The sequence below is a fragment of the Chamaea fasciata genome, unplaced genomic scaffold, assembly GCF_029207755.1.
Source record: "Chamaea fasciata isolate MVZ Bird 193981 ecotype frontalis unplaced genomic scaffold, bChaFas1.0.hap1 SCAF_21, whole genome shotgun sequence".
Lineage (NCBI taxonomy): Eukaryota > Metazoa > Chordata > Aves > Passeriformes > Sylviidae > Chamaea > Chamaea fasciata.
In genome coordinates, this window is record NW_027094106.1 from 79,980 (window position 1) to 312,329 (window position 232,350).

The 232,350-nt window shown below is 51.2% G+C and overlaps 11 protein-coding genes and 1 pseudogene across 19 annotated transcripts; 5 read left to right on the forward strand and 7 right to left on the reverse strand.

Annotated features, from left to right (window-relative positions):
• Nucleotides 1-9,570: 9,570 nt before the first annotated feature.
• On the reverse strand, nt 9,571-12,303 carry LOC136300084 (fibrinogen-like protein 1-like protein; annotated as a pseudogene).
• A 7,832-nt stretch (nt 12,304-20,135) lies between these two features.
• Nucleotides 20,136-33,048, reverse strand: LOC136300085 (fibrinogen-like protein 1-like protein). The gene is made up of 5 exons (XM_066202218.1): nt 32,826-33,048; nt 22,551-22,914; nt 22,446-22,452; nt 21,810-22,113; nt 20,136-20,152 (listed from the first exon to the last, which is right to left on the reverse strand). Exons 1-5 carry the CDS (start codon nt 33,046-33,048, stop codon nt 20,136-20,138), a joined length of 915 nt encoding a protein of 304 aa, XP_066058315.1.
• An 8-nt stretch (nt 33,049-33,056) lies between these two features.
• BAZ1B (bromodomain adjacent to zinc finger domain 1B) lies at nt 33,057-77,552 on the forward strand. 2 transcript variants are annotated; one of them, XM_066202172.1, is made up of 19 exons: nt 33,057-33,198; nt 39,561-39,677; nt 41,806-41,950; nt 42,772-42,970; nt 46,435-46,556; nt 48,024-48,221; nt 49,378-51,073; nt 52,403-52,541; nt 53,013-53,140; nt 54,453-54,564; nt 61,376-61,474; nt 61,889-62,066; nt 62,505-62,690; nt 66,763-66,910; nt 68,430-68,577; nt 70,655-70,773; nt 73,027-73,175; nt 74,844-74,947; nt 75,455-77,552. In XM_066202172.1, exons 1-19 carry the CDS (start codon nt 33,086-33,088, stop codon nt 75,819-75,821), a joined length of 4,467 nt encoding a protein of 1,488 aa, XP_066058269.1. In that variant the 5' UTR covers nt 33,057-33,085; the 3' UTR covers nt 75,822-77,552. The 2 variants fall into 2 exon arrangements, with proteins under 2 accessions (XP_066058269.1, XP_066058271.1); XM_066202174.1 differs by having other exon boundaries at nt 33,058-33,198; nt 68,499-68,577.
• A 3,437-nt stretch (nt 77,553-80,989) lies between these two features.
• FZD9 (frizzled class receptor 9) lies at nt 80,990-83,089 on the reverse strand. Its single transcript, XM_066202076.1, has one exon. The coding sequence runs from the start codon at nt 83,087-83,089 to the stop codon at nt 81,335-81,337; it is 1,755 nt and encodes a 584-aa protein (XP_066058173.1). The 3' UTR covers nt 80,990-81,334.
• A 14,682-nt stretch (nt 83,090-97,771) lies between these two features.
• Nucleotides 97,772-118,074, reverse strand: FKBP6 (FKBP prolyl isomerase family member 6 (inactive)). Of its 3 annotated transcripts, none has more exons than XM_066202250.1 (8): nt 117,760-118,074; nt 116,337-116,426; nt 115,569-115,771; nt 114,354-114,473; nt 113,184-113,378; nt 112,786-112,895; nt 109,396-109,467; nt 97,774-98,332 (listed from the first exon to the last, which is right to left on the reverse strand). In XM_066202250.1, the coding sequence occupies exons 1-8, from the start codon at nt 118,007-118,009 to the stop codon at nt 98,233-98,235; spliced, it is 1,140 nt and encodes a 379-aa protein (XP_066058347.1). In that variant the 5' UTR covers nt 118,010-118,074; the 3' UTR covers nt 97,774-98,232. The 3 variants fall into 3 exon arrangements, with proteins under 3 accessions (XP_066058349.1, XP_066058347.1, XP_066058348.1); XM_066202251.1 differs by having other exon boundaries at nt 98,245-98,332; nt 109,380-109,467; XM_066202252.1 differs by lacking the exon at nt 114,354-114,473 and having other exon boundaries at nt 97,772-98,332.
• Nucleotides 118,075-123,863: 5,789 nt separating this feature from the next.
• Nucleotides 123,864-127,247, forward strand: NSUN5 (NOP2/Sun RNA methyltransferase 5). Its single transcript, XM_066202249.1, has 10 exons — nt 123,864-123,974; nt 124,094-124,216; nt 124,343-124,517; nt 124,596-124,704; nt 124,972-125,110; nt 125,477-125,592; nt 125,919-126,097; nt 126,178-126,382; nt 126,454-126,606; nt 126,763-127,247. The coding sequence occupies exons 1-10, from the start codon at nt 123,882-123,884 to the stop codon at nt 126,866-126,868; spliced, it is 1,398 nt and encodes a 465-aa protein (XP_066058346.1). The 5' UTR covers nt 123,864-123,881; the 3' UTR covers nt 126,869-127,247.
• Nucleotides 127,248-127,455: 208 nt separating this feature from the next.
• Nucleotides 127,456-186,107, reverse strand: POM121 (POM121 transmembrane nucleoporin). 5 transcript variants are annotated; one of them, XM_066202247.1, is made up of 31 exons: nt 185,953-186,107; nt 156,922-156,985; nt 156,213-156,355; nt 155,583-155,639; nt 155,060-155,140; nt 154,322-154,398; nt 154,103-154,164; nt 152,739-152,879; nt 152,294-152,351; nt 151,370-151,445; nt 150,787-150,918; nt 150,093-150,190; nt 149,865-149,937; nt 149,325-149,508; nt 149,142-149,230; nt 148,934-149,050; nt 148,747-148,848; nt 147,856-148,050; nt 147,591-147,738; nt 147,413-147,499; nt 147,199-147,306; nt 146,643-146,779; nt 146,426-146,536; nt 146,249-146,307; nt 146,046-146,139; nt 145,584-145,684; nt 145,371-145,476; nt 145,119-145,242; nt 144,579-144,640; nt 143,966-144,077; nt 141,822-143,499 (listed from the first exon to the last, which is right to left on the reverse strand). In XM_066202247.1, exons 1-31 carry the CDS (start codon nt 186,067-186,069, stop codon nt 143,417-143,419), a joined length of 3,198 nt encoding a protein of 1,065 aa, XP_066058344.1. In that variant the 5' UTR covers nt 186,070-186,107; the 3' UTR covers nt 141,822-143,416. The 5 variants fall into 5 exon arrangements, with proteins under 5 accessions (XP_066058341.1, XP_066058344.1, XP_066058342.1 ...); XM_066202245.1 differs by lacking the exon at nt 141,822-143,499 and adding an exon at nt 143,513-143,658; XM_066202246.1 differs by lacking the exons at nt 141,822-143,499; nt 185,953-186,107 and adding exons at nt 143,513-143,658; nt 164,302-164,517.
• A 10,339-nt stretch (nt 186,108-196,446) lies between these two features.
• LOC136300111 (C-C motif chemokine 5-like) lies at nt 196,447-197,509 on the forward strand. The gene is made up of 3 exons (XM_066202256.1): nt 196,447-196,519; nt 196,784-196,898; nt 197,353-197,509. Exons 1-3 carry the CDS (start codon nt 196,447-196,449, stop codon nt 197,450-197,452), a joined length of 288 nt encoding a protein of 95 aa, XP_066058353.1. The 3' UTR covers nt 197,453-197,509.
• A 720-nt stretch (nt 197,510-198,229) lies between these two features.
• On the forward strand, nt 198,230-203,895 carry TRIM50 (tripartite motif containing 50). Its single transcript, XM_066202248.1, has 6 exons — nt 198,230-198,837; nt 199,463-199,558; nt 201,385-201,615; nt 201,717-201,739; nt 202,313-202,425; nt 202,931-203,895. The coding sequence occupies exons 1-6, from the start codon at nt 198,400-198,402 to the stop codon at nt 203,500-203,502; spliced, it is 1,473 nt and encodes a 490-aa protein (XP_066058345.1). The 5' UTR covers nt 198,230-198,399; the 3' UTR covers nt 203,503-203,895.
• Nucleotides 203,896-209,708: 5,813 nt separating this feature from the next.
• LOC136300109 (C-C motif chemokine 4 homolog) lies at nt 209,709-211,471 on the reverse strand. Its single transcript, XM_066202253.1, has 3 exons — nt 211,197-211,471; nt 210,582-210,696; nt 209,709-210,125 (listed from the first exon to the last, which is right to left on the reverse strand). Exons 1-3 carry the CDS (start codon nt 211,264-211,266, stop codon nt 210,038-210,040), a joined length of 273 nt encoding a protein of 90 aa, XP_066058350.1. The 5' UTR covers nt 211,267-211,471; the 3' UTR covers nt 209,709-210,037.
• A 6,347-nt stretch (nt 211,472-217,818) lies between these two features.
• Nucleotides 217,819-222,404, forward strand: LOC136300110 (C-C motif chemokine 4 homolog). Of its 2 annotated transcripts, XM_066202254.1 has the most exons (5): nt 217,819-218,169; nt 219,587-219,918; nt 220,720-220,957; nt 221,449-221,560; nt 221,916-222,404. In XM_066202254.1, the coding sequence occupies exons 3-5, from the start codon at nt 220,885-220,887 to the stop codon at nt 222,001-222,003; spliced, it is 273 nt and encodes a 90-aa protein (XP_066058351.1). In that variant the 5' UTR covers nt 217,819-218,169; nt 219,587-219,918; nt 220,720-220,884; the 3' UTR covers nt 222,004-222,404. The 2 variants fall into 2 exon arrangements, with proteins under 2 accessions (XP_066058351.1, XP_066058352.1); XM_066202255.1 differs by lacking the exons at nt 217,819-218,169; nt 219,587-219,918 and adding an exon at nt 219,939-220,099.
• A 3,315-nt stretch (nt 222,405-225,719) lies between these two features.
• Nucleotides 225,720-227,584, reverse strand: LOC136299847 (C-C motif chemokine 5-like). The gene is made up of 3 exons (XM_066201826.1): nt 227,418-227,584; nt 226,833-226,944; nt 225,720-226,331 (listed from the first exon to the last, which is right to left on the reverse strand). Exons 1-3 carry the CDS (start codon nt 227,488-227,490, stop codon nt 226,244-226,246), a joined length of 273 nt encoding a protein of 90 aa, XP_066057923.1. The 5' UTR covers nt 227,491-227,584; the 3' UTR covers nt 225,720-226,243.
• Nucleotides 227,585-232,350: the final 4,766 nt, after the last annotated feature.

The following is a 232,350-nucleotide window of genomic DNA, read 5'->3' on the forward strand; positions in this document are numbered from 1 at the left end:
GTCTAATTGGACTTAATAAGGAATTGGATAAACTTATGGATGACTGGAACTATTCAAATTCTTCGTGTGTCCAAAGAAAAGCTGACTGATAGGAGCTCAGGACAGAGGTGCAAGTTCACCCTTGGCCTCCCGTTGCTCAGGTGGGTGTTTTTGGGCACAGAGTGAGATCTTCTAGACCCTCAGGGTGAGAGGCATGCCCAGCTTGTCAGAGCCACCTGGGCCTGTGTTCCTCAGGCCCATGCAAGAACAGGAAGGTCCTTGTACTTTCCATCTTTGGCTGCAGATGAATAAAAGATCTGAAAAAAGAAGCAAATTATACCTTCAGCAAGCTCACCATGTTCCCTAGGAATCAGTTATGAAGTCCATATTAAATCCTTTGGAAAAGTTGGAAAATTCTAATTCAGGGAAACATGTTGTATTCTCTCTGCCTGGAAATAAATTTTCTGCTATATATTTTCTGCTTGCCCAGAGAAGCTATGGCTGCCCCATCTCTGGAAGTGTTCAAGGCCAGGTTGGACAGGGCTTGGAGCAACCTGGTCTAGTGGAAAATTTCCATGGCAGAGGGATGGAACCAGATGAGATTTAAGATCCCTAACCATTCTGTGAGTCCATGACTCGATATCTGTGCCATGAGGTTCTAGGTGCTTTTTTCCTTGGATGACTTCACTCACATTCCCTGTGTGAACAGCTGGTGCTGACAGGATCTCAACACTCCATGCAGCAGCAGGACAGAGTAAGGAACATGGAAAAGAAAACTGTAGCCTGCAGCTAAACTCCTCACAGAATATTTCTGGGCTCTCCTTGTCTGCCAGGCTTCCTTCCCACAGGAAGCCGCCTGGCAAACCCTGGGCAAGAGCACCCTCTGGGGACCAGCAGAAATGTAATGGTGAGATTACACTTCTCAAATCCCTTCTTTTCACATTGACATTTCATTTTAAGTAGGTTTCATGATGATGATGTGTGCTAGGTTGTTTGCCTAGAAAGCAGAGCCTGCTGGGGAGGGCTGGCTCACTGTGCCCCATGTGTTACTGTGGCACAACCTGAGCCTCCCTGGAGAGAGCAAGAGAGGCCTGAGGACACACAGCAACCTTGGAGCTTGTAGGAAAAGTATCACTTCAAGGAGAGGTATCACTTTAAAAAATCATGGAATGGTTTGGGTTGGAAGGGACCTTAAACATATTTCATTCCAGCCCTATTGCCATGGCCAGGGACACCTTCCACTAGATCAGGTTGCTCCAAGACCTGTCCAACCTGACCTGGAACACTTCCAGAGATGGGGTAGCCACAGCTTGGGCACCCTGAGCACCCTGCGCCAGGGCACCACCACACTCACAGGAAAGAATTTCTTTTCCATATCCCATCAAACCCTGCCCTCTGGCAGTGTGAAGCCATTCCCCCTTGTCCTGTTACTTCAGAGTCTTGTCTGTAGTCCTTCTCCAGCTCTCTTGGAGCCCCTTTAGGCACTGAAAGGGGCTCTAAAGTCTCCCCAGAGCCTTCTCTTTCCCAGGCTGGACAACCCCAGCTCTCCCAATCTGTCTCCAGAGAAGAGGGGCTCCAGCCTTGGAGCATCTCAGTGGCCACCTCTGGACTAGCTTCAACAGCTTTACATCTTTCCTGTGCTAAGGACCCCAGAGCTGGAGGCAGCTCTGCAGGTGGGGTCTCACAAGGGCAGATGAGGTTAATCTCTTCCACTTGACAAATGGCACACTGCTTAAAGATAATGAGGGGACATGGGGCAAAAGAGACTTTTTTGCATCTTGCTAAGGAGACGCACCAGGAGGATGGAATATCCAATAGAATTGTCTTTCCTGTCATGGAAGGGAATATGTTGCTGGGAGCCCAACACAGGTGGGTGGCGCTGCCCCTGAGCTGCCTCTCACCCTATCTGGATGCATTAGTTGTTGCCCAACCTGGGGGGAGGCATTAGCAGAGGGTTCCTTTAATCATACATCTCCACGTGAATCTCAAGCCAAGAAAAAGAAAACGAAAAGATTTCTAAATGCAACAAGAAATTCCCAAGTTTGAGAGCCAAGAATATTTTATTTAGGTTATTGTCTCCTACACTGGGATTAGTCTCCATTCTGAGCTGGCAGATGCCTACTCCCACCTGTCACACACCTCATGACTCACTGCAGAGGAGCAGGAGGCAGTAGGAGGCAGGGAGAGAAATCCCTTGTTTCAAGGCAGATATGCAATAAAATGACAGCGCTAAAAATCACACACAAGCACAAAAAAGTAATAGAAGATTTGTTATTGATGATTTTTTATTTTCTAGCTCATGTCTCTATATTGATGAGGAAAGAGCTCTCATCTCCCTGAGCCAAAGGCACTCCAGGATTCACATGCCACTGGAGGCAATTTTAGTACATAAATACCATGGAGGCTGAAAGCTGGAATAAGTGGCATCTGCTGAAGGGTTCAGCCCTCAAAGATGAGGATGTATCATAGAATCCTGAGGGTTGGAAAAGCTCTCAAAGATCATCAAGTCAAACTGTTCTACCAGCACTGAATCTGGGAAGTCATCATGACCCTGGCTTAGGGAAAAGCTGAGCTGCAGTGGTAGAAACCCTCTAATGTATTAATCTCTTTGAGCACTTCAAAGGTCTGAAATAGACTTTCACAACTCAGACTGTTCTTTGAATACAAATTTGACTATTTAACATCTATTAAGCCTTACATGCAGAAGGGTCAGAGTAGGAAGTTGCCTATACACTTTAGTATCTTGAGCAAGATCTTCAGCAAAAATTAGGTTGTTTTCCTGAAACTAAGGATGTAAATGTTTTGGTTTAGATAGATAGGTATTTGCCAGGGAAGATTGGAGTCTCCCTTGGAATCTAAGCCCCTCCCTCCCCTTTTCAAATTATTATAAATTTGCAGTTAAAAGGCTGTCAGGCAAAGATTTTGGGAATAGGTAGAGCAGTTCTTTACTAGGGATATAAAAATACAAATGTTGTAGTACAGAACAATAAGCAAGCAAACAAACAAACAAGAAAGCCCAGAAAACTCTGACAGAGTCAAAAATACAACCTGACGCCCTGTTGGTCAGGGTGTTGGAAGCAGTCCAGAGTAAGTGTTCCTGGAGTGGCAGATGTGGTTCTGTTGGAGTAGAGATGGTCCCGTTGAAAAAAGGGTCTAGTAATGGTGAGATGGATCCGGTCTTCCTTCAGGGATCCAGTGGAAAACTGGATCACTGGTGGCACTTGTGGCTCCTTTTTATCTAGGTGATGGTTTGGCTCGTCCTCCCTGGGTGGAGTATTTCACAATAGGATTATGTAATGTGTCATGTCACTGGTGAGCTTTAATGGTCCATTAGCAGAAGATATCCCCATGGGGGTAGTGGAAAAACGAGCAGAGATAAGCGACACTGCACCATCTGATAAGCAACACTGCACCATTTGAGCAACACTGCTCCACCTGGTTTCAATAGATGGAATAGAATAACATTTTTCCGGTTACAAAACCCAAGACGTTATCCACCCCTTATTCTGTTACTATCTGCATCATACCTAACACAACGAACGTTTATACTCAATTCTCACTTAAGACTAGGTTTTCTTGTGGTACACAACTGCTTTCCTTATTTTTTTGCATTACTTATTAAGTGTAACTAGGTCTTTGAGCAAAAACAATCTTACGGATGGGTTTACCTTTGCCTAAGGTAGGGTTAATCTAAACACTCTTTCCTAAAATACCTTTCATGTGTACCACAGGGACTTTAACTCCATCCACTCTGTGCAAGGGTTTAGACTGGGCAGGACCAGCTCGATTGATGGATCTTCGAGTGTTGACCATTTATGTGGCTTTTGGTAAGTTCATTTCTCAATTTTTGAAGGTCCCCCCACCAAGTGCCTTCAGGGCAGTATTGTGTAATCTATTGCACCGCTCGACTTTCTTGGCAGTCAGTGCATGATAAGGAATGTGATATATCTATTCAATGCCACGTTCTCTAGCCCAGGTGTTTATAAGGCTGTTCTTGAAACGGGTCCTATTGTCCGACTCGATTCTCTCAGGGGTGCCATGTCTCCACAGGGCTTGTTTTTCCAGGCCCAGGATGGTGTTCCGGGCAGTAGCGTGAGGCACAGGGTAGGTCTCCAACCATCTAGTGGTGGCTTCCACTATGGCCAGCACATAGCGCTTTCCTTGGCGGGTTTGGGGAATGGTGATTTAGCCAATCTGCCAGGCTTTCCTATACTTATATTTGGACCACCACCCACCATACCATAAGGGCTTCACCCGCTTGGCTTGCTTGATTGCAGCACACATCTCACAGTCATGGATGACCAGAGAAATACTGTCCATGGTTAAATCCACTCCTCGGTTTTGTGCTCACTTATAGGTGGCATCTCTGCTCTGATGACTTGAGGCATCATGGGCCCATCGAGCTAGGAACAACTCTCCCTTGTGTTGCCAGTCTAAATCTATCTTTGACACTTCTATCTTTGCAGCCTGATCTACTTGCTCATTGTTTCGGTACTCCTCATTAGCCTGACTCTTGGGGACATGGGCATCTACATGGCAGACTTTCACAGGTAGCTTCTCTACTCGAGTCGCAATGTCCTTTTATTCATCAGCAGCCCAGACTGGTTTTCTCCTAAGCTGCCAGTTGGCCTTTTTTCGCTTTTCCAGCCAATCCCACAAAGCATTGGCTACCATCCGTGAATCAGTGTAGAGGCAGAGCTTTGGCCACTTTTCTCTTTCAGCATTGTCCAGGGCCAACTGAACAGCTTTGAGTTCTGCAAGATGGCTTGACCTACCTTCTTCTTCAGTGGCTTGTGCGACCTGTCGTGTGGGGCTCCATACGGCTGCTTTCCACTTGCGGTTCATCCTCATGATGCAACAGGAACCGTCAGTGAAAAGAGTGTAGTGTGTTTCTTCTGCTGGCAATTGGTTGCACGGAGGAGCTTCTTTAGCCCTTGTCACTTGTTCTTGCTCCTCTTCATCTGTGAGACCAAAGTTTTCACCTTCTGGCCAGTTGGTAATTACCTCCAAAATCCTAGGGTGATTCGGGTTTCCAATACGGGTGTGTTGTGTGATGAGGGCAATCCATTTACTCCATGTGGCGTCAGTGGCATGGTGGGTAGAGGGAACCTTTCTTTTAAGCATCCACCCCAGCACTGGTAGTCGGGGTGCTAGGAGGAGTTGTGCTTCTATACCAATTACCTCTGAGGCAGCTTGAACTCCTTCACAGGCGGCCAAGATTTCTTTCTCTGTGGGAGTGTAGTTGACTTCGGACCCTCTATAAGTTCTGCTCCAGAATCCCAGTGGTCGGCCTCAAGTCTCTCCAAGCACCTTCTGCCAAAGGCTCCAGGACAAACTGTTGTTCTCAGCTGTGGAGTAAAGCACATTCTTCACATCTGGTCCCGTCCTGACTGGGCCAAGGGCTACTGCGTGAGCAGTTTCTTGCTTGATCTGAACAAAGGCTTGTTGCTGTTTAGGATCCCAGTGGAAATTGGTCTTCTTGAGGGTAACCAGGTAGAGAGCGCTCACAATCTGACTCTGGAATGTGCATTCTCTAAAAACCTATGGCACCTAGGAAAGTTTGTGTTTCCTTTTTGCTGGTCAGTGGAGACATTGCTGTGATCTTGTTGATGACCTCAGTGGGAATCTGCTGCCGTCCATCTTGCCATTTTACTCCCAGGAACTGGATCTCTCAAGCAGGTCCCTTGACTTTGCTCTTCTTGATGGCGAAACCGGCTTCTAGGAGAATCTGGATGATCTTTTTTCCTTTCTCGAACACTTCAGTGGCAGTCTTCCCCCACACGATGATGTCATTGATGTACTGTAGATGTTCTGGAGCCTCACCTTTCTCCAGTGCAGCCTGGACCAGCCCATGGCAGATGGTGGGGCTGTGCTTCCACCCCTGGGGCAGCCGGTTCCAGGTGTACTGCACGCCCCTCCAGGTGAAAGCAAACTGAGGCCTGCATTCTGCAGCCAGAGGAATGGAGAAAAATGCATTGGCAATGTCAATAGTGGCATACCACCTCGCTACTTTGGACTCCAGCTTGTACTGGAGTTCCAGCATGTCTGGCACAGCAGCACTCAGCAGTGGAGTCACTTCATTCAATGCACGATAGTCCACAGTAAATCTTCATTCTTTGTCAGACTTGCGCACAGGCCAGATGGGGCTGTTGAAGGGTGAGTGGGTTTTGTTGACCACCCGTTGGCTCTCCAGCTCACGGATCATCTTGTGGATGGGGATCATGGCGTCTCGATTTGTCCAATACTGCCGGCGGTGCACCATCAAGGTGGCAACAGGTACTCGTTGTTCTTCTCCTTTCAGGAGTCTTACTGCAGATGGGTTCTCTGATAGTCCCGGCGAGGTGTTCAACTGCTTAATGCCCTCTGTCTCCACAGCAGCTATCTTAAAAGCTCGTCTAAGTCCTTTAGGGTCTTTATAATAGCCATTCCTGAGGAAGTCTATGCCCAGAATACACAGAGCCTCTGGGCCGGTCACAATCAGAAGTTTCTGCCACTCCTTCCTGGTCAGGCTCACCTTGGCTTCCAACAGAGTCAATTCCTGTGATCCCCCCGTTACCCTGGCCATGGAAATAGGTTCTGTCCCCACATGTCCCGATGTCATTAGAGTACACTGCGACCCAGTATCTACCAAAGCTTTATATTTCTGTGGCTCTGATGTGCCAGGCCATCAAATCCACACCGTCCAAAAAACCCCATTTTCCCGTGCCTCTTCCTGGTTAGAGGTAGGGCCCCTCTAGCACTGGTTATTATTTTCTTCCTGGACATACATGGTAGAGGTAATCTTCAAGGTAATCTGACACAACATTCCCACCTCCATAATACCTGGCAGCTTGCTTATGGGAGGCTGAGGCTACCTTCATTTTAGTGGAACTCCCTCTGTTAGCGTTTCTCTCCTGGAGCTCACGTACCCGTGCTGCCAGGAGAGAAGTGGGTTTCCCATGCCACATTCCCATGTCCTCTGCATGGTCACGCAGATAAAACTACAGGTCAGCTCGTGGGGTGTACCCTCTCTCTTTAGCTGGGGGATGTTGATCTCTGACTCTGGGGCTTGTGACTCACACCAGTGCTACATGGAAACTGTTCCTCCTCATCTCCTTCCTCATCTCTCTCATCTTTGAGTTCTTTCACCATGGCAGAGACCTGAGCTTGCATAGGGCCACTGATCATACTTTCATAATTTCTAAGCTTGTTGGTGACAGAACCCACTGTCTCTCGGTTATCTTTGGCATTAATTGTTGCAATGAATGTGGTGTATTGAGATGGCCCGTAAGTTGCCAGATTCTACTCCATGTGCCCTGTGCATCTAACCTTGTCGGGGTCATTATCATGCTGTCCGGTCCTCCCAAAAAGTACTTCCAATACTGCCACTTCTCTCAACTGTTGGATTCCTTCCTCAAGGGTCTTCCAGCGCATTCTATTGTTGTGCTCTTGCATTCTGTCTCTGTGGACAAATCTCTCTCTCACACTCATTAGAAGTCGTTCCCAAAGGGAAAGTGGCCCTTGCTCCCTTATAAATACCTGATTTATACCTGAGTCCTGGGTCAAGGGTCCCAAATTCCTTGCTTCAGCACTATCCAGTTGTACGCCTGTACCCATAAGGTCCCAGACTCGAAGTAGCCAGGCTGTATAAGCCTCACGTCCTCGTCGTACAATATCTTTTTGCAGATTACGTAGACTTTCATACGTCAGGGACTCAGTGATGACCTCAACCTTTGGCTCTTCCGTGTATTGTGAGGGCCCTCATTTCTCATCCTTACTACCAGGGTTCACTGATTTCACTTTAGACTTCCTTGTTTCCACAGGGGCGACTGCTGCTGGCTGTGGCTGCCCTGTGGTTCAGCTGGAACCTGGACAGTTGTAACATCTCTGGGTTCTGTGGCTGTACTATCAGACTCTGCCTTTTTGGGGCAGGGGGAGGGTTTTTCATGAGCTGGGGAAATGTACTCCCTCAGCATCTGGACCATCTCGTGCATCTTTTACCAGAACCTCAACCCAATCCAGGTGGGTCCTTTCTGAGGCAGGCTGTGGGGCAGAGTCAGGCTCTGGGGTATCATCCCTATTCTGTGGGGTAGGTATCAGGGTGGTTATCTAGGTCAATCTTCTCTTATCTCTGAATGCTAAATAGAATACGCATATTAGCAGCACCAGCCATTGTATGATATCATTAGCATTCAGAGAGGATCTAAACCCTTCAAAAACTGGTGGGGTAGACCCAAAGAGGTGAGTGAAGGGTTGGGAAAAAAATTCCCCCAGTGTCATTTCCTCACAGTAGGTACCATTGTTAAAGTAACCCCAAAACCACACAGTGTATGATAGCCCTATATCTGTGCGCCTGCCTTCCAGAGGAAATTAAAAATCCATGAGTTCTTCACCTTATTAAGCCATATTGCCACAGTAGCTTTAGTTATATGGCCCATGTTTAGATAAGAGCCTGCAAATGGCAGAAATACAGCCACAATCACGTGCCACCCGAACCAGGGAAAACTAGACCACATAATGCTGTTCAACGAGGCTTCTACACACAAGAACTTGGGTCACCAAAGAACTGCTATACCTTTTTTCTCTCAATGCCCTCATGCACCACACTGAGCACCAAAATTTGTCTTGGTTTAGACAGACAGGTATCTGCCAGGGAAGATTGGAGTCTCCCTTGGAATCTAAGCCACTCCCTCCCCTTTTCAAATTATTATAAATTTGCAGTTAAAAGGCTGTCAGGCAAAGATTTTGGGAATAGGTAGAGCAGTTCTTTACTAGGGATATAAAAATACAAATGTTGTAGTACAGAACAATAAGCAAGCAAACAAACAAACAAGAAATCCCAGAAAACTCTGACAGAGTCAAAAATACAACCTGACGCCCTGTTGGTCAGGGTGTTGGAAGCAGTCCAGAGTAAGTGTTCCTGGAGTGGCAGATGTGGTTCTGTTGGAGTAGAGATGGTCCCGTTGAAAAAAGGGTCTAGTAATGGTGAGATGGATCCGGTCTTCCTTCAGGGATCCAGTGGAAAACTGGATCACTGGTGGCACTTGTGGCTCCTTTTTATCTAGGTGATGGTTTGGCTCGTCCTCCCTGGGTGGAGTATTTCACAATAGGATTATGTAATGTGTCATGTCACTGGTGAGCTTTAATGGTCCATTAGCAGAAGATATCCCCATGGGGGTAGTGGAAAAACGAGCAGACATAAGTGACACTGCACCATCTGATAAGCAACACTGCACCATTTGAGCAACACTGCTCCACCTGGTTTCAATAGATGGAATAGAATAACATTTTTTCGGTTACAAAACCCAAGACAGTAAATTAACTGACAAAGCCACAGAAGTCTACTGGTTTGACCATTTCATATGTTGTATGAAGCACACTACCGACTTGGAAACTTCTGGGTTTCCAAGGGACTGTTTCTATTAATAATGTAATTTAAATGATCTGACTGTGAACACAGGCACAGCTGAGAAGTAGAGAAAATCTACAGGATGAAGAAAAAGTGGAAAATGGCTTATTTTATTCAGTAGCTACATATGACCAACCTCTGCAAAGACCCCGTGGCACACCCAGTTTGGTTTTGCTTCGATCCAATTCTTTGGAGAGCCAGAATTAACCCCAGGTTGGACAGAAAGGAAATGAAAATGCAACTAGCAGTAGGTGGTGGGCTTGATGAGGATGGCTGAGGCTCTGCAGTTCCACTTGCACAGGCTGCCCCATGTCATGCCCCCTTTGAAGTTCAGAAGCACAGAGTAACACGCTCAGTACCACCCCCTGCCCCCGGAGCTGACAGCACAGTTCCCACTAGAAATGTCCTGATCCCGATCTTTAGCAGAGAACTTAATGTTGTTGTGCATGGTGGTCATGCCCTTGGAGGCCATGGCATCCTCTGCTGACCCTGAGTGTGCTCCCAGCCTCAGCTGGTAGCCCTGGGACTCGTCATCCAGGCTGAACAGGTTGTAGTCTGCAAACTTCATGTTATTTGAAGCATCCCAGATGACAAACCTGACCTGGTAGACCTTTTGCCTGGTGATCTGGTGGATGCAGTCAGTGCCCAGCCAGAACTCGGTGTGTACATGTTCCCAAAGCTGTGCTTGTAGGTGCTCCAGGACTCATCCCAGCTGACTGGTGTATCTCTGTGGTTCCTCTGGATGACAGTCCAGCCTCCATCCTCCCTGTTCATCTCACAGTAGACCACAATGGTTTGCTGTCCTGTGGGCTGGATGATGTAGATGCCACTGGGGCTGCTAGCAGGAAGCTCACTGCAGTCCTTGGGCCAACCTGGGGCATGAGAGAACATTGGAGGACCAACACACAACATACAGTCTGCTGTCCCTGCAAACCTGGCATCCACTGCATCCATAGGGTCGGGAAGGAGGAACCCTCATTCCCTGGATGGCTGTAAAAGTCCAGCTTTGCTTGGAAGGGACATTCTCTGTGGACTTGTGGCAGCAGAATAATGGCAGCAGAGTAATGGCAGCAAAGTAATGGCAGCAGAGTTCTCTGAGATCACAGAATCCCAGAATGGGTGGGCTTGGAAGTGACCTTAAAGCCCATCTTGTTCCACCCCCCTGCCATGGCCAGGGACACCTTCCACTAAACCAGGTTGCTCCAAGCCCCATCCAGCCTGGATTAGGACACTTCCAGGGATGGAGCAGTCATGGCTTCTTTGGGCAACCTGTGCCAGGTCCTCACCACTCTCATTGTATGGCATTTCTTCCCCATTTCTAACCTGACCCCACCCTCATTCAGTGACCTTCAGGTTTGGAGGAGCACTTGGAGTTCTGCTGAGGTGCTGGGTTGGCTGCTCTCCAGGCTGATTGCCAACCCACCACCACTGTGCCTTCATTCCCTACACCCCTCCCTGTTCCCTGGGGGATGTGGGTGCTTACTGAGGCCCTGTGCCTGATGAGGGTCAGCTGCCCGGTTCCTCTGGATGATCCCTCCAGCTTCATCTGCATCAAGAAAACAAGGGGTGAGAAGAGCATCCGTGTGCCACAGCACAGAGGTTAAGTCCAGCCCCAACAGGATATTATTTCCAGCACAGAGTTTTTGTAGGGCATTTCAATGATGCCACTTGGCTCACTTTTCTTCCTGTGTGGTAGTTTTTGGTTGGAAAATCTTCAAAGGGATCAGAGACTAGGAATGGGAATGCTACAGCCATTAAGCAGCTGCCTATGTGCTCCTTCCAGCAAGGAGCAGATGGCATATCTGAGTAGAACCACAGAATCCTGAATGGTTTAGGTTGGAAGGGACCTTTAAAAGACCACCTAGCCCAACCGCCCTGCTATAAGCAGAGACACCTTCCACTTGAACAAGTTGCTCAGGGTAGTAGTGATGAGTGGAAGGATGCACGGAGAGAGAAGGATCGAGAGGGAAATAGACCATGCGTGCTCTCAGACCAAGATCACACAGCTGGGAGCTGTTGCTGTGAACCTGCTTTTCAGTGATGAAGGATTTGTATGTTCGTTCAATCCACAAAGAGCTCCAGAAACCTTCAGAGCCTGAGGGAGCTCACAGCTATGAGAGAACCATGCTCTGTTTAAGAGAAATACCAGCACCCATCTCAGTAAGACTGTTTCCCTGAAAGCCTCTGGAATTGTGACCTCCATCAGTGGTGTGATGAGGTTTTGGGACCGTTTAGCCACATGCAAGCTTCAGAAAGCATTTTGGTTAGTCACTTATACAAAGTCCCTCTGAAGTTTCAGGGCTGTGAATAAACTATAGAAATATGTATGGGAAGAGAGTACGTAAAGGAAGAGAAACAGTCTGTCTAGAAAAAGTTGTTACATACAATCTTATCAACAAAGAAGGTTGAATTAGCAAATCTGGTGAAGTTTGGTTAAGATATTAAATTAGAGGAAGATTTGATCAGGATCCTTTCATTTCCACAAGAGTATTTTCCACACCTCCCTTTCTGTGCAGAGGAGAGGGCTCCTGATATTTGGATGAACAGAGTACAGGGATGTAAGACAGAAAACACATACCAGGAAGAGGCCCATCGGAATGGCTATTAATGATTTAATCTAAATTTACTTTCAATCTCTCCAGGTTTTCAATGTGCAGAGCAAGAAGCAGGGACAGCAGGACCAGCAGAGATGTGAAGAACAGAGGACTGTTGTGATGACCAGCTGGAGAAAGAAGACACACAGTGAATCTGGGAATGTGAATCCTTTGGAGGAGAACTGACGTGTTGGGTTCTGGGCATTGCTGGTACCTAAAGATACTCAGGAACTACTATATGAGGGATAAAAAAAGCACAGGGACCTAAATACCTTGGAAAGAAAGACAGCTTTCTGAATGCCCAGCTGCACACAGAATTCATCCCATCCCACACTCACCCATGCTGTCTCTGTTGGGACCCTGTGGAGTAAGGAGCTGAGTAGGTCTGGTCTGATGGCAGCATGGTCAACCCTGACGTTATATAGGGCTCATCAATGAGGAGAAGCAGCTGATCAAATAGCAGTACTCATCCATTCCTGGAAATTTATGGTCTGTTTGTCCTCTGCAGGTACCTCTGCTCATGCACCATCTGATGTGTGTCTGCGGTAAGGGTTCCCAGATGCTGGGGTTCACACAGGGTTCCATGAAATCGAGAAAAGCTCCTGATAACACCTACCAGGACCATGGCAGGGGCCCCTGGGGTCAGCAAGCAGGTCAGGACGGAGGACCTGCTGGTGCCGCCCAAGCACTGTATGAAAATGGGAACTGAAAGCAGAGGGAAAGAGAGACTCCAGCCTGGTGCTGAGGATTTACCAAAATACCCTGCACAGATGTGACCCAACAGTTGCAGCTGCTGCCTGATGCACTGGCCACAAGAGAATGGAGATGTTCTCTCAGAAAGCACCTGGGCTGGGCTGGGGTGATGCCCACCCATATGCAGTGGGGGAGAGCAGGTCAGCAGAGCCCTCCTGAGCCTTTCTCCCCTTCAAAACATGTGGGATAAGGGTGGGGAGTGTGGGAACAGGGGCACTGTATGACCACCAGGTTTTTGCTCAGAGCTGCCACAAAGCATCCAGGGGTCAGGGATGACCCCTGGGAAAGATTGCTGACCTTGGCTCCAGCCTTTGCTGATGGAGGGCACAAGGCATCTGCCTGCAGTCCAGCTCTGTTTGTCAGTGAGGTGAGGTAGTCAGTCCAAACAGCAGAACTCAACCATTTCTGGAAATTTATAGTTTGTTTGCCTCCTTCCACAGACACCTTTTTGCACGTGCCAGCTGTTGTGCTTCAGTGATAAGAATTCTCAGCTACTGGTGTTCACATCAAATTCCACAAAACCAACAAAAGCTACTGATAAGGGTTTCTCTCCACGTTTTAATACTCATGGGGTTTGAAGCCAACCCCTGTATGGACAGTCTGTCACCTGGCCATGCCAGAAATCTCTGTTAGACACCCTCCAGGTCCGTCCACCCTCATCTGGTGCATCACTCGAGGGGATACTGTGCTCTGACATTTCACATGGGATTCCACACACACTGAGCAGCAGAAAGGCCTCATCTGCAGCCTTGATCCCTGCTTCCAGTGCCATTTATAACCAGGGACTATAGCATTTGTCTTAGACACATTTCTGGCAGGCCAATTTCAAAACAGACAAGAAGGTTCTCCCCAGCCCTTCTAGCAGCACTCCCCATGTCACACAGGAGCAGGGCTGGCTCTCTGCACCCACCTGGGCACCAGTGCAGGCCCAAAGCCAAGGTGCCAAGCTGTGCCTGACATCCCAACCTGTGGGGACTGGGCTGGCCCTGGCTGCTGTTACCCCTCAGTGACATTCTCATCCTACAGCTATAAGGGAGGTCCCTGCAGCTGGGACCCCATGGTGAGTCCCTCCAGCACTGCAAACCCTTGAAGTAGCAGTGTCAGGGCATGGATGGCCTTGAAAGTGTGAGTCCAGCCAGGGTATTGTGAGGTCACAAGGGAAGCTGAATTATGGAAGGAGGGAGAAGAAGGGACTGAGCTGCAGCTGTCCCCTGCTTCTCGCCTGCCCTCCCTGTGGGACCTGCTGCCCAGGAACCATCATGTCCCAGCATAGAGTGTACTGGAGCCAGATGGACACCCAGTGCTGGTGGCACTCAGGGGTACAAACTGTTCCACCAGGGCCACAGTGGGAGCTGGAGGTCAGACAGCAGGTTAGGGAGGAGGACCTGCTGATGCCACTTGAGCACTGGATGAAAATGGGGACTGAAAGCAGAAGGGAAGAAGGAGGAAACACTGGAGAAACTGCTGAGAGTTTACTGAAACAGCTGACACAGATGTGACCCAATAGCTGCTGCCTGATGCACTGCCCACAAGAGAATGGAGATGTTCTCTCATAGAGCACCTGGGCTGAGGTGATGCCCACCCACACATAGTGGGGGAGAGCAGGTCAGCAGAACCCTCCCAAGACTGTTTTTTCCCCTCAGGACATATGGGGTAAGGGAGGAGCGTTGTGGAAGAGGCACTGTATTACACATCCCATCAGAGAGCTCAGAGTTGCCACAAAGTATCTAGGGATCAGGGATAGCCCCTGGGAAAGATTGTTGACCTCAGCCCCAGCCTTTGCTGACAGACACCACAAGGCATCTGTGTCTGCAGCCCAGCTCTGGGGCTGATGTCTGGGCAGCTCTGCAGGGAGGGGGCTGAGACAGATCCAGCTGTCACAGAGGTGTGTCATGCTGGGAGCGGGGGACTTTTGACAAACCACTTCCCATAGGTATTATTCTCTTTGATCTCCAGATGACACTAATCTTCCTTCCAGTTCATGCTCCAGCCCTTCTGTTTGCCTTTCTCCTCTCCTTCAGCTACTTTATTGACCTGCAGCAGTTGGTACATCTCCAGGAAGATTTTAACTCCTGGGCAGGTCCAATGAATTGCCAGTGATAAATGCCCTGCAGCTGGGAGATTTGGATTACTTTATTTTTCCACAAGAATAAAATCATGCGACCTCTTTGTGGAATCTTGAGCAAAGACAAGCCACCAGATTGTTACATGTGGTCATAGGTTGGAGATGGAAATCATGACTCAAGTACTCTTGATCATAAGACAAACAGCCTGTTCTATTGTTTGGAACCTTCTTATATAGGGAGTTCAAAACTCCTGGATCAAGAAAACTGATTGGTCTGGGCCTTAACACTGCCCAGCTCCCTGACCAGTGATACATCTGCATTTAGGGTTGGAAGGGATTGGTTGAGATCTCTGAGTTTAAATCTATCCTATCATTGTTCAAATAGGGGCTTGTTTATCAAACTAGAAGAGCCAAATTGTGTTTCTTATTATAGCCAGATTTATCTGTCCAACTACAGAGTAGCCATACTGTGACACCAGATGGCCACGCAATGATTAATGCTGTGAGATAATGTGCTCACACAGAGGAGGTGTGTAGGGACAGACTTGGGAGTGAAGGGACAGGGCCCAGCATCCATGTGTGAGCCACAGGGCTGGCCAGCAGCATGGTGGTGATGGATAAGTCCTCCTCCTCTTTGTCATGGCTCCTTTCCTGCAGGACTTGCAGCTCCAGGGGATACAAGCGGAAATCCAAGCTCGGGGACACCAAGGGACCAAGGGAGTGGGAATGGGAGTGTGTCCAGCATCCATCCCACTCCTTTCCACCCTGCTGTTTCTTTCTGGTTTGCTGCTGCTGCTGGGCTGTTTCCTGCATCCCTGTGAGCTGCATCCTCTGCACCTGGAGCACCAGGTCTTACACAACAAACTCAGGTGCAGTGCTCTGAACTATTTGCTGTGGATGGCCTTACACAGATTTACTTCTTTACCATAGAAACATCCTTTTGCCCCTAGACCTATAGAAAAAAAACCCAAACCACTTTTAGGAGAAATATGAGAAAATGTAAGCACAGGCTACTTGTCCTGGGTTGAAGCATATTCTATCACCATATTCATGAACTGTTGAAACCAGGTGAGGCAGTGCTCCCTGCCTCCTCCACTCTGGCTTATCTTCTGTTAATGGACCCATCAGCACCTTTGCTGCACAGCTCACAGATGACCCCCTCCTGGACTACCTCCTGTTAATGGGCCCATCAGGCCTTATCACATGACTCACCATCCCATTGTGAGATGCTCCGCCCAGAGGGAGGAACCAAGCATTCCAGCCTGGATATAAGCTGAGATTCTGAACACCAGAGGGGGCTTACCCACTGGATTCCCAGAGGACCCGAGCTACCAGACCTTTCTACAGGATCACTGCTTCAGGAAGACCACCTCACCTGGACTGCTTCCATCACTCCGCTCAGGTTGTATTCTGACCCTGTCGGTGGTCTTTTGTATTATTGCATCTATTTTATTTTACTTTCTTTCCTTTTTTTTTTCCTATTAAATTGTATCTCTGACTTGGAGCCTCTCATTTGTTTTGCTTTCAAACCACTACACTACTGCATGGTGCAGGGAAAGGGCACCATTGTGCCCTCTTGTGATCCTGTGATCAGGAGGTCAGAGAGCCATTTCTTACCTTGCCTCAGTCCTGCAGGGGGTGTCCCAAAGCTGCAGCTTTCACTACCCTGGGAACCCCCAGCTCCTACTGTGCCCTGGCTTTCCTGCTCAAGCATCCTGAAGGCTACTCAGGGATCCTGGTGGTGATGTGCACTTTGTTCCCCAGGGCTCCAGGCTGTGGCACACCAGCTCCATCAGAACCTTGTCCTCCTGCCCACCGTGGTGGGTGCATGGACCCACTTTGTACAACCAGTTCCTAGGGCGGTGAACTGGGTACTGGGGCACAGCCATGTTAGGGTGCAGGTACAGGGAGTGGTGGTACAACAGCTGCAAGAACATCCTGCTCGATGCTGTATGGAAAACCACGACATGAAAAGCCAGTGTCCATAAAGGAGACAGAGGAGTCCTGCAACTTTATTCAAATAAAGGAAGAAAGTCCCATGGATCACATGCCTATGGGGTTTTTTCCCTCGAGGTTTTGGAGGATGCAGCCTCCTTTGATCCTGCCTGGAAAATTAATCCACAAACACCAGAGGTTTATGTCGAAAAAGGAGACAGAGGAGTCCCATTACTTTATTTGAATAAAGGGAAAAGCCCTATTTTACTTCATCCAACTATTCTCCTTCAACCAGGAGACAATGCACAAGCGCAGACTGACAAAATACTGATTAACATACAAAGCGAGAGTAGGCGGGGATAAGTTCTGAATATGTATAAGCGATGTTGAAACTTTCATAAAGATGTATAATGTAAGTGTATTTGAACATGAACGCCTGCTTGGTCCGGCATGAACATCTTCAGTGGAATTATCCCCCGTGTGTCCAGGCACCAAGTAAAGCATATGTAGTGGTTTGAAAGCAAAACAAATGAGATGCTCCAAGTCAGAGATACAATTTAATAGGAAGAAAGGGGGGAAAAAAAAGTAAAATAAAAATAGATGCAATAATACAAAAGACCACTGAAAGACCCAGAATACTACCTGAGCAGAGTGATGGAAGCAGTCCAGATGAGGTAGTCTTCCTGAAGCAGTGATCCCGTAGAAAGGTCTGGTAGCTCGGGTCCTCTGGGAATCCAGTGGGTGAGGGCCCCCCGTACTGTCCCAAACCCCAGATTATATCCAGGTGAGAATGCTTAGTTCATCCCCCTGGGCCGAGCACCTCACAATGGAATGATGAGTCATGCAGGGGGTCCTTGAAGGCCCATTAAACAGAGATAGCTCCCGGAGGGAGTTATCTATGAGTCATGGGCAATGCATTTGATGGGCCATTAACAGAAGATAATGGTCCAGAGGGAGGGGGTCTGGGAAAACACTGCCCCACCTGGATTCAACAGTTCATGGAGATGGTGATAGAATACTTTGTGCACATCCTATACTACAACCCAGGACAGCATACCTGCTTCATAACCTTTAGTTGTAAAGTCTTTGTTCCACTTCAATGGGGCATTTCCCCTGGGGTTTCTCCAATTTTTTGAGGATGCAGCCTCCTTTTTATCCTAATTTCATGGCCTCATGTCCCTCTCTCTTTCTCCATTGGCTGAGGTACTTGAGAGGTACAGACTCCCCAAAACACCTAATACTTAAGACTCCCTTCTAAGGTATAACTGCAAAGCCCCCCCCCACCCCAAATTTGTCTTTTCCTTTTGTCAATTAGTGGAATTCCTTATGGAATTTATGGTTCTTCCCATTGTTTCTTTCATCTCTCAGTATTCAATTTTATTTACCAGCAGAACCGCAGTTTGTAAAGCCAAGTCCCTCGTTCCTTTCAACCCTAAACTCCTGGGCACATGTTGCTGTTGCCAGAATGATTTTTGCTTTCATATATTCTCCATATTCCTTACACATATATTCTAGCTCTATTGCTGTATAGTTATATGACTCCTAGCTAGCCCCAGTATTTTTCCCCACCCTGATTGACAGAAAGACAAAACACATTCCAAGGCCCCAATCCTATCTTGGTTCTTCCTGGGAACCAAGGCCGAGACCAGCTCTTTGAGACATATGTTCATAAAGCTTAATTCCCATCTGAGGAGAGGGGGTTTAGAAAGGGGTTGAGCTGGGGAGGAATTGCCTCACCACATGTGCTCCTAATTGGTGATTTTTGTCAGTTATGCTAATTTGCTAAACTTATAAAACTGCATTCACCCTGTGAGGGGGAGGGCATTTGGGCATTTTCCATATCTGACCCTTGGAGACCTCCAAGAAAGACCTTTATATTAGCCCCCTCCAATAAAGGTCTTTATATTAGCTCCTACACTAACATTATCTTGAAGGTTTCTTGTTTCATTTCAAGGTTCTTTAAGGCATCATTGCCTTCTTCCTTTCCCCATTGGCTGAGGTACTAGGAAGATACAGCCTTCCTGAGCCGCTGAACATCTATTACCCCCTTGAACCTGTCATTTTCCCCCTAAGTTCAGAAACTCAGGCTTGTGCCGACCCATTTGTCTGTTTCAGGAGTCAAACGGTCTGGATTCTGTAACAAACCTGTGACTTGAAGTTGGTAGAAACATTAAGACGCATTTCAAAGAGGTTGACACCCATACTCTCACCCATGGAATTGTTTGTAAAGACATTAGCACACATCTTTCCTATCAATGCCAAAAACTACATAACGGTGACTGTTCATCCTCCTTCATCCTGGTCAAACCCACAGACTTGCGCTCACCGCGCCCAGCCTCCTGGAGTGGGGAAAGAGGAGTGGGGGTAAGGACAGGGGGAGGGGTATGCACCACCATCCCGAGTGTTAAGGAAACTTCCCACTCTGACCATTCACGACACTGTCTGTCAGTCACACTCCCGAGGCCAGAGACTTTCATTGCTGGGACAAAAGTCGCTCTGTAGTGAGCAGCTTCAGAAAGCCAACGTGTCCACTCTTTGACTCCCAACACATCCCACTCACATGCAGTCAGACCCGGTTTCATTACCAATTTAACTCCAGGTTTACCTTACCAGAGTCTCAGCTGTCTCAGTTCCAAAAAGCCATTTATTCATGGCACAGTAACACAGAAACAGCTTGAGGCACCGTTCCAAGGAGGACCCCAAACAAAGGAACCCCTGGGTTTTTCTACCCTCACAGTCTTCTCATGCACAAGTTTCGCTCTTCCTCCTGAGGCTTCCACTCCTGCTCTGTCTCCCAGTGTCCACAAAACTCATTAACGACACCAGTCTTATTCTCTTTTATCCAAAGGGTTGGCAGTTCCTGGCTCCTGCAGTTTCTCTCGGTGTCCATTCACTTGGCTGGTGCCTCCTGTCTTTGTGCCCCTTGTTAACCAAAAGGTTGGCAGTTCATGGTGTCTCCTCTCCGGCTCCCACCCACAGCTCAATCTGCATCTCAATCTGCAGATTGAAAACTGATCCACCTGCACCAGATCTGTTCCTCAACATCCAGCTTGGTGCCCCATTCCCTTGCCAGTCCCAGTGCACATTCTGCTCTGCTCACAGCTCCCGGTACATCACCAGCTGAAGCACAGCAATGCTGGTTATCAGGACCCATCATCTGAAGCACTGGGCACATGGGAAGCTTCACCCACTGCCACAGTGCTGGCCAGCATTGGGGCACAGGTACCAGTTAGAGGTGGGTGCACCCACTCCCATCCTAGGGAGGGGGACACAGTGCCAGTTCCCTTTCCCCGCAGTCAGTGGACCCTGCTTTGCTCAGGCCCCGCTCCTTTCCCAGGCCCTGCACAGCCCACAGCTCTGCTACCCACAGGGGGAGAATCAGCTCAAATAAAACCTGGATCCAGACTGTACTGCCTCATGTCTACTTGTGCAGCGATACTGCAAACACACACAGGAGCAGTCAGGGTTCTGGGGGGAAACAGTGGAAGATGCTCAGTGGTACCATGTTCAGGCAGGGTCCCATTTGCTGCAACCCTGTCTAAGTCTGTCTTTGCTCTGCTCCATGCCATGGCTGGGGAAGCTGGAATTCCAGCCCTATCCTGCTGCAAGAAGCCCCATCATGCTTCAAGAGCTGGGGTAAGAAGGTGCCCCTGAGGGGAGTCAGTTCACCAGGAGGGGGTCCATGCCGTGGGAATCCATCCCCATGGTGGTGCCTGGCATCTGTCAGCTGCCCAGGACTGGGTGCTGGGAGGTGATGCTCCAATGCCCCCCCAGAGGGTTGGGGAGACCCAGGGTGAGTGGGGGCCTTGGATCAGCCCTACTCAGCCTGGGCTTCTGGCAGGGGGGGAACAGGAACCATGGGGTATCTGGGGATGAGAGGACACTGCATCATGGCCAGGGCTGTCCAGCCACAGTGTGGGTGACATTTGGTGGCTAGGATGCACTAGGACCTGGCTGGCCACGCCTGGATTTTGGCCAGTGACCAGAGAGCCCAAGGGACTTGGGTACAGCACTTCCTCCTCAGTGAGCTGAACCTACATTTGCCCAACCTGCCTGGTGGCGATGCAACTGTGCCCTCTGCCAGGATGGACACATGGGAGTGGGCACAGCAGGAGCACTGGGTGACACCACTGTGGGTGCCCAACCTGCCCAGCCTGGGACTGGCGTGTTCCCCAGCAGGGACCAGACAGACCCTCATCCCTAGGACTTGTCAGTGCTGGGCAAAGCCCTCAGAGCTGCTCATCCTTCCCTAAAGCATCTCCAACATCAAAAACCTGCAGTTCCTTCATTTAAACATCACCCTGTTTTATTATAATTAATCCCCTACTTAGTATTTTTTCTTGGAATCCCACAAATCTTTTCAAAAGAAACTTGCCCCTGCCCTGTCCTTCTGCTTACCCCATATTGGTCTCAACAGCCTGCCAGAGATGTAGAGCTGGATTTGCCAGTGGTTGTTGTTGTTGTTTAGACACAGAATTTTACTGCAGGGTTTAAGAAGTACTGCCCTGAAAGCCCATGTGGATGGAAATACCTCTACAGGTGTAGGTGTCAAGGCCACATCTTCAGAAGTGGGGTAATTCAGATTTTCTAGGAAATAAGAAGTCTTTATGCTTCTCCCGACCCCATCTGATGAGGGGGTGATGGAAACCTTGAAGATCACCAGCCCTGGAAGTGTTCAAAAAACATGTAGGTATGGCACCAGGGGATGTGGGCTAATGATGGACTTGGTAGTGCTGGAGGAATGGTTGGAATCAAACATCTTAGAGGGCTTTTCCAACCTTAACTATGATTCCAAGAGAAAGGTATTATTTATACAGTTTGGAATAAGGACATTTCCCTGTGATGCACATCAAGACATTGTGTTTCCAAACCATGTTTTATTCACAGGAGCAGAAGTACAGGGTTTGTAAGGTGTCAGCCTTGTTATAATGCAATTAAGCCAAAAATAGCTCAAAGGGAAGGACCCTGCAAGGGAAACAGAGGAGCTCTGCAAGAGAGATGAAAGACAAACCCCTTGGCAGCCCAGGTTGTGCCCTACTGCCCCCTGCTCCTCTCTTCCAGCAAAGAGTGGCCCAGCAGGACTCTGCTCCAGCACCATGCCCAGCACAAGCGTTTGGTGAGGTAGCCCTAGCAGTAGGTTTGATGAGGATGGCAGAGGTTCTGCAGTTCCCCTGGCACAGGTCGCCCCATGCCATGCCCCCTTTGAAGTTCAAATGCACAGAGTAACACACTAAGTACCACCACCTGCCCCTAGAGCTGGCAGCACAGTTTTCGCTATGAGCATCAAGATCCCAGTCTTCAGCAGAGAACTTAATGTTGTTGTGCATGGTGGTCACACCCTTGGAGGCCATGGCATCCTCTGCTGACCCTGAGGGCGCTCCCAGCCTTAGCTGGTAGCCCTGGGATGTGACAGGTAAAAGAATTATAAAAGAAAGGCCTCATAAAATCAGGCCTGCTCCACTAAATTGCCAAAGTTACCCTGTCACTTCTTCTAAGTAATTTGCAAGTTCCCATGTGAAAACAATCTTGGTATGAAAACTCGTTAGCATAACAACCTATTCCTGGGTTGAAAAACAAAGGCATCTGCAATAACAAGGATTTGTCCCATGAGAATCAGTAAAGAAAATATGTAAACAATCCCAGAATAGAGACCTTTGATAGACAGGTGTAATACTTTTTACTAACCAATAGAGTATTTGGCAAGAAAGCTATTACCCAATTAAAATTGCACACGGGATCTGTAAAAACTGTATAAAATGAGTTGTGATAATGAAGAATCAGCTTTTCCCTGCATGAAAATAATGGAGTCTCAGCTAACTTATTACAATACTGGGACTCATCATCCAGGATGAACAGGCTGTAGTCTGCAAACTTCATGTTATTTGAAGCAACCCAGATGACAAACCTGACCTGGTAGACCTTCTGCCTGGTAATCTGGTGGATGTACTTGGTGCCCAGCCAGAACCCAGTGCACACGTTCCCAAAGCCGTGCTTGTAGGTTCTCCAAGACTCATCCCAGAAGATCGCTGAGTTCTGCTGATTCCCCTGGATGACGGTCCAGCCCCTGTCTGCCCCATTCATCTCGCAGTACACCATGATGGTTTGCTGTCCTGTGGGCTGGATGATATAGATGCCGTTGGGGCTGCCAGCAGGGACCTCGCTGCAGTCCCTGGGCCAGCCTGGGGCAGGACAGAGGAGGACTGAACAAGCCCAAGGTACAAACTTATGGCTGTTTCTGCAAGGCCAAGACATTACCAAGCCCTGCCTGCCCGAAGAGCACAGATGAGGCAAATCCCAACGCCCGCCTCCTTTTTGTGGCCACAGTTGTGCTCTCCCCATGCCTGCGATGAGCACTCACTGAGGAGCCTTTCCCTCCTGTTGCAGTTAACGTTGTCCAGCCAGATAGTCTGTCCCAGATCCTCTCCCAAAATAAACACTGCCCGGGGCTGATACTGCGTTCCCCCAGCCACGCTGCTTACACACCACAGAGGTATCTGTTGTGTCCCAGGAGTCTTCACACACCGTCCCCCACATGTTGCTGTACCAAACCTCTATCCATCCCAAGCACTATTTGGAACCATTCACCAATCCTGCAAATCCTTGGACAAAAAGGGCTCAAGGAGCTGTCAGTGTGTGAACACAGACACCATGAACAGGCTTGAGCAGAGGCAGGTCTGAGCATGGCTTTAGAAAGGCAGAGTCAACACCGGATTGAGTGTGATGAGCAGTTCAAGAAGGGATTTAATAGGAGTTAAATTTAAAATGTTAGCTGAGCTCTCTAACTCTATCCTTTTTTCTCCCTTATATCCATGTGTAAGCATTGTGATGAGCTTTGTTACTTATCTTCCTGGTGTCGTCAACATCTGCACATCATTGTTCTCTACCTCCACCTGGCCAGGTTTGTGATGTCACCCCTTGGCGCAGAAAGCACAAGGTCACTGCGGGGACACAGGGATGAAACACAAGGACATTTGAGTTTGCCACTATTAGTGGCAAAATTGGTAAAATTTACCATCATTAGTGGTAAAATTCATCCCCAGATGAATCCTTGTTATTCCAAACCCAAGGATGGAAAAAACGAGATGATACAGATGTCCTCCCATCATCCCAGAGACATCTTCCAAATAGGCACTTCTATCACCTTTTCACTTTCAGGCCAGTGAGTTTTTCATATGCACGCATGGCGAGTGCAACTCCATAGCAATGCAGATGCCAGGACTCATCAGCTAAACAGAACAGCATTTGCTTTGCAGCGCTGAAACACTTGACAACAGCATCCTCTTGCATCTGCTGATAGTTTGGAAATATTTTGAAGTCAAGGCTACTTGTCTCATGAATTATCTTCCCGGGTGTTAGGCAGCAAAGTGACTTTTCTTCCTACCCTGCCCTAATAATATGTCTATGGCTACAGGCTTGGCAGGTTTCAGCCAGCCTCAATAGCAGCAATTACTGCCCTTTCCAGTTTCCCACACCACAGGGAAGAGCCTGCAAGTCCTCTCTTAACTTTCTTCAGGAGGAATTCAAGTGTTGTGGTCTAGCCCCATGGTCCTGCAGTGGCAAGAAGTGATGGGTGGCCTAGGAGAGGCTCTAGTTCCTGGGGAACCTGAAGCAATTCTTCAGCAGCAACATGGACACCACACCAGTAGGAGGCACCAGGTCCCTCAGCTGGGGACACCAAGCTTCCCAAAAAGGGGAAACTGATGGAATAGCAGCTTGACATTGTCTCCCCTTGGCCAGCACTGTGTGCTGCAGAGAGAGCTGTGGGATTGGGCCCTTGGATGGGTGTCTCTGTCTTCTCTCAATTCCTCAGTCATGGAAACACAGTTCATGTGAAGAAGCTTCCCTGCTCATTCCCCAGGCTAAAAAATATGCAGGTTTTTGGCTAGAGCAATTTCTTACCACGTAGAGGATAGCAAAGAGAGCGGAGAAGACCCTTTCCCAAAGGGATCCTTGGGTACCAAAGGGAAGGTATTCTGGTGTTACATTAATGTTAAAGGTTTAAGGCAGATTTTGGGAGGAAACCTCCTAAGGGGCCCTCCCTCCCCTCCCCCAACAGGTTCGGGAAAAAAAAAAGAAAAAAAAAAAACTTCTCAGAGAGAAGTGGAAAGAACCCTGTTTATTAAACAGGCAAAGCACTCCCCAGCGCAATAAATTGGACAATACCCGATTACAAAAACTTTGTGCCACTCTGGAGAGATGACAGATTTGGAAAAGAAGTCCTTCCTGGAGGTGGTTGCTCTGTCTCAGTCCCTCTGGTGCTGGGAAACGTTGCTGCGCAGGATGGAATCTTGGTGGGTTCCAGGTGCGAGCCCCCACAGCGCTCCCTTGTATCCTCAGTCCAGAGAGATTCTAACAGTTCCAAGGGAAGGCAGAAAAAAGGAGGAAAAAAAAACAGGAAAGAAAAAAAGGAAAAAAAAAAAAAATAGGAGGAGAAGGAAAAAAACCTAAGCTTCTGCCCTCTGCTAGCTACTCACTAACTAACTAACTAACTAACTACTGAGAGAGAAAAAAAAAAACACGAAGGAAAAAAAAGAAGATCTCTCCGTCCCTCGCTGTGTGTTGCTGAATCCCAACTCTCAAGGCCAGCCGGCAGAGGAAAGTTTCTGAAAACAAACCATGCGCCTCTCCCTTCCCCCTGCTCCCAGACTCAACAGACGATCGGGGATACAAACCTCACGCCACCCCAGGACAGTTAGGTTGTTGTTTGGAGACAGAAACAACACGATTCACCAAGCGTCATCAACAAACAGCAAAGATTTATTATGGCTGCCCCCTTATATAGGGGATTCAAATTTCCTGGGCTTGGATAACTGATTGGCCAGGGTCCACCCAACTCTTTAGCCAGTGATATGTCTACATTCCAGGTTGGCTGGGGTCCCTGTTTGAGTTCAAATCTATCCTATCATTGCTCACCTAGAGACTTGTTCTAAAATGAACAAGGCTTAGTTGGATTTTCTGTTATGGCCAGATTTATTTGTCCAGCTACAGGCCAGCTGAGCTGTGACAGTCTGGTCAGACGCAAGGGCCACCTCTAGGCTCAGAAGCCTACAGTACCCTACTTTTTGCCCATATGGGTACAAAGGAGCTCCCAGCACACGCAGGATGCCCCATGGCTGTGACTGACCCAGGGCAGGATTTCCCCTTGAAGTCACACAACTGTGAGCAGGTGTTTCCTACCAGGAATTCTGGAGAATTGGAGTTGAACTGTTGGGGAGGGTTTGGCTGTTGCACACTCTTTGGTGCAGCTGCCTGTGCTGCAGTGTCAAGTCAGAACCCTTGACTCAGGAACTACCAAAATGTGCTAACAGGGATGGCATTACTGGCTTGTCCTAGGGTGACTTTTTTATTCTTGTATCCACAGTTTTCTGTTCTGTTTATGCTGGATATTAACTTCTGCACCTTTAAGACTGGTTTTGAGAGTGGAGGAGAGAAGCATGGAGTTCTTTTGCAGAAACTGCACTCGCTTCCCCTCATTCCTTCTCACGGACTGTGTTGTCTGCAGCACGAACAGTTGGAGAGAGCTCTCCTTTGCTCTTTAGTTAGTTTTTTTTAGCAAGCTAAGGCAGAGAAGTTCCCCAGACTGTGGCTTTTCTTTTTCTTGGAACTGATCAGCCCTGCTCTGGACTGAAAACCCAGAAAAACAGAGGGAGCTCACACCTGTGGCCCACCAGGGCCTGGGACATGGCATTTACCAGTACAGAGGGGACTGATAAGAGACTGAGTAAGCACAGCTATGCCCCACGAGGACTTTCTAAATTTGCCATCTCTTTAGAACAGCAAGAGGTTTTATTGTTTAATATTATTCATTTTTTAATGCTTGTGAATGCTGGTTAAATAAATAGGTTTTTTCCACTTTTTTTCAAGGAAATCTTTTCCTGAAACATTATGGGGAGGGGCTGCTTAAATCTGCATTCTATAGGAACCCCTTTGGAAGTTTCCTCCCAAATTTGCCCTAAACCAGGACAGGCTCTGAAAGTGAAACTGTGACCAAAAATAAATGAGGATGTATATTTGCATCTAGGATGGCCAGGTACTGCCTGAGCAAGCCCACCAGCCCAAAAACATGCTTCAGGCTCAGAGGTATGGAGTAAAGCCAGAGCCTTTTGGTCCAGTTCAAATGTTCACTGATGTTAGAAAGGAACAAGATTCCATCATCTGGATTAACTTCAGGCTGGAGCAGGAAAGCTGACTGAGACACACCAGGGGATGTCATCACCAGCAGCAAAGAGAAAGAGCATCTGCAGATGTCCCGTGGAATCTGCACCTGTGGTGTGTGCTATGAGCCAGGAGCTGGGCGGTGCTCACTGCCTCAATGGGAGAAGGTCAGTGATGCTGGGGATGTCTGGGGACATTCCCTGGGAGCCTGTTGTTTTCCCACCCCTGGGAGCTCCCCAGGTGCTGCTCTGCCCACCCCACCATGATCCTGCCTGCCTAGCATGGCACAATGTCACTTCAGCATTAGGCAGGCAGTCAGTTCCACTGGAAATGATTGACTGAAATCAGTCAAGGAAAATTGTGTCAGAAATTTTATCACAGTCTCCTGGGAATATATCAAAGGCTTCTAATCGAATATGTACCATAAGCTCTCCTGCACACAGAAGCAGTAATGGGGTATGGCTTTCTGCAGGAGATGGTTTGATGTATCTGAGCCATTCCTAACTAAATCCACCCTGAAGTCCCCTCTCCACAGCTCTTCCAGCTCCTCCAGGATTAATCGGCTCTCCCATTGTTGGGGGTTGGGTTTGTTCCTTCTTTCTCTGGGGAATTTTTTCCCCACAGGTTGCCAAGGGGACCGGGTGTTGGATACTTGAGAGTGCTTGGCTGAAACAAAGAGATGGACAAAAGGTGGAAGGGGGAGATAACGCAGGTAAAAGACACAGCTTGAGGCAGCTGCGTGCTTTTCGGCTTCCGGCGTTGGGGAGACGCGTGTCGGCCGCTCCTCGAGGATCTCAGCCGCCGCAAAGCCCGCCGAGCAGAAGCTGCGCCGCTTTTCTGCCTCGCCTTCGAGCTGCTTCGGCGCTGCTCCTCTTGCTGCAGCGTGACCCAGCACTCCCTGCGCTGCCGGGACATCCTGCCCCTGCCTGCCGGGACACCCTGCCATCCCAGCTACCAGCCCGGGACTTTTCCACTGTTCCAGCTTGGTGCTCTGAGGATCCTGCAGGGACACCGAAACCAAACTGCCCTGGGTTTTGTGAAACAAAGCCCTCAAGGTTCTTGGTACTGTTGTCGTTTGTCATTAATGCTGTAGTTGTTTGGTGGGGGGGGGAGGTTTTTTTTGTGTTTGTTTGCTTTGTATTACATACTAGTAAAGAACTGCTATTCCTATTTCCCAAATCTTTGCCAAAGAGCCTCTGATTGTAATTTTACCTAGCAGATACCTGTCTTCCTAAACCAAGACACCCATTTTTCTCTGAAAGACACAAGGCTGCTTGCAGCTCTAAATGCAAAGCCCTGTGGGAGCTCTCCTCTGGGGACCATCAGTGGGGACAGCAGAGTGGCAGCCTTGGCCACCCACCCACAGCTGTATCCTGCTCCCAAGTCCTGTGTTATTTCTGGAAGCTCTTCCCAGCACAATGTCCAGACAGCTGGCACCAGTCCAGCAGGCACTGGAGTGAGGGCAATCCTGATTTTGGATCCTGAGGTGAGAGGCATGTTATGATCCACATGGCCAAAGTCACGTTTATGATCAAACTGACCTTGGAGCACTTGGGGCAGAGTTGGCTTCTGCTGGTTCACCAGCTCAGAGGAGCTATATGGGGGTCACTGGGAAGTCTGGATTGCCATGGGAAAGATAGGGAAACAGAAATTGTTTGAAGGTGCAGGAACACAAGAGGAAACAGTTTTCAAGCACAGATCTCAAGAACAGCTGACAGATCAGCAGGATGCTGTGCCCAGAGATTAGGCACATTGACTCCCTCCTGTGTGAGTACAGAGAAAGTCCATGGCCCAAAGAAGGGCTTTGCAAACCACCAGGTCAAACACCTACAACTGTGTTTAGAAGCTGCTAGGAACAGCATCAATGCAGCACTTCCTCAGGTGCCCTCAGGTCAAGTAAGCTGGGGAAGAAGTCAGACCAGCAGCATGGCCAGCCTGGACAGACAGACCTATGTGTCACCTCTCCCACCACTCACCAGCAACTCAATCCTCTGGGTCACCAACTCAATCTCACTCTCAGAGAAAGTCTGCATGTACCAGACTTGCAAATCTGCTTTTGTTTCTGAAGAGGGAAAATGTGAGAACATCCCCACGGATGCAGCTTCATCTCCTACCTGTATTCAATGCATTTGCTTAGATAAATCCCCTTAGTTCCACCAACATTTAACAGGAGTGGAAGGTTATTTCAAGTGAGTCCAAATGCTTCTATTTCTTCTATGTACACTGCTGGTGAAGGTGAGGGAGGATGAGGACTGAGGCGAAGGGCAAGATCAGTTGAGGGCTGCAAGTCAGGAGCAGGGGGTCCAATGGCGATTTCCAACGTGTGCTCCCTGCTGGAATGCTAAAGGCACCAGCCATGGCTGCGAAGAGGCAGCCAGTGGTAAAGTTTCATGACAGTGGGCTCTATCCTCACAAGGATGCTTTCATCTGGCTGTGACTAAAGCCTTCATACCTGGAAGAGCTGCACCTGCATGGACCTCACATCTCCCGGTCCTCTATGGTTGTCCTGGGTTGTAGTATAGGATGTGCACAAAGTATTCTATCACCATCTCCATGAACTGTTGAATCCAGGTGGGGCAGTGTTTTCCCAGACCCCCTCCCTCTGGACCATTATCTTCTGTTAATGGCCCATCAAATGCATTGCCCATGACTCATAGATAACTCCCTCCGGGAGCTATCTCTGTTTAATGGGCCATCAAGGACCCCCTGCATGACTCATCATTCCATTGTGAGATGCTCCGCCCAGGGGGAGGAACTAATCATTCTCACCTGGATATAATCTGGGGTTTGGGACAGTACGGGGGGCCCTTACCCACTAGATTCCCAGAGGACCCGAGCTACCAGACCTTTCTACGGGATCACTGCTTCAGGAAGACCACCTCATCTGGACTGCTTCTATCACCCTGCTCAGGTTGTATTCTGGGTCTTTCAGTGGTCTTTTGTGTTATTGCATCTATTTTTATTTTACCTTTTTTCCTTTCTTCCTATTAAATTGTATCTCTGACTTGGAGCCTCTCATTTGTTTTGCTTTCAAACCACTAGAATGGTGATACTTGACAGTGACACCAACCCATTTCTGGAGTTTGCACCACCAATACACACCCAGGAACACCTGCCTGCTGAGCAGAGACTGTTCTCACAGCTCACCCCCCCAGCTTTGGTATGTCCCAGAACAGGGCAGATCACCAGACCCTGCAAATGTGGCCATTTCCCTCCCCAGCAGAGCCAAACAGGCAGCCCATGATGGGATTTTCCTCTTCAGGCAACCTCTAGTGCGTCTAGAGAACAGCTGCACATACTGTCCAAATGCAGGACTGCCATCTCCTGGGCACTGGGAGACAGTACACAACAGTCTGGGAAAACCATCCTGGAGTAACTCAGAGCTCTTGAGGCTGAGAAGCTGCTGCGATGGGCAGGTACTGCTCATGAAGAGAAACCCAACCTTTGGGTGGCTCAGCAAGCAGCTGCAGGGTCAACGAACAGCTCTCTGATGAGTGTGTGTTTAACCTGTGCCAGGAACTACACACAATTTTGCAGCTTGAGAAATGACTGGGGGACACCAGACCTTTACCAGTCCTGTATCAACACTGGAGGGTTGCCATGCCTCAGATCCCAATGGTGTTCTATGGAGGAACAGGCACACGGCTCCACAGTGGATGTGCAGGCACAGGCAGTTCACCCTCCCATCCCTCCCTGTGGTCCTGCCTCCCTCAGCTCCCTGCCCTGCCTCTGGCTCCCCTGAGCTTGCTCCATGCCGAAGGAGAGGCCCTGTGCCTGCTGCCCCTCCCTGCATGCTACTTTTCCCCAGGGTCAGACCCCTGATGTGCACCCATAGTGTCAGAGCTACAGAGTGGCCATATTCACTCAACACTGCCTTTCTACTAAGCATGTTCTTCCCAAATCATACTGCTCCACAGGTCTGTATCTGCTCCCCATTCTCCCTCAGTTTATTACACTCCTTCTCCTCCCCACTATGCCCTGCAGGCCAGAGAGGCAGACATACACCACATAGAATTTCAACTCGGGTACTGTAATTTCAGCATAGTTACTCTAATTTCTGTCAAAATAACATGGAAGGAAGCCAAGGTCAATGAGAAGTACCACAAGAACCTGTTTCACTGGCTGTGAGCTGACTGTACTTTCAAGCAACTTCTACAGCACCTTACAGGAGTAATGGGAATCCTCAACAACCATTCTTACACTCACTGATGGATTTATGGCATTACATAACTGTTCTGGTACTAAACAGAATCATGGGATGGGATACATTGGAAGGGACCTTAAAGATCATCTTGTTCTATCCACATCATGGACAGGAACACCTTTCACTAGACCAGGTTGCTCCAAGCCCTGTCCAGTCTAACATTAGACACTTCCAGGGATGGGGCATAACTTCACTGGGCACCTGTTCCATTGCAGAATACTACTACCAACAACAATGTAAGACTGAACACTTTTTACAGCATTGCCCTTCTTTCCTGCCTGTTTACAATGCTGTGGAAAATACAGTGGATTTCTGATACCAGCAGACACTGTGCTCTGTGCTCCATTATGCAACTGCTATGTTCCAGGGATACTCACAGCACAAACTTCTTCCCAGAATTACACAACACCTCAAATGAGTGTGCTCCCAGGAAAGTTAAATGCTTTTATTACCTCACCAGCAGAAATGATGGGATCCTCACTCCCATAAAGCAATCTAGTAAACACACAATAATAATCTGATTATTACATCTACAATCTGGAGAACACTGTGTGAGATCCAGTTACTCTCCTGTCTACTAGGGAAATGAATGTCACCATTAATTCTGTTGCTCCAGAGAACTGGTCCCAATTCATACATCCCCTTGAGCTGAATGACCCAGCATAAACAGCCCTCCAAATGCAGAGGGTAATCTTAGTGTCAATCTGCCTGACATGGGGCATGGTTAGACTAGGTATTGGGAAAAAATTCTTCCCTGTGAGAATGGTGAGGCCCTGGCATAAGTTGCCCAGAGAAGCTGTGGCTGCCCCAACCCTGATGTGTCCAAGGCAAGGCTGAACGGGACTTTGGGTAACTTGGTCCAGTGGAAGGGAACCCTGCTTAGGGCAGGGGTTAGAACAAGATGATCTTTAAGGTCCCTTCCAACCCAAACCATTCTGGGATTCTATGATTCTAAGCAATTTTCCAGGGCCAGTGCTTCCCATCCTGAAGCAGCCTCAACAGGGCTGTATAATGCAGACCTAGTCCTTAGTCTCACGAACAGCACAAACTCAGGATCCCTAGAATATATTCGCACATTACACACAAATCTGCTTTCCCAATCCCTGGGAAAGAGGTATATCACCACTTCTGCTTTGACTGCTTTAGGCAGCTGCTGCCCTTCCAATCTCCCGTAAACGTTCATGCCACAAAAACTCCCCACACAACGTTTCCTATGATGAAAAAATAAAACCATAAACCCACAAAACCCAACCCACAACTCTCGAATTTTTGTCTTTCCTCCATTCCCAGGAGCAGCACCCACCGGGTGGCCTGGCCTCCCTCCCCACTGCCCCTACAGCCCGCAGGCCGCGGCTCCCGTCTCCTCTTCCTCCTCACCCGCCCCGGAGGCTTGCCCGCCGGAGCCGTCGCTCCGTTTCCCCGCAGAGCGGAGGGACTCGGCACCGACAGGACGCTAAGAGGTGGCACCGGCGGGGTCGGCCCGGGGATTCCTAAGAAGGCGGCTGCGCCGCCACACAAACACCTACCACCCCACAATGCCCCGCGCCAGACACGGAGGACAAAGCCCGGCGCGCGGCCTCGCCGCGGTACCCGGATAGGCGCGAGGAGGGGCGGTGGCCGGATCGCGCTCTGATTGGTGACCACGGGACTGGAGGGGGCGGAGTGCATTGTGATTGGCCGTGGCGCAGCAGGGGGGGAGGGCAGATAACGGGGGGCCAACAAAATGGAGCCGCGCACTGCGCCGCCGCTTACATAACGCGGCCTCTCTCCTCGCCGCGCCGGCGGGGCGTGGCAAGGCGGCGCGATCGACCGGCCGTGCGGCCAATCCGCAGCTGGCGGAGCGGGCGTCCCGCCAATAGACTGTCAGCGCCGCGGCGCGGGGGGTGGGCGCTACGGGGCGCGACGGTGGGGCCGGGGCGCGCGCGCGGGGCCGGTCCTGCCGCCTGCCGTGAGGGGGAGCGGAATCTCCCGCCATTTTTCAATCGTCCCGCCCGGGCCCCGCCGGGTCCACCATGGCGCCGCTACTTGGCCGCAAGCCGTTCCCGCTGGCTAAGCCGTTGCCGCCTGGGGAGCCGGGCGAGCGGTTCGTCATCCCCCACACACAGGAGGCCTTCCGCACCCGCGAGTATCCGCCGCACGGGGGGCGCGGGGGGGATGGGGCGGGTCCCGGGGCGGTGGAGCCGAACAAAGCGGTGGTGGGGTCGGGCGGGGAGCGGGACCGTGAGGGGAGCGCGACCGTGAGGGGAGCGCGGCAGGCGCTGCCCCGGGCTCGGCGGGGTCGTTGTTCCCTGAAGAGTTCTGGAGCCTGTTCCAGGCGGGCGGGGGAAGTGGGATAGCTGCTCCGCGGGGCTGCAGCGGGCGATGAGCGGAGCTAACGGAGATCGTCAAAGCGGGCTGTGAGAGCAGTTCACGCACTTCTGGAGCGGGTGCGGACGTTGGGGTCCCGGGGCCAGCAGCACACTGGCACCGGAGGCTTCCGCAGTCCTCAATTTTTAGACCATTAAACAGCGGCAGGAGTTCTTCCTGTGTACATCCCAGGCTTTCGTTCTGAGCGTGTCCCTTCCTGGGCTGCTTTTACATAAAAACCAATTAATTTTATTTTTCTTTTTTTTTCCCTGCGTGTGACAGCCCTTGATTGCAGGAAGTGGCCGTGGGCCAGGCAGGTGACTGACAGAGCTGCGCGGCAGCAGAGCCACTGTCGGGGTCCGCAGCAGGGCTGAAGGGGCAGGATCTCAGCGCTCTAACGTGCAGACTTGCTGCTTCAGGAGGCTGGGTTGGTGTTTATGTTATAAACATTATGATCTGAGTTGAGAACTAAGCAAGGGCTGTAAGTGAGAGGGAATGCATGGATATGGGAAGGAGCTGTTGGCAGTGTGGAAGACAAAGGGGTTCCAGGACTTCCGGAGCCCCTGTGCTGAAGAGTGTCTTGTTTCTGCAGTGAGCAGAACAAATAGAGGGAGCCCCTAGGAAGGATTAGGTGGCTTTTGAAGAGGAAATGCATCTCTTCAGTGCAGGTAGGCATTGTTAATGCACTCAGCCCAGTATAACAAGATTAGGTGGAGTGTTGGAGACTTGCTTTTTCACTGTTTCAAATTAAAACATTCAGTCTGTAATGCCAGTCTGTTCGTTTGGTGTGTGCAAACTGAAAGTAGCTCAGTCATCCACCTGACCAAGCAGTTCTTTCTCTTTCCCTGTGAGGAGTGATCAAAAGACAAGAGTTTAAGCCTAAATACGACTTCTATAAAAGAAGATGTGGCTCTAAGGGTCATCTGCCTTGTCAGAATAGCACAGGGGAGTTCTGGGGCTCCTTCTGAGAGCACCATTTTGTTGGGTGGATCTTGTGAGTAGGTGGAGGACATGTTTCTGCAAACACTTGAGTGGTATTAAAATGAAGAGGGGAAAAAAGGTAGTTTCTCATCCTGAGAGGGGAGGGTGTTAGCTGTAGGATCACAACAAAAAAAGAAACCAAGGCAAACGCTGAGGTTCTGGAGAGATGGTCTTTTCTTGGAGGAAGTACTTCATGGGGTGCTGTGGGAGGCAGCCTAGCATGTTCTAGAAAGTTCATCTTGGCAGACAGACATCATGAGGCTAAAAAGAGAAACCAAGCATTGCTGGGTTTCTGCTTTGCTTTGTTGACTGTGTATAATATATGCTAGGCCAAAAGTGGAACAGAAAATTGCAAATGAGCCAGTGAGCTGGAGGGAGATGTTACCCAAGGAGGACTTGGAGGGTTTTTTGGTCACTTCTATTTATCCTAGATCGTGTGGAGGAGGAGTGGCTCTGGAAGATGGGAAGGGCCTACTGAGAGCATGCCAACAGGTATCTGGGTCTTCACCCAGTGTTACTTATGCCAAGACCTGACAGAATTGTTTCCTGTTTTGGAAAATTATTGATCAAGTTGTCCTCTAAAGACTATGTAAGTTTTTGTACTGCACAGCTACAGTGAGGCATTTGAAGGACATCAAAAGTTCTTAAAGCTTTTTTTTGTTGTTACACTTTGTAGCTGCTGCAGATTGGACCGCACAAAAAATGGGGACTCTGGTGGTGTGCATGAGGAGAGACATCTGCCCCTTGGGTGCATGTTATGGAAGTGTTTGGCAGCAGTGGGAGTGGAATAAGCTGGTCAGCAGAGTTCAGGTGTTTATTTGGGCCTCCTTTTCCTTTGTAGCTTTATATGGCTTCCTTTGACTGCCAAATCCTGCAAAAAGCTTCTAAAAGAAGTCCTGCTGTGTAGAGCCCTTTGCAACCTGGCAAAGCCTTGGGCCCTGCTAATCGTGTGGGTGTGGGGATGGCAGATCACGGGGCAGCCAGGGATAGACTCATCCCTGCAGGAGCTCAGTGGGGTCTGCTCTGAGCTACCTGAAGTGTCAGGAAAATGCCTTGCACGTGTAGAGTCCTGTCACCAGTGCAGTGGGTGCTGAGCATTTGCAGTCTCCCAAATACCCAGTGTGTACCGTGGTGAACAGTCAGCTCTGCTGCGGGCATGTGGGTCTGCTGCAGCATGGTTTGGAAAACTGCTGCTGGATCAAGAAAGATACTGGGTTCATATGCCAACCTGGGCTGTTCCAGCCAAAGCTTTCTCTCAACTTCAAGTGCATGGTTTTGGGAAGCTGTATTGTCTCCTCTCTGGATAAAAGCCTGCTGTCTTTCTCTAGTTAATACTTCTGTATGGTATCAGTGTAGGGAAGAAGAGGGGTTGGGCCACGTTTGGCAGGTTAAAGGCTGCTGCTCACATCCTCACATGTGATACTGGCCAGGCAAGCTCTGCCTGGAAAGTGGCAGCACCAAGGCACTGTTGTGTCACACTGTCCAATTACCTTATAAATGTACCCATCTTTCTGGGAAGTTTACCTTCCTGGCTAATAAAAGTGCGAGCAATTCAGATAGAGTAAAACTTTTTTGGAGCTGATATTAATGGTCTCCCAGAAATTACTAACTGAGGAAGAAGTAAACTTTTTATTCTCTCAGCAGTTGTTTTGTGCAGTGGTTAGCTTGGTTACTTTTAAACAATTTTCTTTAAACGGGTCCCTTTTTTTCTACTGTAATTTTGTTTGTACTTTAATTTTGCTGCCTTACAGGATTGGGTGATCTGCAGTGGGATGCAAACAGATGTGATGTATTAACAGCTACACAGTGGGTAGTCAGCTGTTTCATTTGATGTACATGTTATTCATAGCTTTCTGGGCAGTGTTCACAAGTAGCTTGCGTCCAGGATTTTTTTATTTATTCCTGTGTTGGTAATTTCTGGCAGTGGAGGCTCTAGCTGTGTAGAGAGATGGGTTGGTTATGGCATACCAGGGGCATGATGACTTGCAGTCCTGGATCAGACCTGCTGGACAATCTGAAATTTCTTGGGTTTGTTTTCAGTCCAAGAAGACAAACAGTGTCTATGTAGTGGAAAGTTTGAGCTATAGTCAACTTTGCAAAAGCATCCTCCTGCATTTTGGCTTTGTGCTGGCCCCAGGAATTCAAAGCAGGACCTGCCCTGGAGGTCTTGGCAGAGCACAAAGGCAGGGTCAGCACTGTGGGACAAGTCTGGAGCCCTGGGTAAGGAGTGTGTCCAGGGTCAGTGTTAGATGAGCTGACCAGCTGGAGGTGGAATTAAATTGCATGGAAAAAGCAGGTCTGAGCTGAGCAGGAAATGGCCATATCTGTCCCTTCTAAATTCAAGGCCAATCAGGGAAATGTGAGTCCTGATATGGTGAAGTTAAGCCTATTCTCATAGGTATGTACAAGGAGGGGAGCATTCATAACAAAAAGTTTCTTGGATCTCCCTACTGAATGGGAAATCATGTTAGGGGAAAAAAAATGTGTAATTGAGTTATTCCATAGATACACAGAAGGAGACCAAGGGGAGAATGCAGAGGGCTTGCTGGATGGAACTGAAGATGACTGGTGCTCCTGCATTTAAGCTCCTGTCTGCTGTGAGGATTGGATTTGGTTTTAATGCTGTTCTTTGTGGGAAAGGCACAGGAATAAATAGTATTATGGTTGCAACTTAGTCATTATTAAAGTGATTAATTGAATTATTGAATCACAGAATCTCAGAATGGTTTGGGTTGGAAGAGATCTTAAAGCTCATCTTGTTTCACTCCCTGCTGTGGGCAGTGACGCCTGTCAGTAGACCAGGTTGCTCCAAGACCTGTCCAACCTGGGCCCAGGGATGAGGCAGCCACAGCTTCTCTGGGCAACCTGTGCCAGTCCCAAGTTGCTGTAAATTCAAAGAGGATTCCTGGTTTCTTGTTTGATTTTATTTTTGGGGTTTTTTTGTTTTGTTTTGTTTTGTTTTCTCTTCTCTCCTAGCTCAGCATCACTACAACAGGCATCACAGTGACACTCGGTGGGGCTTTGCAGATTAGCTCCCTGTGAGTTGTGATTTTTCTTTGCTTCTGCTCCACCACAGTGATCACACTTCCTGCCCCTGAACCCTAATACAACCTCTTGTTTCTGTGTAAAATTAAGCATCTTTTAAATGCCAAGGAAGGTAAGAATAGGCCAGAGGGCTCGAATGAGGTCGGGTGATGACTTATCAGTCTGCTCTTCTGCTGAGGAGCAAGAGACTCCACAAGCAGGACAAGCTGGGAAACTCTGGGAATTCTGCTGGATTTTGCAGTGTGCTTCAGGAAAAGGGAGTAATGTGGCAGACTCTTCTGGAGTTGACTCTGTTTTGGGTTAATATCCTTGCATAGTGCTGCTTGCTGTGACTGCAAGTTACTTTACATTAATACCCATAATGCAGCTGCTGTACTTTGTTGTGCTTTACCTTGGAGCTGGGAGGAAATGTCTAAGGAAATTTGTTTTGTTGGAGTTGTAATTTCTAATTGAAATCTTAAAAAAGGGAAAAAAATAATTTGGTCACACTAAAATGTTCTTGAATGATAAAACGTGTGAGACTCACTGAGCGCTTTGCTGTGGCTGGTGGCTCTGCCTGTGCAAGAGTGTAGAGCAGTCTGCAGTTCCCAGAGGACTCTGCAAATCGGTGCTGGTGTGGCAGTGGGATGAACTGCAGCTGCACCTAGTGTGTCTTATGCTTCATGCTGGCTTTGCCATGGAGAGCATATGCAGGAGAAGCAAAAGGTGCTTTTCTTGCTTCTCTTTAAAATTTCACCTCTTAACTTCCCATTAGAAGGCATGTGGCAACTTGATTGCAGGACAATTGGTGGGGGTTTGCACCACACCGATAATTATGCCTGTGTATCTTCTGTCCATAGTGCGTGTGAAGTAGCTGCTCTCTGTTTACCCTGACCATTAATTACCGCTCAGGTGGAGCAGGGAGAGCAGCCAAAGATTATCACTGTAGAGTAGTTAATGCTCTCTGCACCCCAGTGACTTGCCCAGGCACCTTTTAATCATGTAATTCCTCCTGGAATAACATAACCTTGAGGCAAGTTGTGACACAGGAGTGTTGGCATCTGAAGGGAGCCAACAAGAAAGGCAGAAAGGGACTTTTTGCAAGAGCATAAAGTGACAGGACAAGTGGGAGTGGTTTCAAATTAGAGTACGTTTGGATTCGATATTAGGAAGAAGTTCTTTGCTGTGCAGATGGTGAGCCCCTGGCACAGATTTGCTAGAGATGCTCTGGAAGTGTTCAAGGCCAGGTTGGACAGGGCTTGGAGCAACCTAGTTTAGTTCCCTGCCCATGACAGGGGGCAGGGAACAAGATGGACTTTTATGTCCCTTCTGACCCAAACCATTCTGGGATTTTGTGATTCCATGAAGGAGGCGATGTCGTAGGTGAGAGATCCTCATGTTGGAATGCAAAAGGCTGCTCTTGTTGGAAACCAGAGGAGAAAATGACCTTTCTTGGGGTTTCAGTTTCAAGTGGTTTAGGTTTGGTTGGGTTGGGTTGGGGTTTTTTGTGGGTTTGTGGGATTTTTTTTGTTGGGTTTTTTTTTTTGGGGGGGGGGGGGGGGATGGGATTTTTGCTTTTTGGGTTTTTTTTGGGGGGGAGGTTGGTTTTGTTTGTTTGGTTTGGTTTGGTTTTGGTTTTTTTTCCCCCAAAAGATCGGGGGTGATGGGTAGCCTTGTAATTTGCATCTGGATTTTATAACACCACTATAAGGCATTGGTAGTAGCAGTGCCACAAACAGTTATTGTCAGTCTATGCTGTTCTTCCTGCATGTGTCTGTGACATTGTTTGTGCTGTTTTCCAAATGTATCAGACTTGAAAAGCTGAAAAGTAAGTAAGCAATGCTGTGAAACCTTCAGCCATCTGTGTTCCCCTTGTGCAGTACAGCTGAGCTATTGGTGGTGTGGAACCTTCTGTGCCAGGATGAGCAGGACAGGCGTTTTGGCCTCAGAAAGCACTAACGCATTAGATTTAGCGCAACTTCCTCATGGAAGTCACAGGGTCAGCCTGTACCGAGGCTCTCCTTAGCCTTTGTACACTCCAGTTATAAGAGTTTAATTAAATTTTACTGGTTTGTGCTATGATGATTGTGTTTTCCACTGCATAAATCCTGTTTTCCTGAGCTGCCACTTGTACAGAGAGTATGAAGCACGTTTAGAGCGATACAGCGAGCGGATCTGGACGTGCAAGAGCACAGGAAGCAGCCAGCTGACACACAAAGAGGCTTGGGAGGAGGAGCAGGAGGTTGCCGAGCTGTAAGTACCAGTGGAGATGTGGATTTGTGCCTATCCTTAGGTGTTGGGGCATAAGAGTGGGCTTGGGAAGGTGTGTGGCTAGTTTGTGAGGTGGGGTAAGAAGCTGTAAGGAGATTTGGGGATTCTGGAGCTGAAAGCAAATTAAGTCCAAATTTTACACCATCACTAATGCAGTTGGATAATTTACTTATTTAGTGCTTTGTCTTGGTATTGCTTGAACCAAAATAGTTCAGCATATAGCATTTGGCATATTTTAAACCCCCTGGAGTATTGGGAATATTTAAGAGGGAAAAATAACAAATCTTGAACAATGTAAAGTCAAAATAGAATAAAAAGAGTCTGTTGAAGTGTTTGAGATCAGCCAGGTCCACACCTGTTACTATTTTCTCCAGATCTGCATTAGAGTTGTTGCACTACATAAAAGAAAAGTTGTAGTGAGATTTTGGGGAATCTGCTCTACTTGAAACAATGAGAGTCCTTGCTCTTCGCAGATTGTGTTCATCTAGGCTGCTGTGGCCATGACCTTTAGCCCACAGGAATTCTTGGATGAGCTTCAGCATGGCCCTTGTCATAGAAGTGGATTTTCTGTAAAGATGCAAGTCCGTGTCTCAACCAGCACATGCAATTTACTGTGGGATTACCAAATCATAGGAATTATGCCATGCTAGTGACGTATTTGTCCATTCTGTCATCTGGTAACTTGGATTTCTGTGTCTTTTTTTGCCCTGGATATTAACTGTGGAGAGTGGCAGCGGTACCACCTAAGAGGTGGAATTTTCTGCTGCTTCTCCTCATGTTTCTGATCCACTGGCAAAGAGTTCACAGCCTTCTCCTGAGGAGAAATTTGCCATCATTTGTGGTTAATCACAACCTTAAAGTCAACGAATAAGAAACCCATTTGCTAATAGTCTTAATTTCTTTGAGGGGTGACACACTACTGCCTTCAGGCTTTGCTCCTTGGTGTTCTTGTTTGAGAGGGCAGGGGCAGTGCAGAGGCAGCTCCATGGACTTAAAATCCTGAGTCAAAACCCAGTGGTCTACTGCTACTTTCTTTTGATTATCCATGTTGGATTGATTGACCACTTCTGGAAACATTAAGAAATGTCAATGAAATAAAAATGGGAGATTTCTCAAATTCCTCAGTAACAAATTTAGCTATAGTCTTGCTAATATGGAATTGGGGATGGGGTGCGGGAAGGGTTCTGTGAAATGAGATTTTGGTCTTGTCTCTTTGAAATGGGATGAAAAGCTTCCCAAGCAGTTTGTCTGCTTTAATACCTGACACTATGCTGGATAAAAAGTTCATTTAGACAGACTGCTAAAGGGATAAATTTGCTTATGGAAGTTGTTAACACAGCACATATAGCTGAGGTTTCTCAGTCATGGATCCCGGAGTCTGGGAAGCTGAAAGTGCTTTGAAGAAATGGAGTGTTTTGTTCCTCCTTATGGTAGCTTGAAATGGACTTTGCTTTTTAGCCAGGAGGCTTTATGCAACGTATTCCTTAGTGCCCCTGTCAGCTACTTGGGGTCAGCTCTTAGAAGGGAAAGAAGGGAAGTAAATTTATCACAGTCTTTTCTTTGAATGGAAAAGTTTGAAGATCATGACATGGTGAAACACACAAGATTGTTTTTCTTTGGCAAGATGATTTGATTGTGTAGACCTCCCCCCTGTCTTTACTGCACTGGCAGCCTGTTGGGGGAGAAGGAAATGCTAAATCTTCATCAGAATTGTGGTGTTATTGGAAACAGACATTTTAAAATAACAAGCCCTAGGATAATTGCAACATCTTGATCTGTATTTAATATCTAGTAGAGAAGCAGTAATAACCATCATGAAAGGCTTCACACTCAGTGCTGCTCTTCCTGAGTGTTTACAGTATTCCTTCTGGGGAGGACCAGGACAATTGGGACTTTCAGACCAGCTAACACCTGGGGGAGTGCTGGGATAAGGGAGGGGAGCCAAAAGCCCTTGAGTGTTCGTATGCTAATGGAGCATCTGCCTCAAAAGTTGTCCTGGCTGTTAACAGGAATTCCTGGAACTGGGAAATGGGAGGGTACTTTGCATTTGGGCTTTTATTCCCTTTAATAATAATAATGAATAATGAAAACTTCATCTGTGCTTGCTAAGCTTAAAGGAGGAGTTCCCTATCTGGTATGAGAAATTGGTCCTGGAAATAGTCCACCACAACACCGTGTCTTTGGAAAAGTTGGTGGATGCAGCTTGGTTGGAGATCATGACCAAATTTGCAGTGGGAGAAGAATGTGACTTTGAGGTAAGGATATGTTTTCCAGTTTATCCTGTGCTTCTGCATAAGGCTAATTCCAGATAGCTAAAGGCAGGAGATGAGAAGAATATGTTACCCACTCAAGTTATTAGAAGGATGTGACAATTTATTCTCTATAGAATCCCAGCAACAGCACCTGCTTTTGGATGGAAAATGGTTCCCTAAGACATACTTCTGGTGGAAGGTGTCCCTGTCTGTGGCAGGGATTTGGAACTGGATGAAATGTAAGGGCCCTCCAACTCAAGCCGTTCCAGAATCCTGGAATAATAACAAGAGAAAAATGACTGATACATGTGTGTGCATGGGAAACCGATAATATTGTTGCACAGCTTAAATATGTGAGGATCTGTCATTTATATATAAATATATGATTTAAATAGAAGAAATTAAAAATTGTCATATGTGATAATCTTTTCACCTGACATGTTGCCAGAAGGAGCAGTAGTCTGAAACAAATGGAGCTTGAAGTCAAATCTTAAAAATCTAAAAAGGCTCTAAAGATTTGAAAATTTCCTCCAAAACTAGGAATGTTGATGAAAACTGAAACTTTTTGGAAATGTGGAGGAGTTAGTGTTGTGTGTGAGCAGTGTTTAGGACAGAGTCTCTAAACTGGGGTTGCTGAGAACACACTTGCACCTTGCACACATACTGTGTCTTTAGGCTGAGGAAGCAGTATTGGAAAATGCTGTGGCTTGGGAGTTTTGCTTTTAGGTCATCTTAGCTGGTATTTTTCCCCTTCCTCATAGTGTTAAGCCCCATTAGCTCACCTGTCTTCTTCACGTTCAGTCTTCACCAATATTTCTGTGCAGGTTGGTAAGGAGAAAATGTTGCCTGCAAAAGTTGTGAAAATACATCCCCTGGGGAAATTTGACGAAGAAGCCTCGGAAAAGAAATCTGATGGAGCCTGTGATTCTCCATCCAGTGACAAGGAGAACTCCAGCCAGGCAGTCCAGGACAACCAGAAGGAAGCTATGCTGAAGGAGGATGACAACAGGAGGGATAGTATGAGTAAGTAGAGAGACAGCATGGTAGTAGGTAGCACCTGGCAGTGAGTATTGGAGTTTAGGTACATCTCGGGGCTGGGCTGTGAATGTTTAAACAGTGTTATGGGGTGAAAATCCAGAAGTTGTCCTTGTTAGTGGTGAATTTTTGAGGCATCAGTGTTGGCTTTCAGCTGTTCTTGGCTGATTTAAAGCAGAAAATGTGCTGTCATGCCAAGGTGTAATATACCAAAAGCAGTGCATGAAATGTATAAACTTCTAAAGTATAACAAATATATTTTTTAAAAAATGAGGGGAACAGCAAAAGTTCGTTCAGAATGATAAAGTTCTGCTGTGATGTTCATCCTCAGAGGAGACCTCCCTAATTCTAAAGTGTGTTCTTCTGAAGTCAGAGACAAGCTCTAATTCTCTTTGTCCCCGGTTGTTATAAGAAATAAGTGGGTTTTTTTCATTTTTAGTTTATTCTCTTTCCAATTTTCATATGTTGAGACAAAATATTTTTTTTTCCTAAGAGTTCAAAATAAAGCATCCTTTGAAACCTTGTTCCTCTTTCATATGCTCTTCCTTGTTCCAGAGCTAGGTAGTGATGTCCAAGGCTTTTCTTGACTCTGAGTAAGAATTGTTGAAAGAAAACAAGAAAACAAACAAAACCCCCAAACACATTAAGTTTGTCTTGTGCAACTTCTTAAAATGGAATTTTAAGACTCTTTAAAACAGATTACAAAAACGGTTTTCAAACAAACCAACCCCAATCCCACAACATAGTTCTAATCTGGAGAGCTTTATTTTAAAGTCTGATAAATGAATAAACTGTTGGCATTTGTAACAAGTGACTCCAGCATACGGGAAAGTGTCTGTAATCTCTGATGTGAGGAAGAGGAAACTGAAAATAGCCCAGCCACCAGATGACCAAAGTCAAGAGTGGAAAATAAGTTATACCAAGGTCTAGTCCTGAGCTTAAAAATGATCAGTTCTTTCTGATGGGTACTGTTTTGAGCTTTTCTGATTTCATTGCAGTGCTCTATATAATCAGGCAGCAAAAAAAAAAAAAAAAACCAAACCATGTTTCAGAAACAATCTGGCCTTATATACATCATTTGAAACAGGGTTGTGCTTGGAGATGGGGGTAATGATGCTTTATTTATATGTGTATTTTTTATTAAGTGGTGCTTCTCTCAAGATGCCACATATGAGGCATGGGAAGTACCTTTTACTTCAAACATGCTCAGTTATTGAATTTACAGCAGCAGTTTTGGATCTGGGTGTTCAAAAAAGATTTACCATGATCCTTTGTGCATTGGTGTGTGATACTCGAGCAGCTGTGGGCACTGCCAGTGCAGCACTTCAGGATCAGATACTGCAGGAATGAGGGTTCAGTCCCTTGTTTCAGTCCCTGATTCAGTTCCTTCTGGCCTGTGTGTAGTCACCTCTGTAAGCTAGGACTATCCTGCCCTTTCTGGAAAAGATGATCTTCAACATTTTCCAGCTCAAGATGCAGCCTGAGTCAACCTAAGCAGTAAACACGCATTCTTTTAATTCTTCTCCTTGTACATATGCTGTTACTAAAAGGATACTTTATTGCTAATGCTTTTATATTCTGGGTTATAACAGAATATAGGCCTATAGTAACATTATTGAAACAAATTATTCTAGAGTGTTTTAATATAATTATGTAGCATTTTTTACAGTTACACAACAGACTACAGAAGTAGGAAATGCTGAGTTGCATCCACAGTGGCTGGGGGTTCCCAGCCACTCACCTGGACTTTTTCTCTCTAATAAGTGTTCACACGTGGCCACATGATGTGAGTTGAAGTCACTACAGTAGAGTGATTAATTGGAAGCAGTAACAAGCTCTGCATAACTGTGATGTAAGAGCTGTGTGTGCCTGTGTGCACACAAGGGGGCAGAGCAAACCTTGGCAGTTCTATTAATACTTGGGTCAGACTTGCTGGTTTTGATGGAGGAGAAATGGGGCAGAGAAAGATCGTTTCAGCCTCTCTGCTTAGGAGTCTACTCTCCTTCAGAAGCTAAAAATAAGGCTTTATATTGGCTTTGTTGCATCATTTGTGCAGTCTGAAATGACTTTATAGTTTTAGTTGCTTAAATAAACTCTGGAAAATCTGCAGGGGCAAAGAAAGGCTAGATTGTTCTGAAAATTGTTGGTGAACTGCTGAAGGCAGTTTCTGTAGCTTGAGCTGGACTTTGAACCTGTACTGCTCTGGAACATCTGAACCAAAGTGAATACAGGAGACAATACAATATAGATGCTTTAGAATCAGCTGTGTTGGAAGGGACTTTAAAGATCCTTTCATTCCAACCCCCCTGCAATGGACAGGGACACCTTCCAAGTAGACCATTTTCCTAAGAGCTCCATCCGCCTGGCTTTGAACTCTTCCAGGGGTAAATGTATATTTTATTACAAGAGAATGCAGCAACAAATGAAGGTGGCTTTTTAAAATTAACTTTAGTATGGAATGGATAGTAATTTCTTTTTCCTCACCCAGATATCCAGGTGCTGTTTGATGGAATTCCATATAGAATTATATATATTCCATATATAGAAGTATATGGAATTCTTATTTGGGAATCTAAAAAGTAAACCAGGAAAGAAGAGGTCACTTGGGTTTATACTGTGTTCGGTATAATGGTGCTGGAGCTTCAGTGCTCTGTTATGTGATTCTGAGATCTATATTTTTGGGGTTTATTTAGGTTTAACATCTACTTATATTCTCTATTTATTGAGTAGATAATTACTCTCATCCCTTACGCTTGCTTTATTGTTTTCTTTGAATCCTATGAAGAAGTTCTTCCCTGTAAGAGTGTTGAGGCCCTGGCATAGGTTGCCCATAGTAGCTGTGGCTGCCCCATCCCTGGAAGTGTCAAAGGCCAGGTTGGGCAGGGCTTGGAGCGTGCTGGTCTAGTGACGGGGATGGAATGAGATGAGCTTTAAGATCCCTTCCAACTTAGACTATTCCATGATTCTGTGGTAGCCACAAATATAAAAACATTTGGAGATTGCTTTCTTCTTAAGAGAAAACCAAGTCAGTGATTTCTGCCATGAAACTATTTCAGAGAAGTCATGGCAGAGGCAGCCAAGGCTGTTGGTAGGAGTTGCCTAAGCAGGTTTACTGGTTGGGTTATATCTCCCCTTCCTAAATCTTACAGGCATTTTCTACCTTTGCAAAGGTGGTTGCAGCTTACTGTCTGCAGTGATGGTTTTAAATGAAGATGGTCCTTTGTACTCCTTGAAGATAGGTGTAATCTCCTTAGTTCAGAGCTGGTCTGGGCCTCCGTTCCCAGCCTGTATCTTTAGGCTTTTTCTAAAACCCAGTTTGGGTTATTTTCCAAATGTTCTAGTTTAACCAAATACTGTACAGATAATGAAAAGTAGGGTGCCCCATCCAGTCGTGGTCTGGATTTTTTTCTTTTACTGTAATAATAAGACTGTGTCTCACCTTCTTTTATCAGATGATCGAGCACGTAGGTCTCCTCGAAAGCTTCCCACTTCATTGAAGAAGGAAGAAAGGAAGTGGGTTCCACCTAAATTCCTGCCACACAAATATGATGTCAAACTGAAAAATGAAGATAAGGTGAGTTGTCTGCTTGAGTCCTTTCTATTATAACATGAATATGCAAGTTTAATTAATCACTGCCAGTGATTATACAGCACAATTCAGTCCTTTCTGCCAGAGTCATGGCATTGGAAGCAGGATAGTTGTCTGTGAGGCTGACCAGCCTGGCTGTTTCTATCTGTAATTAGGTTTTGCATATGGAAATACTTAGTACCATACACACTGAGTCACAGACCTTTATCATGGTTGCTGTTAAGTGCCTCATCTCTGGTCGTGCAGTTAATGAGACCAGTGTAATCATGAGTGGCAGTTGTTGCTGTTGTCCTGACCAAGCTGCTTTGAGTTGGAGGTGGCAGTGCTTTGGGAAGCTCTGGGTAGCTGCAGCATTGCTCTGTGCTTTTTGTCTGGTTTTTGCTAATTTGACAAGCGAGGCAGTGCTAACCTCAAAGAGTACCATGTGCAGAGGTGCTGCTCTGGTCTCAGGAAAAAAAATCAAACATGAGTATGTAAAAGCTTTTAAGTCAATAGCAAGCTCTAGCTGGAGGGACGTCTCAGATAAAATGGTCAGCTTTTGCAAAAAATCTACATCGTAAACCCATGGTTTTTACTGTTTTGACTATCTCATTCTCCTACCAATCTCTGTGTCTCAGTTCTGCAAATTCTGTTTGGTTTGAGTCTTTCCAAGAGAGCTTTGAATGAGTGAAGAGTTTTTGGATGTGAAGCACTACAATGATCCTGGTTCCTTATAGCCGTATTGTTGGGAAAAGTGAGACAGGGAAAGCATATAAATATGATTGCCTGACAAGAAATACTGAAAATATAAAACCTGTGAGTGAAATAGAAATAAAAGCTAGCTTTGAGATGTAGGCATGGCAGGCAGGAGGACAGTGATTAGTTGGTGATGGGTTGGGTGATAACAAACAAAGAGGCTCTAGGGAGTGGCCCCGGCAAGGTGTCAGGGAAAAGGTAGATTAGAAAAAGTAGTCTTTAGAGTTTAGAATACAGAATGATAGGGTAGTATAGTAGTTCTCATAGGCTGTATGCAAAGTTTGTAAGTTTTGTATCTCGCACCGGTTGGTCACTGTACGGTAGAATATTCAGTACAAAAGGAGATATAATGTATTGTAACAGGATCCTTGGCCCTTCTCACTCTCTTGCTCCCTTTTGCTTTTTACCTCTTATCCTTCTCTCTTGCTCTTACCTCACCACGCTCACCTCTCTTACCCTGCTGTCACCCCTAGCTCTTACCTCTTATCTCTCTCTCTCACTCTCCTTGGGGCTTCCCTTCAGCCGAGGCTGGTGGCTGAAGGCAAGACCCTTTTTACCCCGTGACCCTTGCAATAAAACTACATGTTTCTATAAGTGTCTCAGGTTTGCAGAGTTTCCTCTCCCTGCTGTCCACGGAGGCTCCTACACCATATGATCTGTATCTATAGTGTGGTTAGAAGTTAATCATTAACAGTGTGTCTGTTTGTTATCTCCAAGATCATCAGCAATGTTCCAGCAGATAGCTTAGTCCGTACAGAGCGTCCTCCAAACAAGGAGATCCTGAGGTACTTCATCCGTCACAATGCGCTACGTGCTGGCACGTGTGAGAACGCCCCGTGGGTTGTGGAGGATGAGTTAGTGAAGAAATACTCTCTCCCCAGTAAATTCAGTGACTTCTTGCTTGACCCACATAAGGTAAGAATTCCTAAAGGTACCTGCTTTGCTTTCCCACGCATTCCTTGGGTCTTGGCAGAGGCCTCAGTGTGCTGGTTGGGTTTTAGAATCACAAAATCATTAGGGTTGGAAAAGTTCCCTAAGATTATCAAGCCTAACTGTTACCCAGTAACACCAAGGCCACCACTAAATGATGTCCCCAAGTGCCAATTACACATATCTGTTAAATCCAGAGAGAAGCAGAGCAGGAAAACCAACTCTTTTAAAGGTTGACTTTTTGAGAAGTGACATGGCTTGATCATCTGGAACAGTGGTCTGCTTTGAAAATTTGAGATGCAACTGCCTTTTAGTTTTTTTCAATAGTTTGCATTACTTGTCTACAAGTAAAGACATGATTTCCTAGTGTGAAAGAAATGGGAGAGCTACAGTCTTTATGTGGTAGTGTCAGGTATTGGGCCCAAGACATAGATGCATGTGACTTCATAAGGCTTGGTTCATGTATGGGGCTGCATTGAGTGGTGGCAGATACTACAAATTTAGTACTGAATACATACATAGCATGGATGGGTTCTTCCAGCCCTTTGTGCTAACCAGCCAAATATAATATCAACCAACTATATGCTATACCCTGAAATGTACTGTTATAAAATCCATCTTTTGATGTAGAAAGCATTATTTTGTTCATTCAGTAAGCTCACTTTTTCATAGACTCGGTCAAGTGTTGTTCTAAAACTAGAAGATTAATATTTGTTCAGGACAAGGGGAAATTGCTTCAAACTCACACAGAGTAGGTTTAAATTGAATATTGGGAAAAAATTCTTCCCTGTGGGGGTGGTGAGCCCCTGGCACAGGTTGCTGAGAGAGGCTGTGGCTGCTCTTCCCTGGAAGTGTCCAAATCCAGGCTGGACAGGGCTTGGAGCAACCTAGTCTAGTGGTAGGTGTCCGTGCCTGTGGCAGGGATTGGAGCAAGATGATCTTCATGGTCTCTTTGAAACCAGGCCATTCTCTGACTCTGATTATGATTATGATTGCAGAAGCCTGTTATCCGTAATGCAATGAGCAATTTCATTAGAAAAAGCATTAAAACATAGGCAAAAATATTTTGACAGAAAAAGATCTAGATAACCTTTATTTACCTTTCAATATTAATACAAAATCATTCTTTCTTGTATTTTAGTATATGGCTCTCAATCCCTCAATGAAGAGGAAGAGTTCTCGGTCACCTGACAGAAAGCTTCCTAAGAAATCCAAAGCAGATGGATCTTCACTGGGACAGCCACTGAGTCCAACCCTGTGGTGCCACGTGCATTTGGAAAAATCTATAATTGGCTCTCCGCTGAAGGTGAAAAACTCTAAGAACTCAAAATGCCCTAAAGAGGGGCTGGAAGAGGTGATGAAAATGGTGTCACCTGCTAAACTTGGTTCTAACTTTCACATTCCAAAGAGGAGCCGACTAGGAAAGGACAACAGCAAATCCTTGGACAAAAAGCAAAGAGGCAAAAGGGTTCTGAATGGGCAAAAGTCATCAGGGAAGGCAAAGTCTCCCAGGAAAGGTTTGAAGACCCCCAAGATGAAAATGAAACAAATGACACTGCTGGACATGGCTAAAGGTACCACTAAGGTGTCCAGGGCACCCAGGAATCCTGGAGGCACCCCTGGATCTTCCAGGAAACCCCAGAAACACCTGCCTCCTGCAGCGCTCCATCTCATTGCTTATTATAAAGAAAACAAAGACCGGGAAGACAAAAAGAGTGCTCTTTCCTGCATCATCTCCAAAACAGCTCGGTTGCTCTCCAATGAGGACCGTGCCCGTCTCCCTGAGGATTTGCGGGGGTTGGTACAGAAACGCTACGAGCTCCTGGAACACAGGAAGAGATGGGCCACCATGACTGAGGAACAGCGGAAGGAGTACATGAAGAAGAAAAGAGAAAAGCTGAAAGAGAAACTGAAGGAAAGAGCAAAGGAGCGGAAAGAGAAGGAGATGAAGGAAAAACTGGAAAAACAGAGGAGATTTGAGGACCAAGATCTGAAAGGGAAGACATTGCCTACTTTTAAACTGGTTGATACTCCAGAAGGACTTCCTAACACACTTTTTGGGGATGTGGCAATGGTGGTGGAGTTCCTGAGCTGTTACTCAGGGTTATTGATGCCAGATGCTCAGTATCCCATCACAGCAGTGTCCCTGATGGAAGCCCTTTGTGCAGAAAAGGGAGGCTTCCTATACTTGAACAGAGTACTGGTCATCCTCTTGCAGACCCTGCTGCAGGATGAAATTGCTGAGGATTATGCTGAGCTGGGAATGAAACTTTCTGAAATCCCACTTACTCTGCATTCCGCTTCTGAGTTGGTTCGCCTGTGCCTGCGCAAGTCAGATGTGCAAGAGGAAAGCGAGGTCTCAGATAATGTAGATGAAAGTAAGGATTCAGCAGCTTTTGAGGATAATGAGGTACAGGATGAGTTTTTGGAGAAACTGGAGACATCGGAGTTCTTTGAGCTGACTCCTGAAGAGAAATTGCAGATCCTTGGAGCGCTGTGTCACCGGATCCTAATGACGTACTCGGTGCAGGACCATGTGGAGGCCAAGCAGCAGGCCTCGGCTGAGCTGTGGAAAGAGCGCTTGGCTGTCCTGAAGGAGGAGAATGACAAGAAGAGGGCAGAGAAGCAGAAGCGAAAAGAAATGGTGGCCAAAACCAAGGAGAACGGGAAAGAAGAGCATATGATGGGACGAAATGAAAAGAAAAAGCATGAAATTATGAAAATAGAACACCGGGTGGAGGTAGAAGCAGATGATATGATCAGTGCTGTGAAGAGCAGACGCCTTCTTGCCATCCAAGCCAAGAAAGAGAGGGAGCAACAAGAAATACAAATGAGAGGTAAGAAAATACATGTAGCAAGTAGAGTGTTTTGTGTGTTGTGGAATAACTTCATAGCAAAAATGACGACCTGTTTTCAGAAGCATTGTCTGCTCAGTAGAGATTTATAATTCAGTTGCTGTGATTCCTATGGTGACTTAAACCTTGTAAATTTAAGAAAAAATTATACCCACTTCCAGTTTTTTATCTGTGATGTCTTTTGTTCAGTACCTTTCTAATTATGGCAGGCCCAGAGGCTGGACAACACATTATCTTTTTTAGGAACAGAAAACAATCAAAAATTTGTCTTATGTGTAAATGCCATCTGGTTCTTGGGTACAAAGGAGATATTTCCTGTCTAAAAGCAGTTTGTACTGCTGCTGGCCTTGCTGCTGTTCCTATGGTCTGGTTGTTGCCAGCATCCCTTCTCCCAGATCAGGATTTGGGCAATAAATCTCAGTTTACTGTTTCTCGCTTTAAAGAATTTAGTTCTGGAGCTGCAAATATAAACTGTCCACTTAAACCTCTAAATCATGAGTTGCAACACCAGACTTTGTGTAATTAGTGCTGTTGGAGGAGTATGGATGTAAAGAGAGAAACTTCGGAAGTACTGTTTTGGGGTTTTATTGGTTGTAAATGTGGATACTGGGCAGACGGAAGTGGACAATGTAGCTCACCTAGGTTATTTCCCTTCTGAAACAAGTGAGGGATAAGCATCCCTCCTGGACCCTGGCTTTTGCACCTTAGTGGGAATGTGGGAGTATCTGTTCTGGGAGACCAAGAACCACAGCATGGTTTGGGTTGGAATGGACCTTAAAGTTGACCATGTTCCACCCCCCACTTTGTGGGCAAGGACACCTTCCACTAGACCAGGTTGTTCCAAGTGCCATCAACCTGGCTTGGCACAGGTTGCCCAGAGAAGCTGTGTCTGCCCCATCCCTGGAATTGTCCAAGGCCAGGCTGGACAGGGCTTGGAGCAACATGGTCTAGTGGAAGGTGTCCCCGACCATGAGAGGTGTTGGAACAAGGTGATCTTTAAGGTTTCTTCTGACCCAAACCATTCCATGATGTTCTGTCATGTGATGGCTTTTATCCAGGGTTTCTTCAGCCCAGTCCATCCTTACACCTTGACTTGTTCTTATATATATGTATTTTTATTATTATTATTTATTTGTTTTTTAGAAGGGCAGGCAGAAAGTAAACTGAAGTGTGTAGGGTTGTAAAGAATTTTAACTAAAATCCCCAATAAAACTGCTTTTTTTACTTCTGTGTTGTAGTAAAATAAAAGACAATATTGATGTCTGGATACAATAAAGGAAAGCTAATGCTGCTCTTTGCTGATTCTAACAGTGAGGATGGAGAAAGAAGCAGAGGAGGAAAGAATCCGTAGGCATAAAGCTGCTGCTGAGAAAACTTTCCAGGATGGAATTGCCAAAGCCAAACTGGTGATGCGCAGGACCCCAATTGGCACTGACAGGAATCATAACAGGTGGGAAAGGAAATAACTGTGAGCTTCCATCTCTGCCCCAAGAGAGAGGCTGTGTCAGGTACCATCCCCCAGGAAGGGGTTGATAGGGAGGGTATGGAATTGTGGAGGAGAGAGAAGGGGAAAGTGTGCGTATATATGGAGTGTAGTGGCTGGTTATGTGCCCAGTTTTTTGAAGTCTTCCCATGGCGGTCAGGACTAGTGGAGGTTCAAGTGCTGGCATTGGGTGCTCAGGAACCATGTTACCATCTTTTCTGGGTTTTTTCATGTTTGTTGCCCAGGCATGCACTTGGAATGGATTCTAAGCAAATCTTTCCCTGTTTCTCAGCTGTGCTAACATAAAGATATGCATTGCATTCAGCTTTTACTGAGTCGAGCACACAGATGCTTCTCCCCTCAATCCCAATAAAAGTGTGTGTGTGTTTAACTAGCCAGAAAAGGAGACAGGTACCTATTAACACACATTTCTTACAGGTACTGGCTGTTTTCGGATGAGGTTCCTGGTTTGTTTATTGAGAAAGGCTGGGCACATGACAGTATAGACTACAGATTTACCCTTCCCCACCAGAAAAAGGAGGATTTGAAGGACTACAGCCCTGGAGGTATGGTCTCTTGAGGGTATTTCCTCTGCTCTGACTGTTCGTAAGGAGTCATGAGCATTAAAGAACTGTCTAGTCCAAGTATTTTCATGGGGATACTCTTGATTTAAGCTTTCTTTTAACTCTAGAAGCCTGCACACAGGAGGTGCTGGTGATATTTCTTTTCTGCTGCTGCAGGTCTGGAGACTTGCCTGCAGTGTCCGACCTAAGGATCATGGGATACAGTCTCCTTTCCTACAAATAGTGAGGTTGATGTCAGTTGTTATCATCCCTCTAACCCTAACCATGCTGAGTTGCAGCATGCCAGACCCTTGCACAATTAGCCAGTTGGGCTGTATGGTGAGCATGTCCATCACAGTGGTGATATTTTGGTGGTGCCAAGGGTCCCAGATCAGCCTTAGAATAGTAACAAGTAGGGCAGTCTGTTAGATATGAACAGCTTTGCTGATCGATGTTGTTTCCGCAAAACAAAGTGGTTGTTTCTGCAAACATTCCTCTTGCACTTCCTCTCAGCCTGCTCTTCATGTTTGTTGAACGTGCAGGTGAGGTGCAAAGGACTTGCTGAACTTCTAGTTCATGTCCCTGAGCCTTTCAAGCTTGAACAGGCACAAAATTCCATCAGTACAGAAGTAAGTTTAACAGTTCTATGTGGAAGTAGTTCTTGGAAGAGAAGACTCTGCAGTAATCTGACTCAGCTGAGTTTCATTCGTGGTCATTTCTTGCTTTTGGAACATCACATTCTATCACTGAGTCCATCTACAGCAGTCCTGCATGGGAGAGCTTACGGAGTTAGATCCAAGCCCTTGCCTGGTAGGATTGTCTTAGACAAGGGACAAACTAGACAACTGTAGAAGAATGGAACAGGGCAAACCTACAGTGAGACCCTTCATCCAGGTGTAACTTTACAGCCACCTGTGTCTTGGAGACTGACTGAGCTGGAGGTACATCATTCCAAGCTCCTCTGTAGGTATATTTTCTTACAAGAACTGTTTCAAATACTGACCAGCTGTCTTTCCTGATCACCTCCTTGCTTCCAGCTGTTTTCATCTCTCAGCTGCTGCTGCAGCCAGTGGGCAGGATTTCAGCATGTTTGTTTAGAGACTTAACAATCAAAGGCCTAAATGAGCTAAGATTTAAATTCACGTCAGAGTGTTGTCTGAGATGCTCAGAAATAAAAATTCATGCTGCTTATACCTCCTTTGGTTTTTAAAGTGCTTTGTCAGTATACAGCTAAAAAGTGAAACTAGTTTTATGTATTTGGAATAGTAGGAATGCTGCTCAGGAATCTACCTGAGCCTGTGCTTTTCTTTTGCAGAGAAGAGGAAGAGCACAGGCAGTGACAGCCGAGGGAACAAGCTGCACCGCTCCATACCCACCACAGACCTGCCTGCTGAGACTACCACTCCCAAGCAGGGCCAGAACTTATGGTAACACACACTTTCATGGCTGCAAAGTATTCAAAGTGTAGAGGTCAAGGACTCTAGACAGATTTCTTTTGCTAAATCCTGCAACAAACTTGTTCCTCTTTCAGTGCTGAGCAGTTGGGTTGGTTCAGCAGCTCCCCACGCCTCGGTTGCTGATATTATTACTGCCCTGCTAACAGGGCAGTCAGTACAAGAGTACAAGAGCCAGTGGAACCATGATTTAACCTAATCAATCATACAAAGCCAATATAAATTAAGCTATTAAAATGCTTCTTTGATGTATTGCTTTTTTTAAGTATTTTGTTCTTCCATGTTGACAGCCTGTTATAACTTTAATGCTTCCCAATGCCAAGCAGTGTCTTCTGAGTGAATGAAATCTACCTTTGAGCGTGTTTGATTGTAACCTGCTCCAGTAATTGGCCCTATCAGTGTCTCTAGAGAAATTCTCCTGTGTTGAATGTTGCTCTGTGTGGTAAGGAGTGCTCATCATTGTCCCCATGCCAGAAAACCCTGGCTAAGCTTTACCTGTTAACTGCTGTAGAGCATTGTGTATTTTTCAGATAACCCTGATGATAACTGTCACAAAGTATGTGGTCCTGCAGCTCCGCTCTTAGCAGTGTCTGTCAAGCAGAGTTCCAGTGCTGATACATTGAGTGGGGTTGCTTGGTCTTTGATAAACAGAGCTAAACTCATCTTCAAAGAATAATTGCCAGTCAGAACTACTTGACTAAACATGTACCTGCTCCCCCACCAGGAACTGTACAAGAGGCTGAAATTGTGGGTGTCTTGATTTAACTGAACCATCAGCACTGAGTGCTGACCCTTGGTATTGCTCTGTCAGCAGCAGGTCATAGGATATCACAGAATTCCTGTGCTTTCCTTCACTGCCCCATCCTCTCATGACAAATCCCCACCGTTACCAGTCTAGGCCTTTGCGCATCTTGCCAAAATTCAGGCAATTGGACTTTCCTAGGGAATGCGTCCTGCACAGGGAGGGCAATCCACAGGAAAGTCCTCTGATTTTCCTAACTGCCTCCTCTAACACTTGATATTTGTTGAGCAGAGATGGCAAAGTTTGTTCCAGGAGAAGGATCAATTCCGTAAGAAAACAGTAGCTTGAATTTAGAGAACATATTGCTAATACTGAGGGCAGCATAGAGTCAAACTGGATGAGTTAATTAACACAGAATTCCTAAAACTTGTGACTCCAGGCTGAACTTGAAAAAGCACAATATTTGATGTGCTCATTCAGGTTGGCAACTCCCAGCAACATTCGGAGGGAGGTCAGTGTGATGACAGAGGCAGGAGTGCTGTATGGACTAACCAGTCACAGCCTGGGAGGAGCAGCTCTTGGAGCCAGGTCCTGGTCACATTCAGTGCTGAATTATATTCTGTCACTAAGAGCTGCTTTGTATGGAGTGACCATAATGGACGGTATTCTTTTATAAAAGAAAGCAACAAAAAGAATTACAAAACTTCTTTAAAAAACAAGCTTAAAGTAGCACTCAGAAGCCCGAAACACTTTCAAAGAGATTTGCCTTAGAGTTTCCATACTAAGTGGTCAGAGCAAGTGCTGCCTCTTACCTTTGGGGAAAAAAAAAAGGGTTGAGGAACTTGGAAATTAAACTGTAGCAGTACCGACGATTGATGGAGAGATGGGATCCCTGATTTGGTGATCAGAATCCGATTTTACTCAGGTTTTCCAAGAGCTTATATACTATTTCAGTAAGGTTAATAATTTCTACTACAATAGTTAGGTTAAAAGACCATACAAGCAACATATGCATTTTACAACATCTTTATTGTAGGGGGTTGATTGAATCTCTCCTCTTTCCGTAAGCGGGTTTAATCCCATCTTCTCATAATCTCAAAGTTCTGTTTGTCCCTGTCATGGCATCCTGGTTATCAAACTAGCTATGCTAATTAAACCTGTCTTACTCTCTGTCTTGTGTATTCCTACATAGCAGCAATAACAAAACATTTTAAGTTCACATCAGGATAAGGAAGCTGTTAAAAGTAAAAAAGCCTACTTAAAACCTGTGCTGAATTTCAGTGAAAAATAAAAAGAATGATAGAGTGAAGCACAGACTAAAGGCAAAATAATTTTCTTTTCCCCTTGGGGAACCATCCTGCTTCACAAAATCTATTGTTTCAGGGTCTGCCTTCAGAGAAGAGGGGAAGCTCCTTGCATGAGAGAATAATTGGCTAAAAAATGCTAAATAAATCATGGAAATAAACTAAACTTGTATGTTCAGCAGGGAGATGGAGAGTAATGCTGGAGTAAACTGGGGAAGTCTCCTAAAGCAGTTCTCTTTGATACAGAAAAAAGGGATTAGGAAATAAAATTAGTCAATGGCTGTTTTGAAATAGAGAGGAAAGTGCTGCAGCTGAGGTACACAACTGGCTTCTACCAACTGCTGTGGATCTGTGAATTGCACCTGTTCAAAGCGCCAGTGGACAAATCACTGAGAGGGGAGTTCATTGAGGAGTAGGAAGCGCAAAGGTAATTGTCCTGAGGAGACAGAGGGGAGTCCTCAAACTAGCAAATGCTGCAGTCTGGAGGGGTAGGTTGAAGAACTGTGACTGCATACCTGCTCTGCCTTTTGGCCACTCAGACATCAGACATTGAGCTGCATGGGGATTTTTTTTTGTGGCTATTATGCCACAGTATCCTTAATTTCTGTCCTTTCTCGTCTCTGCTAGGAAGGACTTTAAGTGCTGACAGTCACAGTACTTGCTGTTTTTTTACAAGGGTCTTGTGGCTGTGTGTACTGTTCTGCCAGGCAGGGGCAGCAGTGCAGGTGGAAGATCTGAGCCAAGCGTGGGCCTTCAGCAGAGGCACAGAGGCAGCTTCTCAAAGGACACATAACCCCTTCTGATTGAGTGCTGTGCTGGCTGCCTCTCCCTGACTGATAGGGCACCCAAAGCCATGCCTGCAGCTAAGCAATAAAATAAGGTCTCTCAGCTGAAAGGCTTTTCCTTAAAGATCTGGAACTCCTTAGAGTCTGTTTGCTAAGTACCTGTCTGACACTTGCCACCACTTATATGTAAGCATCCAGAGAAAGCCAAGTGACAGGCTGGGAGCTGTTACTTCAGGGGATAGCTACGAACTAGAACTTCCCTCTGAGGAAATCCTATTCCTGTATTTTCCTTAGGGGCCATTGCCATTGATCTCAAGGACTGCTCTGAGCATAAATGGTTATGGAAGCATCTCCTCCTTGGCTGCTTTTTGCACATCATCTTTGGACACCATGAGGAGCCCTGAGCCCACACTGACGTCCTTGGATATCTCTATGTCCTGTTGTTTGGATACAAGGACTTGTCCAGCTATAATTCATGATTTTGGCATGTGCATAGAAAGTTTGATTTCTTTGTGTTCTGCTCCAAGTCCTGCTGCTTGAGTATTTTCCTTAGTGGTATGTGGGACATGGGGTTGAGTAGCCTCACAGTGCATAAAGAGCATCTTTAGCTTTACCCTTTTATATTTTAGAGTGATGAGACTTTGAAATTAAACACCATATTAACTCTGAATAGTTGTATATCACAGTCCTGCCCCTTTTCCCCTTGAGAATGGGAGCTGGTAGGGCACTGATGAAGGGAGAAATAGATTCATATTTCTTTGAAGAGTTACACAAACAGTATCTCATGAAGTGGTTCTGCTGTCAATACTTTGTCCCCAAAAAGAAGAGGGTCTAGTGTTCTGTCCTAAAAGTGCAGCATCATAAACACTTGGTTACTTCTGTCTTTTCCAGACAGATGGACCACTCCCTCTCTTCACCTTGTGCTTCACTTGCACAGATGTGGATCCTTATTTAAAAATCTCTTTGTTCTGGGCACATAGGCACTGAAGAAGTCTCTGTCCATACCATAGTGCTTGTGAGCTGGATACTTCCTGGTCTTTCCTGCAAGAACCATGGGGGAATCACAGCCTTGGTGCAGGATATTAGCATGCAGGAGACTCCTTGCTCATCATGGTCAGAAAGGAGTTAAATTTTGGAAACAGTGGCATCTCTGCAGAGTAAGTGCCATTGTTCTTCATCTATTAGGAATTCAGCATGGTATGGCGGGTCCCCTCAGCAGACAATTTGAGTTAACCATGAGTGGGTGCTGACAGACTCCATTCTCATGCCTGTTCTCTACAGATGGAGTTCCCCTGTTCCACCAACTTTTCAGAGCAGGTACTTCTCCTGGGCTCCTCTAGATGCTGTCCTCTCAACTTCATTTTTCCTTAGTCCAGGTTTTAGAGCTTTCTGTGTCCCTTGCAGCCTGTTGCTTGAGAACAGGTAGGAATATTCAGCCTGAGTGAATACTGGGAGCTCCTTTTGACTTGATGCTTGTGTCGTTTGTCCCATCTGTTCTGGTTGCTGACCAGTCTGTTGGCTTGTGCTGCTAGAAGTGTCAGGAGAGAATTTAGGCTGTTCTTTATGAATGCAGGAAGCCCTTACACCAGTCAGGATTTCCCCCTTGTAGATCAGTTTAAAGACCCCCACCTAGTCTTGACTTTCCCAAAGGGATCTTTCCCATCTGTCTGGAGTGTGTGATTAACCTGTGCCAGGCCACATGAAGGGCACCAACTGTGTTACCATCCCTCTCTGCAAAACTCACTTTTGCCTTCCCCATTTAAAATGCCAGCCCTGTCTTACCATGTCCATGCTCCCAGCCTGGAGGTGGTTGAGCTCCAGTTGGATGTGGAGGTAGTTCCTACAGGTAGGTAGTGCCTGGAGCTAGTTTGGGAAGCAGGAGCTGTGGCTGCACAGAGCAGACAGAGGACACTGATCAAATTAACATGATGTCTCCAATACGTTTGTATTTTGCAGATCAGACTTAGGTTCAGGCTTGAATTCAGGTTTAAGTGGATCAGTTCCCTGTCCCAGAAATCCCCGTTCTTAATCTCAGGGTGAATTGAGAAGATTTGAGTACCTGTTGCAGGTGTTCTTCCTTCCCTGTCCCATGTCCTTTTCAGCAGGAACAAAGTTGTACCAGGGCTTAACTCTGGCTTTCTTAAATGGGTGGGAGCTGCCTTCTGCAGCTGCCCAGCAGTCTGTGTGGTCTTCCCCCAAAATACTGGAGAATAGAAACCCTACATAGCGACTATTTCCAGTGCCCTTTCCTTTTTACAGTGTGACAAAACAGTGTAGTGAGTTCCCCCCTTTGATTTGTCTCCATGGGAGAAAGCAGGGAAAGCTCAGACATGGTCATCTTGGATATTTTTCTAGCTGGATTCCATGGCGTATCACCAGCAATGTCAGATGTGTTTTTTATCATGACCTGAGCCACCCATTTCAAGGTGTCTGGGAAATACTCCTGTGCTGGGTATCTGTAGGGCAGAGGGTTGGGAATGTGGTCTGCGCCATTTCCGGGTGGTGACAGATTCTAGCAGGTGAAAGATATGTGAAGTTGCTCTGTCCTGTTTCACAGGGAAAGATGCAGAGAGTAGTGGTGCCCAAAGGTTTTGATCTCAGTGTGCAGAGTGAGGATGCTTCACAGGGTCAGATGTACTGAAACAGATGGCTGGCTAAAAAACATCTTCCTTCCATTGTTGAACAATCAATCCTATGTTCTATTAGAGTAATGAATTTCCTACCTGACTGTAAATTGTGAGGCCATTGCCCTAGTAGGACCATACTAGAATTTTTAAGTATTTTCAGATATGGTATTTAGTAAGTATTTCTGCCCGAAAAATAAGCATTGTGGAGACTGGTATTCCAAGAGAAGCCACAACAATGTCTTTCTCCAATGTCTTTCTTTGTTGCTTGGCTCAACTGAGCTTGTGTCCAAGAGGATTAGATCTGGAATCTTCTGGTAAGGATCACAGAGTGGTCCTTTGCAGTTGTTTCCAAATAAGGTTGATTCTCCTATTTCCTGTCTTCCCTCTTCTAATGAGCAGTCCTCTTATAGAAGGTAGGGAATTAGTTATATTTTCTGTAAATGACCTCTGAAGCTCAAGTTGAATCTGCATCCCATCAGATGAAGAGGCCCCATGGTTTCCTGGAATAGAGTTGGAAAGAAAAGAAGGAAAGCGCAGAATTTCAGGCTGTCTTAAAACTCATTTAAATGTACAATCCAGCATGCAAACATGATTTAACTCTGGAATTGCAGAAAGAATATCTGATTTAGAGAACTCTGTAAAAGTATTCCCTTTTTAGATTGGACTAACTACTGATGGCCATTGCTGTCCTCAAGGATTCCTGAGCACAAAGATTTCAAGCTGATCAGTATGGTTTTCAGATACTGCACTTGAGCTTTCAAGTTTGGGCAAACTTAGAGAGGAGGACCTGTGCACTTGCAGAGGCAGAGCCTGGACAGGCATAGAGCTCCAGCAGCAGCAGCAGTTGTGGGATCACCCAGGGCATCCCCTTTTTAATCTGAGGACTTCTGGTTAATGAAAGAAAATATGATTAAATTGCCATGCTGTCAGTGCGTAGTGTGTTAGTCTTTTCTAGTACATCTAACATGACATTCAGATCACTTAAACAAACTGCAGAGTAGTGAATGGAATCCCTGGGGTAGACAACTAAATTCAAATGCCAACATTTTAATAAACTGAGTAGGGAAAATACATCTATAAACCAGTTTAGTGTTTGATTCTGTTTTGCTTACCCTGGAACTGGCTGCATTTGGGGACCTTGAAACGAAGCCATCCTGAGTCAGAATTCTTCTACCAGCATTCCTGGGAGTGTTTCACCTTGCTCCATGGAGTCAGGATATAGGTTACCTCTTATCCCTACCTACTGATCCTTGGGAACTATTTAGAAGAAATTGTATTGTCACAGAAATACCCTAGGTGATCTAGGTGCATTTTTCTATCTTTCAGGTTTCTCTGTGACAGTCAGAAGGATTTGGATGAACTGCTGGATTGCCTGCACCCCCAAGGAGTAAGGGAGAGCCAGCTCAAGGAGCGCTTGGAGAAAAAGTGAGCCTGCTCGTTGTTTTTCTGTGTGCCTTCTCCAAGTCAAAGCATGTCCTTGGCACAGCAAGCCTTGCCATTCCTGGGACAGCATCCCAGGCTGGGGTTTGATTGTTCCTGTGCTGAAGAGGGGAGAACATTCAGGTTGAGTAATTGCTGGTTTTCTTGGGCAGATTCTTGTTAAATAGCACTCTGAACAGTGAGGAAGTTCTGTCAGTCTTTAAATTGCTCCTTGAAACCAGGAACAAAGGCAGTGCTGGTTGATCTGAGCCAGAACTGCCATGTGCTTTCATGTGTCTTTCAAAGAACTTTCTGCACTGGTAGAGCTCATAGCTCTCAATGGAGACCATTGTCCCAGAGCCTGGCCACCTCCCAGGGCAGTGTTCTGCCTGCATTCAAAGGTTGGATTTGATTTTCCAGGTATCAGGACATCACACATTCCATCCATTTGGCTCGGAAACAGAACTTGGGCCTCAAATCTTGTGATGGCAACCAGGAACTGCTGAACTACCTCCGGAGTGATCTGATTGAGGTTGCAACGCGGCTGCAGAAGGGAGGCCTGGGATATGTTGATGTGACACCAGAATATGAAGCGAAAGTGAGTGAACAGGCAAAATACTGAACAAGACAAGTGTGAGATGATATTTTCTGGTCTTCAGTCTTTTTTCCTCAGACAAGAGGAGCAAGAAGTCAGTTTTCTTACTTATCCTTTAAACAATTATTTCAAGATGACACAACTGATGGTTTGCGGTGTAGGTGGGTCATAATGTTGGAGCTGAGTGTCCTGTTCAGTTCTCCTGTTTCCATATGCTCATGACAGACTTCTTTATGGAGCAGAACCCCATAGCTGATTTTTATCTTCTGTATCAAAGCCAGCATGTCTTGTTGAGACAGCAGCAATATGCTGATTCCGTAACCAGGTGTGACAGGTAACCACACTTCATTAGGTGCCACGGGTGTCCATTTGCAGACTAACTTTCAAGCAGCAGAGACAGTAATACTCAGTTGTTATGAGGTCATATGCTTTTCCCAACAGGTGTACTCACTGGAGAGCCTAAAGGATTTTGGAGAGTGTGTGATTGCACTCCAGGCTGGTGTTGTTAAGAAGTTTCTGCAAGGTTTCATGGCCCCTAAGCAGAAGAGAAGGAAACACCAAGGAGAGGATTACATTGCCAAGGCTGAGGAGATAGATGAAGACAAGAAAATGGCAGAAGAAGCCAAGGTATTGTTTACCTCAGGGCTCTGTTTTGGTCTTGCAGTAGAACTCTTTGAACAGTAGCAGGATATTTCATGGGGTACTAAATGTTGAGCAACTTCCTCCCATTTCAGATTTGTAGTTGAGTGTGTTTGGTGTTTATGGGGCCAGTTGTTCCCTGTTTATTTTGAGTAGTAAATGGATGGAGAAAATAAAAATACTAGTGAGGAGTTCCTTAATTTTCTCTCTGTGAACAGGAAATGAGTCAAGTTCCTTCCATACAGTTCTGCTTGAATAAAAGTACATTATGAAGCATTTTCACAGACCTTAATAGGAGTTGTATCTGTCAGAAAGGACTGATGGTGTTTTGGTCCACAAAGAGAAGGAGAGACATGCTGAGGTTCTGGTGACTGCAAGGGAGTGAGATTTAGGTAAATACCGCGTTAGGCAAAGGGAGATACAAGTTGTTGAATGTGTAGAGGCACTTGGAGAGATGTCTGGGCAAACAAGCTGCATGTGCCTGCAGGAGAAAAGTGGTATTGTGGGTCTAAATACGTATCCCTCCTATTAAAAGGGATGGAGATGAGGTGCAGAGGGTTGGGAAGGGTACTGCAGGCGCTTGTGCTGCACCAGTGTTTCACCTTAACAGGGGTACTTGTGTTCAGGGGTAGTTTCCATGCACTAGGTTGAACAGGATATTAATGTCCCATGATAGGACTTGCCCCACTGCCCTCAGCTCTGCCCTGACTGATCACTGACTTCAGCAGAGGCAACAATATCAGAATTGGATCAGCTGAAGTACTTGAAAGTCCCAAGATAAAAATGTAGTATTTCTTCACCTATGTTTACCTGAAGGGAGCAGGCAAGAAACGTGGAGAGAGACTAATTTACAAGAGCATGTAGTGACAGGGACAAGGGGGAATGACTTCACACTGATGGAGAGTGAGCTTAGAGTGGATATTGGGAAGAAATTCTTCCCTGTAAGAGTGGTGAGATCTTGGTACAGGTTTCCCAGAGTAGCTGTGGCTGCCCCATCCCTGGAAGTGTTCCAGGCCAGGTTGGATGGGGCTTGGAGCAACCTAATAGAGTGGTCGGTGTCCTTGGCTATGGCAGGGGGTTGGAACAAGATGATCTTTAAAGTCTCTTCCAACACAAACCCTTCTGGGCATCTAGGACTGATGCTGGGGGAAGTTTTTTTGGTGTGGATCTGTGGTGGTTTTTTTAAAGCTCCTGTCAGTATGTGCTGAACCTTTGTTTGAACATCAAGTCTTTGCTAAGCTGTACTGTTGCTGTGTTAGCAGGATAATTTGGATAGACACTAGAAATTTTCACATTCCTCAGTTGGCCTGAAGTATTTAAACTTTGCTAATTTTGAATCTTGCCTCCTAAGTGCAAGGGTAATGGGAGGATGCTGTATCCTGAAAGCTCTCCGCAGAATGGAGTGCTGTAAAAATTGGTGAGATCTGAGGCAGAAAGTGCTTGGATTAGCACATTTCCTGTTTCTACAGCAGCACATTATGCCTTACTTCTGTCTGCCTTAGGTCTAACCATGGGGGCTGTACACTCAGGGTAGCATCAGATTTACTACAACACAGTCCCGGTGTGTGCTTGTACAGATCTCCCTTCCCCAAGCACTGGCTTTAGTGTCATGCCAGTCTCTCTGGAATGTTTATTTATGCAGTGTGGTGCTTACTATCTCGTTCAGACTTTTCTAGACCTTTATGGTGGTACAAGCAATGTTCAACTTTTTTGGAGTTGTTCATTGGTTTGTTTGGTTTGGAAAATTTTTTTTAACCGCAGTTTATTTGGAATAAGCTTTCTTTTTGCCAAAGCAGAAAACCTTTACAGATGATCTTGAAAGAGCAGCCTAGTTCTTAGATACAGTTATCTGATGAAAATCCCTGACTGCCAGGCAGACTGTTCTGAAGAAAAATCTCCTGCATAGGCCAAGAATTATGAAGCCTTTTGAGCCAGAACTGCACTGGGAGCACATAGCAGGTAAAATACAGCATAGCCACACTGGAAAAACACACTCAGTGTACTTCCAGACAATAGAGGAAGAATTGCAGCCCTGTGGTATGGGTATGTCTCATTTTCCTTGTGAGAAACAAGTTATGGCTTAACAGACACCCATTTGCTGACCTAAGTGTCTGTACTAAGGGTTCCTGCTGCCTCAGCTGCATTGCTGGGGCTCACACTGTTGAATGGCAAGGGATTGCAGTGAGACCTGGCTTGTGGCTGCTCCTGAAAATCAGGCTGGTGCCTCTGTTGATGCAAACATTGCCATTTCCAGTGGCAGTAGCAAGCTGGACTGTCCCAGAACAGGACAGGGAATATGTGACCTATTTGCAACATGACATTGCATCACAACAGCATGAGCAGAGTGAAGAACATGGGTGGGTTACCACCCCTGTGAACCACGCCTGTGCAAGGGGAGAGTCAGTCTGCACCTGCACACAATCCCTCAAAGAGCGGTGTCACAACCAAGCGATTCCGGTTTTAGCTGTTCAAAGGGGTTTCAGCTCAGGGTGTCAGGTGAGAGCCTTTGTGTCTGGAGGCTTGTCTATTAAATAAGGTGTTTTCTGTCACTCTGAGGTTGACACATGACTGAGGACTTCCCCTTTAATTTTGGGGGTTGCTTTTTGTTTTGTTTTCCCTGCTAGGTTGCTCCTATCCATTCAGGAGGGGATTTAATAACTTCTTCCAGTTTCCCATTTCGCCTTGTTGGCAGATGGAACTCCCTTGGTACTGGTGCTGTTCAAATGCCAGTCTCCTGATGCTTGCGAAGCGAGGCTAGAAATCTGTTAAATTCCACAGACCTGGGAAGAAATATCTCAGCAAAACTTGCCAACAGCTTTTGCAGATTTATCTTGGCCCAGCAGTTACCTAGTATGTTAACAGCAAAACCCACGGAACAATTCAGTTCCTTGGAAAATCAATTACACAGCATGCAAAGCACCTCAACAGTGCTCTGCAGAGAAAGAGCGCAGAGCTGGGTAACCTCCACAGTGGGCTGGGCAGCTTTCCGTTTGTCTCTGGTGGTTCTCCAGGATCCACACCAGCAACGAGAGTAGGGATGTTGGCATTTCAGAATAGTTTGTGTCTTTTCCGAGCATCTAATATATGCTGTACTTCCTCAAATTCAGTCAGAGGAGAATGTGCAACTCTGCAAAACTCCCGGGTTTTGTTTGGCTCCCAAATTGCTGTTAGCTGCAGAGTTTAGATTTTCCCATCTGACACTTCACTGTTTGTTTTTTCATTCTCCTGGGGTAGAAGAAATTTAATTTGAGGCCTGTTATGTCCCTGTCGTGTCTGGGCCATCGCCTCATTGTAGAGCACAGGATTACTATTGGAGAGGGACATGGCTCTGCATAACTTCTGTCCTGTTGCATTTCTGATTTATCAAAATTATATTTTCAAACCTCCTGAGCTGGATGTATGGCCAGCTTTGGCCTTGCTCCATGCAGACCCTGGCAGCTGCCCTGGTGCAGAGTTCATCTTTGATGCTGTCATCCTCATTCCCAGTTTCTGGGATTTCATATAAAACTGAGGCCATCCCATCTCAGGGAAGCAGCTGCGTTCATATTTGGGGGTCCAAATGCCTGTGCAGTGTAATTGTAGCTGGTGGTTTAAGCTGCCACCTGAGCAGCTCAGGGACCACAGGGGTGTTGCTGAGGTCCAGGTGCCTATCTGGTACCCACTGGAGGGCAGCACAGGCCACTTCAGTCCTGCTTCCATTGTGGTTGCCAGCTGTTCTGCAGTTTTCATCCCACATTTTACAGTGCTGGATTTCTGCCGTTTATTTTCTTAGCCTGCTGATTATTTGGGTTAGACCTTCAGAGCAAGAATTTAGTGGAGTTCATGTAGGTTGATTCAGCCTTACCATGAAATGCAAAATGGTCGACTGTTCTGAACAAACTGTCTGATCCAGGGAGACTGGATATGGATAAACCACAACCAGGACTGCTGAGGTGACACAGAAGAAAAGAAATATCAGAATTGAGCTTTGGTTATGAAGGGTCCCAGCTAAGGGATATAAAAACATCTTTAGACTGAAAGGAGCTGGGTCTGTGCATCATTGTAAGCTGTCTGTCTGCAGGTTGCTTCAGCCATGGAGAAATGGAAGACAGCAATCCGTGAGGCCCAGACCTTCTCCCGTATGCATGTACTGCTGGGGATGCTGGATGCCTGTATCAAGTGGGATATGTCAGCAGAGAATGCCAGATGCAAAGTGTGTCGCAAGAAAGGTATGCGTTCCTGCCCCGTGGAATTCCTATTTGTGCAACAGTTGGATGCCGTCACCTCTCTGCTCTGCTTAGGCAACGTGTCCTTGTAGTCTGTCACTCTGACTGTGGCTGTAATTTAAGTTCTGAATGTCAGGATTTACAGTAAGCAGCATTGATCTCTCAGAAACATTTGACCCTGACTCCAGTAAACCATTCTTACGTAACCAGTACACAGTATTGCAGAGCTGCTATCCCTTGGATATTTAGGGTCCTTGGACAAAAGTCATCTACAAACTCTTCTGGGAACACATGTTCAACTGTCCATTCTCTAGTTTCATTTTTGGAATGGTCTTTGGGTCTCTGAGCCTTGTCAGATAATTCTGTCTTTTAGAAAAGAAGCAAGCAAGGAGAGGTTGGGAAGATGATTATGGGGAAAGAGAGGTCGGATGTTGCTGCTCTGAGGCCTAAGTGGGAGCAGAACTGCTCAATGAGCTGGGGAGGTCACCAAACAGGTGACAAGGGCATATTTTCTCTGTGTGCACTGTAGAATGAAGGGCTTTAGAGTCTTCCAGGTGGAGGGTGAAGTAGGAGGGGTGTCAGCGGAGATGGGGTGCCGGTATTTGTTCTGCCATAACCTCTCCTGTTGGATGGGTGCCTGGAGGAAAGAGCCTGGTGGTACATTCTGCTTTACCACTTTTATATTTGCTGAAACTCTAGTGGGAAATGAGGGCAGGCAGAGCTCGGGGGACTGCTGGGCAGCTTTTGTTTACCACAAGGCTTTGTCATCCATCCCTTCAGAGAAAAAAGGGCTGAACTGGTGCAAAATCTGCCTTTACTGCAGAACTTCGGGAGTATTCCAAACCTGTGCCAAAACTATCCTACCTGCTGTTGAGACGAGTTTCTAGGCAAAAGTTGGGGGGGGCTCACCTGAGACTAACACAGTAGTTTCACAGAAATTAAGAATTGAGATGTTTGAGAACGACAAGCTGGCAAGCCTTCTGCACTTTCTTTTTCCACTTCAGTAAAAGAAAGCTGGCTCAAGAAAGCAAGCTTTCCCTGTTTCCCTTCATCAGTGGGAAGGACAGAGAGAGACTAGTCCTGCTGCATACTGATTTTCAGTGTAGCCTTGTTATCCTGAGTAGAAAGAAGATACCATGTAGGTTAACCAGACTGAACATAGAACAAGAATAGCTCAATTTAGCTTACAGCTCTGCAGCCCTGTTTGCAGCAAACTTCTGTTTCCCCATGTTTGTCTGGATGGAACCTCTGTGGCAGGTCTCTGTCTTTGCTTCCAGTGAAATCTTTGCAGGGTGAAGGACTTTGCATTGGTTTTGTTTGTTTTTAAATGCTGTTGTTCATAAATATAGTGGTGGAACAGAAAGAAGGGTCCCCAGGGAAGGCCATCAGAGAAAGGGTCGCTGCCTTCAGAGGAGACTGCATCTTTCTCTTGCGTAGTCCTGCCCTCCAGCAGTGCAGCAGCTTCTGCCTCTCGGGTTTAGTGAGGCTATGGTCTTGTTACAAGTGAGCTGCACTTTCCTAGGTGAGGATGACAAGCTGATCCTGTGTGATGAGTGTAACAAGGCCTTCCATCTGTTCTGCCTGCGGCCAGCACTCTATGAGATCCCAGATGGGGAATGGCAGTGCCCAGCATGCCAGCCTTTGACAGCCCGGCGCAGCTCACGAGGCAGGTGAGTGACCTTACTGCCTGTGGCCTTGTCATATCACAGTCCTGGACCTCTTTTCACAAGACCTAAACGAGCCTGGAGCGAAGCCCCTTTATAAGGTTTGAAATCACCCACTTAAAGCAGCACTGGAACAGAAGAAAAGCAGTTTTTTCAGGATGTAAATTTTGCACACATGTGTTGTACTGATACATTACAAATTAATGGGTTTTAATAAATAACTTGGGTTTGGAAATGAAAACATGTGCAATAAACTCAGGATTATTGTTTCCTTTGAGCAGCTGGTTGGGTTGTTTCTTCATGTAGTTGGGGGCTGCAATTCTGTGGGTCCCTGGGCTGGGTTACTGGAGTGTTCCTGTAAGCTAGAGCAGACATTACTCCAGGCTGCAGCTCAATCCCTACTCTGCTATGACAAGTCAGGCTACAAAATGCCATCTAATGGTTTTCTGTACCTGATAATCTTAGCAAGACAGGAGCATCTTGCAGTGTGACAAAGGGAATGTGATTTGAGGAGGTGTCTCAGATAGGAGTAGTTGCCTCCAGACTGCAAGGAGTTGGATTGGTTTTTTGAGTTGCAAGCTGGAACCTTAAGCATTTTACAGTGAGTGTCCTTTGCTGGCGGTGACTGCTGCATCTCTTGGTGTGTCAGTGAGGTGAGGCTGTCAAGTGGCACTTGATGCAGAAGCAGCCAGCAGATCCTCCCTGACAGAGCAGAAGCACAGTAGAGGTGTGCCAGCCAGTGCCGTGCAGGTGGTGTATGGCCTTAAAAGTATTACTTACTCCCTGGACACCATTTAAGAGTTTCTAAGCTTGTACAGAAATGACAGGGCTTAAGGGCAGCTGTTGTGGCCTGAGTTCATAGTTACTTTGATGTGGCACAGTCACCTGCAAGCTGCTCAGCTCCTGGCCCAGAGCCATCTTGGAACACATGTCCTGTTATCTGCTTTCTGCTCTTGTCTTCCTGACTGAGATAGGAAAAGAATGTCAGCCTGGCAGGTCTTTTACCCTCTGTGCTTTGGAAGTTTTATTCCTTTTATTCCTCAAGATCATCTTTCTCCAGGGGATTTAGACTCCCACAGCAGCCTTGCCTGTGTCCTCTTTTGCCTGTGCATGCTGGTTTTTAATGGTCTGAATGAGACCCCACCTGCAGTGCTGCCTGTAGCTTAGGGATCCCCAGCATAGAAAGGATATTGACCAGTTGGAGCAAGTCCAGAGGAAGCCACCTAGTTCATATGAGGGATGGAGCACCTTTGCAGTGAAGGAAGGCTGAGAGAGTTGTGATTGTTCAGCCTGGAAAAGAGAAGGCTTTGGGGTGTCGTAATTGCAGCCTTCTAGTACCTGAAGGGAGCCTGCAAAAAAAGATGGAGAGAGACAATTTACAAGTGGGAATGACTTCCTTGACAGAAGGCAGGGTTAAACTGGATATTGATTGAGAAGAGATTTGTTTCCTGTGAGGGTGATGAAGCCCTGGCACGGATTGCCCAAAGAAGCTGCCCTGGAAGTGATGGAGCTTGGAGCAACTTGGTCTAGTGAGAGGTGCCCCTGCTGTGGTTCTATGAGTGATTGAACAGACACAGGTGAGAACCCAGAATATGCTGGGCAGGGAGTCTGCATGGCTTCTGACTTCAGCATGTGAGGAGCCTGACATTCTGTTCACCAATCCATTTCCCATGGTATAAAGAAACCAATCTATTTCCTTTAGTATAGGGAAAGTATTCCAGCAGGAAAAAGAGCCCCTGTTGAAAGTCTTTAGGCTGGGCCTGCAGACCTGGGAAAATAGTAAATCGTCCTCTCAGGGAGGAGTAATTACACAGCAATCACAGTCTTAAAATCCCCTGTCCAGTGGTCATGGTGCCTAGAACACCAAAAAATACCCAGATTCAGCTGTTGGGAATTTTCAGCCCAGATATTTAGCTGGGCAAGTGGCCTTTGAGCTGTAGCTATAACTTGATACTCTGGAATACAGCAAACTGCTTTGGGCTGAGCCTGGTGTTTATTGTACAGCCCAAATAATACCAGGGCCCCCGGGGCCACTGATGCCCAGGCTCTTGTACCACAAACACTTATACCTGCCTTCTTCTAGGAACTATACAGAGGATTCTGCTGAAGATGAAGGTGAAGTAGGTGAAGAAGCTTCTGATGAACCAGATGCTGAGGAGGAAGAGGAGGAGGAAGAAGACTATGAAGTTGCTGGACTGAAATGTAAGGCTCTGACCATGTGGGGAAATAACAGAAAATAGTAACCCTCCTGACCTCAGTGTCTGAAATACTGATCTTCTTTGGGACTTGTGCTTTTCCTCACGCAGAGCAGCTATAAGCCTGGGAGATATTACAGGGCAAGGCTTTGGCTGTGCTGTGGTTACTTGGGGAGCTAGAGTAAACCCTTGGCCGTTTGTGATGGGGTCAGCACTAGCAAAGATTGAAACTGCTCATTGTCCAGTAACTTCCTGGGGACACTGATGATACTTTCTGAAGGCTGAGAGGGGTCAGTAGAGACTGCAGTGGAGTGGGGGGGTCAGCAGAGCCTGCAGGGAGCCAGCTCCAGCAGTTCCTGGGATTGGCAGTCTCTGTGCCTACAGGATTTGTTGTACACTGACTGGAAGCCATTTAAATGAGCACTCACCACAGCACCCTCTCCTTTCTTTTTCCCCACCGGTTCATAACTGCTTGAGTGCAGGAGGTCTAGTGATTTGGCAAGAAGGCATTTTGAAATAGGACTAGCACTTCCTCTCTTTATTCCAGTGGAAAGGCACATTGCACCAGGTGTAGTGTGGCCTGGACCACCACCACTCTTTGATTGCCTACAGAGACCACTTGAGATGCATAACTGGAGCGTTCTTGGGCAGCTGGGAGGAATAAAACACTGTTTTCTAGACTCCTCAACATCTGCTTCTTCACCTAAACTTCTTCTTTGGTTTTAGTGGGGTTTGATTCAGTCTCAGTTGGGCAACTTGCTGCACTGAAAAACTCAGTCTGGGAATGGCACACTGCCAGCATTTGCTTTTTGTCAAACTGTCCTTGACTGACATAACATTAACTGCAGGTTGTCTTAAACAGAGCAAATAGAATCCAGAGACTGGGACTCAGAGGATTATCCCGTGTTTCCTGGGTTTCCCTCCAGGCTTGAGCTTTGATTCCCTTACTTTATTCTGGTTTCAGGGAGGCTCACTGATACCATAGCTGTGCACACTGCTTGTTGTCCTGCAGTGTATCCATGTCCACACTTGGAGTGTGTTCAGCCTGTGTTGCATGGCCAAGGCAGAAGATGAGCCAAGCCTTGCAAACAATAGCAAAAGAAGGTTACAGTCACTAAAAATAAAGTGCTAAATGCAGCCCCTGGCTTGAGAGAGCATTAACGTTGAAAGGTCACTGTGGAAAACTTTTGTTTTAATAGAGAAGTCACATTGATCCTCATGGCGTTTATCCTGAGGGATCTAACCTAGAATGTTGGATTCTCAGACATTTAGCACGTGCTGCACGCTTAACACACAAACAGAGTGACAGCAGGTGGACGTCCCCTGGCCCCACCGCACACCCAGCATGATTTATGGGATGGGGCTGGATCAGAGGCTGCAGCTGAGGTATCCAGTGTGCTGGATACAGCTTGCTCAAGGACTTGGGATCAGGTGTAAGGGGTTTGACATGGGAAGGCAAACATATTCTCCTTGTACAGAGGGTCATGGGAGAAACTTAAGACAAGAGAATGCGTCAGCATGCTTGCATTGCCACCAGTGTGGAGCTCTGAGAGGCAGACTCACACAGGCAAGTGCCTTTCTGTAGGATATAATGTGGTAGCCCCACATTACATCCTATGGAAAGGCGGATTTTATTCTCGGGGTAAAAAAATCCCATTGTTTCCCACTTGTAGCATGTGGAACAGCTCCCAGCTGCGGAAATTTGATACTCCCCCTGCACACAGTTCGCTTTTCAGGGGGGCCTACCAGCTGGCTTATCCCACTTGTGTGGGCCACTTGGAAAAGCACCCATTCCCAAAACTGTGAGGAGCAAAGGGGCAGGAGGAAACTCCAGGTTTCTCATCCCAGTGCTTTCAGAGGGTATGTTGTAGTGCTGTTTGAGACAACTGTCTCCTCCTTTCATTGCTTCCTTGTCTCTCCCTCAAGCCTTGATGTGTTGGGGTCTCTTGGTGCTGCAGGCAGAGGGGTTTGCTCTCTCCTGCAGTCAGTGATCCAGGAGCTCCCAGGTCTGCCTCGGAGCGTGAGGATCTGCTGTGTGTGAGTACCCTGTAGCAGCAAGTTGTTGCTAGCCATGGCCTCTTTGGGCAGGAGATGATGACCCACAGATCCTCTCTGGAGAAGGTGTGAGAGTGCAGCTGACATGAGGATGGGTGTTCCCTGGGCTCACCAGCTTGTGTGGAGCTCAGCCTGGTGTGCGAGGCAAAGGGCTGGTGGTGTCTGCTCCCAGATGCACTCTAAGCCCATGGCTTATCTGTTTCAGTGAGGCCCAGGAAGGCAGCCCGGGGCAAGCAGGGCTCCATGTACTCCTCGAAGCAGGGAAGGCACCAGAGGAAGAAGCAGACACTGCACCCTGCACGGGGATCCCGGCAGCGCACAGCACCTGTCAACGGTGCAGACATTGATGAGCTGGTAAGAGCCAAATTGCTCCCTGGAGACTGCTCACCTCGTGAGTTATAAACCAAACAGGTGGCACGCTTCCTCCCATCCCTTTGCAGAGAAATACCCTGAATCCTAGTGGAAGCCCAGACTGGGCTGAGTTAACAAAGGAGACATACCCTTAAGGGCCTGCTGCAGACTGAGCACAGATATGCCAGGCATCTCTCCCCAGCCACTTTCACACATTGTCCCCCTGAGCAGCAGGCAGCCTGCAGCTTGTTAAAGGGTTTAAAATAGTATCCGTATGTCTCTGCAAAGTGGTGGGGGAACTGAGGGGGTCCTGGATGGCATAGGAATGCCAGCAATGCTGGACCCTTACTTCCCAGCCTTGGCCATTTTCTGACAGTTGTTGTCCGTGTGGTCACTCCCCAACTTCCAGGACATAATTTGGCTGGTTTAGGTTTCACTTGATATTTAAAGAACAAAACCATAGGCTCTTGCACAGAGCAGTCTGTGCATGCTGGGTGGGGGGGAGCTGCAGCGACTGTCTCTGGGGAGCTACACGCCATAGGGGATACGTGAGGATACTCCAGCCCCGCAGCCACATCACAGTGCCCTGCAGCTCTGCCATCTGTCCCATGAACATCAAGCACTAGCAGTGCTGGGTGTGTCCTGTCACTCTCCTTGCTCATGGTCTGTGGGCTCACTGCTGCTCATGCTAGGTCTGAGGGACTGGCTTGTGTTCTGTGTTACACACTGGAGGGCGAGCAAGCCCAGCATAGGCAGCCCAGCCAGCACAGAGGGATATTCCAGTGGGGAAAATCTTATTGGAACAGCACACTGGCTCAGAGAAGAAGACTCTGCCAGGATTTATCATTTGTCTTGGGAAGAGACCAGAGCTGTGTCAGAATAGTGAGTGCCCTCTGCCATAGAGCCTTCTTGTCATTCAATGTTTCCTCAGCAGTGATGCCCCACGAGCTGAGCTCTGGGAGCTGAGGGGATGTCCCCATGCTGGGTGTGACCTCTGCTGCGTCCCTGAGCACATGACTGACTTTGTGTTGAGCCTGCGTGGGGACTGCAGCACTCGGGGAACCAGCTGCTCCCTGGCATTTGAAATGGCACAGTCAACTCTGCCAGGGCAGAATGGCAGCAAAAGTGCTTTTCCATCTGCCTCGGGTGCTGCTCGCCACAAGCTCAAGAGAAGGCAGGGAGAGGGAATTCACGTTCTCCATTTGCTGGTATTTATTTTTTGGCTGCTTGTTGTGATCATACTGTCTTTGAACTTATTTTGAAAAAGCCACCTGCCACCAGAGGAGAGCTGGGCAGTTTGTGGGCTGTTCCCACCAAGCTCCTGAATGGGGCTGCTGTCTGAACCCAAGTGGCTGCTGCATGTCATAATCACAGAATGGCCTGACTTCGAAGGGGCCCTAAATGCATCTCATTCCAACACCTCTGCCATGGGCAGGGACACTTTCCGCTAGACCAGGTTGCTTCAAGCCCTGTCCAGCCTGTGCTTGAACACTGCCAGGGATGGGGCAGCCACAGCTCCTCTGGGTAGCCAGTGCAAGCCCCTCACCATGTTCAGAAGGAAGAAATGTCCTGGCTGTGCTAAGAACTAGCTCCTTTGGCTTCAGGGCTGTTTGCTGAACCTCAAAGCCTATAGCAGTTCCCTCCTTTTAACAACACCCTTTGTGTGGGCAGGTCCTTCAGACAAAGAGGACAGCGCGTCGCCAGAACCTCGAGCTGCAGAAGTGTGAGGAAATCCTCAGCAAGCTGATCAAGTACCGCTTCAGCTGGCCCTTCAGGTGTGGGCAAGTGGTGTCCTCTTCTGTGGGTAGGACTGGCTGCAGACAGTGTCAGGGTGTGGGCTGGCTGTGGTGCAATCCTGCCAGATCCACCTGGGAGACTTAGAGCTCCAAAAGCAAGCATATCTGGGTAGAAGCTTCCCCAGAAGAAACCACCATGTTCTCAGACTTCTGCTGGACTGAAGACATGGTGCCCTTCTGAGGTAGCAGGCAAGGGGCTGATGCAGGATGTAGGTGTCCTCTGCTGCCTCCAGGATTTTTGGAGCACTGAGGGAAGGGATGGACCTTCCCCATGCCTGAACCAGCTGCCTGGGCTCCTGGCACATTGCCCTGCCATAGGGCTGATGTATCTGTAACACTGTCACAGTGTTGCTTGGGATTGTTGCACTACTGTGGGGCTGCAGGTCAGGGGTGCCACAGGGGTGAAGGGCTGGTGGGACCCCACTTCTCTGAAGTGGTACCAGGGTCGGCATTCCCTTCCTATCCCTGTGGCCCTTCCTTTTGCAGGGAGCCAGTGACCACGGAGGAAGCTGAAGACTACTTTGAGGTCATCAGCAACCCCATGGACTTCCAGACTATGCAGGGCAAGTGCTCTTGTGGCAATTACCGCTCCGTGCAGGAGTTCCTCTCCGACATGAAACAGGTGTTCTCCAATGCCGAGCGCTACAACCAGAATGGGAGTCACGTATTGTCCTGCCTGGAGAAGACAGAGCAGTGTTTGATTGACATGGTGCACAAACACCTGCCAGGCCACACATATGCACGCAGGAAACGCAAGAAGCTCTCTGCCAGGTGCCAGGGACTAGAGGAGCAGGAAGGGGACAGTGAGTCAGACCCCCTTGAACATTCCCGGGGGCGAAAAAGGAAGAAATGAGGGATGGGGAGACTAGGGGAGAGCCAGAACTGGAGCAGGCCTTCTGGTGCTGCCAGGCAGTCGGATGGGTTGTCTGGAGGGAGATGAGAAGCAGCGGGCACTTCTCTATTAATCCAGCCTTCCCTTGGGCCCATCCTAGTTTTAATTTTTCTGCAATTTCCTCAAGTATTTGGTCATCCATTGAGTGGCGATGACTTAAAGCTTCCTCTGAAATCCACAAAGTTCATCATGGTCTGTCCTGTCAGGAGGGGAAGGCGGGAGAGCAAGGGGAGGGCCTGACCAAGCTTGTCTGGGCTGAGGAGCACCAACCAGCTCCAGCTCAGGCACTGTCAGTTTCCTGGAATGAATCGCTTCCTTGCCTCTGCAAGCAGCCGGAGCGTGGTGGGACCATCTGCTGCCAGTCATGTCAGCACATCAGCCTCAAGCTGGTGCAGAGGGGAATCGTGTTGCTCCACAGAAGGACTGGGTGCCATCAGGCCAATGGGCTACTTGAGCTTCTTTGTATATATTTTTATGGTGTTAATTCTGAGCCCCAGTTTTGGGCTCTGTGGGGCAAGCAAGCACTTAGTTGTACCGTGGTCCGGCTTTCACCAGCATCCCAACACCACTTCTCCGAGGTGCTCCTGCTTTCCCCTCCTTGGGGAGCAATCCCTGGAGGTCTCAGTCCAAGGAGGGCTCTGAGCTCAGCTCCCCACCTGTACACGCCAAGAGGACGCTTCCTGCTCACCTGGACCTGCATGTGGTCGTGCAGCCCTTTGGATGCCCCACGTGCTAGCAGCAAACTGGCGAGTGTGGGTGTCTGCACAGCCCAAGGACAGCTCCAGGGCCAGGGGAGCAGCAGAAATGTGCTGTGTAACTTTTTAAATTAATTTTCTTAGTTGAGAGTGGCTTGTTTCTAGCTGTGATCTTGTACAAAGAACACCTGTAAGATACCCTTGTCTTGCTTTGGCACATGTACAGTTTATATAAAATCGTGTTTGCTTTATATTTTCTCCTCTTTAAAACTCATTTTCCTACCAGTAGCAGGAGTTGCATCAGGGGAGTTTGAAGGGGGAGAGGGGGATCCCAGTCCCTCTCCGCCACACTCTCACAACATTTTGTAGTAACGCTCTTGTTCCTGTGCCATGGCCCAGCACCAGCTCCTGCTGGCCCAGATGCTGACTTTTCCCTAAGAAAAGAATTTGTTTTCTCATTCTCTCTTCTTCTCCATCATGACAGGTTTGGATCATACAATCAGGGCTTGAACTTCTTATCCCAGAATTGTTTGATTTGGAATAATTGGCCAGGGGGCTGTTCAGTGCTGGTTTTGTAACAGAAAAGCAGAAGCAGCTGTTGTAGCTCCTGGGATTTGAGAAGAAAATAATCGTCAATTACAAATTGCAGCCTAGTTTTGTGAATGTTTTAGGTTTGGGGTTTTTTTAAACAGGTACTTGTTTTCAGTTCTGGACTGTCAATGACTGCAGATGAGGCAATTTTCCAGCCCCTTCCCTCTCCTCAGCCTCACTCCCTGCCCCACCAAATAGCACTGACATTTGTATCTCGCACGTCCCTTCAGAGGCTGTTTTGTCCTGTTTCCTAGAGAACATTTCCTGCAGGTCCTACACAGTGGAACCTTTGGAACTGCACGTTTTCTAAAAATCAGTGTCATTTGTGGGGAGGGGGTTTCTGCGAAGGGCTGTACTTGTAATAAATTGGAAACTTAAGAATAAACATTATGTACTTGTGTTTGTAGATGCAGCTTGTGCGAGTTCTTTGTAGGTCCCTGTGTTGGTGTGGGATCGTCTGAGATGGCTCTCTTCTGCCTTCCCAGAGCCACCACTGGACATTTATGGAGCACAAATGGAGCTGCAGAGTAAAGGAATGGCGAGTCAGGATCAGATCAGCGTCCAGGCCTGTGCTGGTGTGTTCTCACCCTTCCCAGGGACAAGGAACAGGGCTGTGCTCTGCCTGCTGCTGGAGTGGGCAGCAGGCCTTGTTCCTTGACCCCCTGCAGGGTGCTAGTGTGACATTTGTCCTCCTGTTTCATTCACGGTGCCACTGAGTACCCCTGGAGGGACTACAAAGGGAGTCCCCTTTGTGGAGCTGGGGATGGCGAGCTGGGCTGTCTCTGCTCTTTTGCCCCAGTGTGGCCTGGCTGCCCCCAAAGCCTCTTCCCTCATGTTGAAGTGTGTTCTGCAACCCAAGCCATGCTTACAGTAAGGATTATTGCTGCTGTGTCCCAAGCCCCCATCCTGATCAGCAGCCCAGTCAGGACACTTGGAGCTCCAAGGGCAGCATGGCTGCAGCGATGTGACGTGCCATTGCTCATGACAGTTGTGAGGGGGTTTGGCCAAAGCTTTGCTTGTTTCTGCTGGGAGGATGCGGGTTCCTGGGTGGCTTCATCCTGCTCCTCACTCCAGATCTGAGCTGGGAGTGTTTCAGCCAGGCCCCATACTGCTGGGCAGAGAAGTCCTGATAGGTGTGAGGACTTGGCCATGGGCAGATGCTGTTTTCCCTGGAGAAGCCTTATCCCCTTTTCACAGGAGGTGGTTTGGCTTGCTGGCCATGCAACAGGACCTGGGTGAATCTGAGTGACTCCAGCTGGGACGTTTCCAGGCCTCAGTGCAGAGAGCTCACAGCAGCATCTGCTCCAAGATCTTTTTGGAGACTTGCTTTTTATAGCAGCCCCTCCATGGCATCAGTGTCCTGTGCAGTGCTAGAAATAGCTGTCCTCACACCTGGCAGGGCAGTGTGGGGGCTTGGCGGGCAGCCGGGGCCCTGCTACCACCATCATCAACCCTGCTGTACTCACTGCCTGAACAAACCCCAAGGGCTCCTATGATTGCTTGAGTTCCAGCATGGCCTTGGGAAGACCAGACCTCACTTTGGCACCCTGGGTTTCCTCTTGGCTTAATTTTCAATCAAATAGATATTCTGGGTAATGGGGGTTTTGGCAAATTCTCAGCGCACAGTGGCTTTTCTACTGCTACTCAAACCTGAAGGGAGTGTCCATCCATGTGAGAGAATGCCACTTGTCTCTTGCTGGGGGTTTATTGGAGGCAGGTGTTCGGTGCCCTTAGGGCTGCTCTGAGGAGGATAGGAGATGGAATGCAGGGATGAGCTTGTGTGGGGGTATACAGAAGGAGGCTGAACCCCACAGCACGGGGTTGAAAGAAGCTGTGACTAGGAGCCACTGGTGTCCCTGGGCCAGTCCTTCCGTGTGACAGCCCCACTTTGCAACAGGCTCTGTGGAGCTGTCTCCTGGCCACGCTCAGCTCTCAGGACTGGGATCCTCCAGTGGAGCCAGCTGGGCTGCTGGGGCCGATAATGGGCAGTGGTGGGCGCCGGTGGCCCCTCTCAGGCCCGATAGCAGAGGCCCGTTGGGATGGGTTATCTGGGTGAGCACTCCAGAGGCAGCCGCTCCTTAGCAAGCTCTGGGTGCTCAAGGACAGCCTGTCCCCAGGGGTGCCGCCAGCCAGGCACCAGCACTGGGCCATGTGCCTGTCACACAAGGTGAACCAAGCTGGCTCTGGGCTTAGCACCCGTGGCAGAACACAGGGAGAGAGAACAGGCTGCCCTGTGCCCTCTTCCCAGGCAGCACCTGCCCAGAGCCATGCCCAGCTTCCCAGCTGGACTTTGGAGCCTGTCCCGCAGCCAATATTGACTCTCCTGCCCCAGGTCATGGCTCTTTTCTCTGCTCAAAACAAACTTTCCTGTGGCAGCCAAGGGAGCTACAGAAACTGTAGCCCACCAGTCCTGGGGCCAGGTAGGGTCCCTGTCCTAGCATCATCATCATCACCAGCCTGGGAAAGGGGCTGGATGCCCAACAGCACAACCAGGGGTACCCAAACCTGGTGAGAGATCCTCCGTGTCCCCCCAGTGACACTACATGGGTACTGGGGGGCTCCTTCACACCTCGTCCACCACACCAGTTCCTGGGGGAGGAAAAGGCTTTCCTCAGCTCAGTGACCTGACTTCTTCTGCCTTCCTGGCATCCCCGGCAGGGAGCAGATTAAAAGTGCTTCACCACATCAGTCCCAGCGTCCCAGCAGCACAAAGCCCTGTCACAGCTCGATGGTGAGTGAGGGACCCTGACCCCGGACCCTGCCCCCACTCCAGCCCTTGGGGGAGTCTTGCCCCTGTCCTCCAGCCACAGTTTGATAGTCTGAACCCTAAAAGCTTCATCAAATGGGGTCCGAGGGCTATTGGGGTGAGCAGTGGGTGCCAGGTTGAGTGCTGGAGAGAGGGTCTGTTGCTGGATTGTTGCTCCCTGGACAAGGGTTCACCCTCCCTGGAGCCCAGCACTGCCCAGCCTGCAGGCTGGCTGATTAGATGATGGACAAGTCTAAGCATCAGTAGAGCTGTGTTGCCCCTACAGGTCCTGACTGCCACAGGCACTGTGCTGCCTATGCCCCTGCCACAGACCCCTGCCCACTTCTCTTTCCTAGCACTGGGAACCCCTGGGACATGCCTCGGGACAGCCAGGGAAAAACAGCCCCACCAAACCCCTGCAGAGACGAGCTGACCCCTGCCAGCACCTCAGGATGTCTCGGGAAAGGGTGGGCAGTTTCCCCCGTCCAAGCCCCTGCAGAGCCACCCTCCTGCCTGCCCTGTGCCCACCAACCCTGGCTCCCCACCCCAGCCCCACCAGCACCAGCTGAGGCTTGAATTTCCCTCCGGACAATGGGGAAGGCGAGCTGGGATTGTAACCAGAGCAGGGGATAAATAAAGCTGCCCAGAAGTTTCCATTACCCGCACCTCAGGCTACTGCGGGGGACATCAAAGCTGAGCCCTCTCTGCCCCAAGGTCCTGTGCCCCCAGCCCATCTCCCTGGCCCCTGGCCTGCCCTCTCAAAGCCCCTCAGTCTGGCATAGAGGCTCTGGCAGCCGATGGCACCGACACAAATCACCTTCAGAGCATGGAGTGGAAAAGATGATTCGTGACAGCACAGGAAAACCCTCCTCCTCCTCTTCCTCCTCCTCCTTGCCGGGAGCCAGAACCGGCCCCAGAGAAGCCACGGAGGGGAAAAGGATGGTGGCACCCACTGGTACCACCTCCTGCCAGAGAAAGAGGCATCCCGGCATGGCCTGGCACGGCTTGGCCCGACATGAAAGCTCCCAAACTGCGGTGAGGTCCCACGGGGGAGCTCTTGACCTCCTGGAATCCCTGCAAACAGCACCAGGCTCGCATCAAATAACACATCCATTTATTGGTTTTTCCACTTCTCGCAGCTAATGATCAAAAAAAAATTTAAAATAAATTACAGAATTAAATAAACACGAATGGATTTTTCCTCTCCCTGGCCCATCCCCACCATCCCCCAAAGAAAGCGTTAGAAGAGTCACTGGATTTGGCAACAGCAACAACAAAACAACTTCTGGGAAAAAGCAGCTACTTGTCAGTGAGTGGTGCTGGGGGGTCCTGCAACCTGGCTTCCCTAAACCTGGGAGTGTCCGTCCTGCCACCACACAGCCCTTGCCCTTGTCCCTTACCCGTGAGGCCACTTCTCCAGGTGTGAGGGGCAGCCCCCCTCTCTAGACGTGAGTCGGATTATCCAGGTACGGGTCCGTCTTGGTCATGTGCAGCATGACTGTGGGGGCCTTGTAGTGGCAGTGTCCCCCGCCACAGCTGACTCCACTGCAGGGCTTACCCTGCGTCCTCATGCCCAGCCGCCTGTTGCACAGGCTCTGCCAGGTCTGCAGCGTTTTAGAGCTCCACACCCACACCCCGCTGGTGATGCCCACCACCAGTGACATGAAAATCTTTACCATGAAGACAGCCACAGTAGGCACCGAGGCCTCAAGGGAGCAGCTGGCAGCACGGCGTCCAGGCAGGCGCAGGCAGCCATGCTCCAGCGCCCGCAGCATCCAGTAATCCACGTTCAGCCGCTCATAGAAGTAGCAGACAATGACACAGGTGGCCGGGACCGTGTAGAGGATGGAGAAGACCCCAATCTTCACCATCAGCTTCTCCAGCTTCTCTGTGTTGGTGCCACCTGTCTTCATGATCTTCCGGATGTGGAAGAGGGCAACAAAGCCAGTGAGGATGAAGGAGGTGCCGATGACCAGGTAGCAGGAGAGGGGGATGAGGACAAAACCAGTCAGGGCACTGACGTCCATGCTCCCCACATAGCACAGCCCCGTGAGCTCATCCCCTGCCACCTTCCGCATGGTGAGGATGACAATGGTCTTCATGGCTGGGATGCCCCAGGCAGCCATGTGGAAATAACTGCTGTGGGCCTCAATGGCCTCGTGTCCCCACTTCTTCCCGGCAGCCAGGAACCAGGTGAGGGTGAGGACAACCCACCAGAGAGAGCTAGCCATGCCAAAATAGTAGAGGATGAGGAAGACAATGGTGCAGCCTGTGCTCTCCAGCCCCTCCTGTATGATGTAGAGCTCACCATTCTCCCGGTCGCAGGCAATGTTCTCAGCCCCAGCCACAGAGCGGATGATGAAGGCCACAGAGTAGACATTGTAGCACATAGAGAGGAAAATTATGGGCCTTTCAGGGTACTGGAAACGGTGGGGGTCGAGCAGAAAAGTGAGCACGGTGAAGGCAGTGGAGACGAAGCAGAGGGTGGACCAGACAGCCATCCAGATGAAGGCAAAGTCCTTGTCTTCCCGGGACCAGTACACATCCACTCCCGGGGAGCACCTGGGTGCGCACGAGAGGCTCTTCTCCACGTACTGGAACTTCTCAGGGTTGTTGCAGGCCCCCAGCCCATTGGGTCCCCGTCCCTCGGTAGCAGTGCCAGGTGGCCAGGGCCGGGGGGCCACAGGCAGCATCCCCTGTCCCTTGTGTGGCTCAGCAGCTGAGGCATTTTCAGGGGCCTCCATGCAGAGGGCATTGGGGTCGTTCTTAGTGGGCAACCTGCCACAGTCAAGTGACTCAGGCCAGCCGAAATTGAACTGTTCCATGATGGGGACGCACTTGTGGCGGGCCTGCTCACACATGGGGCGGCAGGCAGGGATGCTGGCGCTCACCTGATCGGTGCACATGGGTGCGTAGAGGGAGCAGAGGAAGAAGCGTAGGTGAACGTGGCAGCCGTACTCCACCAGTGGGGCGAACTCGTGCAGCTTCAGGGCGGCCTCACGCTGGCTCTCGTGCCCCAGCAGGTTGGGCATGCGGGTCAGGTTGTACCCGATCCCACGGCACATCGGGATGTCCACAGGCTGGCACCGCGCCGCGCGCCCCCGCGGGCCTTCCAGACCCGCCAGCTCCAACCCGCGACCGCCCACCCCAAAATGCCACAGCACCCACAGGGCCACCCGCAGCCGTGCAGCCGCCATCGCCCGCCGCCCGCACCGACCCCGCGGCTGCTACAGCTCCGCCATCGCCCGGCCACGCTGCCCCCGCCGCCACGGGGCCGATCGCTGCGCTGCTGGAGGCGCCCCGCCGGGGCAGTCCCCGGCCCGCGCCATGCGGCGGCGGCCCCGCCGACCGCCCCGCGCCGCCCCGCGCCCGCCGACACCGGCAGCGCCCGCCGAGCGCCCCCGCCCCGCCCCGCCCCGCCCCGCCGGGCGTGTCCGGGAGGGGGCCGGACGGGACGGGGAGGGGCGGGGGGCGGAACCCACGCGGGGAACCGGCGCCGGGACCCGCGCGCTGCCCTGGAGCTCCCCAGCACTGGGACATGCGGGCGGGAGAAACGCAGTCACACACATACACGCACGCACACACACACACGCGCGCACGTGCATAAACAGTACATTTACACACGTGCGCGCTCTCGCACACACGAATGAGTACGTGTTCATGTGCACTCACACACGTAACACACACTGACAGACATGCACACGCTGCTACACATTAATACACACACACACGTCTACATACACACATGTGCACATTCTAACGTGCAAATGCCCGCGCACACACACTCCCACACATTATCACATACTAAAACACACTAACACGCACTAACACTCAGAGACATATCTACGCACTAATGTGCACATGCACACACACATTAACACACATGCCGATACCGTATCCATGTCCATGTGTACACACACATACACTCACATGCACATGCCCACGCATGCGTAGACAAGCACAAACGTTAACACATGCACACACACGCTAACACATGTACACACATACACTAACATACACGTGCACATATACTTACAGACAGACACACGTGCACACCACCAGCCAAGCCCCGCACACCCACAGGGGCACGCACTAGCACATGTGTGCACACATACACCTGGGCACAGGATCACACCCGAGCTCACGGCTGCCAGGACCCGCCGGGTGCTGCCAGGTCCCCGTGTCCCCGCAGGGTGTGTGTGAGCGGCTGAGCACACCCGGGCACACCCAGGGCTTACTGTTCCTGGGGGAGGGACCCTCTCCCCGCAGGGTGACGTCCCTCAGTTTGGGAACACAAACTGCCGCTTTGGTGCCGCCGCTGAGAACTGAGGAACTCACAGTGCACGGCACACGGTGCCTGTGCCCCTGGGGTTGAGGACCTGGTAGGACAGTGGGGACTCCGGGAAATGGCTCAGCTGCAGTGCCCACAGCACAGGCCAGGAAAGCCGTGCCCCCGACTGAACGACAATTAAGGGCAGGCACGGGGCAGGGGACAGCAGTGTCACTGTAAGGCCAAGGCAGCTCCTGGGAGATAAGTCAGGGTGGTCAAGCTGGGGCTGCCAGACTCCAAAATCCAATGCCCCACTCACAGGGTGACAAATTACATCCAAGGCACAGGGAGGTGTTAAAAACACTCTGGGGGTGACAGCACCCCGGAGGACAGGCTGTGCTGCCCAGGCAAACCATCAAAAGGCGCCACCAGCAGCCACCCACTCCTAGGAGCTGCCGATCCCTGGTCAGCCCAGGTTGCCCTGTGCCATCTCCAGCACCCGTTTTGGAGCAGCTCGTCCACCTCGGGGTGATTCCAGCAGGGTACCGTGAGTGTGCTGCGGGACACTCAGCATCCAGTGCCTAGCTGTCGCCGGAGGGTCTGGGCATCCCGCCATTCCCAGGCATTCCCACAGCCCTGTGATTTCTTTACTAACAGCATAACAACCTGTCAGCGCGGCCCCTAATCGCTGACACCCACTATGCAGGATCCAAACATCCCGGTGCGGTGCTATAGGGAAATTCCATGGGAGTCGCTTATCGGCCATGTACTGGAGCAGGAGATAAGGCATCACCCTGCAATTTCCCTCTAACACGGGGTGTCTGCACAATGGGCTCCGGGGCCCTGAGAAAAGGGTTATTGGGGGATATTTGCGATTATTTGGGATGTTGGGAGGGCTTTGACCACCAGCTCTGGGGTTTTCCAGAAATCACTGCCCCATGTGCCCAGCAACGTGAAGCAGCTTCAGGGGGCTTCGTGCCATGGGTTAGGGCCACATGCTCTAAGAAATGCCTGTTTGGGGGTAGTCTGTGCTGTGGTGCAGTCCTGGGGGCAAATTGTCACACATGGCTGAGCAACAAAGTGATGAGGATGGAGGTGGCACCAGCAGTGTGCTGGGACCTTTCCCAGGGTCCTTCATCCCTCCACCCCCAGACGCAGGGCATGTGTCCTATATGAGATGAGGGACCCAAGGCTGTCACTGCCACAGCTCCAGGGCACCCCAAACACAGCTCTGGCCACTGAGGCTTCTCTTCAGGGAATTGTTTGCTAAGGAAAGCTGGGAAGCATCACTTGGAAAACCTGAAATGCCTCTGACCCAGCCCTGGCTGCCCAGTGAGGGCCCTGCATGGGTGGTGGGCACAGGGAGGGGCTGGATGAGACCCAGGACCCTAGCCCCACCTTCCTGATTGACCCCCATGACTGCCCTCCACCTGGACCATGAAATGTTAAAGGGGGGGGGGGCACAAATAAATATATTTAAATTTAATTTTGTTTTAATATGTAAAACTGTTGCTCTTGGCTTCTGTTACTGCATCCTGGCCAAGAGCAACACAAGGATTTTTGGAGTCAAGAGGCTCCTTGTGGTGGTGCGGCTGCCCCTCACCTCTGCCCTGCACCTTGAGGTGCTCCTTCCTCACCCCACACCCCTCAGGCACTCCACGGGGTGCCCAAGTCCTGACTGAGCCTCAGGGACGTTCCCGGAGCTTCATCCCACCCCAGAGGTGGGCAGGGGGTATCGGAAGGTATCACCAGCACCCCAAGCCTTGCCCTTGCATTGCTCCACTGCCTGTGCCTGATGGAGAAGTGACCTGTCCCTGCCCGCCCGCAGGCCTAGGGAACGCGGCGACGGCGGGGAGGGGGCAGTGCAGGAGTGGAGACATCCTGGCCACGCACAGAAGCCGAGATCTCCAGCAGGTCTGGGAGCTCCACAGTGAAAACAAGAACCCCAGGTAGAGCAACACAGAGATTTACAGTCTTGGAAGTGGCCCTGCGCTGTGGATCCAAGATCAATAGCAGAAAGAAAGGGCTCTTAGAACTGCAGAGGAATCCTGCCCAGGAAGCGGCCAGGCAGGCGAGCGGGACGGATCGCCGGAGCCCGGGAGCCTGTGGTTCCTGGCAGAGCTTTGCCCCATTTCCTTTCTTCCCGTCAACAGAGCCTGAAACCTGTGCGAGAGCCTCGGCAAGGGGAGGGGATGGAGGGAAAAAATCCACTGGCTGCCCCTCCGGGTACAGGGGGGGCTGCAGCAGTGCCCCTCTGGCCAGCCATGGGAGGGGGAAGGGTGTCTTTCTGGGGGGAAGGGCTTGGGGGTCCCCTTGGCACCAGAGATGGGGACAGCCCTGGTGGGAGTCAGGGAGGGGCAGTAGAGGCGGGGAGGAGGTGATGGAGCCGAGATGGGAGTGGAGGAGTCAGGGAGGGGATGGTGGAGGTGGGGAAAGGGTGATGGAGCAAGAGAGGAGGCAATGGATGTGGGGAGAGGGAGGGGAGAGAGCATGGGTAAATGGAACTGAGTGAGTGATGGAGTAGGGAAGAGAGTTATGGAGGTGGGGAGGGAGCAGTAGAGTAGAGGAGGGGGTGATGAAGCTGGAGAGGGGGGCAACAGAGCCTGGGAGAGGGTGACGGAGCAGGCAAGGGAGTGATAGAGCTGGGCAAGGGAGGAGGTGATTGATCCAGGGAGAAGGTAATCAAGCTGGGGAAGGGCAATGAAGGCGGGGAGGGGTCAGCGGGGCAGGGGAGGGGGCAATAGGGCAGGGGATCAGAAGATGGAGCTGGAGATTGGGCAATGGATTTGGAAGGGGGTGGTGGAACTGTGGCAGGACTGTGGGTACTGGTCTGCCCAGCCTTGGCCAGGACAGCAGGACTTGTTGCAGGGAGGTGAGGGGCTCCATGCCAGCAATGCCTCTGCCCTGCTGAGCCCCCTGATCCCCAGTGGTGCCAGTTCCCACTAGTGCCTGGCTCGTAGAGAGAGGCAGGGGCTGGGGCAGGGAGAGGAACCCACCTCACGAGGACAGGCTGTGTCCAGAGTGAGCCAGGGTTCCGGGCACCCCACGCCCTCCCTGCCAGCTTGAAGGCAAGAGATGGCACAGTCCTGCAGGGATCTGGGAGAGATAATTCTCCCTTCCTGAAGAACTTCACAGAAATAGCTGCACAAAATGCCAGTGGCTTCAGTTTCAAAAGGATGCCAGTACCAGGGCGGATGGGGTGGTGAGCAGGTGGAGGGATCCATCCTGGGAGCGATCCGTGGGGCTGTGGGCTGGCACCTACCCAGCCAGAGAGGCAGATTACTTCTGCCTCAGCCACCACCTCCTTGGGGACACCAGGAATATCACCAGGAGTGATCCTCAGGTCCAAGCTCCTCCTACCCCAGGCACAATCCTATGTGATGCCAATGCACTTGCATGTGCATCAGACTGTGCCCACCATAGGACAACTGATCTCTGTGCCCCTGGGCAGGTTCTGTGCCATGGGAAAGGGCAGTAGGGGGGGAAGATGGGGAATTTGGGGTCTGGTCCCTAAACAAGCGGGTGGAGCACAAACAGTGTCCCCAGGCTGTGTCTCCAGGCAGTGTCCCAATCACTGGCCTCTGGCTCTCTGCAGGTGTTTGTGGTTATAACCCAGCCCATGGTGCCAAGAACATTGTGGCCAGGAATCAGGGACAGAGGCTGACATGTGTGACAATACCAGGGATGCTCACTGCAGCCTTGTCACCCCATCACCCTGCAGCTGGAGGGAGACCTGTGTGTCCTGCTGCCAGCCAGCCTCCCCTCCCCAGCCCTGGCCACAGGATCTCTGGGCCCTGACATCCCCATTCACACAGCAGTGACCCAAAGCAGGGAGGAGACACACAGCTCAGAGCATGACCTTAACCCCAGGATCCCTGGGAGCCTGAGGGACCAGCTCAGCGATGGGGACCACATGCAGCTGTGGGACTCAGGGGAAAGGGCAGGAGGACAGTGGTGCATCCCAGGGGAGCTGTGGTTGGAAGAACGAGGGATGAGAAAGGACAATGTCCCCACCTCACCCACAGTATTTCATCTGATGAGTGTGGTGGCAGCACAAGGGGCTGCTTTCAGCTCTTGGCAGTACTGAGACACTTGTCCCCAGCAGTGGAGACCTCTCCCATCAACGGGGAACCTGGATTGAGCCATGTCTCACCCTCAGCCGTCTTGTTCACCCCTGCAGACACTTTCGAGGGGGTTAAGAGCCAGGTGAGCCCCGGCAGCAGCCTTTCACTCCGAACCCTACTAATGGCAGCAGCTGCAGATTGGAGCAGCTGCCTGAGAGAGAGGCAGGTGAAGGGTTGGAGCTCCCTCTCAGCTGCCTCAGCCCCGGGAAGAGCTGCTTGTACATCCCCAGGCTGGGCCATGGGGCCACTACATGCCCCCTCCCCCCCTCCCCCCCAGGTGATCTTTAGTGCCCACCTCTGTTTTCTGGCAGCCCAAGGATGGGCTGAGGAGGTTCTTTGTGCTGGGAGCAGGCTCTGAGGTGCTCCCAGACAACATCCCAAGTCAGCACAGGAGCCCTTTCGCCCCCAGCCCTTCTTGCCCCCTGAAGTAAAGTTTCTTCCTCAGGATCCCCCATGCTGGGGCGGGTGCCGGCACCAGGTCCCTGTGCTCACATACACACTCAGCCCTTTCTTCAGCCTCAGCCACAGGCTCGGTGCTGGCAGGAGGCTCCATGCTGCACAATGCGCCTCCTTGTTCGCCTGGCCCAGGGCTGGCTTGTGGGGAATGGCAGGGAATCGCCTCTGTTTCCTGCTGGGGTTTTATTACATTCACCGTATAAATAAATAAATATGATCCAGAGGAGAAGGGGAGAAGCACGGGGCAGGCTGGAGCCAGGCAGAACGTGGGCTGGGACTCAGCCCCACAGCACCAGGGCTGGGGGCACCCTGGGATGGGGCAGGAGATGCCCCATAGCCACTGTGTCCTGGGTTGTTCATGCTCCCTGGTCCCTCATGCCTTTCTAAAGAGCAACAAAATCCAGGAGGCAACTGCCAGGTCAGGGACTGTGGTCACCAGCCACAGTCGTCTTGCCTGGAGGAGAAACCTTCTCCCAAGAAATTTGGGAAGAGTGGGAATCCCCTCAAGCCCTGCCACCTTCTGATGAATTGCTGTGTCACACTGAATGATGCCATGGGTCAAGAAGCTCTGCACAGGTTCAGGCTTTTACAGAATCACAGTCTGGACACAGACAAAGCATCCCCTGGGAAGAAGGAACACCCTTACAGAGCTGAGCCCCAGCCCACTGTATGCCGCAGGAGCAGGGAGGGCTCTTGGAACCTGGTAGAAAAGGTTTTAACACACCACTGACTTGGCCAAGCTGCCCACTTGGTTGCCAAGACCAACCACATCTCCAGTACAACCTCAAGGCTCTGTCATGTGTCACTTCCTCTGGATGCCCCACAGCCATGGAGGGCTTTCTCCAGGTCCTCACCTGCTGGCAGTGCCATTGGTGCTGTGATTCTCCAGCTGCATAGACCAGGAGGAAGAATCCTGGCTTTTCCAGGGCCTTTGGGTTGGGATGATGTCAGCTCCCCCAGCACAGCCGGGCCCAAGTGCAGGGAGAAGGCAGGAGCAGCCCCAACTGATGTTCTCCTGTCTGATACCACTGGGCGGGCATTTCTCCTCCCAATTACTGGACAGAGTTATCAGTGCTGGGAAGGCCCATATTGCATTTTTCCCTTCCTTCCCAGGCCCCAAACACCTTCTAGTAGGTCCCAGTCTATGGCAGGAAGCTGGAACAAGAGGATCTTTAAGGTCCCTTCCAATCCAAACTACACTCTGATTCCATTGACGCAGCCCATGTTCAGGTATCATTCTGATGCTTCCTATCCAAGGCTGGGTCACCCCATGATCTGGACAAACCATCTGGAACCAGCATCCTCCTCCCTAAGCTGGTTCCTCCTTGAGTACTACCCCTTCTCCTTGTCTCCATGTGGAGAACACTAGGAGATCCTCATGCCTCGCCTCGCCAGAGGAGAAAGGAGAAAGTTCCTCAGATACGTATAGCCTGTTCACCAGAGAGCTGCTACAGTGCAACAATTCCATCCTCATCTTCCCAGGGCCCTCTCTGAAGAGGAGCTGCTGTGGATGAGCTGCAGCTCAAGGACCTGAGTTCCCCAGAGCCTTATTTCTCAAAGAGCCTGATGTCCTGGCAAGGCCAGCTCAAGGGACATGGAATTTTGACAAGTTTAGGGCAAAGAATTTTCTGCTCCGCTGGAGATTCTGCCTCCCATCATCCACAGGGTTTGGGTTCATGTCCAAACGGGAGGTTCCTGATAGGTCACTCTGCTCTTCATTGTCACCAACTGGTCAGATGGGCTCTGACACCCCTCAGGCATCAGAAAACCCCTCAACTGCCTGGCCCCCCCAAACACTCCACTGGGAAGTTCAGACCTGACCCCGGTCTCCCTCAGGGAGATGGGATTTAGGCACAGGGAATCCAAACTAGCAAAGAACTACACCCCAGATGATCCAAGTGTGTTCCAGAAAAGCAAGGTGACATCTTGCCATTACCTGCAGCCCCACTCAGACCAGTCAGGAGCATGTCAACCCTCCCAGCTCCCTGAGGCACCCATCCCTTGGGGCAGCACTGGTGCAGGCAGGGAGCTGGAGGGGTGCATTACAGGGAAGGACTTTGTACTGGAGCAGCACCAGTGTGACCTACTTTTATCTCAAAAACACCCTAATATGCCAATATCTCTGAAAATATTCAAAACCCCAAAGTTAACAAAGAAAGCAAGCAGCACCATGGTGGGTAAGCCAGCTGCTCCTTTTCCAAAAAATATCTTCACAAGATGGCGCAGTGCCTTGTCAGGTCTATCATCATCATCATCACAGCACCAGGAGCTCAAAACAGCAACTTGGAGTGGAAACCCTCAGGTATGTCAAACAAAAACATGCTTCCCTGTTTGCTGGATAATCCTGTTCTCCTTGAGGGGAAAAAAATACAAAGCACCCAGATTTATTCAGCCAAACTCAGCACTTTAGTGTTTTGCTGATGGTGTCTAAATATAGTTCGTGAGAAACAAATAATCTTTCAGGGATTTCTGCTACCTCCATCTCTCCAACCACCTTGTTTAAAGGTCAGTGGCTGTGGTGAAGGCTCACTGGCATCATGGGGCTGGAGCCTGGAGGTGAGGAAATCAGCTTTTAGGTGCATTGCCAAGGCTGTGAGCTGGGTCACTCATCCCTGGGCTCCTCCAGCAGTGCTGGGGTGGGCTCTGGGGTGGCTCAGCTCTGTCCCCATCCCCAACTCCAGCCTGTCCCTCTCCTGGTCCTCCTAATAGCACAAAATTCTCTGTCATGTGCTGGTAACTGGAGGAGATGGGGAGAGCAAAAGCTGTTATTGGGGAGGCCAACAGCTAGAGGTGATGTCCCTGGAAGTATTCAAGGTCAGGTTGGATGGGGCTTGGAGCATCTTTCTAGGGAAAGGTATCCCTGCCCATTGCAGGAAGTTGGAACTGGATCATCTTTAAAGTCCCATCCAATTCAAACCATTCTGTGATTCCATGATCTCATCCCAGGGAAGCACCAGATGACAGATCCCAGCTCTCTGAGTGCCCTGCTGAGCCTCTTCCCATGATGTTCAGCCTGCATGTTCCTGCTTTTGCCCTGACCCAGGGTACCCTGAGTTACCTTTCCCCTTCTCCATCCCTAATTCAGCCCTGTTCCATGCAAAAAGAGCCATGGGCAAGGGAGTTGGTGCTGGCTGGCAGAGCTGAAGGTCCCACCAGCCCTACATATACTCCCAAAATCAAGGGCTGGAATTTGCAGCAGAGCCTAGCCTGAGGGAACATCACATCCCATGGCCCAAGAAAATGTCACATTCTATCACCTTGCTGCGGCTGTCTGAGGGTTGTGTTGGCAGCACTGAGGGCAGAACCCAGCTGCCCTCTCAGGTGAGCCCAAGTGTCTCTGCAGCCAGGTCATGGCTCCCAGTAATACAGGTTTGCTGTACCAAGAGCAGCAGCGAGGTGTCTAAGCAGGATTTATGATATCTGCACATCACGTGGGGGTGGCCTTGGGTGGTGGAAGGGAGCTGCAGCACTGCAGCAAACCTGTGTCCAGCCCTGTGTTCCATGTTCTGGTGGGTCCCCTGGAACCTCTGTAGCGTTCCTATTTCATATCAGCCCCAGGGGAGCCAGACCATCCCATGGGAGCTGAAGGCCAGGCAGCCTGTGGAGCTGCCCTGCTTCCCACCAAACTCCTGTCCCCAACCACCCTGAGCGGGGACACTTCCCAGATCCACTGGGCTTTGGTGTGTGCCATGTCCATGTCCCTGCCATGGGCTCTGCTCTGGCAGGCAGGTCACATCCCAAAGCCCCCAGGGACCCCAAACCCCTCACATCCCACCACATTTTCCACCTTCACTGCAAACCTCCAGTGAAGGAAAATGTAAAGCCATGGAAAACCAAGCCCATCCCTGTCAGCCAGGCCACATTCCTTCTCCTCAGCCCCTTGACTCTCAGATCACAAGTTGTCCAGCTGCAGGATCTCCAGTGTCCCACCCCAGCTGGTTACCCACTCCCTCTTGTGCAGGACCTGGAGCACCTCGAGCTACAGGGAGTCTGTTTTGGAGCACACTGAGGGTTTTCTGGAGCAGCCAGAGCTTCAAGGGTGAGAGTGCTGCTGGTGAAGCCCCAGTGGTTCCCCCATTCACCTTTCCCTGTGTTGCTCCAAGCCCAGGTCCTGCAGCAGCTCCAGCCTTCCTAACCCCACAGCTGGGACTGGTCCCTCCAGCATCTGACATATGAGGCCAGGGAGACACCACTGTCATTCTCCTCTGGCCTCACCAAGCGGAGCAGAGCTGGGAATCACCACATTCCTGACTCTTCCACTGGAACGACCACAACCTTTCCCCCAGCACTTCTCATTGCTGACCCGGGTTAGTATTCCACCCTCAGCTTTCAGACCCATGTGCAAAATCTGAAGTCCTCCTATGCCTACGTAACTCCAGAACCTTCACTACTACCTTCTCCAGAACCAGCCCCCAGAGCCTGTCATGCATAGTTCCTGTCTGGCTTTACACAAGAGGATGCTCTGCACTGTGGGAGAGGCATGGGAGGCACCAGTATATACTGAACACAGAACGGATATGGGAAGGGGTGGACAAACTAGCAAAATCCTAGAGAAAACAGCTCAAATTTGATTTATTTTTTCCCAAAACCTGAAAAAGAAGTGCAGGATCATCAGGGAGCCCCCACTTTCCTGACAATGTCAGGACCAGGTGAGGGGTTGAGGATGCATAAGCTGGACCCCTCCCAAGAGCATCCTTATCTGGGAGCTGCATTATCCCTAGGGAGCTCTCTCGGGCCCTGCTCAGATGAGAATGTTCCTGTCAGCTCTGGAGCCACAGCTGTATCCTGAAACAAATGCTAATTGTTCCCAGTTAAGGACAGACCTTAGATACTTATCAGCACATGGTACCAGCCCTAATGATTTTCCCAGGATGGCTGGGAATATGGGCAGTGGAGCTGGGGAAGGCTCCTGCTGCTGGTGTCTGCCCCAAGAGGGGAGATTTGTGTCTCTGCTGCTTTCAGGGAAAGGCAAAACGTGCTATGGGCTCCCCTGGGCTTTCATAGTGGCTCCTTGAGGGATGCAGCAGAGGTGTGGGGGTCCCCAGGGATCCCAGTGCCCCATAGCAGTAGTGCAAGAGCCAGCCCAGGGGATCCTTTTGCCCTGCCCAGTGTCCCCCCTACCTCCCTGCGCTGTGATTGGCTGTCTTAGGGCATCCCAAAAGTAGCTGGGGCCAGGGCTGGGATGGCACAACCGCACAGGCAGCCCCAGCCTGGGATATTCCCAGCCGGGCTGGGCTGAGGACATCGAGTGAGGGCACCAGGGGCTGCATGGCCTTCCAAAACCACCCAAATATGGCAAACAACTGAACCCGGGATTTGGCTGGGTTGTGGGTGCCCTTCAAGGAACTCAGACAAGAGGGAAGCAGAGCTGTTTCCCCTGGATCGCAAAGGCTGAGCCAGGCTGGATGCTCTGCATATGATACCACCCTCACTGCATCTGCAGCTCACAGAGATTTTCTCAAAGCTGGAGGAAAAAACCTTCTGGAACCTGCAAAGTCATGAACAGCAACAACATAAGATGGCAATACTGCAATCCAGTTGCACTCAATGCCCTCAAACCCACCCAAGAGAGAACAAGCTTCCAAAACCTGGCAGATGCTGGAAACACTTTCAGCACTGAATGGGGACTCATGGGAATCCCTGTGGCTGGGTCCCAACTCTGCTAGAGGGGTTTGCACCTGGAAAAACCAGCCAAGGGTGCTGGGAGCCCCTGGAAGCATCTGCTCTTCTTGGGGGCGATCCCCTTGGTGACTACGCTGTAGGGGAGGTGATGTACCCCCAATCACCCCGTAAGACACAGACTCCTCCATTACCCAGCCAGCATTGCCAGCACACTGGGGAAGAAAGGAATTCCTGTGTAAATCCCATTTACTGCTGGGTTTCTCACTTCCCGCCCAGTAGACAATCCCAGCCCTCAGCGCAGTGCAGCATGAAGGGGCGGTTTAATGTATTTTTGGAAGGAGAGGAAAAAAAACCCTCTCTGAAAAGAACCTCTTTCAGCTAATAATGAAGTGAATATTATATTAAGAGTGAAAACATATTCAGGGGAACTTAGAGAGGGAGACAGAAAACCTTTTCATAACACCCTGGCCACAAACACAACTGCCAATTAAAGTGGCTTCGCTCTCCAGCTGATGCCAACACAAACGAGGGGCCAGGAGCGGAGCACGGAGTTGGTGCATTCCGTGCCCGGCTGGGCTTGGCTGCGGCTGGCAGCACAGAGGGGTTTCTGCTTCCATGACTTTCAGAGCTAGCCATTGGAATAAAAAGGTCTGAGTCCCTTGTCATGACCTGGGGGAATGGGTGCCCAGTGAGGTGAGGGACTCCAGTGCCATGGGGGTCCGTGGTCCCTGCCCCAGCCCAGAAGAACAGCGTGCCAAATGACTCTAGGGGCTCCAGAACCCCAGGGAGTCCTCTCCCCCTATACCAGCCCAGGGGACCCAGTGCCATGGGGGCTCTTGATCACAGCCCACAGCCTCCCCTCTGCCCTGTCAGCAGCAGAAGGATGGTGGCAGGAGCCTGAGCCCCCAAGTCCCTGGGATCAGCAGGATTGCTCCTAGCCCAGGGGAGGGTGCTGAGCACCCACCCAGGCTGAGCTGATAGCACCAGCATCCCCACACGTGCCAGGAAGTTTTGGAGAGGTGCTGCATCTCCCACTGCAGCACCTCGTGTCGTGGAGGAAACCTGTGACCAGCCTGCATCATAACAGGAGGTGCCACAACACGGAGCACCGTCCTGCATCCCTATTACACATGCCCTAGATGTCTCAGCGCGGGTTTAGCACAACCATCCCATATGTTTTGGTTGCTTTGCCAGTGGTCTCAGCTCACCCTTGTCCCTGGCAGAGTACAGCCCACACTGTGGGGTGCACAAGGACACCCACCCACACTCTCCAGGGTTTCTGCACCAACTGCCAGTGGAAGGAACAGGTATAGAGTGGGATCTCACTGCTCTTATGTGTTCTTGGGGGTCAGTGGTGTGCAGGGGAGGACAACATGATGGGAGATGCTCAGGTGACACACAGGGCTTGTGATTCATACTTCAAAGGGGCTTTACCTTTGCAGCCCAAGGAGCTGTTGTATTGATGGGTTGAGGGTGCATGACATTTCAGGTTTGCATAAACAGCCACGTCAGGAAAACTTCACTTGAGATCAGATAATCTTGGAATTCAGCAAACCCAGCACAGCTGCAGAGCTGCAGGTTCACATTTGATAAACCCAGACTGGAAATACAAGACCACTGCTGAGCTGGGACCAAGCTTTGGAAGAGCTTCTCCAGGGAACACACAGAAGATGTTCGTCAAAAATAATTTCATGCAGAGGGAAAAGGGAGGCATTTTGGCCAAAATTAGAAATTCCAGTAGGAAACTTTTCTCCGATTTGGTGTTTTTTGACTACCACCCCAAAAGCATGGCTCTCTACAGAGATTTTTCTTTTTTGCTCAAGGACTAATATTTCTGCTTTAATGCCAAGTCAGGATCCAAACACACCTCTGATTTTGCCCAGAGGCTATAAGATTGTATTATTTCCTTTAATAACAAAAAGAGGAGAGGAGAGGGGGGCAAATAGGGGTAAGGGAAAAAGAAAAAAACAAAAGTAATTTTTGGCCATAATTTGATAAAGAAAAATGCATTTCGGCAAGGTCTACCTCACCATGGGAAGTCTGTCAACCTGGCGTCAAGAGACTCTGGGTAAAGTACAATTAACTGGCGTGGCCTGGGTGACAGGGAAGGATAGCTGCTGTTCCTGCAGTGTGTGCCACTGGCAGCAGAACTAGAGTAGACCTTCCAGAGACTTGGAAAGCTCTTCACTGTGCCACAGCAGCTACACCACTCCCACACTTCAGATTTCGCAGACGAAATGCCTTCCTCAATGGGCTTTGTCCCCACAGTCTGGGGTCCAGAAGATCCTGCCTTTCCAAGGACATAGGTGGAAAGGGATGTGCCAACTTTCCACCCATGGATCCAGCTGCTCATGGTTGCTTGACCCAAGGGCTGGCAGGGAAGTGCCAACACGGCCCATATCAAGGACCTCCAGGGAGGCACAGCTATCATCCCCTTCTGGAAAACTTGCTTTGTTTAGGTCTTCAGAACGGTTTTATCCTAGGAAGTACAACGTTCTCTGCTTCTTGTAGGGAAGAGGCATCAACTCCCAACTGGTTTCCATGAAATTTATGCAGAGAAAGACAGATATCCAGATTTAAAGGCCATCAGAAAGGAGTCCTGAACACCGTTGGGAAGGAGGCATTGCCATCTAGTGTCGGGCTAGGAAAGGGCTCAGGAACACACTGGCCCTCCAGCAGGAGCTGAACCGGATCCCAGTGGGTCCCTTCAGCTCAGCATATTCCATGCTTCTACAATTCTCCTCTCAGTGCCAGCCCAACCACTACTGACTGGGGAGACAGTTTTAGACCCTTCTGTGAAAGAGCAAGGCCAAGGAGATGGACAGACAAGGCCACCTGTGATGCATGGATGGCTGTGAAGCCCTGGCTGGTATGGCTGCGGAAGCCAGAATCATGGAATGGTTTGGGTTGGAGGGGACCTTAAAGCTCACCTTGTTCCACATACTGCCATGGGCAGGGACACCTTCCACTAGACCAGGGTGCTCTTAGTTGCATCCAACCCAGCCTTGGACACTTCCAGGGATGGGGCAACCACAGTTTCTCTGGGCAACCTGTGCCAGGGCCTCACCACGCTCACAGAGAATTCTTTCCCAATATCCCATCTAACCCCGCCCTCTGGCAGTGGGAAGCCATTCCCCCAAGTCTTGTTACTCCAGTCCCTTGTCCAAAGTCCAGCTCCAGCTCTCCTGGAGTCTCTTTACACACAGGCATTCCTGGAGCCTCCTCCAGGTGAACACCCCCAGTTCTCCCAGCCTGGCTCCAAAGCAGAGGGGCTCCAGCTCTTAGAGCATCTTTGACTCTGCATTTATTCAATCCCAGGCACAGCCCCATGTTCTGAGCACACAGAGTTCTGGAGTTTGCTCTAAAGCTGGTATTATTCAGCAATTTTATATCTAGTATCAACATTCACAGGAACATTCAGCCAAAACAAAAGAGTACAACAACCTGTTGCCCACAAAAGGAGCCAGCTCTACAGACCCCATTCCTAATTCCAGCTCCTTTCAGGCATTAATCACTCTTGCACAATAAATTGGCACAAGTCCTGCAAGCCTTAGTGCTCAAGATGGTTTATTTCTTCAGAACAAAAATATCAAACATGACTTTTTAAGAACAACTTGTGTAAATTGAAAACTTCACGGCATTCTCCTCCCACTTACAAATTCCCTGAAAGCAGCCTGGAATCTATCTGCAAGAGGCAGGATGCCAGGAAAGAGTATTCTTCAAACTTTGTGCATGGGAGAAGGAATTTACACAGACCCCTACCTCTCTCCAACAGCAGGACTTATTTTTTCTGGAAACTGCCTCAAAACATGGCAAACATACACAACTTCAGGAAAATCAGGTTGTGTATAAACACAGAACCTTCACTTCAGTCTCTCAAAGTAAGACAGTGCTCCTGCCCCTTTTCCCAAAACTTGTATGTGATGCTGAGATCTCCATGTGCCCAGAGCTGGACAGCTGGAACAGTCCTAGAATGACAAGGTATGACAGTCAGTATTTCCCCAGCATCACCTGTACAGTTTATTTAATTTCAGCTCTCAATCATCAATGGTTACCAGCACACACCTCCAGCAGTCCTGTAAGAAACACCTAGAATTCTATGCATTAGCACAAGTGTAACAAACACAGTGAAATCCCCTTAAAATCCATTCAACTTCCTCATGAAAGACTTGGAGAAAACAGAGTATGAAGTGACAAGAGCTAAAAATGACCAGGCTCCCTCAGGGAAACCTCAGAGCACTCCTTGGGCCACTTCCCTTCCTTAACAGGGTTATCCATGCTTCCCATCACTTACACTTTTCCACCCTGGTTCTGGGAAACTGAAGCCTGGATATTTACTCTACCTTTGGAAGAAAGGTGAATCTTGTATGAGACACAGGAATTCCACCTCAACCCAGATTTCTATTGTTTCTCCCCATATTTCCCTGCTCCCAGCTCCTTCCTGTTGCAGGGCAGGAGCACTGGAAGGTCTGGCCATCTGGCTGCATCCCAGCAATGGATCACAGAGCACACCTAGGATTTTGGGCAGTTGTCACCTCACCCCATCACTCCCACTTGCAGTTGGGTCCTTGACAGTCTTGGAGGCCTGGCAAGGGGAACGACAATTCTTCAGGGTAACCAGAAGGAAATCAGTATCTTGGTGCAGCATCAGCTCAGTCTGGATAACAACCAGGACTGTTTTTAAGCGGTGATTCCTCCCTCCCCGGCTCTAAATTTCAAAGGGGAACCTCTCTGATCACAGATCAGGACTTGGCTCACCTACCTCACCTTCTAATGGCTTCACTGAACTTGTTACCAAAAGCTCACCTGCTCCTCCAGTGCCTCTCCCAGGTGAGCTTTCCCTCTGCTCCTAAAGAAGGGGCACCTTCCCCTCCCTGGTCCTCAAATAGATCCAGCACCCTCCCCTGTGTCTGGTGCCACAGGTCACATTCTGCTGTTCTTGATGAAGCTGCAAGTGGCTCCTCCCAAATCCCAACACAGAAAAACTCATACTGGAAGTATTTCCCCAATTTGTGAGCACAAAAGGCACCAAAATACTGTTGGAACATAAGCCTTGTCCCTCTCTCATCCACAGGATTACCAGCAGAAAGAAGAATAGAATAAATAAAAAACCAAGAAAATCCTTGGAAGCCTTTCCCCAAAACAATCCAGTATCTGTCTCCTACAGCTCTGAGGATTAAAGGATCCCATCCAAAAAGTGCATGACCTGCTCACAGCTCAGGAATAACAGGAGCCCAAATGCATTTTTATACTCTTCCAGCATCCACATGGCATCACAGCTGGCCCAGCCAGCTCAGCTGCAGTGGTCATTTCAGCACATGTAAGTCAAATCACTGGTAGCAAAATAGGGAAGCCTGTTCCTTAGAGGATATCGAGTTATAGCTTCTAACCAGGAGGCAAAAAACCCCCCAGGAGCTGTGAGAGAAACAGATTCTTTTACAGACTAAAAGAGAAGATGAAGCACCACATGATGCTCAAAATCCACACCTCATTCATTACACATCCTTGAAAGGCACCACAGGATCACGGGATAAGGAGGGGGGGGGGGGGGGGGTTTGAGGAACATCAGGACTCTCCAAGCCCACCCCCAACGACTCATCTCCTTCCTCTGCTGATCCTGGAACAGTGGGATTGTCAGCCCGTGGGCTCAGAGCCACATAGAACCTACGATCAAGGGCCACCCAGCCAGAAAACTGAGTCTGATTCAGCACAATATGCCTCTTACAAAGGCTGTCACCAATTTAAAGTTTAGGATAATAAAAACACAAAAGAGTTGAGGTACTTTCAAGACTGCCTGAAACACAGGAGTGAGACTTCCAGCCTACCACAACCCGGGATTTAGTGCAGTCACTGTCCTGGTTCATCCACACTCACCAAATCCATGTTACAATCCCATTTAATAGGCCCCCTTGTACTGCCAAACCTTCCAGTTTGAGGGCACGCGAGGTTCCTGACACACAAGATATCCATTGTCAGTCCAGGCTGGCAGCAGTTTCCAGGAGAAGGGGGAAAGGAAATCCATAAAGAAGGAAAATGACTGAGGAACATTTCAGCTGATCTCCTCTTTGAAAATGAATCAGAGACAGAAACGCTTAAGTCATTTCTCCAGTTCACAGCAGAAAGTTCTATCAACCAGGAGAAGGAAAGAATTCAAGTGGGAAAAAGAAATCCTTATCCTTGACATGCTACAGTGTTCTGTGCATTGTTAGACTAAAGAGTCTTTGCTCCTCCTAAAATACAACTGATTTCCACTCTGCTCCTTGTCAGTCTAATCCCATCCCCACACAGCAGTTCCTTGACATGTTCCCCACAGGAATGCTTCAAAGCTGATCACTAGGTGCTCCCACCAGCTGTCAGCTATGGTTTGGGGTGTCTAATTTGGAACAAGCCTACAGCTACTGAGGCTTCTTGTGCACCAGGAAAATAAAGGATCAGACCAAGAGGTTTCTGGTTTCATGGCTGCTATTTGAAGTCTTTAAGTGCCGCTAATTAAAAAAATATTCAAACTGAAATCCTAAAGCCATATCAGGGAGTGTTTGATCAGTTCATCTCTTTCGTTTACACCTAATGGTTCCACAATCAGAAGAGAAGTGGAGGGGAACCACATGGCCCTGCAGACACAGGAGCTGGATGGGGTTCAACACCAGTGCTGCTCCTGAATGGAGGAGAACGGCACACTCCAACCAAAACCCCTCTCCAAGATTTGTTTCCTTCACTACAGCAGGTTGGCAGCAACTCAGCCACGAAACCCCACAAGGCACATTCAGATTTCGAAGGTCACACCCAAGCTTGTTAGTCTCAGCTATTTTAACGCATCCTTTGGAACTACAAAGCTGATCGTCAGTTCACAGGGAGCTATACACCAGGTCATATATAATCACAGTCACCTTTACTCTGCATTAAAGTCACAATTAACAGTTAATGCTTAATTAAGGCTTTACAATTTGTTTAAGCTGCTTTTCTGCATATTAAACTGCAGGTGCATCTTCCCCAGCTCCATCTTTCCTGCCTCCATCTCTAGAAGGGCTGTAGGGAAGCACCAAACACAGCAGATAAAGTTCCTGTCAAAGCATGAGGAAACTGAAAAACTCAGAATTGTGCACTTAAACATTGCTCCTGCTAGTTCAGCCCTCACTGCCCCCATGTCTCGAGGCAGCAGCTCCCAGAGTGCTGCACTGGGATAACCCTCAGGGAGAAGAGCACTCCTCAAGGCAAGGACCAAGAAGTCAGGTTGGTGGCGGCAGTCTGGAAAGCTTTCACGTCTCAGAAAAGTGACCTCAAAGGATATTCAGAGAAGTGCAGCCTCCTCTCTCACGGGAAACAGAACACCTCTGCTTCTATGCTTCTGTTCAGATCTAAATGGGATTCGCAACTGAGCATGAAGAAGAAAGGAAGGGAAGTTGTGACTCAGTAGCCAGAAGGAAAAAGCACATCCTACACCATGGTTCCACATGAGCCTGGCTGGGAAAGCAGATGTTATGTGCACACATCAGCAAAGAGCCAAAACCGTGAAAAGCAACTGCCTGAGAAACGCTCTTCACTCAGAGCCTGACCAGCCCCACAGGCACTGCCACTCTGGAGAAAAAACACCACAACCAGGAGGAAACAATCTCGTGGACTCCACGAGAGGTTCCTCACATGCTGCAGGGCTCTAGATTGCTGAGATTCAATTCCAGCAGCATCAGGGTGCTCTCAGCAGTTGATAACATTATATTATGTGCTGGGCAATCCACCCTGACACCAGGAGAGGAAAAGCTATTTACAACACCAGCCTGTCCTGATTTATCTGGGCATGAGGCATTGCCATTCCAGGGAGCTTTCTCTGAGCATGCAATATGCCTTAGGGAAAAAATTCCCTAATTAGGGACCATTTATATGCTCTCTGTGGAAGTGGCTCTGCAGTCAGTCATGCCCTCCTCTTTTCTCTGTAAGTGCTCTTTAGGGATGTCCAGCCGTGAGGGCTTCAAGTGGCCACTCCAATGGTTGAGGTGGCTGTGGATATATTCTCAGAGCATGGCAGCACACAAGCACAGACACTCACCCTTCCCACATCCAAAGTCAGAGCCCCATCACAAATGCCCAAATCCACAGAGGAAAGTGGAAGGAACTTTCCACTATGCTGCTCCTAGTTTCTAGAGCCAAGCTACATGAACTTCAACTGCCATCTGAAGATTTGCACTTACACACATTTTTTCCTCAGGACTTTTTTTGTTGATCCAAGTCAACTTGCCAAGATCCTCAGCTCTGCAAAAGATCGACAGTGAGTTCCAAGAGCTGCCTGTATGCCAGACAGACAACTCTGTGGCAGGAGGAATTCTCCAGAGATCTGTAACAAGTCTTGACTCCAAAGGCCCTGAATGCTGATGACATGCACTACCCATCCCAAACCTAAGGTGATGGAAGTCAAATCTGCTTAGATCTGGGATAAGTCAAGGATACATAAAGCAAAAAGGAAGAACATAGCAGAGTGCTTTCCCAAGTACACCTTAAAAAAAAAAAAAAACCCAAACCAACGACATCCTTAAAACTGCACCCAGTCAAAGCAGTAAAACTTCTTGTTCAGAGAGCAAGAGGTCTCATAAGAGGAGTAAGAGGAACAATTACGGAAAGGTGAAAGAAGTGATGAATTCTTCAACACACACTTCTGACTCAGGAAGGACTTCACCCAGCAAGTTGGGGCTGAAACTGATCCTTGGAGCAGCTCCCAGTCTTTCAAGTGCTCAGATAGCCTCTATGACAATAATTATCAGCATTCTGTGGAATCAACAGACCCTGACAAAGCAGGGTGGGGTTGCTTAAGAGGCACATTAAGGTTATGTCTATCCTTACCGGAAATAACTCTTAAGCTCTGCAAACCAACCCTCAACAGTACCAAGACACACTCCCTGCATCTGAAGCAAAAAGCCTTTCCAAAAGCTCATTCTCTAAATATGGAGCAGTTGTGGGAACTTCCAGGTGCCAACAGCCAAAACCATAATCGCCTTGCAAAGTGGTGCTACCACTGTGTCAAACACAGCCACTAGTGCCCAGGTGCTGTTCTGGCAGGGATGCAGTCCCCTATTCCATCAGGAGCTCTGGGCTGCTGATGATGGAAAAGACACTCCAATATGGAGCAGCTGAGGGAGCTGGGAAAGGGGCTCAGCCTGGAGAAAAGGAGGCTCAGGGGAGACCTTGTGGCTCTGCACAACTCCCTGACAGGAGGGGGCAGCCAGGCGGAGGTCAGGCTCTGCCCCTAGGGAACAAAGGACAGGACAAGAGGGAAGAACCTCAAGCTGTGCCAGGGAAGGTTTAGTTCAGATATTCTGGAAATTTTTTTCACAGGATGGTTAGTCAGGCACTGACAGAGACTGCCCAGGGCAGTTGTAGAGTCTCCATATCTGGCGGGGTTTAAGAGATGCGTGGATCCGACACTTGGGGAAATGGGTTAGTGGTGGTCTTGGCAGTGCTGGGGGAACAGGAGGACTCTGTGATCTTAGAGGGCTTTTCCAACCCTAATGACTCTGTGATTCAGTGATTCCATGCACAAGTGAACAACGGTGAACAAGGCTTGGGAGCTCACAAGCTGATGAGTGTTTCTCAAAACCACAGTGAACACTTTTGAGAGCCCTCAGCACTTCCTTCATTAACCTCTGCTGTCCCTGTATAATCACAGCTACTGCAATGCCCGAGTAGAGCATTTAAAACTCTGCTCAAGTTTGTCAGTGTTTCACTGCTCACTAGAGCAGAGAGCTGGCAGGTCGCAGGACTTGGACTAGCACCCTCTTATAACCAGGAGAGCACTTCCCCTGAAGTGTATTAGCACAGTAATAAGCATCCATGACCATTTTAAATTCCTGGAATAAAGACTAAGAAAAACAGATAGGACAAAGATATCTCTTCTGCTAGTTCAAAGGGAAAGTCTGAAGCCTCCAAAGCAGCAGGACTGGTGCCCAGACACAGGGCACAACACAAGAGGGAGAGAAAGGAGGCCCTAAAAATTATAACTCAGAGAAAAAACTGAGGATAATCTTGTGCCTCCTTGCTGCTGGAAGTGAGGGATAGTGACCCTGAGTGCTCTGCAAAGCTAAAACTTCATTAAGAAATTCCCATCTTATACATACCAATTCCCTTTAAACTCCACCTGCATGATAAACCAGCTGTTATCATGGGACTGAAAAGAGCCCAGCATGTTCTTCATGTTCTACTGATTTATAACACCAGAATATTTTGTATTAGAGCTGCTGGCAAAGGCTCTGAGAAGTAATACCTCATACAGGGATATCCCTTGGGGTCTCAGCCTGGTCTTCCTAGGACCAGTGCCACATGACCTCTTCTCCAGCAGGAGATGGAGGAGAACAGAATCACAGAAGGTTAGAGAAACCCTCTAAGACCAAGTCCAACCATCAATCCAGCATCACCACATTCATCATTAAACCATATCCTGAAGTCCCACAGCCACACATTTTTTTGAACACTTGCAGGAAGGGTGACTCCACTACTGCTCTGGGCAGTCTATTCCAATGCTTTACAACCCCTTCCATGAAAACTTACCGAATATCCAATCTAAACCTGGTACAACTTGAGGCTGTTTCCCCCTGTCCTGTCGCTTGTCACCTGAGAGCAGAGCCCAACCCCACCTGGCTCCAACCTCCCGTGAGCAAAGTTTCCTTTCAGCACTGCAGCCAGGAAATCTCCTCCTACCTCACCTGGGAGCTTTGCGCTTGAGCAGAAGAGGAAATTACAGGCTTTAGGCACTTCCTAAATCAGAGAGAACAGTTGAGGGCCCGTTCTCGGATGAGGCTGGAGGACCAATACTTAACCAAAGCCTTGAAGGACAGGCACAGTGGGACACTGAGATATTGCACAGGTCTCTGTTCTTTCCATTTCACATAACCTTGTGGCTTCTAAGTCGTGGCTAGACCTCCCAGTCTGGGCAAAGCCAGCCCTACTGCATCCAGACCCATGTCCAGTACGTCCACTGGGAAAGCATATCAGGGGTTCCTAAACCATGTGCTGCAGTAATTTCTTCGGTTTCCAGAAGAGATCAGAGACCAGGATCCTTCCAGAGAGGTATTACAGGTACCACTGCAGGTAGGAATTGCAGAAATCCTCAGAAAAAAAAGTGCAACATGCTAGAAGAGGAGAGAGCTGGAGGGAAAACAAAACCCCCAACTCAACAACCTCATTAAGGCTTTTCTCCTTCCTCTCTTTAACAAGGAGAATGCTTAATTAAATCCTCCTTCAAGCCTTCCCCCTCACCCACTAAGGCTCAGCAGAAAGGAGAGCTTTAACAATTTCCTCTGCAGCACAGGACACCTCAGTCGGACAGGAATTTGCATATTCTAAAAGAGGAGTAAACTGCTGGTTCTCTGTTGTTGACTCGAAGTGGGGAGGGACAAAATCAGCAGGAGGTACATTTCAGATCTGCTCAGGAATAAGGGAGAGCAGGAAGGGAAGGAGCAAGTTGCTGTTTATTCGAAGTCTGGAGCTTTCCCAAGGCATGACTGTGTCATGCACAGACTTCTCAGTTTATTTGCAAGTCTCTTGCAGCCTACTAGGTCAGTTCACCCAGCAACTGCTGCTGATTTTAAGCCCAATTATAGTCACTTCTACCTGGTGACACAGCCTCAGTTCTGCCGCCATTAATGCCACCAGAATTGCCAGAACTTGCTATTCACGGCAATCACTGGTGATCTCAAAGATACTGTTTCCTGTCATAATTTCAGCCTTATCTGTTTTCACTGGAACACCTCCCTGCCTGTTCCCAACTCCAGGGACCACTTCCACATACTGGAGAAGTGGTATCTCCTGAGCTGAGATACATATTAGAGACAAGCTTTCAACTCTGGCACAGTTAAAATCAAAAACAAGACCTCAGAGACTCATCCTCCTGATACTATCACCAAGGGCCCTCTGCTAGAATCCAGACACTCCTAGGGAAGTTGTCCCCACTCCTCTTGATTTAGTTCTCTTATGAAGGACCACAGCAATAGGAATTTTTTTTTTTTTTTGATGGGTCTTTCAATCAAAACAGAACAAAAAGCTCCAAAAAGCCAGAGGCCTCAGTCCACCATTCTGCAGTTTAGGGGACACCAAGGAGGACTTCCAACTCTGCACATCCCAGGAAACTAGGCTCTACATACCTGCACCACACAAAGTAAACAGAGACAGGTAAATGAACCAAACCCTGAGAGGGGCCAGTTTGAGACCCAAGGGATTTACAAGGAACAGCAGCAGGATGGATTTAGAAAGGAGTTTGTGGTTCTATGTGTCCCTCTGAGTACTTCTGAACTCCTCCCAAGAACCACCACAAGCAGCCTTGCATTTCACCAAAGGGAAGACCTATTCTGACCCAAAATTCCATCGAAAAGGTGGGAAATGTGTTCTGAGCAAGATGTTTGTGACCATTAGAACTACTGGGCTCTACAGCTGGTAGGAGATACAGAAATCACAGAATGGTTTGGGTTGGAAAGGACCTTAAAACCCATCAGTTTCACTCCCTGCCACGGACAGGGGCACCTTCCACCAGACCAGGGTGCTCAGGGCCACATCCAGCCTGGCCTTGAACACTTCTAGAGATGAGGCAGTCCCAGCTTTTCTGGGCAACGTGTGCCAGGTCCTCACGATGCTCACTGGAAAGAACTTCTTCCCTATATGCAATCAGAATCTTTCCTCTTTCAGCTTAAAGCCATTCCCCCCTGTCCCATCACTGCAAAATCCCTTGCAAAAATACCAGGCAGAAGGAAGATGCCCAGGTCTACCCAGGTTTGAGTGTAATTATACAAAACAGCCCTGGATTATTCAGTGCAGAGAAATGAGCTGTGTTCTCGGAACACAGCAAGGTTCACCGAAGTCCCATCTGGGAAAGAGCTCTGAAGCAAGGGATGGATGCAGCAATGCTCAGGAGGGAAGAGATGCCACAACTACAACTCTGAGCTATTCAGGAGCTGGACCACAGGTCAGGTCAGTGCTCCACAAGCATCTGTCAGCTGGTGTACAGGGCGGTTTTCTGTAACTTCTATGATTCCACTGGTCCATTAACTGTGGACTGCAGACAGTATTCTTAGCCTATATCCTCACTCAGTGTCTAACAGAGAATGGATGAAACCGGCCTGCCAAACTGCCCCAGTACAGGCTGTGCCCTCAACTGAACTGATACAAAGCTGTCAGAAAACACTAAAGAATGTTCCACCTCAATTCTGACCAATTCCCAGAGTCTTTGACACAGAGCAGGAGTTCCTGCTGGAACTGCTTTGCTCCTATCTGAATGTATAATGAAGTTTTACAGCAGCAGCCCAACCTCCAGCTCGCACAAGGAACCTCCTCCAGCAAAAGACTTCTTTTGCCATGAATGAACAGTACATTTTTGTTTGGGTTTCAGTGATTTATGTTCATCTGGGAGACTTAGCTTCCTTTTATTACTGCAACAAAAATCAACTACAAGAAAGCTTGGAAATATTTTTGACTGACAGCTATCCATCATCTGTGTAAGGTGGAAGAACTCCACACACAGGAGTCAGTGGATAAATTGATAAGCAGTTCAGCCCAGCCCTTAAGTCTGCCTACAGGATAGATTTCTCCCTTTCCTTTCGTACTTCTCAGTCGCCTCTAACCAAAATCACTCGTTTACTTACATCAGATGTGTCGAAATCAGCATCTTCACAAGAGACGCTTTTTGGGAAACAAGAAGGCACACAACCTTCCCAGGGGAGGACCTGTCTGGTGCTCCAGCAGATCACCATAATCACTACCTCCCACCACAAACCAGGCCTAGCTGACCCCAGAGCCCCACAAGAGCTTCCCAGGTCAGACACCACCAGGGATCCGACCCGATGTCCTACAGGCATCCAAACTGCCAACTTCCTGAAACGCAGGAAGTGGAGAATCAGAGCCTCTTACCAAGCCTACAGCCACAGACTTTCTGCACAAGACCTCATCAGTCTTACATTCCCTTTCAAAGCTCCTTTCCTGAGGGCAGGCACCTGCTAACACACCTAATAACTCCCATCCCAAACCCAGGGCAGGATGACTTGTGCTCTGAGGCCACATTGTACCAGAGCACAGGGGCAGCAGGGAGGGTAAGGGCTCCACAAGGAGGCACGTCCAGCCAGGAGAAGGCTGTGTTGGTTTAGGAAGTAGCGTTCAATCCAATCTCTTCCTCAGACACTGCCTCAGTTTCCTCACAAGCACAAAGAGACAACTTCAAACACCAGAGCTGATGGAAAGGGTGTCAATATTCATTTTCTACTAGCAAAGAGGTACTGCCTGTATTGCAGGAGACAACAGCAGCAAACTGATGGCCCTTAGCTGCGGATGGTTCATGACAGAAGGATGTTGTCATTTGCCAGAACTCTTTCCCTGGGGTTTCCCCCAAAGCAAGAGACCAGCACAGATTTTCACTCCTGCTTGTACCCACTGAAGACTTTGAGAAAAAAAAGAATGATCAAAGAGCCTTTGTGCATTTATAAACCTGTCAATTTTGCTACAAGATTTAAAGCTTTAAAGAGTCCAAAACATCTACTTGATATTTTCTATCCAAACAGACTTCTTTTAATACTTAAAAAACCCCCAGAAATAAAATATTTAGATCTTTCTGAAGTGAGGCATTCCAACAGCTCCAGACAGAAGCACCGGAGGGGAGGAGAAAATCCAATTTTTAAGTTTGACAGGAACTTTTTTTATCCCCCCTTTCTTTTAATTGGCAGAGAAACAAGACTACAGAGCTATTTCAGCCCCTGACTCAGACCAGGAACAGCTAGGATGAGCAGCATAGGAAACAACAAACTAAACTTACTCAAATGCTGGCAGTTTCCGGTCCCTGTCCCACACATGCTTTGCCTCACAGGAAAGATTCTCCAAGGTGACAAGGTAGCAGTATTCCACCCCACCATCCTCCCTTCCTCTCCACACACTCCCAACACTTTGTATTTTGCCTCTAAAAGCCTCCCCCGCAGAAGAGAAGCAGGTTCCCCACCAGAGAACACTACAGGCATGACAGGTTTTGGGAGAATTCAGCATTTTTCAAAACCTGGTTACCTTGATTTCTTCTCACCCATAAGAATTGAGAGGGTCAAACATCTGGCAGCACATTTCTTTCTCCATTTCCAGGTACTCCTTGTAGTATCTGCAAAGTAGAGCAAAGGATGGCATCAGGGGCTGGAGACTGCCTGTGCCACCCTCAGTGTCACAACCTGAAAATAATGTTATTTTTTGGATATAAATAAATTAATATAATGGAAGAGTGTGCTGGCAGCAGAGACACAGCTCCTCCAAGCCCTTCTTTCTGCAATGTCAGGGAAAGAGAGCTGGAAATGTCATGCCTCATCCCCAGACCTGGAGTCTCTGCTCTGCTTGGGACTAATTGGGACTCATTTGCCTTCTATGAGACAGGTACTTTCTACACTAGTTTTGGAAGCATAGGGCAGTGCAGAGGAACCCCATCTGTGTGCTGTGGGATACTTTAGTGTGTCCTTATGCAAGTTCTTTCAGCACCCAGGAATATGGTCCGACTGCCAAATAGCAGGGTATTTACCATGGATATAGGATCTGGGCAGAGGATGGGCAGGAGACAGCAGGGATTTGTGTCTGGACTAAGTGGATGACAAAGCAGATGTTTTTTCCTCTGTTCTCTCTTCCTTGCCAGCATCACGGGATGGCAAAAGCTTTGCAGTCTGCTCCATTTGAACTTCCCCAAGCACAGTATCCTCTGCTCCCGGTGCTCTCACCTCACTGGTAAGGAATCCCTGAGCTGCAGAGTGACTCAGTTTGGGAACACTGTCCCAAGGATCAGTGGCTGCCCACGAGTTCGGCTTTCCTGCATCTGTTGCCGTATAAGGCCAAAAGCAAAGGGTTTTGTGCAACACGCTAGAACCAGCCCCAGTGAGAGGCTGGCTCAGGCTCTCTCAGCCGCAGCCCTCAGCACCCTTGGAGCCCAGAACCTCAGAGGGTGTGAAATCCCAGCACAGCAAATCTCTCCTGGTAAGCCTCAGATAGAAGTTGCTGATCAAGGATGCCCACCTCTAGGTGGCATATTCCCACACCTATGACAACAGGAAATCCAAGAGCCCCTTGTTTGGAGGAACAGATTAATGCCAGATATTGGAAGAACCCAAATTCATTCTGGTTTTGATGCAATGCAAGCCCAAGAATAAAATTCTTAGATCCAGCAGCAGAATTTGCACCAAATCCACCACAGCTGGTACCAGACACATTCTACATACCTCTCACCCTGGATTCTGCCTGTTGTTCTCCAGAGGATTACACCAAGAACTGTTTCAGCCAGTACACAGATGCATTCCCAAAGCTTTGTTTTAGACAGCAAAAAGGAGCTTGCTGATTACCACACAACATTGCTTTTAACAAAGTATAAATGCACTCAGTAAGGAAGTGAAAAGCCACTAAGAACAAGATTTCGATTCATATTCCATTTCTGAAGCATTTTTCAGATCACACTGTAAGTTCTCAGGCAAGGGCAGGCTGGCAACATTACATATCTAACCAGAGGTAAGGCCTCATTAACAACACCCAGTAACGCTTCTCCTGTTTCACACTAAAAAAAATCCACTCTTTGTCACAGGCAAAAGACCACTCCTGCAGCACTGCCTCCAGCTCTGCGATCCAACATCAGAAGGACATAGACCTGCCGGAGTGAGTCCAGAGGAGGCCCTGGAGATACTCCAAGGGCTGGAGCCCCTCTGCTCTGAAGACAGGCTGGGAGAGCAGCGGTGTTCACCTGAAGAGGACTCCAGGAAGACCTCAGAATCCCTTTCTCTGCCTAAAGGGGCTTCATGAGAGCTGGAGATGGACTCCGGACAAGGACAAGAGGAAATGGCTCCCCACTGCCAGGGGGCAGGGTTAGATGGGACATTGGGAAGAAATTATTCCCTGTGAGAGTGGTGAGGCCCTGGCACAGGTTGCCCAGAGAAGCTCTGGCTGCCGCATCTCTGAAGTGTTAAAGGCCAGGCTGGACAGGGCTTAGAGCACCCTGGTGTGGTGAAAAGAGTCTTTGCCCATGGCAGTGGAATACCTTTAAGGTCCCTTCCAACCCAAACCACTCCATGGTTAAAAGCAAAAAATACAGCAGTTTTAACAGGCAGCGAAGCAGGAACTCCAGGACAACAGTGGCACTCAATTCTGACACATGCACACTCACTGAACATGCTGCTCTCTACAGAGCGGAGCTGACAAAGGCAGAAATGCCTTGTTGCTTCCCAGCCACACCACCTCAACATCATTAGCACGATTTCTCTTTTATCTACCAACATACTTCAAACAAATCTAAGTGAATGCATGAGACTTCTAGAATCAGGCCTTCTAGCACTGTGTATGTACTAGCCCTCAAGAGCAGCCAGACAGATCTAGTTAAGAACTAGTTTAGAACTCCTCGCCATCAGTGGACAATTTGGTAGCTCCACAGTAGTGGGAGATCAGGATGAACACAAGAAATTCATTTAAAATTTCCAGACCAGCAGCTAATGCTGCCTTTAAGCTCTTTGTACTTCAGAAGTAACAGAACAAATTTGAAGACTTGGTGTTATGACAGACTATTAAAGACAACACAGATACACAGGACAGAACAGCTCCCCACCAACACATTCCCTAGTGGAAGGCACTCAGGCCACCAGACTGGCTTTTCCAGCAGCACCAACCACTCTTTTTAGATGTTACTGCTGCCTTTCTGCAAGTGCGTGGTAGTGACATACAGAAGAGGGTTTGTTTTCAAGGGCTGCTTTGTGAGCTCTGGAGCTGAGAACAGCGTTGCTCCTGCCTCAGTAAACAGTGCCAGGAGGACAGCACACACTTTTGGGAAAAAGCTAATACTTTTGGCAGTCTCAAAGGAAGTGCATCATGAGGGCACAGACAAGCATTAGTCATGTTTTGGTGGGGCTGGGACATGACTAAAGCTGGCAGGATACTCCTGTACTCAGCCTATGGGCAAAGGAAGAGTTCATCTTCAGGGTTGTTCATTTATTATCTCCAAGATGGCAGGAAATTCACTTTTAATAAATATTAGTATTGTGCATTGAAGCACTTGCAGTGCAGAAAAGCTGCTGAAATTAACCAACATGTTAAAAGGGAATGAAAACCATACTTATTGAGAACATTAACAGCTGGAACATCAGCCAACTGTATTTCACTGGATTTGAGGCATTTTAGTAGCCCCTACATCCCTGTCCTCACCCTGATCTGCTCACAAGTCCGGTAACACACATCCCACCAAAGAAATATATGGAAAAGGTTGGTGTTCCCAGCTCCTCACTTGCAGCTTCTGGGCCTGAAAAACGTTTCAAGCTGTTTTCTCCACTTGTGTTTTCCCAAGTCACTTATTAACCCAACAGTTAGGGGTTTGGGGGTTTTTTGAACATTTTAAGTATTTTGGAATAGGTATTACCACCTGTCCAAACACTCTCTCTTCCCCAGGTATGGAAAGGAGGGCTCTCACCTTGCCAACTTCTTCAGCTCATTGTTGATATCACAGTTGAAGGGTTGGATGCACTGAGCTCTGGCCAGGAAATCCCGGGATTTGCTGTACTCCCTCATGTAGAGACAAGCCTGTCATGGAAAGAACATAGATCCATCACAAGAAAAATACAGACCCACTGCCCTTCTTCAGTCCTCGTGCAAAAACAAACATTACTGAGACAGAGAAAAATAACTCAGGAACACCCCAGGAAAAGCTCCATGTGATACATTTCCAGAGAGGCAGACTTTCCAAAAGGGCAGATGCAGACAAACCACCTTGACTGCTACAGTAGCCCAGAATTCAGAGATTCTCCTCAGTTCATTATGGGCTCCCCCCACAGCCAGGCTGGGATGTTACATGGTGATTTATTTGCCCACCTGGCCACACCTGAACAGCGCTTTGGCATTTCCTTGGTCCATCTCCAAGGCTAACTCCCCGTATTTCAAAGCTCGGTCAGCACATTCCAGTTTCAGGTAAGTGAGTGAGAGATTCAGGAACAGCAGCAGTTTGGAAGCATTGATCTGGCTCTGTTCTGCCTTACTGGATGGCCTGTGACCCAGGACGGAGAGTGCCTGCACAGAGAGAGAAAATCAGCCAGTGCACAACAAGTCCATCATGGAAAGTGAGAAACCCATCTCATCCAACAGCTACACCCATGTTTCTGTTCACCTAGGAAACTTAAAAGTAGTAACAATCAAAAGTCTAAACACAAGGCATGGCATTCTCAGCATGACTAGTCATGCTGACCATATAACCACAGGTTTAGGAACTTGGCATGGAAAGCAGCAGAATAAAAAAAAAAAAAAAAAGGACCCAGGACTCAGATTTTAAGGATAAATAGGGAAATCTTACAGGGAAGAAGGCAAGTCGAATTACTTTTATTTCAAAAATACGAAGCACAAGCAACTTTGAATCATCTCTACCTCTGAAAAAGTACCAGATGCCTTTCAGTTTGAGAATAACTGAGCATTTACCCTGCCTGGAGATGGAACTGAAGAGGGTCAGCTTGGGAAAAAGGGTCACGGGGTACCTTCTCACTCTCTACAATTCCCAGGCAGGAAGGTGCAGTCAGATAGGGGTCAGGCTCTGCTCCCAGGAGGCTGGACAAGACAAAACAGCCTCAAGTAGCAGCACAGGAGGTCCAGGTTGGATACTAGGGAAAATATCTCACTGAAAGTGTTGTCCAGCCCTGTGACAGGCTGTTCAGGGCAGTGGTGGAGTTCCCATCCCTGGAGGGATTTAACAGCCCCATGGATGTGGCACTTGCGGACATGGGTCAGTGGTGGCCTTGGCAGTGCTGGGGAACAGTTGGACTTGGTGGCCTCAGAGGGCTTTTCCAACCAAAATGATTCTGCAACTATTCCTTTATTTACCACTGCTGCTCAGACAAAACCAGGTGTGCAAACTCTGTTCTGAAGTAACAAACTATGCTTGGAAAATATGACAAAGTTATTTGATCTCCAACCTGTACCTGTTGTGGTAATCTAAAATAATCCCTTCTTTCACAGCCTTCCAAAATCACAGCCCACATTTTCCTGGTGCCATACCCTCTTGTATCTGTCCTTGGCAATCTTGAAACACTGCTTATAGAAGAAGTAGTTGCCAAACTCTCTCTCTGTGGCTGCCACTTTCAATAGCTTTTCTAGAGGAAGTCTATCCCGCTGTTCCTGTGTGAAGAAATATCTGAATTTCAGCTCAAACTACAGAAAACAGGCAGAGAACTCAGACAGGACAGTTCTGTACAGCCCCCTCCTATGCACAGAGCAGAAGTTAGGTCCTTACCAGGGCCAGGCCACCACCAGGTGATCTCTCCCCAGCCAGGCTGAAATATGACAGTGTTCTTGTGCTGGTTATTCCAAGTGAAGAGGTCACAGCACACAGCTGAGTTAGGCCACAAATGCAGCCACTGGCACAAAGCTGCTTGAAAGGTTACACTGCTCTAATTGCTCTGAGGCCAGCTCTGGGACAGCCTGACACTTCTAAAGGCACCAACAAGCAAAACAAAAACCCCAACAATCATCAAAAAATATATAAAAATGGAGGGACAGGTTTTCTTCTGGGTCCACAAGTTGGAACCAGCTCATAGAGAGAGGTCAGTCAGCCAAAATTGGTGGGCAAGGGGCAAGCAGGGAGCGCAACAAGTGTGGTTTGCTCACAGGGCTCTGGGGGAAAATTTGCCTGTGCAGAGGCTGGAGGGCTTCCATCATTAGCTTCTGCCTCCACTCACTGATCCATAACCACAGCCCAAAGCCCTTGACGTGAAAAAGTGAATTAACATTAGCACCATAACTCACCAGGGAGAAAAAAACAGGGAAGGAACTCTTGGGAGAGGAACCAAGAGGTAGAGACAAAGGATGGGGGCTGACAGGGGACTGGGACACTGCAGACTGAAGAGGACTGATACGCACAGCTCCTTACTGTTCCTTAAAGAAATTCCAGGAATTTGGTGCCCTCTAGTGCAACCATGAGGTTTCTGGTAAAACTAAAAATAAACGGGAGCCATTCCACTGACTCCATCCAGCACAGAGGAACAAACAAAGGCAGATCCCACCTTCTCCCTCTGCACGGGAGGGCAAACAGTGAGATATGGAGGGACACAAAGGGCAGGCATGCGGATCACAGCCCAGCTGGAAGCCCAGGGACTGGATACTGGCACCAGCGTTCACCTAAACACATGTAACACAAGCCACAGCAACTGTGAGACAGGACAATGATGGTTCACTCTCCAGATTACAGTCGCAAGCCTTATTAAGAGAACTCACGTGAGTCAACTCAAAGAATGCGTCGCACTCCTCTGAGTCTATGAAGTCCAGCACCTCCACCTTGAAGATGACCGTGGTGTTTGGGGGGATGGAGGGAGGACAGCCCCGCTGGCCGTAGGCGTATTCCGGAGTGAGGACGAACAGCGCAGCCTCTCCTTTGGTCATAGACAGCAGTCCAATCTCCAGCCCCCACAGTGTGATGTCTGTCACGAGGGGTGGGACAGGTGAGGTTCACAAACACCAACACCCTCACACACCAAACAATGGCTCCTTAAGCCTGAAGGAAAAAATCCCTGGGAACTCCTGTCTCAGTAACTATAACAGCCAGTTGCTCCAGAAGGGATTATGACGGCAGCCTGCTATGGGACTGAACACGTGGTATTGCAAACCCAGAGTGGGATGAGTTGGAAGGGGCTTTAGAGATCATCCAGTCCAAGGCCTGCCATTGGCAGGGACACCTTCCACTAGACCAGCATGCTCTAAGACCTGTCTAGCCTGGAAAACATTATCTCCTCTCAAAAGATTTAAAACTACCCGAGGGCAGGCGGGAAATACCTCCCTACCGCTCCCAGCCAGAGAGTAAGTAGGTCCAGATTCCATCTCCCATGTGAACCAGGAGGATTTACGACTCCATGAACTGTTAAAGGTATCAAACAACCTAAAGACACCCAACAGCACTTAAACTGAAATGCCTTAATACAACCCCAGGTCCCAAAATGCCTCAATACAATCCCAAGCCCCATGACAAAGTTTGTGGCTCAAACCTACCTTTTCCAAGTTTCATCAGCCTTGGATATTTGCTGTTCCCGTTTGAACAGAAGAGCTTATTCCAATTTCCCAGGTACCCGGAGTACTTCACTGTACAGCCCAAAGTGAGGAGTGGGGAGAAGGGAAAAGCAAGATTTTGATTTCATATCCCATAATGACAACATCAGGCACATACCAGGAGTTGTAACCACTCAGTTACCCTGCTTCTCTTTTTCTGTTCTGTTATAGAACAGCAGAGGCAGCACAAACCCTTCTATTTTACACCAAAAACCTAGTCACATTCAAGCAGCCAAGTGCTGTGTGTTTTAGCATCATTCCCAGACAAAACAGCTGCCTCACAGTCCTGACTTATTTAAAAGATGTGATTTTGTGCTTTTAAGAATGGAAAACTTAAGTTGAGCAAATTAAAATGCCCCAGTTATATGCAGAAATGCTTAAAAATAATTCCCTAGCCAAAGATGGAGCTCTGGAAAAAGGAACAAGGGGAAAAATGTACTGCTGCCCCAAGTTCTGCATCTGTAACTCCAGTTCTGCCTCAGAAAATATACTGTAATGGGCCTCTCTTGACACAGCACCAGGGCCCTGCACTTCAAACTCCTCTGTGAGCACAGGTGAGCCCTAGAAATCCTTCTTTCCTCAAGGTCAAGATGCCTTTCATTAATGTGTCAGCCACAGGAAGGCTGACAATAATAAACAGGGTATCCCCAGGGTATCCCAAGTGTTAAAATACTGATAAGGAGAGGAGACAGTCTCTGAAGCAGATACATACCACATTGTAATATTAGCAATTTTAACTCCTTGTTGTGGTCCTTGCCAGCCACCAGCACCTCAACGTTAGAGTCTTGGGGGATCTTTCCCAATAGGCTCGGCCCTCTCTGTTTCTTTCGGCACCTGCTTCAGGTCCAGCCACACAGACCAAACCTCATACCAAGACACAGGGGACAGACGAGCACCAGACCCTCACTACAGCCCACACTTCCAAGGATTTTTTGCTTTCTTAGTCCTGCTGAACGCAGACTAAATGAAACAATTCCTATCTAAAAGCTACTCAGGATATGGTTACTGGTGCCTGAAAAACTTGTGAATTCAGGCACATGACTGCAGAGCACCCTGAACCACCCTCGGACAGTCTCACACCAGGACGCCAGCCTGGCAAGACCGCGAGAACCGTGGAATGGTTTGGGTTGGAAGGGACCGTGAATATTATCCAGTCCAACTCCCTGCTCATGGGCAGGGACACCTTCCACTAGAGCAGGTTACTCCAGCCTGGCCTTGAACATTTCCAGGAATGCAGCAACCACAGCTTCTTCCTGGATCAACCTGTGCCAGAGAACTGGGACATCCCTCACAGGGGCGCCCGGCCCTGGCCACGGGACCACCCACGGCCTACAGAAGGCTCCGGAGGCCCCAGACCCAGCTCTACCTGCCACGGAAGCGGATGGGGGCACGGGCTGACCCGTGCCGGGCCGCAGCTGTTTCTTGCACACCCCACCATTGCCGGTCAGGTCCTGCAGGGGTTGGAGAGACTCCGAGGCCAGAGACAAAGAGGGTGTCGAGGCTGGAATCGGCCCTGGGGTCGGGGTCAGTGCCAGAGCCCACGTCGGAGTCGAAGCCGAGTCCGAATCCTGCCACCCAGCCCCGAGCTTCTCCTGGCCGGCGCCGCCCGCCATCATGGCCGCGCCGCGACTCTTCCGCGCCTCGGCCCGCCGAGCACCGCCCGCCCAGCGCGGCGCCTCCAGCCAATCACGCTCCAAACAGCAACCCCGACCCAAGGAGCGGCTTTAGAAGCACGCGAGAATGGACACGCCCCTGCGCGGCTCTGGACCAATGGAAGGCGAAACGTCACGGCGCGCCGCGGTGCACCCTGGGGGATGTAGTCTGCTACGTGCACTGCCGCCGGACTTCGTCAGAACAAAAATTCCGAACCAAAGCAACCCAAAACTCAAAAACAAAACCGAACCCCATAAAAACAAGATCAAAAAATCTCAACCAAACTACAACAAAACCCACACAACTTCAAAACAAACAAACAAAAAAAAAAACACAAAACCAAAAAAAACCCCAAACAACCAAACCAAAACCCAATCAAAAACCCAAACCAAAGAAAAAACAAAACCAAAACGACACCCACCACCAACCAACCAACCAAACAAACAAACAAACAAAACTAAAACCAAACCTGCCCTCAAAAAAGCACAAAACAAAACAAAAAACCAAAACCAACAACCAACCAACCAAACAAAACCCCATAAAACCCCAAACCACCCAACCGATCACAAACCACCACAGGCAAAAAAACCAAACTGGTTTGGCACAAGTTTGTAAGTTTGGCCTTCTTCAGGCACCTGAAATGGTATAAATGCAAAATGAATGAAAATGCAAAATAAAAGCAGAAAGAAATCCACATTCTTGAAAAATTTTTGAGATCACCACAAAAGAACATAAACCCAAGTCTTTTGTTCACAGAAGGTTATAGAAAAAAGGCAGGAGGCAGGGGGAAAGACAGGAAGGGATGTCACCACAGCCTGTCCCCAGCCTCCCTTTGGGGAGAAGGTGCTGCATTCTCTGCTTTGCTGTGTCCCAAAGACCTTCAGTGTGAGGCTGGGTGAGAGCCCCAGGCTGATCCTTCCCTCACTGCATTCCCGAAGTTAGACACTCCCCAGTGAGAAGCCAGGACCATCCCCAGTTCCCCGGGAGATGCTGAGAGGGAAGCCAGGGGACAGGATCATGATGGGGTTCATATGAGGGATGCTCATAAGCCAAACACATCCATGAACCAGGAGTTATATGAGAAACTATATTTTTTCACAGTCAGACAAAATAATTCCTTGTGCCTTGCCCCACACAGTAAGAGCAGCGTTTGGTTTCCTGTTTTTTTTCCAAAAGCATAACAGGTTTTCCCCAGACAACAAAAACCCACCAGTTTAACAAAAAATCCAAAAAGTAGTTAACAGCAAAGTTAACCTAGTTGATAACAATATCTTAAAGTCAAGTTGTCTTAAACATAGCTGATAACAAAGTGCTTTGATGAGAACATTCTCTCTGTTTCACTGGGGATAAGGGAAGTCCCACGGGGATTTGGGGACCCTAGCTGCTGTGGGAGGCAAACACAGCCAGCTCTTCTCTCGATCCTGTCCAGTGATGGTGCTGTGTGTGCCCATATGTGGCTCCAGGCAGCCCCTCCCGAGGTGTGCAGGGACAGGACAGGGGGATAAGAGCCTGCCTGGCTCTCCCTGGGAGCAGGAACATCCCAGAGGGACTGAGGCTGCAGGAGGGGAGCCATTGAGGTGCCCATCCTGAGGAGGAGCTACCTTGTCTGACTGTGTCCCATCAGCTTGACTGGGAGAAGCTGAGGAGAGTCCATTGGGTCCATGCACTGGGACAATCGGAGCCAAAGAAATCCATGCAGGCCACCTCAGTGGTTGGGTATTATTTGGGCCTCTGGAAGGTGTTTTTTCTGTGAGCACAGGGAGCACCTGAGGCTGGTCCCTCTGCTTGTGTTCCTGGCATATCTGGTGGACACTTAAGCTTCCCTTGGTTCACGCCACAGCAATGTGTGACACCAGCCCAGCTCAGGTCGCAGCCTCCCCTTTCCCTGGAGAAGTAACTAAGTCCCTGACTTCAGGTTTGTTTTCTTCAGCTTCAAGGCCACGTGTTTGACTTGCCCAGGAGTCTGGCAGTTCTGTCCCAACAGCAAACAGCAGGGAAGACAGTGCTGCCTGAGATTTACCGCTTGGAAACACATTGCCCTGCGCTCCCTGGGGCTGATGGGAGAGGCCGGGATTTCAGCTCATGTCTTTTGGGGCAGAGCATGGAACATGGAAACAAGTTTCAAGGAGGTGAGCTGTGCCTCAACTTCCCAAATCCAGTCCCCCGTCTCCAAGATAAACGTTTTTAATGTTTTCCTTCTGCTTCTTGCTTAGATGTATCACTTGAGTGATGCCAGTCTTTCTGAGAATGTCCACGGGCTGAGATAACCCTAAAGAGATCTGTGGGAATTCATACAAGGACAAGACTGAGATTTTTCAGTGGAAAATGCCTCCTGGCTGTGTTTGAGCCCTGGCACACAGGCAGGATGCCACTGCAGTCTGACATCCCTGCGTGGGCCCAGGTGGGAACAGCTTGGAGGTGACTGCTGACACCTTGGGCAGATCCAGGACACATGGCCAGGTGTGCACCAGGTGTGGCCACAAACCCATTACAAGTTAAAATCATCATCTCAGACTTTTTTTGGTGATTTAAGGATGGGTTTGCAACTGTCTGTGCTGCTGATCTTGTTCTTGGAATAGGACTGATCTCCCACCAGTGTTTCCCAGCCCAGATCTGTGTGGGAAGGTGGCAGGATGGCTCAGAAGATGAGCATTGACATGCTGGAGGAGCAGCTGCTCTGTCTCATCTGCCAAGAGGTGTTCAAGGAGCCACTGATGCAGTGTGGTCACTTGTCCTGTCAGCCCTGCACCCTGTCCCTCCCCAGAGTGCTGGAGGAGGCAGCTCCTGTGCCACGTGTGCTGCCAAGGAGTGGCCTGCAGTCCCCTGGCACTCAGCACTGTGCTGGCCCATGTCATCGAGGTGCTGCAGAGCCAGGGCAAGGACAGAGTCCACCTCAGTCTTGTCCAATGCATCCCACAGCTGCATAGGTACAGAATCACGGAATGCTTTGGCTTGGAAGGGACCTTAAAGACAATCTCATTTCACCCCCCTGTCATGGGCAGGGACACCTTCCACTTGACCAGATTGCTTCAAGCTGTATCCAACCTGGCCTTGGACACTTCCAGAGGTGGGGCAGCTACAGCTCCTCTGGGCAACCAGTGCTAAGGCCTTTTCACCCTCATAGGGAAAACTCTCTTCCTTATATCTAACTTAAATTTCCCCTTTTTCAGTTTGAATACATTTCCCCTTGATCTATTCAGTTCCTGATGAAAGTCCTTCTCCAGCTTCCTTGCAGCCCCCTTCAGATATTGGAACTTTCTCTTCTGCAGACTGAACAGCCCCAGCTCTCTCAGCTTATCTCAATTAAGGCTTTGGCAGAGTTGTCCTCCTGTAGAAACCATAGTGCTGCACAACAAGCTCCATCAGTACAGGAGAGTCCTTTCCCTCTCCTCTAAGGGCATAAAATGTCAGCCTTGACCTCAGCATCCCCATCACCAGTCTACCACACTGAAACACAGCTTACCTGCCAGGATGTCTCCATGGAAAGGTCTGTATGCCTGAAGAGGGTAAGCTGTGAGTGTTCAGGGTCTTTGTGGCACATCCTTCCAAATAGATTTTGAGGTGGATGGGCTGGTTGCTGGCTGACACAGGGACTCTCTCTCAGAGAACGAGCACAGCTGGAGCCAAGCAGGCAGCCATCGTGAGAGGCTGCTGAAGAGGGAAATGGGAGCACAAAATGCAGCTGAAGAGCCGTGTGCAGGCAGCAGGTCAGTCCTGGTCTTTCCAACTGCCCAGGGCTGTGAGCTGGCATGGGGGACTGTGTGCTCAGTCTGCTAGGGAGGGACACTGCCCAGGGCCACGGACTGAGGGGAACAGGGCACCTGAGGGGCTTAGCCACCCTGCACACAGCCCAGCAGTGGTTCCTGCAAACTGCAAAGGGTCACCAGGGACCCACTCCTTGGGCCTGTCACCAAAATGTACAACCAGCCTGTGCCAACCAGAGGCCAGGGAATAAAATACACCACCACCAAGGTAAATGTTTGTTCCTGGATCTCTGCCGAACTGAGGCTCCTGAATGTGCCTTTCCACGGGTTCAAGTACTGAAGAATCATGGAATATCCTGAGTTGGAAGGGACCTACAGGGATCATGAAGTCCAACTCCTGGCCCTGCACAGACACCCCAATAATCCCACCTTGCATCTGAGACCACTGTACAAATGCTGCTGGAGTTCTGGCAGTCTTGGGGCAGTGAACATTCCCTGGGGAGCCTGTTCAGTGCCCCAGCACCCTCTCGGGGAAGAACCCTTTCCTGATTCCAAACTAAACCTTCCCTGACAGTGACAGAGCTCCAGCCATTCTCAGATCCTGTCACTAGGATGAGATTCTTATAACCTTTGGTTGTCCAGGGACAAGATGACTGATGACCAGCACCCATTGCTAATCCTTCTGACCCTACAAAGCAGCTCTTGCCTGTCCCTGGATCCAGGTGTCCCTGGAACTGGTTGTGCTGGAGTGACTGATCCATTGCATTAGATGGTTCTGGGACAGTTTCAAAGCCATATCCAGGTTATTGGGCTACTGCCTTATGGTGGCTGTCCTGGGGTATCATTTTCCCTCCATATTCAGCTCTGAACTTCCAGGAGCAGATCCCTCTTTCCCTGCACAGATCCCTTTCCCGGAGCAGACCTCTGGGCTGGGCATCCTTTGCTCTGAGTGCACCATGAACACCACCAAAGTCTGCAGCAAATCCCCACTAATCCATCACCCACAGGGTATCACAGGGTCTAACAGCCAGCAGTAAAGTCAGTGTGCTTCCACAAGCAAGGACTGTATGGGGTGTCCGGGGCTGGTGACCAGGGTCACTGGGGTGATAGAAGTGGCTGGGATGGCCGGATTTACCAGGATTGTCAGGGTGGTTGGTTGGTCAGGGTGGCTGGGATCGCCAGGATGAACAGGGTGACAGGGGTGACTGGTGTCACTGGGCTGGCCAACGTCACTGATGATGGGGTGGCCAGGATGATGGGGGTTGACTGGGATCACGGGCTGGCCGGGGTCACCAGAGCGGCCAAGGCCATTGTGAAGATGGGGTGGCCAAGGTGACTGGTGTTATAAATACATACTATATGAATGGTTTTTGCAAATATTAAAATGAATATTATATGAGTTATGTTAGAAAGTTATGCTGTATTAATATAGTCTCTTTTAGTAGTGTGACAAATGTAGTTTTTAGGCTATAGCATATGCTTTTTGCAACTAGTCCAAAGAGAAGAGGGAGAGGCAATTAAGAAATTCCTCACATCATCCTATCTGAATGAAATAACAACAAAGACACCAAGAAACTCCAGAAAGAAGAATTTATTGCCTCCATTATCAAGGGACTTGCAACTTTGTTAAGCCACTGGAAAGATTTATTTGCAAGAAAGAATGCTGGGAGAAAAGTTAAAATTAAACAGAAACACTTCTAATGTTTAAATCATGTCCGAAATTTATGAATATGCAATAACCTTTGATATTCAAAGAAAAGATCCTTTGTTAGCTGGTGTGCCTTGGTGTGAAATGCCACGTACCCAGACATCTGTAATCCCTTCTTGCTCTATATGTGTCATAATATATGTCTTACTTGTTACTAAACTTTTAAAATTTTAACAAAAGTGACCCGTGTTTTTCACACTGGGATGACCGGGGTGACCAGGCTGATGGGGTGACCGGGGGACTGGGTTGGCCGGGGTCACTGTGATGATGGCGTAGTCGGGGTGACCCGGGTCCTCCCGCCTGCACGCTGGCGGCCGCGCTCCGTGCCCTGCCCCCGCTCTGCCCCGGGCGCCGAGCGCGGAGCGGGGCCGCGCTCGCCCCCTGTGGCCCCGGAGGACCCGGCGGAAGCGGCGCGGGGCGCACATGGCGCTGTACAGCGCGGCGGCCGCGGTGCTGGTGGGGCTGGAGCGCGGCGAGGGCGGCCTCAAGAGCCTCGTGTACAACAGCGGCTTCCCGGTGCGCCGGGAGGGGCCGGGGGTGCGGGGCGGCGGGCGGGGGAATCACACCCGGGAGGGCGGGGGGAGCCCTGGAGGCCAGCGCGGGCCCGGTGGTGCTCACCGCTGACTGCTCCGCAGCATGTCCGGCAGCTGTACGCGCTGGTGTCCGAGACAGTCCGCTACGCCTCGGTGCTGGAGAAGCTGCTGGATGGAGCCGCGCTGTTGCAGGCCGAGAAGAAGCTGGCGCCGCAGCTGGCGAAGGTACGGGCATCCGCGGAATCCCTGGGCCGCCGTGTCCCGGAGCCCCGGTATCCTGGAACCGCGGTGGCCTGGAGCCGCGGTGGCCTGGGGCGGCGGGCCCGGGCTCACCTCATCCCCTTCCCGCAGGTCCTGGTATATGACTTGCTCTTCGGCCAGGGGCTGAAGTGTGGGGGCCGGTGGAAGGCGCTGGCCCGGCGGCACCGGGCGCGGTTGGAGGCCGAGCTGGCCCGCATGAAGGTGCGGCGCAAGGTGAGCCGCAACGAGGACCTGCTGGCCCCGGAGAAAGCAGAAAACGCCGCAGGTGAGTGGGCTCGGGCTGGGTGGGCACCCTGTGCTGGGAGCAGTGGGGGGCTGTGTCTGACGTGTCCAGCCCGTGCAGCCTCCCAGATCCCACGCTATGTCCGTGTCAACACCCTGAAGACTTGTGTGGATGATGTGATCGACTTCTTCAAGCGCCAGGGATATGCCTACCTGGGCAAGGCAGCCAGGTGACTATTTCTTTCTACTATCCCACCTCTCCCAGAATGTCGGCAAGTGGTATGGGATGGTGTCTGGTGGGTTGAAGGGTTGCTGAACTTGGTGCTCAGAGTGGTTCGGCTGGGATCTCCATCACTCTCCACTCTTGGTTGCTGCCTATCTGGGTGCTGCCTGGAGCTGGTGAGGAGCTGTGGGATGAAGGGGTTTCTCAGCCTGGGCTCTGCTGAGAGCACTGGGATCAGGACTTTGTATTCATGCTCCCTGCATCTCTTGGGCAGTGTGGAGGAGCTGAAGACGCTCTCTGGAAAAAAATTCTTGTTGGATCTCCATCTCCCGGAGCTGTTGGTTTTCCCTCCACAGACAGACCTCCATGACAACCTGCTGTATACTTCAGGACACATAATTCTGCAGGACAAGGTGAGGGAGCTGGGGAGCAGGAAGTTGCAGAGGCAGGAAAACTACTGACGGGGTGAAGGGTGAGCTCCTTCCACAATGGCTCAGCTTGCTCCAGCATTTAAGCAGAAACTGTGGGACTCCCCTGGGGCTTTGCTTCCATTGTTTGAAGGTTCTGGATGAAATCCTGTCGTATAAAACCCCTGTGGGAGCTGGGACCAGCAGCTGGAAGGAGCAGGGGGCTGTGGGTTGGGCAAGGCTGTTGGTGGAGCGTGGTGGTGGCCTTGGCCGTGTGTCATGGTGGTCCCTGTGACCCCACAGCATCAGCCATTCCTGAGGAGGGGCCAGGTGTTTCTGCCAACCCCTCTGACAGTCTTTGCCCTCTTGCAGGCCAGCTGCCTCCCTGCCTTCCTCCTTGACCCTGTTGCTGGCTCCCATGTCATTGATGCCTGTGCTGCCCCTGGAAACAAGACAAGCCACCTGGCTGCCATCCTTAAGAACAAGGGGTGAGGGCAGGGTTGTGTGCAGGGGTGGAGAGAAGGGGGGAGGTGACCCTGGTCCCCTTGTGCACACAGAGAGCCCAAGAAAGTGGCAGGAGGTGCTGCAACCTGTCACCAACTCAGGTGAGCTGGTGGCTCTGACAGTTCTGGGCCACTGGAAGGACCTGAGGGGACATGAAGTCACGTAGGGGTTCACTCTCAGCCCCCGGCCCTGTTCCATAACCCTGTCAGAGGGGAGGCAGCTCTCAAGGTCTGCCTGCCCAGTATTTGAGTGTTCTGGGGGCCAGGTGGCATGTTCACAGCTTCTCTTGGGCACTGGGCTCTGCCTTCAGACAGATCTTTGCCTTTGACGTGGACCCCAAGCGCGTGGCCACCATGAACACACTGCTGACACGGGCAGGGGTCACTGGCTGCCAGCTGGCCCAGCAGGACTTCCTGACTGTGGATCCCAGAGACCCCAAATACAGCAGGGTGACCCACATCCTTCTTGACCCATCCTGCAGCGGCTCAGGTAACGTGTGAGGCTTCAGCTTCTCACCTGGAGCCAGGCTGTGGGTGTGCGAACCCTGGGTGACAGCTCCTGTCCTGCAGGGATGGTAACTCGGGGGCCAGGGGAAGAGACGGCTCCGAGTGCTGAACGCTTGCAGGCATTGGCTGGCTTCCAGCGCCGGGTCCTCAACCATGCCCTGAGCTTTCCAGCTCTCTGGCGCCTGGTCTACTCCACCTGCTCCCTACACCAGGAGGAGAACGAGCATGTGGTGCAGGCTGTGCTGCAGGAGTGGGGCTCAGCCTTCAGGTGGGTCTGGCTCAGGGAACCTGGAGGGCTGTAGGGCAGGGTTTGGTGCTGACCCCTTTTCCATGCCACAGGCTTGTGACTGCCTTCCCATCCTGGCCCTGCCGAGGACTCGCTGCCTTCTCTGGAGCAGAGAGCTGCCTCCGTGCTTCCCCTGCAGAGACCCTCACCCATGGCTTCTTTGTGGCTGTGCTGGAGCGGTGCAAGGAAGGGGCTGCTGCCCCCAGGTGAGAGAGGGCTGTGGAGGACTCCATCTTCTTCTGGGGGGCAGCATGGCCAGGGTCAGCACTCTGGGCACCCTGGGGATGTGGCTGTGGGAACAGAGGGCAGGAACAACTGTGGCACTGGCAAGCGTGGCTCAGGCTGTTGGGTCTTGTCCACAGCTCCCTGCCTGCAGCAGCCAAGGAGAACCCACAGCCAGGACAGGGAACGGAGCCAGGAGCAGCTCCCAAGAAGAGGAAAAAGAAAAAGCAGCGGATGAAAGAGTGAAACAGCATTTTCTGGACAAACCCCTGCACAGCTGGGGCTGTGGGGAACACATACTGGCCTGAACACAAGTCAAACTGTGTGCCAACTACAGTCATAGTGAGAATTCTCTAACACCGGGGGCTGAGTGCCAACACTGGGACCCTGGTGCCAGGAAGAGGCAGCTGCTCACCCAGGGCTGCTCCTCGCAGCTAGTCCCTACCCCAGGCTTGCCCCCAAGGCAATCCCCACTCTGTACCTTGCAGGGCTGGGGTCCTCCAGCTGGATTAAGGGTGGTTTATCATGTTCCCCTCCCCAAAATTCCAACCCCTAGCCTGATGTGGAGCTTGGAAGAAGCATTTCACTGTAGGGATGAAGCAGATTAAAAGTTTGTCTCTCTTCACTGTCTTTTCCAGTGTATTTGTGCAGTCCTGCCCTGAAATTGCCACTGCTCATAGGAGAGGTGAAGTGTGGGGAAAAAGGTGAAATAGTAATAATCCTGTCTCTGCATCTCTCTGAATTGGTGTAGCAAGGACACATGAACCAGAGGCTCATGCACCTGAACCCCCCCAGCACCACCCCGCCCTGGGAATCACACATAGGCACAGACATGCGAACACAGTAATTTTATTTTATACCAGGGACTTAAGAAGCGAGGAAACAAAAATTGCACATTCACACTAAAATCCTTATCAGCCACACCAGGAATGATCCAACTCTTCAGTCAGTAAAAACCCAGCCTCCCCCCAGGCACAAGGGGCTCTCTCAGCAGGGCCTGTGTGGCAGGGAAGGGACAGCCTGGCTCCTTTGTAGTGTGTGGGACTACATGAGGCAGGTACTTGGGGGGCAGAACCAAGCCAGGGTGCCCTCAACTTTGTCCTAGCTCATCCCCATCTTGTGAGAGCTGACCTGGCCAAACCCTGGTGGCACCTTGAAGATGGGGAGCAGGTGCTCTCCTGGCCCAGGACCCTAACTGGGGCACCCAGGGTCAGTCTTGGCAGGCACTAGCCCTTTCCCATCTGCTTCTTCCAACCCCAAGGACACGTTTTCCCAGCCTGGCTGCTCTTGGCCCACTGCACCCTCAGCCATGCTGGTGGGTGATGGCCAGAACATTCCCACCAACACCTGCAGGTCCTCTGTGTCCCTTTGCTATGGGGCTGTGTCCCCTCTGTGCCACGGAGTCCATCACCTGCCCTTTCTGCTGGGAGAGACACCTTGACCCTGGCACTCAGCAACATAATGTGAGAGCTCCTGCTCCTCACCCTCAGAGAAATAATTAAAAAACTTCAAAAAAACAAACAAAAAAAGGTTTAGCTTAGTCACATCCACATACGTCACATTTAAAAGGAAGGGAATGATGTACAGTGGGGGGAGTGTGGCAGAGCCTGCAGGATGCAGCTGCCTTCCCCAGCACAGTGCATTCTTGCAGGCACAGCCAGGGTGGGAACAGCTAAACACTGACAGCTGCAGGGCAGGCAACTTCACTGAACCAAGCTTGAAGGAATTTGAAGGCAATTTAGCTTAAATATAAAAATAAATTTTTATTTTGTTAAAAAATGTTTAAATATTTGTGGGGTTTTTTTTGGTTTTTGGTTTTTTTTTCTTTTTTTTTTTTTCTTTTTTTTTTGTTGTTGTTGTTTGGTTTTTTTTTTTAATATAGACCCCAGCAAACACACACACTCACACGGCTCGTAGAGTAAAAACCCGGCAGCAAAGCATTCCTGGGAGTGGAGTGCCCATCCCTCACCAGGGACAGGACAGGGGATGGCTCTTTGGTGAGCCCCAGCTCTGGCAGTCTCTTCCCACAGAAGGCAGGGAAGGGTGGGATTCCCACTCCGGGCTGGATGGGAACAGGGGAGGCAGCACCACAGTTCATAGGAGCTAGTAAAACCCACTGGGATGGAGATGAGCTGAAAAATGAAAAGCAACTTGGATTTGGGATGGGGGGAGAATACATCTGCTCTGAACTTCTGTGAGAAATTCCAGAGCCCCCTGAAGTGCAGAAGGGGTACTAGAAGAAAAGGAAAGGGAGGGGAGAGAATGCCACAGTTGGAACCCCCTGTCCTAGCTGCCTTTCAGTCACGACATGTAAGGGACAACTCCCCAGCACGAGCAGCCACGCAGTGATGCTACTGTCAACACCCAATTATCTGGGGCAAGTCTCCCCCCAAGGACTGGTGCCCCCACAAAAAAGAAACTCCAAACAGCAAATCCGGCATAACCAACATGCCGCCACACACACGGTTCAGCTCTTCCTCCAAACTCGATTCAGTGAGCGCAGGAACAGGAGCACAGGTAAAGCAGAACTGGGGAGTATGGTGGGGGCAGCCCACAGCCCCACAGAGCAGCAGAGATGGGAGAGGGGTGGGGGGACCCCGATCCTCACCCCGTGCCTCCAGCCCAGGTCTCAGGCTATGGCATGTCCTCAGCCGGAAGTAGCAGGATATTAGGTCCCAGGGAAGGGTGTCACCCAACTGCACCCATTGCGGTCACCTGTGGCACCAAAACAGAGCCAGGCTGGAACCCACCCTGGCTGCATGGGACCATGTTCGCTAGGCCATGGGATGAACAATGGGCAAGATTTTGGGACCTGGTGAAGATGGTGTCTCACAGCAACTCAGAACCATAGCATGTTGCCAGCCAGGCTCTGAGCAGGAGACGGCCTAAGGGCTGGGGCAGGGCATTGGAACATCTAGAAGAAGCATAGGGGGAGAAACGTACACATTATTAACCAAGACAAAATAAATTGAGGGAAAGAACATTGTGGATATGTACAGAGATTTGTCCAGCTTTGGCTCTGGAACTGTTCAAGTAACAAGAGTTTGGTTTATCCTGTCCCAGCATGGTCTCCAGTGGGCGTTAGGGATGCAGCCTCGTCCCACCAGAGGGACAGCTCCAGCCCAGAGCCCTCCACACGAGGGCCAGCAGAACTAGGGTTACTTTTTGCGGGTGTGCTGCCTCCGTGCCTGCAGCCGTTGGCGAGTGCCCGTCTTGGATCCTGCCCCGATGGAGAAGGCGGGAGTGGATGAACCTGGAAGCAGAAAGGTTGCTCAGGTCTCTGTAGCTTTGGGATTGGTGTGATCCTCATCCTGGGAGGAACGAAAGGCTTGGCATCCCAAAGAGTCCAGGCAGGTACCACCTGAGCCATTTCCCAAGAGCACACCTGGCCCTACCACTGTTCCCAGCCCAAGGGGACACCATGACCCATGAGCTCCCCAAGGCTGGAACACCAACTCCCTCCTTACCAAAGGAAGTGTTGACTCCTCCAAAGCTCGAGGCAGGAGTGCTGGGTGTCCTGAAGGAAAGGGTGCTGCTTCCACTGCCCACGGCTCCAGGGACAGGTGTGCCCTGCCCAAAGGTGGGCACTGGAGCTCCTGGAAAGCAACAGGTCACTGTGAGACAGGGGTGACAAAGGAGAAAGAGCCTTTGGGAGCTGGTGGCACCCAGAGGAGGGACAGTTGCTCTCCGGGGGCTGAGTCACCACAATCCATTGCCCAGAATCAGCCTCTGCTCCTGAAAAGCCCTTTTAATGCAAAAGTTACACTCTCTGGATAATCCCAGGGCTCTCCGAACAGCAGGGCTGCACAGAAGGATGTGCAAGGGAAGAACAAAGACCTTGGCCTTTCTAGATCAAGGAGTTGCTCACTGTGTGGGTTTCAGTTCCACGGGAGCTGGAAATATCCAGCGAGGATCTGAAGTGTTAGGGAAACCCCGAGGGCAAGAATGAAGTGATGGCAGTTGCTGGCTGGCAGCATTCCAGCTTGCTAAGGCATTCCAGGTGGGTGTTAAAGACTCAGATGATGTTGGCTCCTGCAGGACACTTGGATGGGCAGAGCTAGGGATCCAGTGCCTTCAGAAGGGCCAATGAGCAGAGTTTAGGTATACCCGCCCCCCCAGAGGGCCAGGATCCTGACAAGGAGTGATGGGAGTGCCTTCCCTTTGTAGGGCAAGACTCTACATAGCAGGAGCACTGGCCTCACCAGGGCTGTGAACCCCAGGAGCCTTGGCAAGGTCCATCAGGAATACTACTGCCCAACTCTAGACCCCCAAGATGGCCTGTTTGCCCCCATCCCATCCTGGAAATGCTCAACCACCATGTTGGATAGGGCCCTAAGCAACCTGGTCTAGTGGAAGGTGTCTCTGCCCATGGCAGGGAGGGTGGATCAACATGACCCATTCCATGACGACTCACCTCCAAATGCAGGCTTGCTGTTGGGAGTGCTGGTCATGGTGAAGGCAAAGGGCGTGCTCTGGCCCTGCGCTCCCAGTGTACTCTGTGGCAGAGATGAGCCAAAGGGAGTTGTTGCTGGCGCTGCCCCGCTCTGCCCAGCCCCAAAGCTGAAGGCCACAGCTGGGGACCCACTGCTGAGGCCCGGCGTACCCAACCCAAAGGCGCTGGTGGGGGGGCCCGGTTGGGTGGTGGCCCCGAAGGTGAACAGAGATGGGGTGGTGCCAAAGACAGTGGCATTGGTGCTGCTGCTTGTGGTCTGGGTGGTGGCACCAAAGTTGGATGTGGTAGAGGTGGCTGTTCCAAAAGAGAACACCGAGGTGGTGGTCCCAAACGCTGCCTGGGTGCTGCTGGTGCCAAAGGAGCCCTGGGCACTGGCTGTACCAAAGACTGGCTGAGCACTACTGCCAAATGCTGGCTGAGCCACTGACTGTGCTGGGGGGGCTCCGAAACTGAACGGAGGGGTCAAGCTGATGGGGCCAGCAGCAGGCTTGCTGGCAGGCACCTGGCTCTCAGCAGCTCCAGTGCTGAAGGTGAGTTGGCTCCCAGTGCCGGGGTATGGTGGTGGTGGCTTTGCACTGGCTGAAAAGCTGCCAAAAGCTGAAACGGAGGAGCCGAATGTCAGTGGTGCTTGAGCTGTGGTGGCTGGGGCAGAGGAGGTCAGCGTAGTGCTCCCAAATATGCTAAAGCCCACGGTGGTGGCAGCAACTGTTGAGTTTGAAGGCACCTGGCCAAAGGCAGGGCCTCCAGGGACACTCGTGGTGGCAGTGACTGTGGCTGGAGGTGGCTTCCCAAACTGGAACACAGGTCCTGAGGTGGCAAAGCTGGTTTCTGTGCTGGGAGCTGAGCTGGTGAGGCCCCCAAACAGGAAGGGCTGTGCTGTGCTGGTGGAGGTGGCAGCGGTGACAGTCATGCTGGGAGCAGGGACAGCGGAAGCAGGTGGGTTCAGCCCAAAGCTGAAGACGGGTTTAATGGTGGCATCCGTGGAGGAACTCTGGGTGGTGGCAGTTGTAGCTGCAGTGGTGAAGATGATGTTGGGAAGACCCGAGAATCCTGCCAGAGTAGTTGTGGAGGCAGTTGGTGGCTCTGAGGCTGGCTGTGCCATGGGACTGAAGGCAAAAGGAGATACTTTCGCTGGAGATGAAGCTGCAGTGACGCTGCCAAAGATGGGCTTGAATATGGAGGATGTGGAGGTCGTTGAGGCAGGGCTTGAGCTTGCAGACATGGTGGTTGTTGTGGAAGTGACAGCTGTGCAGGCTGCTGCGTTCTCACTCTTTGGCACAGCACCAAAGATGGGTTTGAAGATGGGGGTTGTGGTGGGCACAGCAGTGGATGTGGTGGGCACAGCAGTGGCCGTGGTAGGCATGGCAGAAGAGGCAGGCACTGCTGGCTGGCTGGCTGGAGGGGTGCTCAGCATCCCAAACTGGATACTTGGCTTTGGGAAGGAGGGAGGCTTGCTGGGGGTCTGGCCCAGCTCAGTGAACACAGGAGGGACCAGGCTGCTGGGGGGTTGCACTGCCAGTGCAAGGGGAGCACTGGGGGCAAGTGTGCTCAAGACAGGCACAGGCTTGGTGTCAGCAGAGATGGCAGGCAGAGAGCCTGGCTCCAATGACACAGCAGGAGCAGGTGGCTGTGCAGCTGATGGAGGTGGCTGGGATGCTGCCATAGCTCCAGTGGAGTCTGGAAAGGGGAAAGAGCTTATTTACGGACAAGAGGCAGTCTCAGAAGCCCACCCTTCTGCCAGGTACCCACCCACTGCTGCAAAGGCTCCCATCACACCCAGTCCTTCATGGTTACCATAGTCTCCAGCAGGACCAGGGGCTCAGTGTCCCCTCGCCCTGCCTGCTAGCCCTGCTGCCAGCGGAGCTTTTGAACAGCAGGTTTTGTCAGCTGCCTCATGCAGAGGCAACAAAGAGTTCCTGCTGCACTTGCCCAACTCTGCTGGCATACCACGTGCCAACTCTCGTCCTCCTCACCTGGTGCTGTGGATACAGCCTGGCTGCTCTGCATCTTCTTCAGGCTGTCTAGGGGTGAGAAGCTGGCCAGGGCAGGAGCTGTGGAGGCAGGTATAGACCCAGGGGAGGTCACACCAAACACCAGTGGCTTGGACGCAGGCATCATCTCTGCAGTGGTGCTGGGGACTGCATCTACAGGGAAACAGCAAGATAGCAGGACCTACAACTGGCTGTGAGGAACAAACCCATAGCAAAGCTTCCCAGGAGGCAGGAGAACTGCACCTACACCCAACAGCCCTGGGCAACCTCACCCAACACCACAAGACATGAGATCTCCTCAGTTAGAAGGCATCAAGAGCACCCCCAGACTGAGTGTGATCCTACACCTCCACATTCCCAGCCCATCCTTACCAGCCTTATCCTCCAAGACACTGTTGAACCACTGCAGCACTGCCTTCTTCTCTGCATCCAGGTCCTCTGAGGTGATGGAGTAGCCCAGCTGAGGCGGCGGGGGCTGCCAAGAGAGAGCAGCAGCAGCTTAGCTCCTTCCCAGGGAAGCGGGCAGAGCCTCTTTTGAACGTGTGCTGGTGACTGGCTGTGGCAAGTCCTGTGAAGCAGCTGGTCCTGCCGCAGCTACCGTGCAGCTCCAGTCCCCAACTCTGGTGGGCCCCTGGTGTGGCACTGAGGGCACCGCAGGCCTTCCCCAGGCCATTACCTGGTCCGGCAGCAGGCAGCACCACCACGCACAGCCCACCAGACACTGGGGCTGGGGAGAGCGTCACTTCCCACTCGGCCAAGGACGGGGCCTCCTTCCTGAGGGCAGGCAGGTCAGTGTGCCCCCAGCCCTGCAGAAATTGCAGTGAGCACATTCTATTGCCAGAGTGGGGCCAAAGGGGCTGAGAGAAAGCGACGTACCAGCACCAGCTGGTCCCCACGGAGAGATGACAGCAATGGGATCTTTCGCTTGCGTGTCCCACTGCTCCCCAACGTGGATGGCGGGCTCAGGGAACTGTGCTTCTTCCACACCGGTGACTCCACCACTACAGAAGGAGACAAGTCAGACCGAGCTCTGGGTTGGAGAAGTGTTTGGTTGTAGTCCAGAAGGGTTGTCCCTTCTTACCCCACTCTGGGTGGCCCATTCAGAAGGCAGGGCCAGGGGCACAGTTTGAAGCTGAGGACTAAGTTGTGATGCCCCAGAAGAGCAGCTTCACATCCATGAGGTCCGTGGCATGAGGCCAGCAGGGCTTTGTGGGGCAGTGGCCCCTTCCCAGCTCCATGGATGGTGCCAACACACTGCCTTCCAAAACCACATGCCACAGTTGACACTGTATCATTGGGCCCATCTGCCATGGGCACAGGGGATTTCCTCTGTTTTAGCTGAACAACTACTGGCATAAGCTCAGCCTGGAATTTGGTTAGAATGCTACTCATGCCACACCAGGTTGTGGATCAAGGCTGACACCAGACCCATGTCGGGTTGGGAGCTGGACTTCTCTGTTGCAAGCCAGCTCCCAGGCATATGCTAGCACCCCAACACTGTCAGCATCCTCTTATCACTTGGAAATCCCACTAAGGCAATCACTGAGGCCAACAGAAGTGCCACTGCCTTGGTAACAGGACATGCCAAGTTTCCATGTGACCTCTCAAGCCAATCCCACTGCAGACCTCAGCTGCCTCCTGTCCTGCTCTCTTGCTTGCACTGGTGACCTGGGTGCAGCATTGGGGCACACCTACACTTACCCTTCTCTGTCTGCAGCTCCTTGTCTGATTTCGCTGGGGTAGAATTGTTGGAATGATGTGACTCCTCTTCCCTGTGTAAGCAGGAGGGACAGTTAGGGTCAACCCTGGGCTCAGCTCTGTCCCCAGGGAGCAGGATGAGACTGAAGAAGCTGAAGACTCACATGAGTATCCCTGGCATGTTTATTTGCCTCCTGCAAACAGACCTCAGGAAAAAAGCTTTGCCCAGCTCCAGGCTGAGGAGCTGCTTCCTGCTCCAGACAGCTTGGCTGAGCCTGTGCACAAGACGAGTCAGCCCCAGGACGACAGCTGGGGATCTCAGATGGGAGTCACTGCCCCTTGCAGGTTGGGCCCACCAAGGTTGTTGTGTCAGTTTTAGTTCTGACATAAGCTCAGGCTCCTCTGACTTTGGAAAGAGGAGAACACAGGCTGTGCTCGAAGGCAGACATTAAAATATAGATCCTGGGATTTGACTTTGAGATGGCAAAAATCAGAACCTGTTTTTTCCCCAATGATCCAGCAATTCAGGCCATGCCAATGCCACCAGGCACCATCACTCCTGCGGCAACCTGTGCCCTTAAATCTCTGACCTGGCTTGGGAGCGGGCCAAGGGTGGCACAGCTTGGACAAACCACAGCATGACAAGGTGACAGGGAGGCCAATTGACACAAGTGGGTCTCTACATCATTATGTCTAGGAGAGGGGCCTGGACTGTCCCAGCTCCAGTGGGAAGTGGGACTTGCATGCTAAGATGGCTGGGAAGGACTGCTCGCTCGCTGGCTGGCCATCAGTGAGCAGGCACTTGCCATGTGACTGGCTGATTACCTGGCTTTCTTGAGAGGCCATTCTGGTGTCTGAGGGCGGGAGGATGCTGGGCTGGACAGAGGGGACACGCTCACACCAGTTCTTTTCCACAGCTGGAATGCAGAGAGATACCAGCAGTAACTTGGCATGGGTATAGCAGAGAGCTATCCCCCCTCCTCCCTGCTCACCCACACTAAGCCCCATTGCCCAGGGCCATGGCTGTTGAGCCCAGTGAGCTCAGAGCTTCTCCTGCCTCACCACGACTTAAACTCCCCTCCACATTTTAGGGAGGACAAAGTCTGGCCACCCCAAGCCAAATCCACATGAGGAACAAATAGCCTCCAGGGCCTTTACTGCTCTGGCTGAGCACAGGGAGGGAGGACACTGCTGGGCCCGCTCTTGCCTTTCTGTGACACAGGCAGAGGCCACCCAACTGCTTTGGACACCCTCGTGTGTGGGGCTGCTCTGGCACGAGCTAGCACCTCCTTGCCAGGAGTTCAAAGCAGATGGATCCCAATGCAAGGGTCAGACTCTCTGCAGCCTCAGCAAAACCCTCCTTCCCACTGCCTGGAGTAAACCTTCCCCCACACAGACAGTGCTCCAGTAGCCATGGCTGTGTGTCCCTGGCATATCTGCAAGCCCAAACAAGCCACAAGCAGGGCTCCATCAAAGGTGGAACCTGGGTTAGAGTGGGAACACAAAACTCCCACAATGCTGACTCCAGCTGAAAAGGTGTCAGCACAGCAAAACCATTTTTTTTTCTCCTAAACCTGGATCTATCCAGTCTAGCAGACTGGCCAAGGAGGAGAGAGGGGAAAACAATCTCGCTCTTGGTTTGGTGTAAAAGCAGCAGTACAGCTCAGCCTGGGTCTCCTCCAAAAACCAGGTAATTGCTGCTTGGCCCGTGGCCCACAGCCCAATTGATCCCCAGGGTGGGGCGACTGCCAGGCTGAGCACACTTGGTCCAGGCACCCAGCCACACCGATGTCTCTTCACAAGCCCAGAGCTGGGGTTACATGGGTGATCCCAAAAGAATGTCAAGCTACGGTGTCCCCACCTGTGCGAGGCCCCGGCTGGAGCTGTAGGAGCTGGCAATGGCATTGCGGATGGAGCTGGGGATCCCACCAGCATAGGTGTTGTTGAGGGAGCTCATGGAGGAGGTGCGAGACCTCTTGTTGGAGCAGTCATCTGGGCAGTGTGAGACGAGGCCCCTCTTCAGAGAGCCTGGCCTGAAGGAGGATGAAGGTTTAATGAGCTCCTCACTGCTCCTGCCCACCAGTCCTTTCCATGCAGGGCAGGTGAAGGAAGACAGTCCTGCTTAGAAACAACCCTTAGCAGCAGCACAGCCCTGCTGTCACAGGGTGACAGGCTGAAGGCACAACCACAGCTTCTCTTGCTCTGCTGTGAAGCCAGGCTCTGCATGCAAAACCCAAGCCCCTTTTCCAGATCCCACAGACATTTGCTCCCTCCCATCCCAGGAGTTGCTTTTGGCCCATTGGGCACTTACTTGGGTATGAGAGAAGCAGGGGCACCATTGGCTATCAGTGGCTCAAATGCTGACTGCCCACTTCCACTGCTGTCATGGCGCCTGTGGGAAGAGAGTGTGAAAGCCTATGACAGTGTGGAAGCCTCTTCCAGCCTGGGGAAAGACAGGGTGAGCACCCAGAGACAGATCAAACCTTGCTCTTTTCCTGGCACTCAATACCCAGGACAGAGATTTCCCCCATCTACACCCTGCTGCAGATTTTCTCTCCCTGTGGGCTGTCCTCACTGACTCTCACACCAAACACCAGGAGCTCCTCCAGCTGCCTGCTGGGCACAGTAGTTTGGTATAAAAAAATTAAAATCTTTCCTTAAATCCATTACTTTAAGCCAAAATACTTAAAGAAATGAGCTGCTGAGTCTTTCTGAACAGACCAGAGCTCTGAAATTCCCACCTCTGCCCTCTTTCTAACCAGTGCCCTGGACAGTTCAAGTCAAAAACTGAACTCCCCTTTCCACTATAATTTCATGAGGATCTGAAGTGTTAAAATCACAAAAGACATCCTGCTGTAAAGTGGAGATGTAGGACAGCCCTGTCACTTGGCCAGGTGCTCCCCTCAAGGCCAGAGCATTCTGACCCCAAGGCACAGGCGATCCCACACTCTCCAGCTGACACAGCTATTTTCCGTTCACCAAGGACACGGAATTTTCTATCTATCAGCATTCCTCATGCTTGCCAGACATTCGTGCCTTCAAAATTGGCTTTTGTGGCAGAGGTGTGTATTAGCATATTAAAAAAACAGTTCAAATGTCTGTGCACCTGTTCTGTTGTCATCCTGACTGACTCTTATGGGGCGCTCAGACCCAATGAGTTGAGCATTCGGAGATGGGAATTCAGTGCTGGAGGAAGACGGTGTGCCCCCGCTTTACCCTGCTCTGCTCCCTGGGCCACCTCCAGCAGCAGCCCCAGTGGAGGACAATGCCCCAAGCACTATCCATGCAGTGTCTCAGCTTCCCATCCCAGCCCAAATGGAAGAGCCTCCATGGAGACAACTAGGAAGGATGAAGCAACTGTTAGAGCAAGTCCAGAGAAGAACTACAAATTTGATAAGGGGACTGGAGCACCTTCCCTCTGAAAACTGGCTGAAACATCAGGGGCTGCTCAGCCTGAAGCAGAGAAGGTTGTGTGGAGATACCAGCAGCCTTTCAGGATCTGAAGGGGCCTGCAAGGAAGCTGGATAAGGACTGCATCAAGAAGTGCAATGACAGGATACCACTATTATCCCAGCTCATGGGCATGAGCTCCCCAGGGAGAAAAATCTCTTTATCATGAAGGTGGGGAGACCCTGGCACAGGATGCTCAGAGAAGCTGTGACTGCCTCATGACTGGAAGTGTTCAAGGCCAGGTTGGACAGGCATTGGAGAAACCTGGTCTAACCTGGTGTCCCTGCCCATAACAGGGGGTGGCACTGAATGGGCTTTAAGGTCCCTTCCAATCCAAATCATCCTGTGATTCTAGGAAAAGCAAGAAGGTGGGATAGCAAGGCAGTGGCTGGGTGGTTGGAAAGGCTCTGGCAGACCATGGCTCTCAGGATTCACTCCTTGTCCTTCCTGGGACAGTGGCAAAAACATAGCACCCTCCCTCGTTTGAACGCAGGGATGGAAGTTGCTGACCTTGAGTAACAAAAGCAGGAGACAGTGTCTCATTTACTCTCTTGTTTCACTTCCCTCTGCAAGATCAGCACACAAGGGAAGTGCTTAGAGCTCTCTAAGTGCAGTGCTTCCACCTGGTAATCCTGTCCCTCCTGTGAGCCCAGGGCTGATGGAAGGACAGAGCCTACAGCAGATACCAACATTTCCCACCATGCTTTCCCAGTCTGCAAACCTCCGTAAGGAGACAAGTTGCTTCCTACCCAGGCTACCCAAAACACATCCCAGCCAGGCAGGGGAACACACTGCACCCACACCTAAACCACATTCCTTTGACCACAAAGGAGGACTTTTAGCTGCACCACCAAGGGACGTGCTTCCCGTGCTTCCTCTTTGCAGATCACTTCTTAGAGTACCTTTCCAGCCCTGACTCCAGGTCTCATGGGGCCTGGCATGCTCTGGGACACATCCCATTTGTCACCTCTGGAGCAAGAATCCCATCTGTGACCTTCCCAATACACTGGCTGCAACTTGAACTACTCTCTTTTTACCTTCTTTTGCTCTCCTGATCGTTCCCAAATGTCTGGTCCTCCTCCTCCTCTTCCTCCACAGCCCTTTTCCTGCTCTCCCTGATGGCATTCAGCACAGTCTCCTTCGCACACGGGTCAGAGCTGCTGGTGGCCGGGACGGCCAGAGGCGAAACCAGCTGCTCTAGACTGTGGAACAGAGCAGAGTGAGGTGTGACGCAGGCTGGGATCCCCGGCCTGATTCCCCAACAGAAAAGTGGACGAAGCCCTTCCCGGAGGTTTGGACAGCACCATCCTCCCAGCCCCACGGCAGCGCTCGGGATGGGATGCTGCTCCCGGGCGCAGCACAGCCGGTTGAGGGCTCCCCACGGTGCGTCCTGGTCCCCACCGTGGCTGATAACCGGGCTCCCCCAGGTGTGTCCCGGTGTCCTCCGTACTCACGCCGGGGAGCGGGCGATGCCGACGGCCGGCGGGGCGATTTTCACGGTGACGGGGCTGCGGAGCGGGGCGGCACGGCGGGCCCAAGGCGCACTGCGAGGGGAGCCGCCCTCCCAGCGGGCGGCGGGCAAGCACAGCGGCACGGCCGGCCGGGCCTCAGGCAGCGGGTACCGGCGGCGCGGGGCCTGCGGCCGGCAGCGAGGAACCCTGTGGGGACACAGGACAGTCAGCACCGCCAACGAGGTCTGGGCCTTCCTCGCCCGCTCTATCCCCATCTTCCCCTTGCTAACCCGGGCTGGGGGCGACGCTGCGCCCCCCTCGCGGCCGGGCCCCCGTTGGCGGCGGCTTTGTCGGGGGGGCGCGGCGCGGGCGGGCCGGGCCGCATGGCGCACCAGGCACCCGCCGCGCCCAGCGCCGCCGCGCCCAGCAGCGCGCCCCGAAGCAACAGCCAGGCCAGGGCGAGCACCAGCGCGGCGGCCACGGCCAGCGCGGCCCTCACAGCCTCATCCCGCCGCGCGCCCGGCCTCGCGCCCGCCATCGCCGCGCGCCCGGCGCTCCCGGCGTGCTCTGCGGGGTGGGGCGGGGCGGGCCTTAACAGCAGAGCGGAAGTTCCCCGAGTGGGCGGAGCTTTAGGGGAGCGCGGCTAGCCCTCTCGGCACGCACCGCGGGGGCGGGTCTTAGGAAGAACGCACCCAGAAGGCGGGGCTTCCTGTCTCAGCGCGATCGGCGCTGCCCCCAAGCGCGTGGGGGGCGGGGCCTCACAAGTAGGCGGAGCTTAGAGATGGGCGGGGCAATCGGGACGGGCCTTCTCCGCCTCAGCGCGGGGGCGCGGCTTTATGGGGCGGAGCTTCTGGGGTGAGCCGCGCTCCCAGCGGCGTGGTACGGGCGGGGCTCCCCAGGAGCATGGACGGCCCTCTGTCCGCGGGCCCCCGGCATACTCTGCGCGGGGCGGGCGGGGCTCCTGCTGGTCCCGGTCCCGCGTCCTCGTCCCACCCCCGTGACCCCTTATGACGCTCCTGTCTTCCCCTCTCGTTCCCCGGCCAGGGTCTCCCCTCCTCGTCATCCATCTCCCCTTCCCCAGGCCATGTGCCCGTCTCCCCCACCCAGATTCCAATTTCCCCAGCTCTACTCGAATCCACAGTCCTGTTTACCACCCCAATCCCCATGTCCTCCCTTTCCCGGTCCATGTGTTCCCATCCTGTCTCTAACAACCCCCCTACATCATTCCAGCCTCTGTGTCCTCCCCTCTGCCCCTCCCTGTCCCCTACATCCCCACTATACCATTCCAGCCTGTGTGTGCCGCTGTCCCAGTCCCTGCGTATCCTCACGTCCCCAGTCCCGACCCCATATCTGACCGCGTGTCAGGAACCCAGGGGCAGAGTATTGCCTCCCCCCAGTCACCATCGGGTCTAACCTGTCCCTCTGTCTCAACTGAACGGTGCTATTGCCACCATCCTGCTCTGAGGACAGGGCTGGGAACTGTGGGAAATTCTCTCTGGTTGGCCGCACCCTTGGGGTCCCCAGGAGACATGGCTGTCCCCGGGGATTTCCCACCTCACTGTGTCAGCTGTGTCCTGCAGAGCAGGGACCGTGGCAGCAGGGATAACAGCAGGGAAAATAACAGGGACCACGGCAGGGACAGTGGCTGCTGTCACAGGGCTTTCTGCATCCCAGGGGTCCAGGTGGCCCTGGCAGGGCTGGAGGACACTAAGTGTTCCCCAGGGTGGGGTAACCATGCTTAGGAGGGGACATTCCCCTGAGACCCCTGTCTGTGGACTCCATGGGCCACCCAGCAGCAGGACCCCCTTACCATGGCTCTGCTGGGATGACCCTACAGCACAAGATGATCTGCATAGCCTGCCCACTGCAGCATCACCCCTCCAGGAAGGAAGGACAAAGCCACCCATGCTCTTCAGGGCTGGGACCACATCCTGGTGCCCTCCCAGCTAAAAGAGGTGACATGCAGGGTGGCCACAGGGACAAGCAGGTGTGGGACAGCGGGGGCAAAGGCTGGAGGTCATCACCAGGACAACACCCAGGTCACCTTGACACAAAGTGATTTTGGAGGACAGTGAGCACACCGATGAGGGCAGAGCCCAGGACCCCCTTGTGACACAAGTCCCCTGTGTCCCCCCGCAAGTTGCCCGACACAAGTGCCCTGTGTCCCCCCCGAAGCTGCGGGGCTGGGCTGAAGGCTTTATTGAAATATCCAAAACAAACAACGTGGTCATTATTATCATACAATGAAAACCCAAATCAACTCGCCCTGCAGCGGGGGGGCACCCCCGCCATCCTCATCACCAGCTGCCATCACTGGGGACACTGCAGGGCCCCTCCACCCACGCCTGGCAAGTGGACAAGTGGATTTGGCCAAGAGCAGTGCCACTGTCCCCAGCCCCCACTGCCACTGTGACCCCCATGCTGCCCCCCAGCCCCAAGGCCTGAGGTAGTTGGGTGTGCAGGCGAGACGCCCCCCCAAAAAAAGTGGGGAGGGTTTTGGGGCTCCCTATATCCTGCAGGAACGGGATGGTTGGTATTGCATCTGAGGGGACCCAGCACGGGTTGAGGATGGGGAAGCAGCAGGACCTCCAGGTGGAGGTCGAGGAACAGTGGGTGCCTGCACGCTGGATGGCTGTGTGGAGGGGTGGCAGCTCTGAGGCCACCGTGGTGGCAGGTCCCACTGCTCCAGGTGCCAGCTGGGCGCTGACAGGTGGGCATTGCTGGGAAAGCACACAGTGACAGCCTAGCCCCTTCCCAAAGGGAGAAAGGCCAAATCCTGTCCTCAGCACCCCAAGTGGAGGGACACTGGCCCCAGCAGGGCCACCAGCAGGACCATGGGGGATGGGGACATCACTGCATGGTCTAACATCACTGTCTCCGCTGCAGCGAGATGAGCTGGGGGGCCTGGACGTGGTGGATGCCCCCTGCCCCTTTGAGCCCCCGGCTCAAGGCACAAAGGTTCCCTGGCTGGTTCCAGCCCCCTGGGCCACCCCTGCCCACAGCCACACTGGCCCTGGTGCCTCTGCACCCAAGAGGGTGGTGATGACACCAGGGTGGCACCAAAGTGAACAGGGACAGGGAGCTGCTTACTCTGGCTTTGGGATGCTCTACTTTTGGGGCACCCTGACTTCCCGCCAAACCATCTGTACTGCTGCCCTAGAGTCACCCCATCCCCAGGAGCAAGTGGCTTGTGCGGTGGCACTGCTGTGGCCCAAACCCGCACCCAGCACCTCGCGGAGGGTTTATTGCTGGCATGAACACAGTGAACTGTCAGGGCAGAGCAGCCCAGTTCAGGGGGTGCTTGGGAGGCATTTTGGAGACCTGGAATGAGGGGCAGGAGCTCATGGCAGCATCCCTCCTGCTGCCGCCCCTTTCCGAGCTGTTCCTGGCACCCTGTGTTACCAGCCAGGGTGTCCCATGGGAACACCACCTCTCAGCCTGCAGTGGCCAAAGGCACTCGGTGTCCCTGTCAAGGGGGAGCACACTTAGCACCAAGCCCAGCAGCACCCCAAAAGCTGTCCCCCACCCAGTGGCACCCCTGGGGCCTTCAGCATGCTCATACCCGGGAGGGGGGGGACATTCATGTTGAGCCAGTGGCCAGATTAAGGCTGGCAAGGCAGCGAGAGGCAAGAGAAACCCAACTGCTCTCACTCAGCCAGAGATGGCTCTAGGAGTTCCTGGAATCTGTGCAAAAACAAAACTAAAGGGTTAAACACCCCCGTGTAGACACCTCTCCCTACCCCTGGCAGCTCTAATAAATAGCAGTGCGGTTTGTGCCCTCGCCCCGGCCCTGGGGTCTCACTGGCAGCTCTGCTCTGGTGCTGGAGGCGGCTCCTGGGGGGGACACAGGGGATGTGTGCTTCAGGGGGGCGTCTGCACCACTTCCTTGGGGATCTTCTCAACAGACTGCACCAAGTGGGGTCCCAGGGGTGTCCCCCGCAGGGTGCCAGGTGTCCCTCGTGGGCTGCTTCTACCACTGGTGCTAATCTGCAGCTATAGGTGGGAAGACAAGGTCAGGGGGTGCGCTGTTCACCAGCATCCCTCTGCCCCATCCCTCTGGGACCACAGGGCTGCTCTAGCAGCACCTGAGCTCCCTGTCTGGGGGTGATGCAGATCCCACATGTTAGGGTCTTTCCTGCTGAGAGACCCCATAGGATTTGCCCATGTGTGCCAACTATCCCCAGGCTTGTGCCAGCTGCAGCAAAATCTCACCACCATGGATGGCAGGCAGGGCTTCTCCACCCTGCCCCACCTTTTCCAGGAGCAGCTGCCAAGCTGGAGCAGGGCTGACACCACTCACCGTCCTCCTCCCAGCCCTCTGCCACACCAGCCAGCTCGTAGTGCTTCTTGCGCAGCTCCCCCAGCTTCTGCCGCTCCTTCTGCAGTTGGTTCTCCAGCTCCAGCACCCGCACCTGGGGACATGGCCCAGGACATGCTCACCCTGGCACAGAGCTGGGCCATGCAGTCCCCTTTCACACCCATTATGCCCCCAATATCAAGCCCAGAAACTACAGAGGTGCATCCCAAGAGTGCTCCAATGATGAGTGGACCTGGGGAAGGGATGGAGCTCAGGTGGGGACTGCTTGTGCAGAAAGGTGAAGGCACCATAATCTGTGTGGGCATCTCAGGCAAGGGAATTCCCCAGAGCTGCCCCATGCCAGGCAGAGGTGGGTGCTGTGGGAAGCACACGGAGGGCAGGGGTGGCCATGGGCTGCTATGTCATGGTGGGAATAGCACTGGGGAGAGATTGAGGACCAAGTGCACGTGACTCCTGGGCAAACCCGTCTGTTGCCTTCACACCTTGGGCTTCGCCTTTGCTTATACTACCTGGAGGCAGCTGGGCATGGTGACCCCAAATCTGATGCCCCACCCCAGGCAGCCCAAGAGAGACATGACATGTGGAAATCTCCTACCTGCGAGTCCATCTCCTGACGCTTGATCTGGGTGAGTGTCATGCTGGAGAAGTCCATGCTATCTATGCAGAAAGACACCACCAGCCCCCCTCAAGCTCTGCTCCCCCATCAGACCCCGCAGCAGCTCCCATGCTGCTGGCAGGGTCTGGCACCAATGGGATATGCAGGGAGGGAGAAGCAGCCATGGGCAGAGACCACAGGGGCACAGCCAACCAAGGGTGGTGAGGGCCAAGAGCAGATGTTTTGGGGCAGGTTTGTGCTCCAAGTATTAGGACCACAGGAAATGGCCTCAAGTTGTGCCAGAGGAGGTTAAGGTTGGATAAAAAGGAAAATTTCTCCATGAAAAGGGTTGTTCAGCACTGGCAGAGGCAGCCCAGGGCATGGTGGAGTCACAGTTCCTGCAGGGATTTAAAAGCCATGTAGATGTGGCACCTGGGGACATGGTTAGTGGTGAGGAACAGTTGAATGCAATTGTCTTAAGAGAGCTTCTCCAACCTTAGTGACTACAAGATTCTAAGATCCCTGCAGCCAAACACCTACCTTTCTCCTCCACCTGAGACTTCCCAGCCTTGGTGGAGGCCACCAAGCTGGCCGTAGCCTGGTTGACACCCCGGGAAGCTTGTTGGAGCTTGCAGAGGTTGGTGCTGTCTTTGTCTGCCTTCACCTGCCAGGACAGTGAGGAGAGGGTCACACCTCACCAGGCAAGCAGAAGACCAGCCCCACGATAGGGGTGACCACATGGTGCCCCAGCACCACCCTGAACCATGGGCAGGGTAGCAGCCTTACTCCTACCTTGGAGGCTGCCACCAGCTGTGCTGTGCTGGCTGCAATCTCCCGGGAACAAACCATCAGCTCCTCAAATGTCCCCTTGCCTTGCACTACCAGGTCAGCAGCATCACTGCAGGAGAGCACCGAGCACAGAGGAGCTGGAGCATCGTCCTGCCACCCGTGTCACCTCCCCTCCCTCTGCCATCCTCTCACCACTCTGGTGACAGTGGCACTTACACCATCACAGTGGCACCCCAGCCCACTGCCTTGGAGGCAGAGATGAGACCCTCGGTCCAGCGTGAATTCTTGGCATAGAATTCCTTGGGGGATGCAGCACCCTGGCATCAGTAAAGGCACAATTAGTTACTGGGCACCCCAAAAGCCCTGCTCTAGGGGGAAAGGGGGAGGTCAGGATGTGTGTGGGAAGTGGGGACAACCTTAAACTGGGGCTGTGGAGTCCCTGTGTGGGAAGGGGGAGAACAGAGATCACCATGACACCCCAGGAACCATAACCAGGGTCAGCCCCTGGGGGTGGAAAGGAGCTCCTGGCAGCTGCTGGCGAAGTCCCAGTGGGACAAGGGTTGGAGCAGCATGTGCGTGATGACCCCCAGCTGGACAAGCACCCCTGTCTTCATCCCTGCCCTCAGCCCTTCCTACATCTCTGCCTGACCCCTTACCCCCACCCCTGTCCCAGCTCACCCGTCCACTCTCCACGATCTCTCTCTGGAGGTCCTTGGAGGCCAGGACCAGGACATGGATGGCCTGCATGAGGCCTGTGCAGGAGCCCAGGATCCTGTGAGACAAACACCACAGAGTCCCACCTGTGGAGCAGCTGCCCTACCTGCAGCACCTGTCCCCGTCCTGCCTGCCTGGCTCTGTCCAGTGCTCTGATCACCACTTACCTCTCATTAACTTCCAGTTTGACCCCAGTGTCACCAGCCCGTGCCTTGCTCAGCATCTCCTGATTGAGGGGAGAGAGGCTCTACTGAGCCCAATGCGCCCCTCTGGCCTCTACAGTGGTCCCAGCAGGCCCACAGCATGGCGCCTGTGGGCACCTCTCTGCTCATGGTGACCCTCACCTCAATACGGGCAGATGCTGTTTCGATGGCTGCAGCTGTTGCTGCCATCTCCTTGTCCACTAGGTCACCCAGCTCCTCCTGCTTGATGTCCAGACCTCTGGGACGCAGCTCCTGGGGATAGGATGGGATGAAAGGGACTGTCCAGGAGCACTACAGTCCCTCTGGTGGTGCCTGCCACGGCCTGATCCCATCCCACCAGCCCTCCTGGGCCACCCACCTCCCCAATGGCGCTGATCTGGCCCAGGCAGGCTGTCACCAGGCTGCAGTCAGCACTTGTCACCATCCCTGGGTCTTGCAGGGCGCTGAGGTAGCTCACAGCCTCACTGCCACACTGCTTGCACAGCTCCAGCAGACCTGTGTGGGCAGCATGGAGGGCTGAGGGGGCCATCCATACGTGGGGAGGAAATGTCTGGTTCCTACCCACCACACCATCTTGCCTGTGCTGGCCTCTACCTGCCTTGGTTTCTGCCCACTTAAGCACCTTACTTGCCCCAGCATCCTGCCCACTTATCCCTACTTTCTGCCATGACCCCCGCACACCCTGGCCTCTGCTCACACCAGCATCCCCTTTGCCCTTGCCTGCCCTGGTGCCTTCCCACCCTGACATCTGCTCACCCCAGCCCCTGCTCACCCTGATCCCCTGCCCACTGAGTTCCCTGCCCACCCCAGCCTTTTCCCACCTTGACCCCTACCCACCCCGACCCATGCTCACCCTGATCCCCTGCCCAGGCTGGCCCATGCCCACCCAGCCCCTGGCCTGGGGCATCACTCACGGTCAGCGGGCTCCACAGGGGCCACATGGGAGGTCGCACTGCCCTGCAGGAGGGTGTTGCTGACCAGGTGGGCGAAGAGAGCCAGGCAGGGCAGCAGGGAGCCCACGGCTGTGGCAGGACAGCAGGCACAGGCCTCAGCCCTCACCATGCTGCCCACCTGCCCCGTGTGCCGGGGCTGCCCCTGTGCCCAGTGCCCGGCGCTGCCACCTCTCACCTGCACCATCCGAAAGGTACTTGCTGTGTGCGTCCTGCAGCCGCTTTGCACACTCAGAGGCTGCCAGTGTCTGGGACAGGAGGCAATCTGCAGGCACACAGCAGGCAGGGCTCAGCTGGGACCACAGAGAGCAGGCAGGCTGGGATAACGCCAGGTTGGGGAGCAGCAGGGGCATCACCTGCTGAGCCGGTGCAGCTGACATGAGCAGGGTCCTCCATGCGAGCCAAGGTGTCCTGCACCATGCGCTTGGCCTCGTGCATGGTGCCCTGCAGCAGGGACAGCTGCTCCTCAGCCAGGCGCTGCTGCAGTGCCTGCTCTGTGTTCTCCTGCTGGGTCAGAGCTGGGTTCAGAGCCCCTGCTGGGCCACCAGGCACTCCCTGCACCTGGCCCACCCAAACCCCTCTGGTCTGGCCAGAATGGGGAAGGCAGGACCTTCATGGTACCTTGTCTCTCAGCTGGGTCTGCAGCATCTCCAGCTCTGTCCTGCTGCTCTCCTGCTCGTGGCTGAGCATGTCCTGCAGCTGCTGCAGCTCAGCCTGCAGAGCTGCCATCTTGTCCCTGTGCTGCTCTGCTGCTTGATTCAGCCTGTCCCTCTCCTGCTCCAGGCTCGCAATCCAAGTGTTCTGCTCCGCTCTTGCCTGGGGGGGCACGAAACGGCAGTCAGGGCTGCGTCGAGGGTGAACCCTCCAGTTTGGGGACTCATTCTCGATCCAGGCCTGGGCCACCCCAACTGTCCCTGCTGGATGCATCATGGCCTGCACAAGCACAGCTCCCCACACCGAGCAGCACTGATGATCTTTTATGGTGACAACTGAGGCTCCTGGGGAGTCTTTTCACTTTTGTCAGTGAAAATGCATTTTTATCACAACTGTCACCATCCTGATGGAGGAGTGGTGCTGCCTCTGCCCCATCCCCATCCTGCTGCCGAGTCTGCCCACCTCATAGATGGGTGACTGCATTTTCCTGCCAGCTTCTGCCTCCTACAATGAGCCCAGGCACCCCTGCTGTCTTCCACAGCTCTGTAGGCACAGTATACCTTCTCGCACGTCATGCAACGCAATGCCGCAAGGCTACCTGGGCTTAAAGGAGGCAGAGCTGCTGACTGACCCTGTTCTTCCAGGCATTTTATTCCACGATGCCTGCTGCTGGAGCCCATTGCTCCACATACTATCACACTCAGGAGCATGAAACCCACCTGTGTGACATCAAACCCACTCAGATTTGGCAAAAATGACAAGGAGCTGGTTTTAATGCCAGTGGTGTCAAATGGTTAAGGCTTGGCTACCCAGCCCAGAGGGGTGATAAGGCCCCCCCCGCCCCCCATGTGCTCCCACCTGTGTGCTGGACTCCAGTGTGCCCTGAAGGACCTGCAGCTCCTGTCTGCTGGCAGCCAGCTCCCGCTTCAGCATCTCCAGCACCTCTGCCTGCTCCTGAGACTGCAGTAAGGGGAGAGGTTGTCACCACTGGTGCCCCATGGGGAGCCCCTCCTCATCTCTGGTGTGTTCCCTCATCCCTACTCACCTTCCTCTGTGCCTGCTCGCTCACCCGCTGGAAGGAGTCCTCCAGCTCCTTCTTTTCCTGCTCCACATCCCCCTGGGCCTGCCTGGCCACTGTAATCTGCTTGGTCACCTCTGCATTCTGGCAACATCAGACAATGAGATGAGCAGCCCCTGGTATCAGGGGGCACAGCTGGCAGAGGGGATGCTGGGGGGGCATTTGGGGAGCCCACCTTGCGCAGCAGGTCAGCGTGGTTCTGCACCAGCTCACTGTACTTCTCCTTCAGTTTGCTGTACCGCTGCTCATTGGCCTGTGCCCGTCCTGCCGCATACGCAGAGACACAGAGCTGAGCACCTGGGACCCCCTGCCCGGGACTCACCCTCACCCTAGCCCAGTGCTGGCACTCCCTGCTCACTCTCAATTTCCGTCAGGCTCCGCTGAGCCTTCTCCGTGTCCTCCCGCTGCTTCTTCAGCTCCTCCAGCTCTGTGCGCAGGAACTCACTCTCGTCCTCTGCCTGCTGCTTCAGGTGCTGCTGCTCAGCCAGCTCAGCCTCCAGCTCGCTGGCACGGCCCCGCAGCTGCACTGCACCCCGTGCGCTCTGCAGGGACGGGTGGGGGCTGATGGCGCTGTTCAGTGCCAGCCAGGACCATCTAATGCCCACTGGTATTATCCAATGCCCACCAGTGCTGTCCAGCAACGCCCCCATGGGTACCACCCGGCGGGCCCCCAGGTGCATCTGGGCAAAGCACAGGGATGCTGGGCAGTGGGGCTGAGCCCACCCCTCAACAGGGAGGCAGCCCCCTGGCACACCTGGGGACCCCCTGTATGGGGGAAGCCACTGGGAAGAGGGCAGAGCAGAGATGGGGTCACTGTCTCACCCACCCCAGGGACACAGCCACCAGCCTATGCAACATTCCCAGTGGGTCTTATCCTGACCACCTGATTGTCACCCACCTCAGCCTTGAAGTTTTCCAGCTCTTCTTTCAGGGCTGTGATCTCCCTGTAAAGCTGCTCAATTAGCCGGTCCCTGGGAAGGAGAGACAGGGGGTACAGCCTCAATGGCAGTGGGACACAGCCTGGGAGGGGAGGTGTCCCCTGTGTCACCATGGCTGCAATGCTATTCCAGGCAGGGAGCTCCTGGTACAATCTTGGCCATTCCGCAGCATTGCCAGGATTGCTTACTTGTCATCCTTGCTCATCCCGTTCTGGCTGTTGAAGTTGAAGGGGTCGCAGCTGAAGGAGCTGCCAAAGATGTCATCAAACTTGTTGTCAAACAGGCTCTGTGGGAAGAGTAGGACAGAGGTGGAGCGACCCCACCACCACTTGTTAGCTCTTGTCCCTCCATGTCCTGTGTCACTGCCAAGCCAGCCTGTGAGCTGCCTGGACACCGGGGCTGGTTCTCCCTCTGCTTCCAGGACACTGAATGTGATGAACTTGATGAACATGAAGCATCTATGGTCCATCCCCACATAACTCCTGGACGGAGAAGATCCCCAAAGCCATGTCACTGCATGTTCCTTCCCCTCCCCACTTAATGCCTGGAGGACAATCCTTGGTGAAGAAGAGGGTGAACACCTACAGGTCTCCATGGCAATGCTTGAAGCCAAACCTCTCCTTGCACATCACTGGAGGGCACCACACCACTGAGCAGCACTGGGAGAATTCAGGCTAGTTCAACCCTCTCAGCACCCAGACAGGACACCCAGCATGCAGATGGGCTACGCAGCACCCAGATGGGGCACCCAGCACTGACTCATCTTTCTTCAGTGACACTCCCCAGTTCCCGAGGCTATTCCCACTGTCTCAGCCCTCACTGCAGCATGGATTTGGAGAGATAACCCCGGGCTCAGAGCCAGAGAGCCCCCACTATCCTCACCTGTGAGGCTGCATCCATCTCCACCAGGTCTGCGATGGGCTCGCTGTCAGGCGAGGATGCCTCGGCAGGGATCACCACCACAGGGCTGATGTGCTCTGACAGTGCAGAGGCACGCAGGAAATTGGGAGGGCTCTGGGGAGGGAGGGGAGCAGGGCTGAGGGGGAGGACTGACACTGCTGCTGGGCTGAAGGCACAGTTGGTTGAAATCCCACCCTGGAGCTGAGCAGGCCATGCCTTGACCCGTGAGAATGGAACCAGGACCCACAGGGATGGAGTCAGGGTGCAGAGGAATAGAATCAGAACCCAATAGGACGGAACGAGGACCCACAGGGATGGATCTCAGCAAGGGCTATGGATCAGTGAGAGAGGGGATCCTGGCTTCCAGTCAGAGGGCAGCTCCATCCAGTTGGATGCCACCCAGTGAGGGATAAAAGAATGATCCTCAAGGCCAAGGAGTCCCATGCTGCCGCCAGATCTAAGAAGCTGCGTAAGGCAGCAAGAGGCTTTTTTGGGCCTTCTGCCAGTGCCCCTACTGCTGCCCCTGGGCATAGGGACAGGGAACATGGGGACTGCAGGATCTCACCTCTGGCAGCTGCGGGATCTGAATCAGCTGCTTGAAGTACTGCAGGTTGCTGGAGCGGTAGAAAAGCTCCTTGAGCCTGCAAGCGGCAGGGAATGGTTAGGTATAGCTCTTGTCCAACTTGGACAACCCCTTGCCTGGCTCCAGGTGGTGTCACTTGGCCACCATACTGGTCTGGAGGGGAAGGTGTTTTGTGCTGCCACTAAACTCAGGGCAGGTCCTGGAAGTCCTCTCACTGCTGAAGGGTCTATTCCATAAACTACAGGCCTGATGGGCAGGGAGAAGGACCTGGAACTTGAGCAATCTGGTCTAGTGGAAGGTGACCCTGCCCATAGCAGCGGGGTGTACCTGATGACCTTCAAAGGTCCCTTCCAACCTAAACCACTTCCTGCCTACCCAAAGTTTTCAGGAGCAGGGGGGCTTCCTGCCTGGAGCCAACACCCTCACCTTCAGTTCCTGCAGAAGCATCTTCCCCAGAGGCAGGGTACCTCCCTCCAGGACTTATAGTTTTGGGGAAGAGGGACAGTGCCCAGCTGCACCACTCCTAGCTCCCACTTCTCCCAGCTCCCACCTCTCCCAGCTCCCACCTCTCCCAGCTCCCACCTCTCCCAGTCAACCGAGCATCCCAGTCAGGATCTTGGCACTGTTGATCCCTGTCCCAAAGTTAGTCCCAGTGTGGTCAGAGCACAGCCAGCCCTGCTTCTGCTCTTTGCAGTCTGTGACCTTGAATCAAGCTGTCCCTCAGTACCATGACATCCTCCCCTGGCAACATGACATCCCCTCCCTGCTCTCAGTGGCCAGTTTTTGTTTTAGTTGTTCTAAATAATCACCTACCAGAGATCACAGCACATCCCTGCTCACTAATTTTTAAGCTCAGTGCCTTGAGAACACTCCCAGTGCACCAGTGCTTTGGGTCTGGGCACTTACTTCCGGAACTGCTCCAGGAAGCGATCTCGGTGGCCCTGAAGCGTATCTGCCGGCAGACCTGGAAGACAGTAAGTAAAATGTCAGTAGGTGACTTCATGGATCAGGGAACAACCAACCAGCACAGCTATGTGGAAATGGCTCTTTCCCAGAGATGGCCACCCTCCTCTGGGGGTCTGAATACACCAGGCAATGTCCTGCTGCAGGAGGGGATCACACCCCACACCCCCCCACCCTGGGCAGGGAGAAGTGTGGGCTAGTGGCTGCCACAATTCCAGATCCTGAAGGATGTGGGTTTTGCACCTCCTTGCCATGGTGAGCCCCTTCACCCCCCAAAAGGAGTTGGGGAAGAGGTGGTGGTGAACAGCCCAGGCTGAGATGGGTGGTGGCCCCAGTGCCTCCCTGTGTGTCCCCCCCCATCAAAGGCAGTGGTGCTGGGGACACGCACAGGAGTGGAGCTTGAAGAGCAGCTTGACGGTGTAGTCGTAGAGGTGGCTGCAGTCCAGGATCACCTGGATAAGTGGGGCCAGACGGCACTGCCCTGCTGCTGTCACTGACACTGAGCGTGACATGTCCAGGGAGCTGAACACTGCAGGGAAGGAGCGCAGGATCAGATTAGTCAGCACGCAGCATCGGAGGGTGCCATACTGCGTCTGCCGAATCCACAGATGTCATCCAGAGCAAGATACCCACTGGCCCTTGGGGACACAGCCTGCTGCCCTGCAGCTGTTTGTGACCTCAGCAGGAGGGGAAATTCCCACCCAGGTCTCCCACCCAAGCCTGGGAACACTCCAGGAGGGCACTGTAGCCCTCCAACGAGGACTGAGCCCCAGCCATGTCCTGGGCAGAGCTGACACATGACCCCTGTGTTCTGCCTGTCACTGTTGCCCCACTGGCCACTAGAGTGTGCTTGGTGTGCCAGGGAGAAGATGCTCCAAAACCAGCTTGGAGCAGCTGATCATCTCATTCCAACACCTTCCACTAGACCAGGGTGCTCCAAGCTCTATCGAACCTGGCCTGGAACACCTGCAGGGATGGAGTGGCCACAGCTCCTCTAGGCACTCTGTGCCAGGGCCTCACCACCCTCACAACCAAGAATTTCTTCCCAATTTTCCACCCAGCCCCACCCTCTGGCAGCGGGAATCCATTCCCCCTTGTCCTGTCACTCCAGGATCTTGCCCAAAGTCCCCTTCTGGTGCTCTTGGAGCCCCTTTAGGCACTGGAAGGAGCTCTAAGGTCTTCCTGGAGCCTTCTGTTGTCCAGCTGAACATCCCCAGCTCTCCCAGCCTGTGTCCAGAGCAGAGGGGCTCCAGCCCTCAGAGCATCTCTGTGGCCTCCTCTGGATTTGCTCCAGTAGCCCCATGTCCTTGATGTGCTGGGACACCAGGCCTGGAAGCAGCTCTGCAGGTGGGCTCTTACCAAAAGTGGGGCAGAGGGGCAGAATCATCCCCTCACCTGCTGCCCATGCTGGGGCAGCAGGGCATGGGGGGTTTTGGAGCACACATGACTGGGGCATGTTGAACTCCTCATCCTCCAGGATCCCCAAGTCCTTCCTGGCAGGGCTGCTCTCCATCCCTTCATCCTCCAGCCTGGATTGATACCAGGGGTTGCCCTGACCCAGGTGCAGCACCTTCCACTTTGCCTTGTTGAACCATAGTTCAACAAGTGAAGTGCCCATTGAAGAGCTAAGCTGTGGTGCCCACAGCCAACATCCCCTGTCAGAGTCTCCTCCAACTTGGATCAGCCCCACAGACGGCTGGACTCTGGCATATCTTTCACTCCACTGTGTCTCAGAGTAATGCAGGGCTTCACCTGTCTGGAAGAGGTTCAGTTCACACTCCAGGTAGTCAAACATCTCCACCGTCATCTGAAAACTAGGAAACAGGGTTAAGGATGATTGGGAACTGGCCCCAAGGACACCCATGAGAAAGGATCCTGTCCCTGCTTGGTCATGTGGCCAGTGGGGTTGGGCAGATCGTGCCACCCATCTGCACCCACCCCCTTCCTGACCTTCCCCTGCCCCACACTCACAAGTTATTGACATCGTTCTCCCCAGCCTCATCAAGCTGCCGGTCGGACATCTGCAGATTTCCAGGGAATCGGGGATTCTGTGGGGAAAACAGGAGTCAGGAAAGGGTTCCAGATGATCTCCTGGTCTGGCCACAGCTCTGGGAGCACTGGGGCTGTGATCCTGCAGCCTCAAAGTCAGCTCTTGGATGAGCCAGGGGAGTGATGTGGGGGAAAAAGGAGGTAGCCACAGGGCCTCGGAACCCTCAGTGATCACAGCATCCCTAATCCACAGCATCTGTTCTCTTTCCAGCAAGAAAAGCTGATTCTTCCTGGACTGAGAAACCTGCCAAGCAGGGAGGAGATAGTGCTGCCAGCAGAGAGCTGGACAGGATGGAGTGATATCTGCCCCAGGGGGTACCTGCCCTGGTATTTTGGGGAAAGTCACATCACACTTCCAAAACAGGGTGATGGGCACAGAAAACGCCTCTTTCCAGCAGTTTTTCCCCATTTCCCCATCTAGGATAGCTGGGGAAGAAAGGGGTGTGTGTGTCTTCTACTACTTGTAGCCCACCAACTCCCAGTCCGGCCTAAGGGCCACCAGGAATCCTGCCACCCCCAAAGCATTGGTCCTTGGGCCATTTTTGATGGCCACTAGCAGCTTTGGATGTTTCATGGAGGCAGCAGGATGGCCATGCTGGTCCCTTGCTGTCACCCCAGTGCCCACCCCTTGCTACAGCCCTGGGGACAGGGGGTGCTTACCTTGGTGTGAAATTCCATCTTGGTTCTCAGCAGTTTGAGGTAGATGCTGCAGAGCTGACCATAGCCCTCACTCAGGTGGCCCTGTGGGGACCCGAAAAAGCTGTTGAGATCCAAGGCAGGCTGTGGAAAAGCCTTTTTCTGCTGCAGAATGATTGACCCCTCCCTTATCTCCCCAAAACTACAGCCAAACCTTCCTTGCTGGCAGCTGGATGCAGGCTGGCTGTACTGAAGGGATTTGGTCAGACCTTCTCATCACCTTCTCTGCATGTTTCAATGCTTCATTTGACTGTCAGAGCCAAGTTTTTACTGGGTTTTGCCATAAAACAGGAAGGAGGCGTTTGATTTTGGTGGAAGGGAACACAGAATGCAACTGAAACCCAGTGCAGGTAGGTGATGACAGCCACAGGTCAGCCACGGCAGTGCTCTGCTTCCTGGGAGAGGGAACTCCCCAAGCCTACACTCCCCAGCCAGGCCAAGGCACCCCTGGAGTCTCCCCTCATGGCTGGCAGGGTTGGTCACTTACCCACATCCTGCTCATGTCGCTCAGCTCATTCTTGTATCGCATGGAGTCTTTCAGAACCTGGAGGAATGATGGTGACAATCAGTATGCAGACCACCAGGACATGGTGTTCCATACTTGAAACCAGGAACTAGGTGACAAATGGGAGGTCTCGACACATTCCCAACCCTTTACTGCCACCACCAGCTCTGGGTGCTTCTGCTTCTCCAAGGAGGATCCTTGCTGATGGCTCCTGCACCAATGCCATTGCCAGGCGCTGAGCAGTTTCCTCTGGCACTGGCACTGCTGTTGGTACTGGGGTTTGAGGCACATGGGGCTTTGGGCAGAGCAGCACCAGGAGGGCTCTGGCACCCAGGATTGACTTGCTGGAGGGCACTGACCTTTTGGGAGAGCTCCAGCACTGGGGTCCACATAGGTTTGACTCCCACGAGGGCACCAACCCTCCAGGAGGGCTCCAGCTCCAGGCCCTACTCAGGACCAACCCCTAGGAGGCCAATGACCCTCTGGGAGGACTCCAGCCCCCACCTCAGGACTGGCCCCCCAGAAGGACACTGACCCTCCAGCATTTCCCATCACCTGGTACAGCCCTGCAGGGGAAATGATTTGGCCCCAAGCTGAGCTTTGAGCACTCACATTGGAATGTCCGTCCCGGAGGAGCTTGTGGAAGACATGGCAGAACTTCCAGCAGAGCACAGCATTTCCAGACAGCGGTAGCCGGTTCACCACTGACCAGAAGGTCTGTGCTCCCTTCTCATGGTGAGTGCCCAGGATGCATGGTGCTGCTGGTCAAGGAAACACTCCTCTGCCTTTCGGTGATGGAGAATGGCCACCCAAAGACAGCTGCACCCACAGAGCCCAAGGGGGACAGGAGGCCCGGCCACCACAGGAGCTAATGATGCCCAGCCCAGGCACACGCTGTCCTCAAAGTGGCACAAGCGGACCCTCTCCCTGCCAGCCCCGCCCTGGGAGCACCAATGGCACATGCAAGGCTGGCGTTGTGCCTCCGCTGAGCCTTCCCAGGTGCCTGGCTGGGATGCTGGGGATCCACTTTTGGTGGCAGTGTCCCAACCTGCTGTGGGCACCTTCCCCTCCTGCCTTCTCCTGGGATGGCAGTGCTAGGAGCACCAGCCTGGGCACCTATCAATATTCAAAGGCTGTGACAGCAGAAGCAGGGACCCTGTGCCATGCTGGAAAAATATCCAATGTTGCTAATAGCCCCCACCCTCCCCAGCATGCTGGGCACCTCTCCTCACACACCCTCTTGATGCTGCTGCCCCTTTTCCAGGCAGCCCCAGCCCTGCTCCCATATTCCTTGTCCCACGGCCAGCTTTGAGAAGGATATTCCTGGCGTGTTTCTCCTTGACAGCCACTTCCTGCGCATTAATGGCCTTATTGATGCTGACAGTCTGCAAGAGAGAAGGGATAGGAGGGTGAGATGGGAAAGGTTGAGGCTCCCTCATGGTCTCCCCCCTTGCTCACTGAGACCCTCTGGGTCTGCAGTGGCTGGGTCCCATCCAGGTCCCCCCTGGATGCCTTTCTGGGATGCAGGTGGCATCCACCAGGTTCATCTGCTGCCAGGTCTCATTTACTCAGGATAAAAATGAAGCAATTAAAGCAGTGGCCACAAAGAAGCCTCTGCTGCCCTCAGAGTGGTGGGACAGGCAGAGGGAAGGCAAATCCCTCCCCTGCCCCTGGATTGTGGGCAGCAGCTGTTGGCTCCCACTTTTGGGGGTGCTGAATGGGGAGGACAATTTGAGGGGCACCAAAAATTGGGCAGCTGGATGGCAAGACCACTGCCAGGGCTGCCTGGCAAGGTTCTGGATTAGAGGGACAGGAGTGGAACTCACAGGCAGGACTTGCCATGCACGTGTTGAGGACCTTGGAGAGTCCACACTGAGGAGCCTGGGCACAGGCAGTCACCATTTATCCTATGGAAGGCAGTGGCAGCCACTGGAAGCATTTTGCAGGCAGGATTTTTAACTCTACCCCATTTTTGATCATTCATGGGGACACAAAGATGCCAGCTCAGGGTCCTACTCTCCCCAAGCTCTCACACCACCAAGTGCTTCCTTGGCACCTGCTCTGTGAACATCCCACTGCCAAGGGAAGGAAGCATCTGGCTCAGCACTGTCAGAAGTAGCTCATTACTGATATAAACCAATTAAAGGCGTGAGATTAAATTTAATGCTTTTCTCACTACAATCCTTGCTGCAGCCCTGCTTCCTGGCCCTCTCTGAGGTGGCCCCACATGGCTTCATCTCTACAGACCCTCGTGAGTCTGTGCTGAGTGGGGCTGGAGGGGCCCACATGAGCCCCAAATGTAGTGGAGTACAACCCAAATCCCCCAGGAAGTCCCTCTGCCACCAAAACACGTGCCAGCTAGAGTGGGAATGATGATGGCCTGAGGGATACAAGACCCTACCCACAGCTGCACCCCCAGCACAGAGCCAAGCAGCCCCTTAGCTGAAACTGTGTCCAGATGTCCCAGTATGAGCCAGTTCTGCTGCAGGGATGCCACTGTTCTGTGGTGTCCGCAGCCCCATCCCTATTGGCTCTGGGTGGTGACCATGCAGGTGACCAGTAAGGACCACGGAGGTGACATGGGAGGTTATGAGCAAGATGCAGGGGGCTCATTTTGAGGTGTCAGGGGACCTGAGTTGCCAGTTGCAAGACACCCATCCCAGGCACACAGAGCAGAACCTGGATCTCAGCTTGGTTTTTTAAGGAGAGCTGAAAGGAAAACCAGCAGTGGAGAGACCTATCCATCCCTTCCTGAGGGCCTGGATAAAGGCAACAGGTTCCCAGTACATGAGGAAAAGAGCGAGTCACCTCTGCAGCTCTGCCTGTCCCAGCAGCCACAGCCCCTTGCAAGGAAAACCAAAAAATTAAATTCAGCATTAAAAAAGTGCTTGGGAAGGTGCCTCTGCCAATCGGGAGAGGAATGCCCATGCCCTAGAGGCTTGGAGCAGGATGCCTGCATCCCAACAGCTGTGACAGGTGCCATGGATCCAGCTCCAGGCAGCTCATCCCCATCCAAAACCCCAGCCTGCAGCCCCAAAGCCCCCAAGACTGTCAGGACAGTTGTGATGAACCAGCTGGCACAGTGAGGAGTGCCGGAATCAGCATTTAAATGCACATTACACCTCAGAATGGAGTCCTGAACCACAAGGAACAAGCCAAATGCAAAGCCAGAGTTGGGGAGCAGAAGCTCATAGCCAGAGGTGAGATGTAGGCAGCACTCTCCTGAAGCCACTCCTGCTGTCCCTGAACGACCAGAACTGGGGCGGTCCCCGGAGGGAAGCAGTGCTGCGTTCCTGGGAAAGCTGGAAGTGGAACTCCTAGTTTAACTGCTCTTTTGTGCCAGCTTTTCCCAGCAAAGCAAGGACACTTTTTTCCAACCAAGGAAGCCCCAGTGACCTCCCAGAGTGAGAAGACACAGTGGGAGGGTGACAGGGGCTGACAGCCCCTGGTTCCAGGCAGGGACCAGCTGGAACTTCCATCCCCAAGTTCCTCAACTCCATTTGAAGCACATACATCTGTCTGGAAGGCGGCAAGGTTTCCGAGGAAAAGCTGTATTTCACTTTCCTGTACTTATGGACACCCCACTTGATCTGTTGATGCAGATCAACATTGCATCCCCAGGAGCGCAAGGCAGGGGTCCCATCCTGGGAGCCAATTGGGACATGCCCAAATTGACATATCAGTGTCTCTGGCAGCACTAACATCAGCAAACTGGAGGAGCACAGAGCAGCAGCAGAAGACCAAGGCTGGAACTGTCACCTCCGGGAGACAAGTGAGGTCAGGGAGGGTGATTTGGCTGCAAAATTGGGTCAGAACGGAGGGAAATTTGGGGCTGCCTAGACAGTAAGCCCAGACCCCTCCCCCACAGAGGGTCTTTCACCCTGACTCAGAGATGCCATTTCCCACCACCATCCCACACCTGCAGTTGCTGGAATTTAATTATGAGCTTCCAACCTATGAGCGTGACTTCTGACCCACCAGGGCACATCTGGGCAGCACTGCTGGGCCCACTCTGGTTCCATGAACAGGGCAGGGGACATCAGGGACATGGGGCAGCCCCATACCCCAACCTGCTGCTGGGACAGGAAACCCTGGAGTTTCCTCTTGTGCAACAGGTCAGGTGGGAAGCAGGAAAGTCCAGAGGGGTCCATTGCATAAAGACAGGTGTGAGGGTGGCACTGCCATCCAGCCAACCTGGTAGAGCCACAGCGCTAGAATGTGGGACTGAGTTCAGTGGGGAAGGACTTGGGACAGGGCTGCACATGGGGCTCTGCCAGGCTGGGGAGTGGCTCCATGGGTGCAGCAAGGGCTGGGAAGGCTGCAAGCACTGTTAGCTATCCAAGTGCCAATTGAGCAGGGTGAGGAAACCTCACCAGCGTGTGCATGGAAAAGCACAGGCCATTTGGGAGAGGAGCAGTCTGGGAACTATCTATCCCTGAGTAATGGGATCTTTCCAATTGTCTTTTTCTCCCTCTGCAACATCAAGGAGACTCCCAGAAACCTGTGGAAGTTCTACTGCCCATAGCTTGACAGTCACCACAGCTATGTCCAGTGGGAATTCCCAACCCCTGATCCAGCCCAGCCTTTCTCACAAGGAGATCCCACAGCAAGGCAGAGACAACAACAGCTCCACACTGGGGTGACCCATGGACCAGGTCTCATGTCACCTCTCCGGGCATGAGTCTGTAGGCTCCAGACAGAGGAGCCCAAAACTGCATGGAGGAAAAGGGTTGGGATGACGGAGGGTTTCGGAGCCGACACACACTTCCCTCTGCCACACATATCCTCACTCCCCACCAGTTCTCCCCAGATCACACTCTCACTCTCTGAATGCAAAATTTCCCGTTTGGAGGCAAAGAGCCAAGCTTGGCTCAGGAGCAGCACAATGCCTTCCCGCTTTTTTCATTTCTAAAAGGAAACAAGCGTTGATTAAAGGCTCCAGAGCTACGCAAATTATTTGGAGAAATTGAGTAAGTTGCAGTGCAAATCCTCTTAGTAATGCTCCCTCATTTCTCCTTAATTCCTTTCTATAAATGGAGAGCTAGGATGGAGCGTACCTCTGGAAAACCTCTCACAAGCCCTGCAGACGCAAGAGCTTTGGAGAAGGGAGTGAGCAGGAAGACTTGACTACAACAAGCCCGGAAAAAAAAATCCATGGGCTTGATTAAAATGCAAATCCCAGTAAAGCAAAGCTTGGCTCAGGCCCTGGAGGTGTGCAGGACATGGGCGGCAGGCAAGCTCTTCTAAGGGCACATCTCTCTTTAAACATCACCCACTTCCAGCAGCTAATGTCAAATCCCAGCCTCGATGGGCCTCAGGGAATGGTTTTGTCCAGCAAAATCCTGGAACAAAGCCAGCTGGGTAACACCTGGGGTGGTCAATGCTTCACTGAGGACTAGTGAGAGCTCCTGGGGGTAGCTGGGGTGTCTGCAGCCCCTCCATGCTGGGCACCTATGGCTGACAGCAGCAGCAGAAGCAGGAAACAAGCCTAGCTTTGTGCCTGCCCACAGCTGGAGGAAAAGGGAGGGCAGAAGGGGAAGAAAGCAATGCCAGCAGGCCTGGCTGGCCACATGGGATGTAAAACCCAGGGATATATTTCTACGTGTTGGACAGGAGGATGTTTAACCTGTCTTTCTGCTCAGTCCCATAGGCTGCCTGGGAGCAGGGAGTCAGGAGATGTAGAAAGTACTTTCCCGTGACTTAATCCAGGCTATTTGGCTCCATCTGCTGCTGAATCTATGAATTTGGAATGCAAGTGCTCCTGTCCTGGCTGACTACATCCTGGAGCTGCTCTGGGGGTGAAGCTCCTTGTCCAGGCTGTGTGAGCATATCCCAAAAGATGCTGCCGCTCTTCTCACCTCCTGCTCCTTCCAGATGAGAATGGTTCCCAAAATTACACAAGTCTTAGATTTCCCACTGCTTGGGCCATAAAAACAACCATTTTCCCCAAACAAACGACATATTCCAGTGACGGAGACCCCAAAACCTCACTGCATCCATCAGAGTCACTCCCAGTGGTGGTGGCGGCTTTAGATGTCCCTCTCCAGGAGGAGATGCTGATGCCACCAGCTCAGATAACAGCAGGAGGAGGACCAAGGTAACCAGAGACATGCCTGAACCCCAAGTGATACCAGTGCAGGTGTTTGGGGTCAGCTTGTCCCACAGCCCGCACATGGAACACCCCAAAACAGAGCCATAGGGAAGATGGCAACAGGCTTTGTGAGCCATGCTGGAATCCAATGCCATCACCATGATGCTCTTCTTGGCAGAGATCTTGCTCTGGCATTGCTGCCTCCAGGTCTGCTCTCCTGAGGCCAGGAGGATGATGATTTCAGATCGATGACAAGGCTCCTCCAGCCCCTCTTGCACTCAGCAATGCCCGATAGAGGAGTGTTATGGAGCTCTTCCAGCACAAGTAGGGTTTACAGGGAAAAAAAACACCTGGCCCAGGAAAAGGAGTGGTGGTGTGAGGTTCAGAAGTCTCTGACCACAAGGAGACATGCGAGGCTGGAAGCTGACACCCAAGTCCTAGCATGCCTTAGCCTTGAGAGCCATCATGCTGTTATCCCAGTAGGGAAACCAAAAAAAGTTGTAGGATGTCCATTTGGGGTGTGCCTGGACAGCCCACTCCACTCCACCAGCTCCCAGCTCCTCCTGAGGGTAGCTGGTAGCTCCTAAGGGCAGAGGTTGGGATCCACAGGAGGATGCATCCATGAGCTGTGTGTGCAAGGACTTGACCCACTGCTGGCTCTTCCAGAGCCTCCAGTGAAAATCCCAAGTTCCACATCATCAGCGGTAGGATGAGACATTGCGCTCCAATTGCTCCTACACCTTTGAGGCAAAGGAAAGAAGGAAGACAACCAGCCATCCAATCTATGGTGAGTCCCAAGGGCTCCAGTGAGACTCAATGCCAGCAGGGCAGAGCTGGAATGATCCCATGAAGGGTTTAGCTCCCAGAAACAAGACTCCACCACAGTGAACACACAACTGCCCACCACAAGGAACCAGCACCTGGAGTGCTGGGCAACTGGATTCCTCCAGCCATAACGACTTAGGTAGTCTAATTTCTTGGACATGGAATTTTTAAATCCAGTTTAAGGAATGTGGACTTTTCCAATACACAAATAAACCTTAGGGGAAAAAAAGGATGGTAAGAAGCAATTTTGGGGAGAACAGCTGGCAAAAAGCAAGGCTACAAAATCCAGACCTCACAGGAACCAACTGGAGAAGCTGACACTGTAAAGTTCAGTGCCCAGGCTGCTGCTGCCCAGAACTTCTGACCCCAGAGCACAAGCAGAGCCCATCACAAGGGGCTGGATCCGAGGAGAGGCAGAAATCCAGGGGGGAACCCAGGATCCGCATCCCTCCATTAAAACATGCACAACCCTCTATTAAAGCACGCTCATTACACTTCTCACTTAATTACTGCTCAGGGCACTCCATCAATCCTGCCCCATGTGCCCAGCTGTTTCTGCCATGGCTGGAGCCTTTCCCATGAGCTGCCCCGATAGCCAGGCTTTTAATTTTAAATGGGGATTTTATGCAAGGATAATCTCTTCCAGCAATGGTGGTTTCTGTCTTGGGAGGGAGTGGGGCTGTGTCTGACAGGGTCAGCAGTCCAGGAAGGTCTTTAAATTTTTTATTAAAACATTCCTGAAACATTCCCGGTCATGCTGACCGGAGTCTTCTGCTTCCCAGAAGCTGCAAATATTTGGGCATTTTTTGGAACAGGAAGAGATAAAGGAGTGAGGACAGAAGATTTGGGGAGCAGATGCAAGGAGCTCATCCAGATGTGCCCTTCTATGATCAGCTGCCATCCACGACCCACCTTTCTTGGGAAGCGTCATCCCAGCGGGAACACAGCAGTGTTTATTGCCCTAGCAAGATATTCCCAAATCAAGCTCAGATCTAGTGTTGGTGGAAATTGTTCTTTGCAATTCTTCTGGGTGAGTAGCAACTCCCGGGAGCAGGATGGGGCACGCCTCTCCCGTTATCCCCCCAGGATGTCTGGATCCTGCAATGGTGCCAAGAGCAGCCACAACCACTTGGGCTCAACGCTGCATCTGAGGGACCGGCTGGAGCACCGGGAAAAGCCAAATCCCTCTTTCCAGGTGAGCAGCGCAGGGGTGAACACGCTCCCTGTAGGAACAGTCGCTAAAGACCCTTCTTGTTTCCATTCCTTCTACCTGGGCGACGGGCAGTCCCCACGGGCCGGAGGAGATGTGACAGCACTGGGCACGGGGACACAGGTGCATGGAGATAAAGGTATGTGGGGACACAAGTGCTCATGGGGACACGGCAATCTGGATGCATAGGGACATGAGTCCTCGTGGAGACACGGCTGCGTAGGGACACCAACGCTCGTGGGGACACGGGTACTCGTGGCACGGCCTGAACCCGGCCGAGCCGGGGACTGGGGGAAGACGACCCGCACGGGCGTGTGGGAGCGAGCCCGCCCCGGCCGCAGCCGCACGGGGAGCTCCGCATCACCACAGAGACGAGCCTCCACACCCGCTGTCGGGTCCCGCCGCCACACGAACCATGCCCGCTCCCCGCGATGTTCCTCCGGGAACCGCCGGTATCGAGGGTAACGAACTTCCCCGGGATGGAGTTTCCCTAGATGCGAACCCTGATTCCAGAAATGAGCCCGGGAGGGACGCGAGGGTCCCCGGGGGGGTGGCCGTGGCCGCGCACTTACCACCTTGCCCAGCTCCATGGTGGGGGCTCGGGGCGCCGGGTGCGGGCTCAGCGCGGTGCGGCGGCGGCGCCCATGGCGGCGACCCCGCGGGGCGGCGGCGCTGGAAGGTTCTGCCGGGCAGCGGCGGCGGAGCGGGGCGGCGTGGGAGGGGACGGGACGGCAGCGGGGCCGGGGTGAGGGGGGTGAGAAGCGGGCGCCGAGCGCGCTCCCGCGAGGGGCGGCACGGCCGGGGCCAGGGGCGCGGCCGCGGCTCTCGGCCGGAATAACAAAGGAGCCCTCGGGGGGCGGGCGCGGAGGGCGGCACGCCCGGGGGGCGTCCCGCAGAACCGCCCGCCCACCCCCGCCGCGCCCCCGCGCCCGCTTCGGGGCAGCGGCAAGGGGCGGGGGGAATGGCCGGACCCCTCGGCGCAGGCGCCCCAGCCCTCCTGCCCTGCTTCATCTCCGGCCCCACTGCTAGATGGCCGCTTCATCCCCTGCGAGACACCCACCCGAACCCCTGCCCCACTGCCAGAACTGCTGCCCCATCCCATGCCTCCTGCCCTATTCCCTGCCTCATCCCTTGTACCACCTGCACTCTACTGCTCCATCCCCTGCCCCACCGCCTGACCCCTCTACTCCACTGCCAGACCCCTCTCTTACTCCCTTGTCAGACTGTCTATCCCTGTGTCTGCCCCCTGGTCCCTTTCCTGTCAGCTCCCCTGCTCCATCCCCTGCCCACCTCCTGCCCTATCTCTGTGCCTGGGGGTGAAGCTACACCGGTGGGTCTGTCTGGGACCTAACCAGGGTTCCCTTGTTGCAGAGCCCTCTCAGCTGCTGGCATCTTAGTTCCAACAACAAAAGCAATTAAACCAGCATGGTAATAAGCCCCTGGCCCAAACCCATCCCACAGGCAGGCCGGCAGGCAGGCAGACAGGCACGGCTCGCTGACCCCCATGACCACCCTGCCAAGGGGCAGGAAAGCATCCAGGCAGGAGTATTTTATTTTTTCCCAGCTCCTCCTTGTGCTCAAGGAACATTTTCTGATGGGAGGCACAAAAGAAACCCAAACAATTCTTCTATCACTCAATGAATCTCCTAAAAGCAACCCCAAAGCACTGCCCGGGCCCTTGGCTTGCGGGCCGAGGAGACGCTTCAGAGCCCGAAGAACAAAGTGCTGCTGCCGGGCCAGCCCAGCCAACACACTAATCCCCGGGGATTATTGCAGTCTAGTCACGGCTCAGCCACTTACTCCAGGATGGTGACTTGGCCTCTCTTAATGAGATAACAGGATCCCACATCCCCGAGGGGACAGAGTGCTGCCACCCCTGCGCTCTCCCAACACTCAGCTCCACAACCACCCAGTTCATCCCAGCCTTGGGGGAGCTTTTAGGGCCAAGTCCAGATTGTGTTTTCCTCAGGAGGTTGTTAAAAAGCCCCTGTGAGATCCCTGGGATGGACAGACGGATGGAGCACTGCTCGGCAGCACTGCTCATCTCAGAGCACACAGCTCACAGGTTTTTGCTGGACTAAATGTGTTCTGCTAGACCAGATGGTTTCAAGCAGCAGCCAAATTCCTTCAGGAACAGAGTCTGGATGCTGCTCTGAGCCTGGGAATGAGCACGGATCAATGCTCTGCAATCAGGGCAGGCATGTGCCCCTATTGGGGGTACCGGCTCCTGTCAGAGGTGCCATCATGGCGCCAGGTTTTGTGCCCTCCCCCCAATGAAGCCCCTCAGCAAGCGACTCCCAGCGGTGTTCTCAACATGAAAAGTGAGAGCTTGGATCCTCGCTGTGCAGCCCACCCCCCAGCCTAATGTTTACCCCAGCTTAAAGGGATCCTGGAATTAATTAATTCCCCCTTAGCTGGGTTTAGCATCACTCTGAACTCAGTGCCATGACTGCTACTGCCCGCTGCCCCAGAATATCCTGGAGGTGCAGTCCAGAATTTCCAGGGCACCATCTCCAGAGTCACCAAGAAGCCAAGCCACAGCTTCCAGAGGCCACGGTGCTGCAATTAGCTCTTGGTCATCAAGTATTAATAGCTCATTTGCGTGAAGAGACCTTAAGGCAGGTATGTAAAGAGCACAGCCAAAATCAAAGGGGATCTGAACTAAACCCACATGCACAGGATGGATGGGACTTTCTCTACAATGCCACCTGCATGGAAAATAGCTTCTAAAAGAATAAGCAGGATTCATCCATTTTTTCCATAGTTACTGGTGGCATGCTGTAATGCCACTGGAAGCCACGTGCAGCCATGTCAGATTTCCCACCCCTCAGTCACAGGCTTTGTGCTCCCAGCACCCCTACTCAATCCCCCAAATTAAAATCAACTCATCATCATTATCCTTATTTTTCCAAATCAAATTTTCAGACCAGCTCCCCCCTGAACAAAGTGCTCAGCCCAGGGGAAAAGTATCCAGGGTTTCCTGAAAAGCCAGGACATAAAAGTATTTGAGGCCACGGCTGCAGTGTGGTTCCTTATGGCTGACCTGCTCCAGCTGCAAAGCCCAGAGTTTGGACACCCCCAGGAAGCACTTGGAGTAAAGGCAGAGAACTCCAAATCCACCTGGCTTCACAACACATGGGGGGGGGATTCAGCCAGAGGCCAAAAATCAGAGCCAAGGCAGCTCAAGGAGAAAATCTGGAAATTAATTTAAAAGCAATTCTGGGAGCGTCCTCAGAGCAAAGGGGAAACCCCAGTTCCAGAGAGGCCAGGAAAGCTGGAAGCACTGAGCAGGAATGACAGCACCCAACCAATCCAGGGCTCAAGAAAGGTTGGTGCAGCCTATGGGGACAAATCCCACCACTTCAGGGATCCACTGCAATGGAAGAAAAATGTCATGCTGTTCCCAGTGAAGTTCCTTGCTGTAGTTCACTGCATCACTGTGAGGACACAAGGGTGAAGAGGCATTCCTGGCTCCAGTTGCTATTGGGTTATTCCCAGGGGCTCCTATGAAGAGCAGGGGATACACAGAGTATCCCAGTCAGATGTGCAAACCCACAAGCTTCATCCCAGGCTCCAGCAACCCTCTCCAGGGCTGCATCCTATCTCAGTAATTAGGGATGTGCTTGCAGAGGCCCTAGCAAGCCTCTCCAGGTGGCATGGAGGGAATTAGGACAGAATGCACTGATGGGGCTGCTGCACAACTGCAGTGCATCACAGGCACTGCCTCCACTGAGGTAGGAAGAAGCCTTTCCCACAGGGAACAGGGAAGGCAAAGTGAGGGCTGTTTCCCTGGAGAACCAGGGGGGAGGCAGCTCCTTGCTTCACCCTGTCCCCCGAGGGCCTTCATTCATCATCCTCTGGTCTGATCTGGAGAAGTGCAGATCCCTCCTCTCCCCCTGACTGTACTGAATCTCCTTGGGTGCTTCACTCCAAGTCCCTTTTCTCCACCCTGGAAGCACCCTCCACCCGCCTGTGGCTCCATGACTCTCCTGCCAGTTTCCAGGATAGTATGTGTGGTCTGGATCACGACGTATGGAAAAAGATGGGACATTCAGCATCTTCGCCCACCTGCTGGAGGGCTCTGCAAGCAGTTTTTAAACTCTATTTCAGCAATCACCTCCCATTAAAATGATGGGAATTAGGGTAAAATGTCTCAGCAAGTGTGGCTTTTTGTCATTGCAGCCTAGAGAAGCTCCTTGGAAATGCTCTCTAAGGCTTTGGCTTTTCTTGCTTTTACATCTCTGATTTCTGTTGGAGAAAATCTCTGCCCGAGCTGATGCTCAGGACAGGAGTGGGAAGCCCAGGCCAAGCTGCTCCAGGGAGCATTTACGTCCCTCTCAAAGGTCTCCTTTCCTCTTTTTTCCTCTCCTTCTGTTCATTTTACCAGGTCTAAAAATACTCCACTAAAAACCCTCTTCCCCTGCAGCCGCCTCCCTCCTGGATGACTAATAATATCTGTTGCTCCTTCTTGATCTCTCTGTATTTCCTGAGTCTTCCCCAAGGGAAGGAACCAAATCAGGGCTGTGCTCTCAACCAACTCTTTGGATTCAGACTCCTAAATTCATCTTCCTCAGAGAATAGGATTTTTTTCCCAGCTCCTCCAGTGCAGCAGCAGTTTAAACCCACCTCCCCAGCTCACAATAAACTAATCCTGCTCCATGGCTAACACCTGCCCAATGCTGCTGAAGCATTGTTCTGATATGGGAGCTCCAGGATCCTGTGATTTTCAGAGCTCTAAGGAGAATAGCAGGTTCACTGGGAAAACCACCAAGCACTTAGAAAACAATTTACTGTCTGTTTTTTCAGGTTTCAGTTCTTTCCAGCAGCTTTCCAGCCCTGGAGCACTCCCCTGGGAGATGTGCTGAGGAGGCTGGGTTAAGCTAGGTTTGGTATCTGGTCTTTGGAGCTGGATGGGCAGCACTGGCTGTGCGAGAAGCTTGGATTTTAGAAGCAGGGGGTGAATGCTGGGCACTGAGGGTGTTTGGGATAGTGGGACTTAGAGGAAAAACCCACCTTGCTGTCACCACATTGGTGGCAATGGCTTTTTTCCCCACTGAGTGGGATGTTAGAACACTGTAACAGGGATTGGCTTTCCTGCACTGCTCCATGTCTTTCTAAAACAGAGCCAAGACCTGCACCAGGCACCCTCTCCACTGCCAGCACCACATCATGGATTAGTCAGGATACAGGGATGGAACAGCACTGGCAGGAGCTGGAAGTGTGATGAGTTTCTCTGGACTCAGACACTGTAGTACAGCCAAATCCCTCAGGGCTGATCCCAACCCACTGTGATTTTCCAGAGATCCATTGATGAACAACCTTTGGAAAACCCTCATGCTGACACTGGTAGTGTAAAAAATGTCCCCAAATGGTCACAGTCCTGATGAACCAGCTACTTCCAGCCCCAACCCTGCACTGCATGGAGGCAGATTTAAAGGGTGTTTGGCCGCTCCAACACTTCTGGAAATCCCCCTGGCCAGCTAATGCCCAAATACCTTTGCAAAGCTTGATTTAGTAAAAATATCTGCTTGGAAGCAGTGCTTAAAAAGCTCAAGGCCATTTTCAAATCCTTGTAATGCTGCAGTTTCCTGGACATGTGAAAGTGAGAGGAAAAAGCAGATCAGGCTGAAGCAGGCATGGGGCCAGGGCTGGCGGCTGTGCCCAGGGCTGTGCTGGCATGGAGCAGACAGCCCAGGGGTTATTTCAGCACCAAGCTCCCCCAGCTGCTCACCACAACTGGACCAGCATGGAAAGGAGGGAGGATAGCAGCCCTTCCACATCACCCCAGGCAGGAGATCCACAAAGGGCTCCCAGGGCAGACCACATGACTCCCCATGTACAGAGGGGTGCGGGTGAAGCTGCTGCCAGCCCGGTGTATGGGCAGGGAGCCGAGCTCCATTATCCCTCCTGCCATTACAGGAAGCCACTTGGTTGAGTTGTCAATATAGAGATTTTCTTTAAAAACAAACCAAAACAAATGAAACAAAACCCCCAAAACAAACAAACAAACAAAACCCACAAAAAAAACAACAAAAAAGCCCAACAAAAACCAAACAAAAAACCAAAATCAAAAAACCAACGGGTTTATGGTGCCATTATCGATCCTTTGGTATTTTTAGCTCCTTGTTCAATCCATCCCTGTTGGTGTTACAGCAATTGCACAACCCCGTGGAACACGGCTCAGTGGGGCTGCTCCAAGGTGAGCAAAAGCTCAGAGAGCAGCAATACAATGCCAACGGGATTAAAAATGCAAGAGGGAAAGTGAGAGGTGGGATAAGCAGCATCCTCCCCCCTTACTGCTTCCAGCTCCTGCTAATGTTGCAAAGAGACAGGTAGATAGATTCTCCCATCCAAACCAGAGGCAGATGAAACTCATGTTTCCTACTGGCTGTGGAGGGCTGGGAACCCATAGAAAAGGTGAGACTGAGCTGAGTGATGCCACTTATGGGCTGGAAGGAAGGGAGGGCATCCAGAGGGAGTCAGACTGGCTGGAGCAGTGGGTCCATGGGAGCCTCATGAGGTTCAGTCAGGGCCAGGGCAATCCCTAGTGCCTGCACAGACTAGGGAGGTCTGCAGAGACCCCAGAGGTTTGGGAGGATAAACACCCTCAGCATCTCTCTCCATCCATGGGGTCATTTACCCACACCAATGGCCCCCTAATGTTGTACTCTCATCTTCACTTACAGGTCCTCCATATCCTGGATCCACTGATTCCATAGTGATTCAGTGTATTTTACCATGACTGGTTTCATAGATGATGGATGGATGGATGGATGGATGGATGGATGGATGGATGGATGGATGGAGACGACCCTGTGGAGGACTGGGGGATTCTGGCAGGTGACAAATGGGACAAGATCCAGCCATGTGTGCTCACAGCCCAAAAAGCCAAGCGTCTTCCGAGACCCCCCTGGAGCTGCCTGCATCTCTGGGGTCCCAGCATGGGGAGGTCAGGTTAGACACGGGGAAGAAATGTTGGACCATGAGGGAGGTAAGGGGTTGGCACAGGTGAATCATGGCAGTGGGATGTAAACCTGCACACTTAAGCTCTATGTGAGAACTTGTTCATCATTGCAGATGTCTCATCCTTACCTGTAGGTAATCTAGGAACCCTCCTAGGAACCCTAGGCTGGCTCTTCCTTTGCACATGCACAATGCTCTGCTGTGGTGTTGCTTCCTTCTTGCCTCATGCTGACAGCACTGAGATGAGCCAATGCCCAGAAGAAGGAAACAGGGTCAGCACAGGAGACAGCTGCAGTGGGAACTGGCTCATCCTGCCTCCCTCACTGCTCCCTGGGCTCACAGGGACCAGACCTCTGATGTCACCCACCACCTTGCAAGCCCCAAAGTTTACAGGGATCAATGCCCCCAGCAGCTCTCCCCATCCATGGGGATGTTTACCCCCAGCCACGCGCCCACTGAGCCCCCCAGCAACAACTCCCACCTTTGTCCTGCTTTCCCTACTGGCAGCCCTTCCATATCTGGATCAGTGTCACCATGACTCAGAAGATGAAAATCACAGAATCCCAGAAGCATTTGGGTTGGAAGGGACCTTAAAGCCCATCTCATACCATGCCCTGCCATGGGCAAGGACACCTTTCACTATCCCAAGTTGCTCCAACCCCCGTTCAACCTAGCCTTGGGCACTTCTAGGGATGGGCAGCCAGAGCTACTCTGGGCAACCACCCTGGCAGGGAAGAATTCCTCCCTCATACCCAATCCAAACCTACTCTCTTTCAGTCTGAAGCCATAAAACACATTTCCCACTCATTTCCTTTTAAAGTTGCCCTGTAGACTTCATAAATGGGGAGCTAAGGGTTCACACAAAGCACAGTGACAAAACACATTCAGCATCTGCCCTCGGGCACCTTACTCCCATCCCCAAAGTATAGTGAGGCCCCCCGTGAATCTCCAAACATTTGCCTTAGGTGATCCTTCAGTTGCCCCATCAGAGGAATCACTTTATCTGCTTTTACTTGCCCCTTGAACTGAGACAGCAGAGCCTGGCAATGCCAAGTGTGAGGCTCAGCTCAGTGCCCAGCCCATAACCACTTCCCAGGAGCTTCCCAAACCTTCTCCTGAGCTTTACATCCATTCGAACCCAAACAGGCAAGCAGGAGGCTGTGTGGATGCTCCAGTACAGGCACACATACCTCAGCACCTCCCTCAAGTCCTAAACGTGAACAGTTTTGTTGCAGATGTGTAGTAAGGGGGGAACAAACTCGCCTGAAATGAAACCACTGGATGCAATAGGCTGGGAAATGCCACAGCACGTGTTTTCCCTGCACCAGACCATGTCCTGTGAGGCCAGCCCCTGCCTGCAGCCCCCTCAGCAGTGCTGGGGCTGTGGGGGGGCTGTGGGTGCTGTGCCTGCCTCTGGCTAATGGGCAGCAGCCGAGGTATTTATAGGAAATATGCAACATACTTCCAGCCTGGGGACAGTTTCCAGCCCTGAGCTTGTTCATATTTAAGTGCCGGGTGGTTGCAGGGGGAGGTTGGGCAGAGCACGCAATGCTGGCGTGCAGCAATGCTGGCTCCTCCCAGTGCTCCCACAGGTTTGGCTGTTTGCTTTGGCCCCAGAGGCCACTTCCCAGCTCTCTCCCATACCCTGGCTACCGAGACCCCATCAAACTCTCCATGTCCCAAACAGCTGCTTCCCAGAAGGACTCTGGAGCCATGAGCTCTGGACAGCTGTAGGTTTGCAGAGGGGCCAAGGGCTGGTTTCCCTCCCAGAAGACCCAGCAAGATCAGGGTGCCCAGTTCAGTCCAAGGGGAAAATGTTGGAGCAAATAGGTGTCCAAACAACAGGTAAAAATTACATGGTAAATTCCCTGCCTGGCACCCCCTCATATGCACCAGTGCCAGGATGAAAGCCTGTGGGTAAACCTTAAGGGCTGGAGTCCCTCTGCTCTAAAACCAGGCTGAGATACCTTGGGGTGTTCACCTGGAAAAGGCTCCAGGAAGACCTTAGAGCCCCTTACTTTGTTTAAAGGGGCTCCAAGAGAGCTGGAGGACTTTGGACAAGGGCCTGGAGTGACAGGACAAGGGGGAATGCCTTCCCACTGCCAGAGTGCAGATTAGATGGGATATTGGGAAGAAATTCTTCCCTGTGAACATGGTGAGGCCCTGCCGCTTGTTGCCCAGGGAAGCTGTGTCTGCCCTATCCCTGGAAGTGTCCAAGGCTAGGCTGGGTAGAGCTTGGAGCAACCTGGTCTAGTGGACGGTGTCCCTGCCCTTGGCAAGGGATGGAGTGAGATGGTCTTTAAAGTTCCTTTCAACCCAAACCATTCTAGAATTCTCTGCTATGCGAGTTCAAGCTTTCCTTGTGTTCTTTTAACAGTCCCTGCTCCCGTGTCCAGCACCTCTCCAGTGCTTGTGGCAGCTTGTGCCACAGGTGATGCTCCCACAACAGCCCCATAACTTTGCCTGGCTGAGAGCACCTGCACGCTGCCTGCTCCTTGGGTGTGAGAAGGGCCTAAGGAGACGGCAGGGCTGGAGCAGACATCTCTGCTGTGACCAGAGTGGAGCCCGAGGTGGAAAAAAACCTGGCACATAATGGAAACTGTGTTTCATGTGTTATTGCTGCCTGACTGAGATGATCAAGGAGGGAATAGCAGGCACGATTCCATGCAAAAGGCTGCAAAATCCCTTCCTGAGATATAAATATTTGGTTTTCCTTGTGGGGAAGTAAACACCACTGGCTGGAGGACTGCCAGCATACCCTTGGGCTCACCCAGCCCAAGGAGAAGGGTTGCACTGTTGTGCTTTGGCCAGCCCCACCACCGAGGCTGGAGGAGCCCTAAGAGCATGAAACCCAGCTCTGGGTGTGGAAAACATGCCTGTGCCTACTGGAAGCATTGGGAAAATGGATGGGAGGCACTTGGAATAAGCACAGGTGACAAGAAGTAGCCCCATCGGGAGCTTTTCTAGCAGCAGGGAATGCTCCCTGTGCTGGGAGCCACTGGTTCCCCAAGGCATGGGGAGCATCCCCCATGTGTAACTCCACAGTGGAATGGGCTGGGTGTGGAGGGCTGTGCCTGCCACTGTTCCCTGCCTCCTCTGGCCCTACCAACACGATGATACATCTTCCAGAGCAGGATGAAGGCGGGAAGAGGAGTGCCTGAAGGGCTCTGCACCCCAAGGATGCCCTTTCTGGAGTTCATTGGGGCAGAGGGAAAGGCAGCCCAAGGATTTCTATGTTGTTCCAGGGAAACAGGGGGTTTAATGTGGGAGGGAAATCTCTGCTCTATAATGCAAATCACAACATGCGGAGCACACACAATACCATCGATGATGGCAGAGGGGCATATGGGACACCCAAACACGAGGAATTTGCTCTGAGAGACACTAAACACACCCAATTTCCTTCTTTTCCAGCAATTCAGCAGCTGTCAGCCACTGCCACGGCAGCCCAGCCCAGGGCACCCCGGTCCTCACACCCCGGCCCTGGCCTGTCCTCCTGCCGGGGACATAGAGCGCTGGAAGGTGACAGGGTTGGGTGGAGTGACACAGGGACAAGGCTCCTGGGACACAAAAGCCACAGGAATCAGAGTGGCCTCAGTGATGGTGATGGATGGCCCAGCCAGGCATCAGCCGGAGGAGGACCGTGGGAGCTGCACCCCGTACTTCTGCAGAGAAAATCCTTCATGTTCCGATGATGTTCAGGGAATCAGGACTTATTTTTTTTACATTTTTTTGATAATTAAAGAAAAAATGTGCAAGAAATCTGCTGTACTATATTATCAGAAACAACCCAGAGAGCTCTGAGCACAGCTCAACCACCACGACCAGTTCCTCTGCTGTACCCTGGTGAGGCAGAGAAAAAAATCCATGTGGGGACAATTGGTGGGAATTTCCAAATTCTGCTTCCTTCTGGAAGAGCATATTGAACCTAAACGTGACCAGGAACATCTGCAGGGGAGAAGCAAACATTCAGGTCCTGAAACACCCAGGTTGTGGGACCAGCTGGGGATTGCTGTGGAAAGAGCTAAGCACCATCCTTACCCTCCAGGGCTGGGAAAGACGGAAATACCCATGGGAAGAAGAAGCAGAAGACCTCACCCTGGCTCCACACTGTTCATAAGATGCTCGCTATTTCCCCACGCAGAAATCACAGCACTTCTGCTGCATCTGGGAAGAAAGAATCCCCTGGAGGTGCTGGGACTGGGTACCAAAATTTCCTTCTTATCCAATGAAAAGGCCTGACAGACATCACCCCTCTGATAGGGGTGAAACATTCCCACTTTGTGAAAAATCTCCCCTGCAGATGGGAAGAGAAATTGGATTGCAACTGCTCCCAAAGTTAGTGAATGCTGCAGAAAAGGAGGGAAAAAGGTTAAAATGATAAATGATCTAACAGGGACACTGGCTAATAGTCATTTCCATGTGATGGCTGATTAGAAGAAAGATTGGTTCTGATTTGATCCCAGAATTAGTTTCCCCTGGCATGTCCCATTCCCAGCTCACAGAGATGCTGGTGTACACAAATGGCACTCTGGAGGCTGACAGAAAAGAAGCAGCAGGGACCCAAAGTGGTTCTGTGCTAAAAAAACTCTCAGAGGGGAGACTGCAGCTAGGGTATGCCCCACAGTGGTATCCAAGTATTAAGGGATTAATGGAAAAGTCTAGACGTGACACAGCTAATTATACCCTACTCCTATGAGAGCGAAAAGCGGACCCCAGGATGCTGTGGATGCTGTGCCAGGGCAGCTCTGTCCACATGCCCCTGCCCCAGCATAGCCCCACAGCCAAAATCCCAGATAAAAATGGGCTGGAAACCACGGGTTTTGTCCAACAATTTCTCGTCTTTCCTTTGCTCTGGTTTACTTGTGTCCCTGCTGCTGCCAAAGCTTTGCTTCCCTCCCCACAGGCAGAAATTGCTGGATATTTAGTCTGAGCTGTTTCCTCACCACTCACGAAGCTTTGGCTGGTACCTGACTGTTCCTCCACCCCCCAGACATTACTAATTCCTCGGGGAGTTCTCCTGCCAAACCAGCTGTCTTGAGGGGTGAAATTTGGGGGTTACAGAAAACACAGGCAGGGCTGACAGACCCCATTTGTCAGAAAAATCATCCCAAGGGGGCTCAGTGGCTGGTGTGAGGGCACTGGAAATAAGGCAAACGAGAAAGAAGACCCAATGTGAATGGAAAAAATGTGGATGGTTCCCAATTCTGTGCCTGCAGCAATGGGACTCTTCAAATTTGGACATTTCAGCTCAAAAAAATAAAAAATCTGGAATGCAGAAGCAGAGAGCAGCCCTATTTCTAGCTGTGACTCCTCCCTGTGTGCTTGGCCTCCAAGACAACTCAGAAACTCAAGGCACTTCTTCTTGAGCTATAAAAAGACCTGGAGTGGAACTGCAAGAGCCAGGAAGACAAACAAGGGAGTAGTTTGCCTTCCTGTCGAGGACATGGGTAAAGTCAGGAGATGGTCTTGCTCAACCCACTTTTTGAGGTGCCCCCCAAGGAAGGAGAGTTGTGGGGCACGGTGGAAATTCCAGGCTGGATCCCATCGACCAAAATGTTGACTGTGGCATGTCCCAAGGCACCCCACTACCTCCCACCTCTCCTGTGTGAGGAGAAGGTCTAGGACTGGCCCCATCCAACACCCCAACACAACTCTGAGTTCCTTGTACTTGGGGAGGGTCAAAAGTACCATCGTGATCAGGGACAGGGCATGGAGTGTTCCCCAAGACCACTGGGTGGAAGCTCCATCAAAATGCAGCTCCCCTTTCCTCAGGCTGCTGAAAGGGTTAACAGCCTCACCCAACACCTGCCCCATGAATCCCAGCAGGACAGGATGGACTATGCAAGTTCCAGGTGACCATAAAATTCAGCAAGCTCAGGAATATCTACCCACCTTTGCCCTCTCCAGACAAGTCTTTACCTCTGCAGAAGCAACCAAACCTTGCAGACTGTTGGAACATTTCATTCCTATTTGTGAAGTGCACAAAACATTCCTGGCTGGAAAAACACCACTAGGTCACTGACTGGGAACAGTGCCATCAAGAGAGATGAGTTCTTCAATGGTTTCACTGACTTAGTGCAGAAGAAGCATCTCTTCTGGCACAGCCATTCCCAGCCTACACTGACTTCTTCAACACCCAGAAAGTCAAAGTCTTCCTCTGCCACTACTTCAGCATTCCCTTAAAACCTCAGAAAATCTTCTCACACCACTAACTGGTGCTGCAGGACTTTCCTCTTGAGCAGTTCCAAGGATTGTAGAGCTGGACTGGGTGGTCCATATGGAGCAACCTGAAGCTGGCACACTTGGTAACCATGGTTCAGGAGGAGAGGGACAACAGATGGGACAAGAGGGCATCGCCTCAAGCTGAACCAGGCGAGGTTCAGGTTGGATATCAGAAGGAATTTCTTCATGGAAAGCATTGTCCAACATTGGAAAGAGCTTCCCAGAGAAATGTTGGAGTCCCCATCCCTGGATGTGTCTAAGGAATGACTGGACATGGCACGCAGAGCTCTGGGCTGGGTGACAAGGTGGTAATCAGTCACAGGCTGGACTCAACGATCTTCGAGGTGTTTCCCAATCCAAAGGATTCTGTGATACCCGTGGATCAGCAAAGTGAGGGGCAGCACTGGTGTGACTGACTGCCAAGCCCATGAAGATGCCAGAGTGCTGATCCATGCTTTATTCAGTGGGATGCAGAGGTTGCATTTAGGTCATTTAGAGATGGGATGCAAAGGTTGTAGATGAACTGTGACTTCACCAGGATCAGCTTGGGGATCTGAGGGTCATACCTGGCTTGTGCAGAAGATGCCAATTGCTCTTTTCAACAGCTCAAGAGCCCTCCTGTGCCCAGGTGCCTGATCCTGGAGAAAGATGTCTCTGCCCATGGCTGAAGATTGGGACCAGATGATCTTTAAAGGTCCTCCAGCCTAACCCCAATGTCTTAAAACAGTCTCTTAGCACATGGAGCTGCCTTTTGTAATGGCAGAATCTCAGTCCCTTCTTTGGTGGGACACTTCTCCAGCTTGCCAAGCCTCACACTGATGCAGAGCATGTCCTAAGGGTTGGTTGTGGTCGTGGTTGGTGCTGTGTGATGAGGATGGGCTCAACTCTGTATCTACTGCAGAACTGGACCCTGGCCATGGCTTCCGACATCTTCAGGCCAACAAAGGGTGTCAGTTTCCACCATGGGCTGGGCTGGGTTGGGTATGTCCATCAACTTTGTTCTGGAGCCTGTGCCCTCCACAGTGTTTGGTACTCACTCACCGATCCTTCCTGCCCCTTGGTTGTGCCAGTTTGGTGCTTCAACAGAAAGGTGCCTTTGTTCCCACCAATGCAGAAAGTACCAGTTCAGTGGCTGGGAACATTGTGCACTGAGGAATCAGGCAGCTCAAGAGTTGCTCTAGCTGTACTTAGCTCATAGGGAAGTTGCCAGACTGGTTTGATTGTTTGGCCATGAAACTCAGGCTCAAGGGGACCTGGGGTTGCCCAAATGTGCCATACTTAAGTCTTGAGGCGAGAAGACCCTGTGTTGCTTGACAGTGGAGCAAACTAATAAAAAACTCTGCTGAGCTGTGGCTACTTTATTCCAAGACTTCCATAAGTTTAGATGCTATTTTTATCTAGTCTGACTGGTAGCCAGCTTTTATGTGATGACAATAAATCCCAGTTTAATACCATCAGCCTGTGCCCTTCCTGGGTGGTTGTTTAGTTCTGTTGCGCCAAGCACTTGCCATGCAGGAATGAGAAAACTTCCATCACATAAAGGGATCCTTTGGGAAAAGTCGCTTCTCTTGTCAGGGCCAGGTTGGAGACTTGCTGCTTATTGTTACCATTTGTCTCTTTTATTGGAATAAAAGACAGATGTGAGCAGCTCAGCACTCTCGAGAGAGCCTGTGGCATCGTGCTTTATTTGAATTAACAGATGCTAGTTAGAAAATAGATTTTTCCTGTCATTATGTTCACATGGAAGTGAACAAGAATACAGGTAAGTGCAAATTGTGTTGCAAGGTGCTTGGTCCAGAATCTCAGGGAAACGCAGGAATTCTGGGTCCCTTCTTCTCCTAAGAGCCCAAAAAACAGGGGATGGCATCAGTGGGGAGACCTCAGCAGTCATGGCCCACTGGGACTCCTAAACAGCACAAGGAAAGCTTGAACTCACATAGCACAGAATATTGGACTGGTTTGGGTTGGAAAGGACCTTAAAGATCACCCAGTTCTACCCCCTGCCACGGGCAGGGACACCTTCTACTAGAAGGAAGACCAGAGTGCTCCAGGCCCCATCCAACCTGGCCTTACACACTTCCAGGGATGCGGCAGACAAAGCTTCTCTGGACAACCTGTACCAGCACCTCACCACCCTCACAGCCAAGAATTCTTCCCAGCATCCCTTATCTATCCACTCTCTGTCAATCTGAAGCTATTCCCCCTTATCTTGTCATTCCAGCTCCTTCTCTGAAGTTCCTCTCCAGCACTCCTGGAGCCCCTTTAGGCATTGGAGGGGCTCTAACGTCTCCCCAGAGCTTTCTCTTCTCCAGGTGAACACCCTCAGTTATTTCAGCCCGTCTCCAGAGCAGAGGGGCTCCAGGCCCCAGCACATCTTCATGGCCTCCTCTGGATTCGTTCCAACAGCTCCACTTTAATTCCTGGAATTGTCCAAAGCCAGGCTGGACAGGGCTTGAAGCAACCTGGTCTAGTGGAAGGTGTCCCTGCCCATGGCAGGAAGTGGAACAAGCTAAGCTTTAAAGGTGCCTTCCAACCCAACCCTCTTTCTGAGTCCATAGTAAACTATTCAGTGTCTGTGTATGCCTTTGAGAAAATAATTCAGCTTTCTACTGTGGACTGGGATCATTTACCCTGCCCTGTGATTAGCCTGGAACAGCACACAATGTATAATTAGTCCAGCCGTGGGCCGGACTCACACATCCGGGCTAGAACATTGGCTGTGCTGCCTGTTACTGCTGTCACCCGGGGAACAGGCTGTCCCCAGGAAGTTTTCTTATTTGGTGACTGGGCAAAATAAATCAGCCTAAATAAATAAATAAAGTTGGTGGAAGGGAGGAGGGCCAGGATCCAGCCCTTCCTCCAGCCCTCATGCTGCTGTATGACAGCCGGCTGCTGACTCTCTGTCCCAAGTTCAGAGGGTACAGAGCCAGCAGTGGGTGATGGGATGAGGATGGGCACAGAAACCGGGTACTGGAGCTTGTGCTGCAATGCCATGTGACAGACAGTGCTGGAGCAGGCGATGGGATGAGGATGGGCACAGAATCCAGGTGCTGGAGCTCACTCCGGAGAGTCATGTGCGGAACAGTGCTGGAGCAGGCAATGCTCATCCTGGCGACATGTCACATACATGGGATGGAATGGGCTGCAATGGGCACTTTCTCCCCATCCTTGGATTCTCAATCCTTCAGCCAAAATTATCCCTCCTGCAGCCCCAGCCCCTGTCCAGAGGTTTTTTCTTCTGGAAGAGCAAACCTGGGATGAGTCATCCCCTCCTCATGACAGGTGCCCACATCCCATACGTCATTCCCCACTGTTTTTGCTAGACTTGGGTCACGGCCAGAGGCAGCAGAGGGCATCACACTCAGTTCAGAGTGCTGTGATGGGGAATTTAGTAAAAACCCTTCCTTCCTGGCTGTTTCTCCTCAGCTCTGCAGATGGATGGAGTTAAACTGGATAAATTTCAGAAGGCAAGAACCTCCCTGCACCCCTCAGCACAGGACATCCCCGGTGGGGAAGTACATGCTGAATGAGAGGGAAAGGGGTTTTTGGGGCAGCAACATCCCCCAGCATCCCTGTCTTCCCATTCAGCCTCTGGGCAAGTGGGAATTCAGAGCAAGGTTCCCCCTTGTCCCTTGGTGGTCCAAAACCATCATGTTTTCCCAGCTACAGAAGCTCCTGAACTTGGTGGCAGTACCTTCAGCACCAAATCTATTCATCCTCCTGAAGCTTAGCTGCTTCTGGAGTCCATCCTAACATTTAAAAACTCAGATATTTCTGCATCTAAAATAGAGGTTTCTATATCTAAAAAAATCTCCTAAACCTCTCCATCCCTGCATGTACTAACAAGAAAAGCAGCCCCATATCTGGTACAAGACAAACTATTTTCTTTCCCTGGGGATGGAAATAAGTTTCTAAGAGGAACTCTCTGAAAAGAGATGACTCATTACTTCGCTGCTGAAGCTGCATTCAATCCCCAGCACCTCTAGTTCCCAGTAAAAGCCAGAAAATTGAAAACACGGTGGTTCACACAAGTGCACAAAACTCAGGAGCTCCTTTTCCTGGAGATGAAAGGGCCATGAATTAATCCCTTGTATCACCTACTCCCCCAGGATGGGCTCAGCTGCTGTCAGACCTCGCTCCTCACGGCCAGGAGCTATTTTTTCCTACTCTTGCTAGTGTCAATATGTTTCTTTAAATATCTTTTTGGAGAGGCTGTATATATATAGCCCCACTCTGGTGCTTTGAAAGAAGCCTCATTTCCTGTGTAAGAACTGAAGTTCTTGGCAAAGCTGCTGGTGGCTGCAGCATCTGAACCACAAAAATTGGGGTTTTTTTTCAGTAGTAAATGGTATTTCCTTTACGACTGCAAGTTGGACCGAGCTGGGTCTGGTCTGAAGCCAGCTGGGTTGCTGCGTCTGGGAGATACAGGACTATATTCCCAATTATGAAAATGATGGAAAAAAAAATGATTCATTACATTAATGTGGTGTGATGGTGCCCAAGAGGTGGGACAGCCCATTGCAGGGACAGGATGGGCACAAAGCTGCTTTTAACCTGCATTTGGCTGTGAAAAAGTTGGGTTCACATGTCAAAAGGATTTATTAACTGACACTGAGTGTGAAAAAAAAAAATCCATTTCATTTGCACCTGATACTTTTTCTCTTTCTTTTGCACCATCTCTCTGCAACTGGTTTTGGAGTAGGCTCCTCCAGCAGCAAGGTAGGAAGCAAAACAGCTTTGCAGCCCCTGAGAGATGGCTCATGGATATTAAGGACATTAAAACCTTCCTGAGGAGATGTGGCATCTGCTGCATTCAGAGTTCTGCATCTCCCTGACATGAAAATGCCACACCTTCCCACTGGGATACCCTACGCAGGAGGGTCTGACATTCTCAGCACCATGCTGGGGACTCTGATGGCAGGAGTGGAGATGCAGCCAGGTCAGCAATCACCTTCTGCTGCAAATATGTCTTTGCAAGGTAATTTCTGAGCCATAAATTGCTTTTATTGCTGCACGCAGTCCTAAGAACACAGTGTGTAAATGTGCCAGAGGTAGGGGTGGCTGTGGGCAGCTCAAGTGGTCCCTGTTTCCCTTTGCTACTCTCTGAGTTTTCCAGGAAAAAATGAAGCCAAAAAAACAAAAATGCAAGTTTTTTAGATTTTCTGCAGGAATTTTAAAGAGTCTCCTCCAACCCTCACCCTTGTCAGGATGGATTACCTTTGGAACTGTTCCGATGGCACAGGGACCATGCAGCTACATCTGCTGGTATAAAGCCCCAGTAGCCATGAGCTCTGGGAAACAAACATGGAATTTCTGTAACTTCTCCACAGCCCCAGGCACTGTCTCCACTTCATGTCCTCATCTCTGGGATACAGCACAGACTCAGGGCAGGGCAGTCTGCAGTGGTGTGGGACATGACAGCTCATGATGGAGCACAGCTGGGGACTAGAGCAATGCTCAGGATGGGAGACACAAGAGAGTTATTTGGTGACTTTGCAGCCCAGGAGATGACAACACACCACCGCTACATGCTGCCTCCCTTCCACCCAAAACCCACAGGGCAGGGTCAAGGACTGAGACTCAGGGCATGTCTTGCTGCAACTTCAAGTGCACTTCCCTCAGTTTTGATGTCCGAGCACTTTTGCTCCTCTCCAGTGATGGGTTTACAAAAAGAAGGAACAGGTTGGTGCAGGAAGAGCTGAGCTGTGTCAGAAGGAGATCTTCCCACACCTCCAGCCTTCCAGGAGTGAGCTGCTGCTTTGCTTTAGAATGTCATGCACTACCTCTGGGAGTCTGCAGTTGCACCTGCACTGATGCCCTGCTGGCCATATCCCTGCTGGGAATGAAGGGAAATATCCTATGGCAGTCTAAAACATGAGTGAAGGAGCAGGAGAGCCTGGGACACCAGCCCTGAAGCATCATCCCTTCCCCACTGAAGTCCTGTGTCCTTCCAATTCCATTTTCACCTCAACACTTTAGCTCATCCAACTATTGAACATCCAGTCTTTGCCAACCAGCCAAGCACAGAAGGAATTTCACTCCTTGGCTCCATCATGGCACAAGGATATCTGCTGTGGACAATTACAATATGGAAAGAGTGAGAAGGAAGGAAGGAAAAAAGGTCCCAAGGAGGGAAGATTCCAAGTACCAACCTAAACAAAGAACCTTCCCTGCAGAAGGAAGGACATGCCCAGGACATGCCCCTTAATCCAACCAGGAGAACTTGGAGGGGATGCAAACATCAGACACCATGTGAAACACAAACATTTATCTTAAAATATGTCAGGATTTTCATGGGTTTTTTTTTCTCCTTCCTTGGTGACCTTTGCTGTGCTCAAAGATTTGTGCCAAGGTTGAGGTGGTAAATGTTGAATCACCATGTGAAAGACCAGCAAAAGGGGAACAGTCATTGCAACACTCATACTCCCATGGCAGGGCTGCACCCAGCTAATCCCAATGGCAGCAGAACCACAGCATTTGGTGTCCCTGTTGCTCAACTTCCTATGAAAATTATCAGCATTGACAGGAAAGGAAAAGAGGAGCCCTTGACTTTGTCTTGTTCTCCCTGAGCTGCTCTTGCCCAGCAGGCAGCAAGGACAGCATGAAAAGAACACCATGCCTGGGCAGGTCCTCAGGTTTCCCACATTTGCATTCCCAGGAAAATTGAGACACTTGAACAACTGTGGGAGCAGAAGAGAGGCCACCAGGAAATTTATTCCTATTTGTCTCCAAGCCAACAGATGGATGTTGTCAGGGCAGAGTCGTTATGCAATGTAATTACCACCATGGAAGTGTCCCACTACCAAGGAAGCTTTCTACCACCAGAATATCCCACCATCGTAAGAGTATCCCACCACCATGGAACCATTCCATCACCAGTTTACCACCACCACAGAAACATTCCACCACCACAGGAGTATCCCACCACCAGACCTTCCCACTACTAGGGTGTCCCACCACCACCACCACAGCTTCGTAGGGTGCTCTTGTTCTTCCAAACTGAGGTCAGACCATAGAAATTGGGTGCTGCCAACCCAAGCAGGTGATTCTCAGGCTCCCTAAAGGTCCATTTGGACACACTTTCTGCCTCTTTGGGTTCTTTTAGCCCAATATAGGCTTTGTGATACATGTGCTGCTGCCCTGAGACAGATAGGATTGGAGGGGAGGGAAGGAGCCTGTACATGCCTAAACACAGGGAAAATTTTCATTTTAAAGCCATTTAACAGATGAAACTTTTCTTAAAAGAAGTCATGTTCAAAAAGAAAAAACCCCAAACCCACAAAGCTTCTCTAAAAACAACCTCAGAAAGAAGAAGTTGGACAAAAATTGTATGACCAAGACCTAAGGGATGCCTGGGAAAAAAAGAGCGAGAAAGGGAATTCCGTGGCGCTGAAGCACAGAAGAAGGAAAAGTCAGACAGGCCCATGCTGTGTCATTAGTCTGGAAATCAGATGAGGAAGATGAAATCCAGCTTGTAGCGGTGTGGGGAGCGGGTGCTGCTCCACTGGCCTCTCCACTTGGCCCTTCCCAGGAAATTGTGATGTCAGGGGGAGCCTGAAGAACTCCAGGCTCATGGGGCTGCTGCTGACACAAGGAGCCAGAAGGTTCCAGGAGTAAACCAGTTCCACTCCTACCTTTAGCAGTATGAATAAATAATTGATGTCTGAGGTAACCTGAGCGGGAAGGTGAGCTGAGTCCTGCACATGATCCTGCATCCAACTTCACACCTTGGTGGGTTTTCTTCCCGCAAAACCCCCTCAGACTTGATCCTTGGTGTTTATTTCCACCCCCAAGCCATCTCCCATGTGCTGTTCCCACTCTGGGCTCATCCAAGTCTGCTCCCACTGGTCCCACTTCAACCCTTGCTTCAGCCTCAGTTTTCCTTCCTCTCCTGCAGTAGGCCTGGACAATTCTGCTTCACTGGTACTTTCCATCCCTGGACAATGGAGCAGGGCCAGGCTGTCCCCAGCTCCCTCTGCTGCCATCCCTCCCCCTTCACCTTCCCCATGCCTTGTCCAGGCACATCCCCAGCTGCTCCAAGCACATCCTTTCCCCAGATCACCAGCTTGGTCCACCAAAGCACCCCTGCTGCCCCTCCAGCTTGGCTGCCACCTTTCCTCTGTGCAGGACATCAATCCATCATCGAAAACCTGAGTGAAGGGCCCCATTCAGATACTCTGGATGCTGCTGAGGAGCAAATTCTGTCTACTTTTCAACATATTGGTGCCTCTTCCCAGGAGCCACCCACAGGGACAGACCCTGTCCCCTGCCCTGTCCACATCTGGTGTCCCTGAACGACACGGGAACAGAACCCAGTGGGGTGACTGACTCAACTGGCCGAAGAGCCGCTCTGTGTCCCCTCCAGCCAGTGAAGACACAGGCTATGTGTGCCCAGGGTGGTTCCAAGGACAGGGTAGCACTGTCCTGGGCATGATGCCCGGCTGTGGCTGGGCTTGGAGACCCAGCAGCTCAGGCCAGCGGGTGAATGCTCCCTAGCCCCACTGGTGGGGAGGCCAGGCTGAGCAGCCACGTCTGGGCTGGGGCACCCCGGATGCCACTGCACCCTGATGTCCCCGGGCGTTCCTCCAGGGCAGGCTTCAGCCCCAGCCAGGGGGCCCGGGGGGTCGCCATCCCTGTCTCCCCATGGCGACCTACCGCCCTCCTGGGTGGGTGGGACCAGCCCCGCCCCGTCAATCTCCACCTACCTGGTGCAGCCCCGCCCATTGGCGCCAACCCAGCTCTCCTGGGCCGGCCGCACCCACCCTTCCAAGCTCCGCCCCTTGTGACAAAACCTACCTGCTGGGCAGCTCGAACTGTGCCCGTCCCCGGCTCACCTGGGCTGACCCTGCCCACTCAAATAATCCTCGTCCACTCTGGATAACCCCGCTCGCTCGGCACAGCCGCGCTACCCTGTACCACTGAACGTACCTGTCAGGCCGTTCCCATCGGACCGCGCCCCAGCCTGGGCCCGTCCCCTCAGCTGGCACCTTCCCTTCCTCGCCGTTCGCATCCCCCGCCCCGCCCTGTCCCGCCCGCACCTGGGCGCGCTCGAAGCTCTCCCGCTCCGCCTCCAGACCGCCGCCGCCCGCCCGCCGGCTCAACACCTTGGGCAGCGGGTTGGACACCTGCTTCATAGTGCTGCTCACGCGGTCCATGGCCGCCCCGGGCCCGCCACCACCCCGGCCTCGCCGCCCCGCGCAGCGCCGCTGCCGCGCGGGCCCCGCGCCATTGGCCCGCCCACCTGCCACTCACGGCGGGGCGCGCCCCGCGGGCACCACCCTTCCACCCGCACCTCCGCCCGCCGGCCCGGCTTCTCGCTCTCATTGGTTCCTGGCATAGCCACTGGGGAGGAGCGGCATGGGCGGTCCAGCCCCTGCGTGAAAAACGCCAAACTCATTGGTTCAGCTGGACGTCAGTCAACGCTAGCTCCCGCCCCCAAGAGTCGCCTGCCCGCTGTCCCGCCTTAAGGGACCGCACCCTTAGCACCGCCCACCCAAGCGCTGTGGCCACGCCTTCACGCCTTCTCTGCTGTAATTGGCCCATGACCCTGCCGCTCACACTTCGGTGTCCCGCCCCGCCCCTGATCGGAGTGGGGCGCGGCGCCCCCTGGCGGCGGTGGGGATGCCGTTGATGCCGGGCCCGCGGGGGGGATCGGGCCGCGCTGGGGCCTCGCCGGGAAGGGCTCGGCTGTGTACGGGGCGCCGCCGCAGCGTCCGCTGGGCGTGGAGGGCCGCTGTCGAACGGCTCTGTGCCGCGGCTGAACCATCCGGGTCCGCAGGCCGCGGGGGTCCTTACAGGTCGTCCGTGCGGCCTGCGAGCCTGCGGCCCCTCAGCCGAGCCCAGAGTGTGATCGCGGAGGTGCCACGGCACCATTGCCCCCTCCCTGCTACTCGTCTCAGGCCCAGCCCGGCCCCTCTCGAGGCTAAGCCCCCTGATCAGGCAGTCCTTGGCGCACCGGATGGTTCAGGGCTCCCCAGCCCTGCCTGGGGCCAAGGTTGGGGAGGCGGCTCCACCGTCGGTGAGCGCGAGCAGGGCCCCGGCAGCCTGCGGAATTGTTGTGTGGGGCTTTTCCTTTGTGGGATCCAGACTGCGAGCTCTGGAGGGGGATGCTGCAGGAACAGCTGCCAGAGCCTAGAGAGAAGGGTGTAGCATTGGCAGAGCGTCAGAATGTGGTTACAGGTGTCTGAAAAGAGAGGAGACCTGAGAGTAGGATTTTGCTTCCCCTGAGCAGCTGGGCTGTGCTTTAGCATATCCTGATCTGAGCCTGTGTCTCTGGTGCCGTCACTCTGATCAGAGGTTTGTGTAGGGTTAGATTGGATATCGGAAATAAATTGGCTGTTAAGGGTGGTTAAAGCCATGGCACAAGTTGCCCAGAGAAGCTGTGGCTGCCCCATCCCTGGAAGTTGTCCAGGACACGTTGCACAGAGCTTGGAGCAACCTGGTCTAGTGGAAGATGTCCCTGCCCATGGCAGGGGGTGGAACAGGATTGTTGGAAATGATAAAACTTCTAAAATTTTTAACTAACTTTAATCAGGGGTTTTGTTCATCTTTGTTCAGGGGGAAGGGAATGGAAGTTTCTTTTCAAGAGACAGTTCCCTGGGCAAGGCCTGATGAGATTAACATCTCAATGGACTGGGAGCCGCCAGAGGATGCACAAGAGATAAGCAAGCACAATGCCTGAACATCCTTCCTGGTGTTTTGGAGACACCTCATCTGGGAAAAGATCATAAGAGAAGAATGAGGACTTCCCCTCACCTTGGATGTGGGATCAATTACCAATAGGAAGCCAAATACTAAGAACTGTGTAACTTGGGACCAATAAACCTTGAACCCAGTAATTTCTCTGGGTTTTGACTGTATAAGTATGTGAAAAATCCAAAAAAAAGACGTGTGATGGAATGATTTTTTTGCACAACCCAGGCAACGTGTGGATGAAATGACTTCTGTTGCACATCCTGGCCAGAACAACATCCTGGCCAGAACAAAGTAATGCTTGAGTTCTCTAACAATAAAAATTGCAGAGTTTTGTTTTTCCTGCTATTTCAGTGACAGGATGAGCTTTAAGGTTTCTTCCGACCCAAACCATTCTGCGATTCTCTCAACCCAGTGAATTGCTGACTCCTGTAATTTTGACCAGGAATACCATCCTATTCCAGAGGCAAATTTCTCACTTGGAACATTTCTGCAATATTGGGAGAAATCACGTTTTTTGTGAAGGGACTGAAAACTGAATCCCCAGATATGGCAAATGGGCTGTGCTGGGGTCGTGCCACCTGGGCTCCTGCATCCTTAAAAGCAGATCATAACAAAAAAGTGACTTTGCTCCAGGTGGGGAGGAACTGTGCAAAACACTGCTGGAGTGATGGGGCAGTCTGGGAACAGCTGTTTAGGTTGTGGGCTGGCAGGAGCTCTTGTATAAGCAATCTTCCCAGCTTAACTCTGTTTTGTGTCTTTTCAGCTGAAATAATTGCCACACCAGGACCCTCCTGGAGCTACCCAGCACAGTGTGTGACAGGCTGTTAACATCACAGGTCTTCCCAGTCCCTGTGCATTGGATATCAAATCCCAGCTGATGGGAAATGGCCTGCCCAGAGCAGTGAGGCCATTCCTCCCACTGTGGCTTGTCTCAAGCCTGTCTGCATTCTCCATAATGTACTTTCTGGAAACCTGCCTCCTTCCTTGGGGCTGCACCCAGAGGAGGTCAAATGGGTTTGATTTATCCACTATTACAGCGAGGCAATTAATAATTGAAGAAATGACATCATTGCTGGATAGAGACAGAGGAAAGGAAGAGCAAAGGAGGCACTGGACAAATGACATTGGTATCCTTGTGATCTGGACCTCTCCCATCCTCCACCTCACTTGGAACATCCTGCTCCTGGAGCCCATGGCCAGGGCCCACTAGGCTGAGGCCTGGTGTAGCTGCACCCTCCTACTGAAGAGCAGAGTCACACCCTCTTCTTCCCTAGCCAGGGCTCAGCACCCACTTTGGGACCTGGACAGGAGCAGAGGAAGATGCTTGGATGTGGGACAGAACAGTCTGCTTCTACTGGCTGCTCCTGCCTCCCCCAAGGAAGGGGCTGTAACAGGATGGAACTGGGATCCAGCCCATGGGCTGCTGGTCAGACCACCCTGAGCTAGCCCAGTCCATGCAGCATCTCTGCTGGAATGTGCTGTGGTGCTCTGCAGGGATTTGAGGGGCTCCTTTCCAGTGGGAGAGAGTACCTTGTTTTCAGGTAGTTGAGAGGGGAAAGCACAGAGCTATTCCTGTGGAGCATCTGTTCCTCTGTCTCAGGTTCCATGGGGAGATGATGGGGAAGGACTGAAAATGAGCAGGGTGGAGGTAGAGCAGGTTGGGCATTGCTCTTCCTCCCCAGGAGTTCCTTTTTTAGAAGCCATGGCTGGGGTTCACCTGTTATCACAGTGCTCTGTCCTCACTCCTGTCCAAGAGGCTGGACTGAAGGGTGATGGCGGGGCCCCTCATGGGGGGTGTCTGGCCTGTGTGGGGACAGGCATTGTCTGGATGTGGAAAGGACAATGTGTGCCCTCTCTTTTTACCTGCTCAGCAGTATGTGGCATCCATCAAGTGCTGCTCAGGCTAGGCAGGTGGGACTGGAGCTCATCCTTCCCCTGTTGCAGGGCCCTGTAAGGCAGTTCCCTCTTCCTGCTCCATGCCCAGAGGCACCTGTCCACAGGACCCTAAAAGGGGTCTGCTCCCATTCTGTCAGGACACCCTTAACCCAAAGGAGAAGAACAAGTGGCAGGAGAGGGGCCAGAAGGGACTGCAGGGGCTATGGGCCCTACCCAGGGCTCCGGGATCCTCTTTCTGCGGGGGCTGGGAGCTAGAGTCTGTTTTTCCAATCCCCTCCCCAGCCAGAGCTGGAGAGTCCCAGGGTGCTGCTGCAACACTCATCACCCTCCCGTGGCCTGGCCTGGGCTCAGGGAGGGCACAGATCCCCCTTGTTTCAGCAGGAAAACAGAATCATAGAGCTCCACAGTACTTCCTCTGTTATCCTGCTGGCTGTGCCAGAGTGGGCTGGCACAGGGCTCTGTGCTAATATCCTGCTCTTTCCTCCTTGTAGGTGGGAAAAATGGAACCCAAATAGATCCCCTTCATTAGTCCCTTTACACATTCCAAGGCACATCATCCTGATCCCACCCAAGCAGATGAGCTGTTCCTGGGGCTGCATGTCAAAAGGGCAGTGGCCATGTCAAGCCTTTCATAAACCCAATCCTGCAGGCCCAGATGCAGCCCTGCCCTGGTGATGGGGTAATTTTCTCAGACTCTGGGATAAAAAAACCCTCCTGAGCCAAAGTGCCCACCTGAAGAGGGCAGGGTAGTGGTCCAGACCCAGCAGACGGGTCCTTGGGGGGGAAAGATTGTGCCAGGAGGAGCAGGCATGGGAGCATGGGGAGAATTTTCATCTTTTCATCCCGTGTTTTGAATGCTTTGCAAACAGATGCTGTAGTTGAGTCTTTGCTTGTGCTCCCAAAGAGACCCTGGGCTGCTATGTGGGGCAGGGACAGTCCTGGTGCAGGACTTGGGAGAGCATTGGAGGCAGAGCAGCCTGGGACTGGGAGAGGGTTTTGGAGAGAACTGCTTGGCTAGGGCACTTGAGGTCCATGGTGCCCTCACCTCTGTCCTGTCTAGGTCTTCTACTTGCCCAGGTGTTACAAGGAGGGCTGTAACCCCAAAACATCATCTGCTGTGTTCTCTGCACAGAAGCCTCAGCAACTGCCTCTTCTTGCCCAAGAATTCAAATGCAAAGCTGAAGAGGCTTCCAGATGGATCTGCAAAAGAAGACCTGAACTCCACAGGGACGCTCGGCTGCAGGGGCAGCTGCCTAGATGAGAAACAGGCTCATGAGCAGGACCTGAAAGTGGGAACTGTTTTTGCCACTTGCTGGAGAGCATCCCCTTGGCATGGCCAGTAGGTCCAGCTGCAGCACCCCCCCAAGCCCAGGTCTCTTTCCTGGCAAACCTGGTTTCACAGAATCGGTTGGAAAAGACCTCTGAGATCAAGTCCAACCTATGACTGGTCACCACCATGTCAATCAGACCATGGTGGGCACGAAGCGAACACTTAGGACACTAAGTGTCACATCAAGTCTTTCCCTAAACACCTCCAGGGATGGTGACTCCACCACCTCCCTGGGCAGCCCATTCCAGTGGCTGATCACCCTTTCTGTGAAGAAATTCTTCCTAATTCTTCCTTTATGTCTGTGTTGGGAGCTTTGGCTACCAGAGTGGGATCACCAAGGAAAGGATTTCTATGTAAGACTTGGGGTGTGCAGAGTTGGGTGTGGGAGCCCTGTGCTTACACAGGAGAGCACAAGGCCCTGCAGCAAGGGGTGGACATAGATCTGGAGAGCAAGTATATACTTGTCTTTCCTTTATTGTACAGGAAACATTCTGGCTCTCTACACCTCCCTGGCAGGAGGATGGAGCCAGGTGGGGATCAGACTCTGCTCCTAGGGAACTGTCACCAGTAGGGACACGAAAGAATGAGGCAGGTAGCAAGAAGGTCAGCAGGGAAGTTCTATATTTAATTTTCTGACTCCATCTTATATACAATTCTTTCAGAAGGCACAAGATTGGCTACATAGGTTGCCACCTCTTTGACCTCGTTGGTGAAGACTACTATCAGTTACTTTTCTCCTCCCAGAGGAGAAATATGTAAACGAAAAGATAAATTCTAAAAATATACATTGTTTTCTTGAAGCTGCATGAGGACAAAATACAAATTCTGAAAAGCAGGCAAAGTTGGGGCGACAGGGAACAAGTGATGGGACAAGGAAAATGGCCTCAAGTTGAACCAACTGAATTCAAGTTTCCTAACCTGAATGACTCCATGATTTCTATGAGTTCCATGATTCAGCATACTAGTGCTCTTTTCAAATGTTGTTTTCAAGATTCCTGCAACTCCATGGCCTGACTTCCAGATGTCCCCTGTACCTCCAGCTGACAACAGGCGGCAGAGTGTGCAAAGAGAATGCGGCCGTCACTCTGGTGCTTGGCAGCCTCAAGTCCTGCCTGTTGCCCACCCAACACCAAATGGTTTTATTTTCCTTTCTCTGAACTGTGGCTAAACTTGGAGCTGCAGCTGCTGGACATGCCCTGCTCAGCTCCAGGCCAGTGGCTACTCAGTACTGAGCGCATTGTTGGGGAAACAAAGGTGTTGTGGCAGAAACATCATTTGGCTGTCCTGGAAAGTACCATCATATTTCTGTGAGGGCCACATCCCAACGTAGCATCCAGTCATCTCCTCCTCTTTAGACTCTTGGTTCCAAAGTGAAGCTTTTATAGGTTCCCCAAATTTGTCTTGGAAAATTACATGGATTGCAGCAATGTATTTCTGCTTTGCTGTGTGCTTAGAAATTGTTGGAGTCTTTCTGTTGACATTTACCAAAAATATTTATCTGGAGGCACATCCTGGTGTATAGATTTCAGTCCAGGGATTTCCATGCAATTTCACAAGCTACTCTGAAGCACTGTTGGACCAGTTGCCCTGGGGAATCAAAGATGAACAGTTGCAGAGGATGTAGACTAAGGATCCATCTACATCAGCCTTGATACCTCCAGATGTGGCCACAGCAGACCCCTTGAAGAGACAGATCAATATTTGTACTGCACCCTGGAGTGCACTCTCAGCCCCCAGCCATTCTCATTTCCCAAACCTTCTCAAGCTTATTGCTCTGAAATCCAAGTTCAGACTCAAGGAAATTTCCTCGTGCTCACCATGTCCCTTGGCAAGGAGCTCCTCATGTGAAGAGCTGCCTCCCTCTGTTCCTTTTGAACCTGCCTCTTGCCTGTTCTATTGAATAATCCGTGGTTTCTGCTCTGGGACTATTTGCTTTGTCCCTCTTTCTCGGCCACTTAACCATCTTGCAGACTTCAATTCCCATGTGAAAAGTCTCAATGCTTCTTGAAAATACTTCTTGTCTGAGATCTTACTTGGTGCTGCACCACCCTAGGATCTCTGGCCCCAGTCATTTTCTTTCTGTTTCCAACTGATTTTCTCACAGTTAAACTCAGTTTCTCACATTAGTGATCTGGCAGCTCCCAGGAGCACTGTGATAAAGTGATCCCCCAGACATGACTCCAATGCAGGAGGTGGTGTGGTGGAGCAGGGCTGAGCAGAGATTTTCTCCCACATCCCAAAACTGTCCTGGTGATGAATCCAAAGATACTATGTGGTTTCTATCTATAGCTGAAGCACACCATAAGGCAGAGGTTTTACAGACTCCACAAATAGCCACTATTTAGGATGTATAATATGGAGGATGTTTTAGAAATCAAAATATTTAGAGGTTTGCATTATTTGTCTTGGCAGGAACGAGCAGCCAAGACTGAAATACAGAATCTTTAAGGAAGGAACAAAGTTGAGGAAAACAGTGAATAGGGGAAATAACAGAAGTGTTGAAACCTCCAAGAATTCCTTTTGGTTGAATGGAAGCAGGAAATACAGCACAGTGTATCCAAAAGGAGGGAGAATTCGTTGACAATGTTGAGGCACATTTATATTTCTGCTATAAAATACTGATTTTTCAAAACAAATCTTGACATTTCAATCAAACCTATAGTTGAATGTTGCAGAACATTCAGAACACTCAACTAAAGCTGCTCTGAGCTGGGCTGTGTTTTTGTGAGCCATCAGCGAGGAGACTCCAGCTCATTCCCCAGTCTGTTCTCCTCCTCTCAGTTTTATTCTGGTCCCTGTGTGGAAATGTGTCAGAGCAGTGTAGGATTGGTCTGAATGGGAATTTGTGCAAGTTTGTTTCTGAATGTGCTGGCAGAAATGGAAGAAGCAGGGGATGGAAGGAGTAGATGTTGGTGACACCTAATCTTGGAGGACTTTTCCAACATTATTTATTCTAGGATTCTGTGATTCTGTGACTCACACTGAGCAGTTTATTAACACTGCTTAGAGAAGACTGTGACAGGTTTAGAGGTTACCACTGATAATAACTGACCGCAAAAATGTTGGGAGTCTCCTGACCTTCCTCCCCACTAGAGCTATATTTATATTATTTTCTTGGGAAAAGGTAAAGTTACAGTTGATGGCATTTACAGTTTAGGTGGAGTTTGATTGACTTTAGTTATTAGCATACGTGGAGGTGAGAAAAGTAATATATATTTCTGAATTAAGCGAAGTTCAGCTTTCTATTTCCATCTAGATAATTCCTTTGGCTTAGTTCCCATTAGCTGCATTGTTTTCCATTGATCCTATCCACTACACTGCTTTGTCGCTCCATTGTTTGTTTTATATTTGCTTTGATTTCAGCAGAGAATTACTGCAGTACCTCCGTGCTGCTCCATCCTTTGTTCCATGTCATCCTTGGAGTGGCACACCGAGCTCCATGAGCATTCCTGCTCCTAAGGTGGGCAGGCAGTTTGTCCCTGTCCTTGCACTCCATCTTGCTGAGCTTTGGGTTTCAGTCTCCTCACATCATCTTTTTCCCACTGTGTGCAGTGTGGGGGGGAGTGGATCCATGGTGGTGGTAGGACCTCATGCCCTTGGAGGTACCAGGTTTCATCCCAGTATCTCAATGGGCTCTGGAACATAGTACAAGGCAAGCCATGGAGCAGGAAGGATCCCAGAGGAATCCTGCGCTCCTCAGTTGTTCAGAGCAGGGTATTCTGAGTCTTCTTCTCAAGTAAAACTCAGCCTTGATTCTGGCTGTCTCAACTGACTCTCACTCTGGGAGTTTAACCCCTGAGCAGCAGCTGGGATGAAAGCAAGCCAATCCATGGGGAGAGAGCTTCAGAGAAGGGAACGGATGTGCCAGGGCTAAGCTGGGGACTGGGCTGTGATGGCAGCAGAGAATCCATGGGCTGTATGGAGCCTGCCCACCTGCTGTGGGATGGGGCAGGTATGTCCCTGCTAAGGAGATGTCTTTCCAAAAACCCAGCAACATGCCCTGTGCTCCCAGGGCTCTGTGGGCAGACCCTCCTCAGCTCCCCAGTCCCCAGGCTTGTAGGTGCCCCTCCCTGGCACCACAGCACCACGTGCGGTCTCCCCCAGGCTCGGTTTTGTTCCTGCATAGTAACAGAGTGTTAGAGAGTTGTAGTGAGAGAAAAAACTTTGTGTAAAACAAACCCCACCATGGCAGCACCTGTACCCTCTAATGACTCTGGCTCACTTTTCCATGGAGTTCAGTCTCCTGAGATATGCTGGCTATCTATCACATGCCCTGGGGCACTTGGGAGCCCCAGGCCTCCAATCTGCCCTTCCAGGGAATATCTTCATTTCCTTTTGATTTCCTCTTCTGGGTTCCTACAAGGAACCCCACTTTGTGGGGGGCAGGGGAGGGATTCTATTTTGTGATCATCCTCCTCCACAGAGGAACAAGACCTCTTTTGTGGCTTTCCCATTGTGGCTGTGGTTGTCCAGCACCCAGACACATTTCCCAGCACCATGGAGATCTTGCTCTTCCTCCACTCTCCTGAGGCTTTGTCCACAAAAAACCCCTGTTTTTCTGCCTGGAAAACAGCAGAGCCCTTCTGGAGCTCTGGGATGTAACTGCTTCCAGCAGTTTTTTTGACAGTGCAGAGACACCATGCCCATCCCAAGCAATATGCGCTAAATCAGCCAATCTTTTCTCTGTGTGTGGCAGCTGGGACAATGACAGAGCAGTATCAGGAGGGTGCTATTGCTACACTGCTGGAACCACATAACCATCGTTGCAGCTTTGCTGTGCTAACATGATCATGAGCTCCTGAAGTTCTCTGTATGTGTCAATGCCTGATTCCCATGTTGATGAAGAACTGAATACTATTTTAGCTGTCACTGGTATTTAGGAAGTTGTGACGTAGCAGAACCAGTTCACTAAAGACTGGCTGCAAGGGATGCTCAAGGACAGAAGTGGAGCCCAGGTCTGGAATGGCACCATGCTCCACCCTCTGCTCTGCACATTTATGCACCAATGGCCTTCAGGGTCCCACGGAGGAAGCCCCCATTGCAAGTGGGACCTAGCATGGCTGGGTGGGAACCTGGGTGGTCAGCCTGACTCTCAGACTTTCCCTGTTCCAGTTGCTGTGGCAGAGGTGAGATCTCCTGTTTCTTCATGATGCAGATGTTCTGGGAAGCACAAGTGCGTGACAGCCATGGTTGTCCTCCATCCACTGCTGTCACTTCTAGGCAAGAGGTCCACCTACTGATCTTCTGAATCACTCATTCTGGGTTTTCTGCAGAATCCTTAGGTCAGGGGAAATGAAATGACAGGTCATATCCTGTTCTCTGTCCTCTCATGGTATCTTATCACCCATGGTATCATACCCTGTGCCATGTCAGGACACTGCTCTCATTGGGGCTCTGGATGGTTTCCTCTACAGGGCTGTGTGGTATCCTTAACACTGCACTTTTTCCATTGTGTCATGGCTTTCAGCAATGTTTCCATCATGTTTCAATCTTGGTTGCTGTCTCCCTGTATAAAGAGGGCTGAGCCCAGGGATCCCACACCAGGCACAGCAAGGGGCACACTGCAACAGTCCAGCCTCACTCCTGCCATTCATCTGTACCCAACAGGACCATGAAGACCTTCACAGCAGCCCTTTCTGTACTTGTTGTAGTTGTCTTCTGCTACCAGGCCACCTCTTCTCCAAGTGAGTCCAATTTCTCCTTTCCAAGGAGCTCCCTCCTCTTTCTGTCTGCTGTATAAGGTCTAGTAATGCTTGGCAGCTCTCTCTTACCGGCATCTGCTATAGGAAAGGAGAGGCCTGTCTTACCTTGGCTCTCTGGGGGGAAGATGGTGGGAGCCCATTGTGGGATCAGCACTTCCTCCAGTGGGGATCTTCTCATCTTCTGACCCTACTTCTGCCCACTGGCACTTTTCCTGGTCTGGTGTAATCAGAAAACTTCTCTTCCAGTTTCTGTCAACCTTTATGGTCCCTGCTGTGTTGAGTACATCACCAGACCGTTGCCCTTGAGCCTTGTGGTAAAGTATGAGCACACAGGCAGCCACTGCTCCCCACCAGCTGTGATGTGAGTAGATCTTGGGACCCTGCGTGTCGTGACAGTGTCAGGAAACCCCACATCATACCTCATCCTGACATGGAAAAGCACTGGGCAGGGCTTTCCCATGTGAGGAAAACAGCCTGGGAACATATCAGAGGGCAATCCCACATCCCAGGCAGCCAGTTTGTGGACCTTCCTATTAGATTTGAGCCAAAAGAACTTTTGCTGGTCACCCCCTCACTCCATATAGTGGGACCCAGCCAGGATGGTGTCCCAGATGTAGAGATGCTGGGGACAAAGTGGCTTAAGTGGCAGAGAGCAGGACACCTGTATGGACATAGAGCCACCCCCATCCTATTTCCCTAGGGCTGTTTTACAGCCTGTAGAGGTGTCTGGTGGGCTTCACTGGTGGTGTGGGGCAGGTGGTTCCACTCTCCTCTCTGTCACGCTTTCCCTCTCCTCACTGGATTTCCTTTTCCAGATTTACCACCATCAAGAACAGGCTGGTCTGTGCCAACCCTAATGACAAGTGGGTCCAGGACATAATGAATCAATTAAAGGACAATGAGCACAGTGGATGAGCAATACCCTGTTCTCTCCAAGCATCACTTCTGCAAGGACCTGCTCTCATGGACACCTCTGAGACATATTCCATTTTCTCATTGCCTGGGAACTTGGCAGGGTATTCAACTCAGTGTTTAGCCCTTTTATTGAAGGTTGTGCAAAGGCAGTCTTAATTGATTTGACATTTTCAGTGAAACTTTTCATTCTCCTTTGTACTGAATATGTTGAAGTTATTTTTGTATAATAAAGAAGAGCAAAACTTGCAACTTCTCCCAGCGGTTCTTGGGACAGAGACTGGGGTGCATAGCAGTGGCTGGAAGGGGGTCAGGGCTGACACTCGAGGGTGTGTGGGTGATGGGGTGACACCTGGCTGTCCCCCAGCCCCAGCCCCTCTGTGCATGCATGGGAGGGCACTTCTCACCCTGCCTGTCCCTCCTGCCTCCTGCACATTCCCAAGCTCCCGGCTCTCTGCAGTGCCTGGGTGTCACAGGGGATGTTTTGGCACAATTGTTGGTGTGGCGAGGGGTCCCTGACCTCGGCCTACATCTTTGGGCAGCGGGCAGGTGTCAAAGGGGCTCCATGGGCTGCTGAGCTCAGCCAACACCAGACCCGACCCCATCTCCACTACCGTCCCGGTCCGGGGCTGTCTCTGGCCACGGGTTATTTCTAGTGCTTCCTAATCTGTCCCGCTCTCCCCGCGGGGTTTTTCTCTGGCTTTGCCCCGCCGGGCTGGAGGCAGTCCCAGCCTTCGGGGCTGGCTGCAGCTGTCCCGGCCGGTGCCAGCTCCTCCCCCCAGCGGCACTGAGGCTCCGTGGCCGGTGCTATCAGGCGGCAAGGCCGGCTCGTCCTCCAGGTTTTCATGGCACTGCCGGTACTTCCTTGTCGTGGGGCTGTGCCAGTCCAGCCCGCCTTTGCTGGCTGACGAGGGGGCGAGGGAAGTGCCCGTCGAGACCAGCGGGCCACCATGGCGCTGGCAGGTGCCCTGGAGCGGCTGCAGGAGGAGGCCATCTGCCCCATCTGCCTGGAGTACATGAGCGAGCCGGTCAGCATCGATTGCGGCCACAACTTCTGCCGGGGCTGCATCGCCAAGCACTGCCAGGACAAGGGGCTGTGGGCCGACGGGCCCTTCTCCTGCCCGCAGTGCCGGGCCTCCTGCCACCGCAGCAGCTTCCGACCCAACCGGCAGCTGGCCAACATCGTGGAGAGCATCCGCCAGCTGGGGCTGCGGGGCGGCCTGGGGCCCGAGCTGGAGCCGGGGACCCCCCTGTGCCCTCAGCATGACGAGCGCCTGAAGCTGTTCTGTGAGGAGGACGAGGAGCCCATCTGCGTGGTGTGTCGGGAGTCCCTGCACCACCGCCCGCACACTGTCTACCCCATCGAGGAGGCGGCCCACGTCTACAAGGTAGGGGAGGGTGGGGCACCGGGGTCCCTGTCCTGCTTCGCGGCAGTCTGGCACGGGGGAGTGCGGCCACCGGGACCCCGACATGGCCAGTGCACCGCTAGGAAAGCAGAAGAAGGGAGGGTGCAGACGGTGACGCTCCTTCCCCCCCCCCCCCCCCCCCCCCCCCGTCCTCACACTGGACCCGCCTTATCTTCCAAACTGTTGTAGGACTCAGGCTCACCCAGTCCATCCAGCTCAGGGAGGCAGCCTGGCTCCCTGCCCATTCACAACTCCTGGAGAAGCTGAGCCAGTGGGTCCCTGAGGACATTTTGCCTCGGTGGAGGAATGCTGGCACCCAAACTCCACTTCCCAGCTATGATCCACCATTCACCCTTCACCAGCATGGAAAGAGGGCTGTCACTTTGGTCTCCAGAACCTTATAGTGAGAAAAAACATAGAGGAAACCTGAGGAGCATGGGGAGGGTTAACGCTGCGAGTGAAGAGCACAGCTGCTTGGTTCGGGTGCCAGTCCTGGCACCGCCTAGCACCGGGTCAGTGTCTCCCCCCAGGCAGAAGGGACCCAGCCAACCTGCAGTGCTCTGCGGATGCTACTGGGGTGGGCTGAGCCCATTTTTCCTCTTTCCAGGTCAAACTCCAGAAATCCCTGGAGAATCTTTCACAGGAAGTGGAAGAGGTGAAGAAGCGTGAGTCAGCAGAAAGGATGAAAACTCAGGAGTGCAAGGCAGGTGCCTGTCTTAATTCTTAAAGAATGAACTTCAGAGATATCAGAATTAAAAAAAATCCCACCCTGAATGGTCTTAGCCTGGAGAAAATGATAAATCTATGTCCCCAGATGTGTTCCCATGTCCTCCGGTCACATGTAGGAGCAATGCTGGAAGCCGGGCTCAGTAAACGTGTGTGGCTCCTTAAAAAGGTTTGCAAGGAGCAGCATGGCAGATTCCCAGGAATCATGACGACTTTATGCTGGTTAAACAAGTAGACTTGGGCTATTTTTTATTGCCTTTTGTTTTACGGCATGTGCTTGAGCTCCAAGCCAGGCGTGAGATATGTGGGATGAGCTCTGCTCCACAGCAACAGGAACCAGAAGTGTTTCCATACGAAAAAAAAAGTTGAATTACTGCACCTCTGCCCAATTTCAGAAGTTCTGGGAGGAGCAGATGCCAGCAAACAGCGGCATTTCAAGTCCCTTGGGGTGAAAGCTGGAAAGTAAAAGTAACTGCAGAAAAGGAAATTAAACTGCAGGATGAGTTATCCAGCTCTGAATTTGAGACAATGGTTAATCAGCTCTGGCAGGGAAAACAGGATTCTCAGAACTCCCCTAGTTTTTTGCTCAGCTCCCTTGTCTGTGGCAGTCCAGACAAATCGTGGTGGGTTTTGAGGATGTCCCTATGAGCCCTCTGTCCCCATTGGGGTAGAGGGACAGAGATTGTGAGAGCTGTGTCACTGTCCTCCCATCCGCCTTAGTCAAGGTTCAGGGCTGTGGCTCAGCTGCCTCCAGCTTCCTCTGGTTGTACTTTTATAGCAAAAAGAGCAAAGTCCCATGTGTATGGTGAGGGGAAGAGGCTGTCCTGGCTTATCAAGTCTTCATGACTCAGGTCTAAGGAATGCTATACTTGGATGGGAAAAAAAGTGGAGTTCAATTTCCTTTCCTTTATGTTCTTTGTTCTGACATTTCCTGGCCTGAGCTCACCCCAGAGTGTCTTTCTGCAGCTCCAGGTTTCCAGTCAGTTTTTAGGAATGAGGTGAAAAACCCTAAAGCACTGGCAGACCCTGTCAGTTGCTGGCTCTTCACCTTGTAGTGAGATCTAGAGAGCCTCCTGGGCTCTGCCTTTCCATCTCTCCACAGCCCCCAGGGCTTCTTTTACATGGCAGATAGAGACAGGACACGAGGGAACCATCTTAAACTAAAAAAAGAGAGATTTAGGTTAGATATGAGGAAGAAACTCCTCCCTGTGAGGGTGCTGAGGCCATGGCACAGGTTGCCCCAAGAGGCTTTGGCCGCCCCATCCCTGGAAGTGTCCAAGGCCAGGCTAGGTTGGGCTTGGAGCAACCTGATCTAATGGAAGGTGTCCATGTCCATAGCAGGGAGTGGAAGCAGATGTTGTTTAAGATGCCTTCCAACTGAAACCATTCCATGATTTTTTTGATTTTTCAACCTCTTGCCCTTTACTGGGGATTTTTCCAGCATTGTCCACCTGTCCAAGCAGTTTATTACCTTGGATTTGGCTGGAGGTACGGAGTTGTAATAAAAACCTACCCCGACACTTGAGGGTACCTCCTTGTAGCCCCACATATCCCAGATATCTGGGGTCCAGCTGAGCAGAAATGCCCCAGGCAAAGTCCTGCTGCTGATAAACTGAGGATATGGAGTGGGAACTCCAGTGAGGTGGAAGCACAAGTTTGCCTCCGGCTGGGTTTTCAATTCATGCACTTATCAAAACAATGCAGTGTTTTCCCATGGCCTGATGCTGGGCACGGATGCTGGAGCATCCAGCTCTGTCTTGGCTGCCTGGATGACGTTCAACCCATGAATCTTCTTATCCCAAGGAGACAGTAAAGAAAAAGCGTGAGAGGATTATAAGTGAGTTTGGGAAGCTGCATCGGCTGCTGGCTGATGAGGAGAAGCTACTGCTCCAGAAGCTGGAGGAGGAAGAGAAACAGATTCTGCTGCTGATCAATGAAAACCTGGCCAGGCTGGTGGAGGAGAAGTGCTTGCTGGAGGAGCTGATCCTGGAGATAAAGGAGAAGAGCCAGCAGCCAGCTGATGGGCTGCTCAAGGTCAGGCTTTGCCACCAGCACCACTAATTCAGTCGTGGTGCCTTTGTCACCTGGGTGGGTGGCTTGGCCCAGACAAACCCTGAGCCATTTTTGTCTTCTAGGACATGAAAAGCATCCTGAGCAGGTGGGTGATTTTTCCTGGTAGGTGCCATGATTATTTCTGGTAGGTACCCATGATTATTCCTGGCAAGTACCCATGGTTATTCCTGGCAGGCACCATAGTTGTTGCTCCTATTGTCCCAGCTGCCTCCAGGCTTTGAAGGCAGATGTTTGTGTCTGTTCCACAGCAGCCACCCCATCCTCTCTGCCCAGCATCTGCTTTGGTCCTCCGGGGGTAAACACAGGAGGGACTGAGACAGTCCCTCAGAGGTACCATCCACTTTTTCCAGGGGCTCAGAGCCAAGGGCTTGTCTGACTTGTGATATGTGAGCTGTGTCCCCTGCGAAGGGACATGCTGCCCAGTGGCTTTGTTCTTTCCTTCCCCAGGCCTGGCACTGCTGCTCCCTGTATCATTTACCTCTGATCTCATTTGGATTGCCTATATGCAAGCAATTATCCCTAGTGCTGTTCCCAGCCAGAGCTCGAGGGAGCTGTTGGATCTATGGAGCCAACAAAAGGGCATTAACCCCTCTTCTGGCCAGAGAGGGGCCATGGCACAGGCTCTGGATACAGCCCTTGGGCATCCCTCTCTTCTCAGGTGTGAAGGGGTAAAGTTCCAATCCCCCAAGGCTGTGTCCATTACCCTGAAGGAAAACTACAGCATTCCTGAGCGCTGCCTGGGCATGAGGGACATGCTGAAGAAGTTCAAAGGTGAGGAGGCAGCTCCTGGCACATTTGGACTCATGTTTCCCACAGTACCCTGGGGCACTGGGAGGTTTTTCCAACAAGCTTTGTCCAGCTGCTCCCAGTTTGTGCACTGTTGAGTTCAGGCTGGTTTCATGGTGGGAAGACCTTTGTTGTGGTCTTGGATGGATAGGGAGGGGACCCTGAAGCCCAGGATATCGCTCAGGGGTTTCAAGCAACTTGTTGTCCATGACCTCTTGCTTTCAGTGTTGGCTCTTTGTGAAGCTGTGGAACTGCCCTCATTCTGCCCTGGCTCTGCAGCCTGACACCAAATATTTTGATGTGGCTGATTTTCTGTATTGCACTTCCCCACTGCCAGGCAGTGCTGGGAGCAATGCAAAACCATAAGCAAATAATTGTAGGATGTGGGACCGTTTGGGAGAGCTCAGCACCCAGGTCACAGGCATCTGCTTGTGTCTGTGTCTGCAGATACCTGAAGCCTTGTCCATCTTCCACCCTTCTCTCTCTCCAGTGGACGTGATTCTGGACCCAGAGACGGCGCACCCAGACCTCACTGTGTCCGAGGACCGCAAGAGTGTCCGGCGCGGGAGCAAGAAGCTGCTTCTGTCCCTCTTCGACAACCCCAAGAGGTTTGGCACCGCCCCGGTGGTGCTGGGTAGTCCGGGCTTCTTCTCGGGCCGCCACTACTGGGAAGTGCAGGTGGGAGACAAGCCCGAGTGGGGCCTGGGGCTGTGCCGGGAGGCTGCCAGCCGGAAAGGCTCTGTCCTCTTCACCCCCAGTAATGGCTACTGGGTGCTGCGGCTGCAAAACGGGGGCACCTATGAGGCCCTGACCGTACCCATCTCCCCCCTGACCCTGAGTGTGAGACCCCGGCGTGTCGGGATCTTCCTGGACTATGAGGCGGGAGAGATCTCCTTCTACAATGTAAGCGATCGCTCCCACATTTACACCTTCACTGACAAGTTCTCAGGCAATCTCCGGCCTCTCTTTTTCCTGGGTGCCTTTCTGGGGGGCAGAAATGCAGAACCCTTGGTGATCTCCTGGGTCAGGGACCCGCAGGGGACCGGATGCATCATCCTGTGAGAGTGGCTGCCCTGGTTTGTCAGTGGTGGGCAGTGACCTGGGAACCCAACCAGCTTCTCCCTGTGAGTGGGGCAGCACTAGGGAAAAACCTCAGTACCCTGGTGAGTGTCCTGGCAGGATTCTCACAGGGTTCTGGCTGCTGGGATGACCTGCTATGTGTAACACCCACTGTGTGCCGTGTGTTGGGAAGGCACTTGACAGCAGGGATGTGCCATAACCCTCTGTCCCACTGGTGGGGACAGGGGCGTCCCCTGATCACTGATGCCCTGATGCTCATCTCACAGGCTGCTGAAGCAGCGTATGTGCCCAGCCTGCCATGTAGTGCTGACTTTAGTGTGAATTGTACTGGAATAAGGCAATAAAGGCTTGATTTGGGGAGCCTTGTGTAGTTCATGGTGTGGGTTTGTAGTGCTGCAACTGCAAAATATCTCAGAGGGCAAAGGGTGCTGCTGGACATGGTCCTCTCCAGCCCAGAGAGGATCCTTGAGAGATCCTGCTGTGACATCTGTGGGACACAGCAGCGCTCTCCAGGCAGGGATTTGAGAGTGGCAGCTGCCTGTTTGGTGGCTTCACCCCAGCCATGTGGTGCTGGAGCCTGGGTTGAAGAGAGAGGATGTCTGTGTGGGTGTGGGTGGTCCCTGGGCTGCTGTCTCTGGTGCCCTGGTCAGAAGATCGCTTCCAGGTCTGTCAACTCCAGGTTCTCCACTGCCCCTCAAAGCCCCATGGGTGGGAAACCTCCAAGTGTGGTGAGCTGCCCACCACAGGGCAGGGGTACTTCAGGGCTGCAAGACCCAGGGAAAGAAAAATAGCCCAAACTCACCTATGTACACATTTGGTCTGTACATCCCGTGGGACATCCCTTCTCCAGGCTGTCTTGCTGCCCCAAGGCTCTTGCCCTGAACAGGTTGCCAGTGTGTCGCTGGAGGAAAAGCCCATCTGAATCTGAGTGGGGCTGTGGTCTCTTTGCACAGTGCCAGGAGGCAGGAGACACTGCCCTGGGTGCATGAAACACTGCCCCGTGGCACATGGGGTGCAAGCAGTGCCCCCAGCCCTGGACTACCAGCTGGAGTGCCTGTGCATCATGTCCTTCAGACAGAAATCAAGAAGCTGCTTCATTGGAAGTCTGATATGCTCAGCACAGTTTATCATAGAGTCCCAAACTAGTTTGGGTTGGAAGAGACCTTAAAGCTCATGTTCCACCCCCTGCCATGGGTAGCAACACCTTCCACTATCCCAGGTTGCTCCAAGCCCTGTCCAGCTTGGCCTTGGACACTTCCTGGGCTGCAACAGCTGCTCTGAGCAACCTATACCAGGGCCTCCCCACCCTCACAGGGAAGAATTCCTTCCCATATCCCCTCTAACCCTGCCCTGTGGCAGTGGGAAGCCATTCCCCCTTATCTTGTCACTCCAGGCCCTTGTAAATTGTCTCTCTCCAATTCTCTAGGGATGACCTGGATGATGCTTTAGGAGCCTTCTGGAGAAAAATTAGCTTGACTGGAAGAGCAGTTCCTCTTGGCTGAATTTTGCTGTGTTTTCAGGAGTCCCACACTCCTTCAGGATCTTTTGAAGACTGCACAACAGGGAGAACAGACTAGTGAGACAAGCTCAGTCACAGCTTTGCCATGTCCCAGGAAGGAGAAGGATGATATGTCTCAGTGGGTCCTGCAGTGCCTTGACACCCTGGAGATATATGCAGATTGTGATCTTACATACACTCTATGGAGAGGGAGTTTATGGAGCCTGAGGAGATAAGAAAGGACATGAACTTCGAGGCCTTGATAAAGGGCTGAAAGCAGAGGCAGTTGGTAGAGGGAGTTGTGAGGACAGCCATGGAAACCTGTTGTGCAGGAAAGGAACCAGGGTAAATGTCACTGAACCAGGGGTGGGAGGAGGTGATGGACTAGAAACTGTCCAGAGCAACCTGATCCTGGCAGGTGACGAACAAGTGTCACTTGTTGCTGGGGTGGGGGGGGGGTGGGGGGGGGGGGTGGTAAACTGTTTCCTGGAGAAGCAGAAGGAAGTGCAACAGTTCAGAGATCTTGCAAGTAGGGGAAATAATGAATGAGCAGAAAGGATGTGAAGTCACCCCAATGCAGCATCCAAAGTGTTTCTAGAAGTCATGAATCTGCTTCCCCCAGGAAGGACAGTAGAATTCAAAGGTATGAGATAGCTCTGAGTAGGCTCCCAGATTTTCCATCTGGTGGACTCTGCATCACTTGCTACTAAGGAACTGCTTTGGGGCAGGTACCAGTCTGCCCTCTGGTGCCCAGACTGGTTGGCAATGGGCAGCTGGAGAGCAGCTGGGAGCACTGGGTCCTGGCTTTGGGAGCTCTCTGCTGCCCTGAAACTGATCCTGGGGTGATTTGCAAGCAGGATTTCTCTCTAAGCCATGGCAAGTGGAATTTGTCCCTGTCCTCGGTGGCAATGCATTGATGTCTGGCTCTGGCCTCCACAAGACCCTGTCTTGCAAGGACCAGATCTTGCTCAGCCTCATCCACAGGGAATGGCTGCACAGCACAGCAGAGAACCATAGAATCATGGAATTGTTCAGGTTGGAAAACACCTCTAAGGTCGTTGAGTCCAACTATTACCCCAGCCTGTTCTGAACAGGACTGTTCTGCTCAAGGGGTGTGGTTTGGCTGAAGGCAGGCATCCCTTGAGATACCACATCAGGAAGAGGGACCATGGACCATGAGGGTGTTACTGTTTTTCTGAGCAATCAGTACATTAAAGTAACATCTTTAGGCGTTGGCTCCCGGGGTAGTTTGCTCACTCTGAGGCGCTGGCAGTGTCCCCTGTTAAAGTTCAGCACAGTTAACAGATCTGCAGCTTTAGAAATGTGCCTTCTCAAAAATGTTGCATCTTTCTCTTCTAGAAGAAAATGCTTCATCATCTCAGGGGGTTGGGAGTCATCATCTGTGTCTTTCTAAGAACTCAGTGGAAATGTTCTTTTGGGTCCTCATGGCCAATTCTGCTTTTTATTGGCTGTCACAGAGACAGCCAGGCACATACTCTGTAATACTTCTGTGTCTTCCTTAGCCCTGGAAGTTTGGGATATCTCACCACTTTAGGAAAACACTACTTTCATATGCAGCATACAAACACATCCTCTTTTCCATTATATTTTTGGATTCTGGCCCCTCAGAGGTGACACATGGTATCTCTGGGAATAGCAGTTCTGGATGCAGGACTGAGCCTCCTCTCCCTGTGGCAAACCAGGGCCCTGGGATGGGGAGGAAGGCATGGAATTGTCACTTCTGGGTGCACAAACATTTTGCCTTCAGTGTGTCTAATTCCTCTCTGAAAAGTGGAGATGTAAAAGCTCAGACCACGAACCTTGACTGGCTTCAATCCACAACCATCAGCACAGCCCAGCTCCTCCTTCTGTGAGATGCTGGACTCCAGCCTCTGACTCCTCTGGCATTTGATGTGCCTCAAAATGCGTACAGACACACTAGAGTGATGTAAACAGCAAATATGGAGAGATGTGCACGTACATTATAATAATGATATACTTATCATAGTAATGATTGAATTTTTGTTCAGGTAGGCTTGCCCAGGACTTTTGTCAAAATAAAAAAACCCAATCAAACCAACTAACCAACCCCCCCCCCCCCAATTAATTATTTTTATATACATTATGCAAAACATTCAGTAAATACCACACTCTGGTTTCAGGATGAGTAGTTTACAAATTCCAAAACCCTTGACAGCATTGTTCTTTTTTTGATCTGAATCCAGAGAAAATTCTCTGGAAAACCACCCTCCTCTTGGTCCCAGCCTCAATTTTCATCTGTTGCTTCAAGCTTAAGGATCCTTTCCAGTTCAGCATATTCTGTGATTCTGGTGTCCACCTGCTGGAGCACCCCATGAGGCTGTTTATGGGAGGGTTGAGCATCACAATTAGCCCAGGGCCCTGGGCATGAGCTCCCTAGGGAGAAAAAAACTCCTTACCATGAGAATGGGGATGCCCTGGCACAAGGTGCCCAGAGCAGCTGTGGCTGCCCCAGCCCTGGAAGTGTCCAAGGCCAGATTGGAGAGAGCTTGGAGCCGCCTGGGGTAGTGGAAGGTGTCCCTGCCCATGGCAGGGAATGGAACAGGATGAGCTTTGAGGTTCCTTTGAACCGAAACCATTCCATGATTTTATGATTCCATGACTCTGTGACCCAAGGATTGCACGATGTTAGGGTCTCCTTGCATCCTTCAGCTCGAGTAGCAAAATCAGTCTCAAACAGCTGCACCAACCACAAATACTGCTCAGGGCAGGGTGATCCCTGGGAGAGGATTTGAGCTGATGGTGCCATGGGTACTGCAACCACATCCTGCTCTGGGCCACTTCTCATCCTTTGCAGAACGTGCTCATTTCGCACCTCTCTGCCCAGGGTGTGGAGTTACAGCTCGTTGCTGGCTCCTCTGAGCTGTCACACGTTGGTGGGTGCAAGATCAAGGAAGACATGAGTAATTCCAGGCTCCTGCAGGCTCTCGGAATAGTGGAACAGTGGTGAGGAGCTAGCTGAGGTACCCTGGAGCTGAGGGGGAGGGCGCGGCTGTGGCAGGCTGGAATGCGCCCCGCGTGCTTTAGGACACTGCACAAGGGGTTGTTTGCCGCAGGCTCCAGCAGTGCCCGGGCTGGATAATACTCTCTGGATGACCCTGTGACCTTCCACAAGAAGCCCTGAGGCTGTGAGGCTGCTACCAGTGCCACGGGGCCAGGCGGGGATTGTGTCCAAGAGGAGCTGGAGGCTCAAATGATTTTGGGATAATCCCATCACAGGTCTTCACCCTCCTGTCTCCTGCCCCTTCTCTTCTCTGGAGTGAATGCAGCTCTGGGCCCTAGGCTTTGTGCCAATCTCAGTCCTGAGGGTAAATCTGTTGAGCAGTACCCAGGATGGCTGGTACCCAGTGGCCAAGATGTTTTCCTGGCCCTGATGAGCCCTCCTTCTGGAGCTGGCCCTGGGGTATGGAGGGTCTGGTAAGTCAGGCTTTCACCAAAGCCACCACCTTCATATGTGGGTGGTGATATCCATCTGAACCTCCCAGCCATGGGCTCCCTCCCCTCCCAGCAGCGTCTCAGGGAAGGGGGCTCTGGTCCTGCTTTCTACCCCACTACACTCCTCCCAGGGTGCTATTTTTGGTCCTGGATCCAGTCAGCACTGGGGTGGGATGACTGATGGGATCCACAGGGCCCTGGGGGCTGCATTTCCCGCAGTGAGGAGCGATATATTCCTTCCTCCCCCAGACACACCCACGTCCCCCTGATCCCTCCCAACCCCACCTGAGCCTCCTCTCCCTGCTCACCACCCATCCTCTGTGTCTGCTCAAGGTCACCCCTCCCCAGGGCTGCCTCCTACTCTGCTCCTCTGTGTCCTACTGGTGTTTATGTTTGAAATTCCAAATCCAGTATGGAAATGCAGTGGGGTGAGCTGGGCATTTTTCCATGTACTGCACCACAGATCCAGGCAGGAGGAACTCAAATCCTCCTTGTTAATCCAACAGAGCCTATCCAGAGCTGATCAGAGCATCCCAAATACCATCAGTGGTGTGGGAAATGCCATCAGGGATGTGGGAAATACTTTCACTAAGGTGGGCTCCATCTCCATCAGCTCCGGGGGGGAACAAGGGGAGATGGGCCCTTGCAGGGCCAGGTCCTGCCCTGGGCTGGGGTCTGTCATGGTCATTTCTGGACAGGCATCTCCTGAGATGAGCAGGTTTTGGAGTCAAGGTATTATTGAGAGGGAATATCTGCAATGCTTCATGTCCCAGCTAGATGAGAGCTTAATGAAGTAATTCTAAAATTCTTGTAGTGAAACATATTTTTTCCACCCTCAGCTCTGGAAATAGCTGATCCATTTTAGCTGTAGCTCTCAGAAAGCTTTCCCTAAAACAGCCAATGTATTAAATTTCAGCCTCTAAACGTAATATTTTGATTGATTATAATGGGGCCAGCAGTGGAATTTAATGAGCTTCCAATTGTCATAATGAATGGAGATTAAATACCTTATAAAAAGCTTGAGACAAGTTACTTGAATGTAATCCCTGCCCTTGTCATGACTCCTTCGTCATGGCTTTTCTTGTTATTATTTTGCAAAACAGGATGTTCAGGCACAGAAAGCTCGTACGAGTTTTGACAGTGTGGAAAAGGAAATAAAGAACTTGTCACTATTTTAATTTCAGCCACCCAAAGGATTGTAGCAAAGGCAAACAGAGAAGGTCATTACAAAAATATTTATTTACTGACATCTGAATTGAATTTTATGTCAAAAATACAGTTACTTAAATACAGAACATATAACATGAGTCTACAGGTTAAAAAAATAATATATATATATATATATATATATAAAATAAAATTATTTTTTATCTCAGAGTTATTGCACCTGATCCCTCCCCTATAAAAAAATTAAGTAGCACAACATTAAGTTGGATTTTGGAATGTTTTTAGTTTCTCTGCTAGCTCTAAATGACATTGAAGCACTTCTAATGGGCCCCAGCTGGTCACGCTCGTCCGTCCCAGCAGCTGGATCTGTCCAGAACCTCAGTCTAGCTCCAGCTCATTCACGTACTGCTGGACCCAGTCCTCCCTGGGGTTGGCACAGACTTCCCGGCCCTTCCTAGTGATAAACCTGTGGGGTGCAAGGAGGTCAGTTTTTGGTGGGAGAGTACTGAATGGAGAATCACAGAATCATGGAATTATGGAATGGTTTGGGTTGGAAGGCACCTTAAAGCTTATCCAGTTCTACTCCCTGCCATGGGCAGGGACATCTTCCACTAGACCAGATTTTTTCAAGCCCCATCCAACCTGGCTATGGACACTTCCAGGGCTGGGACAAGAGCACTGCCCAAACCCAGTCTCTCCCAAGGATGAGCAGCTTCATGCCTTGGTCATCCTACCCAGCAGCCACCAGTTTTATCTGCAAAGGGGTAGAGCAGGAGCAGCATGTGGCTTCTGTGCTCCAAGCATCACCTTGTACTTCTTGTACTTGTCTACCCCAGCCTTCCTTCCCTGTCTTTGGAAAAGGGGCCTTTCCCACCCTGGCTCCTCAGCCCAAAACCACCCCTGCCCCAGAGGAGGGACTTACACAACAGCAGGCTGGGAGCACTGGCTGTTGGTTTCATAGTAATCCTTCACAAAGCTGCGGGGCAGCTGCCGGGAGACGTAGGAGAAGCAGCAGGAGGTTGGTGGGTCGGAGCCAACTGTGGAGGGCAAAGACAGTCATTAGCAGTGGTAAGGGATGGGGAACAGGACAGGAACCTGAGATCACCCAGCCCTGCGTCTGGGGAGCAGGGATGATGTGGAAGAGTAAGAGAAAGGATGTTTTTTTTTTCCTCTTCCTTCAGTTGTTTCCCTGCTGTGTTCACTCTGAGCTGGCATTGACACAGCTCATGCCACCAGGCAACATCTCCCAGACCAAACCTGGCCAGCCCTAGCCTTCCTCAGGGTGCCCACATTTGACCTCTGTAGCAGGAGTGGGGGCCATGGTTGTGCTTTTAGCCTAAATAGGGTAAAAAGCCTTTAGCTTTTATGCTAATGGTCTTTGAGCTATGCCTGTCCCACAGCCTTGGAGCACCTGCCAGAAGATGGTGGGACAGAGGGAGGGAACTGGAGTGGAAGTGCTGCCAGAAGGGGCTGTCCCAGTAGCGACAACTCTCCTGTCCCCACTTAGAAAGGGTGGGGAGAGAGAGTCTGGACTTACGTGGAGCAGCAGGGGTCTGGTAGCAGAAGGCAGCGATGAGGATGGCGAGGGCAAGCACAGACACCTTCATGTTGGTGGAGAAGTGGTGGCTGGAGCTGGAGTAGTTTGGAAGCCTCTTTGCTGTCTGATGCTGAGACCATCAGCAGCCCCTCAATTTATGGGGCGAGAGGTCTGTGCAGTGGCTTACGTAGGCATGGTGGAATTTCCACCAGGGTCCACTTGTGGTGCAGTCTCGTGATGGAACAGAGCAGCCCCAGCCCCGGAAGAATGAAGCTCCCTGCTCGATTCAGTGCCTCCCCAGTGACACAGGATATGAAAGAGTCACTGTGGCTATTTCTGCTTCTCTTATGTTTCCCTTAGTAAGAAGTTCCTCTGTGAAGGTTACTGTATTTGTTAAGTCCCCTGTTACCCAACCTTCCCAGCTGGGAGAGTGTATCCATGCAAGAACTGTGCTGAAGGGCCCAGGAGCATCAGTGGGATGAGGCTGGTTAGCGAAAAAGAGACTGAAGTCTCCTTCACCATAGACTTCTCCCCTCCCATATCTGCAAAGCCCTTGCTGCCTCATGAGCAAGAGGTGGGAGCTGTCACCAGTGTCCTGCATGTGTTCCCCATGGTTGGAGGTGACTCAGGGCATGTCCTGCAGCTGTGACACCATGGCAGGCACTGGCATAGGTAGTGGTGGGCATGAAAGAGGAGTCTGAGAAGACGTAACACTCAAGTTTCCTCCTGAATTTAAGGGAAAGTAGAGCTGAGATGGGCTGCTTGTTATCCTGGAATGGCCTGATGCATTCCAGGACCTATAAGGAGACATTAAATTACAAGTTAATTATACAGTTTTTTATACAGATTATACAGCTACATTTCAAGGGCTACTGGTAGTCTGGGCATGGGGATGCAGAGAGCTGAAAGAAGTGTGGAAATTGGTAATCCTGAAGATGAGGCAGAAGGAGTTCCAGGAGCAGGATGAGGAAAGAAACAGTGATTCTGAAAATGAGGAGCAGATTAACTGTGGGGTGAGAGCATGGGCAGAAACTGGGATGTTGGGAAGAAAAGAGTATCCTGTCTCTTTAATGAGAGGAAATGACCACAGGCTGGGGAAGCTGTACAATGTATGGGAGAGAGTAAGAGCTCCGTGAAGGCTGGGCAAGGGCTGAGACAGGGATGGGTCATTGGGAAGAAACCCCCAGCCTCCACAGAGAGAGCCACGAAGGTCTGACAGACTCCCTGAGGAGGAGAGGGAAGGCCAAGCAGGGAGGGGATGAGCGCTTTGGGAAGAGCTGAGGGCTGTCCAGATGTAGTGAGGTGTTCCTAGAAGGATATGTGTTCTCTACAGAAAAGCAGATATTCCTGGGGAATGTCTCCATTTTGGGTTTTTTTTAAGACATTATGGAGTGGTGATGTCTTGGTAAACACTTCCTGAATACCACTGGAAGACTTATAATGTAAAGTGGAGCAACTGAACCTCACCCTGGCATCTCTGCACTCCCCGCGGCAGCACTGGGTACTGACTATCCTGTTTCTTTTAAAGGTTTCCAGCTACTGCCCCAGGAACCTTCTGTGAATAACCTGGTGTTTTCCCAATATCCTTCAGCCCTCCACCAGCCTTGCTGGGTTAGCTCCATGCTCCAGGTGGGCAGCAAGGGCTCCAGAGAACAAGGCACAGGAGAAGCCCCAGACTTGTCCCACCCTCAAGGAGACTCCTGCTGGGATCTGTGGTGGTGTCTCTCACTCAGGCTGGGGAGGGGAGATCTACCCCTTGGAGCAAATATGGCTCTTGCCAAGCTGAGCATCCCCTTCCATAGCTGATCTGGCCTGTTTCCATCTTTCCCTTTGCAGAGAGGCACCTTGCAGGCTCACTCATCAGTCCAGATCCCATTGCCTTACTCTGTTTGTCATCTTGCTTGTCCTCAAATATCCTAGGAAGATGAGAAGAGAGCCTGCCTTCACATGCAGGGTGTCACACTTTGGGACACGAAAGAATGAGGCAGGCAGCAAGAAGGTCAGCAGGAAAGTTCTATATTTAATTTTCTGACTCCATCTTATATACAATTCTTTCAGGAGGCACAAGATTGGCTACATAGGTTGCCACCTCTTTGACCTCGTTGGTGAAGACCACCATCAGTCACCTTTCTCCTCCCAGAGGAGAAATATGTAAACAAAAAGATAAATTCTAAAAATATACATTGTTTTCTTGAAGCTGCATGAGAACAAAATGTAAACTCCGAAAAGCAGGCAAAGTTGGGGCGACAGCAGGGTGCCCAGTCAGGGAGGAGGTCGGAACCTGGTGTTCTGATGGACACCAGCAGGGCTGGAAGGGAGTGAGCATCAGCTCCCTTGGATCCTGTCTGGTTGCTCAGGGTATATAACTTGTACATGGATGTAGGGCATGGTTTGCCTCTGAGCTGTCCCTTCTGACTGTGCCTTCAAGCTTCCGTGGGTTACGCCTGGACATCTGGCACCTATAGCCAAGTGCTCCTGTCCTGCTCCGGAGACACATGGTACCAAAATGCACAGAAATGCTCTGCTAAAAGATGAGTTTCATGAAAACAGAAGAATTAGTTTGGGATCTGCTTTGATTACTCAAATGTTTTCAATGAGAAATTTTTCCTTTCAGGCAGCTGGACACCTCTGTACCTTGATCCCTTTGTCAACAAACACATGCCTAATTATTTTGGACTTTCAGGGACTATTTTGAAATTAATAAAAGCAAAAATTTCCTGAGTCAGTTTAGGATCAGTTTAGTTTAGGTAATGTGTGTTACAGGGGACTGGTAAGGGCTGAAACTTTTCTGCTGCTGAGAGCCAAAAATAAGCCCAAAGCCAAGTTTCTTGGTTTTAGGAATCTAATTCTTCCTTAGAAATCTGACAAAAGCTCGTGGTCAGCTGGAGGAGGTGGGAGGTTACAGTCATGCCGGTGATGCCCTGGGATGTTGCAACATGCTCCTGAAAAAATGTTTTGTTACCCACTTCCCATGTTCCAGAGATGATGAAAAGAGAAAGTCATCTCTTCCAACTCTTCCCCCTTTTAGGAAAGGAGGTCGAATTTGTCTCAGATGAGGAGTTATCTTCCCTGGGATGTGCCTTGAGACATTGAAGATGGCCATGGAAGAGGGGGAAAAGTGGGCTGGAGCATCTCTGGGGGGATTAATTTAATTACACAGCAAAGTGGTGTTGTAAGAAGAAAGTTTTCCTCTCAGGTGGTTTCAGAATTCCTGACCCAGGAGGCAGTTCTTGGAGTCAGTGGAATTTGCCATTTGAAGAAGTCTGGCTGCTGTTGCCCTGTTTTACATAGAGGGATATGCTTGAAGTTTTCTACAAGTCCCCCAAAAAATCCCAAGAGAAAGTGTTAAGTAAAGCAAATGCCCAAAATAGGTTCCGTGACAGTAGAAATAGGGAAATTCTCTGTCTTGAATGAAAGGGGAACCTGGAAAACAGTGGTGAGACTGGCTGATGTAAGTTGCTATTTATAGCAGGGTTTAATGCTGAGGAATTGGGATTCACTCAGAAAAGGAAGTAATTAAAGATGTCCTGAGTTCAGAATCTTGCCCCTAAGCCAAGATCCACCAACCCCTGCAGCAGCTCCATCCTGCCCTGCTCCAGCTCCAGCACCATGGAGTGTCCATCACTTCCAGAAATTACACCCCCATCATTCTTGACATTGCTGGAGAAATGTTGGAATTTTTTAGATGATGTCATATCCTGGAACTGACTCCAGTAGGAAGCTGTGCCTGTGGAAGTGACTAGGGACCATCTGTCTCGAGCATGGTGGCTCCAGGGCTGAGCACGGCCACCTTGGTTGGTCACCTCTGGCTGGTTCACAGAAAACACTTAGTGTTTCTCCAAAGTCATGTCAGGACAGGAAGCCAGTCATAGCTGATAAGAAATGTGTATCTTGCTAAAGGTCCCATCCTTCTCCAGCAAAGATATTTTAAAAAATAAAATATTCCAGGGAATGCTCTACTTTCTACTGGCTGATGCCTCAGATTTTTTCTGGCCTTTTTTTTTGAAGCAGAGCAAACCAAATAGGATGAAGTGTACAGTATTTCAAAGCAAATTAAAGTGAAATAAAAAAGCCTCTTTGCTCCACATCCCTCTTCATTCTTGGCATAAAAAGAAAAGAAAGAAAAGGGGAAAACCTGAATTTTTGCAATTTTTGAGACTTAGGAAGGTGACTGTGGGGCTGTGCCCCTGGTTCACCCTAACTGCTGGCTCCAGGGACTGGGACATACGCAATCCACCTCCTTCAGCATCCCTCAAACCCCAAATATCTGGGAGGACCAGAATGTCTCTGCTGGGGCTGCATCCCCTGCCCACCTCACTCAGATCGTTGTTGAGTCCCCCAGCAAGAGCAAGGAGGACCAGGCTGAAAATTCAGAGCTCTGCTGGGATGGAAACTAGAGGAGGGTAGAGTTAGAATAGATCTGAGGAAGGAATTGTTCTCTGGGAGGGTGAGGAGACCCTGGCACAGGTTGTCCAGAGAAGCTGTGGCTGCTCCTGGATCCCTGGCAGTGTCCAAGGCCAGGCTGGACAGGGCTTGGAGCAGCCTGGGATAGTAGAAGGGATCCCTGTCCATGGCAGGGGGGGTGGAAAAAGGTGGTCTTTAAGGTCCCTTCCAACTCAAACCACTCTTTGATTCTATGAATCCATGAATACCAAACCCACTTTTAATGAACCCAGTGGGCCTTGCCTGCTCTTTATAATCAAGGAAAAAAAAAATAAACAACACACAAAGAGTTTTCATTTTCATTGGTGCTCCTGCTGTGCAGCTTTCTAGGCCTTTTTGGGTTGGATGGGTGGAGGTGGCCCCAGGGATGTCTGGCTGACCCTCACAGGTTAGAACCGCAACCTCCCCTGAGAGCAGGGATAATCTTTAAACTTGTGTCAGGGCCATTGCCACAACTGGACTTCCCTAATCATAGAATCATGGAATCATTTGGGCTGGGGAAGCCCTCTGAGGTCATTGAGTCCAACCATCCTCCAAGCATTACCAGGGCCACCATTAACCCAGGTCCCCAAGTGCCACATCCACACATCTATTAAACCCCTCCAGGGATGGTGACTGATGGCCCTCAGACGCCCTTGCCCAGTGCTGGCCCCTCTCTGCAGGGTCCTGGCATGGCTGTGTCACTGCCAGGAAGTCAGAGCCCCACAGGAGGTGTGAGCCCCAGTCCCAGCAAGGTGTGAGCTCTGCACCTGCCAGTAAACAGCCGTGGTCATGCACTGGTGTTCACTGGCCTCATGATTTATTCAAAGCTGTAAAACCACTTCCCATGAGTGGGGCTGTTTGGAGGTTGGGGTGCTCGGCAGCGTTTCCCTGAAGTACAGGTTCTGTCCCCTGTAATGTGGAGGGTTTTGCCACCCCAGATGGGTTTGTGCCCTTCAAAGGGGATATTGTATGGCTGCCCCAGTTAGCACGGGCTGTGCCTGGCACCCGCATCCCCTGGGAGAGAGGGGATGGCTCAGGGAGCTTTGGCACTGCTCACTCCTGCGTCCCTACATGGCCCTGCAGCCTCCCCCTGTGGGCCCCTGCATCGTTCCACCGCCCCCACAGCCTCTCTTGCGTCCCGCCACCGCCTCCACAGGCCCAGCATCCCCATCCCTGCATCGCCCCAGGGTTCCTGCATCCCTTGGGGACCATGCAGGGATGTGCAGCCACACGTTGGGACTTGGTGGGGTCAGTTTGTGAGTGGGAGTAGAGGGACTTGGGCTCGGTCAGGGGTCAGCAGAGGGACAGTGCTCAGAGCACCTCACCTCTGCCCCAGGTGAAGCCACCAGCATCTCCCAAATGGATCATCCCACTCCTCAGAGCTTGCATCCACTTGTGGACCTACGGAAAGAGGAGAAAAAGCTGCAGGAAGTAACAGGGATGGAATAATATTCTTTTCTGTGCTCCAAGGTCCTTCAGTGCCAGGGCTGGGATAGTGCAGCCCCTATGGGTGAGCTGTGCCCTGGGGGAGTCTGACAAAGTCCCCCACCAGCCTGGGGACAGCCCTCACCATCACCCATAGGCAAAGTACCCCCATTCCCCTGCCCTGGGTTCTTGGCTTTCCTGTGTCTCTAGGCAAGGGCAGGATTTCAGGGGAGCTTGAAGGAGTTTGAAAGCTTCTGGGCTAACCCTTGTCACTGTTTATATCCCAGGGTGAAGACTCATCAGCCCCCTAACATCCTTCCCTACACTCTTCTCCTTTGAATAATTTTAGCTTTCTATTTCTACCCTTCTTGCACCAAACAAACCTCATACTCCAGTCGGGTGAGGCTAAAGTGGTAAAGAATGGCTAGTTTCCAGGAATAATAAAGGAAGCTTGTGAGAGGTCAGCTCAAAACCACTTAAACTGCAGGAACTGCTATAGCAGCGGGCTCTGGGATTTGCCAGAGAGGCGAAAACCAGTGGAGAGAAGCAGAAAACCTAAATCAGAAACTGGGCCCAGAAGTCGGCAAGGGCGACTCGTTTGGGATTGTCGTGGCAGAACGCCAGGGGTGGCAGCCGGTGACTCAAAGCTGGAGCCCTGCGGGCGGGGGGGTGTCTGTGACAGGGAGGAGCTGCCCCCCTTTCCAGAAGGCTTCCCGGCATTCTGGGGGAAACAACAGCCCAGCTGACAAAGCAGCTCTGTGGGCATCCACTGGTGACACAACCAAGGGGCTGCAGCTGCAGCAGCACTTTGCAGCACCTCCTCCTCCTCCTCTTTCAGCTCCTCACATTCAGTTATGCTTTCTTTCCTCACACTGACCATCTCAGAGCATCCAGGTGAAAGAGAGCTGCAGTTCACAGCCACCACATCTCCCCACATCCTCCTGTGCCCCATGCATGTAACCAGTCTCATGGTTTGTGCCTTGCAGGCAGCAGCTGGTGAGCAGAAGGTGTGAAGTTCCCATGAGCAAAGCTGTCACCTGCTGGTGGCAGCCACAGGGTGCCTTTCTGCAGCCAAACCCTCTGTCACTGCTCCGTGCAGCGCTGGCGTTTGTCACACTCGCATGTGAGTTGCAAGAACAGAGGAACATAAAACTCCCACTGTTGGTTTCTGAATGTTTTGTTTCTGTGGCAAAAAGCCACAATTTTTTTTTCAGCAGCAATTCAGCCGCAAGTCAGAGCCACTTCTTGTTCTGTGCTGAGCTGATCAGACTTACCAAGAGAAAAAAGAGCTGATCCTGCCAGAGCCTGCCTCCGGCAAAATCCACCACCTTCCCTGATATCCATGTCAGGACTTATGGAGACTTTGCTCCCTCTAAAAGGACACCCTTTGCCACTCTGGTGAGGTCTCTGCCCAGATGAGGATGAGCCACAGCTGGCAGTACCAGGGATGTAATGCAGGACAAGAACATGAGGAAAAGGAGGAATGCAAAACAAATCCTCCCCATGGGATAAGCATCCGAAGGAGCAGACCAGTCTAAGGAGCCTCCAAATGTCTCCTTTTAGTCCCTGCCAGGGACAAGCCAGCTGATGGAGGACAGTGCCTCCATTGCTCCCATGTACAGCTCCAGGGTAGCCAAGCAGGGGGTTTAGAGTTCTGGGAGAGAAAATCCAGGCTCAGGAATGTAACCAGAGGCCTGAGCATCCTCTCTGCAGCAGAGGGGTCTTTGACTGCATGCCCAGAATGTGACAGGACACCAGGAAGCCCAGGTCATCCATCTCCCTGCACCCCAAGGAGCTGCCCAGAGTTGTTGGCCTGCTGAGACTTGAAGGTCTCTCCCATGTCAGGGAGGTTGCCCCCCACTTTCATCTCACCTGTTTAGCCAGAAAATCCATCTTCTGCTGAAGGCATCTCTTGGAGGGAGAGGCTGAGGCTGGCAAAATGTCTCAGGTGTGGCAAACCCCTTCTGCTAGTGAACTCACTGCTCCCAGGTGAGATCCTGCCCTTTGGGATGCCTGTGACTGCTAAGGGCAAACTGATGAAGGGTGGATTAGTGAAACAACAGTGAGAGAGGCTGAGAATGGGCTGGACACTGTGCTTGGAGGGTTATGATCTATGGCACAATGTCCATCTGGAGGCCAGTCAGCAGCAGGGAAACCCAGGGTTCGATGCTGGGTTAATATGTTTATGTCCTGGCTGATGGGACAAAGGTCACCCTCAGCGAGCTGGCAGGTGACACAAAGTTGGGAGGAGGGCTTGTCACACTAGAGGTACATGCTGCCATCGTAGAATCATGGAATGTATTGGGATGAAAGAGACCTTGAAACCCATCCAGGTCTGACCCCCTTCCATGTGCATGGACACCTTCTACTATCGCAGGCTGCTTCAAGCCCTGTCCAACCTGGCCTTGGACCCTGCCAGGGAGGGGGCAGCCACGGCTGCTCTGGGCAACCTGTTTCAGGGCCTCCCTACCCTCACAGATAAGATTTTCCTGCTAATATTTAATATTAATCTCTTTTTTTTTTTTTTTTTTCTTTTTTAGTTTAGTTTAAAGCTGTTCCCTCTTGTCCTATGACTTTTGGCCTGTATGAAATCCACGGAGACCTTGTCAGGCTGGAGAACCTCATGGAGCTGAAAAAGAAGTGCAAAGTCCTGAACCTGGGAAGGAACATCCCCAGGCACCAGTACATGGCAGTGCTGACCTTCTGGAAAGCAGTTTGGCACAAAGGGGCCTGAGGCTCCTGGTGGACACGAAACAGGGCATGAGCAGCAATGTGCCCTTGCCACCAAAATTCCAACAGGCTCCTGGGCTGCGTGAGGAGGAACATTGACCACAGGTTGAAGGAGGGCACCCCTCCCCTCTACTCAGCATTGGTGAGGCTGCTCCTCAAGTGATGGGTCCAGATCTGGACTCCCCAGGATTAGACACGTATTGACATACTGGAGAGGGTCCAGCAAAGGGCCGTAGAGATAATGAAGAGACAGGAGCATTTCTCCAGGGAGGAGGTGTTGGTACAGTTCAGGCTGGAGAAGACTCAGAGGATTTTGAGCCAATGTGTGTGAAGCAAAGTAGATGAAACTCAACTCTCCTCAGTGGTGGCCACTAACAGGACAAGGGGCAACAAGAAATTCTATTTAAACACCAGATAAAACTCTATTGCACTCTGAAACAGGCTGTCCAGAGAGGCTGTGGAGTCTCGCAGCCCACCTGGATATGGTCCTGGGCAGCCTCCCCAGGGACTGGGCTGGATAAATTCCAGCCTCAGCTCCTCATCAGTGCTATGGGTGTGGGGAGGGCAGGCTGAGTGTTTTGGGTGGCACAGAGCCCTCAGTGCAACCACTCCTGAGCTCTGGGGCAGCAGCAAACAGTCTCTGGCAAACACCTGGCACACAACGGCACAAGAGCACTTCTGTGCTGCCTGTTAGGTTTTTCTCTAGAGCTGCATAATCTTACACAAACATTATCTTTGCCTTCACAGCCTCACAGGGAAACCCCACCCCTAGAGTCCAGAGGGACCATTCTCCTTTTTGTGGCCAGGCCACTTGGCACACTTAAGTTTCCTTTTGATTTGTATGAAGCAAAAATGAGTGCTGAGTCAGTTGGCATTGTGAACTATATTCCATTCTGCCTCACTTTTTTTTTTTTTTCTTCCTGTTGCTTCTAATTCCCTTCAGCTATTTCACTTTCATGTCATCCTTTATCATCATCTTGGAATTTCCATTTCGGCTTCTCCCAGCTGCCTCCAGGACTCCCTTTTAAAAGGGGACTGAATCCAGCTGCTGCACACTGAGCTGCATCTTCCAGAGCTTCTGCTCCAACAGCCCTCACCTAACAGAAAGATGAAGGTTGCTGCAGCTGGATTGGCTCTTCTCCTCATTTCAGCCTCCTTCTCCCAAACCTTCTCTGGCCCAGGTGAGTCCTGCTTTTTCATATGTTAAGGGAGAACAGATCTGAGCCTTCCGCGTTATTTCTCCATTGAGTTCCCATGGTAGAAAGCTGAAAATTTATCAGCATTTATGCCACTCTTCACTTTGCCCAGAGATCAGCTGCATGTAGGAACCCTGGAAATAGAAAATCATCCATTCATCTGTCCATCCATCCATCCAACCATCCATCCTCCATGCATCCATGCATCCATCATCCATCCATCCAAACTGGACTCAGAATACTTATTCCTGGTTAGAGTTGAGAGATTTCCGCCTCTGCCCTGGAGGGCAGGAATTGGGGAAGTGTAGCTCTGAGCAATGGCAGGGTGAGAATGTCTCACGTGGCATTGGATCAGATGATCCCAAATGTCCATTTCAACCTTAATTATTTAATTCCTCACTACCTTCCCTGCCAGCACAGTTCCCAGTGCCAGCACAGTTCCCAGTGCTCACATTGTCTTCCTTTGCCTCTTCTAGCTGGAATCGACATCCCAATCTGCTGTTTCACATATAGACAGCACAAATTCCCATGGAAGCTCATCCAGCGTCATTACATAACCAGCAGCAGTTGTCCCCTGCCGGCCATCGTGTGAGTGCCAGCCCATGGGACAGGGCAGGGACAGCCACTCGGGGGGGGGGGGGGTGTGAATGACCAGCTCTGCACAGCAAGGGGGGCCGTAGGAACAGATCATGGAGAGAGGAATACCAAGGAGAAAAGGCTTGTACAGGGATTGCTGGGGATGCTCATGTGGGGATTCTCAGGGGTGCTCCTGCAGAAGTGGAGGAGGCAGTGCAGGAGAAGGGATGGGAGCAGGGAGCATCACAGCCAGCTGCTGTTTTCAGCATCAGCATAGGGGAAAATCTCTTGCAATGCTTGAAGCTAGGATCCAGCCTCTTCTGCAAAGCAGAGCAGAGATCTAACATGTCCCATCCCTGTTCCACAGGTTTGTCACAAAGGAAGGCCGCCAGGTCTGTGCCAATCCCAAAAATGCCTGGGTCCGAAGCTACCTGCAAATCTTGAAGCAGAACTGAGCCAACGAGTGTGGCAAGAGTAGCTGCTGTCATGGACTAGTCACATTATCCTGAGCTCCAGTCATGGAGCAGGACCCTGGGACAACAGGAGCCACAGGACCATCTGTAGGTGTCCCCAAGGGACTGGTGGAAGGGCACCTTGTGTTCAGGGCTGCTGCTCATCCTTGGCTTGCATGGACCAGGCTTCAGCCTCATCCCTCTGCCCCAACCCCAGGCCCATGGGATTGCACCTTGGCTGTTGTGTTATTTGAAGTTATTTAAGAAATCATCATATGGGGCAGTCAGTCCTTTTTTTCTGTGGATAATGATATTATTTACAGGGGGAGACAGGGTGGGTATTTATAGGAGGGTGACCCAATGTTCGATGATGGGGGAACCTGGTTTATACACATCAACATGATTCTGAAGAATAAAGAATTTGGAGAAAACCTTTGCTTTTTCCCTTTTATGTGCCTCTGTGTGCTGTTCACCAGCACACACAGAAAGTCCCTCTGAGCCATCTGAGCCTCTATAGGACACATGAAGATGGAAAATGGTTTGAGGCAAACTTATAAAGTTTCCATACTTCAGACTTAGGAACATCCTCCAAAACCTCATTCCCCCACAGCACAGACCCCCACTCCCCACATCCTCTACAGAATAAGAAGTGTCTGTACCCACATGTGGGACTTTTACATTCATGACTCTGCTCTCCACACTCCCCAGGCACATCCCACACACTTGCTGCTCCCAGGCCTACACACCCCACCTCAAACTGATCCCTGGGTGTGCAATGTTGTACTGAGACCAGCAGTGCTCCCTGGAGAGGGACAGGGACCCCATCTTTCATTCTGACCATCCAAATGGGTGTTGTTCCTCACTTTCCCATCTGTAAAACAAGGGGAAAGGTCCAGCTGTTGCTGTAGCAGTAAAACAACCAGCAGAAAACCTGCTGCATTTGTTCTCAGGATGCAGCTTTTCATGGGAACATGAATGGGAATGAGCAGGTCCCAAGAGTGAAAACGCAGTGCTGGGCACAACTTGTCCATGGAGATCATGCTCAGGGCTCCTTGACATCTGCACTCTGGGAAGAAATCCCAAAAGGATTTGAGATGTAAGGGACCTTAAAGCTCATCTCATTCCACCCCTGCCATGGGCAGGAACACCTTCTACCGGATCAGCATGCTCCAAGCCCGGTCCAACCTGGCCTTGGACACTTCCAGGGATGGGGAAGCCACAGAATCTTTTGGCAAAGTGTGCCAGGGCCTCACCACCCTCACAGGGAAGGATTTCTTCCCAAAGTCCATTCTAAACTGACCTCCTTTGGTGTAATACCATTCCCCTTTGTCCTACAGCAACAGGCCCTGCTAAAAGTTTTGTCCCCTCTTTCTTTCTTACAGACCCCCTTCAAGTGCCCCCACAGCATAGTCCAGAGCTGGCCTTGCCTTGCCCACATCCCATTCTTCCTAAAGCAAAAAAAAAAAAAAAACAAAACAAAAAAAACTTTCTCTTAGTGTTTATTATTTTCCCCTGCAGCTATAGGTCAGATTTGGAAACTCTGAGGCTGGGAAAGCACCTTTGAATTGTCTTGTGATTTCTCTCCAGTCTTGTGTTTTCCGGGAAGGAAAGCTGGCTGCAGTCAAGAGGGTCATGGACACCCAAGGAGCAGCATTCCAGCAAAGGGCAGCCCAGCCCAGCACCATTCTGTGTCCCAGGAGATGATGCTGGGGCAATACATGGAGAGAGGAAAATCTGCAGGGAGTGTATCCTGAGTGGGGCTACCTCACTGTGCTGTGAAACCCTCGAGCAGAGTGGTCGGTGGATGGACAGGAGCAGGTGAATATCCTGGGAATGGGGTGCTGGATGTCTCCTCCACCACTGAGGACATCTCAACCCCAAGCTTGGTGCTGCAGAGGAACTGCAGGAGCCCCAAAATGTCCCTGTTCTGGGACTCTGAGCTGAGAGGGGATGGAGGATGGATGTTTTGGAGAAGGGGAAGTTGAGGGGAGTACTGGGGTTTATCCCATGCACAGGATGCAGGGACAGGCTGGAGAGGCTGCATCATCCAGTATTGCAGCTCCCTCCCCTTTGGACAGTCCCTGGCTGTGTGCCCAGACACTTGTGGGAATTTCCCTCTCAAGCCTTTCTGGTTTCAGTTTCCAGTTGCGGGACTTAGGGAACGTTTCCTTCACTGCCTACAGTGGCAGAAGGCATGAGGAGATCAGAAGACCTTCATGGTTCCATGGGCAAAACACCAAATAGCCTGGTCTCCTCTGGCTGTTTTGAGAGCATGAACCCCGTGGCTGTTCACTCTCTCCCAGCTTCACTTGAAGAAGCCCTGGGAGGAGAGAGGAGCCATGGAGACCCTCAGTCCCAGTGTCCCCACTGTCTCCCTGCTGGTCCCTGCTCCCAACCCCATCATGAACATCCTGGCATGGCCTCTCACTGCCACTCCTGGAGAACTGGTGGTTTGAACTTGGCCTCACACCTCAGCCTCTTCAATTTCTGTCTTTTCAACTTGCACTGGACACTTCATCCAAGAATCCTTTCTCCTAAACCCACCCATTTATACATCCCATCACTGGTGCTACCCTGTGGAAAGTGGGGGCTGACTAGATCAGTGCTAAGCACAAACATGGTCTATGTGTCTGCCCATGTCCTGATGGGAAGTTGAAGGTCTCTCTGCTTGAGCCTTGTTTGTCTTCTTGTTTCTGCTTTTCTTTTCCAATCCTGCTCTGCTCCAGGTGAGTCCACCCACCCAGAACCATAGAATCACTAAGATTGGAAAAGACCTCTAGGATCGTTGCTCCAGTGGTTCCCCTAGCACTGCCAAGACCACCACTAAGATGTCTCTAAGTGTCACATCCACATATCTGTTAAATGCCTTCAAGGATGGGGACTCCACCTCTGCCCTGGGCATAGGTGATGATGAGGAAGGGGAGGTCAGGAGACAACCTGAACATCTGCAGACCACTGTGGCACTAACAGGGCTTAGGGGTGCTCTACAGGCAGTTTATCTCACACTGGTTTTCTTGGCCCTAATAACCAGCTCTGATGGACACAGCCTGAATTGTTCCCATTGCCTGTAGCACTTCAGCAGGGAGGTGGGACCGGCAGTTTCATTTTCTACCCACAAAATTACCAGCCAGTTTAAAATGTCAACCGCAGGCTGATAAAGTGCTTTTGCTGGTTTTACTTTGTGCTTTTTTAAACAAAAAAAAGCTTTAAACAAAATTCTTGTTTCCTTCTGTGGGAAGCTGCAGAACAAGAGTGAATTGGTGCTTGTCTTGCAGTAAACATCAACAGAGCATCCCAAGAGCTAAGCCTGCCTCAGGCTGCATTCCAGAGGAGTGTGTGCCAGGGATGTGGTCTTGGCCATCTCCCTTCCATCTCACCATAAGGACACACCTGAATCCCCATCCTGAGATTTCCAGGCATTTATTTGCCAAATCTGCAGTGGAAAAGCCCCACCATCTCCCAGCCTTGGCTGTGATATGATGTGGGGAAAAGGCTGGGAAGAAGTTCTGGGTCCACATCAGCACAGGGGCTGGGAGGTGCTGGGGCTGCTGCTGCTGTGGTGCTGGGATCAGGGAGACCAAGCAGAAGGGAAAGCTTTTGGACCTAAGGAGGCTGGGGCACTTCCAGCTGAGAAGCTGGGGTTTTCTCCATACATCTCCAAAAACAGTTGTAGTGAGGTCCCCATTCTTCAAACAGGAGGGGAACAACCAGAGATGACACAGAGAGAAAACAACTTTATTCTTTGGCACTAGTACAAAAGAGCACTTTGAGAATAAGGCTGAACACTGTGGTTCCACAGCAAGCATCCTGTAAGTAACCCAGGTACCACTTCCTTCTCCAGGGACAGATCTTACTCACAGCATCTACTGCACCGTTAAAAAATTCAGCAGGCAAAATTCAGCTTGGGCTTATAAGACAGCACTCAGACCTAATTCCAACCCACAAATAGCTCTGGGATGAAATCCCCGTCCCATTCTAGCAGTGGAGGCACTAGGCGGGGCTCAGTTTAGCCACATCACAGAGCAGGGCACCCCAAGATGGGCCTGCAAGGCCAGGAGGTCTTCAGCATCATGGCTGCCCTAAGTGTGGCTGAATTATTGTGGATAAATGACACCTTTGCAAGACAAAACAAACTTCAGGTGTCCCAAGGTGGCTCAGCAGGTCTTGGTGCTTGGCAGTAACATTTCTAGGTCTGTGCCAAGCTCTGACGGGTCATCTGGCAAGACTTCTCAGCTCCCAGTGCTCACTGCAGCTCCAGACTGTTCACATATTCCTTCACCCACCTGGCATCAGGGTTAGCACAAACCTCCCGCTTCTTCCTGGTCACAAACCTGGCAAGTCATGAATTCAGGAGTTACCCGGAGGAGAAAAGGGACATGAGGGACTTGGGTCATGTCATTGGGTCATCTCCCACAAGCCCTCAAGCATCTGGGAGCTGCAGAGTGTGCTAAAACCCAGGGGGAGATCAGGGTCCCTTGGGAGAACATGCCATGCTCAGATATTCGTCTCGTTGTCTAATGCAGAGGTGAGTCTGGATGCAGTGTGGAATGTTGTGTGGATTGGGTTCATCAAGCTCTGGAAGGTCTTGCTGGCTCCTGACCTCCTTCCCATGCCTTATTCCCAGCATCAGGACAGTCCAAGGAGACCAAGGGACCACTTATTTCTCAGCTGAGGAGGGTGAGGGCTCACACACTGCACATGGAACCCGGGTGTCTGCTCCCTTCCCCCACGGGTGATGCCTCACAGCATCCTGCTCCTGGCCCTGTTGCATGTGAAGCCAGGAGCCCAAAGGCTGGCAAAGCCTCCCCTCAGGGCCCAAAGCTGGTACTTACACAACTGCTGGCTGGGAGCACTTGCTGCTGGTGTAGAAATACTCCTGCACATGACTCTGAGGCAGCTTTCGTGAGGTGTAGCTGAAGCAGCATGAAGTCGTGTCAGACCCCACTGGAAGAAATCAGGAAATCCAGCCTGAGACCATCACTCAATAGATTGTACATTCCCAAATGAGAGCACAGGCAACCACCTCTTTAATCAGCTGGACTGCCCGTTCTCCTCCTGTTTTGTCTGAAAGTCAGCAAGAAATTGCTGTGAACACAGAAGCTTGCTAAACATTGCTAGGATTGTTTGTTAAATGTTTTACACTCACCTCCCAGGGTAAAAATCTCTGTCATTACCCTGGGTTCACTCCTAAAGGCCAGCAAGAATATCAGGGGAGAGGAAACTTGAAAACTTTGATACCACTAAAACTCATCCCTAAGATAAGAGGATGTTAGAAAGGAAGACCAGTCCAAATAAATCAGGAGAAGTTATTCAAACAATTTTCCAACATTTGCAGCTGACTTTTGCGAGTTCTGCTCCAAATACAGGCAGTCAGAGCAAAAGTCCACCCCAGGAGAGCAGAGGGATGCTGTACTCACATGGAGCAGGAAGGGCCTGAGAAAACAGAGCAGAAACCAGGATGATGAAGAGGCAGAGTGTAGAGATGTTCATCCTGGACAGGGATAAGATGCAAAGGCCAGAGGCAGGACCAGAGCAGGATCCTCCTGTGCCTTCTGTGAGATGCTGGCTCAGTCCTTGCTCTTTATAGGGACAGTGGCCAGTCAGTCAGATTTGAAGGCAGATGTGGAATTTCCAAAACATAATAGAGCTGATGTCATGGCAACTTTGCCTCAGAAATACTGGGGGGGGGGAGGGGGGGGGGGGAGAAACTAAAAAAAAGGAAACAGCTGGTTGAGGAAGTAGCAGAATAGCCTTTGTGTGAAGGGAGGTAAGTGTGAGAAAATCAGCCCCCAGTGACCAAGACAGGCTATGAAACCACCCTTGAGCAGCACGTTCACATTTGCATCATCTGAAACAACTCTGCTTATCAAAGTCACCTCAGCATCCCCACCAAAGCACAAGGAGGACCCAACTCAGTCTCTTCTTCAAGGAACCAGGTCTGGGGGTCAGGGGTGCTCGGACCCTCAAATGGAAGGTGCAAGTCCAGCCATGGGGTTCCTTCTCTAGTGGTGGGTCTAGGAAATGTCCAGGGTGGATATAGGGAGTCAGTGAAGGCAGCATGGGCAGCAGGAACACTCAGCCTGGAGACTGGCTGTAGATCCAGGCTGGCAGCCTTGGCACCATCAAGCACAGAATTCTCATTGTTGTGCTTCCAGTGTGGGTTTGTGCCCTTCAAACCCCTCCCAACACCCCCAGTAAGGGCAGGGCTTGACTGGGAATCCTGCCTGGATGGGCTGACTCTACAAAGAGCATCTTCTCCAAGTGCTAGTGGGTTTGGTACAAGGTGGGATGCAGAAGGCAGAGCAGGAACTTCCTCAGCCAGGGAGCTGAGAGGGACCAAGAGACACCAGTCCCTGGTGCCCACCTACAGTCATGGGGATCATGGTATGGTGGCCCCTGGCACCGCTCTTGCCATGACATGATGGGTTCCCTAGGAATGTGCCAGGGAGCATTTTCCCTCTCTCTTCTTTGTGACAGGCACCCGTTTTGCCACCTCACAGTCTGTGGTTCCTCTGGGTGTTTTCCAGCCCAGCTGCTGCTTATGAGGCACCATGAATTCGTGTTTCCCGTTTCCTCACTGACCCTCGGCTCCAGTGCTACGACAGGGCTGCAGAGAAGGACTGCTCTGCTGCCACTCTCCTTTTCCCCCACTGGCCTCGTGGGCCTGTGGGGGCACTCAGAACCTCCCCAATGCCCCCTCCACCACAATGTCCCCATGGGTGGGGACCAGGGCTGCAGGAGACTCTCCAGGGCTGTGCCAGGGTGTGCCTCCTGCTGGGGTGGGCAGGAGCCCATGGTTTTTTGAAGTCATCCTCCCAGGAGGCATACGGGTGATGTCCTGAGGACCCTGAGGACTCTTCATGAGCAGGAGCTGGAGCTGAATCAAGTGCCTGACATCATGGGGTTGTCACAGACACATGGTTGTGGCATTTTGGGGCAGCCAGCAATGTGCTGCAGGTATTCAGGCTTTTCAAGGGACAAAATCTCAGCTGGAATTTGCCAAGGGACACTCCCTGTCAGAGATGGAGAGATAGATTATTTATTGCTACTGCCATATTGCATTCCAGAATTGTGATTAATCTGTTGGTCTGGCTAATTGAAGCGTGTATTGCTTATGCCCCAGATCCATATAGGGTGCAAAGTAAGGCAGTGGGTCTCACCCTCATCTTCTCAGCACAACAACAACTGCATTTTGTGCTGAGCCTCAGACCCACTGCCCCAAAGCTGATCCTGTGGCTGGGATTTCTCCCAGCCTGTAGAAAAAGTCTATTTTTAATGTCCCCCACCTCCCTTGCCACATGGCCCTACAAAGGGCTCCGAAAAGCAGCTCCCATGCCATGTCACCTTCCGGTCACCTGTGGTGAGTGGCAGCCACTCACCTTCCACCAGAGATGGAGACTGTCCTGCCTCGGGACACATAAATTAACCTGTTTGGTGTTCCCAAATCTGCTGGCAGATGAAGGAACTGTTACTGCCAGTGACATAATATGTGACAGGGCCAGATCAAGATCTAAGAAACCACAGAAAGATACTGATGCTCCCCCAACCGCAAGGCAGCCAGAGTTCACACTCTGTCACAGCTGGTAAAGGCAACTGAAACCATGACATCTGATTATTCCTCTGACAGCGCAGGCTGACTTCTCCGTAGCCCTTCACAGCCTCCCCCTTCCCTGCTCCAGACATGCCCAAGGGCTGGCACAATCCTGTAGGATCATCACACAGCCCAGCCTTGCCCCTCCCTTGGGAGCTTTGCCCTGTGCAGGGTTTTTTGAAGATGCAGCCCTGGCCCTCACAGCAGAGATGCCAGAGGTTTGGAAAGATGCCAAGTCATTTGTTGTAGCTCCATCCTTTCTCCAGGCCTTCTCCACATACCCCAAAGCCTCCTCCCTTCTCCTTCTCCTTCTCCTTCTCCTTCTCCTTCTCCTTCTCCTTCTCCTTCTCCTTCTCCTTCTCCTTCTCCTTCTCCTTCTCCTTCTCCTTCTCCTTCTCCTTCTCCTTCTCCTTCTCCTTCTCCTTCTCCTTCTCCTTCTCCTTCTCCTTCTCCTTCTCCTTCTCCCCAAGGAAAGGTGTTGGCAAAGGCAGCAGCTGGAATCCAGCAGGCACTGCAGAGAAACCTGGGAAGAGATCATGGCACGACAGGGACGGAGGGCAGAATGCCCTAAGTCCCACTGAGATGCCAGACGAGGTCATGAAAGGGCTGCAGGCGGGACCGAGGTGGGGTTTGGCCTCAGATGGAGATGGGAGCTGCACTGACCATTTTTTTGGAAACTACATGGGACAAGGCAAAGCACAGGGAGGTTTCCGCAATCTGTGTGCATCAGTCCCTGAAAATCAGAGAGGTTTTCTCTCTGTCCATTTACCTCCCCTCCCAACCACAAGCAAGCATCCAAGGAGCTCCAGGCCCTCTGCTGTCCTCCATAGGAAGTGTTCCTGGAGTGCTTTCCCTCATCTCCACCTCAGCCGCGGTTCATCCATCTGCTGAGGGGCCCTGGAGACACCCTCGTGCTCCCCTCTTCGGGTCTCTTCCCTGCACACAGCCCAAGAGTTCCATCCTCTGTGTCAGTGCTCCTTCCCCTTGGATCTGAGCCCTGCTGTGCTGGGAGCTGCAGGCACAGGTGACACTTGTACTGACCCCTTGAGCCCTGGACTCTCCCTTGTGCTTTTTGTTCTGGGCAGGGGTCCGGGGTTCTGCAATGCCCTGTCTTGCTGCCCATGCTGGTAGCAAATCCCTGGGGATTGGGAGGACTATTTCCAGCCCCTCTGCATCTCCCTGTTCCTCAGGGAGACACGTTTTTTTCCCCTTCTGTGGGGCAAAGGAAGACAGAACTCGCTACTCCCTGTAAAGGAGAATCACCTGCTCTTCACACACCTCCAGGTCAGATTCCAGAAAGCTAGCCTCAACCAGCTGTTTTCTCATAGACAAATAAGATGACCAGGTTACTGTAAAACTGTCAGGAATGGGGACTCCAGACACACTCCCTGCCGAGCACCAGGACTCAGATCAGTTTCCCTTCCTCAGGAAAGGCTCTGTTGACAGTCAGCCTGTACCTGTACTTTTGTTCTTCTCCCCAGGTGACTCTGGAGAAGCTCAGGCTGTGCACTAGGGGTCAGTACTGTTGTGTCCATGACACTGTGTGTGACACACTGGTGTGTGTCACACGAGCCTGGCAGTGCACAGCAGCTCCAAGGGGGCCATGTTCCAGCAGTAGCAGGAAAACCTCCCTGGTGAACCCTCAGAGGAACCTTTTCCTGAACCATTTGCTGTCACTGCCTTTCCCAAACCTGCCTTCAGTGGTGCTCAGAGTCTTGACACTACCATGTCCTGCTTCCCTGGCCTACAGAGGTGGGGTCCCTTTGTACAGAGGGGCTTCCCAATGCCACAGGCATCCCCGACAATTCCCCCAGAAAGGCTGTGGCATCCATCCCCTCTGGTCCTCTCCTTGAACTGTGCGGAGCAAGTGTCCCTGACTCTTCAGGGCTTGGTTGATGCCAGCAGCAGGTCATTCTGGTGGTGGTCACTCTACACTGGTTGTCACCACTGCTCCCAGGTGGTCTAGTGGTCAGGATTCGGCACTCTCACTGCCACGGCCTGGGTTCGGTTCCCAACCAGGGACGGGGTTCCTGCAGCCACCACAAATCCCAGTCTTTTCCTGGGTAGCTGTGCTGTCCTGGAGCAACTCGTGGGGTTCAGTTCAGGGTTCAGAAGCTCCCAGTGTGTGGGGCTGGATCAGGGTGGAATGAATTTTGGAGGGTGGCAGCAGCCTCCTGTCCTCCCACTGCCATCAGGCTGCAGGTGCCAGTGGGGTAATGCCCCTGTGGTGGGGTGTGGGGAGCAGGGTGTGACAGGGATGTAGGAGGCTCACATGCCAATGCCCCGGTACGTCCTCTGGGGACAGGTTTTACACTGTCTGATGCAACGCTGGGCGTTGTGATGCTTTATGTCCCTTTCTAATGCCATGACCACGGTTTGGCCCCATTTCTCCTGAATGTTTTATTGTGCCAGTTGGGAGTCCTTGGAAGGGAGGGAATTGGCATGATAAAAAACATTAGCCCTCCTACGCAGGATCTGCTTCTTGTCAGCCTTTGCCCTTATCTCTTTAAAACATTCGAGGCATTAGCTTCTGGGTATCAGGGACACAATAAATCACAGGGTTCTACCAGTTTTTTTTTTAAAAAAGTTCAGTCTATCACTGCTGAGTGACACCTGGGGGGAGCAAGGTGATGGGCTTTTGGAAGCAAGGTAACACAGCCACGGGCAGCAGAGTGACACAGCTGTAGGGAGCTGGGTGAAGGGCTACAGAAGGCAGGGTGACATATTTACAGAAAGCAGGGTGACAGTTCTAGGGAGCA

What these genes read in the sequence shown, in the direction of transcription:
- LOC136300085 (XM_066202218.1), bottom strand. Translation starts at nt 33,048, where the DNA reads ATGGCGGGAGATTCCGCTCCCCCTCACGGCAGGCGGCAGGACCGGCCC. An exon ending in GAGGAGAGAGGCCGCGTTAT is followed by an intron (nt 22,915 to 32,825) that starts GTAAGCGGCGGC and finishes GGGCTTGTTCAG; the next exon opens with TCCTCCTCTGTCCTGCCCCA.
- BAZ1B (XM_066202172.1), top strand. Translation starts at nt 33,086, where the DNA reads ATGGCGCCGCTACTTGGCCGCAAGCCGTTCCCGCTGGCTAAGCCGTTG. An exon ending in CAACAGGAGGGATAGTATGA is followed by an intron (nt 42,971 to 46,434) that starts GTAAGTAGAGAG and finishes TTCTTTTATCAG; the next exon opens with ATGATCGAGCACGTAGGTCT. An exon ending in GAAGGACTACAGCCCTGGAG is followed by an intron (nt 53,141 to 54,452) that starts GTATGGTCTCTT and finishes TTTCTTTTGCAG; the next exon opens with AGAAGAGGAAGAGCACAGGC.
- FZD9 (XM_066202076.1), bottom strand. Translation starts at nt 83,089, where the DNA reads ATGGCGGCTGCACGGCTGCGGGTGGCCCTGTGGGTGCTGTGGCATTTT.
- FKBP6 (XM_066202250.1), bottom strand. Translation starts at nt 118,009, where the DNA reads ATGATGGCGGGCGGCGCCGGCCAGGAGAAGCTCGGGGCTGGGTGGCAG. An exon ending in CATTCTTTGAGTTGACTCAC is followed by an intron (nt 114,474 to 115,568) that starts GTGAGTTCTCTT and finishes TTCTTCACACAG; the next exon opens with GAACAGCGGGATAGACTTCC. An exon ending in GACCCTCTCAATTCTTATGG is followed by an intron (nt 98,333 to 109,395) that starts GTGAGAAGAAAT and finishes TTGTCATTCTAG; the next exon opens with GACTGTTCCAGCTGTCCAGC.
- NSUN5 (XM_066202249.1), top strand. Translation starts at nt 123,882, where the DNA reads ATGGCGCTGTACAGCGCGGCGGCCGCGGTGCTGGTGGGGCTGGAGCGC. An exon ending in TGGCGCCGCAGCTGGCGAAG is followed by an intron (nt 124,217 to 124,342) that starts GTACGGGCATCC and finishes CCCTTCCCGCAG; the next exon opens with GTCCTGGTATATGACTTGCT. An exon ending in GAAAGCAGAAAACGCCGCAG is followed by an intron (nt 124,518 to 124,595) that starts GTGAGTGGGCTC and finishes CAGCCCGTGCAG; the next exon opens with CCTCCCAGATCCCACGCTAT.
- POM121 (XM_066202244.1), bottom strand. Translation starts at nt 140,203, where the DNA reads ATGGCGGGCGCGAGGCCGGGCGCGCGGCGGGATGAGGCTGTGAGGGCC. An exon ending in GGAGCTGCAGACAGAGAAGG is followed by an intron (nt 134,068 to 134,767) that starts GTAAGTGTAGGT and finishes CTCCTTCTGTAG; the next exon opens with TGGTGGAGTCACCGGTGTGG. An exon ending in GTGGGGACCAGCTGGTGCTG is followed by an intron (nt 133,542 to 133,942) that starts GTACGTCGCTTT and finishes CTCTCTTGGCAG; the next exon opens with CCCCCGCCGCCTCAGCTGGG.
- LOC136300111 (XM_066202256.1), top strand. Translation starts at nt 196,447, where the DNA reads ATGAAGACCTTCACAGCAGCCCTTTCTGTACTTGTTGTAGTTGTCTTC. An exon ending in CCAGGCCACCTCTTCTCCAA is followed by an intron (nt 196,520 to 196,783) that starts GTGAGTCCAATT and finishes CTTCTCTTCCAG; the next exon opens with TTTCTGTCAACCTTTATGGT. An exon ending in TGCTCCCCACCAGCTGTGAT is followed by an intron (nt 196,899 to 197,352) that starts GTGAGTAGATCT and finishes TTCCTTTTCCAG; the next exon opens with ATTTACCACCATCAAGAACA.
- TRIM50 (XM_066202248.1), top strand. Translation starts at nt 198,400, where the DNA reads ATGGCGCTGGCAGGTGCCCTGGAGCGGCTGCAGGAGGAGGCCATCTGC. An exon ending in TGAAAACTCAGGAGTGCAAG is followed by an intron (nt 199,559 to 201,384) that starts GCAGGTGCCTGT and finishes TCTTATCCCAAG; the next exon opens with GAGACAGTAAAGAAAAAGCG. An exon ending in CAGCTGATGGGCTGCTCAAG is followed by an intron (nt 201,616 to 201,716) that starts GTCAGGCTTTGC and finishes TTTGTCTTCTAG; the next exon opens with GACATGAAAAGCATCCTGAG.
- LOC136300109 (XM_066202253.1), bottom strand. Translation starts at nt 211,266, where the DNA reads ATGAAGGTGTCTGTGCTTGCCCTCGCCATCCTCATCGCTGCCTTCTGC. An exon ending in CCAGACCCCTGCTGCTCCAC is followed by an intron (nt 210,697 to 211,196) that starts GTAAGTCCAGAC and finishes TGCCCTCCACAG; the next exon opens with TTGGCTCCGACCCACCAACC. An exon ending in TGCTCCCAGCCTGCTGTTGT is followed by an intron (nt 210,126 to 210,581) that starts GTAAGTCCCTCC and finishes TGCACCCCACAG; the next exon opens with GTTTATCACTAGGAAGGGCC.
- LOC136300110 (XM_066202254.1), top strand. Translation starts at nt 220,885, where the DNA reads ATGAAGGTTGCTGCAGCTGGATTGGCTCTTCTCCTCATTTCAGCCTCC. An exon ending in CCAAACCTTCTCTGGCCCAG is followed by an intron (nt 220,958 to 221,448) that starts GTGAGTCCTGCT and finishes TGCCTCTTCTAG; the next exon opens with CTGGAATCGACATCCCAATC. An exon ending in TGTCCCCTGCCGGCCATCGT is followed by an intron (nt 221,561 to 221,915) that starts GTGAGTGCCAGC and finishes CCTGTTCCACAG; the next exon opens with GTTTGTCACAAAGGAAGGCC.
- LOC136299847 (XM_066201826.1), bottom strand. Translation starts at nt 227,490, where the DNA reads ATGAACATCTCTACACTCTGCCTCTTCATCATCCTGGTTTCTGCTCTG. An exon ending in TCAGGCCCTTCCTGCTCCAT is followed by an intron (nt 226,945 to 227,417) that starts GTGAGTACAGCA and finishes GATTTCTTCCAG; the next exon opens with TGGGGTCTGACACGACTTCA. An exon ending in TGCTCCCAGCCAGCAGTTGT is followed by an intron (nt 226,332 to 226,832) that starts GTAAGTACCAGC and finishes ATGACTTGCCAG; the next exon opens with GTTTGTGACCAGGAAGAAGC.